At 47.0% G+C, this 274,265-nt stretch overlaps 15 protein-coding genes and 2 long non-coding RNA genes across 17 annotated transcripts in view; 6 read left to right on the top strand and 11 right to left on the bottom strand.

Annotated features, from left to right (window-relative positions):
* The first annotated feature begins 4,983 nt into the window (after window positions 1-4,983).
* aamp (angio-associated, migratory cell protein) lies at window positions 4,984-8,736 on the top strand. Its single transcript, XM_079185639.1, has 11 exons — window positions 4,984-5,271; window positions 5,663-5,791; window positions 5,874-5,993; window positions 6,082-6,221; window positions 6,519-6,663; window positions 6,767-6,850; window positions 7,225-7,340; window positions 7,469-7,563; window positions 7,686-7,776; window positions 7,864-8,018; window positions 8,100-8,736. The coding sequence occupies exons 1-11, from the start codon at window positions 5,181-5,183 to the stop codon at window positions 8,173-8,175; spliced, it is 1,242 nt and encodes a 413-aa protein (XP_079041765.1). The 5' UTR covers window positions 4,984-5,180; the 3' UTR covers window positions 8,176-8,736.
* A 4,749-nt stretch (window positions 8,737-13,485) lies between these two features.
* Window positions 13,486-14,517, top strand: LOC306715321 (G-protein coupled bile acid receptor 1-like; the record flags this gene model as incomplete). Its single annotated transcript, XM_079185641.1, has 1 exon — window positions 13,486-14,517. The coding sequence occupies one exon, from the start codon at window positions 13,486-13,488 to the stop codon at window positions 14,515-14,517; it is 1,032 nt and encodes a 343-aa protein (XP_079041767.1).
* Window positions 14,518-16,417: 1,900 nt separating this feature from the next.
* On the bottom strand, window positions 16,418-19,578 carry LOC306715285 (keratin, type II cytoskeletal 8-like; the record flags this gene model as incomplete). Its single annotated transcript, XM_079185600.1, has 9 exons — window positions 16,418-16,599; window positions 16,733-16,758; window positions 16,847-17,067; window positions 17,150-17,275; window positions 17,365-17,529; window positions 17,627-17,722; window positions 17,841-17,901; window positions 18,081-18,289; window positions 19,423-19,578. 9 exons carry the CDS (start codon window positions 19,576-19,578, stop codon window positions 16,418-16,420), a joined length of 1,242 nt encoding a protein of 413 aa, XP_079041726.1.
* A 380-nt stretch (window positions 19,579-19,958) lies between these two features.
* Window positions 19,959-22,728, top strand: LOC306715320 (keratin, type I cytoskeletal 18-like; the record flags this gene model as incomplete). Its single annotated transcript, XM_079185640.1, has 7 exons — window positions 19,959-20,345; window positions 20,548-20,630; window positions 20,723-20,879; window positions 20,968-21,129; window positions 21,233-21,358; window positions 21,694-21,923; window positions 22,668-22,728. The coding sequence occupies 7 exons, from the start codon at window positions 19,959-19,961 to the stop codon at window positions 22,681-22,683; spliced, it is 1,161 nt and encodes a 386-aa protein (XP_079041766.1). The 3' UTR covers window positions 22,684-22,728.
* A 776-nt stretch (window positions 22,729-23,504) lies between these two features.
* arpc2 (actin related protein 2/3 complex, subunit 2) lies at window positions 23,505-28,484 on the bottom strand. Its single transcript, XM_079185642.1, has 10 exons — window positions 28,273-28,484; window positions 27,463-27,497; window positions 27,178-27,290; window positions 26,228-26,273; window positions 25,874-26,060; window positions 25,648-25,741; window positions 25,336-25,462; window positions 25,144-25,244; window positions 24,504-24,604; window positions 23,505-23,964 (listed from the first exon to the last, which is right to left on the bottom strand). Exons 1-10 carry the CDS (start codon window positions 28,344-28,346, stop codon window positions 23,943-23,945), a joined length of 900 nt encoding a protein of 299 aa, XP_079041768.1. The 5' UTR covers window positions 28,347-28,484; the 3' UTR covers window positions 23,505-23,942.
* Window positions 28,485-31,509: 3,025 nt separating this feature from the next.
* On the top strand, window positions 31,510-33,060 carry LOC306715286 (C-X-C chemokine receptor type 2-like; the record flags this gene model as incomplete). The annotated part of the gene is made up of 1 exon (XM_079185601.1): window positions 31,510-33,060. One exon carries the CDS (start codon window positions 31,510-31,512, stop codon window positions 32,572-32,574), a length of 1,065 nt encoding a protein of 354 aa, XP_079041727.1. The 3' UTR covers window positions 32,575-33,060.
* Window positions 33,061-33,865: 805 nt separating this feature from the next.
* Window positions 33,866-39,115, top strand: slc19a1 (solute carrier family 19 member 1). Its single transcript, XM_079185637.1, has 6 exons — window positions 33,866-33,921; window positions 34,566-35,171; window positions 35,588-36,371; window positions 36,932-37,124; window positions 37,232-37,373; window positions 37,677-39,115. Exons 2-6 carry the CDS (start codon window positions 34,902-34,904, stop codon window positions 37,881-37,883), a joined length of 1,596 nt encoding a protein of 531 aa, XP_079041763.1. The 5' UTR covers window positions 33,866-33,921; window positions 34,566-34,901; the 3' UTR covers window positions 37,884-39,115.
* Window positions 39,116-39,870: 755 nt separating this feature from the next.
* Window positions 39,871-44,104, bottom strand: LOC306715323 (T-cell surface antigen CD2-like). Its single transcript, XM_079185643.1, has 11 exons — window positions 43,922-44,104; window positions 42,701-42,850; window positions 42,451-42,579; window positions 42,146-42,306; window positions 41,956-42,049; window positions 41,764-41,862; window positions 41,589-41,609; window positions 41,362-41,382; window positions 41,205-41,237; window positions 41,073-41,117; window positions 39,871-40,966 (listed from the first exon to the last, which is right to left on the bottom strand). Exons 1-11 carry the CDS (start codon window positions 43,995-43,997, stop codon window positions 40,947-40,949), a joined length of 849 nt encoding a protein of 282 aa, XP_079041769.1. The 5' UTR covers window positions 43,998-44,104; the 3' UTR covers window positions 39,871-40,946.
* A 275-nt stretch (window positions 44,105-44,379) lies between these two features.
* Window positions 44,380-48,087, bottom strand: cyp4f3 (cytochrome P450, family 4, subfamily F, polypeptide 3; the record flags this gene model as incomplete). Its single annotated transcript, XM_079185636.1, has 13 exons — window positions 44,380-45,098; window positions 45,189-45,271; window positions 45,348-45,412; window positions 45,539-45,672; window positions 45,806-45,935; window positions 46,079-46,145; window positions 46,230-46,353; window positions 46,521-46,667; window positions 46,750-46,871; window positions 46,989-47,116; window positions 47,230-47,283; window positions 47,406-47,550; window positions 47,884-48,087. 13 exons carry the CDS (start codon window positions 48,085-48,087, stop codon window positions 44,879-44,881), a joined length of 1,623 nt encoding a protein of 540 aa, XP_079041762.1. The 3' UTR covers window positions 44,380-44,878.
* A 5,066-nt stretch (window positions 48,088-53,153) lies between these two features.
* On the top strand, window positions 53,154-54,125 carry LOC306715324. Its single transcript, XR_013767666.1, has 3 exons — window positions 53,154-53,273; window positions 53,845-53,904; window positions 54,037-54,125. It is a non-coding gene; the product is annotated as an uncharacterized lncRNA (long non-coding RNA).
* Window positions 54,126-58,410: 4,285 nt separating this feature from the next.
* Window positions 58,411-59,363, bottom strand: LOC306715325. The gene is made up of 3 exons (XR_013767667.1): window positions 59,259-59,363; window positions 58,629-58,688; window positions 58,411-58,496 (listed from the first exon to the last, which is right to left on the bottom strand). It is a non-coding gene; the product is annotated as an uncharacterized lncRNA (long non-coding RNA).
* A 2,111-nt stretch (window positions 59,364-61,474) lies between these two features.
* On the bottom strand, window positions 61,475-93,321 carry unc80 (unc-80 homolog (C. elegans); the record flags this gene model as incomplete). Its single annotated transcript, XM_079185631.1, has 67 exons — window positions 61,475-61,981; window positions 62,074-62,261; window positions 62,512-62,532; window positions 62,919-63,024; window positions 63,240-63,321; window positions 64,278-64,334; window positions 64,841-64,988; window positions 65,072-65,251; window positions 65,340-65,505; window positions 65,598-65,782; window positions 65,863-66,069; window positions 66,156-66,279; window positions 66,372-66,497; window positions 66,586-66,709; window positions 67,944-68,174; window positions 68,557-68,775; window positions 68,866-68,958; window positions 69,058-69,228; window positions 69,342-69,438; window positions 69,558-69,696; window positions 69,811-69,945; window positions 70,035-70,300; window positions 70,399-70,579; window positions 70,716-70,817; window positions 71,006-71,095; window positions 71,213-71,307; window positions 71,455-71,638; window positions 71,738-71,824; window positions 71,973-72,073; window positions 72,266-72,409; window positions 72,492-72,623; window positions 72,760-72,946; window positions 73,720-73,752; window positions 74,548-74,679; window positions 74,828-75,009; window positions 75,107-75,245; window positions 75,359-75,466; window positions 75,544-75,747; window positions 75,839-75,936; window positions 76,076-76,315; window positions 76,395-76,572; window positions 76,785-76,918; window positions 77,101-77,236; window positions 77,344-77,556; window positions 77,641-77,813; window positions 78,796-78,949; window positions 79,088-79,194; window positions 80,201-80,409; window positions 80,671-80,769; window positions 81,580-81,743; window positions 82,849-82,997; window positions 83,470-83,520; window positions 84,533-84,680; window positions 84,877-85,008; window positions 85,125-85,478; window positions 85,650-85,918; window positions 86,411-86,551; window positions 86,990-87,206; window positions 87,334-87,468; window positions 87,581-87,854; window positions 90,829-90,971; window positions 91,255-91,319; window positions 91,426-91,549; window positions 91,755-92,095; window positions 92,202-92,358; window positions 92,704-92,752; window positions 93,230-93,321. The coding sequence occupies 67 exons, from the start codon at window positions 93,319-93,321 to the stop codon at window positions 61,475-61,477; spliced, it is 10,419 nt and encodes a 3,472-aa protein (XP_079041757.1).
* Window positions 93,322-94,479: 1,158 nt separating this feature from the next.
* On the bottom strand, window positions 94,480-110,096 carry LOC306715287 (uncharacterized protein). The gene is made up of 15 exons (XM_079185602.1): window positions 109,937-110,096; window positions 108,667-108,741; window positions 107,201-107,431; window positions 103,360-106,023; window positions 102,987-103,184; window positions 102,715-102,852; window positions 102,038-102,093; window positions 100,875-100,989; window positions 100,630-100,668; window positions 99,650-99,984; window positions 97,630-97,722; window positions 96,901-96,993; window positions 96,611-96,692; window positions 96,253-96,365; window positions 94,480-96,164 (listed from the first exon to the last, which is right to left on the bottom strand). Exons 1-15 carry the CDS (start codon window positions 110,073-110,075, stop codon window positions 95,955-95,957), a joined length of 4,581 nt encoding a protein of 1,526 aa, XP_079041728.1. The 5' UTR covers window positions 110,076-110,096; the 3' UTR covers window positions 94,480-95,954.
* A 23,897-nt stretch (window positions 110,097-133,993) lies between these two features.
* On the bottom strand, window positions 133,994-137,146 carry acadl (acyl-CoA dehydrogenase long chain). Its single transcript, XM_079185873.1, has 11 exons — window positions 136,950-137,146; window positions 136,089-136,256; window positions 135,841-135,978; window positions 135,588-135,752; window positions 135,413-135,479; window positions 135,170-135,334; window positions 134,963-135,064; window positions 134,698-134,811; window positions 134,494-134,621; window positions 134,332-134,418; window positions 133,994-134,250 (listed from the first exon to the last, which is right to left on the bottom strand). Exons 1-11 carry the CDS (start codon window positions 137,033-137,035, stop codon window positions 134,157-134,159), a joined length of 1,314 nt encoding a protein of 437 aa, XP_079041999.1. The 5' UTR covers window positions 137,036-137,146; the 3' UTR covers window positions 133,994-134,156.
* A 1,150-nt stretch (window positions 137,147-138,296) lies between these two features.
* Window positions 138,297-141,486, bottom strand: mylz3 (myosin, light polypeptide 3, skeletal muscle). The gene is made up of 6 exons (XM_079185502.1): window positions 141,368-141,486; window positions 140,807-140,837; window positions 139,521-139,664; window positions 139,137-139,307; window positions 138,919-138,996; window positions 138,297-138,824 (listed from the first exon to the last, which is right to left on the bottom strand). Exons 1-6 carry the CDS (start codon window positions 141,368-141,370, stop codon window positions 138,796-138,798), a joined length of 456 nt encoding a protein of 151 aa, XP_079041628.1. The 5' UTR covers window positions 141,371-141,486; the 3' UTR covers window positions 138,297-138,795.
* Window positions 141,487-143,460: 1,974 nt separating this feature from the next.
* lancl1 (LanC antibiotic synthetase component C-like 1 (bacterial)) lies at window positions 143,461-148,158 on the bottom strand. The gene is made up of 10 exons (XM_079185930.1): window positions 148,106-148,158; window positions 147,603-147,742; window positions 147,375-147,492; window positions 146,581-146,791; window positions 145,863-146,010; window positions 145,565-145,711; window positions 145,251-145,433; window positions 144,973-145,149; window positions 144,457-144,529; window positions 143,461-144,245 (listed from the first exon to the last, which is right to left on the bottom strand). Exons 2-10 carry the CDS (start codon window positions 147,687-147,689, stop codon window positions 144,169-144,171), a joined length of 1,221 nt encoding a protein of 406 aa, XP_079042056.1. The 5' UTR covers window positions 147,690-147,742; window positions 148,106-148,158; the 3' UTR covers window positions 143,461-144,168.
* Window positions 148,159-188,492: 40,334 nt separating this feature from the next.
* Window positions 188,493-274,265, bottom strand: part of LOC306715613 (receptor tyrosine-protein kinase erbB-4-like) — a gene marked incomplete at both ends in the record, with an annotated part of 174,725 nt that continues 88,952 nt past the window's right edge. The window contains 26 exons of the mRNA XM_079186035.1: window positions 188,493-189,313; window positions 190,118-190,403; window positions 191,804-191,974; window positions 192,125-192,222; window positions 194,867-195,013; window positions 195,260-195,335; window positions 197,170-197,331; window positions 211,006-211,191; window positions 213,889-213,987; window positions 214,634-214,756; window positions 220,477-220,609; window positions 222,185-222,229; window positions 223,982-224,136; window positions 225,917-226,010; window positions 229,168-229,300; window positions 230,601-230,806; window positions 231,808-231,898; window positions 232,735-232,808; window positions 232,963-233,089; window positions 234,673-234,786; window positions 235,436-235,577; window positions 236,322-236,440; window positions 237,754-237,815; window positions 239,212-239,350; window positions 256,919-257,105; window positions 273,935-274,086. Of these exons, the coding sequence (XP_079042161.1) occupies window positions 188,493-189,313; window positions 190,118-190,403; window positions 191,804-191,974; window positions 192,125-192,222; window positions 194,867-195,013; window positions 195,260-195,335; window positions 197,170-197,331; window positions 211,006-211,191; window positions 213,889-213,987; window positions 214,634-214,756; window positions 220,477-220,609; window positions 222,185-222,229; window positions 223,982-224,136; window positions 225,917-226,010; window positions 229,168-229,300; window positions 230,601-230,806; window positions 231,808-231,898; window positions 232,735-232,808; window positions 232,963-233,089; window positions 234,673-234,786; window positions 235,436-235,577; window positions 236,322-236,440; window positions 237,754-237,815; window positions 239,212-239,350; window positions 256,919-257,105; window positions 273,935-274,086 (4,142 nt within the window). The remainder of the gene's footprint in view (window positions 189,314-190,117; window positions 190,404-191,803; window positions 191,975-192,124; window positions 192,223-194,866; window positions 195,014-195,259; window positions 195,336-197,169; window positions 197,332-211,005; window positions 211,192-213,888; window positions 213,988-214,633; window positions 214,757-220,476; window positions 220,610-222,184; window positions 222,230-223,981; window positions 224,137-225,916; window positions 226,011-229,167; window positions 229,301-230,600; window positions 230,807-231,807; window positions 231,899-232,734; window positions 232,809-232,962; window positions 233,090-234,672; window positions 234,787-235,435; window positions 235,578-236,321; window positions 236,441-237,753; window positions 237,816-239,211; window positions 239,351-256,918; window positions 257,106-273,934; window positions 274,087-274,265) is intronic.

Here is a 274,265-nt window from a genome sequence, read left to right on the forward strand (position 1 = left end):
TCCACAGATACATTTTGGATTTGATTCTGGTCCTGAATGGACTGAGCCGACCCACCAAAGAGTTGAACATGATTCAACTAATGCATCCAATTGTTTTCACGATTAATCCAATACTTTTTTAACAGGTTATTCATATATTTTAGTGTTATTTCCCTGTTTTTGTTCTTTTTATGTGCCTTGTGTTTCCTTTATTATCATCTTCTTACAAAACACTAGTTATTAAAGGACACTAAAACAAACGTGGCTCTCCTTCGCCTGTTTATTCAGGTCTCTATTTTAACAATACTTGTTATTTTTAGCTCGTCCCAGCTCTGTGCGTGCATTTATTAATCAAAGTCGCTCCTCTTTTTGGAGTACAAGGGAGGCCAGTTGGGACAGCAGTATCCCTGGCAACAGAGGATTATTATTTCTGTGGATGAGATTCGGAGCATCGGTTACGTAAGGCGACTGGTCTTGGAGGCATCTCTGATGTTGTTGTGCTTGAGTAAGCTCTTTAGGGCTAAACCCTGTCTGTTTGCAGACCCTCTCCATCTGCATGCATGAAAACAAACATATACATATCGTTATAATCCTCCTGTTTCCATGCTGGACATCATATTCAACCGATCATAGAAAGGATGTTTGCATAAATGAAGTGTTGCATGTGTTAAATACAGTTTAATTTTTTTTTTTGTGAGGACCTGCACAAAAACTCACACCTCCCTAAAGTAAAAATAACACTTAACACAAAGATTAAATGGAAACCTGCACTTGATATTTGATAAATAACATGAGTTTGCACCTAGTAGCTCTGTGAGCTAAATGCTAACAGCATGCTAACATGCTCGCCACGACGACACTAACTTGCTGGTATTTAGCAATGATTACAGAGTTTTGGTTTAGCATGTTAGCATGCTAACATTTGCAAAATTAGCATTACATAAAGTAGCTAAATCTGCTTGTGAAGTGGTGGACAGAGCTAGCATGGCTCTTTAAAATGTGTATTAATGTGACGATGTTTGTCGACGATGATAAAATGCAAACTGCTAAACAACTTACACAATAATAGTCTGAAAGACATACAGTATATGTATATATATATATATATATATATATATATATATATATATATATATATATATATATATATATATGTGTGTGTGTGTCTGTGTGAGTCCAGAACAGTGATGTCAAAGCAGGGATTAGATTGGTTTATATTGCTCAGAGCAGCACATTTGCAATCCAGTGAACATTACACTCAGGTCGCCAAATCGCTGATCATGTTAGTTGAACTATTTTGCATCATGGGGGGGGGGGGTGTGTGTGTGTGGGGGGGGGGGTGTGTGTGTGTGGGGGGGGGGGTGTCACCATCACCTCCTTCCATTTCACTTTTCAGCTACGAGACCTCTGGTTTGGAGCACGATGCCTTCAAAAAGCATCCGCACCAAAGACCCTTACATGCCTCTGGTGAGAAAAAAAAACAAAAATCTTGAGGGATGGCTGTTCCAAAAATACTTCATGTTTTTCTGGCCGGTGGCTGGGAAAGGAGCAGCGATCTGGCAAGAAAGTCAACAGGCGAGCGCGTACGGCCTGCACAGACTGCCGCTCTGCCACCACAGCAGACACATCACACACAGGCTGTGGACCAGACCACTTGCAGAGCACACACAACTGGCTGTTAGTGGTTTTGAGAAGGGAAGCCGTCATCTCGCCCAACGCGGTCCCACATGAGTCAGACGCAGCGTGCGGACAAAGCAGGCCGACCTCAGCGCCATAAAGAAGATTTTGCTTTGCCAGCGGAAGAAAGGAAACGCTTCCAAACATCTTGTTTTGCCGGCGTGTGATGGGCCCTGTGCGACAACAGCCTTCCGACATTAATCGATTGTGTGATGTGAGCTGAGGGCTTTTCTTTCATTCTAAAGTGAGACGTAAAATCTTTCCAGGATGCCCGTGAAACTTCAGCGTTTAAGAGAGAAAAGAGGGCAAAAGGAGCCATAAAGAGTTCTTGTTAAAAAAAAAAAAAAGAAGAAGCAGAGTCAAGGCTTCTTACAGTCGAGCCAGTTAGTCTAAAACTTTCCATCAAAGCTGAGCTGAGCTGCATGGAGTAATTACTTCTCACACAGCAACAGCTCCTGGGCCTTATTACTGATACTGTTTGTGTGTGCTTGCATGTGTGTGTGTGTAAAAGGTACACACACACACAAAAGTAGATGCATTTGCCTCCATGTCCTGGTCAGGCAGAGTGTGTGTTTCCACGTGTGTGTGTGTGTGTGTGCCTATAAAGTAACAGCGCCCCTTGAGTGTCCTGTTTTTCAGACATAAACCAGCTTGCCGGAGTGATAAACCGAGAAATGTTTCTATGACGGGGTCGCTGCTGGTCTCTGCTGTCCTGATGACGGCACAGAGAAAGCCCACCCAATGTGCTGCAAGTGGAAAGCATGAAAACCTCCAGTTTGCTGTGACACCCGAAGGCATCAATTCTCTCACCTTTCAATGTTCTAACCTGTCAGTGTTGTCGGAATCATACATTTGACTTATTTTCTGGTGTTCAGAATCAAAAGAAGTACTCAGATATTTGACTTTAGTGCTGTTACAACAGTGTAAAAGTCCTGCATTCGTATCCTACACCAGAATACAGACGAATAATCTGCAAAATCTGTGATCCACATCATGTGGAAGATCTCACTAAAACCTCACAAGAGATGCTGATAACTAAGAAAAAAGAGAAACTGACTGAAAGAGGTGAAACAGCAATTCTTTTCAGCCACTGATTGCTGTTTTATTGGATGTCCTGTGCTCGGGGGACTGAATCACATGTTTTCTGAGGTCAAACCAGCTCATGATCTCTATTGCATATATGGTATTTCCTGTTTCTCCTCTGTATGTACAGTCTGTGCTCCTGACTCGGATTAAACCTGCGGATCCAACTTTATCCAGTCGTGTAATCTTTCCCCAGACGAGAATCCCCTCGTCTGGGTTTTAATGCAGTGTCTCGTGGTGGTCTAACTGCTTTTTTCATGGAAAAACAGTGACCACTTGCCATGTTTCTGTATGAAAATGAGTTCATTTAAAACATTTGTATTTGCATACGGTTCGTATCATCCTTCAAAATCAGCTGCTGATTGACATTCCCAAATGAATCCATCAACGTTAGAGGCCTCTAAGTCATGTGAACAGGAGCTGAATGAAGTCCTCTGCTGGCTCCACGGCCAGAAGAAAACAAAAAGGCGATGAAGTGTCGAAACAGATTGACGAAATGAAGCGGCTGTAACGAATGTCATCTAACTTCTCCAGCGTTCCTCGCAACCTCGCCGAGAGTTTATAAATCTCTCACTCACTGCAGATTGAAAACGTCGTAATAATGTACACTCTGATGTTTCCACATCTCACCACTTCATGAGACGCTTGTATTTTTCCAGGGACGGCTTAAAACTTGGGGGGGGGGGGCTGGGCAGGCTGTAAAACTTATTTGGGCATGCAGCGGCTGAGCTCTGCCAGCAGCATATAGCAGGAGACATAAAACCCCCAAAAACCTGAGGTAGACAAACTGTGTTAAGTGTTCATGAAATATCTCAGGCGATGGAGCTTTTGATGGAGCGATTAAGGAAGAGAGGGGGCCACTAATGTTAGTCCTGCGGTTTACTGCAGACTCACATATACCTCCAAACGTCAACTCTCAGAAAGAGGCGTTTGTCTTCTCGTTCCCCTCGCAGAGGGAGGTCAGAGGTCACGATTCAAGCTGGTGGAAACCTGAGAATTAAAAAATAATTGGCCCTCTACTGCTTTCATTGCACTGAAGTGATCTGGAGGACAGTTTCAGATAGATTCACTCCCTAAAATCTCTCTAAACAACGCAGAAATCTACACAGCCTTTCTAATGTTTTGTCTTACTTTAGTTTAAAATCCCACAACGCAATGCTTAACCTCTGCTCCGGTAATAACAGCCACGTAAATTACAGTTTTGTGTCACTGCACACATCAGTAATGGAGCATGATGAATCATGAGTATCAGAGGGCCGCCGAGTGTTAATCATGGAGGGAATGAGAGAGAAGGACTTCTGTTCTGACTGAGAGGGACATATTATTCCAATCACACAATGAGGAACACTTCACGGGGCTATTTTAAGAGCGAGTGTGTGGCCGAGAATTTTATTTTTTTTGCGTGTAAAAGGACTTTTGCTTCCTGTTCTGCTTCCTATGAAAATACTCAAAAATAGGAACTATGTAAAAATGTTCTGCATGATGCTGATCATGAAAGTGATGATACATTTGATTGCCATCATTAGCAGTAGTGTGGGAATTCACTTTGAACTTCTTGAGGACACGTATTGATAGTTACACAAACACAAGGAACAGACAGTTATTGAAATCAGCTGGAGGCAAATTGGGTTTTGTGATGGTTGCACAACCATGAAAATAATTGCTCTGTACATATTTGCCAATGGAAGTCTATGTCTGCCTAATTATTGATAGAAATAGAAAAGAAAAGATTATTATTATTTGAAAAATTGTTTGACATTTTTAGTATCAAATACTTTTTTTAATTTAAAAGTACTTTGACTAATGCTATGATTTAAAAAATATCAATATCTCTTTATTGAAATTAATTCGATATTAAACTTCGACAGAAATGGTCTGGACAAAATAAACTATTCCTAAAAAACAAGCATAAATTAAATAATAATAGAAAAAACATATAATAAAATCAACCTTGGCTAGCAGTTCATTGGTATCATTATGCTATCATGCTTAAGTATCATCCAAAACGCAAAAAAACAGATTAGTTTGTGTTAATGTTTATGTTTATGAGGAGAAATGACACAATAAGAAGTCGAAGCATCTTTATAAACCATCTCCAGGCTTTTAAACATCCTCCAAACTGGTTTAACAGTAGTTTCTGAGCAGCACCGCCATCTTGTGGTCGCGGAGTTGAATGACACTGAAGTTGTTGCGACCACGTCCACACGTCATCATCGCGCGTCTGTCTCTGAAGTCTCCGCAGCATGTGAAGATAACATGGGGAGGCAGTTCATTTGACATTTAACGACTGTTATATTGCTATTTACATACAAAAGTGTAACCGTTAACCGATTCTGTTAGTGGTTAGCTAACGGTGAGAGTCAGGTTAGCTACCGTTAGCTTTACTCGCGTGTGTTATACTACTTTGCGGTTGTTTTGCTAGCTTTTAGCCCGCTAACAGCATGGACAACATGCAGGAAAATACGGTTGATCTCTTCGGAGATGAGGAAATCATTGAAGTCATCGACCTAAACGAGATGGAGCCCGATCCCGGTTGGTTGAAAACTGTTAGCAACTCTACTGCAAGTCACTTTTATGTTTACTTTGTGTCCGGCTGGAGATTTGTTTTGGACCAACGTTAGCATCAAATGTCTACCAAACTGAAGTTTGAGGGCGTAGCTCCAGATTTGTGGGGCTTTATTTCAGCCGAAGGGCCCCTTTAATATAACCTTCTGTATAATGTTATTTATCAGCACCACTGTCACTTTATTTTATTGGTCTCTAAATGCTCTTGTATAGTATCTATTCTCTTATTTTCGTGTATGTACCTTTTGTTATTTAGTTTCTATACTTGTATAGATATTAAATGATGTCTTTGTACTGCTGCAGCAACTGAATTTCATTAATCTTAAAGTTGAATTTTCTCTCTTTCCCTCTCACCAAGATGATTTGGCTGATGACTTGGATGACGTCGACTTTGAAGACGCTGCAGAAGACGACGAAGGCTGGGAAACCGACAACGAGATGGAAGAGGACCAAGACGACAGCGAGCTCACCTTCTCCAAACACACCGGTAGCGCCTCGCCTTGATTTCACGCTCTTCATCAGCAGGCAGGTCCAGTGTGTTCAACTTTTAAATGGCTTTCTTTGTCCAGGCTCCGTGTTCTGCGTGAGTTTGGATCCCGCGACGAACACCATGGCTGTAACGGGAGGGGAGGACGATAAGGCCTACGTGTGGAGGGTGAGCAACGGAGAGGTTCTGCTGGAGTGCACCGGTGAGTGTCGGGAGGCCGCCTGAAAGCTGCGATAGAAGATCCGAGCTGCGCGTACAGAAGCAGTCATGTGTCCCTTTTGTTCCCACAGGCCACAAAGACTCAGTGACGTGCGCCGTGTTCAGCCACGACTCCTCCATGGTGGCTACCGGCGACATGGGCGGCATGATTAAAGTCTGGAAAGTAGAAACCAAAGCGGAGGTCTGGTCCTTCGAGGTGGGCGATCTGGAGGTGAGGAGGGAAAGGCTGCGATCCAATAATAGGCCCCTGCATCAGCAGTAGTGTCTGTTTAGTTTGTGCATCTGTAAGCACTTGTGAGAAGTCTTTTTATGTGGGCTGAAGGAATTTATGAGCAAGTAAGAGGGGATGACCGCTCATGCTGAGAATTTGTGGTCTTGTGGAGGAAGTGAAGGATCAGACATTCTCCAATCTTGCCCTTTAGATCTGCTCTTTGGCTCCCAGTAGCAAACTGCAGCGGGAAATATATCTGTGTCTAAAGCAGCTGTCTTTACCCGGCTTCCTCCTCAGTGGTTGGAGTGGCATCCCTGCGCTCCGGTGCTGCTGGCGGGCACAGACGACGGCAACGTGTGGATGTGGAAGATCCCTTCGGGCGACTGCAAAACCTTCCAGAGTTCTGCATGCCAGGCCACCAGCGGCAAAGTCCTCCCCGATGGTGAGCGATGTCGAAAATACAAGACACAAATTCACCCACAGAAGTAATCTGGAGACATCCTCAGAAGTCTTGGTGTGATACTGAATTGTGAAAATGTCCCCAGGTAAACGGGCTGTGGTGGGTTATGAGGATGGAACGGTACGCGTGTGGGATCTGAAGCAGGGAAACGCCGCCCACGTCATTAAAGGTGAGTCTGGCAGCTCAAAGTGTAGCTTCATCCTGATGTTTTCTTACAGCTACGGTTTTTAGTAGATTTGTGTTCTCTAGATGAGAGCGTGTTAGAGGACGTGCCCGTGCCTCTCCAGCCCTGATGGGAAAGTCAGTCTGGCATTTATTGTGATGATGAGAAAGAGTTAAAAGAGGTCATTGCTTCATGGTAAACAACAGTAAACAAAAGCCAATTAAGGGAAACTCTAAAAGCATCAGCCATTAATCAAATGCAGAGTTACAGCCCAATAAAAGTCTGTTATATAAGACTTTAAAAATAGTCCACAATACAGACCGTATCTGAGCTTCTCATCCACAATCCATTAATGGATTTGGTTTTGTCTCGTTGGACAGGTCAGGACGGACACAAGGGGGCGCTCACCTGCCTGGCGTGTAACAAGGACGGCTCTCTGGTGCTGACCGGTTCCGTGGACGGTTTTGCCAAACTCGTCAACACCGCTACAGGCAAAGTGGGTGTCCGGAGAGATGGAGAAGGAAGCTGTGTGCAGTAACGAAGCATAGACAGCATTGTCCCGATGCTGTTTTTATAAGTGCTCTAACCTCTGTGTGTGTTGGTTGTGTCGCTTGTCGCGCGAAGGTGGTCGGAGCGTTCTCGCTGGAGGGCGGCAAAGCCAAAGGGCCGCAAGAGGAGACGGACGCCAACTCTGTCGAGGCTGTGGGATTCTGCAACATGTGAGTTGTGAAGTAGACATTAAACTGCAGAAAGTGTTTCTGGTTAGGTACAGCATCTCTCATTTCTCAAGCTTGCTGCTCATTAAATGCTCAAACGTTTCGCCTCTCTCGTCCTTTCCCAGCCTGCCTCTCGTTGCTGTGGCGTACCTGGACGGGACTCTGGCCATATACGACCTCGCCACACAGGTCCTGAGGCACAGGTGCCAACACGAGGTACCACGCGGCACGACCTTTTTGTTCAGTTGAGCGCACGGAGAAGCAGAAGAAGAACTGTTTATATTCCTGCCTGTGTCCCCCCAGGCTGGCATCGTTAACCTGCAGTGGGAGGAGTCTTCTTCTGTGGTGTCCACCTGCTGCTTAGACGGAGCGCTGCGCCTTTGGGACGCTCGTTCTGGCAGCATTGTGGCCGAGTACCTCGGCCACACTGCCGAGATCCTCAACTTCACCATCAACAGGTGCTTTCTCATTATTTCTACATCGTCTCTCTGAAGATGTAAATATATGGGTGTCAACTCATTGTTCTTTTTCTCCTCCAGGGAGGCGTCTCTCGCAATAACCGCCTCAGGAGACAACCAGGCGAAGGTCTTCTGCCTCCAGAGACCCGACCGGTAAAGAGAGCAGCAAGAAGATCGGAGGAAATCCAGCAGAGACATTTCACGAACAGACTTTTGGTTCTCTAGCACCCGAGAACATGCTTCCCCTCCCCCTCAGGATTTTAACTTGTGTGGTCTCGCCATCGTATATCTGACCTGCTTTAGTGGGATTGTTGCATCCAAACGATCAATTGCCCCGTTTTCATCAGGACTTTAAGATAATTCAAGAAACTGAAAGAGAACGTTTTTGATGTCAGTCTAGACAGAAGTTTGAAACCAGCTGTTGCTCATTGTTTTCTTAAGTACGCTCTTGTGCAAGAATCTGAGACACTAAACTAAACAGAGGAAAAGAGTCAAAGAGAGATTCATTACAGTGGCCGGTGCATTTGACATCTCTTTTAATGTTCCTTTGGTCTTAGTTAGAAGTTGTTCCATAATTGTTTTTTGTCCTAGTTTACTCACTAAGGGGTACACGCACACACACTCATGTGTGTGTGTGGTCTTCCAGCTCTCAGACAAATTGTTCAGGAATTATCTCGCCAAGTTTTTGATGTAAATACAACACAATAAATAATTGACTTTCTTCAGGGCTAATGGCACCTCTCGAAACACTTCATCTTCATCTGGTAAAATAGTTTATACTCATGTGTGTGTGTCAGCTTCGATAAGATACTCGAGGAGGAAACGTTTGGTGGGTCCCGCTGACTTGTGGAGTGGCTGAGAAAGCGTCTCTTAACTTGTTTAGACTGGTTTGATCCGTTTTATGCATCTTATCAGATATGAGTAAAGGGAGGAGTTGAGTCAGTCTGCAGACGACAGCACCCTACTTAAGGAAGTTTCCCCAAAAACCACAGCCGAGATATGATTCAAGGCAGAGAATTCAAAATGGGAACCTGGTGAGTAGCACCAAATGCGTAACACCCCGTCTTTAATACCAAATTAAGATTATTATCATTTAATAGATCAGGTTATATTTAGCCCACGGTGACCCGCTACCACACACATACAATTAGGAGCTTTATTAAGTCATCACTCCCGTTGAGCGCCACCTTTATCTTCCTGTCCTCCCACTGCAACGACAAACATACAGAATGTTTCTAATGCTCAGTGAGATTAACGTTAAAATAGACCAAAGCTACTGTTTGTACTTTACCAACACTCAAACGTTTTAAAAGTCTTGTTTCAAGGCCAAAACACCGCTCTGCCCGTTGAACTCTATTCTGTTGTTTTCCTCTTCGCCTGCCGGCCGTAAGTCACAGTGAGGAAAAAAACAACCGTCAGTCGGTATCCTGCGCACAAGTGCTTCTTCCTTGTACCTGGATCCTCATTGTGTGTCCAAATGTGCATGTGTCCATGCATAACTCACCCAGACAGGCGGGCCCGTAAAACACGTGCACGCAAAACACACATGTTTGTGTGATTCTCGAAGGTGTCGCATGTTTTATTGTATGTATTTCTGCACCGTAGGTTGCATTTAGTGACATGGGGGGGAAATAACACCTGTGTGTGCCGTTCACTGGCAGCAGTATATTTTCCTCATCTGTCACAGCAGTGTGTTTGGCCTCAAAGGTCAGCCTGCTGTGAAGACAAAGGGCGAGGAGTGGCCCAGAGGATTATCACCTCCAGACCTCCACAGGGACCGAAAGCCCGATCTATTAAATTGCAGCTCATATTGCTGCCGAACAAAGAGACCGGTGCTGGAGCCAAGGTAAACATGTCTGGAGGAAGAGGACCCATTCAAATCTGTTTCACGAAAACTCACTCAGGGAAAAAAACACTTGGATGATAAGTGATTTAAAATATTGTTTATAAGGGATTCAGTTAAGATGTATTTGTGTGTCTTTCAGCTGACTTTCTGGCCTGTTTAAGAAAAATAAACTGCAAAAGGCCACATTTTTAGCTGGGAATGTCAGGAATTCGTAGCCCTGAAAGAAATTAGGAAGTGTAAGCAATTAAAACAGGTATTTTCTTTTTCTAATATGAAGCAAAAATCATACATATTTAAGTTCCAGGACACTTCCAGTGTCTTCTGGAGCAAGGAAGTGGTGCCATGTGTTTTAGCTAAGTTTAGCTAGCGAGGAATTGGTGCCACGTTTTAGCTAACGTTAGCTAGCTTGACAAAAAAAAAGAAGCTTTGATTCTCGTTAGGCAGCCAAGGTCAGTAGAGGACCTTCACTTAGTCATATGTGATGTTTCCACTGTGTATGAAACATACAGATTAGATCACTGGTGTACTGTTGAAGAGGATCCGGTGTTCTCGGAAAGCCGAGGCGCTCCATCTTCTCCTCCTGTAATGTGAAGATGTTGTGGTTTCATGTCCAGCGTGTCCTCCCTGCGTAGTGTCTTCCCAGACATCTCTGTTTAAAACCACTATCTGACGGGAGCTCGTCCATCTCGACCAGCACCGGGTCTGCTCCCGACTATCAGTGAAGGAGTCTTCCGTGTCTGGCTAAGAAAGCAGGTCACCGCCGGGCCTTCCATCCAACACTGTTTAAATATGAGACTGGTGTGACAGCTGTTATGAATTCATACATACACACTGTTGTATGTATATGTTTAGGTCAGTAAAGGGCCAAGTAAACGGAGCACAATACATCTTTAACCGACATAGAGTATGTTGTGGACGTAGCTGACATTTTACAGAGTCGTACGTTGAAAGAATGTTTCTAAAAGTGAAATAAAAAATTGCAGCTTTGCTTTCATTGTGTTGAATAAAAGTTAATCATTGTGCGTGTACGGTGAGGCTCATCCTATCTATTTAAACAAATAAGACATTTAATCACTTATTCTTTTTCTTACTGAAAGAGTTAACGTTAGCTTACTGCTAGTCGCTGCATGCGGGGACAGTAGCTCCCTTTAAAACCGCAATTTGTTGGTTTTTCATTTGTGTTTGTATATAAATTAAATAAATAAGATGCAATGTGTTAATTAGTGAGCTTCAGAGGCGTATTTTTGAACTACGACAAATAGACTATAGCTGTTTCCTTGTGCATCCAGTCTTTGGGCTAAGCTAAGCTAACTAACGCCTGGCTCCAATTAGTCCTTAGCTAAACAAAAACATGAATAATAAATGTGTGATAAATTTAAAGTAAATGATTGAAATCTGGCCAAAAAATAATGAATAAATAGGGCAATCAAAGAATATTGCTCATTTTGATTTCTTTCTATGTGTGTCGGTATATTCATTGATTTCTATATTCATTTCTGTGTCCCCATTTATTAATCCATGTTATTTATTTGTTTGGGCTCCTGTACCATTTCACTGATGCTCTAAAAAAATCTAATTAAAAAAATATTAGTTTAAATTCCCCACTCCCACTGTTGTCCACAGTTCTAAACAAAGTAATGTTTCAACAGCTTCTAAATATTCTGATAAACTATTATTTTTCCCCTGAGACAACTTCAAAGTTGTGAACGCCTTGGACTCTCTCTTGGCTTGAAAATATGTATCAAGGGAAAGAATATTGTAAGACGGATTTTCCATTTATTATGTTCCTCCCTTGGTTCTCGAGCTGAGGTTTCACTTGAAGATCATAAATATCAGAAGAATCTGGGGCCATTATGGAGGGTGTGAAACCAGTCTGCATGCCAGGCCTGCTGATGTTACCCAGGAGTGTCCTTATCATTTTCAGGCTGCAGTGATAACGGCTTTCCATCCGTCTTCCATTCATGGACGTGAACTGCAATCCTGGGCAGTGGTGAACAAAAGCTGCAAGGGGCTGATGGACGAAACAACAAGTTCATAGGTGAAGTGTTAATGGACACCGCTGCCTCATCATCAGTGTGACCGGCGACCCCCATCAGGAAGAGACTATATAAGCAGTAGAACTGCTGCCACCTCCTCCTTCACTGTGCACTTCCCCTATAAAGTCTCTGAGAGGAACAGACTTAGGCTGCTCTCTCTGTCTCCCTTGTTGAGGCTGCTGTGGCTGACTTGACTGAAAGGATTATTAAACTTAAGAAGAAGAAGAAGAAGAAGCTCCTGTTGTTTCTGTGGAAGGCGGCATCTTCTGCTTGTGGATGTGACATGCAGGGGAACCGGGTCGGAGTTATCAGGAGAGTGATAAGAAGCTGTTATTTATTTGCATTTCCTCTGCCAAAGGATACATGACTGGACCGTTCATCCAAAAAAAAGAAGAGGTCAAAGCCCTCGTAGGTTTGTTGCTTTCTATTTCAAAAAGTTATCATAAGTCATACTTTGAAACAGATCAGTATATATTTCTGGTGATTTATTTGAAGTAGTATATTTTCTACTATTTTAAACAACTTTCTACATTATTGCAGGACTCCAAAATATTTTAATTCTTTTTTTTTTATTGAGAAGCACTTTTTTCTTCCTTTGGAAAAAAAGGTGGCTCCTTTTGTTAGAAGATATGTGGAAAACAGCTTTAAAACACATTTTGTGGGGAAAAAAAGCAAATAGCATTAAAGCAGTAATTTAAGTAAAACCAATTTGTTTCTGTGTATTCACCTTTTAAAGACTCTTTAAAAGCTGTATTTGTTGAAACTGTCACAGGACTTTGATACCATAAAATTCACTTTATTGAGCTGGTTAGCAAATGGTATGTTATATATGTGGACATTATAAATACTGGCATTTTGCAATATTTATTTGTAAGATCGTAATCATATGCACAGTTGCAAACAGTACCGGATAACCCAACATAATAAAGTCTATTCATAAAACGTATGGACAAATAAAACTATGTGTAACATATGGTTTATTGCAGTTCAATGTGAGAATGTCGCTTGACCATAAACTGATTCGTTTCCTAAAGTCAAACTTGTTAAATGATCTCCGGGACATAGAACAGACACAAAACGGGGTGTAACTCCAGAGTCCCAGCTGATGAATTATTGAATGACAGCGGACTCGAACCCATTAAGACGTGCTCTTATCTCGGCTGTCAGCTAACAAAGAGGTTAAATTTGTTTCACTGATTAAGAGATGACTGAATTCTTTCTCACTCTTTATTCCCAATGAGAGGTCACTTTGTTTAACTGTAGCTTTCACTGACTTAATTAAATTGGCTTTCAAGAGGTTTCCATAACTTAATCTTCTTGAGTAGAGAATACCTTTTCTGAGTTCATTGTACTCTCTTTTTTGGTTTTGATTCCACAATCCATCTCTCTTGGATCTAATCTAATTTTTCATCTCCACTCAATTGCATTTCCTCTGAAAGTTTCACTTGCTGTGATACATGGGACATTTCAGCTTGTTGAGCCTCTACAGCTACTCTATCAATGCGTCTCCTTCCCTGCAGGGTAGCTGAGCCTTGATGGGAGCAGAACCAGGCTGCAAAGGGGAGGAAGTTCGCAGAGTTCACACATGATGGACTGCAACGACTCCCACGCTCTGCTCTCCGGGGAGAAGCTCATCTATGCCATCACCATACCGCTGTCGACCTCCATCATCCTGGCCAATCTCGTCATCATGTTGGGCATCGCCTGGAACCGCCAGCTCCACAACACGCCCAACTACTTCTTCTTCAGCCTCTTGGTGGCGGACTTGTGCACGGGCGTGGCGCTGCCCTTCATACCGCTCATGGGTGTGAACCGGGAGTTGAGCTTGAGCTCCTGCCTGGTGGCGCACGTTTTCCCAAACTTCCTCTTCCTGGCGTTCCTGTTCAACCTGGTGATGGTCCACTACGAGCGCTACATTTGCATCGTCGACCCCTTGCATTACAGTAACTTGTGGATGCATCGCAGCTTCCCCCTGGCGTTGCTTGTGGTTTGGGCCCCTCCACTTCTGTACGCATCCCTGCCTGCTTTCGGCTGGAATAACTGGACAGGGCCGGATTGGAACAACTGTTGTGCAAGTAGCCAAAATATAACACCACTTTCAAACTGTTCGCCAAACAAAACCACGTGCTGCTCGTACAGGCGAGTGTTCCCCAATGCTTTTATCTACTTGGAGGTGTATGGACTCGTCCTTCCTGCCATACTAGCCATCGCTGGCATGACCGGTCGTGTGTTATGGATCACCCGAGGCCAGATGAAGGACATTTGTCGCCTCCATCGTTCGGTGGAGCGGGGAAGTCAGGCCTCGGACCGCGAGCAGAGGCTGAACCTGCGCTACGTTCGCTGCGTGGTGGCCGTGTCGCTGACGTTTCTCGCGTGCTGGGTGCCCTACCTCATTTACATGCACGTGTGCATCGCGTTCCTGATCAGCGACACCAAGTGGAGCTCCACCACTCACATCGTGCTGTCGTGCAGCGGCATCGGAAGCATGGCGGTGGTGCCGCTGGTGCTCGGCCTCGCGAACAGGCAGTACACAGAACCTGCGTGCAAGCTTCTCCGGAAGCTCAGAGACAGATGGAGGCGAAGGATGCCGGCGTCGGAGGAGGAGGTGGCAGTCTGAGAAAGTCGTGACGAACCTGCAAGAAACGACGTTGCTATAGTTGATGCTCACATTATATTGGCCAAGGCGGGAGGAAACATTGCGTTACAGCAGAAAAACACATTTGCATTGATTTTATTCACAATTTATTGATACGTTTTCCTAAAAAAAAAGGCCATCTGTTGTTCTACCTGCACAATGCTAAGTTGTGAACTATCCTGTCTGTCTGTTACTCCCCATTTCTCATGGCCTTCCATTACATTTTCATAATTTGGCTGATAATATTGCTGTATCAGGAGATATAATCAAAAAGATGAAGACAAGTTAGTAAGTGTTGTTTTTCAGGACAACAATAAAACCAACCATTGTTTGAAACAAGACTAAAGCACCATGCTAACGTCAGCATGCTAACTTGCTATTGTATCATTAACGAGTGTTTGCCACAGCGCTAATTTTCTGCAATAATCCACATGGAAGAATCCCATTGGCCTTTAGTCGAGGGAACAGGTGCAACGTTAACTTCCTGGTTGGGCTACAAAAATACGTCATCGCTGCAGTGTTGTACATCCTATAAACATAGCTCTCATGCATATCCTCATTTCTCTTTGTGCTGCCTGCTCTGGATGTCCGTTGAACCGGTGGGAGATTTTCTCCACCTGCCTGCCATGTTTACTCCTTCTTCTCTCACTGGTGTTTATCTATAAACTGGTGAGGGGAGTCCCTAATTCATCTGCAACATGAGGCGAATATCCCGTGTGCAAACTAATGTTGGAAATGAGTTCCCAGTTTTTGCCATTTTTAGATAAACTGTTACAGGAAGCTTAAATACTGTAAAAGCAGGCTTCAGAGAAACGTCTGCTGCGTCCAAATACTTCCATTCGAAGACCAAAAGTTATATTTATCGGTCAAATCCATTCAAGGGGAATTTGATTTTTATTTGAGACTTGATTAAACACAGAATACATGCCGTGCTTTTTGTTTCCCCAATCAAAGTGCGTTTTTTAGACGTGTTTGTACAGTATGTGGGTGGAAAGGAGACTTTAATCCAATTAAAGAGCAAACAAGGTCTGACTGTTATGGGACATGAGGAGGGATGGGATACCATCATGGGGTCAGGGTACACCGTCACTGTGTCGTTTGTATGTGTTGCCGTGTTCTAGCATGTTTTTCCACATCGGAATATTGTGCATGTAAGACGGAGGAGGAGGAGGAGGAAGACGAGACTGTCAGGCTTAAAGCGACTGTACTCTTTGTGTGTGATTGTAAATGAAGAAGAGAGCAGACCCATTGTTCATGGCGCTTTATTTATTAACTGTATTCAACTGTAAATATCTAAGAGTAAACGTTGATGCCCTCTGATATTTCCTTGTGATCATTTGGACATGTTTGAGGTATAAAGCAGAAGGAAAAGACATGTCAAGCATGCAGATTCCCCCCCTGAATCCTAGGAAGCATTATCTTTGTGAGAAACAGAAACACTCCTTTAACCACCTGCTCGAAGCCACAAGATAATTATTTTATTGTTCACGTCGTTGAGAAACCTTTACACTGTTAGATATTCTTTTCCACATTCCACAAAGCGCACAAAGGCATTGGAGAACAACTTGCAAGAAAGCTGAAAGAAACACACTGATGGTGCCAGGAACATTTGCAAAGGCAAACACAGATAAGAAAAGATTTCTTTTTTAAAACACAGGTTGGCATAAACAAAACGTCTCCCAACTTCAATCATGGATTCTAGGAAAAAACATCCCAGAGGCCAAGAAGCTATTGTTAGACAGCACACAGCGGTAGCATGAGGATTATTGCATTTAAAAGCCACTTTCATGGTGATTCCTGAAGAGTTTATTTAATTATTTAATTCACATTTTTGCGGATTTATTGTAATGCTGCAGACAGAGGCGTGAGGGGACAGTGCCGGTCAATCTTCGGCGTAATGGGAGCTTTCGGACACGACTCTGCCTTCCTTCACCTCCACCCGGATCAGCAGGCGTTTCTTGGAGGCCGGGTCCACTGCCGGTATCAGGGTACCAGCCGGGACAACGGTGGGTTCTGGGGCTCGTGGCTTCTTTAGCAGGTGTTGCTTCAGTGGCAGGTGAACATCTGCGTGCAAGTAAGGACTTGGATTGGTTGGTTTGTTTTTTTAGAAATCTGAGCGAAAGAGAGGTTTGATTTTAGCGGGATGCAAAACACGAATCAGTCACGAGAAGGTTGATATGCAAGATATGGTTCTCACCTCCGTTGCGCATGAGGTGGTACATTCTTCACAGAGAGGAGAGACAGAGACAGTTAGTCCAAGCATTGATGGCGGTACAAGTGACAACGAACAGCAACGTGCTCTCACGCATACCTCTGCTCCTCGCCCTCCAGCAGCTTGCGGTAGGTGGCGATCTCGATGTCCAGGGCCAGCTTCAGGTTCATCAGCTCTTGGTGTTCGCGGATCTGCCCGGCCAAGTCTTGCTTGGCCCGCCTCAAGGCCTCCTCCAGCTGGGCGATGTTCTCCCGAGCCTTCTCCAGGTTGTTGTCGCCTTCTGTCCTCATGTCAATGATGTCCTTCTTCAGGGACTCTTCCTAACATAAGACACAGAGTGTAAAGAGAACATCGGCGGCTGAACTGGTGAACTCTGGGAGTGTTTATCTGTGTGATCACAACCTTCCTTTGGAGAGCGGCCAGGTCCCCGTTGAGCCTCTGGATGTGGCGCACCAGGTCTGAGATGTCCCTCCTTAAATCACGCACATCCTTCTCACGCTGTCCTGCAGTTAAGACCATGTCATCCATCTAAGTGGAGGGGGGAGATGGCACATTTTCACCATGTCTGTTTGGAACTGTACAGGGCTGGTTCAAGAAACAATCTTCCTCTTCCTCACCTTTTTCTGGTTCCAGTGCTCGGCCTCGTCCCTGGTGCGGGCGGCCATGTTGGCATACTGATTCTTGACTCCCTCGATGATCTTGTCCATGTCTAGAGACCGTTTGCTGTCGTCACGGAGGACCACTGTCTCGTTTTGGACGAGAGACTCCAGCTCCTTGATCTCCTGCAAGGGGCAGACACGGATACCAGGTTGTAGCTTTACAATGCAGAGAGAGAGATGTAACAAAACAATACAAAAATACAATAAACCATGTATTTACCTCATCATAGCCATTCCTGAGGAAGTCCAGTTTCCCCATCAGGTCCTCCAGCTCCAGAACCAGATCTACTGACTCCAAGTGACCTTCATCTACTTCCTGTTACACACGTACACATTCAACACATGCATATGATTAATGACAGGGCAGACACTATTTCCAAAATATCGTATTGCCAGAGGTTGAATAAATAAGCAGTGTAAAAAACAGACAGTACCTTTTTCTTGATGATAAACTCATTTTCCAGTTCAGCTTTCTTCACAAACTTCTCCTCATACCTGAAACCAATAGAAAGGGTGAAAAGTGAGTTTGTTCCGATAATGACATAGTTTCGAGTCCTCTGTATTTATACTGTGTTTGCAGCTGTGGGAAACTTAACATATTCTCATCCAAATAAGGACATACTGAAAGCTGAAGGGGGTCTAGTGTGTCTAAACACTGGCCGTGACCGACTGACCTCTTCTTGGTGTCGTTCACCTCTTCCTGGTTCTGGAGCAGCTCCGCCTGCAGTTTTTCTTGGTCGTTGAGCAACGTCTCGATCTTCTGCTCCATCTCGTTCTCCAGCTGCTTGACGATGTCGTCAATCTTGCCCTCATAGTCCCCCTGGTCCTTGAGGATCTTCAGCTTCGTGTCAAGCTTCCTGTTCTCGTCCTCCAGGTTTTTCACCTAAGAGAGAGACACACAAAGGGTGAAATGCAGAAGAAGACACATTGCAAAGAAGTAAAGGCTATTGAGGCAAGCCAAAATAAAAAATACAAATAAAAATAGTCCTACTATTTTATGTGATGGGGGAAAATAAATATGAGGAATGCAATGTCTAATACTGTAGCTAGATGTTAACCTTTGTTATAGTTATGTGGTCCTTTGCATACTCTAAATATGTAGGTTTAACCCCACCTGCTGGAAACTAAATAGAAGTGTGGTTCATTAATGTAATTCTGCCACGAAGTGCCCCTAGTGTGGGAAATAACTAATGCGCATGCCCAATGTTGATTCCCTGTTTGCCACCAGCCATTAGCTCGTAATTGGCAGCCGTTAGGTTAGATTTTAAAGATAGTACCGGCGGTCACCATGAACTTTGTGGATTATCTTCTACAGAACACATTTAGAAGTCTGTTTTTTTTTTAAAGAAAAACTTGATATCATATATTATTGATATATTTCAGGTTATGTTGACAGACTGATGACCCTAACAGAATTCAGATTTAAAGTTGTATCATTATCCACAAGGTGGCGTCCTACATGTAACCTCCAACGTCGTCATGAAGTGAGGCGAGCAAAAGGAGACACTTTTCATGGCCTCCGGTTATATAAATAGCTAATTACAGCAGACAGAGGCCGCTATAATATAATATATTATATATATCAGTCATGCTCCCGGATTGGAAACAGGTTTTTACAAATGTTATAACCTCAACAAAGGCTTGTTGGTCATTTGTTGTTAAGTATTGTTCTGCTTGTAGGACTCATTGGGACATTTTGCGTTGGTTTAATGACCAAAAGGAATTATTGATTTATAAAACCCTGAAAAATACACTAACATATTGAATAGATTAAATATTTTATTATTATAGTCCACCAAAAAACAACATCAAAAAGAGAGAAAAATGCCATGTTCTTTATATGTCTATTGTTTAACACATAATATAATACATAACGTCAATATTTAGTTATAGGCTAACCTTTTTACTGATGAAAACGAAAATAAACTATAAATAGCCCAATACGGCAATATCTTAATACACCAATTCATTAATTATTTTTTAGTATTATTAATTAACACATTTTAATTTACGCACCTTGTCAATCAACTGGACGAACTTGTCGTTGAGTCCAACCATGTCGTCCTTCTCCCTGGATTTGCCCGACGGGTCGATCTTGGTCGAGGAGCTTTTCACCGGCCCCTTGATGCCGGGGCAGTAGGACTGGCTGCTGTAATCTCCTGGTTTAGACATTTCGAAGCTTGTAACAGCGAGATGACACCCAGAGGTTGAACAGGTGAGCTGTGAAGGTATACCGACAGACTCACCTGCTTTTAAGGTCAACAAGGACCACCCATCACCTCCCCAAAATTCTGCATGCGTCCAATCAAGAGAGGACAAGTGCAGAAACAGTGAGAAAATAAAAAAAAAATCAACATGAAATACTTGAATTTTGAGTCTGAACCAGTTTGTCCAGGAGTGGTGCTGGGCACCGGGAGCCAATGATATAGGTAGGGGCGGATGCATGCGTAAAAAACAGGTATAAAACCTACCTGTCTCCATCACATGCATCACGACTCTCCAGTCAGAAGCGCTCTCTCTGTCGTTCAGCTCCCTCTCATCCAGCAGCAATCATGCCTTCAAACACCGCGGCCAGCATGTTCGGTGGAGCAGGGGGAAGGGGCTCCAGAGCGTCCGTGGCGAGCCTGGAGGGGCTGCGCAACATGCTGCGCAATAACGAGACGGAGAGAGACTCCGCTGCCGTGGCTCCGGCAACATCTGCCGAGCGTCCAGCTGCGGCTGCGGCCGCGCCCGTGGCCCCCGTGGCCCCCGCGGACGACAAGCAGACACTGCGGGGTCTGAACGACCGGCTGTCGGGCTACCTGGGCAGGGTGAGGCAGCTGGAGAAGGAGAACGACGACATGGAGAAAGAGATTGATGGGATTTTGGCCAAGAGGAAGACACCTGAGGGGCGCGACTGGGATGAGGTTGAGAAACCCCTGGATGATCTCAAGAAGCAGGTTGGTCATCAGGTGTCATTCTCACTTTATTTCTCAGTACAAAAATATGAAATTATTTTTATTTCATGCTGAGCACATTTTTCCTTCTCGCATTCATGCTTCTTCTCATGAAATATGACAAACGGCATTACATATTTAGGGCAAAATCTAATTGTATCCAAATAACGATATTACTGGTAATATCATGCATTCATCTTCATAGATCAAAGACATCACCATGGACAACGCCAAGCTGCTGCTCCAGATTGAAAACACCAAACTGGCTAATGATGACTTCAAGAAAAAGTGAATCTCACGCTACTTTTTATTTTTGGAAAAAATGAGTTTATTTTCATCAGTTTGTGTGGATCATTGTTGGTTCCTCCCCCGGTATGCAGGCTGGACGAGGAGGAAAAGGCAGAGAAAGAATTAGAAAAAGACCTGGAGGACCTGAAGAAGACCATTGAGGACACCAAGCTGAACCAAACGCAGACACAGAAAGAGATCGACCTGGTGAAGGAGGAGCTCACTCGTCTCGAGCAGGAACACAAAGAGGTGAGAATTGAGACAGAATCCAACTCAAGAATGTGAAACAAAAGTGCATTGTGTGAAATCTGAGGGCTTGTAACTGTGGCTCTGGCAGGAGGTGGACGTCCTGCGTGAGAAGATCAAGGACTCCGAGGTGACGGTGGAGATTAAGTCTCAGAGCTCCAACTTGGGTGAGGTTGTCAACAAGATCCGCTTCCAGTACGATAAACTAGCCCAGAAGAACCTGAAGGACACCGAGGAGTGGTACCAGAGCAAGGTGCGTGACCTAGATGTAGTTTTCTTCTTCTCTCTCTCTCTCTCTCTTCAGTCCATCTCCTCTGTTCATCTCGCCACTTTCATCTCATTTTTCCCCTCTCCAGTTTGAAAACATCAAGGTGGTGGAGGCCCAAAATAACGAGGACTTGCACTCTGGAAGGTCAGAGCTCAAGCAACTGCTCCAACAGAGCAAATCTCTGGAAATTAAGATCCAGAGTTTTCAAAGCAAGGTAACCACACACAAGTCTATGCAGATGTTTGGAGACGCCTTTTTTTCGCCTTTCAATAATCACTCAGTGGCATCAGACAGATCAAAGTCGGAATGATGACCTCCTCACAAGCATACCTGGCTGCCCTGTCATTACCACGAGAACCTGCTACTTTAAGACAGACAGACTTTATCCGTCTCACTGACACCTGGATCTGCCGTTGCGTAACAAAACAAAATGCTGAACCTTTAAAAGGCTACGGCTCCAGAGAAGTCACAGGGAACTATTCGTTTAACGCCTGGCCTCCGTGGTCTGATATCTAAAGGCTAAAAAATCTCTTCATGTCTTCCTTTCAGATCCACAATCTGGAGGAGGCCCTGGATAGCTCCAAAGTGGAGTACGGCCAGCGCCTGGGGCCCCTCAACCAGATGATACTGCACCTGGAGGCGGAGCTGACGGAGGTGAGGGCACAGGTGGAGCGCCACGTCGAGAACAACAAGAATCTGCTGTGCGTGAAGATGAAGCTGGAGGCGGAAATGGATAACTACCAGCGACTGATGCAAAGCACAGCTCCTGACCCTGAAAGGTGAGGACGGTGGCGGCTCAGAAATACTGCATGATGGTTGTATGACGTCAGAGCTTCAGATGCACCCTATTGGCTACAGGATATAGGCAATAGCATAAACACACAAAAGTAAGGTGCACCTACTCGTTAGCGTACTTATCCTACTTTTTCCCGACAGCTTGGAGGTTTCTTTAGAAGATGCGGTGCCGCGCGGTAAGTTCTGGACTATGTGAAGTAAAATCACAAAGACTCCAGCATGTCCGTGTACTGACCTGATGGAAAAGTGCATCTCTGTCAACAAGAATTACTGACTGACATGCTTTCTAGTCGGCTCCTTTCACACCGGAACGACAACTTTAAATGATCAGAATTCGACCCCTGTCTGTAGATTTGAAAGAGCTGGAAAGGTGTGAACAATACGGTTGACAGTCCTCACTTTACACCTTTATATTCTTTTAAAATCAAAGGCTTGGTAATAGCGCCAACCCTCACATCACCTCTTGAAGACATCGTTTGGGGAAACACGCTTATTTGCTTCCTGAGCCAGAAAGCAAACAAGCGTGTTTCCCGAAATGTCAAACCATTCCTCTACAGCGTCTTGTTTCACTGAACTGCATGCAATCACACACTATCTTCACACTAGACTGGGATCATGAATGTAAGGGAAATCTAATTCCTTTGTCCTGTGTTCCACTTGACTCTCTCGTAGAATCACACACAGATTAAAGGGAAGCTGAACACATTGATATCTTCTTTTTTTTCCAGACCAGCGAGAGCCTGACAATAAGGTGCCCGAGCAGCAGGAGAAGGTGACAGAAGAAGCCCCTGTGAAGCAAGAAAGCTCCCCATCGGACAAATCCACTCCCCCCAAAGCCCCTGAAGCAGATAAAGTGGAGGAAGGAGACGGCGTTAAGAACAAGGCTGCTGTCAACAAAGCACCAAGCAAGAAGAAGAAACTCAAGACCAAAAATGAGAAAGATTCCTCTTCTTCCTCCTCCTCCTCCTCCTCCTCCTCCTCCTCCTCTTCTTTTTCTTCTTCTTCCTCCTCCGAGAATGAAGATGAAAAGCCCAAGAAAGCGGATAAGGTGGCCAAAGCCTGATCCTAAAGAGCTTTGCTGTCACGAAGCCAAGTTTCATATCAAACTGTTTGCTAACCTGCCGGTAAATAAATGTTTGATTTCAAAAGAAAGTCTCCGTGTTCATTTTGTTGCTGTTGGTTTTTATGCTTCAATGTACTTTATTCATCACAAAGTGCCGGGATTCTCAATCAGGGATACTTTTGATTGAATATGGATTTAGACAAGAATGATTCAAACATCAAAGTGAAGTTAGAAGTATCATATACGTAATTATATTAATACCCCTACTGAACAGATTATGACTTCCATGTGAAGAAATGTAGAAAGAAACAAATATATACTAAAGAAATCGGCCAAAATGCCCCCGTCAGGTGAAATAAAATCACCTATATGTCATTATTTTTAGTTTATTTCAATAGTTTTGTTACAAAAGATACTTCACTATATCTTAAAAGCCATTAAGACCATTTCCAATATACAGGTTAATCCACAAATGCACAAAGGACAGCAGAAGGTTCTTGTCGTAAGTGATTTATTTTATTTTTTCAGATGACAATGGTACAGACGAAATGAGAGCACAGAGGGGGGGGGGGGGGGGGGGATTGAAATCATCCAATACTTGGATATATATCAGGTGAAGGTTGAGGGGCAAGCAAGAGTACCAAATGGAGTAAAAGATATCGTATCAAAAATGTCAATTTTTTTCATATATATATTTATATAGGACTAATAATTCTCTATAACTATGCAAAGCAGGGAATGCCCGTGTTTCCATTTATCTTGAGCCAACATTATTATTCATTTAAAAAAAAAAGAAAAAAAGAAAAGAGGAAAGACTGGACATGTATTTGGGGGCTAGAGGAGTCCTGTCCGATGTGGCGTTGAGTCTCAGTGGAGAGCGTTTGGGGCGTGTCCACACGGGGGATCGGATTTCTCTGGTGGGGCGGAGGGGGGGTCGGCCTCAGCGGGAGAACGTTTTTCCACTGAAAACAAAAAACAAAAGACACATTGAAGAACACAACACCCAACAGGTTATCCTCTTCCCTGGTACTGCACACAGACTTCAACAAACCCGATAGTGAAACGTAGAACTGACGGACAACAGTGTTATAATTTACTCCGTAAACAGATAACAGCAAGAGATCGGTATCGCTTCTGAGTATTTCTTATATCTTCAAAACACGGAATTCATGTGAAATGTTTCTTCCTCTTCAAAACACGGCGGCTGGGGGGCGATTGTTTCAGTTACACGTTAACCGCAGAACAAAGACGCTCCTTGTTTTTGGAGGTTTTAGGAAAGCAGAGAGCTGTAAAGATTCCTCCCTGACTCACTTCAAACACAGTCACACCTCAACAACACACACAAGTCACCGATGGAAAAAGGAAGGAGTGGACAAATAAAATCTGTTAAATAAGAAAACGGTTGGATAAAACCACCAACACAGAAACATGACACTGCGTCTGATATTCAGCCGAGCTGAACCTGAATGTGTGCGGTGGGGTACAGAGAGAGGCTACGCACGTGATGGTCTTCATCTCCTTCTTCTCGGCGTCGGGGCGAGCGCGGTTCAGCACCTTCAGGAACTCGGACGTCTTGGCCCTCATGCGTGTGTGGATGTAGGCCTTCGGAGGAAAGGAGATTGTCATCACACAAACAAAGTTATCGGACACAAACACGTCAACCATGCAGACTCCCCCCCGCCATCCGGACATCGCCTGACAGACGGCTCTCAATAGGGTTTACAGTGGAGAAGAGGCCCATTTGAAGAGCGTCTCCTTTTGTGTGTAATGTGCACACAAAAACGCCCACGGGGCCAAGTTGTAGCCAGGAAGGGCCTTCGTTTGATCTGCGGCCGGGGCTTTCTATTGTGGAGACGGTGCTTTAAGGAGGATGGAACGTACCATTACAGAGGAGGACTTGTTCGTAGCCTGTGATTAAAGCGGACTTTCAGCTTGTGTTTGACAGGTGCCTCCTAAATATTTGTTAAGCAACGGTGGAGCCTTAAACATTACTGAAAAAACCTGTTCTTGCATGATTGAATCTTGGATTTACATCTATTTGTTTATTTGATTTAACTGCTTAAGCTTGTTGAGATTGCACGAGTGAATCACACATTTAGGGCCAAAACACAAAGGTGTGGTTCTGGTGAAGTTGAACTGACCTTGGAGCACTTTATGTGGTAGTGCAGGTAGTCCCTGAAGGTGTGGATGAGGTTGATGGTGTTGTCTCTGGCATTGACATTGGTGTGACGCGGGAACAGGACTGAAAACGTCCAAATCGGTGTCAATACATCGGACTAGTAGATAAGTAGTTAACAGTCGTGGCAGCTGTAAGCCAATGCTTGCGTACTGACCAAAGGTGATGTATCCGATGTTGTCCCCGACGGCGGCGTCCGTGTCCTTCAGCTCCAGCGGGGGCTCCCTGTGGCTGAACAGCACCTGGGGGGCCGTGTGGCTGGCTCGCCGACCCTCTTTGAACTCCTACACACACACACACACACACACACACACACACACACACACACACACACACAAGTAAGTTGACCGTTAGCTTATTGAGTTAGCTGCAGGCGGCCGGCGCTAACGTGACGCTAGACATTATAGCGGCTTTTAATTCGGCTCGCTGCGGTCTAGCATTAACCTCACGTACATATGGCCTCACGCACCTGCATGAAAACTTTGCCGATGATGACGTCGTCGTCGTCTTTGAACACCGTGCTGAACACAACCGTCACTCTGTCTTTCTTGGCCTCCAGATACCTGAGAAGAAAAGAAAACACACACGTCAAGAGGTTTAAAAGCTGACAAATTGAACTAAAGAACATGTCGATCCACAACTCCTAATAAATCTGGGTGTATTCATGTCACACGGTCACATCAATTTGCATTTACATGGACTCGTCCTCTCTGTAGTGGACCACGGCCCTCTGCTCGCCCTCTTTGCCCTCTTCCTGGAACTTGAAGTACTTCTCGAACACGGAGGCGAAGCAGTTCCTCTTGAGCATACCCGCCTGGTGGACGATATCGTCCTTATTGGCCGGTAGCGCGTCCAGATCGTAGAGGAGGGACACGTTGTAGGCTGGCAGGAAATGATGAGGATTAAAGATGGTGCAAAATGTCTCATTGCAAGCCAGTACCACAGACTAACAAACACTGGTAATAAATGATAGAAATGAGGAACAAAGTGTCTATGTGGAAGTTAGTGGTCTATAAAAATCTCAAGAATCAGTCACTTTGTGAGCTTACCATCCTCTGGTGAAACCAGGAAACTCCCATAGACCCTCTTGAGCAGCTGTAATTAAAAGCATGAGCTTTTATTTTCACAAAGGAATAAAATATGAACATCAAAATGTAACTAATGCAGGAGAACAGGACGGTAAAAGTCAATACAAAAAGCAGAGAAAGAACAATTGGTCGACTGTGCAGCGCAGCAGGAAGGAGGTTTGCCGTTTAACAACACGGGGGCCTCCTCTCTAATGGATACCTGTCACTGGGGAATGAGGTCGACTGAGCAGGAATATGCAAATCCACCTCAGGTATGGCAATGGACCCGCGACCGTCAACAAAAGACAGCTGAGGGAAACATAGTCGTGTGGACCCTCAACCTAACCCTAAGAAGCAAGGCTAAACACGTCCAATGAAGAAGCGATAGGAATGTGAGACTGCTTTCTAAATAGATTCACCCCCATCCACCCACCCACACACACACACACACCCACACACACGCTGCTGTTCGCAGTCAGCATTTCCTCGCCTGGGGTGAGTCACACAAACTCACTTCCTGTTTCTACCAGAAGCCTCTGCAGCTGCTTTCTTCCTTACATGGCAACAGAGCCCTTGTGGTGGAGGTGTGTGTGTGGGTGTGAGAGAGAGCTAATAGCAATCATGACCTCACACTGCTTTTTAAAAACACTTTATCTGCTCAAAATTGACACCTGTTAGAAATCAAGCTAATCAGTGTTCTTATAATGAAGTAACCCGTCACACATTTTACTTTAGGACCTAAAAGACAAGAGTATTTCAGCTTCTGACATATGATAGCGTCCCTTCAGACACTTAAAGTCTGTGTTAGATGTGTTTATATGTGAACGTGGGTATTAGAATTTGAAGCCACACATGACGGAGCGTTTCTGTCCGGACAGGCACAGGGGAATGTCTTTCTACGCTATGTTGCTCCCTCGTTTGGTGTGTCGTACCTCGTCCGCCCCGTGCTCCTGCAGCTCCTTGTAGAACTTCAGGGAGATGCTGACCATCACTTTGGTCTTTTCCCCGTTGGGGTTGGAGATGTGGTACAAGACGCCATCGAAGTCTGCGGCAGAGATGAACATTAAATATTAATGTGGGGAGAACTCTTAACCTTTTGCTTGACACTTTGTGCCATCTAGCAGCGATTACTGGCAAGGCTGAGCATGTGCAACAGGTTGATTGCATAATAGGTTATTATTGTTTATGTATAGTTATCTTATGCCACATAATCTCACCTGCAAACGTCACATCGACGGCCTCTGGTTTGGTTCTGCAAGGAGAAAATTAAATTAGTAGACGCATGAGGCATAAAGAGACACAAATAATTACAAAGTCTTTATGCTCTGATTTCAAGTCTGTGTTTACTGATATGAATTTTCTGTCCAAAATCTTTGGAAAAACACACCGTAAACATTAATATTTCAGTAGGATTTTCTAATAATTCACTTTGACAATATATAAATCTTTAACCAGCAAAACACTATTGAGGGGATGCAACTACAACGTGTAATAAATGGACATTTCTTTAGGGTGGATGCTGCAGCAGCTTGTCCAAACTGCATGCTCCTAGAAGCTCTGCACACGGCTCAAGACTTGACTCGGCTTGACTACAAGAATGCGGAAGCTGGAGAGAGAGAGAAGCGATGATTGGCTAACAAGTAGCCGCTAACGGGTACTAAAAGAGCCGTGGAAAGCATACATTTGGCCTTTTATTGAGTGGAAACAACAACAATCAATACAACAGCAGCAGCCCTGTGTTGTTACACTGATGGTTAATTGTTAATGACGTCACCGGATATGTTTTTTTTGTTGGCATAATGAAGACACACCCCAGCTTCGGGCAAACCACTCACGGCGGTTCATCAAAATAATCCTTATTTTCAACGACAAAATACGACTAACTAGGTGACGTGTACAAAAAGCTCTAAACGATTATCAACGGCCTCTAAAACCCCTCCCGCCCCCATTGCTTCATTGAATGCAGCCATCAGAAGCTAGCTGACGTTAGCATGCAATGCTAGCCAGGTGTAACAATAATTTTTTACCCGTTGGATGCGCCATCGAACTTCAACGACAGCGTCTCTTCTATAATGCGGTTGTTGATTTCTAACAGGATCATCGCAGCGGACGCCGGTGTCGAGGAAAGAAGGGGGGGATGCTGGGTGCTATTTGGTGGGATTAACCTCTTTGTGTCAAATTCTGCAAAATTTTTCCTGCCTTGACAGATCAGACCGCTTCCGCCGAGGCTCCTTCCGCCTGTCACTTCCGCGTATTTCACACTCAGGACCCCAAAAGATAAGGGTGTCCGCAATGTTGCCTGTATAAAAACTCGTTACGAAGATTGTTCATTTGTGGCAAATAAACGGGTCTGACTGATTGAATGGACGACGGAGATTAGCTATTTTCGTGTGATCAGTTTTGCATTAAACAAATGTCCAAATATATAAAGTATGCAATACAAACAAATGAATATTCCTCATATAAAACATAATTATCTATCATTAATCACCCTATCCATTGAAGGTATCTAGATTATCGACTAAAATGTCCTAATTATGAACATGCCTTACAGAGACGCTCTATCCAGGTAGACAAAATAATATTATCTATATAATTTTGTTATTGTAATAAAGCTTATATTAACAGAACTTCCTATTCATATAGTTTAGTTTATTGTGTTGTACTTTAATTTTACAACGGTCTGTTTATAAGATGACAAATGTTTCATGTTATTGTTCTTTTCTAATATAGTAATTATGTAGCAATTGTGCAGCATAAAGATTGTAACTGTATATTGCATTTACCATTTCTTCATCTCTTCTTGTGAAACCCCACTGAAATAAACATAGTATAAACCCTTTAGGCATCATTTAGATATCTGTTATTTGGCATTTTTAAATGTAAGTCATATCACATCAGCAAGTCTGAATTACCAACCAAGTGTTCACTTTTTGCTAATTTGATTTGATTGATCCAAATTGGTTTATTCATATTAGATGTACGGAAACAGAAAACTCTGTGGTTCTCACCTGACAGACAAAAACAAAGCCACAATGTTTCCTTTAACATGTAATTATGAGGTGTGGTAAAAAAAAAAAGGTATGTCAAAATAACTGCTAATAGTCGTGAATTCCTTCACGACCAACATACAATCATTTTGAACTTTTTTTTAAAAGAAGTTCAGTTGAAAGAACTACCGCGTTGTTAATGTCCAAACATAAAAAAGAAACATTAACGTAGGAACACAACTAGCGTTCACTGATGGGTTCACCAAAACTCAAGTATTAAAGTCTGATATGTACTCTAAACCACATTAGTAGCACTACAACATACTGCACTGCAGCCTGTATGGTTTTACAATGAAATGTGAAAAGATTACTTGACTAACTGATTAGTCACAAGCCTTTTCCCTGAGGAGGATTCTGAACGCAGGAGTTTTACTTGTAGTGTAACATTGTTCTACCAAATGATTACAGAAAAACAAACAGCTGGGAGGACATCAGGGTGGTGATGGCAGAATAAAGGCCTACAAGCAGACCCTTGTCAAATAAAAAAACTCATAAACAGTGTTATCTCATAGAGAAAGGGATGGATACTGCCACACTCCCAACATAAACTAAATTCCAAGCATAGCTGGGCGTTTTAAAGGGATTACAGCTTCATATTTTGCAGGAATCATCCCAGCGTTGCTTTCGAGACACACATCTTTTCTCGTGACATTTCCAAAGAAGGAAACACAACTTGGCACAGTATCTCTTCCAAAAAATGGTCACGACTGTGCCAAGTTTCACTCTATTGTTCTTATTTCTTTTCTACAAAACAACTCTGATATTGACTTTTGCTTCAAGCCTTTTTCAGTCATTGTTGTTCTGCGTTTATTTTCTCAGTGCCGTTATCACCGTTGCTCCGGATATTGGTGACCAAAGTGACCAGAAACCAAGAACAGGTCATTCTCGTTGGGGGACTTCCATGTGAGGGAGGCTGGAAACAATACTGTCATTTAATGGCATGGAGCCTTTATGTCTCAGATGTGTGAGAGCTGAAGGGACGACAGCGGTGAAGCAACACGGCGCTATGTTGATTAGTGTGCGTGGCAGCTCTTAGAACCCGAATGAAGTGATTTATGGAGACAAAGGGGAGGAAGAGGAGACAGACCTTTGTGTCTGGATACACATTTATCGTGACTTTAAGATCGAGAGGAGGAGGAGGAGTGTCAGTGAAGCATTTCCATTAGCTTCATCCCCTGTCATTATCAATGGGTGGTTCTCATTTTTCTCACTGATGCTCAACAAAGTCACCAAAGTAACAACGATCTCAACACAACAGTACACCTGGTCACTGATTATTGTGGGGGAACAAAATGGGTGAAATGATGCCGGACTTTTGCAACAGCAAGTGTGAGAACAAAACGTTTCATTTCCAGAAAGTGTCACAGCTGACATCCTGACCTTACCAAACACCCCTGGTTACCCAATGACTTGCAACAGTGTCCCATCACATGTTACCTGCCACATCTCGTGAGATAGTTGTTCTGAGACAAAGAAATGACTTTCTCGACTGCATCAATCAGTTTACAACATCTGTGATTTTTTTCACAGATTTGTCTTTTTTTCAAAGGTTAGGGGCTTTTTTTTGTTTTGGAGAAAAAAAGCTTCACACCAATTTATGTTCTGTTTTTAAAACCATTAACAAGTATGACTGTGTAAACCAGTGGTTCACAACTTTCTGATTTGTGCCCACTTCAGTCTAATTGCTTAATAACAAGGCCTAACTTCTATTTTCCAGCACCAGTCATCATTCATTTCATAATTCACACCTGTATTGCAGCAATTCGATGATGCAGGCATGTGCAGCAACATATCGGGGAAGGAAACAGGACATTGGGTCAACTCTCCATAAAAAAGCAATTATTGTAAGACATTTAAACGGATGCTCAATGGCACAGACTCATTTGGGTGTTGAGCAGCTACAGCGAAGCCAGAAGGTGAGCGTCTGATAGTTTATTCTCATAGCTGGAAACTATAGAAAATATGTGCGTATTAGAAGGAGACTATATGCAACTTTTGAAAAGCAGAATAACCCAATCTTCTTGGAACAAATAAGTTAAATTAATGAATAATGAAAAAAAATGCCCTTGCTCAAATCAAATCTGTCAGCCTCAAATTGTGGTAAATAGCTGTCTTTTTAGTTGTAGTTTTGCAGTGTAATTGCAGCTTAAAATCGTAATGTTTTTGCCGGGCTATGATAATGTACCAGTGTCAATCTATTTTCCATCCATAGTCATGGACTCGTACATCTATAACTTTGAGGAATGGAACGATACCAGCTACGGGAATCTCACACCCTACGTTGTGGATCCAACGACGTTGTTGTGTGAAATAAAACCGACGCCTCCGACAGCAGCGTTGACCCTATGTGTCATCCTCATCGCCATCTTTTTACTAGCAATACCAGGGAACCTGTTGGTGGGGTGGGTGATCGGCACCAGCAGACAGGCGCTGACCCCATCGGATGTGTACTTGTTTCACCTGACAATAGCGGACGGTCTGATGGCCCTAACCCTCCCATTCTGGGCTGTGGCGCTGATTGAAGGCTGGATCTTTGGAGACTTCATGTGCAAGCTCCTCAGCCTCGTCATCGAGGCGAACTTCTACACCAGCATCCTCTTCCTGGCCTGCATTAGCATCGATCGTTACCTTGTGATTGTGCACGCCAGCGAGAGTCTCCGGAGTCGCCAGAGGATGTGCAGCCGGCTCCTGTGTGCAGCAGTGTGGGCCCTCGGCTGGGCCCTCGCCCTTCCCGCGCTTTTCAACGATGCCATTGTGCTAAATGACTCGACATCGAGGATGATTTGCAGCGAGCACTTTGACATCGGCAGCGCCTTCTCGTGGAGGATAGCCACTCGCGGGTTCCGCCACATTTTCGGCTTCTTGCTCCCTCTGCTTGTCATGGTAATCTGCTACAGCGTCACCATCACGAGGCTGCTGCACACCCGCAGTTTCAAGAAGCACCGGGCCATGAAGGTGATCATATCCGTGGTGATTGTGTTTCTGCTGTGCTGGACGCCGCACCACATCACCATGATGGTGGACACACTCCTGAGGGCTGATCTGATACCGCTCAGCTGCGCTTTGAGGAGATCCGTGAACTTGGCCTTGGTTACAACTAACAACCTAGCTCTGTTCCACAGCTGCATCAACCCGGTGCTCTACGCGTTCGTGGGAGAGAAGTTCAGGAACAAAATGACTCAACTTGTTCAGAGGAAAGCCAGACAGGAGAGGATGTCGGGGTCAAAGTCTAGCAGGTCGACATCTCACACTTCAGAAGGCAACGGAGCTCTTCTCTGAAACCGCAATAGACTTTTAAAAAACATATGTTTTTATCATTGTCCCTTTTCTGTTCTAATCCAGATAAAAAATGTCATCTGAAGCCAGAACATCCTTGATTAGAGGCTGTTATAGTATATTCAGTGTCGCGATTTTCTCTACTTTTGATTTGTGGTGCGCTGCTGCCATCTATTGACTTTCCTGTTGTCTACATCCTCTGATTTGATCAAGTCTCAGTTAATTTTCTCATCAATTTCCATTTTCCTGAGTCAAGAATTGACCAGTATTTGGATATGCTTGTTAGTGTTTTTAATCAAAGAATCTTGGACTGCATGTTTTACAGAATTTAAGCCTTCACTCTTGACAGTGTTTTTATCGTCCAGCTGATATTTCTGTGTTCATTTATATATGCTACAAAGTTTGTAAATACTGCAGTCTTTTTCAGTAAAACTGCAAACGCTATTCACATTTCATGTGACAAGTTCATCATTACAAATAAAAGGCTTTGCAATATTTCCTGCACTGACTGATCTATTCCTGTAGACCTGTGGTTGGTACCAGAAGTCATCCTAACCAATACAGTTTTTGACTAACCGAAATACCAACATTTGTGACAACCCTGCAAAAGATAACTCAATATATAATGCTGGAAATGGATTTCCACCAATTTCACACCTTGGCTTTTTCATAATCAAGACAGAGAGTTCATTCTTGAGCTTTAAAACAGCAGTTTAAAATAGTTTATCCAGCAAGACTCCATCTGCTAATGAAGATACTGCTAATGTACATTGTGGTGAGACTGTTTTGCTTTTTATCATTTTGACGCTTCTAAATGATGCAACCATGGGAGCAACACTGCAGTATACAGCCATCTTACAGGTACAAAATGTGATTGATATTTACATTTAATTTGATGTAAACAGTGTGGACCAGCTGGATGTTGGTCAAATTATAAAAGTAATGGGACTTTGTTCTGTTTTCCAAATATATATAAAAAATATAAATCAGTTTTTTTAACTAATAGTAATAATAGGTGACTATATGTTACAGTATTTTGCAATTATATATGTTCTTTATTTAATATTATATTAAAACATATTTCCGCACATCATTCCTCATTTATATTTACATATAGTTATTTAAATTACCATTCGCAGTAGTAGTTACATTTGTATTCGTCTAACAGACCTCGAACAAAGCACATACAAATATATTAAATAACTGTAGGAAGCTTAATCTCTGATCTTATTATGCATCTGTGTTGACGCGGCAGTGAAACTGCAGAACTACATTTCCCAGAAGTCAATGCGTCGAGAGAAGCGCGTGGTAGTAAGTGAGCTAAGCGCTGCTGGCAGGCACTTTCACGAGGTAAGTTATACACGTCGCTTAAATTCAATTTCCTGTTCCCTTAAATTATAAATTGTGAATTTGTGCTTTCTGAATAGAAAGCCAGCGTGTTGTGTTAACTGGGCGGTCGGTTACTTGCTTAAAATAACGTGTCATTCATTTTTGTTTGCCTACAAAAGCAACACGAGTGCATTGTTTTTAATTGTTCTATACAGTTAGCACGCTTGCTAGCTCGCTATAACCTCGTCCACGTGCCGTAAGGTGCTGTGAAGTGGTTTCGCACGTGTCTGCGTCGTTATGACACAGCCAGGTGTAGCACATTAGCAGCTAACGTGACAGCCACAGAGGCACTGGCATGCTAACGCACTGTTACCCAATGAGTGGCTTGTGCAACTTGTTTTGTATTGCACCTCAATAGCTTGACTCAGGCCATGCCATTCATTCCTCATGGGCACACTGTGTTATTATGTTGTACACCAAAAAAATGTGATATATTGCGAAAACAAGCCAGAGATTTATTGTAATTGTTGATAATTGAAGTCCTATTTGAGTTAAAACAGCAAATTATAGTCTGCCCCAGTAGAAAACACAGCCAGGCTCTCAGGTCAGCTGTCTGCACAGTGTCAACATAATCAGACTAACTGACAACGTTGTTATCTTTTCAGGTTAACTATGACACCGGACCCAGCTGCTGGATAGAAAATGTCACCATGTGGACTGAAGCAAAGGTCAACATTTCCTCCTACATGTGAACGGCAGCATGTAGCATTTTAACTACCCTGTCATCGCCCTGTTGAGTTCATTCACTCCATCTCAGTTACTCTCTAGCATGGAGAGGGAGTTGGATTGAAAACCCCCCCCCCAAACAGTTGGGTTTTTACAGCAGGAAGTCGGCAGCTTTTTTTTTTCTTCTTCCCCCGAGTCAAAAGCAATCCTCACACGGTGATTTGACGCAGCAGAAAAGTTACACTCTTCATCACAAGAGTGGACCCGCTGACACAATGGTGGCGGAGGTAACGGCAGGAAGTGGGGACCGATCAGAGGGGGAGAAGGAGAAGGAGAAGGAGAAGGCGCCCACATCTGAAGACAGAGACGTAGAGATGGTTGTGTCTGCTGCCGAAGGTCCCCCGGGGGAAGCCGCACAGCCCAGAAAGTGGAAGGGGGCCGTAATATTGTTGTGTTTCTACGGGTTTATGATATCGCTAAAGCCCTGCGAGCCCTTCATTACACCGTACCTACTCAGCCCTGAGAAGAACTTCACCAGGGAACAGGTCAGTGGTGTCGTCAGGTTTTTGTTCAGGTTTATATGTCTTTGTGTGAACACCGATGCAACCAGTAACTATTGACAAAAAACCGCACCCCACGCTCCGACAGAAAGACGAAAAGTTAACCTGTAAGACGTGTTTCTGCATGCAGTCGAGCACTCGTTACACGGTGGAATGAATGAATGAATGTCCCGTGGAGAGTGTGCTGATCCGTTGTACAGCGGTCAAAGTTCGCATTCCTCCAAAGTGGGTCAGTGTGAGAGGTTTGTGAAGAACGGCTGGGAAGTCATCCGAGGGCCGCGACTCTTATTTTCAACATGTAATAAAACAACTAAATAATATCAAGATTTGGTCGTAACAATGCGATGTGGTCCCTTCAAAGGTTAATCTGCCTCACTGACTTCTTAATTGTCATTCTCTAGGTGACCAATGAGATCACTCCCATGCTGACGTACTCCTACATGGCGGTGCTGGTGCCGGCCTTCCTGCTGACGGACCTCCTGCGCTACAAGCCGGTCCTGATCCTCCAGGGCGTCAGCCAGGTAGTGATCTGGCTCCTTCTGCTGCTGGGCACCAGCCTCCTGGAGATGCAGTTCATGGAGTTCTTCTACGGCGTCACCATGGCCTGCCGCGTGGCCTACTCCTCCTACATCTTCTCCCTGGTCAGCCCGGCCCTCTACCAGCGCGTGGCCGGATACTCGCGCTCCGCGCTCCTCTTGGGGGTGTTCACCAGCTCGGTGCTGGGCCAGCTGTGCATTTCCTTCGCCGGTATCAGCTTCTACACCCTCAGCGCCGTGTCTTTGGGTTTCGTCAGCTTCGGACTGACGCTGTCGGTGTGCCTGCCCTGGCCTAAACGCTCGCTGTTTTTCAACCGGATGCGGTTTCAGGAGCAAAAGGAAGCGGCAGCGGCCGCCGCTAAGTCAGAACTGGACCAAATGAACCCGAAAGAGAGCGCCTCGTCCTCGGCAGCCCCCCCGTGCTCTGCGTCACGCTGGAGGGATTCTGTCTTTGTGCAGATGCTGCTGGAGGTGAGAAATGTGGTGAGGAGGCCCAACCTGAGACTCTGGTCCCTGTGGTGGGTGTTCAACTCCACAGGGTACTACCTGGTGCTGTTCTACGTTCACATCCTGTGGAACGAAATCCAACCGTTCACTGAGAACAAGAACGTTTACAACGGGGGAGTGGATGCAGCTTCTACCCTGCTGAGTGAGGCATTTCTGGAGCTACAGTACTTTAGTTTTTGGATAAAAATATGTTGCTCTGTGCTCATAAAGCCGATTCATAGTCCTTGCAAATAACGTGGACAAGTTTTTGCTTTTTCATTTCTTCACGATTTTGATCATATTGTAGTGGTGGGTTTTGAAGCTGCAAACAGTATTAAAAACCCCAAATACACATTTAGTTTTGATATATTTACAGCCATCAAACTGAAGAATGAAAGAACCATTTTTGACAATTTCTAGTGTTAATATTAAGCACCAAAATATCAGAAAGCAATCACACCCGCACATAACTGAAGGATGTAAACCGACTCCCTGTTGTTGAGAGGATGAGTCATTGATCTCTTATTCTGTTAAGTCATAACTCTTTAATCAGCTGTAAAGCACAAAGGTAGCAGTTTGTTTCAATAACCTGGAGGCCACATGCAAGCAGTAAAAGTTAGGTTGTGAAACTAAATCTGACAAAGAAAACCTCCTTCAGGTGACCGCGGTAAACATCTGTGTGCAGACTGCTTGTTTTAAGCAGATGTTGTGATCTCTCTGCAGGTGCACTGACGTCCTTCACCGCCGGCTATGTGAAGATTCGGTGGAGCGTTTGGTCCGAGCTGGTCATCGGTGTCATCACAGCCCTGCAGGCGGGTCTGCTGCTCCTCATGTACACCACAGGCAACATCTGGGTCTGCTACTTGGCCTACGTCCTCTTCAGGGGCTTCTACCAGTTTCTGGTGCCGATTGCCACGTGAGTGCCGCGTAGAATACATAGTTTAATCTCTATATGAAACCACAAAAGGACACATCAGGAAGTTACCTCCTTTACTCACCCGTCTGATCATTGTGTCTCCATAGATTCCAGATTGCCTCGTCGCTCACTAAGGAGCTGTGCGCCTTAGTGTTTGGCATCAACACATTTTTGGGGACCATACTGAAGAGCATCATCATCCTGATAATTTCTGACAAGAGAGGCCTGGCGTTGGACGTGCGCTCTCAGGTAGAACAGTCTTTTAATACGTGAACGCCGGCAGCTTGTGCTCGGAGAGCTCTGGCTGTGTTCCTCCCCCACTCTGGATGCATCTCATGCCACGGTTATGTCGGTGCAATTTAGTGGACGCTATTGTCACAATTCATACATTTGCAGTCTCTAAAAGGAGGTAAAGACAAACATTTTAGGAGGCGTAGAGAAACAGAATGTAGGTCTCTGTTTTGCAAAAACAAGAGGGATGTTGATGTCAGCAAAGAACAACTTTTGTCATCCTCCTTTTTAGTATTTTATGATTTCCTTTCTTTCTTCCAGTTCCTGGTGTACTTTGTTTACTTCACCATTCTCACCGTCGTCTACCTCGTCTGTGCTGCGGTGGTCATCATCCGCCATTATAGAAACCAGCGTGAAGAAGGAGGAGGCGGCGAGGACAAGGAACAGGTGGCGTCCACAGAGCTCAACCCAGTGGCTGCGGAGTCGGAGGCGGAGCCTCTGTCCAACGGCAACAGTGCCAAAGCGTAAAGACAAGAAACGCGTCTGGCGTTGAACTGCTTCCTGTCGATGCTCTTTGAGACTCAGCGGGATCAATGGTTTTAACCCTCGACGTCCATGAGCTGGTTTGTATGTGAGCCTTAATCATAGAAGTGCCTCTCGTGTGACCTAAAGCTGCTGCACTCCACCAGTCAGACCAACACCGGGGGAGAGTTTTCTATTTGTCTTCGCTGGTCCGGTGTGAGAAGAATAAATTCTCCTTTTGAATACAAAGCATGAGGCGGTGCTATGCTTTCATCCACAGACAGAGGGACCATTCATGTGATGGCCAGAATTGTGCACCTTTCTGTATTTAGTACCAGCGAGGAGTTTCCTGATTCCGCTGTGATCGCTCAGTGTTACTTTCAAACAGCTTTGATTCGACATCACACTTCTTTTATTCACACTCCTGTTGTGATGTTACAGTGCTGTGATTAAGTGTTAGTACCATTTTTAAAAAGCAAATATCCATAACACTATGTTCTAGAGGTATACGGTACACTTTTTAATTTCTGTTGATAATAAAATTTCACATCACATTCTTATAATCACATTATGAAATTGATCAGTTCACGTGAAGCTGGAACCTGCAGATTGTGTGCAGTATGTTAGGTAATGTGATTTATGAAACATTTTTATTGTGGCTGTAATGCTCTGACATGTAGAAGCTGCAGCATCAGAATATTTAGATTTATACTTCTTTGATACATTGAAACAAGCTGCAGATTGTGTAGTTTATACACATATGCCTATTTGATAATTGGTCTTAATACACATCAATGAATTTTGGTTATTGAACGTGATATTTCGTTAGTGTTGATTTGCATGCTGGGTGAAGATGCAGCCGAGCAGGACGATTGCTCGGCTGCATCGTATTGCTGCTAATTCTATTTTCTCTGTTTTTGAGCAGGAAGACTAGAGGCCCGTGTTTCTACTAAGGATCTTTAATTTAATACTCATAGGAATGCAGTGCAACTTCATGCAACAGGAACTAAACTACAAACATGGAGTAGTTGTTAAAGAATGTCCATTTGCTGACGTAAAAAGCAGGTGTGTCTGTACAATTTAGAATCTTTTTTTTTTTTTTTACAATCTACGCTACAGTGAGTCTTTACATTCGTAATGTATCGATGTTTCTCATTGAAATAACTGTGAATCTGTCTGAATGCTGTAAAAAGACAAACACTGACGTTAATTTTGTATTCACAAATAAATTGAGTTTGGTGGATGAAAAACTCCTCGATCGTCTTTTAAAAACATTTCGTATAAAGTGAACTGATACTAGTGTATAGAGTCTTGCATGTTAATAATACTGTGTTTGAGGGACTGGTATGAACTGTTTGGTCAGCTGCACACAGCAGGAAGAGGCCTCTGATCTGTTGTTCTGTTTATTCAGCTGAGCAGTGATGTGAGGAAACCTTCTCTCCTCGGCGTTAACCTGCGTGTCTACTCATCTCATACCCAGGAAAGTGAAACCACACACCAGACTGATTAGCAGAGAAGTGCTGTTGAATTCTTGCCCTTTAGTCCTGGAGTCCTTTGAGTCAGCAATGATTCATCAGCTCACCCAGATGACCCTCTGCTATTTAAATATCTTCTTTGTATAACTGTGGAACTTTGGTTCGTCAGATGGAACCGTAAATGTGTCGGTGATTTGATTGGCTGCCGTTATTACATTTGAATACTTTCACTCAAGAGACTTCAACTGAATTTGATTAGTAGAAGAAAGTCAAACGCTAACTGCTGCTCACTTACTTTAAAGTATATTTAAGCAGCCAATCAGCTTGTAAATGAGAACTGGGCCATAAACTGAAGTAATGAGGACTATGGTTATATAACAGCGATCCAAACCACAGTGCACGTGACTCAGCCCGTTTTCAACGAGAGGGAAATGTGTCGACGTGCTGCCCTCAAGTGGTTCAACTTTAGACTTCTTTATTTTGCTGTTGGAAAAAGACGCGATTGATGTAAAAAGGGGTTGATATTCAGTGCTTTTATTAAACACAACCCATATAAAAACACAATTTATATACATATACATTCTTTATATCCCAAAACACGTTAAGCCACAATAAATACTACGCTAACAGGGTTTGAATAACTGCTTTGTTAAAGAAAGGAGTTCTCTCTCTCAGTATATTACATTTGATCTATAATAAGTGGGACTGTTACCTTCAGCTGTTAAAGTGCGAAAGTATTTTGTAACATCAAGAACAAAACTCAGAATACGACTCTGCAGAAGGAAGAAAGGTCAGAATACACATTCAAATACAAACAACCAAAGATGTAGATGACTGAACGAGATAGAGGAAGTTAATAAAAACCCAACGACAAAAGAAAACCCAAATGTGATTGACTTTTTTTTTTTTTGGGATCTTAACATTTTGGTCACAGCTCCCCCAGCAGCTGTAGCTGAGGACTCCGGATGAAAGCGATGTACAAAGCCTCGCTTGTTGGCCCCAAAACCACACAATGGCGTCCCTTCTTCTTGCTCTGCTGTCGGCCCAGTTCCTCCCCCACGCGGTCGGAGCTCCGCTCTCACACTGCACGGATCCACCCGACCTGCTCGGTCTAATGAGCTGGAGGTGAACGTCCGCGACACGAAGGGTCACCTTGCAGAGCTTCCTGGTATTGTCTAAAACGTTGAGGCCTCGCTGTGCCTCTCCTTAAAATCTAGAAACAAACTTCTGGGCTATATCTGGGCACCGCAACTGTGGACTTTTTGTCCCTTTTTAATCTCGTGATAAATAACGTTATTTCCCTTCATAGTGTCTTTTAAATGCTGTATTAATACATGGGACATAAGGTAGATCCCAGCAGTTAATAGCAGCTGGTGGAGACACGAATGTATTCTGTGTAAAACATGCAGCAGGAAAACTCGGTTCCCTCGGTTTGTGCCAGAGAGACGGATCTTTCTATTCTAGGTTTAAGCTGACACTATTCTTGAAGGGATTCTTTCATGATATGTGTACTAAAAACACAGGACGGACCGATCCAACGTGTACTTCTTCACTGCCGATCGTCTTGTTTTACACCGGACGGGTCCTGACATCACTATGACAATGGTGTTTCCTCTGCCAAATGACAAAAGCAGAGTCACACACTGCACATATATACTGTATATATTAAATTAATATAACTATAGACAAGCAGGAGATTTATTTTCCACTTGTTTCTTACCGTCCATGTGGGGAGTTGTGCCGTTAGATTCTGCAGCATCGCTTGCTGTTTTTATGATATAGACATATGGATGTTAATCTTTTCATCATAATAATACATTAAACAAACACAGAAAAACAGGCTGAAACTTACGCGGCCTCTCGTGCTCCTCCTTCCTCCAGAAGTCTGTGATGGAGGAAGACAGGACAGTGATATTAGCAGAAAACACACAGCAGAAGAAGTCACTATATCGATATAAAATATATATAAAAAGGTCCTGAGTGTATGATTTATAATTTAATTTACTAACTTGATTCCCATGGCGCGGATGCTGCAGGGAGAGCATTACAGATAATATGTTAAAACAGCCACTGTTTGCTTAATACAACCAAGAAAGACCTTTTACACTGTCAAATGTTACACATCTCTTCTGCACACAACGTGCGGATATCCTACATTTCCCATAATGCAAACTATCCCTCCTCTTTCCTAAAATTCTGTAAAATCAACGATTCATTGCTTTGACTGGTTTCTTACTTTTTTGGAAGAACCACATTTCTAGAGGAAACAAAACAGAATGATTAGAACTCTCATCGTCAAACAAAGAACACAGCAATGCACACATAACAGCTTCTTAATTTGATGTAAAAATATCAATAGTTATTGATAAAATGGAAATAAAATAAGCGGATGGGGCGGGATGAGTTGTCACCTGTTTTGCATCGGTGGAAGGCGGCCAGCAGCAGCAGAGCGACCAGCAGAGCGACGAACATCAAGACTCCCGTGTAAATGTTCAGCTGTCGTCCGGGTGCTAAACGACAACAGCGGCAACTTGGGCTTATTACAGCGTAATAACACATCAGAGGGGGGGGTATTTTTGAGATACCCCGGTGTAACAACCCACCTGGGGAGAGAGGGTTGGGGATGGGTTGGCTGCTCTCCTCACTGACCGGATTCTGCAGCTCACATCTGAACTCCTTCACACCCGAGCTGCCGTTCTTCAAGCAGAGGGGACACATTACCAAACGTGAGAGGATTGCTTGTTGCACACACGCGTTGGGATCGTCGCACTACGCAGTGCCCCTGTTCAATACCTTCGTAATGCGTAGCTCCGGAGATTCAGTCCACACCTCGTCGCCTGGCCTCCACCTGTAGGTGACCGGTCCGGCGTCCGTGGTGTCTCCGTCACAGGTCAGAGTGCAGCTGGTGCCCTCGGCGTCACAGGATTTGCTGACAGCGGGTTTCGGGACGGGAGCTGTCGTTATTGGGGAAAGGAGAGATTAGAAGTTGGAGTCATATGTGACATCTAATTTCAAAGATTAAATCTCATTAACAATTGAATTCAGGGGAAAACACGCCCTTCCACACTGATGAACCTTTTTTTTTTTTGTTCACTTACAGATGACAAAGAGACGGAAATCTTGAGTCTTCTTGTTGTTGTTGATTTCTGATGTGTACAATCCTCTGTCTTTTAGAGTCAGTCCCGTGATTTTCAGCTCTCCATTTGTAGTGTTCAGGCTACCGCGTGCTTTAAACAGAAGCAGACACGGAGAGGGTGGTTTTGAGGCACTACTTCGGATCGATCACTCAAAAACACCCTCAAATGAAGCACACATTTCATCCCACAGACACCAAAGAGCTCAGCGTACTTTCGAACTGACGATAAAGATCGACGGCCGCTCCTTCCCAGTCGGCGGCCAGGTCGCCGTCCTGTTTCCAAAGGATGTTGGCGATGGTGCCGGTCACAAGGCTGTTATCTGGTCTGAGAACAACTTCATCGCCCACCTTCTTGTATATCTCTGCGAGGACAACAAGAAGCTCAGGACCTGCTCTGCTTCCAGCTTCTTGAGACTTGTTGCTTTTCTTTGTTTTATATCTTTGTAAATTATTCATCTTTGGGTTGTTTTTTTAGCTACCACTGAGTACTCTTTGACAATGTTCTAGATTAGCTTCAGGCCGCATTAGGACCTTCATTAAAGGAGGAAATACAATTTAATATACAATATCTTTATTTTTTTATTCTTATCTACTTTTTTATTTTATTCCATTTGTCTCTCTATTCCATTCTTTTACTCTCCCTCTGTTCTTACTTTTCTGTTCTGTTCTCTCTTCTCTTATTAAGCTCAACTATTCTATTCTACTTTATTCTGTTCTATTCCTCACTGTCCAAAGGTATTCATCTGTTCACACTTTACCTACATCATGCTTTATTGTTTCACTATTACTCGTTTGCTCTATTTAATCATACTCATCATATTTCTACTCACTTCTGCTTTATTCTACTGTACTCCTAACTGTTCTATTTCTATTCTCTTCTGCTTTATTCTATTGTACTCCTAACTGTTCTATTTCTACTCTCTTCTGCTTTATTCTATTGTACTCCTAACTGTTCTATTTCTACTCTATTCTGCCTTATTCTTATCTATTTTAATCATAACTGTTCTATGTATACTGCTGTTTTTCCATTCTACACATCGTAATCATGTTCCATTTTATTAGATTACTCTATTCTGCTCTATTCTTAACACCTACTTTTCTATTCAACACATTCCACCCAGCTAGTATCTACTCTACTCTGTTCTATTACACAGTCGGCCTACTCTGAACTCTTCTACTTTATTTGCATTGCTTCATTAAACTCTCTTCTAAATATCAGCCCTCGTGCTCTGTGTATTGTCGACAGATGGTATCTGTTAGTACTATAAATACAGCGTTACTGTAGCTGCATGCTGGTCAACACTGGGTGGGGTCATGGATCCGCTAATAGTGCGACACAACTTGCACATTTAAACCCTTATAACCTAAAAAAACCGATACTTTCAAACGGATAAAACGTGCAAACTGGCAGTAAACTAACGCAATAACCTTACCGGAGTTTGCGGACACGACAGCCAGTAAAACACACAAGCAACCGGCCAGTCTCGTGGATGTCTCACGCGGGCACATCTTGGGGAAATCCAAGCTGCTTCCGCTAAACAACGTTATTAAAACACATATGCGGTAGTCTGCTGACTTTAAGTACAGTTGGCTCGCGTTAAGTAGAATCTGTTGGACGAAGCTGAAAGTGAAAGGAAACCACCTAAACACGTTCCCGGTGTCTCCGCCTCCTCCACCGGGACATGCATCATATTTAAAACGTGTATTCATACTTTAAGTTGTTCCACCATAGATGTGACGCTACCCACGACAATCACTGATGTAGTTAGTTACTTCTGCAAAAGTGGATACAAAATAATACATCTTTATACATGCACACATGTGTTTATGGCATATCATTCCCCTGCCCAGTGTCCAGAGGTTGTTACTGCAGTCAAAACTTCTGTGGGATAGAAGGCTCCATTTTATTCTTTAATGAAATCTAATGCTAAAGCTAATGAACAACAGGGCTGCAATAAATGCATCAAGTATCATTTATCTACAGGAACATTCTTGTTAGTATGCAAATCACATGCAATTATTCGTATTTTCTTAGCAAAGATTATTTTTACTCTGCTACAGACCCCCAAACGTGTTTCTTTTTTTTTGTCCCTAGCTTGACCTGGCTTCTGAAATTTAAATACAGATATTCATTTTTGTTTATTACCTGTGTTTTAACTCTAAATGTCACTTTTAAGGATCAGATTTCTCTCAAAACCAACTGAATACAGTCAACAATCATGTCATTAAAACAATAATACATGTTACAGCAGTACATTGCTATTACAAATGATATTAAATTCATTTTAAAATGGTAATTAAAGGGTCATGAAGCCGAACAAATGTCGCAAATAGATTTAGAAACAATACAATGAACGTAAAGGCCGGGGCGTCTGTGATTTTGTTGGGCGTCATTCATCCTGCAACTCCTCCGGGTCGTGCGGGATCAGAGGCTCCAGCTGCAGCCACAAACCTCCCTCCGCACGCAGGACGAGTTGGGGGAGACGGCGAACTCCCCCGGACCCGGTCCCGAGTTCAGGGTTGGCCCCCGGGGTCAGGCGAAACCTGAGCAGGGTCAACGCCACCACGACCCGAAGCTCTGCCAGGGCGAATTTCTGCCCAATGCAATTCCTGTGTGAACACGTACAAGTTTCTGTCTGTACCAACATACTCCTAATCATGCCAGGTCCTATTTACCTTGCAGCAATGAGGACTCAGTACCTGGGGCCCGAGGAGAAAGGGATGAAGGCGTGAGAAGCCCGTTCCGCTGTGTATTCAGGGCCAAAACGCAGCGGATTAAACTCCTAAAAGAGAATAAATCACACAGGTCAAAAATTATAAGCGAAAAGAAACCTAAAATGTCTCCTTTTCATTTCTTACGTGAGGGTTTGTCCAAACAGCGGGGTTGTGGTGTGTCCCATAAATACTGACCAAACAGATGGCACCTTGGGAGGAATCACAGAAAGAAACAACCTTTTTGAGGATGCACCACTAAGCTGATCGGGGTTTTTTCACTCCCTTGTAGAATGCAACGTCTGAATTTGAAAGAGCCCGGAGTCTCTCCCTCTCACCCTTTGGCACCGTCCGATGCCCTGGCAGTGCCATGTCCCGGGTGTACGTCCTTGTTACAGCCTGCACAGGAGCGTGCAGCCGGAGAGACTCTCTGATGCACATGGTGGTGAAGGGAAGCTTGGGCAGATCCTCCCTTTAAATAAAGATATTCACGTTTAAATATGACTCATTTCGGCCTTATTATAACAGACTTTCAGCTGCACTTAATACTAGTAGTTTTCCCTCATACTAAGCATTTTTACTGAGGTGTGTGTGTGTTTTATCACCACTCTATTTCATGTCGGTCTCGCCCTTGCATCAGATCCATCACTTCCTGCCTGCATTTCTCCTGATAGTGCTCGTGGCGTGCTAAATTATACAGCGTCCAGCAGATCGCACTGGCTGTTGTGTCGTGACCTGTTCGGGGGAGAAAAAAAAACACTCTTAGTGGGTGTCAACTTGGGATTTTGTGACACATTTTGAGTCGTGTGCAGCGAGTACTTGATTTATTTATCTCCCACAACTGTCACTTGTGGAGAAACAGCTTTTAACCGTCTCACCTGCAAACATGAAGGTGTTGGCCTCTGCCTGTATCTCCTCATCTGTCAGGCCTCGTCCATCTTCATCCTGCAGTTACACAGAATTACACTGCAGTCTCTCAAAGCTATTGTCTCTAGCCATCCCTCACCCTTAGTTCTTCTTCTCTACTACCTTTGACAGCAGTATGATGTCCACGAAATCTTTCTTTCTCTGTGGCGCTGTGGCGACGTCTGCTTCTGTCTTCGTCTGCTGGCTGATCAGGGCTCGACGCTTCTGAACCACCTGCCTGGTGAACCTGCAAACGCCAGGTTTCACCCAGATATAGGACAGAACAGACAATAAGAAGGTGTTGCTGTAGAATACTACGATATTATCGGGTAACATGTATTTAATACATTAGGATAAGATACAATTATCTATCTACATAGAGGTCAGAAGGTCACACCAGTGCGTGAGCTGTACCCGTGCACAACGCCGAGGGCCTTTCTGAACCGTTTCCCCTGCTGTGTTTTCCAGTAAAGCCAGTCCCAGTGGTGCAAAACCTTTTGCCGACGATCTATTATCAGGTCACTCAGCTCCACCACGGCTGACACGTACTCACTGGTAGAGCTGGAAAGAGAAAAAGAACAAAAAAGATAGAAGAATCGAAGTACAACGGAACATATTTGAGAAATAATATGCGTGTCCTCACCTCTGACAGTTGCTGTCGTAGCTGAAGGCACATTTCAGTAAACTGTCCAGCGTCATCAGAGTGACGTGGTCAAACATCTCTATGGTAGCCGGGCCCTTTGCGACCAAGCGGCGCCACTTATCCTGAGAGGCACAGAGAAGATGCAACAGAGACGTTTTGCATGCAGATACTAAGAGGCGATGAACCACACAACTGAATGACAGCAGCCATGTGTGGTGTGCTCGCTTTCTGCGTCTTACGTGCATGGTGTTAGTGGAGGTGTTGAACTTGGCGACGTAGTTCTTCAGGATGTCAAAATGAAAGGCGGGAGTCAGCAGCCGTCTCTTGCGAGACCATTCCTCCCCGTTGCTTAGCAAGAGGCTCTGTCCTGGGACGTTACGGGGAGAGAAGGTTTGGAGGATGACAGTAAACAAAGACAGGCTTGATTTAAAACGCCTTTCAGTAGACTTTCATCAGAGCAACATGAGCTGTTTGACTCACCAAGCCATGGACGCAGATGACCGTAGATAAGCTCATCTTTCATTGTTACGCTGGCTGGATGGAGGGAAGGAGGAGCGGATGTAATGGAAGGAGAGAAAGAACAAAATGTGGAAATGCTGTATTGATAGCTCAGATCACGCTTCCAAAGAGTTTGTTTCCTGGTAATTATACACTACCCGGTGCCATAAGCAGAGGCTTGACGTAGTCGGGGTGGAAGAGTCTGACGAAGTGATAGAAAGGGCCGATGAACCAGCTGCAGGAGTGTTTGTACGTCCGCACCAAGTCATCCACCTGCAGGAGGCCTTCTTCTGTGCTCTGCATCTGAGGCACAGACCAAACATTACAATAAACGCCAACATTTGAATGAAACGTTTGAATTAAAAGGTTAGTGGAGTGAGCTTTGGTTGGTTTACACTTCAACGCTTTTGCTGAAATGAACCACAAAGAGGAAATATTGTAATCATGACTTGCAACACTGAGCACACCCTGTATCGACAGTTCCTTATGTCTTGTTTCGACATTGACCATGGCATGACAATAATGGCACAACAGTTAAATGTAACAGATGAGGTGATTGCGTAGCAGGATTAATCGTAGAACTGACAATTAGAACTGCATGTGTGTGTTTTCCCAGCCTCGGTGTGTGTATCCTACCTGGCCCAGGTGGCCTAAAAGCCAGGAGTTTGCATGTGGCTTGCTGAAGCAGGACAGCCTGTGTGTGTACCAGGCGTGTTGCACCAGCAGCCTCACCGTCCAAGCTGCCACCACAGCTCCCAGTCCCGTACCGAGCACAAACAGGACCCGACAGAGGCCCGTCCAGCTGAGGGCCGCGGAGAGGACGCCCCAGACGAGAGACATCCTGGGACAGAAAGAGAGAGCGACGAGTGTCCAGAGGTCGCTTGACAGTCGCCCTGCTCTGAACTGTGCTCGCAATGAGAAGTTGCTGATGTTGAAATACGCAGAAACCAAACTGTTCCACCCAATTATTTCAACAGGAGCAAGTGCAGTAACCATTCGCACACATTTGAACACTCGCTTTGTTAGAATAACCTCATTTCCCACATCTTTGCGTCACGTTGATGGGAAAACAACCATTAACTTGGTTTATTTTGTCTTAAGTTTAAGTTTATTTGATCTTATTAAAGGGACAATGTGCTCAAGGGGTTTCTTTTTTATTTGAATCTTTTCATCATCTTCATTTTGTTCTTGCCAACTTTTCATTGAAGAAACGAAAATTAAATAATTGCAAAGTTACTGTTTATATATTTATTATTAATACATTTGATCAAGTTTCATTCTTGTTACAGATATTTTCATTTCCTCTTCAAAAATCGTGCTCGGTTTATCCAACTTTGTAAGCAAATTCAATTGACCATCGATGAACTCTCTCTCATGATGTCTCGTTGGCCTGGTTTTTGCTTTACGCTGTGCGCGCTCCCGCGACATTCATGCACGACTCTGCAGACTACCTGAGCGGACAGACGGGTCCAGACTGAAGTCAGGAGTCTGAAGGGAAATAAGTTCAGAAATCGTTGTTGGACTTCTACAGACAGCCTGAAATGAAACGCCGGAGACACGGTGCGTCTGCACAGCTGTAACGTTTGAACTTCAGACACTTTCAGGTGAGTTTTAATTCAACATTTCGGACTTAATGGTGTAGAAAAACGCGACCCAGCGTTAATTAGCTTAATTCCATTTAGCTGGTGGTAGTTTCCTGTGTCCCCATGTTTTCCCTTCATCCAGTTAATAGGTCTGCAAAACATCTTTTTAATTCCATATTTGCTAAATGCCAGGCATTTATGCACGAACGTAGTAATTTGCCTCTTTTTATTCGACATCATAGATACTCGTGTTGTAATTCTATAAAATGGAAAACAGTGTAATACTTGTCATTTTTTATTTAAAAACAAGTATTCTAAAATAGTTTACCGCTGTTGGTGGAATACTGCAGTGTATTTATATATTCATCAATATATAATTTATTCTTATATTATTTATAGTCAGCTGTTAGACACTTGTTTTTTTTCAGGTCATCATTTAAAATCACATTTTAGTGTTTGACACCAGAGACTCTGGGATATTTAAATACATGTAAATGTCATTAAGTAGCATTGGAATTGTATAACCTGTGACCTTGTTTGTGAATGTGCCTCATATGATAAATAAGAGCGATAAACAAAATAATATGTTAGGCCTGAATTTGAAGTATTAACATTTCTGGATATTAATATTGGATAAGTGAAGGAGAGACAACTTTAAAAGCAGTTTTTAAGCAATGTAGAAATATCCAGTATCTCATTCTTCTTCCTCTGTGTGCATGTTTCAGCTTGAAATGAATGAAACTGCAGAAGGGCACAGCGGGTGTGCCAACCAAGAGAGGTCTCTACCTGCTCCCAGCTCCACCCAAACATGGCTGCCAGCTGAATCCCCTCTGAGGTCTCCCCGGATGAATGATCGTCAGGACTCTCAGCAGCATCACGATGAGATGCAGTCGAGTCCTCCGTCTCGTTTCTACGAGGAACTCTTTTGCACCAGCCGGACCTCCAACGTCGTGGTCCCTCTGACCGGCGCCCTCGTGACCTCCTCGGGGCCACAGAGCCATGTGGTGAAACAAGGTTACCTGGGGAAGCTGGATCGGAATCGCAGACGATACTTTGTCCTGAGGGCAGGAAGTCACACTGGGCCAAGCCGACTCGAGTGGTACAAGAACCGGGAGAAGTTCACAGCGGTGGAGAAGTCTGCTGGTAAAGAGGCGCTGTTTGGCTCGAGCAAGCAAGGGTAGGTTCAAGCAACTTTAAAGGGGCTTCACATTAACGCATGCCATTAGCTAAATGTAGATTTATTATGCCATTGGATTCACTATGGTGGACTATAAAGTAACTGCAGAAAAAAACTACAATCCAAAATGAAATCTGATTCCTTCCTCCCCAGGGTGATTTACCTGAGGTGCTGTCTTGGTGTGAGCCGGAGTGGCAGTGCTCGGAAAGGCCACACGGTGGCGCTGTATGCCAAGGATCAAACCATGGTACTGGTGGTGGAGGACCAGTGGGAACAAGAAGACTGGTATCTGGCCATTAAGAAACTGATAGAGGAAGAGCGGAAGGATGAAGAGCATGGAGAAGGATTTGATGAAGAGGATGACGGGTATTGCACCCTGCCCCCCGCTGCGTTCTTCAAAGAGGTCAGACCAGATTTGTATTGTTTCGCATTAGATTTAAAGGGACAATGTGCAGGATTTGCTGGCATCGCTCCATATGTAGATAAAACCCAACCGGTCTTAGTTTCAGGTGATTATACGCTTCTGAAAATAAAAGCAAAATGAGAGTTCCTTGTTGTAACTTTTAAGTACCACCAGCTTTTCATTGGATTTAAATACCCCTGCCCCGATCTTTGCCTCTGGTCCCTTCACCGTCGTCTAAGGTGTGGCCCATCACAGTGAAGCCCATCGGTCTGGGCTGTTCCAAGTCCCTGGCTGGGGAGAGCCGTCTCTGCCTCACAGCTACGTCTCTCATCTTGGTCCGAGTGACTGCGTGTGGTACTTTGCCGTCGGTTACAATACCTTTACTGAGTGTTCGGCGCTTCGGTCACTTGGACGGTTCGTTCTACTTGGAGCTCGGCAGGTCGGCACCAAACGGCCCTGGAGAGATCTGGATGGGCGCAAGAGACCAAGGTAATTAAGACGTAAAAGATGTGCTGATTTCACTCATTTCTGCCTGACCATAGGACCGCGACTTCTTTTGTCTGCTCTGTACAGGGAACCCAGGAGTTGCCCATCACATTCATGAGGTGGTTCGTGAGACGGTAAGGGCCCTACGAGCTCTCCCTGACTTCAGCCGGTCACCGACCTCCAACCACAATCAGCTTCAAACCCTTCTGGCTCTAAAACGCTGCAGACCCAAACACAGAGACAAACCGGTGAACATGAGACCACCTGGTTCTCGCCTGCAGGGCCCGCCCCTCAGAAACCCTGAAATCCAGAAAAGTCCAACTAAATGTTACCTCGAGCTCAACAAAACGGAGCCTGAATCCACTCCGAGCTCCTGCTCACATCCCGGCCCTCTCAGATCCCCTCCGAGCTCCGTGTCTGAGGCTGGCAGCTACATGGACATGAAGATGGACCAACATCTCCCAGCAAACAAAGGGAGGGAAGACGACTGCAGAAGAACGTTCACGGCGACAGGGCACCACTGCAGCGTTGCAGCCTGCGGGATGGAGAGCTGGGAGCCAGCTGAGGAGGGCGGTCTGGGTTACATGACGATGTCGCTACCAGGACTGCCTCAGGATGACTATGTGACCATGGCAAGCCCACATAAACACAACACACCACCTCACCCTTCACCCTCCTCTTCCCCTCAGACATTCAACAGGTAAGATCCCAGAGACACTTGGTCGGAAACATTACAAATGCAAGCCTCAGAATGCACTAAGAGGTTATGCTGAATTCAGCTACAACTTGTGCATTGTTTGGATTTAAACTTGTAATATATATATATTTTTTTGTAGCTCCACCTCTGACAGCTACTCTCCTCTGCACCCGTCGCATCATCGGACCAATGAGCACAGTCGGCCACACAGGCTGGTGACCTTAGTCCAACAGTCCGAAACAGCCGCTGGCCAATCACAGATGAGCGTCGGCTGCTTGAGCCGACCACAGGAAGCGGCGAGGCGGGAGCAGACGTCGGCAAAGCAGAGACGAGTAGCACAGACTTGGGCCTCTTTGTCTCCCGTGAGGAGTGTTGATCGGTCTGGCGCGATGACTCCAAGTGGACCAGACCAGACCAGGCCAGTCCAGGCCAGTCCAAACTCTGGCACAGGCAGGTCAGACCGATGTGTGAGAAGATACCGGCTGTCTTTGTGTCTGCCTTCCTGCCTGCAAGCTGGGGATGGATACTGAGTTGTTTATTTAGTTAAAATCAATAATCTGAACAGGAGCTACGTACTTATTCTGGTGCAGCAGGTGACGTTATAGTTACAGGCCACAACTTATGAAAGAATAATTGATTGAAATATTCAATCAACCGTCTTAAATTAAATACAGAATATGTTTGAAAAAATAAAGTTGTCTTTGACACATTTAGGCTGTTATATTATCTTTTGGTGTGGATGAAATCAAAACCACAGCACTTGAAGATGCTCCATTGTTATATGAAAGAATTAAAAGAATAAAGTCCCATGAATGCAAATGTTTCTTAAGCCCTTTATTGATCGGTAACCAGGGTGAGGACAACAGCGTATAAAGATTGTGGAATTTAAGAAACTAGTTGACTTAAACAATGAAGCTGCTTGCAGTTAAATTACTAATTAATTTCCTTTGCTGTGTGATGATGCACTGTATAGTATTCATGCATGATTCTGTCATTGCCTAACATTACCAACTGCTTAAATACTGCTACTAAACATAATTATCTCGTTACATGTGTAAAACAGAGGTGAGACTTGTGGACAGATGTACATAATATAGCGCATGTTGGAGCGTTTTGAGTGCATTTCAATGCTAAAGACTGAAAAAACATGACTAACGTAGAATAAAGTCTCATCCATTCTTCCTCAATAAGAGGCTCACCGGTGGGACAACATATTTAGTGATAGATTATTGGCTGATAGAAGTTGGAGCTGTTTTTACCTGAGTTGGTTACTTGATTAACAAACATTTACCCCTCTAAACGCTGTCAAAGTTATTTCATGAGAAGAAATAATCCCTGTAGGCCTTATATGACAAGTATGCTACTTTTCCTTTTCAATATTGCTATATTGACTATTTATTTTCCGTTTCATCTCATAGATGGTTGCAAGTTGACTGGTGTTTACACGGTCCGTGGGAACTATGGTGGAGTCTTCAGGTTTGTGAAGAAGAGGAACGTTACACAGACCAACTGAATGACGCGCTCTTCCTGTGAGGTCATCACTAGTTAGCTCAGGTGGACGAGCTCACCTGATGACGCATCCAAGATGGCGGACAACAACCTGAGCGGTCACTGCTCGCGTGTCGAGAGTTTGTGAATGGAGGACCAGAGGAAAAGGGAGACCTGCAGCTAACGTTACCTGTGAGTTACGATGACATTCAGGGGCTTTTGGTTATAGTCGTTCTGCTGTTGTTGTCAGAGGTGATGCTAACCTTAATCAAGGCACCTGTGGACTGTGTGTGGACTATCTTGCTGTGTGATAATGTACGGCATATTTGCATGTTATGCTAATTTCGTCTTGATTATTGGATACAGTTATATTTTTCCGTTTGTTTGCAAGTGAAAAGTTGGACGGTTTAATATTTGTTTTCTTATTTCGGAGTTGGCTTTCTAACCATCCACAGAGATGCACTTCCTTGCGTTGAACACTAGAGGGCGTACTTCATAAATGATATGGAATAATAGAGTGTTGCAGGGATGACGCGTTTTTGTAGGCCAGCTAAGGGGAGTTAAGAGGGGATGTCAATCTATCAGGGGGGTTCAACACATGCACAGTAGAATCTGGTCTCTCTAGCTGGCTGCGATCACAAGACATGATATTGATCGATCGCTCGTCTACAGTGACAGCCTCCCTGTGGACTGAGACGGACTTCAGAATACCTCAAGCTGACATTACAGCCCATTTTAGTTGTCTTCTTCTGTTGGTTCTCAGAGAGAAGACTCAAGGTGTGGGGCGAGGAGCAGCAGACTGGATGGAAACGAGGACATCAAGGTGAGGAGAGATGGACCTGAGAAACAAACCACCATCTGTACACGGCTGTAAACCGCAACAGTCGAAACACATGCTTCTTATATATGAACGGTTGTGTGTCTGTGATGTGTTGTTTGTGTCTCCATCCTCCAGAAAGTGCTGGAGTAGCAGCTGGAGAAGCTGCTCAGCCGCCTCCGAGACGAAGTCCAAGACAAGCAGAGGATGCTGGACCAACCTGCAGAGTAAGGAAACACCAGTAAAGCAAAATCTTCTCTTCATCTTGATCTTTTAAATGTTTTAATTGCATTTTTGCCTTTTTTAATAATAGTTTGTGTAGAATGAAACCAGGGGAATTACATAGAATGTTATGAAATATTTCTTTCAAAAATGTCTTTCATAAAAAGTCATGAAATACAATGTCAAGAGATTTGATAGTGTGGCACAAAAAAGTAATGGTAAAGTATATATCATTTAAAATCACAAAAAGGCAAAGTATAGTATGTCATAAAGATTTTCATAAAAAGTAAGAGTATAGTATATCATAAATAAATGGCAATGTATTGTATGTTGTAAAGATTTTGGTATAATATCTCATTCAAATATGGTAAAAAATCGTAAAAAGTCCTCAAATTAAAATTGTATTGTATGTTATTAAAAAAATCAACAGTCCGTCATAAAAATGTCATTGTATTCATTGAAAATGTCATGTTTTTAATAGTCATAATATAGTTTGCCATAAAAATGTACTGATATAAAACGATAACTTTAGTTGTAGTAGTCATACATGTATGTGATGTCATTTCTAATGTTGTCTTCTCTTCTTTTGTCCTCAGATGAGTGCAGACTTTCCAGACCTGACCTGAGGACGACGGGGTTTCTGCTCTTCATCCACGACGACGTGGATGAAGAGCAGAAACCCCGTCGTCTTCTGCTGCTGTGCGGTTGCTCTGAGATCTAAAATGAGAGAGTGGGGGGTGGTTCAAAAGTTGAAAATTTGCTGTGCAGCTGACTTTTCAATAAACAAAACTTCCATAACCCTCTCCGTTCACTTCTCTGAAAACCCGGGAGGAGACGGACGTCTCGACTCTACCGGGGTAGTGGACATTGACGTCCTCACACAGGTGAGGAGCGAACCCGCGAACCCGGGATCCAAACCGGGAACTGTGTCACAACACCATCAAGTCACTCACGCTTTGAACTGTTCTCTTGGTATATTTGACTTCTTCCTTTGGCTGTTAGACCTCAAAAGCCACTACACCACATAAGGATTGAACCCACAACCTCCTGTCTTCTAAGCAGTCGTCCATCACCTCACGCTATCTGATCTTACACGCATGTGTGTGTTTCATTGCATATTTGTCTCCTCTGTTTTGACTAGTTGACCTAAACATGTAACGCACTACTGAAGGTACAAACTCATAACCTCCAGTCACTCATAACCCAGCCTCACTTGCGTCAAGTCGTACATCTTCATAGAATATTTAACTTCCTCATCTTTGCTGTTGGACTTTAAAATTCACTGCACCCCGGGATCGAGCCCACAACCTCCAGACTCCTGATCAGTCCTCTATCACCCTGAGCCATCGGATCTGACACGCTGACCTGCTGCAGCGTCACACTTTCATCTGCAAAAATAAACTATCACTCTTCTCTATAAAGCTGCTTCAGTTTTGTTGTTAGTGTTTCACATGTGTGGAGGAAACAGACTGAACCTTCCTGAAACACAGTTAGGGTTTCATCCTTTCACCTCATGTTGTCACGCACCACTCGTGTCGGAACTTTCACTCAAAGATCTCTGCACCTCACAAGGAGCGAGCTCATGAACTCAGGTCTTCTGAGCAGTCTGCTAACTGACTGAGCTGTTTGGTCACACCGCCTTCACTCAGCTCTGAAACACAGAAAACCTCTGAAAAAAACTAACATTTAAGCTACTTTCCAACAATGAGAGATTGTTCTGCACATTTACAAAGAAAACACCAGATCACATTATGAGTCATCTTCAGTTGTGGTGTCTCTAATCGGTGGTGGAAACAGACCGGACCTTCCTGAACCAGAGTCTGGATTTGATCCCTTCTCCTCAGGGTGCCACGCGTCACTCACTGTCAGCTGCTTATCTCGGTGAGCTATCCCTGAAGCTCGAGGCCTGTTTGTTCTGGGCTTTGTTCTCCACACTGCTGCTATATGAGCTTCTTCAAATCAAACTTCCAGACCGCGAGTCGAGAACCAGGCAGCATGAGAAAACCAGGAATCCTTACCGCTTGACCATCTATGACGTTTTTAATCCTAAGTAAAATAGTAAGTATACTAAACTTACAGTATAGTATGTCTTAAACATCCAATATTAACATCTAAATTATTATTTTAAAATATGTATTCTTACTAACTGTGTATATAATGTTGTATTTTATCAAACCTTGTGTTTCATTAAATGTTTGCATGTTTTACATCGTTTACTTAGTATAGGTTAGGTTAGGGTTAAAGTGTCATAGATGGTCAAGCGGTAAGGATTCCTGGTTTTCTCATGCTGCCCGGTTCTCGACTCGCGGTCTGGAAGTTTGATTTGAAGAAGCTCATATAGCAGCAGTGTGGAGAACAAAGCCCAGAACAAACGGGCCTCGAGCTTCAGGGATAGCTCACCGAGATAAGCAGCTGACAGTGAGTGACGCGTGGCACCCTGAGGAGAAGGGATCAAATCCAGACTCTGGTTCAGGAAGGTCCGGTCTGTTTCCACCACCGATTAGAGACACCACAACTGAAGATGACTCATAATGTGAGCTGGTGTCTTCTTTGTAAATGTGCAGAACAATCTCTCATTGTTGGAAAGTAGCTTAAATGTTAGTTTTTTTCAGAGGTTTTCTGTGTTTCAGAGCTGAGTGAAGGCGGTGTGACCAAACAGCTCAGTCAGTTAGCAGACTGCTCAGAAGACCTGAGTTCATGAGCTCGCTCCTTGTGAGGTGCAGAGATTTTTGAGTGAAAGTTCCGACACGAGTGACGCGCAACAACATGAGGTGAAAGGATGAAACCCTAACTGTGTTTCAGGAAGGTCCAGTCTGTTTCCTCCACACATGTGAAACACTAACAACAAAACTGAAGCAGCTTTATAGAGAAGAGTGATAATTTATTTTTGCAGATGAAAGTGTGACGCTGCAGCAGGTCGGCGTGTCAGATCCGATGGCTCAGGGTGATAGAGGACTGATCAGGAGTCTGGAGGTTGTGGGCTCGATCCCGGGGTGCTGTGAATTTTAAAGTCCAACAGCAAAGATGAGGAAGTTAAATATTCTATGAAGATGTACGACTTGACGCAAGTGAGGCTGGGTTATGAGTGACTGGAGGTTATGAGTTTGTACCTTCAGTAGTGCGTTACATGTTTAGGTCAACTAGTCAAAACAGAGGAGACAAATATGCAATGAAACACACACATGCGTGTAAGATCAGATAGCGTGAGGTGATGGACGACTGCTTAGAAGACAGGAGGTTGTGGGTTCAATCCTTATGTGGTGCAGTGGCTTTTGAGGTCTAACAGCCAAAGGAAGAAGTCAAATATACCAAGAGAACAGTTCAAAGCGTGAGTGACTTGATGGTGTTGTGACACAGTTCCCGGTTTGGATCCCGGGTTCGCGGGTTCGCTCCTCACCTGTGTGAGGACGTCAATGTCCACTACCCCGGTAGAGTCGAGACGTCCGTCTCCTCCCGGGTTTTCAGAGAAGTGAACGGAGAGGGTTATGGAAGTTTTGTTTATTGAATAGTCAGCTGCACAGCAAATTTTCAACTTTTGAACCACCCCCCACGCTCTCATTTTAGATCTCAGAGTAACCGCACAGCAGCAGAAGACGACGGGGTTTCTGCTCTTCATCCACGTCGTCGTGGATGAAGAGCAGAAACCCCGTCGTCCTCAGGTCTGGTCTGGAAAGTCTGCACTCATCTGAGGACAAAAGAAGAGAAGACAACATTAGAAATGACATCACATACATGTATGACTACTACAACTAAAGTTATCAACGTTTTATATCAGTACATTTTTATGGCAAACTATATTATGACTATTAAAAACATGACATTTTCAATGAATACAATGACATTTTTATGACGGACTGTTGATTTTTTTAATAACATACAATACAATTTTAATTTGAGGACTTTTTACGATTTTTTACCATATTTGAATGAGATATTATACCAAAATCTTTACAACATACAATACATTGCCATAAATACATTTATTTATGATATACTATACTCTTACTTTTTATGAAAATCTTTATGACATACTATACTTTGCCTTTTTGTGATTTTAAATGATATATACTTTACCATTACTTTTTTGTGCCACACTATCAAATCTCTTGACATTGTATTTCATGACTTTTTATGAAAGACATTTTTGAAAGAAATATTTCATAACATTCTATGTAATTCCCCTGGTTTCATTCTACACAAACTATTATTAAAAAAGGCAAAAATGCAATTAAAACATTTAAAAGATCAAGATGAAGAGAAGATTTTGCTTTACTGGTGTTTCCTTACTCTGCAGGTTGGTCCAGCATCCTCTGCTTGTCTTGGACTTCGTCTCGGAGGCGGCTGAGCAGCTTCTCCAGCTGCTACTCCAGCACTTTCTGGAGGATGGAGACACAAACAACACATCACAGACACACAACCGTTCATATATAAGAAGCATGTGTTTCGACTGTTGCGGTTTACAGCCGTGTACAGATGGTGGTTTGTTTCTCAGGTCCATCTCTCCTCACCTTGATGTCCTCGTCTCCATCCAGTCTGCTGCTCCTCGCCCCACACCTTGAGTCTTCTCTCTGAGAACCAACAGAAGAAGACAAATAAAATGGGCTCTAATGTCAGCTTGAGGTATTCTGAAGTCCGCCTCAGTCCACAGGGAGGCTGTCACTGTCGACGAGCGATCGATCAATATCATGTCTTGTGATCGCAGCCAGCTAGAGAGACCAGATTCTACTGTGCATGTGTTGAACTCCCCTGATAGATTGACATCCCCTCTTAACTCCCCTTAGCTGGCCTACAAAAACGCGTCATCCCTGCAACACTCTATTATTCCATATCATTTATGAAGCACGCCCTCTAGTGTTCAACGCTAGGAAGTGCATCTCTGTGGATGGTTAGAAAGCCAACTCGAAATAAGAAAACAAATATTAAACCGTCCAACTTTTCACTTGCAAACAAACGGAAAAATATAACTGTATCCAATAATCAAGACGAAATTAGCATAACATGCAAATATACCGTACATTATCACACAGCAAGATAGTCCACACACAGTCCACAGGTGCCTTGATTAAGGTTAGCATCACCTCTGACAACAACAGCAGAACGACTATAACCAAAAGCCCCTGAATGTCATCGTAACTCACAGGTAACGTTAGCTGCAGGTCTCCCGTTTCCTCTGGTCCTCCATTCACAAACTGTCGACACGCGAGCAGTGACCGCTCAGGTTGTTGTCAGCCATCTTGGATGCGTCATCAGGTGAGCTCGTCCACCTGAGCTAAATAGTGATGACCTCACAGGAAGAGCGCGTCATTCATTACGTCGCCAAAAAAACTTGAACGTGTCACTCATAATGTACACTTTTACTGTTACTGACTTCTCCACGTTTAGAAATGGACAGAAAGCTGAACAACATTGTAAACAATATCCATTTATTTAGATATTTTAGAAATATTCTGATATACTGTATAGCTTTATTCTAACTTTGCACAAAGAAGACATCATTTGACGAACACATTACATTTAAAGGGAACTCAGATTCAACAGTTCAATGGCCCTCTGACAAAAAAACCCGCTGATGCGTCTTTGTACTTCTTCAAAGACTTAAAACCTTGTCATGTGTGGTACAGTGTGTTTCTATGGATTTGAGATAGATATGTTTTAAACTGTGCAAAAATAAAACAGATCATTTCTTAGGTGGACGTGGATACAGAGGACAGGACAAGAATGCATAACAGGAACATTTTCTCACTGCATTTCCATTTTGGGTCATAAGTTAGAAACAGGGGAGTAAAGTGTGCTTTTATTAAGAATACACTTTGAATATTTGTTGAATAAACTGCATTAAGACACCTCCATAGAGGCTGCATTATTCCCTCTCTATTCCCACTGCATAAGAAAACACTACACAATCTCTATGTACCCAAATGAACATTAGAGTTGCACGGCACTGACATCAGCCAATAACAACAAACGTTGGTGAGACTTATGGCACATATTAATCCTGTATTATGTGATTCAACATCATGTTTTACATACAAAAATGTGTGTTTAGAATACATATTGAGATGATGGGATGTCTAGATATTTTGTGCATATGATATGATCTCCTTCAAAGTGGATATTTAGGAGGTATGAGGTTTTCAGCAGACACACAACAAACGCATTTAAAGAGACAGACGTGTAAATATTTCTCTGTTAAGGCATGGAATAAGCAACGAGGTAGCAGCTCTCGACTGCCCCACTGATGTCATGTCAACATCACAGACACAAAAACAGAACGTGAGCAGCAGCTGCAACATCAGGACCAGTGACAGGCGTTTGTAAATGTTATCCGTTTTTTTTTTTTTCTTCCGGAATTGATATTTTAAGCTGATAAACACGACTTTGGTCACAAATAAAATATACTGCCGAGACACTGAGCAGCACGATACACACACTGTAGAAACAGAGTTGGATATATGTTTGACATTATGATGAGAATGAGAGCCGAAACAGCAGGACTCTCACTTCTCACATATTATCACATAAAATGTTTAAAATACATATATTGAATATTTGCTGTATATCACCTTCTTCATTTCATATAAAGGCCGTAGTTTCACCCACCGCTTTAGAATGTCTCATAGATATACTGTCTATACAAGTTCTGCATTGCCCTCCTTTATAGTCTTTGTACAAGATATAACATCTCCTTTATATAGATCTCCGCAATATAGACATTCAAATCTACAGTATTAGAAGCGTTCATTTCTGATCTTTTATAATTGGGTATTAATCTAAAATAAAATTAAAAAATAAACCTTTTATCTTATAGGTCGACTTAAAAACACAGCATGACTTCACGTTGCTATGATGAAGGAGACGAGCAATAAGGTAGATTGCTGCTAAAATATACATTCAACCCGCACGGTATGAAGCCATAAGAACAGACACAGGACAATAATGTTGATATTCAACACTTAAAAGATTAAATAACAGACCTACAGAGAGAGGAAGGAAGGGGGGAATGTTGGCACATTTAGGAGTGTACACTTTTATCAAAACTAAACAACTACACTGAGGAGGGAGCGGTTTAGTTTCAGGGGAAAAACAAAAATGTCTTTTACGATTCGGGGCAACAGACGGGATAGAAAACAAGTCGGTGGCTTATAGAGGACTTGAGGAAGGGGCTCAGTGTGAAAAACACAAGAAGCCACACTTCTCTGCACATTCCCTTCCTTTCACACTCAGTCAATAAAATCACACTTGACTTTTCCTTTGTGAAATGTTTGCAGCACAGCCTCCCTGTTATCCGTACCCTGCAGGTATTTGTATGGCATTTGGCTACAGATAGAAAAATACAGTACGCCTGTCAGCCCTCTCAGACGTGGGACTCGTCCAGGTCCAGGTCGACCGGGGAGAGGGGCAGGGGCCGCCGGCGGGGTGACCGGCGGGGTGACCGGCGGGGCGTGGGATGGGACAGCAGCGGGGTGAGGAGGGGGTTCTCTGTGCCCTCGTCCTCGCTGAGCTGCAGCAGGGTGTCGCTGCGCGGCAGGAGTGCGGTCGTGTCCTCGTCCCCGGGGCTCTCTCGGATCCTGGTCGGCCCCGGCGGCGGCGGCGGCGGAAGCAGGAGAGGCGCCGGCGGCAGAGGCGGAGGCGGCGGGGGGCCGGGGGCCGGCGCCGTGCCCAGCACCGGGAGCGGTGGAGGGAGAGGAGAGGCAGTGCGGGACAAGACGAGAGGGGAGCAGGTTCGGGAGAAGGGCAGCGGGGAGCAGGTTCGGGATGGGGGTGTCGGGGTGGAAGGGCGGGAGAAGGAGGGAGGAGGGGAGAGGCTGCTGCGGAGGCCCCACTGCTCTCGCTTCTCCTTGCTGCTTATGATGGGAGGAACCTGGGGAGAATAAAGTGGACTTATAAAACACAGTTTGAAATAAAACCTGCAGTAAGAAAAAGCTGCTCCAGCCCTTCCTCTGCCGGCCCTACCTGTGTCTTAGCAGGGCTGTGCAGGTCGGCGGTCACCGTGGCCGAGGAGACAGAGGGCACCTCCAGTGTCGGGGACTTTGAAAGGGCAGGACTTGCCTTCCTGCCCTCGGCCGGAGGGTCCATCGCGCTGGGAGTCTGCTGGCCTTGGTTCTCTGTAAAGGTGACTGACCTCTTTTGGTCTCCATGCGCTGTGGGCACACATGCGCGCGCACGTGATCAAAACAGAGACAACGGCGCCAGCTAGCGACTCGCTAACACATCAGCACCACCAAAACAAAAAGAAGAAGTGGAGGCAGGGATGGAACAGGAAAGGGTAGGCAAGGGACTGGGAGGGGGATGCAAGACAGACATGCAGAGCGCCCTACTGGGTGAGGTTGCAGATAAAAGGGGGCGGGCCTTTGCAGGGCGGAGAGGAGAGGGTTAAGGGTTGTGTCTCACCTTCACAGTCCAACAAAGTTTCTTTATTTCGAAACATAAGGCATGAGACAGAACAGAGTGAGAAGAGTCAGTCTGGGGACAGGTGGCACAACAAACAGCATTGGAACAAAGACGGAGGTCGTGAATGGGGAGGATGGGCCAGTTCAAGTCAGCACACAGACATTAAACGTCACATTTCAATGGGATAATTAAGCTTTAACGGTGTTTAACAGTCTGCATTTGGCTTGTTGTGTGTTGATCTGAAGTGCAGGGAAAGTCTGGCTGTTACATTTTCAGTGACTCACTCAATATGTTTTAAAATTCTGCGACAAACTTATCCTCACGTTCAGTCAGCAACACACGCACACACACACACACACACACACACACACACGCACACACACACATGAAGGCACGTGTTCTGTTACCCAGTGGTTTGTTCTTGGGCTGGATGCTCCTGCGGGTTGTGGAAAGCCTCGCTCCAGATCGACTCCGCGGTTCAGTCTTTGGAATGGACAGCAGGGGGCGGCGCAGCTGCAGGAAAGTTTACAGGATGAGCTGCTTTTCCAGTTTTTACACATTAACTTTTAGAATCTTTTAGAGTTCATGCAATACGACAAATGCTTTTATTTCAATTTCACATATTCATTATGAATCAAAGAGGGATACTTCAACATTTTATTGCTGTTGTGTTTTCCTTTAAAGTGCTAAATCATATTCAAAAAGAAAGATAAAGTTAATGTCCACACCTGTCTGAGGCCTCTCTTTCTTCCTAAAGGAGGCTGGATCAGAAGGTTCTGCTGACCCGGTTCACTCTGCACACTGGCAACCCTGGTACAATCAATCAGACGAACATTTGCATTCACACACACAGACACAGAAATACATCACCATGAAGACACCAAAAGACCACCGCATCCCCAGCTGAGCTCGTTTACCGACCACATCTTTGACCACAATAAGTTATCGCTATTCTACCCATTCACTCACTACACGACGCGCACACAACAAGTTACAAGACACCCAATCACAGTGCAGAAAAAAAACAGTGCTGCCATGATTCACACACTGACAACACGACAGGGGAGAGTAGGGGCTGGAGTAGCAACGCTCATACATTTAAAATTCCCCCTTTTCCCAACGTGTGACTCTGTTAAATCAAATTGTAATTGGGGCGAGATCCGATTTGAAGTTCTCAAAAGCAAAATTGGACAAAACCGGACAAAGAAAACAAGAGTGTCCTCGTGTTATGGTTGCCACCCCAGTTCCCTCTTGCCCCTACAGATTGGTATCCAGAGTAGGACGCCCAATTTGATCAGCGAGAAGCCTGATAGACACGTAAACAGTATGAAACACCATGGCACCAATGGGAGAGAGGCTGACTTTAGTGATGGCACATCAACTGTGAAGACCCACAGCTAACAGAGGTGAAACAGAGCTCCCTGGCCCCGGGGGCCCTCTTTAGCTGGTTTTTTTTTAGGGGGTAGGGGCCTGGTTAAGATAGCACAGCAGATGAGCTGAGAAGATGAGGGTCAGTGTGGAGCTCAAGAGGAAGTAGGGGGGGGGGGGGGGGTAGAGGACAGAGACAAGTACCACTGGACCCACACAGAGAGAGATAGAGACAGGTAAGTGAGGGGAGGTGTGGCGGGCATTTGATTGGATGTGGATGAGTGATCAACGGCGAGGCGGCCAATAGAGGGGGGCCGTCCCGAGGCGATGCCCCTCCCACCGGCGGACAGATGCAAGAACGCACCAACGGGACAGACACAGAGAGAGGGCCACTGTACCTAGAGAGGTTACCCTCCTGCAGAAGGCCCTGGGACTCATCTAGCACATTGGGTTCACTGTAAAAAGGGAGGGCGGAGGGGGAGTTTAGGGAGTGCAGTCGAGGTCCCTTACCACCCGAGTCCCTGAGCCCAGACAGCGCGGTGGGAGGCCGGAGCTCTGACTACTACATCCTTAAGATACAGAGTCTTAGTTACTTCGCAATTCTGCTCTGAGACTGTTGAACGAAAACATCATAAATCAACAGAGATATACACAGAAAAAATGGCTGTGGTTGTGGGATATGACTGATTGATCCTTTTCCATTTGTATGAATTCTACAGATTACATGAATAAGCCGAGTTCAAACAGTTAGAACATTGCTCTCTGCACACCAGCCCAATCTTTTGTCCTGTGTCGTCAAAAGGAAGAAAAGATCCTGTATATTGTCACAAACGAGGTCACTTTTTATACTCGTCTTTAACAGAAACTACCCCACGAGAGTTAAACATCGTGCTCGTCCATACTTGTGTGTTTCAGTGTGTGTTTTGGTGGGCGTGCATGCATGTGTGTTGTTATACGTTACCTGTGGCTGGGCAGCAAGGTGGTGCGGGGGACCTCGGGCTGCGAGGCCGCCGAGCCGGTGGCGTGGCTGGAGAACCGGCGCTGCGCCATCATCCGAGGCAAAAAGGCTTCGTGCTCGCTCACCACGCTGGGAATACTGATGGAGTCATCTGGAAGGGAGAAGGATGGAGGCGGTGAGTTCGGCCCGATTTTCGGCGATGGGTCATGTGAAAGAAGTGAGAATGTTTCTGACTCTCTTCGTCGTCCTCGTCGGTGCGGCTGAGCGTGTCTTGGGAGGGTTGGCGCGACGGCTGGCTGTCCTGCTCCCAGACCGTGCCGGTGCCCGTGTTGGAGCGCGACATCGTGGCCAAACTGAGGCGGTATGCTGACGTAGAGGTGCCCACCGTGCTGATGGACGTCTTGCCCTGGTAAGCTGTTGGATGGGAGGCAGGTTGAACACCAACACACAGGCACAAATGCATGGAATCATCTGATATTTGAACTTTGCTTCAGTGTCTGACCGGAGCCGCTGTGCACAGCCTCCTTGAGGATCTTGAGTTCATTGTTGAACTCTGCGAACAGGGAGCTCTTGCAGAGAGGTCGCGGGATGAATCGTCGCTCCAGCTGGTCAGCGATGTGGTGACGCGCTGTGATCTCCTCCTGGGAGTCCGCAGGCTGCGTCAACAACTAGGTCGAACAAGAACATACATGGACCGGTGAGGAAGACGAAGAGGCAAATCGTTCAAAAAGTGTACGCACAATTAAAGCTGGTTCTTAACCTTGCACTGTATGAAGGGTCTCAGCAGGACAAAGATAGGAATACGGGTTCGGACGATGAAGTCGATGAAGTCCCAGAAGGCCAAGCCGCCCACTTTTCTCAGAGCCATCTCTTTCACTTGCAAGCTTATCCGGTACCACTGGTTTCCCAACGAGCGCTCGAAGCAAACCAACACCACCTTCAGAGCTGCAGAGGGACAAGTCGGAGGGACGAGGATGAGAAGGGACCAAAAGCAGCTGTAAAATGCCGTCACTTTTCATTCGTACCCAGATACGCAGCCTGGCTGGTGGACTCTGCTAAGCCCTCTCTGCGCAGATCCTTCCCCGTGTCGCCCGGGGTGGAGCAGTGAGCCGGGGAAGCGTCCAGCATGAAGTTCTTTGTGCGGGAGGTGGAGATGATGCGGGGAGGCAGCAGGATGTTGATGACCGTCTGGAGGAGCAGGAAGATCTCCGGCTGCTCCAGGTGGGGGCTATCTGCACGGGGGAAAAAGACATTCGTACAACTTCATTAGTAACCAGGGAAGCAATACCACTGAGCTGTGTCAAACAACAGCTTTTACCTTTGCTTCCAGAGCCCACAGTGAGCACAAAGGGAATGAGCAGGTTGAGCAGCATCCCCTCTCGCCTCTCCTGATTGGTGAAAGGCGAGATCACGTGGCTGAGAGGAAAGTCCTCCTTCAATGCCTGGGATGGGAAACAAAAACGAGAAAACGGACGATTAGAGCTGCTGATGATTCGACGTCCAATGAAGAGCCAGATTGAACTGACGCCTATACCTGGATCTGCAGGGCAACCAGTCGCACCACTGCTGTGCTGAAGGGCAGCGGAGGGGAGAGGTAGGGGCTGAGGTGGAGGAGAGGAAGCCCGTCTGCCACGCTGGAGGGACCGACCACACCCATCACCTGACACCGCGCACAAAAGAAATGGCACGACTCAAACCATTATACCGACTGGTGTGTGCAGGTGTTGTGCGTCTTCGCGTTTCCGTACCAGGTTGACGCAGACGTTGATCAACGAGCGAAGGTGTGGGAGGAAGGAGATGATGGGCTGTCGCTGCAGGGTCAGGCAGATCCCCTCGATCAGGCTGCTGGCTGCCTCCCACTCCACCTGTCTCCTGGAGAACACCCACCCATACAACACCATCCCGCACCCAAATAAAGCATATTTTTTATGAATTTAAAAATAGACTAAAGCAGAAATGCCACATTCGTGTCACGTGGGACCAATTCAAGACGTTCTCTTCTTTTGAAATGACTTGAATGTGGCATGATATTAAATGTAAAGCAGATAAAAAAAAAAGACCATTAACATGAAACACTTACCACTCTGTTAACATTTTCCTCCATATAATCATCACCTCAATGACTGTGGTAAAGGCCATACCGACAACAAATAGTGCAAAGCTCACAAACATAGCCAGCTGAACACCGCAGCAACAGATCCTGGTGTGAAGCACACATCTGTGACCAGTGTTCCCTCTGAGACAGTCCTGTGCCATGGAAGAGGACGCAGGTGTGCAGGTGTTACTTGTTTTTTATGTATGTATTGGAACAATGTATTCGTGATTGTTTCGCCTTCTAAACTCTACCAAACATCACAGCATTCAAAATATAAAAAGTTAAGACAAAGTAGTATTGAGAGGCAGCTATATTCTTGTGGAGCCTTTTTAGTCTGTTAGATTATTATATTCTGTAGCCTTGCTTGCTTTTTGTTTAAATGTAAATTAAATGTTTTTTTTCTTTGCAATTTGAGCTGCTTTTATAAATGTAATGTGCAATAAAAATTATTATTATTAATGATTTTATATTATACTGGATTGGATATTATTGTAAGGAGCATGTGACCATTTTGCAATCAATACATCGTCTTTGACACTGTAAAGCAAGCATTAAAAGTATGAAATATGAGTATCAACATCTCTGAATGAGAAGAAATTTAGATAAAATTGTTGTTTTACCTACCACGTAGAAGAATGAGCCTCATTATTCCCACATGGCGAGGTAAACAGAACAACTCCTTTAACCGCGACACGTCTGCGACTGTTATTCAAATCGGCATCATCATTCATGACACGGGACTGGACTCTGGCTTAGAGGGGACACGTCCTGTGATCCATTCTTAGTACACACTTCCTCACGCACCCAGTAATGCATTTAACTCCTCTCGCGCGCCACAAGTATCTGCATGAAAACACGCCACAGCAGCACTTACGGTACAGCACCCACCAAGGCAGCGATACAGAGGACAGTGCCAAGAAGCCGTCTATCTACTGTACACACCACGGCACCGGCACAGCACGATACACTCACAGGGAGACGGAGAAAGATAAGGGATCGTATTCAACAGACCTGGTGCATAATGCCTGTGGGCGAGCGCACCTGAGCGTAGGCATCTTGTGAATCTTGTTGAACATGCGGTCCAGCCTCTTGAGGATGAGGATGAGGGCGGGGCGGACGGCCTCGGACGACCAGTCGGTGATGGGCAGCATCTCCATGATGTAGCGCCGCAGCCCTCGGCTCTCCATGGTCAGGGTGTCGTAGGGCGCCAGCTTCAGCAGGGCGTGGGCGATCTCCGCCAGCCTGGGAAGAAGGCACACACAGATGCATCTTCAGTGCAACTTAACAGTACTGTAGAGCTAAACAGTAGCAGAATAAATAACCTAAGACATGTCAGATACATCCACAAATCTGGACAATTTGATCTAATTAAACCATCAATTTGTTCATGCTATCTACTCTTGCTTTTTTGACTCACTAGGTATAAAAATGTTACTTAATCGAGTAAAATTGCATGAAAGAAAAGGAATGTAAAACAATTCTTAGGTATTGTATTTACACCTGCAACATCAGGCCCTGCTTCATTTAAAAATGCACGTGAACGAGTCACTTCTTCACTCAATTGAGCAACAATCAACGTACAAACTTGTATCAATGAATCGGTTTCACGAGTAAACCTCATCACCTCATGTGGGACTTGATGTCTAGCAGCTCCAGGGCCGTGACCCGCGGCTCACCGGCGACGTTCTGCAGGATTTTGAGTCGCGGCCCGCAGTGTTTGTAAAACTCGGTGCAAATGTTTAACAGCGACTCCCGGGGCCGGCGGAACTCCTCCCTGGCGATGCGCTCATCCAGCTCCTCCCTCGGCATGCCCTGGCCTTCCTCCAACAGGTGGAGGTTGTCCCTGGGCACATGCATGAAAAAACGGCACGTCAGTGTTGTCTGTCAGACCCCAGAACTGCACCCTAGCCATCTATCCTGGGACTGTCCTGACCTCGTGTTGACCCCTCCTGACATGGCGTGGTTAGCTGTAGTGCCTCCTTTATGGCCCTGATCACAGCGGGACATCTGGGGGGCTGTCATGGGCCTGTAGATAAAGTTATGAGGATTGTAAGCAGCTAAAAAAAGACTTGTAAAAAGACTCTGAGACTTGTTGTGTTCTTTGTTGCATGGAGGAGAGTCAGACCTTGTGAGGGTCTCTGAGCTGTAGAGGAGGGCCTGCAGGGACGTGGCCAGAGCAGCGATGGCTGCAATCTCATCCCTGGCAGCCGAGGCCGACTCCATTGTAACCGTGTTGATCTTCAGCTTCTGGAGGTGGCAGGGGACCAGGGCCTCCAGCACCATCAGCATCTGGAGACTGGAGAGATACGTGCGGACCGTTAGAGGACGGAAAACAGCTGCTGTGGAGAAGAATAAGATATAGAAGAAGAGGGGATGAATCCTTGGCGCCTCTTCGATGCGTTTCCGTACCTCCTGAAGGATTCAGGGGCGTAGGCAATCACAGTGACACACAGCTTGATGGCATCGCTGATGGAAAAGGCCAAGTCCTCATTGCCGTAGCAAAAATCTGCAACAAAAAAGCACGTATTAGTTTTTTGTTTGTTTAACTCAAATGCAAAATACCAAAATGACGAAGGCTTCATTTTGATAAAAGACCGCAACGTGTACGTGAAAGTGACCGTTTACCGAGAGAGCGTAGAGGTTTCTCAGCCTTAACGAGCTCCAGAGCATCCAGAGCGTCCGGGGTCTCGCCCTCCAGAGAGATCAGCAGGTCAAACAGACACTGAGCTGACACTCCTTTAGAAAGACCAGTGCTGGTGCTGGTCTGGAACCGCAAATGAAGACAGAGAAATGAACAACACAAAAGCCACGCGTGTATTACGTATCCCATTGATTTGAATGCTGTGTGTGTGTGTGTGTGTGCACTCAGCAGTCTTACTGTGAATTCCAGCAGCGGAGCCACACTGGCAAACAGCTGCAGGACGAAGGGTTTGCGGTGGAGGATGTAGAACTGCCGGCAGCAGAACTCGATGCCCTGCCTCAGCAGAGGGTCGCTCTCATAGTCAGCATAGACCTTTCATGACGACACAGAGAGGACACATTCTTAGGAAGGTGTGATAAAATGGTGTGAAATGCATCTTTTGTGTTGTTTAGTGTCCGTACCTGCAGCATGGTTGGCAGGATCCACTGGTAGCCGCTCAGGGAGAAGAGGTGGTTGAAGTGAACAGCGGTGTTGATGGCGGTGGCTGTGTACTGCCTGAGGAGGGCGCTGTCCTCCGGGTGCAGCAGCAGAGCCCCGTTGAAGACGTTGAGGAACAGCATCATCTCGTCGCCCCACGGGTACTCACTGGGCATGCCCAGAAACATCTCCTCCAGCAGCTTGATCCACAGCACCTTGTGGAGGGTGTCCAACCCAAACAGCTCCTTACCTGGGAGAGGCGGGGAGGAAGAGACAGTGGTTGAAAAAAGTATATAAACTAGAATCTTTTATTCAAGCGTCTGATGACGCAGTTTGAATCGGTCTCACCTTGTGGCTCATTGACCAGCGAGAACTCTGCGTCGATGGCGGTGCGTGGGAAGGACGGCAGGCGGAGGAGGTCTTCCTGCAGCAGGGAGACGTGGGATTGCTTGTGCACAGCTGGCATGTTTTGTGTGAGGGAGATGAGGAAGAGGACCCGACCAACTTCCTCTAGTTTACGGGAAAACACCTAGAAGATGAACAGGAAAAAGTAGACACTTTGACCATGTTTTCACCATGTTACCGCTCTGTATTTCTATTCGGTGTTGATTTAATGCAGACTAATTTCACAAAGCCTTAAGTGTCAAATTGGAAATCTTTCACACCTGTTTCTGGATGAGCTCCTGTCCTTTCTCAGGCAGCATGTGGACCAGGTTGAGCTGGGGAGAGACTGATCTCCTGAAGGGGTAGATGTCTCTCACATATGTCTGGAGGAGGTTAATAGCAATATTGGTTTGGAGAGTACACAGAAAATGTTCAAATATTGCCTCAAAAACTAGAAGAGCAAGTCCAGCCGAGCTCCTCCTTTGTGTATCAAGATGCACCTTGGTTCACATAGTAATATTCATCTTCTACCCCTCGCTATACCAAGAAAAAACAAATGTATCTCCAGTACCTTGCTATAGTGGATGAGGTTCCATCGTTTGTCCATGAGGAAGTAGTGTGCAGATCGGGCCTCGGGAATGTTGAAGAATTCCAGGCACTCCTGGTTGGGGAGAAAAATGTGTTTTGACAAAATAAACTTTGAATGCAGGACTTATGATGGTGGTGGAGTGTTTTATTTTAAATTGCTGCAGTGGTACTTTGACTTAAGGTACCTTACCTTGAGTAGGGCTTCAAACTGAGTGTCTTCATGGACTGGAAGCTGTGTTGGGATATCACATTCGTTCTGCCCGTGCACCACCAGGGTTTTGGTTCCTAAATCCACAATGCACAATGAAATATTCAAATATATTGGACAAATCGAAGGTTCTTCAGGCCATCGGTCTCAGCTAAGCCTCTGTTGTAAATGAGATCTGGAGCCTAAAAGGGATCTTAAATGAATCAAAGTATCTATAAGTTCACCTGGCATGGATGCAGTGACCAGCAGCTTGACCTCACACTGCTCCTTCTTCATGGTCTGCTTGAGGTCCTTGAAGAAGAGCCCCTCCACGTAGCCGACCACCTCCCACAGGAAGGTCAACGTGGCCGAGATGGCGTCCATTCCCCACTCACACGGGGTCCGCACAAAATACATGATCAGTCCCACCTGGCAGGGGGAGATTCAATTCAGAAAACTGATGGTTAATGGAGAGTTTAAAGAGTTCTGATGATAAAAGAAAAGGTAAAGTATTATCTGATGCTTCACCAGGTAGTTGAAGAGGATGTGAGAGGTCTGGGCCGGCAGATCTCCAATGTTGAGCAGGAGCTTCCTCAGCATGTACATCAGCTCATCCTGACAGAACAACACAAAGGATACAAGTCATTTTAGCTTGTGCACTTATCCTCATTGACTTACAGCAAGAGTAACTGTAAAGAAAAGCCCCTTCGGGTTGTGATTGATCAGATCTGAGGCTTTGTTTGTTCTTCGGATGTTCACCTACCTGTCGATTGCTCACTGTTAGTTTTTCCAGGAAGTGGCGGAGAACCAGGGCCGGATCTTCAATCAGGCAGTTCCACAGGATTTGTTGGGCGACAGCACTCACTGAAGAAACATGAAAGGAAATAGATGTACTTGCAAACACAGCATGTGACCGAAATACCATGAACAGTCCTGCACATTGCCTGAAAACATGAAAAATATTGATTCCAATGTATTTTCTGCAAAATCAATGACATAATGCAATGCATCTCTTTTTTTAATTTCAACATTGAATCTAAAGAGAACGAAACCTACCGGCCACACCGTCCTCTCGGACCTCCCCGTCCTCCATCAGGTGCACTATCGGTAGGACTGCAGCACAGATGCATGCTGGGAAGACGGCTTGGGGTGGCTGTAACATGTGGTGGGTAGGAGTGTGCTCTGTTGTGTTCTCTTCATCTGGCAAATAAAATTAGACTCGTCAGTGGGAAGAGACGTTTACTTTTGATAAACGTTCTCAGAGATTTCTTTGTTTTCATACCTTCAGCACTGGCCAATGAGCGGACAGACCACACGGAGCCCCGACGGAAAGAGTAGTTCCTGTGGGAGTTACTGGAGGTGCAGGATGGGCTGACAGACAGACGGCGGGATGCCAGGTTCACCACTTCTTCTGCTGGCGGGATCAATGCCCGACATGACCAGCACGGGTACAGGAAAAACAACATGCTGTTAGGGCACAGCAGCTTACCAATACCCAGCAAACCTTTGCATTTCTGTGTAATACATCCTTGTGTGCCTGGTGGACCCACCTTCTTCCTCCTGCTCAGGCGGGGGGCTGCACGTGGGCTCGTAGCAGGCCTCCTGAGCCACGGGGATGGCCGTGATGATGCTGGCCTCGCGCCCCAGACGCCGCTTCTCCTCCTCCTGCTGCAGGTTCTTCAGGATGTGCTCGGCTCGCTGGTGGGAGCGCGACACCGCCCGCGCTGAGAAGGATTTCTGGAAAGGGGTGGCATGCGTCGGATCAAACGGCACGGAGGTAGAACAGCGGGTGCAGACGTACAGAAAGTTCCGAATGAGGGAGTGCGCAAATTAATAATATATTTGACAGTTTTAACTCTTTCAGGAACGTGTGTGCACAGCTATTCTAGGCTCACGGTTACGTCTGAGGAGCATTTGGTAATGTCAAATGACCGGACAACACATTAACACAGTAACTCTCCTCCAGCACATTGATCTCATGCTCTAATGCTACTCCGAGCATCATGGAGAACACTGTTGAAGTATTGAATAGGAAAATTTCAAATCACAACTAAATTGTGACACAAATAAATGTATTCGGACTGGAATTTGGAGAATTTACTGTATCTTGTGTACAGTAAACGCCTCACAGCATTCGCACGAGTGCTCGCACACATACATATCCAAATAGGCTGAACGCATGATATGGAAAACATATACACAGCAAAGTCATTCTCATCCAATGACCATGCATCAACGGCACAACACACAACATGTCTGAATGTCCGATGCATGCTGTTATTTTCCCCTTTCTTACAATCAGAGCTAGAAGACTTTTTGAGTGTGGTGTGATCAAGATGCAACTATCTGAAATGAGCCATGAAACTGCCCCGGCTTCTGATCCGTGATGAAAACCTCCAGCTCCCAATGGGCTAAAAACACTCAAAGGAGGACAAGTTCCCTCCTGTCAGTAATGATCTGAGGTAACAAGATGCATCAGCACAAACATCCGGACAGAAATACCAACTTACTATGGCATGGACTGACTGAATTAATGTGGAGAACTAAAAACAAAGACAGTCGATAGATAAATTATAGAACAGGTGCTCGCAGGTCTTCATCAAAATCTATAAACATATTTTGATATTCATGCTTTTTAACCAAAAAAAAGGACAAGAAAGTAAAAAGGAAACACCAAGAAATCTGTTTTTCTGCTATGTCCTTAAACACGTATTACATATGTCGTTCTGGGATTAGCAGATTTCTTGGTGCAGTTGTTCACATTACACTTGCACAGCAATAACAAATGTATTAAAGCAGTCTAAAGTGCGTTGTTTCTGTGGGCTTCAGCAGGACTCAATCCAGAACGAGATACCAGCTATTAAACACTATGTTTTTACAGGCTACGGGATTGAAAGGGTCAGTTCACCGAAATGATGAAAAAACACATTTCCTCACTTACTCTTAGTTGTATCTAACCATGCTGATAGTTTTAATTGCAGTTTTAAATCTGTTTAAAATAAGCCACAGTCTTGCTGATGTCTATGTGAAGGCTGATGAGAAAGTTTGTCAGTTTGTCAGTAGCGTTCATCTTCTGGAAACCATGGCTGTCTGTGGTGAAATCCATAAACAAGCACCGTGTCCTTCCAGACACAGTGTCCTCAAAACCTGGACAAATTAAATTAAAGCAATATGCATGGCTAGCTAGCACTATAGGGAAGTGAGAAAACATGTGTTTTGGGTGAACAGACCCTTGGATTTACATTGAATCTAAAGCAATCGAACTGTTAAACGCAATTTTTGATTGTAAATAAATGCATATTAGGCAACCCACTTGGATCAGGGGGGGGCAGACTTACAGACTGGTCTTCATTGATTGGGTCCTGGACGCTGCCGGTGTTCTGGGGAACCCAGGGAGGGTCAAATATGGGGACACAGGGCATGCCCAGTATAGGAGACGGAAGAGTGAAGTTGATGCTGGGTGGAGGGATCTGAAACAGATAAATACAGCACGACATGGGTCAAAGTAGCCGAGTCATGTGAGACGGAATGTTTCTCATTAACCTTTCAGGACAACCTTTTGAAGTTGCACCCGGGGGGGGGGTGAATATAAACAAGTAACCTTTATTATTTGTATACCTTAAAGATCTGCTGGGCTCCTTCCTCCATGCGAGGCCACACCTGGTAGCGAAAGCGCCAGAGTGTGTAGAACTTCAAGACGGAGTTGATGCGCTGGCAGGCCTCCTGGTGCTGGAACTCCGCCATCATCATCTCGGTCACCGCGTCGGGGACTTTTACCGCACACAGAAGGAACATGGCAGCTGGAGGGGATTCAGAGAGGGCGGGGGAGGAATGAGGACAACAACCTACAGAAGAGACCCACAGATCACCGATTGCACAGCCTGATGGCCGACTCACCAGCAGCAGCGGCCATGTGTTCATCCACGCTGAGCAAGAGCTCCCAGGCTGCGGGCTGGATGTCTCCGTACATGTCGTCGGTCAAGATGGGAGCTGCCTTGATCAGCAGCGAGAGAGGTGCCGGCGACAGGCTCATCACCTGAGACGCACGACAAACCGACAACAAAGAAAGTTTGGTTATAAATTGTTCATTTGGTTCCATTATTGTTGTTTCCTCTTCTGAATAATTAAGTCTAAAAAAATAGCTCTCACCTGGTTGCGGATGTACTTGAGCATGCCGGTATCCCTCTTCCCCTCTGTGTTGGAGTCAGTGGGTCTTCTCTTCATAGACGGGGTCCTCAGGCAAGACTTGTCTGAACACTGAAGGCACGGGCATGTTCGGTAACCACCACAAAAACAGACATTTCAACACAGGACAGACAGTTCGTGAAACCTACCTCTTTGGTCTTCTTGGGACGTGACCCAATAATACCAGAGGAGGCGCTGTCCTCTCTCAGGCTGTCCACCGTCTCGCCGTACACAAGCTTGATGGCGCGTACCAGTCGGGCACAGGAGCGGCTGTGGTGCTGGTAGCAGCGTGGGTGGCAGAAGTCTATGTGGGTACAGATGAAACTCTGCTGGTTGCACAGCAGGATCATAATCTGTGCCGAGAGGGGGAGGAGAGGGGGGGGAGTCAGTGTGTAGGAAGGAAGACACCACATGCACCTCATGCACATATTAAAAGGCCCGTACATGGAGCCAGGACATGTTGCGGTGGTAGTTGTCCTCTGCTCCTCCAGAGCCCTGGCCCTCTGGCTCTATGCTGGGCTCACTGGTGCTGAAGGGACTGCCTGCAACAGGAAACAAGCACATGAAAATGTTAGAATTATACAATTTCTATTTCGAAATAAATGTGAGGAAATTACAAATGTCAGAGGCGAATAAAACTGAAGAGCGATGTCATCCAGACTTGTTTTGTCCAAGTGTTACCTATGTCAGTAACGGTGTCCCTGCTGTGTGTTTGTGACAGCAGCCCTTCGTCGTTCTCTGACTCGGAGTCCTGCCGGGGCATCTTGGTGCTCTTGAGGCTCCCGGCCCGGCGTATGGAGGACAGAGAGCCGCCTTTCTTAATGCGGAAACTGCGAGCCCCTTTGATCTGAAGCAGCCGGGAGCCTCCGATGCGAATCTTTCGGATTGGTGCTGGAGGTGAGGGAAGTGGGGCGAGATTATCTAAATTATTTTAAATGATAAGCAGTCAGGGACGATATATAAACCCAAATGGCCGAGTGCGTACGACACCAGATCTCACCTTGAACCTCCTGCTGCTTCTTCTCATCGCAGGCGGTGTCGGACTTCAGCGTGTGGCTGCTGCTGTTGAGCGAATCGTGTCCGTCCTCGTCGTCGAGGATGCCCGCGAAGCTGATCTTCCTCTCGTAGCGCTGGCGGCCGAGATCCGGGTCCAGGCGCAGGCGGCAGCTGTCCAGATCCTACAAGCCAACATGTGAGCAGGAATCACACGTTTACATTTAATGTAAGGTGCATGGTTATGATTAAAACACATTGTTTTCCCCTGTTAATATTCTATTTCATACAATTACCAAACTATATCTCTGTTTCACGATGCAATAATCAGTCTTATTTTTCGAATGGCTCTCAAACACACACACTGAATGCATGTATTTATGATTTGACGACTGACCACCAGTGGCTCGACGCGTGGGCGTGGCAAGCAGGGAAAGGTCTCTCGCAGGAACGTGGTGATTTCCAACAACAGCTGGCAGGCAGCCATCTTTAGAGCAAAGGGGCAGCCGCATTTTGTGGGATTGACTGTGTCTTAAAAATAAAATAATGTGGTTAGAACAATGTTGAGTTAGCAGAGAAAACTGAACTCGAAGTCCAGCTTTCAACTGTGTCTTGTGGTCGTTAAAAACAACAATAAGTGGAACTTGAGGTGAGGATTATTTTGTCACAGAAGACGTTTAGTCAGAATGATAGAGGATATTTTAATGACTCACTGTCATCCAGATAGTCCTCTTCCTCGTCTTCTTTTCTCATCCTCCGTTTGGTCTCTTCGTCAAAAATGTAACCCAGGATGTTTGCAGGGCTCTCGCTGTCAGAGTGACAGAGCTCACTGAGCCTCGTGCCGATTGCCTGAGCGGTTAAAAAACCATAGAGAGACACTCAAATATACTGTATATATATATGTGTATATGTAGCCATATATGCTAGATAACTGATGCCAGAAATCTTTAACTCACGTCTCCCCACTGGCAGAAATGTTTGGCAGCGTTCCACTGGAGCTTCTGGTTTCTTTTGTTGCCCACGATGGGTGATCGACCCCTGGAGAGGCCTCTCTTGGTGATGTTTACGTGGTGGCCCTTCATCCACTCCGGCCAGTTGCCACGATTACAGCGGTGCACGAACCGGGCACATTCGAGGAAGAGGGAGGCCCGGGCCACGACCGGGGCTTCCTGGACGAACCGGAATGTCGACAGAGATTTTAAGGTCGGCGGTTACAGAACAGAAGCGAGCGCACGTGTGTTCGTTAAACGTACCAGGTCCAGAGCAGCGGCAAGGATGGAGGCGTCGGGTATGGTTCCCGGCTCGCAGCAGTTCAGCAGGAACTGGAAGCGCTTCATGCCCTGTCGAATGGCGCCCAGATTCACCACATTCTTGTTCTTCATGGCCTCCTGACTGGCTGCTAGACGCTCTTGAAAACCGTGGGGTCCTGGAGGAAAGTGTGAACAAGAGAGGAGAGGAGAGGAGAGGAGAATAGAGTATAACAGAACAAGTGAAGAGATTTTTATTTTACAAGAAAGAAGCATGTTTGGGTGTAATCGTTTTTGTAAAGACTGCACTGAAGATTATATATATAGACATTGCATGAAGCAACATCACCATCCAGGACATTTGACAAAAAGCACTGAAGAGCCACCAACAAATGAAGCCGAGTGAGAGATGGACACACAGCCATCGGCAGTGGTTACACTTGGATTTGAATTGAAAGACATCTCAGAGACACAAAGACGATGGCATAGAGAGGCCATCTTCAGGTCTCTTGTGTAATATATTTTTCCATAATGGGCTCTTAATAAAAACAAGTGTAACCAAAGTCGTACAGAGGAAAGCTGTCTGTGGACCATTCTGTTTTTATCACTTTACTGAAAACTCAGGCATTGGAAAATACCACCAGACATCACCACAGAAGAGACGGAGAGAGCACTGACAGCGTCATGCTTGACACAGTAGCACAGAGATACGCTCGACAGTAGAAAGATGGTTTTCGTAGATATATGAGTTGATCCCACACCTCCGTTCCTCTCTTTCCACCAGTGGGTGAAAGACAGAGGAGGGGGTTCATTGTTGAAGAGAACAGAACGTGCATAGTTGGAAAGAAGGGGAGGTGAAGTTGGAAGTATAACACATTTATGCCAATCGGTCTGAAAAACAAAGTGTTTTTTTTTTCGACACTGATGGGTTGAAAGTAACACATTTAGGCTAACAGAGGGTAGCAGGCAGCTAACCGGCCGAGCTGACATGGAGAATGGCGGACGGAAGAACTGGCAGAAGAGGAAAAGACCACGACGAGGCGAGGCGAGACACGACACCACACGGACAAACAGAGGCAGGGGCAGGAAGAGAGAGAGAAATAGACAAAGGACGATGGGGCGTGGGTGGGCAAGGGGCACCCCGGGGTGGGGGAGGTCTACCATCTTTCTCTTCTGTGTGGTGAAGCTTGGATGGATTCCTCCTGCCAGACCTCCATTTACCGAGCCGCTTGAAGAAATTCTCCTCCTCGTCCCTGGCGTACTCCGGCCCCACCGCGCCCCCTTCTAGCAGCTTCACCGCACTGGTGAACTTCACCTAAAACACATAAAGACACCCGACAATAAGATCTGTGATCTGTTATCTTCCAATAAGTTTTATTCTCTGTTGTCTCATCTTTCAAAATAAAAGTCTAAACGCTGTTTTAGAGGCTTTTTCCGTTTCATTGCGTCTGACCTTTGAACTCTGACGTATGAAGGAGAGTCGATCCACCGAGCTGATATCCAGCAGGTCCTCAACACCGTCAGTCAGTCCAGAAAGAGAGGAACGCTTCAGCCAGTTCCCTGGAGACACGTGGATACAAAACAAAATGTACATGAGCAGACGAATGTGTAACGTATCGCACACACTGGGTTGTGAAGGCAAAGTACACATGCACACACACACACACACACACACACACACACACACACACACACACACACACACACACACACACACACATATAAGGGTTGGGTAGAGGAAGAAAAGGGGAGAGCATTCCCTCAACGTTATGTTAAAGTCACATAGAGGTTCATTCAAAAACATGACAAAAAAGGTGCAAAACTAACTTTTGTTCGCTTTTATGAGACAATTTAAACAAAAGACCCCGGTCGAGTGGCATTTGCAAATACACTTTTATAATATTTTCTCACAGTAGAGACAGCGTTAACAACAGAAGCGAAAATAAACTTTATTCTGATTATGTAGAGTTCAGAGTTAATCAGTCTCAGCTGCTAGCTTTCACTTGTTATAACACGAGCGTTCTTCGGGGTAGCGGTGCAGTTGGCTGTTACAGCGTTTGCATTGGTAGAGCAGTATATGCCAGAGAGAGAAGTCTATACAATACGATTTGTAAATACGACTCGACCCGGGCCTGTAACAACGTACACATCGGGAGGTATGGCAAACACAAACAGACATGAAACAAACACTGTGTGGAGATGGTTCCACATCCACATACGTAAGACAGAGCGAGTGAGTGGTAGGCGAACAGTCCCACGGCACGCTGAGGCACAGAAAGGAACAACAAACAGACCAAAGAGATGAAGTGACTTGGCCTCACGGCAGGTAATGTTCCAATGTTTGGCACACACAGAACACAGCATGTTAGAGTGAATGACCTGGGACGGCAAATGCAATGAGACACGGTCACGGGAATACATACTGTTACCAGAGCTGAATGATTTGGAAGCTCTGTTAGGCACTGAAATCTGGTTATCATGCACAATGCACATTTTAGACATAATCCTGGTCTTAAAACTCTTCTTACTATCGAAGAAACGGGTTTCGCACGACAAATGCTCTTACCTATTGGCAGCTTCAGTTTCTTGCGAAGTGAAATGCGGCGAGATCTGGAGCGAGAGCGCCGGTCGGTGGTGGTGCCGGAGTGCGCGGTGGTGCACTCCGAGGTGTCCTGCTCCGATTGGCTGCTGGTGTCACTGGCGGCACTCTGCGACTTAAACATCTTCCTCCAGAAGTCCTTCCTGCCGAGCAGAGCGCCCGGGATCTGCTCATCACTGGGGGGGTACAGAGAGGGGAGTGAAGGAAGGTCGGATTCGAATGTTTACACACGGATCAAAACTTCAGCCGACACACAGTTGTACATCTTTCAGTGTAAAATTAACGTTGAACACTGTGGCCTGTTGTTGTTTTTTTTTAAGGAGGGGGGAGGAAGCAACAGGAAGAGTTTTAAACGTTTTCCTATTTTGAGCAGAGCAGTGGCAGCTGGGCTCGACACGGATGGTGCTATATGGAGATGCTGTGAGGTGGACACTCACTGTTCGGGTGTCTGGGGGGGTCTACTGGAGATGTAGCTGCGACACTCATCTGCAGCACTGGACACCTGACCCTTCTCCCCGGACACACCCGCCTCTGACCTGCGCACACACACACACACACACACACACACACACACACACACACACACACACACACCCCAACACACAGACAGAGCGCTCAGGCCACCCGGTTCAGATGGTGAGAGAACTCTCCTGATGCAGGAAACCCTCCTTGAAGAGTTTTTCCCAATTTCCTACATAATTAATACTAAATTATGGACCTATGCCACTATTATGCAAACTATACATATGTGCCCAAGTTTAATTATGTATTCTTCTATGCCAATTAATCATTAGCCTCATATTCCAGCCATTTATTCCTTTTTTTTTTAATATATATTATTTTTATTTGTAATACTCTAGGTTATTACTTACATTACTAACAGTCTATGCAAAGGTCAGATCCATTTCTAATGGCTGCTCTCTCGCAGGGTGCAAGTCTTTAATGCGGTCATGTGACCTCCATTTCTAGTTGGGTGGTCACATGACGAGGTAAAGAGAGAGGAGGGGCCTCCTGGCAGGGGCCACATCATTTTGAAAATAACAACATCAAATCAGTCACTCAAGCAAGAAAAACAGATGCAGACATGACAAAAAAACATAAAGAAAAGAAAAACAGCCAGCAGGGATGGGAAGCGTAGCTCTGATTTGACGTAAAGGGAGTAAGTAAGACCTCACGCAACCAATCACTGTGATTGGATGATACATATTTTGTTACCACTTAATAAGAGGGGCGTTTAAGGTCTATGCTCAAGGACACTTCAACATGAATCAGTACGGGACTTTTTTTTGTCGATTTAACTAGTATGATGTCATAGAGACCCTTTCTGGCCGCTGATTGGCCAGTACCTCCTGGGTCCGGGCTGTTTGGCCTCCTCCTTCTCTTCGGGTTTCTTGGTGGTGGCGACCTTCTCGGCGCTGTCCAGGAGCGCGCTCAGCGCAACCCTGCGGAACACGTTTCCGTGGGCCTCCTTGATGAACTGCACCAGCTGGCGGATGTCACAGTACAGACCCTGGAGAGGGAGAGGGCGGCAAACAAGTGAGAGAAAGAGAGGGACGCGCGGGCGGAATGGCGCGTGAACGGCGAAACGTGTCCGAGCAAGGAAAAGACAAAGAACATGGACTGCTATAGGACGCAGAATCAGGCTGATATTGCTGTGCAGTCAGCATCAAACAGTGTGCATCGATGCATAAATGGATGATGTACTGTGTATATGAGCGAGCTCGAGTTTGTCAAGACAACAGCTCCAGCTTGTGAGTGGGTGGCCTCTGATCCTGAGCCATAATCAGGCCTGCCTTGAAAAGTGTGTCATCTTCCGCCAACGTGCACCAGCCGAGCCAGCCTTGAGGCTTTCGAGGCACCACGAGTGGTCATGGTACCTCAGTGCTCTTACACATGAACTTAGACAAATACGAAGACAGGGTTATTATCCACAAACTATTGATTTGTAATACAGGTCGTTATAACTGCTCTGAAACTTATTTGGTGTGTTCGTCTCCTCTTCCGTGCGTTTTAAATGTAGTTGTGTGAAGCACTTTGACCTGCTTCTGTGTTTGCTGTACAAATGAGCTTGCATTGGCCTTCAATACAAAAATAAAAAGGTCTGAGAAGCAACACTCTGAGACACTCTGCAGCCATCATGTGAGACACAAACGTCAAGTTATTATCACTCTGTGAGAGTGCATGTTAAAACAAGTAGATGGTGCTAGCATCAGCTGGAGCACAAATATTCCGTATGTTGTCTGCTGATTATAATATTCTGATAATATAGGGATCAGTTGATGCTATTTCCAGTTAATATATTCTTTCTCTATTTGTAAAAAAGACCGGAGGAAAGCTCTAGTTAATGTCTTTATTCCCACGGTGAGATTAAATACCTCTAATGTCCAATTCATCATGTATGATAAGGCATTAACAAAGGCGGCATAAGCGATTGTTCCTCAGTACAAAATGAGTCATTAATAATTCAACTACAGCATCCAGCCAAAGGACATATATGAGTGTGTGAAGCTAGTGAGAGTACAACGAACATGTGAAGCACAGACTGCAGCGAGGGAGAGCCACAGAGATGAAACCAGAGAGAGGCAGATGGAGGGATGATTTGGCACAGCGCTCACCAGGTTCTCGGGACTGTGCAGCTCGTGTGTGGTCGAGGCGCAGCGGGTTATGAGAGACTTGAACATGCAGCCCACCACAACGGCCTCCATATTCTGCGCCACGGACTTGTTGTCCCCCGTGGTGAAGTTGTTACCGAAGCCTGCCTTGTCTGGAAGCAAGAGGGAGGCGGGAGAGACCACGGATCACACAGGGGGTGGTTTAGTCAGCGCGGAGAGGACATTATTGACAGCTGACCAGCTTGAGTATAAAACAGGGAGTACAACAGGGAGGGAAGGGGGGGGGGAGGGTCCATAAAGCACATGGGGGAGAAGCAAACTGAAAAGGATTCTGGGTAGGGGATAAGGAATACATGCAAGTGACTAAGGCCTGCTATAAAAACACAGAGTATGGGGCTTATTCTCTCGGTCCAGTTGTTAAAACTATCTTTGCAAAATATATAAGCTCTATAAATACCAGATGTAATCATTCAAATGCTGTTGCAGGCGAGTTTTGTCAGTTTCGGAGAGAGTGAGGGGTGCGGCAATGGAAGCGGTGCCTAGGGAAGGTTCTGATCAGGTGAGTACGTTCATCTTATCGCTATATTTAGTGACTGTCATTGATTATTGATCATGTGTATCTACCGATGTTTCTTTTTTTCGCCCTCCTGGACCTCTCACCTGCACTGCCGTACTCTGCAAGAGAAAAGAGGCGGGGCACAGGTTGATTGACATCAGGCCAGCACAGACATGTACGCGGTGTCAGAAAGGACGCGGCACCCCACCTCTGGGAGGAGGCGAACTCGAGACGCACACACACACACACACACACACACACACACACCAAAAAACTCATCGGTTCAGTAACTTGCCAATTGCACGGTATTTTGTACGCTATGATTGTGCTGATTGCATTTGCAGTGTACAAATCTCAGTGCAAAACTGAATTGGCATGTACAACGTGTCTCAATGCTCAGCAGTAAAGCCACTGATTGAGCAGAGATGTAATGGGCAAAGCTTTGGATTGGCAAGTGTACAGAATGGATGAGTGAGTAAGGAAGGTATAGGATTCAGCTCAAGTGGGTGAAGTAAAAGAGGGACGATGGAAGCGGGAGGAGGACGACGTAAGGGACGAGCGGAGACAAGTGGAAGGAGGAAAGGGAAAAAACAGATAAACAGTGATAGCGCTGGAATGCAAAGTCGAAGTGCAGGGTGAGACATTTGCAGTACAATTCAGCTTTGTCAACCACATTAGAACGTGATCACTAACTTTGCGTTTTAGACTACTATGTAACGTAGCAGCCACACTAAACACTTGAACGGGATATCGGTTTGAATGGCTGTAATGTAACTGTGTAATAAACCGTTTGTAATTTGATTGACAACTACTTTGAAAAGGTATTTGACCAAAGTTCTAATGAGCAAATCAAGTCACTGTGCATGTCAGCGTTTAGCCTCACGGAGCTGCTAGCACGGCCGTAGACTCTAAAATAAATAACTGCCAGATTAATCATCAATAAAGAAATAAATGTCTTTAGCGTCAAATGTCTACAGCGTCAATCCTCACCTGTATATCACTATTCAAAATCAATGTCGGTCAAACCCAGATGCGCCTTCATTTGTGCGTCTGCAACCAACGCATGTGCGTGTTTGTTTTTGTGTGTCGCCATCTGCATCTGTTCCCAGTCACACAAACCGCCGTACTTACTGTCAGTAATGGGCTCCATGCAGAAGCCCAGCAGTGCATGCAGGAAGTCCACAATGTTATTGAGAGAGTCTTTGTTGACGTACTCGCGCATTGTCTGTCGAAACTGCACCTTGTCCAGCTTATAGAGGCTGGTCAGGCAGTTCTGGGCCTGAAAGGAGAGAATTGGAACAGGATGCATGAGAACAATTAGAAGAAGAAGAAGTCAGGGAGGAACAGAAAGGCCTTGTTTGCAATAATAATCAGTCGAATATGAACACATGTCAGGCATCGCGAACGGTGCCGGTTTGTGGAAAGTGCACACCGGCACAGAAGAGGTTCGGCTGAGCCAGAGTGAAATGTCTGACCTGCATCCTGAGGCGATCCCCGGACAGTCCGCGGTGTCCCTCGCCACAGCCGTAGGCACAGCCCAGCGACTTCACTATCTTTATCAGCATGGTCAGAGCCAGGCGGTGGGTGCTGAAGCCGGAGCCCTCTTCCTGTTTTCACGTTGAAGGAGCGAAGAACACAAACATCAACCCACAGGACCTTTACGTAGATATATTTAGATAAGTATATAACCACTACGACTTCCATAAATACAGAAAGAACACACCTTCTTGTCATTATCCTTGTTGTTCTTCACATCATCTTTGCTCCCTTGCCCACTCCCTCCACCACTTCCCCCTCCCCCTCCTCCTCCTCCTCCACCGCCGCCTCCATCGCCCCCTCCACCTGCTCCCGCCCCCGGGACTGCCCCGCCTCCCTGCGCGCCTCCTCCGAGGCCCTGACCGGCCGAGTCTTTGGCCCGGGCCTCCTGGTTCTCCTTGTTGTCGGGCTTGGACAGCTTCTTGCCCATGCCGGGCACCACACACAGCTGCAGCAGGCAGTCGATGATATTGAGAGCCACGTCGCAGATCCGGGAACTAATGTCGTGGCTGAGGACGGCATAGAGAGCCCGCAAGACAGCCTGGAATACAAGAAGAAGTTGCTTGTTTTGTCCAACCAACGGTGCAAAACCAGACAGAAAACTACCAGAAAGCCTTCATGAGCAAGTGATACGTTGGAGCATTGTTACATTGTATGAATGTGAAAAAGAAAGCAGCAAACTTGACAATTTGCAGGATCGCCGAACACTCACAGTGAGGTCCAGCATGCCGTTCTTCAGCACAAAGTTATTGGTCCCCTCGATGTTCTCCCCTTCCTCCAGACAGGAGTAGTTGATGCAGGAGTCGGTGAAGCTGCGCGGCAGGTTGGCGCAGGCCAGAGGCTCCACGGGGTTCTCCGGGACGGTGACGGGGTTACAGAGCTTCTTCATGTGCTCCGTGAAGAAGTCGGCGTAGCCGACGTTGAAGGACGCCACCGTGGTGTTGAACGCCGCCATGGTAATGGTGGAGATCTGGGATCGCACTGCGGGCGGCAAAAGGAGGCAGTGAGAGGACGGCACAGCTGGATGAATGTCATCGTGCGGGAGGCAACCGTTGACCGCGGGTGGAATAACAGTGTTCTCGTGTTGATTGCTCTAATGTGTCTATTTTCTGACTTGTACTCAAATTCTCTTTTATATTTATTATGCGGAGAAATGAACCCCCATAGAGTCAATCACTTGAGAATCAACTCTCTGCTATAATTAACATCCTTTGTTCTCAGGAAACCTGATTGCGTGCTTGTGCTGCAGTGTGGAGCAGAGCCTGGAGACAGCACTGTTGTTTGTATGTAAATTAGCATTGTCATAGGAATATTACTGTTATATAATCCTGCCCTATTTCTGCTCTGCAGGTCTCAGTGGAGCCAGAATCGTCCGGCGTTCATTGTAGCTGATGGACAGTAATGTGTCACTGGAAAATGTGGCTTTATCGTGTCTTCAGATCTATTCCACTAAACCGCAGCTCTTCTCCTTACCCTCTTTGACGGTGTTGTCGCTGTGGCTGTTGGAGTGGTCGGGCATGTCTCTGAGCAGAGAGTGGTGGGAATGAGAGTGTTTGGCGCTCAGGCTGTCGGCGTCTGCAGCTGTGTCTGTGCTGCCCCTCCGTGTGAACTTGCCTGGAAAGTGACACAGACGCGGACAGATACATCAGGTTGAATCAAAACATATAGATGCAAAAATACCAGAAGTCCCCTTTTCATGCATTTGTCCTGCATCTACTGAGTATTTTTAGAAAATGTCATCCTGGGAATGTAGTTAATTTGAAGCAGCAGCTAAGCCAAGTAGACATATAACAGTATGGTGACAGTATGGGGTTTAAAAAGTCACTAGCTCTGAATAGTGTCTTTGTGCCTCGAGCACAATTTAATCACACTTCTCAAAGAAGAGCGCTAATAAGACATACATAATGTTAATGAACTGACCTAATTCACTAGCTGACAGCCGGATCCAGACAGAATCCTCTGACTCACCAACTGGGAGCTTAGGGGAGAGGAAGCACGACTGCGAACTGGTGACATGCAATCTATCCTGATTATGAACAGCGCCCTGCCTACCCATGATGGTGGCCTGCCAGCCCCCGCGGTCCAGGGCCCGCCGATCGTCGCCGAGGCCAGAGAAGCTTCCGAAGGAGAAGGTGCTGCGGGTCGGCGAGACGTCCAGGTGGTCCTCGTGGAGCAGGAAAGGAACGCCCATGCGCCGCTGACGCTTCTTCCCCGTGTGATGGAAGGGGATGGAGCCCTTCCTCTCGCGGTCCTCACGCCGGTTCTTAAACTAAAACAGAAAAGGAGGACAAGAGGCTTCCCAGTGAGAACCGCAATCCTCTCGGTCCTGCAAACGGATGCAAACGTGTATCTTTAGTTATTTTGTTTTTGCCCACGTCTGGACGTCTCGCTCTAACCTTCTTGAAAATGTTCATGCCCAGGTCGGCGGAGAGGTCGGGGACGGCCTGTCGACGGAGGCTGGTCAGAGAAACCTTCGTAAACGTCTCTGTGCTCAGAGATTTCCCCTCTTCGTTGCATTTCAGACTCATGTCCTGCAAAGCACAGCAGAGCATACAGATGACGTCATGGCCAGCGCGTGGACATCTGAAGGGACCACAAACAAAAAGATAACTACTACATATTCCCTCGTCTTTCTGCCACTACCTGAGTCTTGTGGGTGTTCACCAGTGAAGGCGTAGCAGCCACCATGGAGCTGCTGCGTGGACGTGGCAGAGGCGTGACCAGCGGTTCGGGGGTGCGTTCAGGTCTCTCCTCCAGGATCTGCCTCAGGCGCTGCAGGTAGAACATCAGGGCCCAGTGCACGCCCTCCTCCGTCCAGTGTGGCTGCAGCAGGCAGCGCAGCACCGCCACGTCAAAGTAAGTGGCGTAACGCGCTCGTTGGGCCAGGGAGGTTGGCAGGCCGGCAGGGGCCGATGTCCTTAAAGAAGAGGGAAGGAGACACGGTTATAAACAAAACCCCTTCTTCACTGAGACAGCAAATGTCCACTGAGAGTAAATGTCAATGACTCCATGCAACACTGAAGGGCCAAACATATTCAAATGTGAATTGAAAAGAAGATCCATTCAGATTATTAACCAAATTATGGCTGAACTAACTTTATAAATGTAAAGGTCTTGAATGGAAGTGACAGCGACATTATAGAAATCTGACACCTGCCTAATCAATGGCCCAATTAGGGATCATATAACTAATTACACCATGTCACGGCCTTTCCTTTTGTATTAGCCTGTCATCAACTCCCGCCACACTGCTTCATTAATAATGCATCAAAAGGAGGATGGTAAATAAGGGCAGAGCCCCCCTCTAGCATCATTGGGAGAGCATGGGGGGGAGAGGGAGCCTAAGCCTACGTGAGTCCACTATAAATAAGCCGGAATGAAGGTCAGCGGTTGGTGAGCTGCAGAGCGCATAGAGCGCCACGCGGAGCGGAGAAACATATTGATATACCGTGAGAGGAGGAGAGAGAGAGAGGAGGGCATTTAATCTCTGCCGGTGTAATAAATGGAGCAGGAAGAGATGGTCGATTATCAACATGAATCACTTTGAGAGCGGACAGCAGAGGGAGGCAGTATCGTGTTTCACTGTCTAGCCGACACTCTGCCCCGCTGCTGTTGTGTCAGGTCGCCAAGGAGACCCGAGTGACGACAGACCCCCCCCCCCCCCCCCCCGACTCCATGCGGCGGGAGAGATGCAGCAGCCAGCGGTCGCCATGGAAACTGCCTCAGCATCAGCAGCGCGGATGAGTAAGCTGCACTAACCGCGGGGCCAGAAATGATTTCATCCGGGCAGCAGTGCGGCGCCGAGGTGTGCGAGCGAGAGGACGAGATAAGAATACGAACGCTGACATCGCCTCTGAGCCGAGAGAGAGGAAGAGGATCCGGAGCGCACTTTTGATTAGATTCCTTGGATTGAAATCTGCAGATGTGGGCCAACTGCACAGCCCCACCCCTCTGTGGATCCGTACAGCGGGAAACCAACAGCTTGAACGCGGGAAAATAAATTCCCACTTACAGTCAAATCCCCTCAAATGTCAAAATTCTCTCTTAATGTGAATCTAATTGACATTCGGCTCCCTGTCCTCCCTAATTCTCGTCCTATGCAGCGTTTCACTCGCAGCAGCTTAAACGTTCCCACCACCAACACTTAGAGGAAGCAATTAATGGTCATTGTTGAAACAATAGGGACACATCTCTCCCTTCCTGCATTACCACGTGACTGCTCCAAACCCCTTTGGTGTTTGAGTGTATGAGGATATAAGTAGCTTGGGGGAGGGGGGGGGGGGTGAGGGCTTATTTTGACTTGCAGTCAGTTGCTGGCTGTCAGAGTGATCATGAGAAGCATTGGAGTGACTTATTTGGTTGTCAGAATGAGTTGAGATGAGCAATGGATGGCTTATCAACCTCTTCCTCTTTTTTTTCCTCCCACATCACCCTCTCAGCCTGCCGGTTGGGTGATTCAGGAGGATGACAGAGCAGACGTGATAGACTTAAACACAGAAAACACCCACAGAGGATGTGCGAAACGCAAATGTGTACAGACCCCTCTGCACAGAATAATTGGTGTTTACTGGTCACACAGCGCGTCGCATTCACGCGATTACGCCGAAGTTTAAATCAGCAGTCATGGATCACAAACATTGGATGATTAGATGTCTGAATAATACATAACTGCATGATTATTGTAAAGCTAAATAATTGACTAATCGGTTGTTTTGCTGATGACTTATTTACAACAAACTTATGAGCACATTTCTGGCAAACACGAGATTTAAAGTGGTGCTTTTGCGAGTGATTCTTTCTTTCTTTCTCAATCAACCTATCAATTAGTCGACTGCGTGTTCGTCAACTCTCATTGTAGTGAGTTACCGTTCCGCCGGTCAAACCTAGCCTCGTCTGAGCCAAAGCGAGCACAGATTGAGCCTTGGCCTGGCAGAAGAGACCGAACAACGCCAGACTGGCCGTGCACGGACCAAATGAAGCCATGGCCAGTGTCATGCCAGGCCAGAGACACTGCCAGCGTTAGACATGAAGCACATTACTTCAGCGTAATTACCCCGGTTGTGGGGACAAACGTCAGATGGGTCTGCTAATGCTCAAGCAAGACACGGCTCTTTATGTGTGTGCTGACTGAGGAAGACAGTGCAGCGTAGAGCAGCACATTACACAGGGGAAGGAGGAGCTATTCATATACGCTAGCGCTCCACCAGCTAGTGGAGCGAGCTGTGCTGGGCCGTGTGCGCGACAGACGCCGCCGCAGGGCTAAATGTTTCACCGTCAACAAGATGATGGCACCAGTTTCTGTGTCAGCGCGGGTCACTGCGCCGCTTCCACACACAACAACTGGCTTCTCGGGTACGTCACGTTTGCTCTTCAGTTGTGAAAGCAGTGCCATTCAATCACGTGTCGATCATTATGGATCGACACCAATTCATCAAGGTGGTTTCACTGCGCTTGTTGTCAAACAGCTACACAGTCAAAACCCAAACACAAGGGTTTATAAGTGTGTTATAATCCAAATATATCCACATATCTTTGATGTACTTGATGCATTTCATTCATTATTATCTCTGTACTCTTTGGGAATGTGTTTGAGGTTCATTGTCTTGTGTAGCTCTGCTATATGAGTAAACCTGACTTGAGTTAAAACCCCCCAAAAAGACAAGCTCTACTAAAAGCCGTTGCAGCACTTCTCTGCACACTGTTCATCATTTTCCCCTTCTTGTTCCAGGGCCACAGGAAAAAAATGACATCTCCACCTCCTCCGGCTTAACAGCACGCCTGACTGGGCAGTGAACATAAGTCCTGGATAAAAAAATCAATACGCACCACACATGACCAAGTGCTACCTATCTCACCGCCTCTTGAGGTTAAATTGATTCACGGGCGCTCACTTTTTCTTGGAAGGGCCCTTCACCGGTGGGGGTTGTTGGGAAGGGCCACCTTGCTCGACCGAGTTACCACGACGACAGCTCCGCTCTCCGGCCGCGGGGGAGGAGGACTCTGATTGGGCGGCTTCGCAAACCACCTGGAAGCCCTGTGGGTGAGAGGGAGAGATGGACGGATGCTGCAGATGGGTGGGTAAACAGGAAAAGACCCGATGATTAAAAGGGCTCTGAGGTTGGAGGGAGGTTTCTGTCATGACCCTGGCTAACCGCGCTAATGCTCCCGGATGGCTGGTGCTAATGAATATTAGCAGCCAGCCTCTGGGGGATGTTGAAAGGGGGGGAAGGGAAGAAGCCTCACACTCCTTCCTGAACACATTCAATCAACACGAGACGATGAATCAGACATGATCTGGGCTTAAAGCGCTCACTCACCATGGGACCCGGGTTGCCAGATCCGCAGGGGCTGCACTGGTTGTTGACTGGGGAGTTCCTCTTCGCTGTTGAAAAAAAGATTACACGTCTTAATTATGAGCAAACAAAACAGATAAAGGCTTACAAGGGACCTTCATGGCCGTAAGTGAGAGGGTTTTTTTTTTCCTCCACCTGTCACAATGTTTCTGACTGGTTTGATGAGTGCAGTAAAGGCAGAGATGTCAGGCTGGCGGTGCTCCCACATTGGCTGCCATATCACCAGACCGCTGGCCAATCGGAAGGTCAGGTCCGACTCCTTGAAATAAAGTGATATATTTAGAATCTCATTTATACAGGAGGCGGTTTTTTTGCACATTTAGCCCTTCTTCTCCTCCATCCTATCATCATCCAAGCAATGTAAGAAGCAACTTGTTGGACGTTGCATGACTTGAAATGCTTTGATTTAATTGATCCTGTATATACTGGTGTATTCCAAGGCATTTGCATCTCCAGGTACGGACCTTTATCCGATGAATAAGCGGAGCGAACAGGAACACAAACAGCTCCACCGTGGCCATGCTCTTGTGGAACAGCTTGGTGCGAGCATGCTCGTCCTCCTCCAGCAGGGAGCCGCTGTGCTGGGGGCCCGACCCCCCCAGGGCAGAGCCGGAGCATGAGCTGGGAGCCACCGGGGACGAACCCTGGTTGCCCACCGGCTGGAGGAAGGCGCTGCTGCTGCTGCCCCCCGACCAGCCGTGGCTCAGGCTGGGCTCGTGGTTGCACTCCTGGGCAGCGTCCAGCAGCATCCAGTGCAGCGTGTGGAGCAGCTTGGTCTCGGCTACGCCCAGCTTGTCCTGGTGGCCTGTCGGGAGGTCAGAGGGCACGGTGAGGAAGAGAATGGCCGGCATGAAGGGATGAGTCACCTCGATACCTAAAGCGGAGGTAATGTGTGTGTTGCGTGTCCTCACCCAGCCTGTTCCTGTTCGACAGCAGGATGGAGGTGCAGTGGAGTACATGAGGCAGGGCCGCCTGGACCAGCTCCCAGCGCGAGATGCTCTGGATGGCCTCTGTCAGGGCCGGCGACAGCCCGTGGAGCTTATTCTCCACCAGCACCCGCTCAAAGGACTGGGGAGGCAGCCAGAGAGACGGAGAGAAAGAGACATCAGCCAGGAACTAAAGCCTCTTTCTTTGACTGTCTAAATGCCCCCGTATGGCCCCAAGCAAGGCGATGCCCGGGGGAGAGACAGAGGCATGCTCTGTTTGGATCCAAAGGGATCTGGAGAAGCGTCATTATGGATATGAGTTTAGCAGAGGTCTGGCTCCTGGTTAATGGGAGGAAGCAAGAGGAAAAACTAATTTGCTAAATGTAAAATCAAGAGCCCACTTGATTTGCAGGTGCATTAAGGTAAAAACAGATTACTGGGAATGGAGCGATTATTTCCCCACACGCGGCATTATGAAATAACTTACCACACACGATGCTTCATACTGTTTTCCCAACTTTGGACGCAGAAATGCACTGAGAAACACAAAAAGACACGCTTATATAAGATTTACAAAAATGATAAATGTAGGTTACACCATTAAATCCCCTCTGTCAAATCGTATCTCTTAACGAAATATACTGCACAGGACATTTAGCACAAACAGGAGCCGTCATGTCACAGCAGCTGGTCCACAGACCACTTGTTTTCTTTGGCCCACTTTCTGTATTTGCTTTACAGGTGTGACATCATGCCTTCTGCATCTGTCTCCATTCTTGACTCTCCACCTCCCTCCATTTACAACATTCAATGAAAGCAGGGAACTGACACACTCAAGACTATCCATTCAAGGGTTGAACTATAATAAGGCAATGCATCTATTGTGACGCTGAGCAGGATACAAAAGCAGGTGGCTTTATATGTGTGACACAGCTGCTGTCAAATCCTTGATCCTCCTTATTCTCGGCAATGGCAAACACCTGTTATCAATTCCCACTGAAGCACACACTAACCTGGTTTGCCTCCATAGGAAGGTCTGGATGGGGAACGGTATTCCTTTCCCGCACTCCGGCTCGTTGTCGTCCAGGCTTTTCCTCTTCACCATTTTGGCCGGACCTGCCTGCTCGCGACCACCGGGACGCGCGCGCGGCGGCGGCGGCGGCTGCGGCTGCTGCTGCTGCTGGCTCTGCCCAGGTGACCAGCGAGCGTCGCTCACGACATGATTGGGTTCGTCCTGCGTAAAATGGCTGCAAGTGTCGGTCGGTCGGTCGGCGGCAATAGAGGGAGAGAGAGAGAGAGAGAGAGAGAGAGAGAGAAGAGAAGGAGAGAGAGAAGAGAAGGAGAGAGAGAGAGAGAGAGCGAGAGAGAGAGAGCGAGAGAAGGAGAGCGCTCGGATTTCAGCACCTCCCTCGCCGGACAGTGACAGTTGATCGGCGTGCTAATTTATTTGGCGGCGGAGCTTAAAGACGCAGTGTGCGGCTGCGCCAGATGTTGTCTGTCTCAACCCCTCTGCCTTGTGCATCATTAAAGGAAACGACAGAGCGTTTGACTGAAACGCAAACGCCCGGAAAACACGCGTTGAATGGCACCCGGATGGTGCAATGACACGGGGCATAGTCCTTCAACAGGTTGTTTAACAACACAGGTGGACAAGGTGGTGGGCTGTAAAAGACACGCTACTCTACTGATTCTTATTTCCTTACAGACAACTGTGAACAAACACTGGTCAAAACAAGCTTATTTACTGGCTGTCGAACCAACAGTTAGCTTCACTCTCGTGCCTGTGCGCTAAATACGAAGCTACTGTCGGCTAACTTAGTTTAGCACAAATAGAAACGGGCAAACACTTAACTGGCTTTGTCCAAAAGTGATACAATTCGCCTTCCGGTTCCTGTGAACCTCTCTAACAAACACGTGGTATCGTGTTCACTTAATTACCAGCTGGTAACGTTAAATATGCTACATTGTGGCCACCTGAAAGTCGTAAAGCGTGACCCTAGGGGGCGCTGTTGCACATAACTACTTTAATAAAAAGAACAACCGTTACATCAGGTCCCCCACTTATCACTATGTTAATGCAGAAAAGCAAAAATATGTATAATAAAAAAAGAAATCACAGATTTAACATTTGACCATGCTGAATTTTGGAGAATTCATATGAAAACAAGCGTGAATCCGTTTTTTTTAATTTTATTTATTTCTGTCCTCGTCATCCTGTAGGAGCATTTGTCATCAGTACGTCTCAAACATCGGAAAGAGTGCACACATCTACATGGTCTTTTAAATACACTTACACAGGCAAAGAGGGGCTGGGGGGGGGGGGGGGGGGGGCAAGAATATAGGAAGCACAGAAAAACACTGGAGGGGTAACTGACACCAGGGGAGGAGGAAAAGGGGGGGCAGAGGAGTTCCACAATGGTGAGCAGAGAATATGCTAGAACAGTTTTGTTTTTTATTCTTTTTTTTTTAATATAATGAATTCTAACAGCTGCAAGTTGGGGGTTAGTCCCATTCTTCAGTCCTCCTTCGTTTCGGCTTTCTTTTCCTGTGAAGTTACTGGTTCGCTCGCACTAAAGGGCCAGGTAGCTGCTCTTTTTTTAACAAACTTCAAATACAGTGTACGACCCAGTCTCTGCAAAAGGAGGATGATCACAGGAGCATGAGGGGCGGTTTCGGGTATCTGAGGATCTGACCTTAAAGCGGAGGCACTAGGATGCATCCTGGCTGTTTACACTCACACCGACAGGTTTACAATTGCTCCAGATAGATCTAATTCATTCATCATGTATTTGCCATGCCAGCATAACAGCATTGTTGTAGCCTAATAAAAAAAATCACAGCGCTAATGTAAAATCAAACAAAAAGAGCAGCCCATTAGTTTGCGGAGAGGAAATCTATTGGAAAGATTAGCGTTACATTTAAGTGCTAATAAGCCAGTGTAGCTGCAGGGAAACATACAAAACTGGAACAACTTCCACTACAGTGACATGTATAAAAAGAAAACATAACAATCGCTCCAACAATTCAGCACATATCAGGAAATCATGAGATTAAAACCAACCAACGAACAAACAAAGAAACCATGTCACATCTTAGCAGACATGCTCTTCAGCCATTCTTCTGCAGGTACAGTTACAAGCCATGTTTCTGGAAGTTAGGTCTCTCAGACGGTCGTATCTTTAAGACTAGCGTCTAGTATCTAGTAGCTATTTCTCGCACTCGGTACCATATTAATTCTGAATGAACATTATGCAACAGTTCACCTGACCGTTTATCCCCAATACGAGTGGAATGTGATGCTTTTTTCACGCTACAAATCACTGTACAATCGTAAAAACCTCCGATGCCTTCTGAGACAAGCACGTCCACTCACACCTTTAGCATTCAGCCTATCTAGAACAAAATAAAGAAAAGTCCATATTTGAGTGACGGAACATAAATGAAAAACAAATAAGAGAGTGACGGGGCGTGTCCCATTTGAGGGCGGGAATGAGAAACAATCCTTGAGTTTGGAAAGTCCCACTGGAAGGGCCGGAAGGGTCGCTGATGGACGAGACAGTCGATCGCCTATATGTAGAACCTGTGGGGTCAAGTGAGTGGGGGGTCATGTTGCAGTGAAGGACCATGGGAGAACACTTGGATGCTTATGGGTGAATGAGATTGATGGGGTCGAGGAGTGACGGTGTGGATTCTGGAGGGTATCCTAAGCAGGGGGGGGGGGGGGGGGGGGCAGCCCGCTCATAAGCCCTGCTTGGCCAGGGCAGCGGTGACATCCTGGGCCAGCGTGGCAAGCTGGGGCGTATCCAGGATGTTGATGCTGCCGGAGGAGGACAGGCGCGGGGAGGTGCCGCCCGTCTCGACCCCGGGGGTGTGCGTGATGACGATTTCGGCGCCGTGATCCACCCGAGCTTTGGCCGATTCCCGGAAGGACAGCTTGTGGCTCTCGATCTGGCGGGTGCAGAAAAAAGAAAAGAAGGTCTGGGGTGTTTTTCTCCTCTTTATTTCTACAGAAACAGAATACTGTATATTTTCTTACCATAATATTCCCGCCTCCAGGGGTGTGGCTGGAGTTGCCCAGGGAGCCGACTTTGGCAGCGGCCTTGTCTTTAAAGTCCAGCTTCACATTCTCGATGCGCACATGACCTCCCCCTGGGAGCAGGGCAGAAGAAGAAGAAAAGTATCAAACCCACAGGGCATCGCTCGCCCTCCAGGCTTCTCCTGAGCAAAGAAAGAATCTGAGTGTGCACACCGCAGCGCACACAAAGGACACTGTGCTTGTCAGAATGGTTGGTCTCTGGTTTTCAACAGCCTTACAGAAGTCTTAGGGGTCATATATATCCATATTATTGCATATTGTACATGTTTCCCTAATGGCAGCTAAATAAGTGCCGTACCTGGTCTGTGACGGATGTTGGACATGGAGCCACATTTGGCGGTGATGTGGCTCAAGTCGATCTTCTTGGTCTGGATTTGGATCTGTGGGGCAGCAGCACAAAGCACATATTAACACATCTTTACCTGAAGAAGTGGAGAGAAGGAAAAAAAAAGGGAAAATGCAGTGAGGACAAAGCAGACGTATATCTCGTGGTGCAGAGACAACCCTGCACGCTGTAAAGGGGGTGTTTACACGTTCATGCTGCATATGTTGAATGTGTGTGTGTGGTGTTTTTGCAGAGTTACTCACGTTTCCGCCGCCTGCTGCGTGCTGGAGTTTGTCCAGGGAGCCGCATTTAGCCTGAACGTGGCTAAAGTCCAGTTTAACACTTGGAATCATGACCTGGGAATGACAGGGTGACCGTTTTTTTAATACAAACAGCAAACATTGAGGGCACGACTGGATGGGCGGAGCTTAAAAAATTGCACCAACACCCCCCCCCCCCCCCCCCCCTCCTCCCTCCCTTTCCTGCTCAAAATAATCCTGTAAAAGTGTCCCAATTTTAAATCCACGACCTATCAATCTGCCGGCACTCACTTCAGCGCTGGGGAATTTGAATTCCAGCTGATCTAGAGCACAGAAAAAACAAAAACTGAAGCCTTTTTTTTATGGAGGGAGTTTCGTTTTTTTTTTGCGGGGATAAAGACATGAAGCGGCACTTTCAGCGCTGTAATCCATCGAGTCTTGAACTCGCCCTTCCTTTGAGCTCTTACAGCCTGAAGCATGTCTGAAACAGTTTGAATCCCAAGTGCACCATCCGCTATACTACACAAGACAAGAAAAACAAGGATGGCACAAAATACAGAGACAAAATACCACTTGGTATGTGTGGCACTGTGGATATAAACCCCTCTTAGTCTTGACTGAAACAGACACACAGATGAGTGGACAGACGCACAGAGAGAGCGCTACGACAGCCCCAGCTGAAAAGAAAGAGAGGAGCGCAAAAGAGAAAGAGAAAGAGAAAGGCGTACATACATTGCCTCCTTTGGGCGAGTGCTTCAGATTATCCTTGGAGCGGCATTTTGACTGAACATGACTGAAGTCCAGCGTCTCGTGTGAAATTTTAACCTAAAACAAAATCGAATTCAGAAAAGGAAAAACACTACATGTGCCTCGTTTCGGGTCAGTGTGGGGATCCGTGTGTCGTTACATGCATTTACATTACACGTGCTGAGAAACGGAGCTGTGGGAATAGAGGGGATTGTGTTGCTGCTCTGGAGGTGCAAATAACATCATCGGCCAGAGCTAAAAAAAAAAATGAATGCAAAAAGGAACAGAGGTGGTGATCAACATCTAAACCTACAAGACAAGCAATCAAATAAATAAACAGGGACAGAGATATATATATATATATAACACTATATATCACTTGTGGTTCAATACAACCAATGACAGTATTTCTGCTTTGTGCGCCATTTTGTAAAATAAAATAAAATAAAAAAAGGGCCGACACTGTAAACGAGTAAGAAGGTGAACACAGGGAGAGGGAGAGAGGAGAGGAGGAAGAGGTTCAGAGGAAAACACACAAGAGACCCGACAGCAAGCCTCCGTCTCCGGTCGACACTGACTTGACCTGGATTCTTTTGACAGCTCTTCCTCTAACACACACACACACACACACACACTCACACACACACACGACGATCTAGTCAAACTAAGAAAGAACTAAACACTGAGGCTACACTCTCGTGTTTCATTCTTAACGCAATGTTTCAGGCCTTTGAATGTCAAAAATAAAACATGACATCAAGCGTTTGTGCTGCTCATCCCAGCCGTGCGTCACCCAGCCTCATTAAACGTTTCTCCCTAAAGAGGCAAGAAGAAGTGGCCTCGTCCTCCACGCTCCCCTGGGCTTAATGAAAAGTCTCACCTCTGCAACACTCCGGGAACATCGAGACTGTCTGCTAGTCTCTATTCGTCGACCACACATCTGTTACACCTCGTAGACGAAGGTGAGAGGAGCATTGTGTGTGTGCATGCACAATCCAGGGTATTAAATACTCATTACGAGAGGAAAACAACTTCAACTCGCACCTCTATTTACATATTTGTATTCTCTTTCTCAGGTCCAAAGTGATGCGAGGTGATATATTTTCATTCTATTCTTGATGCAACTTCTCAATAAGTAATTCCTTCCGCTTGCAATTATTAATACAGAGAGCCGGAGGGGGAAATCCTCCACAGCGATGACGGAGGCTGATCCCCAGGGCAAGTGATTCTGCAGGTTGACTGCTCTTAAGGGACATTCTTTAGAGAATTGGCGTTTTTAAGCTGGTTTGACTTCCTTCTTCGGGTAAAGAGGCACGTTTGAGACGTAAGGAGGAGGAAGACAAAGGGAAAGTGGGCTGAGGAGGCCGGAGGCAGCTGATGACGGAGAGGACGGCAGACAGGGAGAGGACAAGTCAGAGGAAGTGACGGCAGGGGCTCAGAGGCAGTGAGTGATGGTGAGCGGGTGAAGAGAGATATGACGAGTTCTACAACTCAGAGGGAGGACGGAGGAGGAGAGGGACGTGACAAATCACAAATCAAACATGCATCAACTCATCAACCCATTTCTAATAATAAGTAAAAGTTTGATTCAATCTTTTTACGTGTTATTACTCTTTTCTTATAACAGCAGTCATTTTATAGAAGTCTAGGATATTCATGCTGCACGGCTACACTAAATAAAGGTGAAAATGTTATTTTCAAAATGATATATATATTACCATACGATTAGAAGTTACAAAAATGTAATCTTCCTTGATTTGCAGTATAGTCTTTTTCATTTATTTAGACGTGTACAATATCACCGTGTCCTTTACTGCCCCCATGTGGCAGAAACAGGTAAATGCATGACATGGAAAAGTTTGAACGACTTCATTGTTACTGATGTCGGGTAAATACATGTGTCAGTCAATCTCTCTCCGTGCTGCAGACTGTTTTTGTATGAATCAATAGATGTGTCTGTTTCTGCGTGCTGTGAAGAGTGTTGGACCTCGACAGGGCCGGTTACCTGTCCGCCTTTCGGCTGGTGCTTGAGGTTGGAGGTGGACCCAATCTTGGACTTTACATTCTTCAGGTCAGGCAGGGGCTGATTGAGAACCTTCAGCTGCCGCTGGGCGGAGGACGGCGACTTGGGCGGGGTTCGGATCACCGCCACCTTCTTCTCCTGGAGGACGCTGAAGGACTTTGGCGTGTGGCTGCCGGGCGTGCGAGAGCCGGGGGTGCGGCAGGAGTAGGTGGGGGGGGTGCCGGGCGTGACGGCGGTGGAGCCGGGGGTGGAGGTCCCGCTGCGGACTGATCGGGAGCGTGCAGACTCTGTACCTTGAGAGAAGAAGAGATACGTGTCTGGATTACAAGGACGAAGAGGAGAGACGTGGAATGAAAGGAAACCCGTCCTGGGCAGAAAACACTTTGGACGAAGAGGAAAAGGGAGGAAGACAGATGGGGAAAAAGAGAAAGACAATACAGCAACAGGTGGATTGGAGTGACCCTTCATGTGGTTGTCATGGAACTGTTAGCACTGCCCTGCTGTCCGTTTCCACAAAACAAACAACCCAGGTCAAACAAAACTGTTTGACAAGGACATTGTGAAAGCAGCTTGTTGCCATAAAAAACAGGAAGTAGCGACCTGTTGTTGTGGATCCCACCTGTTCCACTGATAAAGCTTACAAAGCCAAATTTAACGCATTTAAAAATGACAAATTTGGTAACAAAACTGCATAAACAAGCTTGCAAATTCACCCTATTTCTGATTGGAAAATAAAGTTTTTTTAACTGTAAATGTGCAGGAAATCAGGCACGCTTTGCATCTTGCAACCCTGTTATGCATTAATTATAGAATGCAATGTAAGGAGACGAGATGCCGCTCGCTTCTATACATAATATATAAAAACAAAAAGCCCTTTACACTAATAACCAGGTGTCACATGTCGATGAGCAGGGTGTGATGGGTCTAACAGGAGCTACTAGGTGGTCTACCTGCCATACCACGGGCTCTTCCAGACCTGCTGTCCGCTCTGGACTGGATCGCTTTTGAGAGGGGAGCGGCAAAAAGGGAAGAGTGAACAAGGATGTGAAGGGAAACAATGTGGTCGGAGTTAGAATTTGATAAAAATCATTCGAAAGAAAGTGATTGAGGAGAGTCACAGTATAAGCGTGAGACATTAAAGAGGCAATCTGCTGTGTAAGAGGAGTTCATTTTAGGAGTGTGTGTGTGTGTGTGTGTGTATTCTTACAGGTTGGCCTGGAGGGGGTGCCGTCTTCTTGTTCAGCAGCAGGGATGTGGCGTGTCAGAGATTTGGCTGGTCTGGGCAGAGACGACCTCTTCTCTGGGCTGCGGTATGCTCTCTCCTGAACAAACACACACCGTGGAGTCAACGGCCGAGCTCACTCACCGGTTAAAGCTCCCTGTCCAACCCCTGTTTTCATTTTACCTTCTCTGCCCATTTGTGTGGCAGAGGGGAATGGAGGGAGCATGCAGAGGAGGGACGGGCCTCATTGAGCTCCGCCTGCACCAGGGGGCTCCGTTTAAGGCTACAGGCAGAGTCGGGCCGGGGGGGCGGGTGATCGGTTCCCCGGCGCTGAGCTGCCATCTTTAACAGAACGGCCCTCGTGGGGCTCTGGACCCGAAAGCCACGGCGAGAGGCGGGAAAGCATGCAGGGATGTGAGGCAGAGGTGACAAGCAGATGGAGAGACGAAGGCGTGAGATGGGATGGAGCGGACCAAACTGACAGCTTACGGCACAAAACAAACTGCACGGCACTCAAGAAAACAACGTGATGATTTGTTTTAAGAGAAGCCTTGAATGGATGGAGATGTTTATTCAAAAGACGTGAAACATAATGAAACTTTTAGGTGAAAGATGAAGGATGGGAGTTCAAGATATATCTAAAGGGGCCCCTGTACTGCACATTATACGCGTTGGTAAAATAGTGAAACCTGTCTGCCTTCTCTTTATTTGACTTCTATACTCACAGATGTTCTCTGTCGAGACTGGCACGAGGACAGAGGGCGGCATGCAAGACAAAATGAACGTGCACGTAGAGAGAAATAACATGCAGACATTCAAAAAAAAAGGAAGAAAACATCCAGTTTGTCATGCAAACAAAAAGCCCCGTTACACAGTTATATGCTGTGAAATGTACGGAGAGAGCGAGAACTGATGTGTGTGAGAGATAAAGAACCACAGGGAATAACCTCATCCCATTAAATGTGTGTGTGTGTGTGTGTACTGCAGGGTCTAGTATTTCCTCCTATATGCTTGAAGATGATGTATTCACTGCTGCATTCATATTAACATGACTAAAATGCTTAATGCTAATAACCATTAATAATTAATAAGCATGCATTTAAAATAAAGCGAGTGCGCACGTGTGTCATGATGGTGGTAGTACTTACAGTGGTCCTCTCCCTGGACTGGTGGGCCACACTGAGGGGCATATGGCTTTCCATACCTGAAAAAAAAAGAGTTCATCAGTAATGATCGATGTAATCCAACAAGGGAGACACATTTGAGAATGTGACTTTTTGCACACAGCACACATACGCATCCATAAAAACGTACACGTCGGAAATCATTTTCGTCACTCAAAGACCCTTTCAGAGCAGCTGACCAAACACACAACCTCCGACATGCAGCCATTTCCCAGCAAACGCATACACGTGTCATTGAAATGATCAGAAAAAGAATGAAACCAGAGTTGCAATCGCAAATCACAGAGGCGTCAGTGAGCAGAAATAAACATGAATATGAGGCCAAGCAGGAGTAGATACTCCTTTTCAGATAAAATGAGAACAAAGACAAAAAAGACAAAGCAGTTGAGCTGATTTAAAAAAAAGACCGCAGCACATGATGTTTGCCAGCTACATTGCACCCGTGTGATTCGTCAAACAGCCATTGATAGAGAGAGAGAGTAAAGTCCATAAAACACCTGTTATTGTATGTTTGTAGCAACAATTAAAACCCTAAATTGTTCAAGCTTTGACTCAATTGAATGTGGTAAAATAGAGAAATCTTAGTAATTAGTTGACACTCTCTCTATCCACAGCACTAATTCCCGGTGAAGACTGTTCACCTGTGGCCTTTCGTCTAGCAGAGCCGTGAAGCAGAGCGGGCCTAGGATGTCTGGCCGCCGCTTTGGCTACACTCTTTCGAGATGGAGAACGACTTTGGAGGGCTGACACCTTTATCTGGTCAGCCCTCCTCACGGCTACTAGCAAAGAGGAGAGACAGGATTATACCAACATGCAAACCTCGGGTTAAATGCACTGCAAAGAGCCTAAATCTGTGCTTCAAATCAATATAATACAAAATACATCATTTGCATCTTGAATACAGAATTGGAACCTTTTTTCTTCTTCATCTCCTCTCTTGGTGGATGGTGGCCGGGTACTTTGCGGGACACTTTACTCTCAGTGGTGCCAGGGTGGCCCCTTCCTCTGCCAGGGGCCCGTTTAGCGGGTCTGTCCACCACTGGTGTAGTGGTGGGACTCTGGACCTGAGGAAGGGCTTCGATTTGCTCAGTCATGATACTTTTGTCATCATCTGCAGTGGGGGAGGGATTAAAAGAGGACTAATTCTCCACATTCCTAGCTAGCCGGGAGCTAGCTTAGCACAGAAGACACATTAAGCGTTGTGGTGTAAACTAGTTTTCGGTGTTAAAAAATACATTAAGTGTCTTAAACATTTACTTGTGATTAATTTTGCAAGCTCGGGGTACCTTGTGAGTCCATCCAGCCACTGTCTGTATCTAGCAGGGAGACGTCCATGGTGGTTTCATCGTTAGGTGCCTGACTGGTCTGGCAGAGCACAGCGGAAGTCTCTTCCACCTCCTGACCAATCTCGATGTCTTTCTCCTCTTCACACATCCTCTCCTCCCCCTCATCCTCTGTTGTTTTCATCTCTTTCTCTTTGCCTACCCCATCAGAACCAACGTCCTCCACTGTTTGGTCTGCCTTTACCACCTCGCCCTCCTCTTTCGTCCCTTCATCCATACTTATATGTGCGTCTTCGTCCTTATCCACCCCTATCCAACTATCTCTGCCACCTTCATCCGGTTGCAGTGGTAGATCATGATCAGAGCATGGAGACAAGTGCGAACTGTCAGTCACAGGGTCCCTATCATCACTGTTTTGCACACTGTGACTCCAGTCTTCTGCGCCAGACTTGGGATCGTCTTCCGCCATCTGATCGCCTACCGTCAGCCTCACTTTGATTGGACTCTTAGGCCCTTCATCTTCCTCCATTACCTCTTGAGGCTCTTCAGCAATCTCAATATCGTCCTCTTCATCTGCTTCTTCCTCTACTTGTGCTTGAGGTATGATGATGACTGGGGAGGTTATATGTGGTTTTGGTGCGCCTTTAGCCACCTCCTGTAACTGGATTTGGTCATCTTTCTCATCCAATGGTTTTTCTGTGCTTAAATCCTGACCAGCTTTTGAGGTCTCTTGCCTTTCTATTCTTTCTAATCTTGTAGGTGTCCCACGCTCACTTTGAATCTTCTCGCCATCTTTTTCTGTGCTCTCTCCTGAAGACTGAGATGATGCTGAAGGTATGTTTGCCATTTCTGGTTCATCCCCTCTTTCTTCTGAATCCTCCTGCTCAGATTTACGCATTTCTTTGTCCAACTCTGTCTGTGTCTTATCAATCCTCTCAGACTCTGGATCATTCTCTGCTTTAACCTCTGGTCGGACATCTTTCGCTGCCTTCTCTCCAGTAATTTGGGTTTCTAAGGGTGTACCATTTGGGGACTTGGGAGTGGTGGGAGTTGGGGGAACCTTGCTTCCAGTTTCCAACGGAGTGAAAGTAAAGGACCTGTCTGGTGGGATGGGAGAAGCCTCTCTGGAGGGGTCTTTTTCAATGTCTACCTCAGGAATTGCTTGGATCTTTATGTCACCAGGCAGGCCACTCTCCAAACGAAACTCAGTCAATCTGTCTTTTGAGGAAGTCAATGGGATTCTTAGACGATCGGGCTTTACTCCACTTGTCACGGCCCTCTCAAGAATCATGGTGCTTTTGACTGATGAGTCTTTCTTTTCGGACACAGTTTTTTGAGAAATCTCAGGGATAATTCCTTCATGAATTCCTTCAACTTCCGTGTCCCCAAGCTCCTCCTCAACCTCACTTTCCATTGAAGGGAAACGCTGGTGCGGAGAGCCTCCAGGACTAGGTACATCGGCAGGAGACGGCATGGGCCCTGCGTACTCATTGAAGACACAGTAGCCCAGTTCCGCCAGTTGGTTTTCCCCTCCTACCACTCTTGAGGTTTGATCTACCAAGGCCAGCTTGGCCAAAGAACTCCCTACCAGAGCTGATACATTGGCGGGCACGGACTTTCGCCTCATGTGGTCAAGCTCCCTCCTCTCTAATGATGGCCGAGGCAGATCTCCAGCCAGGTCCAACATTTCAGAGAGACTGCCTGAATGTTCAAGACATTTGTGCTTATCAGAAAGGAAAGGCTTGTCTGCCTTTGCCTCTGGAGGTGAGTCAGGGGTAGTTGGGGTAATGGAGACAGCTGGAGGAAATTGGTGTTGGCTCTCCACAGATGGAGTTAAAGGGTAAACCTCAGATTCATCAAAGCTTCCACTGATTGGACACAAGGTCGTTGACTTCTCTCCCTTCCCTATTTGTCCTGTCGAAGATCCAACAGTAATGTTTAGGGAGAGGCTTCTTTGTTCGAGTGACATCTTACCAGGAGATATTTTGGCTGAGCTCTCCTGTTGTTCTCCGAGCTTCTCCACAATGCTTTCAGTGTCCTCACTCAACTTTTTCTCTGCTGCTGTGCTGAGTTCGTAATAGCTCTGGGTTTGTGATGACTCCTTTTCGTGGCTTTTTGAGGATGTCTCAAAGTAGGTTTTTGTTCCAAACTCTGTGACAGGTTCTGGACTTGACCCGTCTGCTTCTTGCCTTTGGTCCTCTTTTTGAACATCAGTCACTGGTATCTCATGCAACTCAATGTCAGTGCCACTATCTTGGCCCTCCTTATTTATCCCCTCAACCGTCTCTGGATTTTCCATGCTTTCAGTCATAGGGGCTCCTGATTTGCTTGGTAAGATATCTCCCTCTTTGTCGTCCTCCTTAAGATTTGATAACTCCTCTGTTAGCAGAGATTCTTTAGCTTCTTTTTCTTTGGACTCTACAAGCAGGTGGCTCTCAGCAGCCTCTTCTACTACATCCATTCTCTCTTGGTCACCCTGCTCAATTGAAGAGGTGTCAGAGAGCTCTTTCTCTTTGGGCGGGGGAGGTTCAATCGAGGCGCGCTCTGCACCTTCAGGTGTTGCTCTTTCAACAGCCAACCGTGTCTCTTGTAGCGACGCCACTTGAGGTTCATCTTCCTTCATAGCAGACTCACAAGATTCCTGACTCATACATTCTTCTGGCTGGGCTGTGAGTTTGAAGGATACTGTACAACTTTGTACAAAGTCCTATAAGCTAAAAGCTTTGCTTGAAGCATCCACAAAAGCTAGCCAATACAGTCAAGCCGAGGCCTTCTGCACATAGATAGAGTAGCTCTCCAAGCAAAACACACAGCACAGTGTATTTTGCAGCAGGCCATAACAGCACAGTGGGGGGTCACAGCACCTATAGCGTGCAGAACTGGAATGAAGGAATGAGTTGCATGATGTCAGATGGCAAGAAATAAATCTACACAAATATATTGAATTCCTATTGCAATACACACGGATTGACAAAACACAGTCAACCTGATATTAACATTTTTTGTTGTTGATGTAAGTGAGTGTTAAGTGTCATTACGGGTTTCTACAGCAAGTACGGAGGTGGATTCATCTTTACACTGCTTGGAAGTACATTTATTCAGGGTATGTTCTGAATTCAATTAACCTTGGAGACGATAAGGATGGTGATACATGTCCAATGAGGGTGTTATGTAATAAATGTAAGTGTGTCCTTAGTAACAATAGGAAAACAGAATTATCCTTTGCCTTGGGATGAAATGAAAACATTGAAACTCAAAGAAAGTGAAATAGAACAGACTTCAAATACATTCAAGACTGATTCATTAAGCTCCCATACAGGTGGATGTACTCAGAAAACACACAATATTCCAGCAAAACCCACATACAAATATACAGACAACTAATTCTAGTGACACTTGACAGTGACATTTGCATTTGCAATGTAGCTGGCAATACAAAAGTGCAGAGCTGATCAACTCCAATGTGGTTGATCAGGTGTTCTAATGTCACTCCAATGAAAAGCAAATGGTTATGTTTTGCATGACAAAGCACAAAATCAAAATGCTACGTCACATCATTTTGCACATGGCAACTTCAGGTCGCAGAAGCTTAAGGATTTAAGAGCAACAAAGCTGCGGGAAGGTCGGCGGCAAAGCCTGAGTCGCATCACAAGTTATAAAACAAGAGTGGAAAATATTGAGCACCCATTAAAAGAGGATCATGCAAAAGAAAAAGGGTGACAGGTAAAAGACATTCACTCCACACGCTTTTTCAAAGAGGAAGGATGTACAGTTGCTCACACGTACAGTACACTCACACAAACTGTAGGCACGCGAACAAAACCCAAATAGAAACCACACACACCTTTTTGTGACGAGCTGTGTTCACCTTGATGACTTCCTCCATTGAGGACCTCAGGTGTCTGCGCTTGCTGGCAGCCCAAAGCCTGCGGCTCTGTTAAATAATCTGTCTGCTCTAGGAGCAAGTCTCCAGGCTCCTTACATGCCACTTCCTCCTGGTAACTGTGGGGCTCCTCTGGAGCCTCCTCCTCCTCCTCCTCATCCTGCTGTTGACTGACAACTTCTACTTTATCTTCTTTGAGCAGGGGAGGGGGGACACATAGATGAGACATGGAGGACAACAAAGCTCGGGGTTACAATGGGTTACTTTCAGCTCTGATGGAGATGCATGGGGACGCAATCAACACACCTTCTATCTTAGTCTTGATCTAATCACATTTAACATGAATTTTCAAAATATACTCTTCAGAGTTTGCACATTTGGTTTAGAGTTAATAGTCTGAGCGTCGTACTACAGTTGTATATCGCATATTTTAACCCTGACATGGATGCAATTAGTCGAAAATGAGAAAAATATTCTGAGGCCGCTTTCACAAGCCAGAGTCTGTTTGGCTTCTCCGAATCAGAGCGATATTGATACTTAAGCTATCCAATCAAAATGATGCTGCGGGGCTTGTACTCATGTTGACCTATCGTTTACCTCTATCCATCTCAACAAATGCCCACTCAGGCAGCCCATAATCCCCTGCATTTCGGTACACTTCCTGCAATTGGGTCAAATTACGTTCTCGCTGTAATCAAATTGCACTTGAGTCCACCTCGAGCCGTCTTGGACCGGTTGTTTTACGGACTAAATGTTGGCTTGTGAAAGCGCCCTTTACGATTAGTTACTGTTTATTAACGAATAACTGGCGTTAGTCATAAACATGCACTATAGTGGGACTGCGCTTTTGTGATTGCATGCCGCACGCAAGAAGGAAGTGATCAGAAAGCAGACGGTTGCTGTTCTCTGTGAGCAAAGAGCTGAAAGCCAAATCTGTGATTTACTCCTTGAGGAAATCAACAGACACGATGAGCAACAGAGGAGATGTTTGGAGGAGAAAGCAGACTAGTGAGATGAAGGGCTCCGGTGGCAGGTTATGTACTACAGCGTAAAGGGAGGAAGGGATGCTTGGGTTGTCTAGTCCTGGCATCCAGGAACAATACAACTAATATTGAACTGATATTGGTAAAAATGGACCAAAGTGCGAAGAGGACAGGACAGTGTGGCACATGCTGCAGACTTCTTAAAAGCTGATTTAGCGATCAGCTGACATGCAAGGCGACAGAGGACCCGGACATTAAAAGGGACCAGAAGAAAGAGGAGGAGTTTATCTAATCATGCCAGTGGCTGCAATGAGAAACTTGGAATCCTGGATGTGTTTGCTGTCTTCTTTTTGAGATATATATATTTATATTTGTACCACTCTCACAACCATTCACACTCTCACCCTGAATGGTCTGAGTGGTTACAAGTGTGAGTGGGTGTACCTTGTGCCACGGGCCCAATCTGCTCAGCGGATGGAGAGGGGGGAGGGGAGGGAGGCAAATTGGCTGAGTCATCCACTGTGAAGGGAGAGAGAGAGAGAGGGAGGGAGAGAGAGAGAGAGAGAGAGAGAGAGAGAGAGAGAGACAGACAGACAACACCGGGAAGACAAGACACGGATGGGTGGAAGGAAATGAAACACTAATAACTCTGCTGACCTCGTCTCTGTGGGTGGCCTCCCTTTGAGTTTGGAACAATGCTCGTTGTGTGTGTTTGTTTGATGAATCTCAAGCTCCTCTAGGATTTGATTAGTGGCCAGTCGGGCCTTTTACTCAATGTCAAGTGCAGATGGACGCATCTTGAGCGCCAACTTACCCCAGATGTTGTATAAAAAACAAACAAACATATACCGGTACTGTGTCAGATTGTACTGGCTCAATAATCAGATTCAACCATAAAATATCATGGATATCATAATGGAAATTAAGGGTTTCCCTAGATGTACACATGCACATTGACATCGCATGCTTGGAGATGTAAGCATGACCTAATAGGGAGCGAAATCCTCTTTTCATCTAATTTCCCCTTTATGTTTTTCTCTTCTTCAACTTCCTTTATCTTCCCCCATTTCTCTCTCTTCTCCTTTAAGCCGGACTTTGCACACATATCCCGCTGCCTTTGTTTCCCAGTTATAATGTGATAAATATGATGTATTTTGTTAGTGAGATTCAGTAACCTTTAGCCAACCACATCATCATGTTTCTGAGCTTACAGAGTTTTATCCGATGCATTTTTTTCCAAAGTGCAAAGAGTAAATCATGTTTCTGACAGGCAATCGCCTTCAACGTGCAACACGATAAAATAAAACCGCTTTATTGCAAGATACCTCGCCTGTCCTTCACTTTTTAATCAAAGCTTGGAGACTTTCCAACTAGAAGTCATGGAGCTTTCTGGTTAACTTCCAGAAAAGGTCCAGATGCCCTCTACCAGGTGTCTCGGGGGACTAAAGCGTTGTCCTTCAACCTTTGGTATCGCTGCCACAGCAGCTTGGTTGTGTTCAGTACTCATTTAAATGTGAAACACGTGCCTTTTTGTGGATTGACTGCTCTTGCTTGGCACCATGGAACCAATCCCATTTACCCAGACCCATCTGGCAGTATGTGTGGGCGGTCTAAATCAATGTTATTGACCTGGTGCTGTAGTCACATGCTCGCACACACACCCACACACACACACACACACACACTCACAAACACACCGTGTCTGCGTTCCTACCTGTCGCTCCGGGATGTGCAGCTGCCTCACCGTGGAATCCGTTCTCCCTGTAGGCGGAGCTGTAGGCGGAGTAGCCATTCTCGCCGTTCTCCTGGCCGTTGGAGGCCCAGTGCTCGTCTGGCTGCCGACCGTCTGCCATGCCTGCCTGCTGGGACGCCGGGGAGGGGACAGGTCACCTGCTGGAGCAAGTGACGGGGGAGAGAGAGAGAGAGAGAGACAGATGATAAATATCTCATCTCAGCTGACCGTGGTACAGGATTCACACTGCACGGTGAAGATTACAGATCCGCCACCAGAGGGAGTGAGGTGCTACACTCTTCAGCATACCGGCTAGTCTTTGTCTCAGCATCCATGTGCTGAGACAAAGACCAGACTAACAAAAATAGCTGTTTCTACTCTGTTCTATTTTTTATTTTACTTCAACAGTGGATGTGACTCCCAAAGCCTTCCTGAATGTGGCTCCTAAATGTTCGTTCCTGTTGGCGTGACGCCATGTGCCTTCAAATTTGATGCATGCTAAACGGACACACTTGCCACTGAAGAGGTGAGCCTCGTAAAGAAAACACCTTAAACAAACCGCGTATTAATCCAGAATATACGATGCCACAAAGACACAGCTGTTAAGGTGCACTGCAGCAGGAAGCTCATGAAATGGTCGGAGGGGAGGGGGAGGAGGGGGGGCATGTGAACACACCCTTTATATCCCCTCATCCTCGATGAGGAGGCTGTTACCATGGCAACCAGAACAGGTCTTATGGGGGTCCGGCAGATTGGTTTGACAGGCTTGCCCCCCCCCCCCCCCGCCGCCGCCTTCAGACAGCACTGCTACAGCGCAACAAGCTCTTTCCCACCATTTATAAGAACAAAAGACTTCGCCCCAGTCAAGTCTGCTGCTACTGAAGTATCCACACTCTAGTCAAGCATGTTACCAGAATAAAAGCCTTTTTTTACCCTTAAGAGGAAACGCATAATGTTGCTTTATAAAGGGGATTAGCATGGGGCCCTCCCTTGCCTGGCAGTTTCACAAAATTGCATCATTATCATCAGCTGCCGCTAATTTCATCAGAACAAATTTATCACTGAGGCCGAGGACAGGAGCTGCTTTTTGTCGGAAAATGTTGAGAAATTGAAGATGTAACTGAGGTTTTCCAGCCTGCTGAGACAAACAAATCAAGCAGCAGGCCTGAAATACATGTAAAACTCCTCTCTCCTCTCTCCTCACTCCTTCTCCTTTCTCTGCAGCGCTGCATGACAACAGGCTCACAGTGACCGGGTGCTGATGTCTGCTGCAGACGTGAGGATCAGAACCGAGAAAAGAAGAAGAGAGGAGAGCAGAGGAGAGGAGAGGACACCTACTGATACACAGGTATCGGGCCACACTGTCTGAGACAGAAAATCTCAGCCCAGGGTTCAGTCAGAGGCGAGTCTAGTCTTAGCTGTTACTAAGGAAGAAAACCGGTGCTAACGGAGGTTTAGAGCTGCATTGAGCTGCTGTTTTGGCAATGTTACGCATTGTCCATACAAAAGGATGGCATAAACCATGGCTGCTTACATAAATCCATACATACATTTAGATAAAAAGGCACTTAATTGCAGAGAAAAACACAAATTCTAATGCATTAAACTCCAGATCTGCTGCAAATACCTCTTTTATTATGTGTCGGCTTGTTGTCTATGCTGATGTTTTTGTATTTGAATGCCTCCTCTATCAGCAGACTGTAGAATACCAAGAACCACTGGCCTTTTAATGTGGTTGAGTTATATTAGTTGTGCCCATGTGACACCCGTCCTGTTACATCACAATGCAGAGAAAAGTTTATTCTCTCCCTTTAAATGTAAACACTGGTACAATTAGATACTGAGCGCATGTCAAACTATTTAATTGTCTCCTGATATCTGGGTTTGCCCACCCTTCAGGACCGGGCTCTCCAGGCACACCTTGTCATCCTCCTGCGGTTAACGTGATCCGACACCGCCCTCTCCCATCGCTCCCTTTGAGCTGCTTTCCAGTCGTATTGTGTTAGACAGAAAAGGATAAAGTGTCTAACGGGCATCTTTCCAAATATAACACCACCAAAGAAGCAGACGGTCTTTATAAAACATACACTGCACTGATGGAAAATTGTGCTTTTTCGCCTCTCTCATCTCATCTGAAGACACAATACATTTTACTATTAGGGTCAGTCTGCAATCTGCTTCGTGGCTAGCTGACAAAGTGCATACAAACACTGCTTTTATGTGCAGGAAAACCTCATTAAAACACTGATGTGTCAATCGCCTGCAGACGAGAAGTAATCTCTGGTGCCATTTAGAGTGACACCAGGAAAAAACAACCTCCTCTTCTGCCCTAAAATAACACCTACGGTGAAGCTGTGACACTTAAATTAGGTTATCACATTATCTTTTCTAGAGATTTCAAAAAAACACTCAATCGTGTTTGACTTTCAGGAAGGCTAAAGCTCAGCACAACTGCACAGCATGTGAACCACCAAAGGGTTAAATCAACAGCACTGGGAGTCAAAGGAGGACTGTCAAGTCCCGTTACATCTCGGGATGGAAGTCTTGCACTGAGCACGCCAGCAGGAGACAAGAGAGAAGGTGTGGCGGTGGGCCTGAGGCTCGTCTGACTTCTCTCCCTCTTTCTTTTGTTTCGCGGTCCCCCCCCCTGCTGCACTTCGCTCTACCTTCCAGCCTCCTATGCCGACTCCACCCCATCCCGGTCCCTAATCCGACCTCACTTGCCTCCCATTCTGCGCCTCCCCCCCCTCCACCAACCGCACCCCAATCTGGGTCACTCATCACGCCTCCGTGGAGCGGCGCTCACATCGGAATGTCACCATCCATTTAGGAGGGAGGATGGAATCTCTGGCAGCCCGTCTCAGTGCGCCAACCTGGCCTCAATCCTCTGTGTGAGCGCCCCGAGTGAGTCTGTCTGTAAGTGTGTGTGTGTGTGTGAGCCTGGTCTCTGATTTTAGGTATGATGTTCTACATCCTTATCATTGATGGGACAGTTTATAGTATAATTTTAGCTGTGAATATCATTTGTGCACACAATTGTGGAGGCCATACTACCGAAAATGTCCTTAGAAATGCTGTGTTATGTCATTTTGAATTCATATTTGTTATAATAATCCTTATTTAATCCTTAATATCCTCTTTCTCTCCTGTATCCTATCATTTCTATCATAATAATTTACGATATTTCAAGGGGATATAGCAGTTTTAGAGACAACAAGAAAGGTCAAAGTTGGCATGGAAGTGATATTTCCTCTCATTAAAGGTCATTCAAAGCTTCATTAAAGCACAGTATTATTAGAATATAGACTCAAAATCCATACAAACACAGACACTGTGTGGCTGATGGGTAACTGTCACACTCAACAGTAGCCCCAAAGAGGAAAGTAGGACACTCAAGGTTGCCGTGAACCCAGAACCCAGAGACTTCCTCCTGAGCGGCAGCAGACGGGCGGATTATGTTTTCGTTGACTCAGCGAGACATGCCAGGGGATTGACGCGGAATAAACGCCGCCATTGGAGTGTGAATGGACTGTGAATACGGCGAACGGCAGCATGGAAAACACACGCCCATGTTAATCCGAGGTGTGGGGCTGACTCCACTCCTTGCAGATTAAGTACCGTAATGACGGCAGTATAGGCGCACTGGGAACTAACGAGGCTTCAGAACTCTCATCGTGCCAAAACATCTGAGATAAGCAACTGTGACAATAACCGCAGGAGGATGACAAGGTGTGCCTGGAGAGCACGGTCCTGAAGGGTGGACAATAACAAGTTACAAGTGGGATTTGCATCCACTTTTATTCACACAGTGTTCCTCAAAGGGCTTCGGAGGTCTGCTGCAAGTGTCCAGATGAACATGAGATGATGTCTATGACCTCACAAGCAATCAGCTGTTAGATAAATATTGCTGTGGTGCATTATACTTCTGTATAACTCAAAATTAAGTAGTATAGCGATAATGACAATCCAATATTATCATCATTATAAATGATTCATATACCATTATTTCCCTCCAGTAAAAGAAGCTGTGACAGTCAATCCATTTCTTTTTGCTTGTAAATTAAATGGCATACTGTGATGAATCGATTGGTATTATTGGATGTCAGATGTTTTTCCTGAGTTTTCAGGTTGGAAACTGAATTTCCTTTGAAGAGTGAGACTGCTCACATGTATTCCCTCCTCTCACTGCCTGCCTGCTTGCTTTCCCTTCTCTTTAGTTTCAGCCTCCGGAGCTCATCAGAGGAGTCGATGCTGCCTGGCACACCCCGCGCTGATGTCATTGTTCCCATGGTGATGTGAGCCCCGGCGTGGGAGGGGCTGGTGGTGGTCAGGAGGGGGGGGCGCCGGCTGCAGAGAGAGCGGACTTGGACCACGTTGTGGAGAACTGAAATAGGTCACCGGATCCTCCAGGCGAAGCCCGCCGGGGGTCCTCCATAACCGCACTGACACAAATAGCTGGCGAGCCTTTTAAATTCATCGATACGCTGGCTGCTGGTACTGTTGATGCCATTTTTAGACTTTTAGGCTGATGTGGGTGCTGTCTTATCAGAGTTACACAACAGCAAACTGTTGTATAAACAAAAGAGTGCCATCTTAAAAGCTTAAACAACTAAAGTGATATAACAGGATGTCTTGGTGCAGCCCAAATGGAGCGCTTCCTTGTTTACACAGTATTACTGTAATTGTATTTGGGTTAAAAGCAGAGATTCACAGGCTAATTCTGCACAACAATTCCTGCTAATTGTCCCAAACCAGAAACATAAAGAACCCACTGTGACGTTTACACACAGCGCTGGGCTCCCCGCTGTGTTTCCCAAACACAACGTCCCGTCCGTCTCGTCCGCTTAGCGGTCAGTCGCTGCCTCCTTTCAAGGCCGAGGGGGATTATGATGGCTGCCGACAGCCCACGCCCTGCACGTCCACGCTCGCACACACACACCTACACACACTCACTCCCCTGACCAAAACCCCAGCGCATGCACAAACACCCAAAAAAAAACCCGCGCGCAACCGCTCTCATTGACGCCCCCGAATGCATCCACGGAGCTTAAACAACCCACAACTCTCTGGCTGGGAGCAAACACATTGTTAACATGAGCTAAGTATAGACACACACACACACACACACACAAACACAAAGACCTCTCTGAATTTACCACCAAATCTACATTTAGCCACTCGCTCTGTCATTTCCCTCCCCCGGCATTATAGCTCACATTTATGCAGCTCGCAAAAAAAACGTAAAACACGAGTTTCGAGTTTTACGGCTGCTTTTATTTTAGCGGGGAAAAACTATCTCGCATGACATCAACCCAAACAATTGCCCCGTCTCCCTTCCAACATGTTTGCTGAGCATAATTCCCTCTCTATTACACATCCTTGGACAGCCCAAGCTAATCATCTGGCTGAGTGCAGCCACTTAGATCTGACTCCGGGGGCCCCATGAGTCATGGGAAAAGTCAGTGTGAAATATCATGGGTGGGGGGGAAGGGGGGGATATGAGTAGAAGTAGTGCATAGCATACCAATCTGGCAGCAGTCCAGACTTCTGTGTTTCTGCCTTTTCTTTTGAGTTACTGCAGCGTGAGATGATCCGAAACTCGTTAGCTTACCTGACTTGAGCGGCCTTCACTGACGGATGAAACAGACGAGTGCTGAGTCGACGCGTTTGCTCAGACCTGCGTGAAAGAAAGAAAGAAAGAAGGAGGTAGAGAAGAGGGAAGACGTGTTAAGAGCTTCAATAAACCGCAGCACTAAAGTTTGCACACAACGAACACAACAAACAGAATAAAAAGCTGAGAAACATATGGTGGAAAACAGACCAGTGTTCAAAAAAGTGACTTTAGAAAGGATGAGATAAACAGAGGTCAGTAGTTTCCAAGGCAGCTGCAAGGATGATGATAATCATCCAAACAGAAAGTGATTATTTTCAACTGATTACAAGTGAACGTGTCATCTGTGTGCCAACAGACTCCACCGAGATTTGTCAAATTCTTGGATCAGTCCGCGGGGGCCGAGCCAGCGGGATGAGTTAAGGCTCAAGCGTCGCCGCGGAGGAACACAGATCTGCACATTTACTCTGCTTTTTGGATTGTCAGGAGGTAGAAAACAGAGCATCCTGTTAACATTAAAGCAGTGTGAAAGGACTGGGGAAAGGGGGGGGGGGGGCAGTTGGACAGAGAAATGAAGAGACAGGCGATGAAGCAGAGAGAGCTGAGCAGAGATCCTCCAAACAGGAAGGAGGATGATTTATTAGAGAGGAGGCCTGGAGTGAAGAAGAAGGAAACTGAATTCACAGAGGAGGAAACTGAATTCCTCCTAAAAGGATTTCACAGAGTGCACTTTACTTTGTTATATGCAGCAGATCGTTACTGTTGAGCTTTTAATGTTGTGGATTTACTTGTTTTGCTCATGACACTTAAGGGCCACCATTCATTCTTTGCAAAAAAGCAGAGAAAGAGACCGAAAAGTTCATAAATCACAAAAAAGAGAGAGAAAAAAGAGACAGTAGGTCACACAGGAAGTCTCTTCTGGGGGAAGGCTGGCCGGCTGGCCGGCCGGCGAAGCTTAGCCTGAAGAAGAACACGATGAGGAGAGAGGAAGATGCAGAGAGATGTGTGCTCGCCGCCCGGCCCGACGATATCAGGAGCGAGACAGAAATAGAAGCCACCTTTTTAACCGTCGCAGCAAATGATCCCGCTGTCACGCAGCAGTTGGCCTGCTTGTTATGAAACCGTAATCTCCCTCAACACAATTCGTCTTTTTGTGCACAAATGCTTTTATTAGAGGATGATGCTATTTGACTGATGGGCACAAACGGTGAAGGTGCGACTTTACAAGGTTGGACACACAAGCAATTTGTCTTCAGCGTCTTGACCTTGACCTCCCGGGAGGAGGGAGGGAGGCCAAGCGTGTCAAACAGAAGGCAAAGAGAGAAGAGACGGAGGAAGGGAGGAGTCGAGGAGAGAGGAAGGAGGGGAAGGAGGTCTGAGAGGCTGACCTAATCCACAGATTTGACTTCATCATCAGAGACGAGGCAAACAGGAAATGAATCCTAATCTTGGAGCTGTGCTAAAAGGCCTGATAAACCTCGCTGAACTCTGCTGAAATGAGGCGAGATAACGGCGAACATCACAGGAAGACATTTCCACAATTATCTGGTCCAGATTTCTCCCCCTCTCTCTCTCTCTCTCTCTCTCTCTCATGCTGCAGAACTCACTTTTAAACTCACCCATGCTCAGCTTTTAGAAAGGAGAGAAACCATCACATTATGCAAGAAGAGGTCAGATAATTCTTCATATTCATAAATAATAAGGAAAATGTAGCTCGTGCCAGGAAATGACATGATTTATGCTAATAAAGCGGCTGTTGATGCTGCAGTGGTTTTCCCAGTCTGCGTTTCTGTCCTCTCCTCTGAGGTCTCCGCTTCCTCGCCTTTTAACTTGGCCATCGCTCCAAACTCCTCATCTATAATCCACAAAGACAGCCTCCTGCTCCCCAAAGACGTACGCGCACGCACACGCATCAGAGCCACGAGGAGTCAAGAGTATTCACGAGAAGACTTTCAAAATAAAACAACATTATTTCATTCATTCTTTCTTGCAATTACGAAATTGCAAATCTCAGCCCGTCACACGATAGACAGGCCGAAACAGCACTTCTCCTCGCAGCGCTATGCAAAACCAGGCAGGACCAGGTGCAGGTCTTTGTGCACCCCCCCCCTTAAGAGTCCATATTCATATAGACACGTAGGTTTCTTAGCGGCCTGAGAGCATCACGCACATTCATCCGTCAACATGACGGAGCCTGCAGGCCGCGATTTTACGACTCTGGAAAACCCTCAAGAATGTGAAGACGCAAAAAATGTGTAAAAATGTAATATTTTTAGGGAAGACTGCAGCTGTTAAGTGTTGTTTTGTATAGTGCAGCTAATAAGTAGGCAAGCATCTTATGTGGCAAACATAGCTTGAAATCTCTACATTCAAGCTCAACGTCACCAACTTCTGCCTGAAATAACAACGCCGTCTATTTTCTCCGGCTGCGTCGGTCTGTCTGGCCCACCAGCGTCATCCAGCTGCAAACCCGTCACTTGTCAACAGACACTTCAGGGCGTTCGGTCAAAGTCGAGGGTGGTGTTGACGCGACCCCGATGCCCCCTTTCTCCTACAGTTTGCCTCTGAAAACAACCTGCATTACATATTAATCTCTGATGGGGATCAGGCGCCTTGAAGGCTAAAAAGCACTGCGGCACGAGAGGTTGATTGACGGAGGGAAAGCTATAGGAACAATGGCCTTCTCTTTCACACTTGGCATCTCGGTGACACCTACATGTAGCTCTGTTACAGTCCAAACAGCCGTTGGCATCAGGGTGACTCCGAAACAATGTCCCTATCTCCCACTGTTTTAGCCCTGCGACCGACAGTCGGTGCAGCAGCGGCCTCCCTGCCAAACGATGACCTCGCTCTGAGGGGATGGAGGAAAAATGGGAAGAGGAGGAGGATGATTGGGGGGACAGGATTCCATTTGTGACCCCCTGGAAAAAGGAGGACAGAGCGGGGGCGCAATTGCCCCCTCTCTGTCCTTCCCCTCCCGCGCCATGGTGTGTCATTCGAAAGTTGGTTCCCAGGAAAGCACAGCTCGCCTCAGAGCCGCCACTCTCTCAGGCGGACAAGAGACAACATCAACTAAAATGTCCTGTTGTTGCGACTTGAAAAGGGAAAGAGTGTCAGACGGTAAGAGGAAGACAAAGAGAGAGGAGAGTGGGGACGTGCAGAGGGAGGAAGAAAAGAAAAGGTGGGAGAAAAAAGGGCAAAGGCAGGGAGTCAGAGTCCTCATCCTCCTGCTCACATACAAAACAATGCCCGTCAGTCCCCAAAGCTCCTCTCGACCGAGCCGTCAGCAAACTTGTGACAGCCGGCTCTGCCGTCGCCGACAGCCCGCGTGTCCCGCGGTCTCGTTTGTTTTTTCGTGTGCTTTGTACATCTCTCGGTAAACATTCGCCGGCGCACACAGAAGCAGCAGCGGCAGCAGCAGCACACTCTGGGTGAACCGTCCTGCCGGCTGAATAATCAGAGTCGTCGTCTAGACCGGGTACGCCACAAAGAACTACGGGGTCACCAAAACACAGAGACAGCCCCCCTGGCTTATCACAACATCGGCTCTTTCACTCTGGTTGCTCGAGTATGTCGGCAGCAAATATCCTGGATAATTAGAATCTCAGCAAACAAAGGGGAGATGATGCAAAGGGAGGCATTGATTAGAGATCACAGGCATTCTCCGGGGGGGGGGGGGGGGTATAATAACTCATTATTTATCTCTGCTGCTTTGCTCGTGGTTTGCCGAGCATGAAAGCAAACTCCATGAAAAGATTCCCCGGCCAAAAAAGAAAGGAACAATATAGAACGTCTTACCTGGTGGGGCAGGGCGGCTTGTTTTTGTCTGCAGAAGAGAGGACTCACGGCTGGGTGGGGGGGTTGGGGGGGGCAAGGCAGCGGCTTCTGCAGAGAGAGGAAAGAGAGATTGCGATGAGAGACAGAAAAAAGGAGCGACCAGGAGTCATGGGAGCAGCGCCGCGCTGACAGAGATGGCTGATGCTTTTTCTCGCCGGCGAGCACTCTGCTGCAGCTCACACACACACACACACACTCTCACACACACACACCGAGCCAACATGCATGCTGTCTCACAGGTCTCCCCCCCCCTCCCCTCCCCTGACTTTCCCTTCACCAGCACACACTCTGCAACCAAACCAGTGTCTCCACAGCATTGGGGAGCGGTGGATAACAGGGGGATGGGCACAAGAAATGTGTGCGTTTGTGTGCACGTGGCAGCCACATTAATTCATGTTTGAAAGAGATATGAGGCTCATCCACCCCCCGGAGGGAATTGAGCTCCAAGATGAACCTCTATCCGAGGAATTTCCAGCGGCATATTTCATTCTCCTCTCGGCGCGTCTGTGCACATTTTGCTCAGACGGCGTGCATATTATGAACGCGTGCAGCATCTGAACATGACAGCGAGTGCAGCGCGAGTGGAAGAAGGGGCGCGGGGGCTTGTGCCCCGTGCTGAATAATGGCTCTGTCCTGGAGCTCATTTGCAGGCATGGCCGACTGCAGCAGCTCTGAGACAAAGACAGAGAGGGGGGGTCTGGGGGGGGGGAGAGGGTCTGAGTGAGAGACCGCAGAGGCCAGACGAGCAAAAGCATACAAGTCGGGAGTGCTGACTGCTGAAAGACTAATTCCCTGCTCATTACACCGACCTCAAAACCAGATGAAATGAACTATATTTACAGTCCGGGGGCTCAGAGTGGTCCCAGCCTTTAGCTGTCAAAAGTTGTGAATAAATACGAGAAATATGAGCTAAAGAGACGAACCAAACAAAGGAATGAGTGCAAATGCGGACAACTGAATAAATAAACAAAAAACAAAGAAACCAATCAAGCGAATACCCGCGCACACTCGTGTGTTATGATTTATGAGGTGAAGGCCTCATTGACAGCCGGATACCAGCAGAATATTTGTCATACGTCCCCTTTGATGCGTCAATAAAGGACCATTCCGCTCGTTGTTGTGGTGCCACTTCACCGTTTCGGTTCCCTACCGCTCCACTTCGTGTTGATACTCAAAACAAGACGAGTATTAAAACAGACGTCTCAACCTATACTTGAAGAGGGAAATAAATGAGCCCGCTAAGGAAAACCAGTATGACCAGACCGATGTCAAGGGACACTCCCCAACATGACGGCCAAACCACACAGAGACCACTGAGGTTGACGTGAGGCCGACTCATAAAAGGACACATCTACATAAACCAAAATGAGAGGAAGAGGGAGAATAGAGCGAGCCGGTCCTGCTGCTTCCATCCCACATCACGTCCTCCCTCAGTTCATCATTAGCTTGTCTTGTTCCGGGGGGGGGGGGGCGCAGAAAGAGCCATCAGTGTAAGACTGTAATCAACCTGTCACCGTCTGGGACTGGATCCAGTTTTAAAAAAAACAAAAAAAACAAGAGATGAGTTGGGCTCGGCGCTCATGACGAACCCAGCGGCATGGCGTCGCTTTTGGGAGTTTTAGGTGAAAGGAAAACAGGCGAGGGGAGATAAGAGATAAGGAGGAAGGAGAATGAAGGTTGGGTGGCGGGGCTGGGGGAGTGGTAATGAAAGCTCGGGAGAGCCGCAGACGGCCCTGTCAACGCCAGCCGCCTTTAGGGAGGCCTTTTGCCAGCCCTGATTACAGAGCGAGGCCTGGACCTGGAGCAGCAGAGCCGGCTAGCGTTAGCCACTGCCATCTAATCGCTCATCAGCACCCGCTGCCAGAAAAGCAGATGCTAGTCGCGCTAACGTCAGAGACAGCACCAGATTACACAGTTTGTTTACCCTGTGTTTGAGCGGGACATATGGACGGTCAAACATCAGACACACACACACACACACACACACACAGGTGCAAACAAGTTATCTCCCCTCCTTTAAACAAGTGCAAGATGCTGAGGTCGTTCCACTTTCACAGGTTTGTGAGGCTGTTCATTTTTAGCGCATATGGTTATCCCGGGCTTTATTCTCACGGGTCACAATAAAACCTGATGTCTAATCCCAAATTAAAAGGTAGGTCAATCGCATTGCCGTATTGGAAGTGGGGGATGCGGGTTGATCGCTGATTCCCCAGCAGTGAGATTGGGGAACAGCCAACTCACATGTGATCAGGATTAGCTGAATAGATCATCGTGGGTTTGGGGCGTAATCTGCCCGGACCCCCTTCATCCAGATTTGGATGGGAGATTGCGTAGAAGAGTCTGGAGACCGACAACAAATCCAGAATAAAAGATAAGCACAAGCTGTTACTCCTGAAAAAACAAACCGGTGCTGAATTGATGCAGCCGATATGAATTCCAGACTTGTCCTCTGAGAAGCATGACTCAAGCTTTTTCTAAAATGCAGCAGCATTAGCACAAGCTGGATTTCACTGACTGGGCACATTTATTGCAGGTGCTTGAGAAGACAGCGGCGGTGGCTTCGGTGGTGTAATTCCAGCTCTGCTTTTGCTTTTGCCAGCGTAGAACTTGAACGGCTGTGGGTTTTTTTACGAGAGAGCAGAGAGCGGTTGTCATGAATATATGTAGATATGGATTAAAGATTAGGGTAAGTGCTTTGGTACAAAAAGGAGGCGGAGGAAAGATGAAGCAATGGGGAACGGGGGAAGACAATCGAAACGAATGGTCTCCATCGACGCAGCAGAGGCCAAGATATCCTAAAACTTGCATTCTCCCTAATGTCCAGCAGGGGGCGACTCCTCCGGTTGTATAGAAGTCTATGAGAAAATAACTCTACTTCTCTCTGGATTCATTCCCTCAGTAAACATTGGGAACATGAGTTTATAGTCTCAATCTTGAACTGAGAATAAAAAACGAAAATGAAGATCTACTTTCTTCTAACCACTATAGTATGTAGCTGTAAGCCTTACAGTCAGAGCCACGCTAATACTTTCGCCCAGACATGGACCTTGTAATCGCCGCCGCTGGCAGACGCATGTTAATGACCGGATCACCGCTACAGCCGCAGAAGGATCACAAGAGCAATCTCTTTCCAGCACAATGTCGGTTTCCCACAACAACTGCTCCGTTTGGTTTGAAACGGCAGAAAACACGGTGACATCTGCTTGTTTAGCTGTTTGCTTTAAACAAATAGTAATTAGATTTAAGACCGAGGGAAATCTAATTAGCCAAATCCGTGCTGAGCCGTGGCTTTCCGCTTAAAGGTTAGCAGATACTTGTGTGTCTCAGGCTCAGTCAGCCGGGTCAATCACATACCGTTCATGTCATTTCATCACATTTATGATGATTAGATGAACTCATTTTCTTTGATGTGAGGCCAATTTGATCGTTCTGCATTTCATTTTTATTCCCACTCATTTTAATTGACTCGATAATGTTTTCATTGAGATGAAGCTGTCAAACTCTTTCGCCGCTGATCAAAAGCTGTTCCAAGGACTCAGAAGTCAAAAGGTCAGTCTGTTCAGAGCAGCTAGACAAGACACAGACGCTGATCCTCTCCATCCCCTGAGAGCCCTCTGCATATAGACACCACAGCAGGACTCACTCGCACTAAAGCACCTCGTCCAAGCCCACGCCACGTCAGTCTGTCGCTGGTTCAATCTCTTTAGTTCGGCACTAAACTCGGCCTTTATTAGCACAGTTTGCGCAGGACGGTCAACCACGTCGCTGCATCAGAAACTCCCTCATACGCTCAATGAGGGAGCGATGAAGCTAGAGTCGAGTATTTATTTACAGTAGCACTAGAACCACACGCCAGAGGAACTCAACTCCATTCATGTTTTGGGGAAAAAAGCAACTATTGACACCATTACCCGACAACACAGCCACTCGGGCACTATTCAGAGAAAAGCACTTCCTAAGTGCATTAAAAACCTGGAAGTGGTTTTGTGAAAGTGCAGCTTTGCTCGTCTGCAACCGCACAAGACCAAATAGCGGGCTGCTCATTTGCCAAGAGTGAGCCTCGCGCCATCTCAATGACCAGCTTGCAGTCACAAGCACAACCAATAACACATGCACACACGCCGGGAATGTCCGACAGACGTCTCGCGCAGCAGCCGGTCCGCCACTGGATGAATATGAACTGTGATGGACGGAAACTAGTCCTTCCTTTGTACCACCCAGCAGGATGGCCTCTCTGGGCTCATATCGTCTCTCACATTGGTATGCATGCAAAGAAAGTGGAGGCGGACACACACACACACACACAGACAGCCTCCCATGCTGACAGACTAAAGATGGCCTGTGTGTCATTCCCCTCTGATAAAAAAGCAGAACACAGGAAATTCCTCAAATGTGAAATGTGCCCCAAAGAGGCCCTTATAAAACAGAGACGTCATTTTGAGGAGAACGAAACAGACAGGAAGTGGAGGGACTGTGCGTGTGTGTGTGTGTGTGTGTGGGGGGGGGGGGGGGGAGTTGAGGGGTGAGAACGCAGTCAACAGTTTTTATGGACTTGAATAAATGTGTGCCCGTCTGAGGGCGTGTGTATCGTGGCGCGTGTATCAACTCCCTGCCAGGTTGTGTGTGTGTGTGTGTGTCCGGCTTTACACTAACCACAGGGTGTAGCCGTGGGCTTTGAAGTCGTCCATGCACCCTGGGCTGAACTGAAACACAGGCTACTGTACAAGAAACCCATATTACACCATGGAAAAGTCACAACATGCTTTTTACTCACAGGGAACACAGCCCTCCATAGTCCCCGAGTAAAACTTCAGTGGGTAGAAAAACATTGACATTATAGATTGGTCATGGAGTCTTTCCTCCTCTCTTCAGCGGATCACTGAGAGGGCAGGTTAACACCAAGGAAAGGTAAACGGCTGTAATTTGTAGGAGGGATGTCCCCGTTTCTAAGCCATTTCCTGTTGATGGGAGTCCTGAGCCTTGGCGTCCACATGCCATCTGCTCTAAATTAGCACCTACACGGGGAGCACCGGGATCCGGGCACCAGTGGTCAGACGCTGGGCTTCTGGAGTCATGAAGCTCCAGCAGGAGGACAGTTAGAGCTCAGCCGAACAGAAAAACACTCCTTGACTAAGGTTTAAAAGTAGCTTTTAGGAGATATTAATACACCCAAAATCCATACAATTCCACTGGCTCACAATTTACAACTCTTGGAAACACAAATACAGATGTCTCTAGACTATTAGCGACTATTCAGTACAGATGTTGCTTTCCCCCAGAGAGACGTGTGAGAAGCAGCCGGTAACAGCCCCGCGGTGTTGCCGCATGGTGTTCAGGCTCGGGACGAGAGAGGACACACGTGTCACTGAGACGGAGGGAAGAGAGGAAGTTTCTGGAAGTCATCAGAGACGAGGAGGAGGAGGAGGAGGAGGAGGAGGAGGAGGAGGAGGAGGAGGAGGAGGAGGAGGAGGAGGAGGAGGAGGAGGAGGAGGAGGAGGAGGGCAGCTGCACAGGGCTTGAGTGCAGCGGTAGGAGGATGTCACAGGTCGCATGCACACGCGGCCACGCGGCGCCACACACACACACACACACACACACACACACACACACACACACACACACACACACACACACACACACACACACACACACACACACACACACACACACACACACACACACACACACACACACCAAGCGTTATCCAATAGATACACGCAAAACCATAAGACGTCAGCAAAGATCCGCACGCAGCTCCATCCTGGCAAGTAACGGCAACAAATAACAAAACAAACACATCCCTGAGTTGGAGTCAACAGCTGTCAAGACTTATGGGGCAACTCTGTCATTCAGGCAAGGCATGGGAAACCGCCCCGTCAGTAAAGCATCCAAAACAAGCAAAGCCGGCACTCTTTTCCCCGCCATCTCCCGAAAAAGAATGAGTCACGGCAGCAGGCTCGGGAACAGAGACGATGTTGATGTTTGGCCGCTCTGAGCGGGGAAAACTGCAGTCGCTGTACCCTCGTGAGACATGAATAACAGTGTGTTATGTTTTGACGTCTTATTCCTAAATGGGAAAACAAATTCCCGGCTGGTGCGAGTAGTTTTGCATGTTTTAGTCCGTTAACTGCTTTTTAATCAGAGCTTTTCAGAGTAATCCACGTCCAATGGCTGCTTCGAATCACAGGGACTGCACATCTGAAGCTGTGCATTTTGAGGTTCAGGAGACAACACCGGCAAAAACACCGTGATGCTTCCTTTGAAAAGGAATCGCGGCGACGCAGGCGAGGAATAAAAAGCATCAAGCGCCAAAGAGACCCTTCCAGCTGACAGTTGAGCGATAATGAAGCAGACATACAGACATACAAAGTATTCAATCAACTCAAACGGCCTTTTAAAACTGCGTTTGAATAGCAAACACAGTGTGCAAACCCTTTTCCTCCGTCGACAGGAAGCATGTCGGCAGCGCTTTCACCCTCAGGTGCTGTAAGTGCAGGTTATTAGTGAAAGTGATACAGCAATATTGTGGTTGGAGTGAGAGGGAGGGGAGGCAATAATAAAAGCAGGCTCTTAAGGCAGATGAGAGAGGCTGGGTGGGGGGGGGGGGGGGGGTCTCGTTGCCTGGGAATCTCTGGCCAGTGTCCATTAACAAAAGAGGAAGGAGTGAAGAATGAAGCCGGAGTTATTAAAGAGCAGAGCAGAGCGGTATGTGCTGACACGGGGTTCGGTGTGGTTGAGGCGATAATGACTTTGTGCGCTTGAGGGACTCGAGGGTGAGGTCGTCCTTCATTAAGTTGCTGGACAATTTACACGCTCGGAGCCGACTGCAGCTCGGGATACGTCCCTCTTGATTCTTTCTGTGGCCTGGTCATTATGTCCCGTGGTACAAAAACGAAAGCCCAGCACGGGTGTAGTCGTCCGGATCCCCGTCGAAAGCCAAATGTGCTGCTTCAGGCCTGACATTAAATCACCACCGACACTGCTTATTTCCGTTCAATCCAGTCGACATTTGAGTAGTTGGTGTCGCCGTGTGGGCTCCAGGTTTCTGAATTCTTGGAAAGATCATGATTAGCGTGGGATGTGATCAACCTCACTCTGGCTTCAGGAGGCACAGGGGTTCTCACACTAAGCAGAGCCACATGCGGACGCAGTAGACATGAGTGCCGCAGAGCTTTGTGTTTTCATTACTCAGATGTGGATTGCAGATTAAGGCGTCTCGGATCTGCAGCGCCGTCCCCTTTGTGGGTTGGATCGCCGCTGGTTCACATCGTCTGCAGTCGGGGAACGCAGGAAATAGCTGGTGCTTTGAGAACGGACGATGCTGCCGCAGATGAAACGCATTCCGTGTCTCCTTGGTTGAAAAAACGCGCGGAGCTTCATTCCAGAGTTATTACACGGCGATCTGTCTTAGTACATTGTCTTGGACTCTGCTCATGATACCCAGCAAATAATTGCTTTCTAAAAAACAGGCGACGAGCATGAAGAGGAACTTCCCGCAGTGACTGCCAAAATATACTCTATTATGTCATCCCGACCCCCCCCCCCCCACACACACACACACACACACACACACACACACACACACACACACACACACACACACACACACACACACACACACACACACACACACACACACACACACACACACACACACACACACACACACACACACACACACACACACACACACACACACACCAGTTGACGTGCAACCAGGAGAACAAGCCTGAGTTCCCACTCGGTTGAGTGGGAGCGAAACTCCAACAATTGTTGACGCCGTCCGTGTAAATCACGTCTGCTTCACTTGATTAGCTAGAAAGGGGGAGGCGGCTTAGAACAGTGGTTGACGTCTCCGCCCCGGAAGCCTCTTTGACCAATCGGGCGAGCGGGGTCACGCAGAGGAACAGGTCTATTATTCTAAGGCCCATTGCCCCTGAATAAAGGGGGTAACTTCTTCGTGAAGTCTTGCTCAGCCTTCTGTATGTGTGACCCCCTGCTGGGTGAGGGTGAGAACAGGGCTTAAGGGAGGGGGGGGGGGGGGGGGGGGGGGGGGGGGGGTGCAGTGTGCCTTGATTAGGGTGTGAAGGTGGCGACCAGCCTGGCAAGCCCTCGGGACACAAGGAGCTCAGGGATTTTCCTCCCTACCCCGTAGCGACCGTGGACAAGGAGGCATCCCCACCCCCACCGAGGTGGAAAGCAGATGGTAGCGGATTAGCATCTGAATGTGGACATGCAGATCCACGGGGGGTCTCCTTGTCCTCCTGCTTCCCAACAGGGGACAGGTGAGCTGAGGGGAAGAAATAAGGCTCGGGGGGGGGAATGTTTGGGCTCACAGGCTACACAGACAAGAAGACAACGATGCTGGTATCAACAGTGAAGCCGCAGCCCAGACGTCTGTACCAGGCCGCTACGGTGCAGAGGTAAAACTCAGCGGACAGGTTTGCAGTTCCTCAGAGGCCGAGACGCTGAACAAGTTTTACTGTACGATCCATAAAACCTACACAAATAACACGGAACACAAACGTTTGTATAAAAGGAAAACCGGGGAAACAGTTGGCGTATGATATAGATGCCAGGATATATGGCATGAAAATCACATTTCTTCTGCTTTTTAAAATGCTAAATGAGAGTAAAACGGTGAAACTATAGCTAGCCAGGTCTGTACGTGACTATAGATGGAGGAAAACCTTGGCCGGTGAGCTCCAGTTCTCCAGTTTATCACCAGCTATTGTCGGCATTAACAAGAGAGACTCGCCTTCCCCCAGAGGCCATTCACAAGCATCTGTTGATGCTCCGGAGTGAAGCCGACGGCTCCCTTTTCGACCAGGATTTACGCTCTTTGATTTAATGAGGTGACCTGAGGCGGTGAAGTCTCCCACCCTGCCTCCACTGAACAGCGCCCCGGGGACGCATTGGCCCCGTCGCGCATGCGCGGCCCACCGACACAACGCGACCGCTCCCTCGGACGCTGCAAGAGGAGGAATGAGAACACGGGGGGGAGATTCGACACGTTCAGTTCATTCTCTGACCCAATCGGGGGAGTCACAGGTGGAAAGGAAAGGAAAGGAAAGGAAAGGAAAGGGAAAAACAAGGGAACCGGATGGAGAATGCTGTTTTCCAGGCCCCCCTGTCTGTATCCCCTTACTACGGAGTGAGCTGGAGCCACACAGAGGGTCTCTACACACTGGTACTCAAAAGGCTCATTCCTTTGAGGGTGCTGGTTTCCATGGCAGGGGTTGCCGTGGTGAGGGGGGCCCTTGGTGGCCCCAAATCGGGGGGCAGTAGGCACACACAGTCGACACTTGAAAACAACACAAGACGGTCCAGATAGGGAGATACTTGTGAATGAGAAGCCCACCGCAGAGCAGCGTTTCTCTGTTTGGTTTATTTTGTATTCTTTCATTTGGAAAATGTATTGATTTACCTCCTTCATCTCTCTTCGTCTTCATCAGCCTGTTACATATCTAAGAGAGGATGTTGGAGCTGCTGGTAAGTCCCTCTTCAGACATTTGCTGAGGCGGTCACAGTAAAAAAAAACCTTTCCTGGAAGCGGGCCAGGAGGTCCACTACACACACTCAGCTGCTGTGTTCCTGCAGTCCAGTTAAAATACAGACTCACAGGAACGTGATGTACCATCGGCGTCCATCTGTTTCTACGCTTCGCACCGGCTCCACAGAGCCGCTGTGTCTTCCCATGAATCTGGGTTTTTTGTTGTTGTTTTTCCATTCATCCACAATACGGCCCCGACAAGCCACACAGGAACAGAGATGGACACACTGACACAGTAAAAGACGTGTTCTGGTTTCATTTAGGAAGCTCCAGGCCTCGAATCCTCGGAGACTTATTTCCATGACATTAGAGGAATTAGCAACGGAGAGGAAAAATGTTCTTAAAAGCATAAAGAAACCTGAGTGTGTATGTTCTAACAATACACGGGCGTCCAACAATGAGGCTCTTTGATTCCCCCCAGCACACTGCGCCCCATGTTTTCGGGCCTGTGCTGCTGGCAGTCCACTGTTTGCAAGAAAGATGGGGAGAACACAATCGAGCCGTTTAGCTTGAACATCTGGAAATCATTAAACGGCGCGGCGCTACATAGCTTAGCCGCCACGCTAGGCTAAGTGGAGGTTCCCCCGGCCCATGCTGGAAGACGCTGGGGCTCATTAATGGTTTCGTCCAGGGTCCGAAAAAAAACCACACAGGCCTCCGAATGTAACTGTGCGTACTTCAATAGTTCTGTCTTTGATGGACTATTCACAAATAGATCTTTAACAGCCTAAAAATCTGGCAAAAACCCGTCAAATTGGCGCTTCCTTTACACCTTTCGACTGGAAGGCCCAACCGAATCCTGCCAAGTCCCGGTGCGCTGCGTTAAAACAGATGCAGGGCCCATCTGGCTGCACATAGAGGCAGCCCACAGCCATAACATTCCCCAGAACATGTCAACAGCCCAGCTGCCTGCATTCTCGTGTCCCAATCAAGGGGCGTGAAACCGCAGACATTAAGTCAAAGCTGCACTATACGATGTCATAGCCCCGCCAAGACGGAGACGCATTAAGCTTCACGCAACAGCTCCGTGTGAACGTCCAGCACATTTTTTTGTCTTCCTTTCTTGGAATGTGCTTTTTGGGCACTGGTGCACACAAACTAAATCTAAATGGATGTGCCGTACTCGAGCCAAGTTCCACCTGTGTGGTAGGCAGCGTTGTGTTCTCCGTCTCTCAGAAATAAAACTTCTTTCCCGGGCCCACGATCGCGCTGACCTCGCGGATTAGCTAACAGGGTTACGCCACAGCGGCGCGGGGGAATATCGTGGATGCCAATATGCGAGGAGAGTTTGCTGGGAATGCCCCCGAATGAGAGTCCTCTCTGTCGAGGGGCATCGCCCGTGAGGAATGAAATGCGACGCCGGCTGTCAGGGTCGGTTTGGGAGACTGGGTGCTAGTCAGCCGTGGATGTGGAGAGAGAGTTACAAGGGGCGGTTAAGAGAGACCGTCCTGTATGTCGAGGAGGTCACGGGATGGATCCGAGCAACAGATAAACAGCGTTTATCCAACTCAATAAACCTCAGCACCTCCACATTAACTTCAAGAACCCCAATAAAGACACGTAGATCTGCATTTTAACAGCTGTTTCAACAACATCTGGACTGCAGATTGTGCTGCGCTTTTGCTTTTTTTAGCCGCTACCAGACAGCTTTCTCTGCTGGCGAGTAGCTACATGTCCGTCTGTCCGCTGTTGTTACAGCAGAGCGGTTCGCCCCAATGTCCCTTTAAGAGACATATCTTCTCTTACAAAGAGCCCTTGAGCAAGACATGGACATCTGGCCTGTTCAGAAGCCTCAGAGAGGTGCACAACTTCATTCATTCTTGGAAAACAAATGGGTGATGTTGGTGCACACATGATGGCAGCACATTCAGTTCCCATTTATCGACGGTTTTATTCCTCTACGCCGCACAAAAAGCACTCAAGCGTGCCAAGAAGCTGCGCGCATGTGTGTGTGTGTCTGCTCCACATGCAGGCCAGTGGGCCGTTTGGTGCCTGATGACGTATGTGAATTAGATTAGGTCTCCTCTCACGGTCCAAGACTTAATCGTGTGCTAAAAGCACAGTTCTGCCAGCTCCAATTAGACACCGGTGGTGCAGGAGGCCTGGGACGGGAGGAGCAGCCGGGGACATCGGGAGTCCTCCAACACCTGTGACACCGCCACTCACCTCCTTCAGGCGATCGCGGCACACGAATCAGGCCCTCGGTCTGGAAACGGATCTCTACTCCAAACATTGTTCCAGCACAATTACTCCCCAGGAGGACGGACGCATGCAGCCGATACGGCGCGTCTTAATTTCAGTGCAGGGCGCAGAGCGGTTCTGTGGTTTCAGGATTTTGACGGCGCACCTAACCAGAATTGACGTTGGGAAATATACTTAACGTTCCTCGTGTGGTGCAGGGAGGCGGATAGGGTTTCCTAGTGGTGGGAAAAGCAAGAAGTGGCTCACACACACACACACACACACATAAATCACATGAACACAGAAGGAGTACAGAGATCTGAGGTTTAATTAAGTCGTGTTTTCATAGCTTATGCGGGTAAACACGCGGACACAACCTGTTGTTTCGTGATTAAGGTCATTTCAATTACTCCATCGGTGATTAGACTCAGCCCAACCTGGCCTGATAGAGAGGTTTGTCCTGACACACACACACACACACACACACACACATCTCGACTGTAATGAACTTTGGCGACCCCCATTTGGCCCGAGCCAAGAAACACATAAGCTACGTTGAAATGGGCGAGGAGTCAATGTTCCCAGTTCATGCCTTGACTGACTGAATTATAAGGTGTGTATGTGGTCATGTGTATATCTTTCTGCCCATTCTTTGCATTGTAGGAGATGTTAATTGACACTCGCAAACCGCCAAGGTTTGCCTTAAATCAATAATCAATACAAGCAACCATCACACTGAAAAGGGAATGTTTATACACCTCCTCGCTGTTACAGGAAACACTTTGGGGGGAAAACCACCTCCTGCACATTTATTGCACGCTGTTATCAAATTAAATCACACTAAACAAGCAAACAGGGTGCATCACGCTTCCATTTGACAGCGTGTCAAGTTACTGAACCTCAAACCTACCTGTTCTCAGGAGGAATCTACCAACACTGCAACGCTCGGCCCCGAATACCAACATCATTATCATTATGTATCGCCCATGTACCTGGGGGTCTTCCGAGACCACAATGTGCAAAAGTACAAAAACCGACGTGCCGTCTCATGCGAGCGTTAATTCCCTTTCATCAAAGGAATGCTCTCACACCCAGACGTGGGGAATCTACGGCCCCCTGCTTCTCCTTCAGCGCGAGGCCGGGGTTGGAACAGATCCATGCGTAATGGAGGTCTGGACATTTCTAGATCACTATCTTTGGCTGAATGTGACAGGCCCATAAAAGACATTACAGCCCATCAGGGGTCCATTACGGCCTGCACACAGGAGGAATCAGGGGACCGCTCACCAAGTGGCTCTCTGCTGTCATGATAGAACTATTGCAATTAATGTAGCTTAACTCAAATAAATACCATACAAGATATTACAATGCATGTGTTATGTAAGCATTCTATACAGCCAATGCAAGTCATGCTGCCTTTTGCTGGTGCAAACTGGCTGTGGGAGACAAGCGGGGCTACTCCCTCATCCACAGGCCGTGGCCGATGGGCAAAGGCGTGAGCCAAAGAGATGGCTATAATGTTAACACGATCTACACCTCCACGCGGTTAAATCAAATGCATTATCCGCTCTCCTGCACTGCAGGGAGTCTCTGGGGGGGGGGGGGGGGGGGGGGGGGGGGGGGGGGGTTTAGCAACGCAGGTTTCAGCACCATACAGGCGTGGACCAGAACAAAAGGCGCAGGCTGCTGCTGCTGCTGCTGCTGCTGCTGCTGCTGCTGCAGCGGCGAGAGGCGCACCAACAACAAACAAACTAAATGAATAAATACAAAAACCCGCAAGTAAAACACGATGGAACACATTTCTGCGCGTGCACTGGGAAGCGACGCGTTAAGTTACATCGCATCCTTTCACATCTCTGAATTCATACATAACTGTACATCTGACCGTGACGCGCGCGCGCACACAACAGCTGAGGATTAGCGGACGGCAGAGCCAACGTTAATAACCACGCAGGGCTTTTCTTTGCAAACTTTTTTTTTTTACAGCTGCCGATGTTGCATTAAAAAAACAAACAGCTGGAACCTGTTAATGCTGAGCAAACACAAAGCCTCGTTCGCCGGTAAATGATAAACAAAGAGCGGCGGCTCTTACCTGGAGGTTCGGGCTGCTGAGCGGCACTGAACACGGAGTGACAATGAGAGCGCCAAGGGGCCCTCTGGTCCCTCCCACCGCACGTTAAGCTACCGTAAATGCAGCAGTGTAGGCGCAACGGGATTGTGCAAGGGGCAACATGCACGAACGGGAAAATCCCCTCCTTGATATTATATTTTAAAAAAACATGTACAACATCTTTTGGAAGTGAACATATGCGACGTCATGCACGCGCACAGAGTTGGCCACAGACGCACACCGGCACAAAGCCGGACTGAACACCCAGCAGGGTTGCAAAGTGAGTGAAATGTCGAGTCATTGTTAGAAAGGGTTATTTTTTTTTAAATTCTGAGCTGCTTTGCTGAGAGGAGGGAAGTGGTGTCCGCAGTGGAGACGAGCGCAGAGCTGGAGGCACAGGGGTGTGGCTGTTGCTAAGGAAACATGGGAAAGGAGGAGAGGGGGGGTGGGGGGGGGAGAGAGAGGGGAAGGGGAGATGATGGATGGGAGGAAGATGCATCAGTGAGCAGTAGCTGCACTTCTGTCTTTTACAGGCGCATGCAGCAAACCCACGAGGGCGCAAACGCATGGTGACAGAACGTATAGTCACGGTGTATCCACTCAAAGACGCCGGCATTGTATCTATAAAACGAGGAGAGATGCACGAGGTCGCGTTCAACAGTCTGCTTGTCATGTACCGTGTCTGTCCGTGCATTTGCTGCCACCTACTGGTGGAAAGAAGACAATGCACAGGGGACGCTGTTGCTGACTGACACGTTTTTATTCAATTCGGTGCTATTTACAACATTTCATCCCTAAGCCCTTCAATCACATGCTCTTAAGATTAATAAATAATAGCTACGAGACACAAGCAGTGATCCTGAGTTTACCAGGTTTTTGTCAACCTCTAAATTATCAAATTGAACTTCCATCACTTCCGGCTCACGATGGAGCGGCCGATGAGCTCTTTCATGATCTCATTGGTGCCGCCGTAGATGGGCTGAACACGGGAATCCACAAACGCCCTGCAAGAGACGGACTTCAGCAACTTGTGGATGGACCGGAACGCAAACAATGCGGGTGTGATCGGGACACGTGACACTTACTTGGCGATGGGGTATTCCCACATGTAGCCCCAGCCTCCGTGGAGCTGCAGGCACTGCGTGGCCACCTTGTTCTGGAGGTCAGAAGCCCTGGAGAGAAGCCCAGGCGGACATTAGCAAATGGCATCAACATGGCCTGGGTGAATGCAAAAAGCACATCCTCACCAGTACTTGGCCATGGAGGCCGTGGCCGTGTCCAGGCGTTTCTCAGCGTGGAGCTGGAGGCAGTTGTCTATGAAGGCTCGGCCCACGCAGATCTCCGTCTTCAGCTCGGCCAGCTTGTGTTGCACGGTCTGAGGGAGCCCAATTAGACGCAGTGAAGAAACAATCAGATTCTACAGCAAGCACATAATCGTCCGTTATACAGACCTGAAGATGTGCGATGGTCTTGCCGAAAGCCTTCCTCTGCATCACGTAGCTCCTGGTTTCCTCAAACATGAACTCGCAGCTCGCTATGGCCATGCCGGCAATCGCCAGACGCTCCTTCGCCAACAAAACGAGAAGGAGATTTACCATCAAACTAACCGAACCCGAAACAATTGATAGAGGCAACTCAAAGGACAACTATCATTGGAGTTCTTTGACACTGAGAAGATCCTAAAAACGTGAAGATTCTCAGGCGAGTTCTCTTCACCTGAGGCAGTTCGTTCATCAGGTAGTAGAAGCCCTTGTTGGGCTCCCCCAGGATGGCGTCAGCTGGGAGCCGCACATCCTCAAAGAACAGTTCAGCCGTGTCCTGCGAAAGACGGAGTAGAAAGAAACAGTGAGGCGACAGCATCGTCGTGTCCTGACATTTAGCTTTAGAGGTGGAAGAACGACGGAGGCCGCCGAGCTCCGGTACCTGAGCCTTCAGGCCGATCTTCTCCAACTTGCGCCCCTTCTGGAAGCCCTTCGCGCCGTCCTCCACCAGGAACAGGCTGATGCCGTGTGCCGCCGACTTGGCCTCGCGGTCCGTCACGGCCACGACCACCACCAGGTCGGACATCCACCCGTTTGAGATGAACACCTGGAGGGGTGAAGACGGAACGGAGCTCAAGGTGGTGCCGAGATGCGGTCAAATGACTTCCTTTTGTGACTCGTTTACCTTGTTGCCGTTGAGGATCCAGTCGCTGCCGTCCCGCTTGGCGTACGTCCTCACACCTTGAAGGTCACTGAAAAGATAAAAGATGCAGAGTCGTCAAAGATGCAGAGTCGTCAGAGCTACGCGACGTCGGTGCTTTGCACGCCCACGTTTGGGACTTTTGGCTTGAATGCCCGACCTGCCGGCTCCTGGCTCCGTCATGGCGATAGCGCTGATGCATTTCCCAGCAGTCATCTCGGGGATGAAGCGTTCGATCTGCTCCTTGCTACCGTATTTGGAGACGTAGGGCATGATGATGTCGGAGTGCAGGGCGAAGCCCGGGCCTGAGCAGTTGGAGTACGATCTGCAGGAGAGAAACAAAGTTAAAAAAACACAAAAGTGTTACATGTCAGATATGAATGATTTTTTTTGTATTTTTTAGTACAACTCACTGCTCCTCCCACGTGACGGCCACAGAAAACAGGTCTGCGCCGATGCCGCCGTGCTCCGCCGGTATCATTACTCCCAGCATGCCTTGCTCTCCAGCCTTCTCCCACACCTCCCTGCTCACCTGACCGGCCTTCTCCCACCTGGGTCGAGGACAAAAAAAGAAAGACTGTGCTGAAATAGTTTTAATACACTTTGGATCGACGTCGCAGCAAGAGATGTTGACAGTGACTTCAAACGTTCTTCAGCCTACTCATCGTGGTACGGAATCACTTCCTCTTGATAGAAACGCCGCACGCTTCGTCTGAAGATGTCGTGGTCCTCGTTGAAGATGCGGCGGGTCCCAATGTCCATCAGGGTCGCGGCGCTGGAGGTCTCAGGGCGGGTCGGGGGGCCGGGCTGCCCAGGCTCCTGGGCCTGACTGTAGAGCATTTGGAAGAATTAGAGGAATTCAACCAATCACGCCAGCGAGCCGCTGATTCGGCAACCCGAGCCAAACTAAATTCACTTTGGTAAAGCAGCAAGGGATTATGGGAAGATGCTACGATTAGCATGAGAGTAGGGATGAAACTAAGGATCATTATTTTCTCTATTAGTCATGAAATGTACAAAAAAAACAGAACATGATTAAAAAAACTAATTATAAAATCATATATAATTTGTAATGTCTTGTTTTGGAAACAACAATGCTTAAAAAAACATTTAAACGATGAATTGACTTATAAAATAGATTAAACAGATACATTTGTGATGAATCGACTAGTCTACATGAGATTACACGCAATTGTTTGTTTTATGCACTTGCACAAGAATAATAAACATATTTAATTTTTCTAAATAAAATATCGCAATGTGTTTGCTGAACTACTTCAACTTTAAAACACACTTCACTTCCACCTATTGATATGAATGTATACATTAAAGCTGCCTATAAGGCTACGTAGACAAGAAGTGGGTCAAAGGTCGCCTAGAACTAACTACTTCTACAGAGGACTTACCTGTATGTCGATTACACATCGATTAAAGATGAACCAACAGTGTGTTCGACTATTGTCCGTCTATTTGAGCCATTATTGAAACCTAAGAAGTTATAATTGGATATGAAATACGTCACCTGGCAGCCACAGAGTACCCCCGTCCTCGTCCGGAGACATTTCTCAGCCCCCAAAGACAAATGTTGCTCACTCTCTTAGTAAACATCGTGAGAGAAAGCAGAGACAGAAACCGCAGAGAACTAACTGTAACTGTGCGCAAAATCACACTTGAAAGACAGCGTTCAGCGTAAATATCTGAGTGAGAACCACCAACGAAGAAGCCATCACACTTGAGAGACAGCGTTCAGCGTAAATATCTAGGTGAGAACCACCAACGAAGAAGCCACACTCTGTAGTCCGTCACTGGCTCCTGGACTACAACAGTACGGGTTAGCTGTTAACGTCTGCTCTGTGTAGAGAAGTAAAACGTTTTTTTCGTGTTGTTAAAGTGTGTCGATACTAACTATCATTTGTGTGCAACTTAAAATGTGACTTTGAAGCTTGTTTTTCGTACTCCAGGAGGAAGGTTTTGTCCGTGAAAACCGCAGCAGAGTGACACCTCTCTGTTTCCTCCTCTCCTAAACCTCTCACGCTCATTGGTCGGAACAACACTGTAGCGGAAATTACAAAACACTCGCAGCATTACAATTAATAACTCATTTCTACAGAAAATAAAGCGTGCACAATGAGTATCACTCGTTGCATATGCATATTAAACACGTGCATCCTGCGGCTGCTACGTTTGTGTAAAATAAAAATAAAAATCTTTACATTTTTGGTGCGGAAATCATTTAGTATTTTATGAAATAGCAATCTAAAAGAGTCGAAAATATTTAAACAGTATATAAAAAAAGAAAACTGCTCATGTGTTTTGTAATACAAGTCTGCCTGTTTCCTCGTTAGACCACAAGGGGGCAGGCTCTCTCAAGGTGTGCACAGACGCTGCCGGTCCCAGTCTTATGTGACACAGCTACGTTATAGTTACACTGCGGGAGAACAAGTATGTTTCCTCAGTGAGTCCTTGTTCTGTGTGCTTCAGGAGGATGCTTAAAAATAGATATAAGTAAGACCAAGCCTGCAGAGCTGGCTGGTTTTATAAGATGCTCTTCCTCATAACTAACTTCATATCAAGTTAATGAAAGTTTATTATCTGAAGAAATGTTTTTATTATTGTATTCGTGTAATATATCATTTAAAATGTCATTTTATGGTCAAATGATGTTGTCCTATGTGTCAAGAAGATGTGACTGACAGATAGATAATAGGGTGATATATGACTTTATATAAAAAGAAGTGATAACATCAATAAAACTACCGCTAGGGACAAAGACCAATAACCCCCCCCCTGGCTCATGGACTATGTTGGCCTATAATAAAGCACATCTACAACTGCTTGTTGGCAATGAAAGCTCAGGAATCAACCCAGGTGGGATGTACGTTGGAAAAGTTTATTCTGAAATGAACAGAGTGACAATAAATAAAACTTTTCGGGGAGGTGGGGAGACGTTTGGCGGCCTGTCCACGACCATTCTCCAGCACCTTTGGCATTGCTGGGACCAGTGATGGCGTGACTGAATGAGGGTGGCGGTGGGAAGGGAGGGATCTACCCCCACTTGATGAGCGGTCATCCCTTCTCCCCCGTTCCTCACCCCATGCTGGTGAGTGGAGACGCGCCCCCGGGAAGGAGTATAGAGGCCAAGTGATGGTGGTATACGATGGAGAGGTAATATGACCCGAGCGAGGAGGGTTTGAGACGAAATGGAAAGAAAAACAAAAATAAACAACAAGATGGGTTTGCTTCAACATCCCTTGCACATAGTCCTTGTCTTTCCTTGGTTGGTCTTTGATGTAGTGTAGATGTCCTGAACACCATTGGGCTGTCTGTAGGTGAGCTACAGTTTCTTCAGCACTCCTACTGTCGGCCTCTTACACAGACAGGATGTGCTTGACGAAAGCTGGAGAGAGACAAACCCGTGTTTACAAATCTTGAGCATCATTTATGAAGTTATGATAGAAATAGACAAGGCATGCTGGGAAATCAAAGCTCACCCTCGTAGTGCAGGCTGCCGTTCTCGTCCTCCTGGCCCGCCATGAGGGATTCAATCTCGGGCTCGGTCATCTTCTCTCCTGTGGGGGGGGCGCAATAAAGTGATCCATGTCAGCGACACGTTCTCCATTTCACCCACACGGCGTGCTCCCCACCCTGCGCTCGCTCAGCACACTCTATTTGCGTGCTTTCTATATTTGGCGAACTTCGAGAGACTCACCGAGGGTGGCCAGCACGATGCGCAGCTCGGCGCCCATGATTGTGCCGTTGCCCTCCTTGTCGAAGACGCGCAGGCCCTCAATGTAGTCGTCGACCGTGCCCTTTGGCAGGGCGTCGACCTCCTTCAGCATGGGGAGGAAGGCCTCGAAGTTGACCCTCTTGTTGGCCAAGTCTGTTGAAGCAAAGGGGGGGGGGGGGGGACACCGTAAACCACCACGGACCAATCGTCTGTGTGCTCAGACTGCTTCCTGTCACTGGCTCTCTTCTTGCCCTGCTATCATGCTATGTTTCAGCATTTACCTCCGCCTCATCTTTCATATCTTTTAAGCTTTTGCCTGCGATTGCCTACATTCGGCAGGCAATGTCAACGTGGGGGTTTTCTCACCGTCAGCGGTCGGGTTGCCCAGAATGGCGTTGACCGCCTTGTTGGTGGGGTTCTGGCCCAGAGCGCGCATGATGTCGGCCACCTGGCTGTAAGCCACCTGGCTGTCACCGACTCTGTCGAAGAGGCCGAATGACTCCTTGAATTCTGCCCGGGAGAGTGAGGAGAGAACTTTTTTGAGCATGGTACAAAAAAACAAACATTTTTCAAGGCTGTTTGGACATTGATAAAGAATAGTAATAAAACATATCTGATCCATCATCTTTGGATCGTCTATTCTTAATTTGAAAGGCTTCTCGGAGGATCAAGGGCTATAGAAGCCACATACTTCCGCCATTGTTCCCGGATAGCTGAGGCGACAGCTGAGACCAAGGAAGGCTGGTATGAATCCTGCCAGGACACCGTAGTCAAAGTGACCCTTTAGACAGATTAATGCTCTGAACAGCAGCGGGAGGAACAGCTGTACCTTCCACCCCCCCCCCCCCCCCCCTCCGCACACACACACACACACACACACACCCCCCCCCCCCCACACATTTCTGCCCCCTCTCCATTCCTGCCTCCGCTCGCATTTAGGGAGCAAACTGATACGCCCTGCCCGAGTCACCCCGGCCATATAGAGGCATGGCGAGTTAAACGTGAGAACGCTGACTACGTCGTAACCAACACCTGGTCTCGCGTGGGACCGCATGTATTCCACTGTAGTATAAATGTACCGGAATGTGCACAGGCAGCGCTTTCATCTTTTTTTGGGGGGGTGCCTAGATAGAATAGAAGATGCTCCCCCTCCTTCCACCAAACACAGAGTAATGTCTGTGGACACGTATACGTCTTTCGGCACTGAACAAAAGGGTTTTAGGGGATCACGGTTTGGATTCATTTTGTAACGGGACACCGCCGGGCCTGCACCTCAAACCTTGACTTGGTAATTAACGCCTCTGCTGCGTAAAGGCCACAAGACAAGGACAGGTCGGCTCAGAATAGACATATCTCAAATTCTCCTCGACAACTGGACACGTCCCGACGCAGGACGTGTCCTACGGAGGTCTGCGGCGGGACCCGTTCTCCATCACTACTTCCTCCTTTTTAGGAGTTAATTTAGAGGTTTGAGTAAGAAAGCCTGCAGCTACTTGGGAGTTTGACTGGAAGACAACTTGGAGGGACATAATAATCCCCCCGTAAATGTCAAAAAAACGATGGCGAGAGAGTTGGAATTCTCACAACCTATTTCCAGCATGCCAAGTTATTTGTAAGGGAGTGAGATGGATCCTCCCCGTTTCTTCACTTACCCTCAATCTGGTCCGGGGAGAACTCTTCTGCCTGTTACGTGGAAATACACAAAAAAGGCACATTTACGAATACACACACACACACACACGCACACACACACAAACACACACACACAGAGAAATGAATAAATACACAATGCTTTATGAGTTTAGAAGTTGCAAAGCTAAAATCCAGTTCATGTGAGATTTCCTAACAACGCTAAATGTCCGAATTTATTGCTGTAAACGGTCCAAAATGGCACCAAATACATTTGATGGATGCTTCCTTGCATTTAGGTATAAGCGTAATAGAAATGTGGATGTATTTCAGGGCGGTGGTCCTGGGCCGAGAGGAGCAAATCTTGGAACTTGTATCATAATTTATATATTTCACAGCGGCCTCGATTTCTCCTCCCTATCACGAGTTCAGTGATAATCAAGTCACTCAAGTCCCAATTTTTGATCTCGGTATCCAAACCCATGCCACAAAGAGTTGTTCCTAGCACAGAAAAAGGAAAAAAAGTAACTCCATCGCCATCCGCCCCCACCCACAAGGTCCGAAAAACACAATCATGTACACACCATTTTGGAGAGATGGAGCTGGAGGAGCGGAAAGAAAGAAGAAGCGAAGCCGGAGTCCCAAGACAGAGTGGTCCTGAGCCATTGTCAAAGCCCCCTCTTATTTATCCCGGGCCCGTGACGTCACATGTGCCAATAGGGCGGATCGGATGACACGCTGGAACATCTTTAACTTTCTTAGGGCAAACGGAAAGGAGAGCTGCGCTGCCCCCCGTGCAGTGGGAGTAGGCCTTTAGAAGGGGACAGGGGTATTTATAGAAGGCCAAACAACCGCGTCAAGACTCCCGTGTCTTGTGTCTCAGGATTTTCTTTTTTTAACGTGTTAAATTCTTTGAAATAAAACTTCTATTTAGTTCAAATGTACATTTTCTTTTTTTTTTTTGGGAGGGAGATGCACAGTTGCCCCGCGAAAAAAGCAGCAAAGTCAGAAAGCTAGCGGCCCACCTCGGAAGGGGCTCCTCGCCCCGGAGAGCTCGCTTACAAGGTGGTATTTTTAACCGGCGAGCGTGCGTGCTCCTCCTCTTATGGTTAAATAACAGCAGGGCGAAAAAAAAAAAAAAAACGATTGAAAAGCTGAACTGAACTTCGTGTACTTTCAGAATTCTACTGCACGAGCTTTACGGACATTTAACGCTTCCTTCAACACTCTGAAATCAGAGGATCAATGCATCAGATTAGCTCCAACATGGTGTGTAATGAACAGAGACATCCCAAAGGTAATGCTTTTTTGAGCACTATAATGCATTGGGGGGGGGGATTGAGGCGGTAAAAATGATAATAGGTGAAGTTACCCTGAAGTAAAGACAGGATTGCACTATCGGTGGAGGTTAAAAGACCCGAGCACAGAGTCTGAACCAGAGCTCTCCATGGTGCTGAGGGCCACATTAAAAGGAATGCATTATTAATGCAGAAGATGCATAAAACACTACTTTAGTAGATGCCATTAAACAAAATTCACAGGGGGAAAGCTGTGATGGGTTTCATTTGAAAACAGTCCCATGCATAATTGTCATACTTACTCTGATGGGACCAAATAAAAGGGTTCCGTGAAGAACTTTCCTCCTTAATTCACTTCACAGCATTTGTTTTTTGGGACTTAATCCTAAATCGAGCTCCATCCTCCTCCGGTGACTAAAACACCCGAGTCTGTTCCCAAACGGACATATTGTGCGTTTTGGAATCGGACGTGAGATTTATGCTCGGCTTTGTGGTCATAAATGTGGGGCTTCTTCTTGACAGGTTTTCAGAATATTTGATAAAACTGCAAAAAAACACAGTGCACAGACTCACATGCCGATAAACTTTCACCGCGTTCAAAGTTAAACACCGAGATGCAGCGCGTGTCCCATCCCACACCGGCCTCTAATGAACACTGCATATTCAGTATGTCTCCTTTTTATTAATAAGCTCATTAAAACCCGTAGAAATGCTAGTGCTAATGCTAATAGACATGGAGACAGCACAATGATTGAGGACTGTGCTTGATCCACTAACTGCATGAAGTCCTGCAGCTGAAGAACAGAAGGAAAAGACCCGTCCAGGCCCCCCCACGCCCCCCTTTGGACAGATGAGCTCTATTTTTACTCCCAATTCCTGGCGGAGGTGCTCGGTTTCTGAAAATGAACGCATCTCGAGACTCCCTGGTAGCCCCGCCCCCCTCCCCCACCTCCTCTCTGAGACCCCGGCTGGCGTACAGAAGCACGGACATGGGGGGGCTTAAAAAGAGCGGCGGCATTGTGTCGTCGCTTGGGTTTCTGGAGGGTTAACGTGAGCCTTATTTGGGGAAAAAAAAGAGACCAGACCGGCTGAGCCAAGCAGCACACAAAGGAAGGGACACTGTGCTATGCGGCTTCTTCTCCGAGCTGCTCACAGGGAGAGAGAGCATGCGTTATCTCAGGGTTTTAGTTCTTTACTTATTGAGTCAGGGGCAGATTCAGAGGCGAGTGTGGTTCATTTGCCAGGCGGAGGTCAAACATTAATAATTCACAAGTCGCGGACTCGCCGCCGCTGCCCCCCTGTGGCGCGTCCCTGCTGCTGCACGATCGCATCAAAACAAAGAGCAAGAAGTAGTGAAATGCACGAGAGGACGACAGCTGTAAAAAGACACATGGTTTATTGCTCAGACAGTGCAAAGGACAGGCAACAGTTTACACTCTGGGGTTGATCCCTTAACACATGGCACAGCTTGGACTGCATTATATTTAGTGCGTTGTTACTAGCTTTGCTGTTGACTCTGAAAAAGAAAACCAAAAACAAACTAAAGCAATCCATTTCCTTCAACATATTCAAGCTCACAGATTAGCAAATATACAGTTGCTGAGTGTTAGCTAAACACCATTTAGTTTGAACACGATATTTTGGGATGTTTTGTTGTTTTATTTACGTTTTTTTTTTGACAGCCAGAAAACTAGTTTCCTTCCTTTTTGCTGAAACCTTCAAAAGAAATCACAATCTGAGCAACAGCCACAGAATTTAATTATTTTATACACAAAAGAGGAACGAAAAACCGAGGCAAGCTCTCACCTTTGACATTTTTTTTTTTTGAGACAATTATGTAGTTGAGATGCGAGTATAGGATAAATCCCGTTAATAACATGTAAAGTTCCCGGTAGAGTAGAGCAGGAAAAAACATGGCACAATGTCGATTGTTGTGAATGTGGTGCTTTCATGCATGAGTGTGACAGAGAGCAAAAGTGTGGGTCTTCTCCTTGTTATATTTTCCCACAGTGTGGAGTGGGGGGCGGGGCGGGGGGCGGGGGGGGGCGGGGGGACAGGGGCGGGGCGACTACCTGTGGAGGAAACCTTTACACCTCAAAGGCCGGGAACCTGGCTTTCATTGGCTGCAGGATGTCAGCCAAGAAGTAGATGGTGCCCGCCATGCCTGCAAACAGGAAGTGACGCGGTGAGTTTCACAGCTTCAGTGACAAGAGACACGATACGACACAGTGCTATCGCCACCAACACACAACATATATATACCGGTTTAGCTTCCTTTTTGATGCAAACTGTGAATAATGCAGGGAAGTCGTTGTTTTGTCTGTTTCCTACGACATATACATTCAGTTGGTGTCGATTTTAACTTCAATTTTTACCTTCAAAAAGTGAGAAGGGAGTGTCTGGTGTTCGGCATCCATGTTTGCCGTAGTTCATGCACCAGTCTGCAAACTGGAGAGAGAGAGAGAGAGAGGGAGACAGACAGAGAGAGAGAGAGGCGGTGTCACATTCCCATTCTACCACAATAGTGAACTGCAGCTGAACCGTCAACAACTGCTTAAAAAACAGTGAAATCCTGGCGAATGCGCTCGAGGTATCGGGTTACGACCACAATGTCAGTCGGGTGCACGGGGTAGCGCGCGGCGGAGCCTCGGCAAGACCTCGGAAGAGTCTTATTTGCATCCTCCGTGAACAGATTCATGCTAATGGTGGCACACACACACACATACATACGTGGGGACTCGTGCCACCTGGAGCTCATCCAAAGAGCGCTCGCTAGCAGACCCCCCCCCCTCTTGATCACTCAAAAGGCTGCAGCCTGTGTGTGAACGATGTCTACTGATCCCATGATGACGTGTGTGTGTGTGTGTGTCCCCTCCCCCCCGTGCTCTCACCATGCAGGCTCTGTAAAGATGCTTGGGGTCCTGCGTTAACCGGTAGAGGGCCAGGAAGGTGTAGGCGTTGCCCGCCGCACCGTGACACAGGCCGTATCCCTTCTTCAGCAGGCCGCAGTGCCACACCACCTCTCCACACTGCAGGGCGTCCTCCAGGTACTGGGGCACTCCGAAGGCCTGGGACGAGGGAGAGAGAGAGGAAAGGGAAATTAGCTTTTTTTTTTTATGGCCAAAAATGGCGTAAAAATGGAAACATTATTCTCTCCCCGAGTGTTTACCCTGTATGCCTGCAGGAGCATGTACACCACCCCTGGGGAGCCGTGGCACCAGTGCACCAGCAGGTCCCGGTCGTCCCCGATACAGGGAGGGTAGTTTCCCGTGGGGAACTTGAGGCGGCAGACGTGGTCGACGCTGGGCTTCACCAGCCTGTGAACGTACTCCTCCACGCAGACGAAGCCCGGCTGTGAGAGAGAGAGAGGGGGGGGGAGAGAGACCAGACCGCGTTTACACAGGATGGAGAAGTAACAGGTAGATCGAATTAGTTCGTGTGTAAAAATTGCTCCACAAACTGGACACAGGAGGCCCGTCGTACCTGCATGAGGTAGTAGTAGATGCCGGCCAGGCCGTGGGCGGCGCCGACGTACTGCTCCTGGTACCACTCGTACATCAGGGGGCTGTGGTTCTGGACCCTGAACTTCCTGCTGAGGTGCTCGCCTGACACCAGCACGGACTCGCTGATCTGAGGGGGGAAGCAGCGTTCAGGTCAATTTCCTCTTATTCTGTCGTTACTGCATAAGATCTTTGCATGCAGGCGATGAGTCAGCCGGTCCTGGATGTAAAAAGTCCTTCCGACACGGTGCATGGAAGTGTGATGTCGCCGTCCTTCCTACCTGCTGGATGTACTGCAGTGGGATCCTGTCCTGCCCCAGCTGCTGGTTGACGAAGACGAGGGCGTAGAGGAAACCCATCCGCCCGTAAAGCAGCTCATCGGGCAGCCCGCCGGCACCTTTCACCACGTTCTGGTGAAACTGCAGCAGTCTGTGGGGGGGGGGGTAGGGTAGCAGAGGACACACAGAGCTCGTGAATCTGTCCGCCGGCCGCCTGTCACGACCCACTATTGCACCAATGAACCATCCATGATGACCTGTAACTGTGTGCGATTGATAATGAAACCATCCTACCTTTTGGCAGTTAATTTAACAGGATCGGGAGCCATATTCACCCATTGTGATTGGAGTAATGCTCCAGGTTCGTCCAATCAAAGTGGTCACAGATAAAACAGTCTGGCCAATCACAAGCATTTAGTTTAAGCAGCATGTTCCCAAACACGGTCGCAGCTACGCACGAGCGCAAAAACAAGACCTATTGTTCTCCAACTGCAGACACTGGTGCAACAAACGTTAAATATTTGATGGGTAAACCTTATTTTATACATGTTCATATTAAGCAGAGCCAAGTGCTTCAAATCGTTCCTGAACGTCACACACAGTTTTGACCCGGATCACTTAATCATCAGCCTGTAATACGGAACATAAACAAATTAACAAAAGTATGAAATGAAATATGCGACAATCTCGACCAGGCTAATAAAACGCATTCTCGACTGACCTGTTGATGCACTCGTCGGTCTCTTGCACCCTCTGCAGGCGATGGTAGACCACAGCGGCTACAGCCAGGGGCCCCGCGTCCCCGCACAGGAAGGTGACGTCGTGGCGCCGGGTCAAACACTTCAGGCTGCGGTTGACGTACTCCAGAGCTCTCTGGAGCAAGGAGTCGTCCCTGAACACGTTGTGGAGGTGCAGGTAGAGCAGAGCAATGCCTGTGGACAGACACACACACACACACCGCACATGTTGTTGCCGTCGACTTTGAGCGCAAACCAGAACTGTTTCCTGTTTTAAACTAACTAATACTGTGACTTTATAAAGTCTAAGTAGAGCTGAAGCAATGAGTAGATTAACCAGAAATGTAAGTATTTTGACTCTCTATTTTCTGGATTTATTGGCCGTCTATTATCATAAACTAAATATTAAAATAGAAAAAAAATAAATAAATCACAAAATGAGTAGGAATAACACAGTTAAAGCAGTAAGCTTTAAACCGGATGGGAAAGTGTTTCAGATGCCTCATTGAATCCCTGTTTTAAAATGTTGAGTACGACCCTTAATTTGTAAAAAATAATCATCATTTGTGAAGGAAAATTTAAGCATCAACATTTTTTTTTTTAAAGTACAGAACAAACATAAAAAAGGCATTAAAAAAATAAATAAAAAGCGTGCAGTATTGAGCATCCCAACCACGCGTGACCTCTGGGTCAGTCACGTGATCACATCGCGCGGGCCCTATGACGTCACTCGCGTGTGCTCTTGTGTGTGTAACGGTGTCATCATCATCATTTTCACCTGCCCAGCCGGTGTAAGTGGTGCAATCTCTCGCGTCGGCGGACTTGAGGCCGTTCTCCATGACAGCTAGAAGCTCGCTGATCTTGCTGCTCAGCCGTTGGGCGAACTCTGCTGTGAGCTGGAGGACCAGAGACAATAAAAAACCGTTAAATTGTGAGGGTTACCGTTACACGAATCACGTGCAAAACACATTATATATATATTTATGTATATATGTGTGTGTATTACCTTTCCCTGGCAGTCAAACAGCGCCTGTGTGGACGCGGGGTTGCCATCGTAGTCATGATACGGATTCCTCCACGCTCTTGTGTCCATTTTCAAAAGCTTTGTCACTGGCTGCTAAATATCTGGGCCAGAAAAAAGAAAATCTGCCAAGAGATGAGGCAATGTGAGGCGCAGCGGACACGAAGACGCGAGCGTAATTGATGTAAAAGGCTAAAAATAGTGCGCTATTGGTTCTTTATAACGGATTATGAAGCCACATAACGCGCTAAGCCTCTCATTCAGCGTACATACACCCACATACGCATAAAATGATGACAGCTTAGCTCGCTGCAGCTGCTAGCTCGCCTAGCTAAAACCGCTAATGCTAACGGCTAGCATTTGACCGAGCAGCTAGTCTCGCAATAGCGTCATACAAAGCAGTACACATTTGGAAATAATTAAATGCTATTTAAAGTCAAAGATTACGATGGAACCGTACAGGTCAAACAATGATGGGGAAACGTTACCTCTGCTAGTCTCGCACTGTTGATGCTAAATCTTCCTCGTCGTTATATTTTCCTCAGGGCGATAGTGGCGTTAGCCTGCTCTCTACTGCCACCTGTCGTTCCGGCGGTATTACTACAGTTCCCCCCAAAAATTTATTATTTGCTATGGTAGTGGACAAAAATGGACCATCAACCACCCCCACCAGACTGAAATGGGTAAACAAAGTACTCAGAATTAATACATTTTTATATCTAATATTTGTACTCTTTTATTCTTATTGTATATACTGTGGATTTGATATTTGCATTTGTTATTTAATATTATTACTCTGTTATGTTATTTACCTGCACCATTAATGCTGCTGTAGCGAAAAATGTCCCCTTACGTGATTAATAAAGTAACTATCCATCTATCCATCTTAATGAAGAGATGTTCGAGAGAGAGTTTGTTGACATGTGCAGCTGGGCATACATTTAAACATTTCACCCAAAGCTTTTCATTCTGGGTTAACACCCCGACTAACGCCATAAACCCAAGAAAAGATATTGCTGCGTTAGAGCTGTGTTTACTGCTTTCAAGAACAGTTGCGGCCTTTTCGCATACCTGTAATGCAATCTTTCAAGTGCTGTTAAGCTGTGTTGCCATCATGTAAATGATAACAACGGAGTCAGAGACGGATATGAAGAGGAGTACTCTGATCAAAGGTTGAGCTGGAGTGACCCCTTCGACCGAATCCTTGACAACATCAAACAGGGATCTATGCCCATATGTACACCTATAATAGGACTGCTTGACATGGGAGTTTTATATGCAAACAGATTAGAGCTGGACCTGCGACATTAGCGGATGTCGGTACACAATGTTCTCCTCGGCGCCCTGAACGACTTTGTCACCCAGATGTCTAATCTCCGACATTAGCCCCTCGACATGAATGTTTCCAAAGGTTGCATAATCAATCAGGCTCCTTCCACTGTGGCCATTGTGCTCTAACCCAACAACCAACGCTTTACACATGCATGTACTGCTGCAACGCACACATATGTCCCCGTGGTTCGGTTTGTGTTTTACAAAAGATAATACAAAAGGACAAAAGGATACAAAAGATGGATTAAGCTATTATTAACCCAGAGGTACAGTGGATTCATACGGTTAACACAGTTGAGCCTTTTGGCCTAAACGGAGAACTGATGTTTCCTGTAACTGATGAACGCAACATGCTTTTTGTACGGATCTTGATACATCTGTGTTCTGGCGCGTGATGTGTGGACGTTATGACAACTAATGCCATTCTAATGACTCCCAAAAAACAAATACACAAGCTTAAATCCACCATCAAAAGGCTGGGAGTTTACACACGGCCGGGGCCACAATTCCTGTGGATGGTGATGACAATTACGGTAGTCATGGAGAACCTGGGGCTGCTACTGACTCAGTCTCACTTGCCGGCGTTCCACTTTCTCCCTCGTTGCAGGGACGGAAGCTGCGCCAGCCGCGTAATCTCCCCCTGTTTGAATGTTCAGGCCTGCGAAAGGCACAATGGAGGGACAGACGAACATCGTATCGGCGGGGCAAGACGTGGCGCCTTTTCGAAAAGAGCGAGCGCAACGGGATCCGTCCTCTGAAGGGCCGTGATTACTGTTCTCTCTTTGTTCATAATGACTCAATCGCTTTCCCCCCTCTTCCCATGTTTCATCCCGGGTTTGAGATGGCGTTCTGCTCCGGACTGAGTAAAAATCATCAAAACACAGTCCTAATTAAACTTTGCCGCGGACCGAATATGTTAGTCTCACTTCAATAGGTTCCCACAAGAGCACAGGCTTTAATCCTCTGTGACTCACTGGATGAAAGCTTGAGAAACAATATGAACTTTCTTCTCTCCACAGCCTATTTAAAAAATGTTTTTTTTGACGATAATACTTTTGTCTATACTGCAAATGTTCTAAACCTTGGACACTCATCTTATTATTATTAATATGCAAGAAAATATTGAGTTGCTCTGCTTACATGCAGGATTTTTTTGCTCCCCATCGAGATGAATCGAGTAACCTTGTCTTTGAAAAGTGCCAATGAGGCTGACAATTACACTGACCAAAGCACCAGATGTGCTACAGTCATCACTGTCACTCTTTTGTTTCCCTCTCTGCTTTGTGTGTGTGTGTGTGTGTGTGTGTGTGTGTGTGTGTGTGTGTGTGTGTGTGTGTGTGTCCATGCTCCGTTATTTCCCTTCAGTTCGAAGAACCCGGCCCGTCATTTCCATATCAATTGACCAAGCTGCAGGTGAAGGCTAGTCACGCGGCACAAAGTACGGAGCCTTTCCTCAAACTGTACACCTCGGGAGTGTTTTACCTTGCCTTGAGGGTCGGGGAATGGAAATGAGGCTCAGAGCGCAGCAGGATTCAGATGGAGACCTTCGGGCTTGATTAGAGCTTCTGGTTTAAAGACACATTATTGACCTGAATCTCGTTCCCACTGAGCCGCTGGGAAAAACCAGATCATGGGAAAAACATCAAATTAATTAGAAGAAACATTGATCATCATGTGTTCCAAGCCACGCCCAGACTACATCTCCCAGATCGCTTTCAAATTGTACATTTTCACTTTATTTGTTGTCTCGTAAGAACACAATCATACAACCTGACAAACCCAACTTCGGCTCATTTCTGACTTCTTAAGCCCCACAGACCGTCTCCCACCGGCTCTGCCTCCACCTCTCCCTCCTCTCTGTCAGCATCCCCCTCTTGCCTTTCTCCCACCCCTCCTTGGTATTCACGTGGACGGCCGGCTCGCTGCTCCAGTGTGTGAATGCATGCCAGAGGAGAGTCTCTGCAGACTCCAGACTGTGATGCACAAAGCCGACCACTTGACCCCCCAGTCGTAGCCTGCAGCGTGTTTTTCTACATTTTGTTTGGGAGGTTGTGAGGGAATCAAATGGGATACTCCCAACTGTGCAGTGTTTTACGTGGCAGTGCACAGACCCGCTTTAGGCCATGGCTAAAGCCTGGGTCGGTCACAGCCCCCGGACAAAGCTGTTATTTCTCCACACATCATCATTGGATGTCAGCAAACTGGGGCTTCTTCCCGCTGGAAAAAGTGTGGTTTGCTAGAAAATGTATCTTTTTTTTTTACGACCTGGTAATATGTACTGATATCTGCTGCGCTCGTTCCTTTCAGGGGGCCTTGCTTCTGAGATAAATCTTTTTTTGATGGCCTGCAATTTCTCCTCAGCTTGATCACAGGTTTGGACACAGCTCCCACAGAGGAGCTGACACAGCAACTAGCCTTTCCCTTTCGCCACCTTCCGTTTGCACCCTCAACAGTTATTCAGCCGCGCCAAAAGACACAATTAAAACCTAATTTTGAGGAATGGGAGACATGGGGTGGGGGGGGGGGGGGGGGGGGGGCAAACTTCCCCACCTTCCCTCCACCCCCAGGTGGACGAGATTCATTTTGGTTTCCGGGGAACTGACAGCTGAGATAAAGAACATTCTGGTCTCTGTCATGCTGCCACGGCCCCATCTGTGACGGCGCTAAAAATACTCGCAGTCTGGAGTCGCCATACAGTCAACTGTCTGGGAGAGGGAGGGAGGGAGGGAGGGAGGGAAGGTGACAGACATGCAGATTTAACTTGAAGCATTCGAGACGCAGCAGAAGGAGAGGGAGAAAGACTGAAACGAGGACAGAGAGGATGAGTGAAGGTAGAAATAGAGAAGGGAGCACGTAACGGTAATATTGTTATCGCGGGGAGGAGACGAGAAGTGTGAAAGATTTACATCAAAACATCCTCAGCTCATCGAGAACATGACAAGCAAACACCGAGGCGCGCTCGGAGAAAAATACGTCTGCGATCCGATCCCATTTAGACACACGATAGATGGAAAGGAGAAGCCTGTAAATGCACACTTGAATAGACTGTGAGGATGAAACAGCCGGCATGGTCATTATGGTTTTTATTGCATCAGTATATATTAGAAAACACTTCTTAACTCCACATTCCAGTGAGTAAAACTCCACCACTGGAATCAGTATCAGTTCTTTACAACCAACGCAGCATCGATCACCTATTCTTCTTCTTCTATTCAGGTTTACGCGCTGCATATATAAGACATATTAAAGGGGAACTATGCCCATTTTCATTCAATTCACACTTTATTCCTTTGGTCTAAGATGGTCCAACAATATTAATAAACAGGAACAGCTCTGTACCAAATCCAGAAAGCATTTACTCAGGCTTTACTCGGCAGAGTTTGCTCAACTGTCGTGAAGAACGTGGTCGTCGTCGCGAGACACGTGCACGTGGTGATGAAGGCCATGAGGTATGGCATGAAATGGAATCGGTACAACTATTTGAAAACATGAACGCTATCATCAATGACAGTTTTATTTAAAGTGAAATGGATGCAGACAAAGAAAGCTGATTACAGGCAACACAAACACACACACAAACACACAGCAATCACTCTCTCCCCGAAATTGAGTTATAAAAATGTGATCAGGGTCTTAATCTTAAAAGCGCTCGTCTCTTCTTGCACTTTAACAGCAGCCTGTGTGAGAGGGAGCTGGGTAATCAGGGAGGCACTTATTGTGTGGATAGAAGGAGCCGTGAAAGAATGCTGTTGTTTCGCCCCCTTGTCAACACCCCCCCCCCCCATGTAATGATGATGAGGGAACGGTCAACACCTTCGCAGTTTTCAGCATGCTGTTCAGAAAAAGTGATGTGTTGCTGCAGTTCCGTTAAAGACCACTAGGTGGACTCCTTGCAACGACTTGGCCACGCTCGACGAGTTCACCCTCACACACACTGTGGTACCTGCTGACACGCCGTTTGATTGGTTTCTTTATCATCGCTATGACTGCTTGAATCGATTCTCGTCTTGCAAACAAATTCGAGCCTATTGTTTGCGATGACAATAACTCTACATTAGATTGTTTCTTTCTTTTCCTTCCGCAGTGTTTGGCCCATGCAATCTGCACCCCGTGCGCTCCTCTCCCCCCCTAATGGTTGATCCTCAGCAATAGGGACTGTTTAGCTTTCCTAATTAGAGAGCAAATGCTAAGCACTCGCACAGCCTCCCTGAGTGGATTTAACAAACAGGCTTCTCATTAAAACCAGGCACCGCTCTGATTGTGCAGAGCCCGAGACCCCCGCCTCCCCAACAGCACCCATCCTACCCACCACCATCACCATGCCACCCGTCCTTCATCCTTTTTCCCCTTGCTCACTCAGCACCCCAGGAAAGATCTCCGGCGTAGAGGGAGGCACGGATAAGCTCTTACAGGAAAAAAAAAAGCTCGGGGAGAATTTAAGATTCTGTTCTGTCCGGCGGACTCCCTCTGGTCCAAACAACAACCAAAGACACACACACAAAGCCAGGTCATAAAGCCACTGGAGGTGAACAAAGACAGAGGTGAAATCTAGAAATCACGCAGAGATGTGGAGGATAAATTGTCCACAGGAAAAATAAGAAGGGGAGGGAAGAGGGGAGGGAGGTTACAGAGCAGTAAAGGAGGGGGCTGAGGTGGCTCCACAAACCTGGTTTGATGCCGACCTGCCGACCGGAGGTTAGAGCTGGAGGGATAAAAGATGGTACGAAATCAAATTGGTCGGGAACAAAGCGAGGCATCTGCTCCAAATCGATAGGTAAGAAACATTCGCAGTAAAAAACAACAACATTTAACAATGAAAAACTTCTAATCAAAGCTGGCGTAACCAATAGTCTTACCGGTAGAGACATCGGAATACTCAAAAGCACTAAAATCTCAGTACGGTGAAGGCAAACAACGGCCTTGACCTTTGACCTGCAGATTCTAAGTGAAATCCCCTCCATTGATTCCTGAGATCTCGCATTCACAGGAATGGACTGGACGTAGCCACGTAGCTTTGCACTACGTGTTTCACGCACTCGTGTACATTTCAGGTCAGACAAACAGACTGACGACGTGATTGAGAGGCGGCACACGGCTCTAATCGCCTCCGCTGTCCTCCCGTCTCCTCCTCCTCCTCCTCCTCCTCCCCCGCGGAGCTGAAGTTTTTTGCCTCGCCGCAGGGAAGCCCGCTCAGACACTTAGGCTAACTGTCGGTTAACAGGGACAACTACCTGAATTCCCTCTGTGAGTTAGAAGACACGCTGCGCGAGACCCGTCATTCAGAATCACATTAGCCCGTCAGCCCGAAAACATCACAGAGAAAGACGGAATCAAAGGCTGTTTTAAACCTGATGCACAACCGATGGCAAACTGTTTACTCACTGGGAAAAAAAAGAATGTGGCTCTGATTCTTATTTAGCATTTAACTAAATGCACGACTAACAGCTTTGGAGCTGAGCCGTGAATTGTTGCACTGCCTCTCTCATAAGATTACCTGTCAAACACACACATTTGTCAACAGCGCGCTCACTTGTTATTAAAGTTAATTGTCTGTAATTTTCCGGAGATGTCACTCGTTTTTGTCTGCTCAGCCACAGTGACAGCACACGGAGCCAGCGCGTCTTCTGTGAGACAAAGTGAAAGTGGGCTGGGAGATATGAGAGACAAACTTTTAAAGTTATATGTTGTAATGCATTTTGTTTGTGTTCGTGTAATATTTCTATGTATATCACCATCCATCCATCTATCCACTAACGTCCATCCATCCATTCATCATCCATCCACCTGACGTCCATACGTCACCCTTCATCCATCCATCAGTCTTACCATCCATCCACAAATCTATCTACTGCTGTCTAATTCTTTTACCAGCGGGATAAAATATGAAAATGGAAAAGATTGTCTCCAGGATCTACCCAACACCAATGTTGACAACAGGAGAGGCCAACGTTTTCATGAAGTGGACTTACTGTACAGGAGCTTGAATCACTAGTTTGGTATTAGTCAGCCGACGAGCAACGAAGCCAAAGTAACAGAAGTGTGATTTTGATAAAAAAAGCCTGAGTCCTGTTGCAGCTAGGCGCATGAATCATGCTGCGCTGCCATGCGGGCTGCCCTTTGCCGCCCCCCCCCCTCCTCTCCTCTCTGGTCCATCTCTCCCTCCATCCCCATCTCCCCTCTCCTCCATCCACGCTTAAATCTTCTGAAGCGCAGATGTGGGCTGACAGCGGTTATTTGTCATCACGCCACGACAGCTTTATGTGTCGCAAGCGCTCGATACACATCGGACGGAGGCGCACAGGGTCATTACGAATCCCAGCAGCTTGGGAGGGGGCAGACGAGGACCAGGGCCATCCCGGGACCTGTCGATACTGTCATGTTTTATACTCGTCCCGTCCCCGTCCCCCACACACACACACACACACACACATCCAGAGTGTGCACATGCGTGTGTCCCGCAAGATGGTTCACAGGGTTACAGCCACCAGCTAGCCAGGCCTAGCACTTTGCCCTCTGCCGAGCTGGAGAGTCAGGGTCGCGGCTGTCGGGCACAAAAAGGGCCACGGCACAGTGCACAAAGAGAGCACGGCCCACGTGCTTCCTGGTGATTTTTTTTATTTTTTTTTGGGCTGACCGCACGGCTGCAATCACAGACGGAGAATCCTAACAGCAGATAGTTAGTGAGAGTGCTGATGAAGCAGGGGGGGGAAGCTCCATCATCCGAACAGGTAAATGCAACCAAAAACAACACCAGGCCCAAATGAGAGACTTGGAAGAACATGGTGCTACTTTTGCTGACCTCGCTCGAGGCTGCACCTCACAAATGAGCATTCAGTGTCTCGGAGGAAAGAGCACGATGAAACGCTTTCTCGGCTGATCCACTCGGCAAAGCATTTAGCATTACAAACAGTGTTTACTTTTGCCTCCGCGCTTAAACCAGGACACGGACGCCATTTACATATATAACTAAGAGGGAGGAATCTTCAAGGGAAGTTTGGTTTGGAAAGTCAAATTGAGCGAGTAATTCAGTCAATTAAGGCTTCAGCCAGGCAGAGAAAACCCCACTTCATTTGGAAAATAAAAGCAAATGCTACGCAGTAGATACACTGTGGGCTGTATGGCAGCATGCATTTACCCATATTCATAATTCATATGCTGAATGCTTCAGTGGGGAGAGTTTTTATGCTGGAATTGCTCGAAAAACTGTAAATAGTTTATTGGAAAAAACATCTGCAACACATTCCAACTTTATCTCCTCTTCAGCTAACATGTAACCATACTCGTTTTTCTGCGCAACAGAGGACATACGTGCACAACTGGGGACATGCTTGCATACAAGCACACAGAAGGTAAAGGTAAGCATGCACACACACACACCTACCACTCCGTGATGAGCACACAATTCCTCCCCAGTAAAAGATACGATCCCTCCACTAAGCCATATACCCAACGGCGGCACACAAGTGCACCCAATGCCCCGATTCCAATTTGGAGCCGCTTCGGCACACGAAGAGACTCTGCTTATGATACACGTCGGCCTCGCCGACTGCGGAGATCTAATATCCGCTGTGAGTCATCATCGGTGGAGGGAAAAACAGCAGCCGTTTTCTTTCTATTTGGCTGCAGGTACATTGAAGTGCATTAAATTCCCATTAGGGGACCTTAGGTCTGTGTTTTCACCCGTGGTGGCTGACTAATGGGAGAAGCAGGCCCGGATGAATCTGTCATGGTTTAGCTGCACCAAGGGTCCACCGTAGCGCAGCCTTGGCGAATGCAGTCACAATAGGGCCTCTGCTTTGCTCAAAGGCCGCTATTGATCTGCGAGTGGCTGGGAATCAGAGGGACGTGGAGGGAATCGTAACGGCTGGCAGGGCAATCTCTGCCTCAGCTCCCCACGACGTCTCCCCTGCAGCGAGTGGGACCCCTGCTAGTGGCGCCAGGCTCCGGCCAGAGGAGCTTCTGTCCCGGAGTCTGGAGGCCTGGGACCCGCTTTTTGTAACGCGCAACCGGGGTTGGTTTTTTTTCAAACCCAAATCTGCAGATGGCAGATTAGTTTTTAAGGGTATTCCAGATTTTGTTGTCCGTGTGGAGGGACATGCAGGCCCGATGATGATGAGAACTTTCCTTCTTCTGCTGTAAGTGTCAGAGCGAGCATATAAGTTAGTTTGGTAAACAGTGAAATGAAAGAGCAAAACTGCAAATTACTACTGTAGAGAAGTACAATGCAAGTATTTGACAGACATGGTTTAGCTGAACCCATTTTTACAACAGTAAAATGTAATACATTAGATAATAGCTTGTGTTGACCTATAAAATAATATCATTTGGTGCTGAGCGAGCCGGGCTCTGTGGGAGGTTTCCTTTATTCACAACCACCAATTCACCCCAAATATGCATTTTTTAAGCAGGTTGACCAAACTCATATATCGCAGCATGGGAAACAGCAACACATGAGTCAGCGTGCTCACCGCAGCCTGCTTCACCCGCTCCATCTGTTTTCTTTTCATTCCCATCGCATTTCTCACTCTGCGCCGTGTCTTGCTTCGTGTTCGTGTCCAACCTGACCCCTTCATTAATAATGAGCGAGGATGAGACGTGTGTGGGCCAGTCCTTCTCTCGTGGCCGTCTGCGTGTGTGTGTGTGTGTGTGTGTGTTGCTAACTGGTTTTCTTGCAGAAATAGGTCCCGAGGACGTCCACCGACTCGAGACAGAAAGTGGAGGTCCAGCATTGTTAGAAGAGCATGTAAAAAGAATAGCAAAGGAACCTCACGTTCAACACTGTGCTCCTTGAAGAGGCTTCATAACCAGAACTAACAGTTGAAAAGAAGAAATAGTTTGGAAAATATGCTTTTTTGCTAATTATTTAGCAAATACGAGTTAAAGGAGAGGATTATTGATATGTGATATAAGCCATTTGGGCAGATAGTCTATTTCGCTATCTGGAAACAGCTAGCCTACCTGCAACCCTTAAAGCTCACTATTTTGTTTAATAAGACAAAAATGTGCCAAGTACCGTTTTTAATGGTTAAGAGTTTTATACAAATTTCACTAACGAGATATAACGTGTTAATTCGTGAGCTTTATAGATGGTTGTGTTACCTTTGGGGGAGCTCGGCTAGCTATTTTCACATTTCCATTTTCCCAGCTAAGCTAAGCTAGGCTAGGCTAGGCTAGGCTAATTACCTGCCGGGTGAGAGTGGCATCAACTCTCGGCTAGAAAGCGAACACCATGTCGCCTCAGAGACACCGTAAATGCAAAAAAAAAAAAAGGATTCACGTTAGTCTCCCAACACAAACAAAGTAAAGAATACAGAGAACACATAGTGGGATTTAAATATATGTGGCAGAACAGCTGGTCGACATTTTATTTATTTTAATAAAACAGTAAAAGAACATTTTGTTTCGCAGAGTATTTCCTTCAAGGGGATTGTAGCCCTGTCTCTACTCACGTCTTTGTCCAGACGGAGCGGTTGGATATCTCACCCCCCCCCCCCCCCCTCCATGTGAGAACACAGCCAGGGAAGTGCTGGTGAAAGGGATGCATACTGATACAAAAGCAACCCGAGGAGCCTTATCTCTGCTGTCAGACGGGGCCATTGTCCATGGATGTACTTCACTGAGAGGCAGCACGGGTGACGGTATATATGACAACAAAAGCACTGGAAACAGAAGCAGAGATTCTTGTTCCAAGATGATATTTCGGTGGAAGAAAATACACAAAAAATGTTGAACAAAAGGACATTGTACCAAGGGATGCTACTGACATTTGGAGACTTTCTAAGAGGTTTCTGAAATGGATAACGGCAGGATGAACTGAGCCATTCAATTTATCATTTAGTTTGACTGATAGAAATTCAGATAGCGATTGTTTTTCCACCAAATTGCACATATTCAGAACCTGTCATAACTCATAAATCTCATGCAAGGACTCGCTTTCAGCAGTTATCCTTCATCTCTCTTCTTCCTAATCACTTTCATTTCCGGGTCCCAGTGAGTAATGTTTCAGGAAACGAATCAGCCTGTGAAAACTACAGCAAAACCGTGGATATTCCTTAAATATGTTGAACTGAAAGAAAGTGTTCCTGAAGTATCCAAGAGATAAACTAAACAAACCCTCAACCGACTAAAAGTTTGCGCTGTGTAGTCGTTGAATCCTCAGCACCCACAGAAAATGAAAACATGTCTTCGTAGAACACTCGCAGTGCATACTTGTTTATTTGACTCAGACTTATCGATGCTTCCAGACAGAATAACAATCTATTTCCATGGTAACTTAAAATGTAATAATAGGAATTCCTGCTGCTGGATGTGGAGTCTGGAACAAACATACAGATAAAGAGCTCACAATAGGACATATCTACGGATTGACAGAAACATCCTTTCTAAAGGTCTTATCTGCTTTTGGAGAGCGGTGACCCCGGCTACTCTGACCCGTTCGCTATCGTCGTCCCTGTTTATTTAATTGAGCACATTTCTGGCTGGTTTTCCCCAACGTTCATAGACTAGATTTCTTCTTTCAAATACGTCTTTCAAGTGAGCTTCACTGAGCTCAGCGATAAAGTCCAGCACAGCAGAACCACCTTCCTCCATGACCGCTCTCAGACCGGCGGTCAATTATATTTCAGCCGCAATATTCCCCAAAGCCGACTGAATCCTACAGGTGTTTAGATACGTCCTTTAAGTCATTCAGTCTGCAGCCGAAGTTGAAAGAATAGAAGAAACGTACGCCACAGAAACGTCAGTAATCCACCCATGATCACCTTTGATCTTCCCCTAAACGTGACTGTTCATATTTAATCATGTAAAGACAAGTAAAAAGAGATGTTAAGTATCCATTCAGCCACTGATTGATACCCACAGTAACAGAAACGCACACACTAGAGAACATATACAACGTCTCCCAGCACCACACACCCAAAATCTGCTATTCGTCTCCCATGCCAGTGCACTAAATTACTTTCTCTTTCAGGGATTAAACTCGATACGAAGCGTGTTTGACAATGGCTGTCATTTTCTGTTGAATTAAAGTGTGATTTGAATTGACCCCCACCCTTTCCTGCTTGGTCACCCCTGAGATAGAAACACCTCTCCATCTCGTCTGTAAAACTACTAAAGACCTCATTGTGTTTCTGTGACAATCAATGAGCGACTGTCTGTAATCTTGCCGTCGCGTATTCGGCGCATCTCTTTTGTGCGTCCGCGTTCCGTTCAAGCGGGTGGTAATGGGACTTGTAATTGCATGTTTGCCAGTTATCGAAACAAAACCGCTCTAGTTGGGCGCATTCATCTGTGAAGAGCAATGCAATCAGGTACACTTAAAGAAAAAAAGAACTTGTGTTGATGATCCCAATGCTCGAAAGAAAAAATAAGACTTGGTTTGGAGCAAAGTTCCCATTCTATCATTTTTGTATTTCATCATGTCTTTCAGCCAATCACATGCCCCCTTGCCTCTATCAAGCCAAACAACTGCAACCACGTTTTGCCAATTTATCTAACATTGAACTCTTTGGGTTTTCACACACTGGAGATATTGTTCTTTTTTTTGTTAACTCCATCTGTGTTGATCGGAAAATAACTTTCACTTTCTGTCCTCTGTTAAGAAACGCGATTTCACTTACATGCTGATTTCAAGTACCGGGAGCTTGCAGCTCACTCAGGAACTTTTCATTGCCCCCCCCCCCCCCCCCCTTTCACCCCAAAAGTGTTTCTGTCCGACTGCTGTGTCTTTTTATTTCTCTCTTTCTGATGGTCCTCCGTCTTCGTGATTGCACTCAATAATGGCTGATTATGGCTGACCCAGCACGGGCCCCAAACTGGGCCCGTGCTGGGTCGGTGATTGTCCCTTCTCCCGCTGGGTCTGCTGATGGCGGGAGAACCCCCCCTCCTCCCCAGAATCCCTGTCACCTTGCTCGCCCACAGCCCACAGCCCCGCGCTACTCGTCCCGCCTTAATGTCGTCCCGCGGCTCCGGATTGATTATCCCACGCTGGGTCAGGCCACCGTCCCGCTGAGGCCTCGGGCGTCGGGCGGCGAGGACAGTGCGAGGAATAGCTCTACCTGGTTACTGTTTCTGTGCTCACGTTGAGTGTTTTGAAGCGGGCGTGTGCTTCTGAGGTTCTCTCCCTGATTACACTCCGGTCTGGCTTCCATGTCGGGGAAGTTGTTTGGCTTGGCTTGCAGACACGGCCTCACATGGGAAGGATGGAGGCTGAAATAAAGATACGGTGTTCAGCAGCTGCACCGATCAGAGGGAGGTTAAAGGAGACGGGCGTGATGTTTGGAGTGGGCACAAAGGAGGACTATTCAGAAAATGGCGAATAGGAGCTGAAAGTGGGCACGTGAAGTGCGGCAAATTGCAGGTTTGAAAATTCTTCCCCAGTTTATCCAGATTCAAGCATGAATTGTCCTCCGCAGGACCCCGTTTACGGGAATTCAAAGCAGGAAACTACTCTTTACACAGGCAAATATTGAACACATGACCAAACCTGAAAAGAACCACTGTTGCACTGGCTGAGATGCTCCTTCCTTACCGTGCACATTGCCACCGTTGACTCGATCCCACAGACGTGCACGTGTATTGTTCTTGCAGCTGGAAATAGTCCCCATCAAACGCACATTTCCTCCTGTTTGTTTCATGTTTGGTGAGAACTACAGTGCCTAGCTGTTTGAGGAGATTACTCATCCTGCCTTACTGAGGCATTTGTTTTTCATACTTTCCCTTTCTTACCTTTTTTATTTTTGTAAATGAACACAACAGAATAAGCCTCCAGGTCATGTTGTGTGGTCCCTGGTATTTTTTATATTTTCTGTACGGTACTAACTCAATAATTAACAGACCACGCGATCAAAGATTTCTCTCCTCCCGTACAGGCTAGAAAGTGAACCCGTGGCTGACAAAATGCTGTTTCTAAATAAAAGTCCTACGAGGTAAAAGAGACAAAATAAACAAAACAAATAAAGTGAGTTAGTCGAGGCAGTGGGAGCCCTATAGGCGGTGTGCTTCTCCCTGCGGCTGTGACACCAGTATTAGGCAGACAGAGTGGAGGCTCGCCGCCCCACTGGGCCCACATGACAGGGCTCTAACTCCTCCATCCCATTCCAGGCAGACCCTACTGTCTAGGCATCCTAATTGAATCCCGGCGCAGAGAGCACGAGGCCCTATACATTAGACCTTTGTCAGCGAAGGCCCGGGATAGTGGCTGAGCCGCGTCACTGCCATATAACAGGGCCAGTTACCCACGCCAGCCACGATGCGTGTGCACGCATGGGCGGCAGATGCTTACACGCAATGAATGGCCACGCATGGAGTAGAGCGAAATATGTGCGTACATGGATACGCACACCATTTTCCTTTCATTCTACCGTCATTGCTTATTTTCCTCTTATTTCACCTCTTGAATCCACACTGTTCTTTGCCACACACACACACACACACACACAGACAGCAAGGCACCGTTTTGATTGTGCGTAAAGGGTTGTGTCTTATTTTCATCTCTATTACACGTTTCAAAGGCGGGTCTAATCATTGTTGCGATACATACATATATATATATATATATATATGTATATATATGCGCTCACGCCTGCGGGGTGATGTCACTTCAAAACCTGTAGAGGCGGCATATTCCAGACTCGCACCGAGGGGTCTGAGGGGTGTTTTAGAGTGCAGAGGCATGTATTTAAATCAGACATGGTTTTTAATTATTTCGTCGCAGTGTAATTTCCTAGCTGAGGGCAGTCAATTCCTTGCTGAGGCTGCACTTCCATAATTCCCCCAGCATCTCCGAGACGGCACCGTTTCAAAGTCTTCGGATGATACGCAGCATATATTAATTGAAACTGAAATGTCAGCTGTAAAGGTCCCACCTGTGTTCCCGTGTGATGTACAGCACGGGCCCCCCCCTGTTTTTGCATTAGAAACAGCAACGCCGAGTCATAAAAATCCAAATAATATTCCAATTAAATCAACAAACATACAATAAACAAAAGAGCGGACGGCTCCAGGCGAAAGCAGTCGTTTGGAGTCGATGAAATGTGAACCGTCAAAAATGTAAAGCGATTGCATTATTATCCACATGGTTGTGCCCTCGTGTTCTTTTTAAAGGGGGGGGGGGGGGTGCAGCCAGAAGGTATTTCCCACTCCCTGTCTTCAGGGTGCTAAGGAGAAGCATGTGTTGGTTTCAGGAGTCTGGATAGAGAAGTTAGAAGCCCCGGGGTCCTCCTTAATCCTCCTCCATTGATTTCAGATGCTCTTCTACTTATCTCTCCTCCACAGTTAAGTAAAAGACATTATTAGTCATGCTCACAAGCAGTGACTCCAAATTAAGACAGCTTGAGAAAAAAAAAAAAAAAAAAATGGAAGCAGGTCAGAAAAAGTCGATGCTCGACGTCTCTCTCAGGGGAAGTCAGGATTTTACACCAAGTGGAATTTTACGGTGGAAAAAGCACCTTGACATAAGGGCTACTAAAGGTTCGGAGCATGAATAACTCGAGGTAGTTAAAGTTTTCTGGCTGGTTAAATCAAGCGCACCCTTCAAGTGGCTCAAATATAGGACATCCATTTTCAGAGCCATAGATTTTTTGGGCCGGGCCTGAGCCTCTCTACCTCATCATTCTCTGGGAATCACAAGGCTGAGCGAGCGTACAGGCAGTAAACTACACGGCTTTAAAATGCAGGAGAAAGAGCCGGCAAGATGCTGGCTAATGGGGCATATACATAGATGGTAAAAATGGTAATTAAAAAAAAAGAAAAAGAAGAAGAAAGACACTGCCTTTAAGAGAACAAATGAAAGCAAACTGTCTTTAATATCCAAAAGTGTCAGTTCATATTCTAATTTATACACTGCACTTAGAAAAATGCTTAAAAAGCAACTTTATAACCTGACTATATATTTTACTTCTTTGGATTAAATGGACGGATCAAAGACAATTAAGGCCTGAGCGAGCAGCATAGTTTAATATCCTAAATATTGAATATGAGTGGATTCAATATAGTGCGTTCTGTCCCAAATACTGAAAAAACAAATGGGTTTTTATGACTTTAACAGAGAGACTAAAGCATCGACTACCAGACAGTGAAGTTTCCACTTTCTCACCGTTCTGCTGACAAAAGAGAAACACCTGCTAATGCCCCCCCCCCCCCCCCCCCACACACACACACACACACACACAGTCCTCTAATCTATTGTAGAATGTAATCTCGGGAGGTGTGTTGAAACAGATCAATTTGGCTGAGAGATTTCACCTCCTGATAGGATCCAATAGACTGTGTGTTGAGCTCTGAGCTGCATTCTAATGCGAGTCCGCTTTGACTGCCGTCGGTTGCGCTCGCCGCGGTAGCTTGGTTCATGAGCAGAAGGTAATCATCCAAATAATGGATTTCCTAAGGCAACCAGAGACTTGGAGAGATCTGTGTGCTTTAAGTCTATCTAAGAGTCCATCTTGTTTCCACATGATATCCCCTCTGTGTTCACCGTCTTATGAGAATCCACCTTTTATAATGGTTTAAATGACGGGGAGCTGGTGGGAGTTGTAAGAAGGTAAAGAGGTGAGACAGTTGTGACAAGTAAATATAATAGTGGTGAGGAAAACAAACCTGCTTGTGCTGTGATTATTTGAAAAAAACTCTAGTTTAAGTTAAGAAAGATTATTTAGCATAAATGTATAAATAACTCCTTCATCTAAGCCTTCACGCTGTGATTTTCCGAGGTCGAGCGGGTCAGAGGCTGGTGTGGAAGCCCGTTTGTGCCAAGAAAAGCTGTTAGGAATGAAATGTTGAGAAGTAAAAATGACTAATATGAAAAATATCCACAGTGCATTTCAATTATGAGGTCCTTACAAGCGTCAGGCTAGTGGCTCTGTAAATGCTAACGTCAGGACGTGCTGGTGTTTAGCTGGTGTGCTGTTTACCACGTTTGCCATCTTAGTTTTTGCGTGTTAGCGCGCCCACTTCTGCAAATCAGCACTAAACATGCAGGGGAGGCTAACAGGAACGCCAAGACTTGCAAGTATTTGTCCTTTTTGGATACATAAAAAGCATATTTCACAGGGTTAGGAACATTTTTGACCTCCTTCCTGGTGGAGCTCTGGATGAAACGTCAGGGGACCCCCCCCCCCCATGAGATTAGGATTCATCTTGAATATCTCGACGGAATTTAATGACATCCAGAAGTTGAGATATTTCAGTCTGAACCAAAATGGCGGAACGAGCGACCTCGCCATCCACAGAGCGGTCAAAAGTCAAAAGTATGAATAGCATTCTCCTCATTGTGCCCTACCATGAATATAGTTAGATTTTTATTACTGGTTTATTACTTCTCCGGGTGGAAGTGGGCTTCTTGCTGTTTAGAATAAACAGCAGCATAATTACAAGCAACATACAAGTTGGTGTCAGTCTTCATTCAGATCGTGCCACCACTGAAAAGATTATTTCGGACAAACTATTTCTTTCTTTTTTCTTGCTTTCCCTTCTCCATTGCTGCCGTGACTTCCCTACCATGTCCACCAGCTCTCACCCTGATGGCCACAATCAAGCTCGCTAATGGAAATGCCAACAAGGTTCGGTGTAGAGCCCCGAAATGGCCTGGAGATAAGTGAATGGAGAGGCGGATAAAGACTGAGGAAGCCAGTGACAGGCAGCCTTGGGAGGGACCGGCTTCCACGGGAGGATATGAGGAAGGTGAAGGAGCCTCGCTGATCGTGTTTAATCCCGGTTTTTATTGGCCCTGCCGCTGAAGGAAGCCGCGGTTACACACAGGCTGGTAATCATCACACGGGCAGAAGAAAGGCTGTGCACACAACAGACAGGGACGGTAAATGAGAAATACTACGAGACAGGCTCAGCTCCACATCTCTACCTCCCCGCCGTTCTCCTCTCTGTTTACCCGAAAAGCTATTTAAACAAACTTTATGCGTTCAAACTCGGGTGGACAAAACCGACAGGCGTGCGTTGAAGTATTTGGGTTTGATTGAGCTGGATTTCGGGAGCGCACACAGCACGAAAGCACGTTAGAAAGGTATATTTCATTCAAGTCTGAAGTACTTTACACGACTGTTGAGCGCGATCCAAAGCTTATCACTGTGTTTGAAACTGTCAATTTGTTTTCAGTAATTCCCCGGTGGCCACTGTTCTTTTTTGTTAATTTGCATATTGTGTGAAAACTGTGTGTGTGTGTGTGTATCTGGAAATTGATTTTAGAGACATGAATGCAAACCAGTGGGAGCCTGGAAAGCAAGAAAATCAGAAACACACATTCCAAATACCTAAATACCTTCTTTGGAAATGTTCAATAGTAATAAACAGGAGTGAGATGCAGCTGAGACTCTTCTCCTTTCCCACACACTGTGGTTATCTCGCCCTCCTCACCAGTCTGGTCACGACTTCATCCCGCCTTGAGCTCACATTGTGTATTCATTACCATTAAAGAGTCCCTGGCTTGTCTCGCCATTAGGCCGCATTACTCCGCTCCGCGCTTTCTGACATCGGTCACGCTCTGATCGGTAATCTGGTCGCCACTGATGCAGGATTTCCTTTAGCGAGGGGGGGGGGGGGGCTCTCCTCAACTCGCCGGAGAGGTAAGACAAGACGCACGCCTCGTAGGGATGCGTTCCGGAACCAATGGCCGCCGCGTTCCGATGACTAGCCGACCGTGGCTGAGACCAATCGGAGCAGATCAGATTTGCTCCCAATACACAGCTGGGGGATTAGGGAGGGCACGGGGGAAACACGGGGGGTGAATATAGAATTACGACGAAGAGTACAAACAAACAACCGGAGCAGATTGTTACCAGTAACTGCAGCCTCTCTCTCTACATTTGCTGAAACAAGGCCTACGTCTGGGTTCTGCACCCTGAAGATGGAGTTACAAGAAGAGGAAAGTCTGCCGTTGGTGCTTGGAAAAAACGATTTTCAGCTCCAGATGGAATCAGAGGTGAATGATTGCACACCGGGAGACTCGTACCACCGAACCTTCAGCCGTTGATGCAACTCTTCAACCAATGCTTTTCACCACAGGCTGCATTAGGTTCAACTTGAGGCTACTCGCTACGTTAGCATGCCGATACAACCCAACGGTTTTGTCTGTTTGCAGGTCGGAGAGTACTACTATATATGTTGTAACATACTGTATATTGTGACACATTCAATTCCATCCAAACTCTCCTAAAGAATCTGCTGCATGTGACATAACTTCCACTCTAATCTGCTTTTTACAACCAAACAAAATTCCCCATAAACCGATCTCCTCGTGGCTCACTAGGAACTTCCTCCGCCGACGTATTCATTGTCCAACGGCGGCATAATCTCCTCCATCATCCCATTACAGTGCGCGCGACTCGACGCTGCGCGCCGATTCATTATGGAGGTGCTATGAGCTGACATTTCCCCTCCGGAATGGATCATTTATTTGGAGCACCTTGATGGCGGCAGCGGCCGTTAAAACCGGCGAGGCAATTCACAGACGGGGAGCAAGTTATTGTGACAGCCAGCCGCCTAATTGTTCATTTGAGGTAATCACCCGACAAGTCAGAGCAATTTCCAGCACAATGCCAGAGACTAATGGAGGCGGACGTGCTCGCTTGATGAGATCAGAGGCACGGGGGCCGCACGCCTGCAGAGTGCCAGGGGCCCCTGAGAGGGCATCTTCCTCGATACTCAGGAAATTATCTGCACCTCTGTGGCATGACTGAGTACTCACCGGGGGGGGGGTGTTAGCAGGGGAAGCGTACGATAGTGATAATATTGGTCTTTTTCAGAACAAAAGGCGGCAAAAAAATAAAAGAAAGAGCCATGAGATGGAGAAGGGAGAGGCATGTTGTTCTTTTATCTCGGTGGAAAAATCCACTCAAGAGGAGCAGAGATACGTAGGCTGCTGCCCAGTTGAGGCCGAACATTTATTTTCACACCCCAATCAAGATGCTTTTGTGGAGCTGCCGGCATGAGAGGCATACCTCCCTCTTAGCATGCAGGAAGACACTCTCTCTCTCTGTGTGTGTGTGTGTGTGTGTGTGTGTTCGGGGGGTGGGGTGCATGTGATGGATGACCGTGCAGTGCCTGGACGTTCTCGGTTTAATTGTGATGTCAGCGCATGTCTGTGGCAACCCTCGCGGTGAGCGGTGACAGACAGGAGTGTGCAGATGTGTGTCTATATACATGTGTGTGTGTGTGTGTGTGTACATGTCTCGAGTGCACGGAGGGAGAGCACAGAGGAACTCTTGACGTGATGTTGCTGGGGTGAATTTTCTTTCTTTTTTCCCTCAAGCGGACTCTCAGGAGACGAGTTTGAGGAGTTTGTTGGGGCTACCGGCTGATCAGGGAGCGGACATGTGTCAGACTTGAAGTGTCAAACTGCCTCCTTGGAGTGTGTTTTTGTGTCTTCTAGCTCCTGGAAACACATGATATTCACCCCGTACTCTCCAGTGAGTACATCGTTATCGTACAGTGCCAAAGCTCCGCAGTAAACAGTCAGAAACACCTCCAACATCCCAGAACATCTGAATATTACGGGCTGTAATGTTTCGCTTTTTCCAGCTTGACAGACAAGCCAAAGCCTCCACAGTCCACACTTTCAATTATCACTGATATTACTGATACTTACACATACCCTGGATGCATAATTTGGTTTATGACTCATACACGGAGACTGCAGACCACCTGCAGTTCCACCTGCCGGTCAGTCGGTGGTGCTGTTGGACCTGAACCTCCGAAGCACCCCTCTGTTCCCTTACGAGCAAATAGATAATGCATATTGCATTACATTCAGACAGGACGGATTTCAGTGCGAGCCAAACAGAGGCATGTGGGGAAATCATGATTTACTCTGAGGCTCATTGGGTGGGAAACATTGTGTAATTTGAGAAAATATCCCATTTTGCGCAATCTGCTCGTGGAGGTGAGGCTGTGACAACTTGTTCCATCTGATGTGTCTGCAAATCTCGACATTTTTTTGATCAACATTTCGCAATAAATGCAAGATCCTCTCAAACGAGGAAGACAATGGTAACTACGCTGTACCATATTCTATCATGTGCATCTCCTCCCTTCTTGCTATTCTGCTCAGGTTTGGGAATCCAGGAGTCATGTTGTTTGTAAGAGAGCGAGAGTCAGTCAGTCTGTCTCTGGAGCCGGAGTTTTCAGTGAACATATAGTGTGGAGTTCTTCAGGGGGAATATGTAATAAGGAACATAGCTGCAGCTCCTCTCGCTTTCTGGGGACTAAGTTGTTCTCGACGCACAGATAAACAGGCCGGCAGACCGACTGGATGGAAATAGAGCTGACCAACTGTGCTCATCCTGTGCCAATTTAAGATTACGAACATTAAAAAAAAAAAAAAACAGCAGACGATGCCAGATGTGGAGGGGAGAAAGTGTCTCTGATTCATGCCAGACAGCGGAATGAATCTCGGCGTCTTTATGAGTTTATTCGAAATGCAACCTGGAGTCGCTGCAAACGGGGGGGCTGAGATTTTCTCCGAGAACATTCGCTGACCTGCAGATTTTCTGTTGCACAGTCTCTCAGAGAGCCTTAATGAAGGTCATTTCAATACACAAGAACCTGCAGTGGACTTTACAGTCGCAGAAGTGTCTGTTAGTCCATTCCAATTCAAAGTCTTGATGCTCCAAAGGGGCCAATGGACTCTAATGTGATTTGTATAAAAAGGCCAAACATAAGAGGATGAGATGCGGCCCGGAAACCAGGTTAGAGCGTGCCGGCAAAAGGCTGTCCTACCGTGAATTGTTTGCCTCAATCCATTTACCGCCACGACCCACCCGCTGTGACAGAATGAGGTGTTTTGAAAAATCCCTCGTGAAGGATCTCGTCCTCTATACGGATTCGTCTTGGTTGTGTGGCGATAAAAGAGTGTTTACACACAGTTGATTTAGCTGAAGGTGGTTTCATTTCCCGAGTCAGTGACTCGCGCTCGTGGATCTTCACCACGAGCGCCACGTGCGATCCGTCACCGGCGCGGGGTTTTGGCACTCGCGGCGACGACTCCGCGGGTGGACGAACCGGAGGGAAACGACACAGGAGACGTTGGTTCCTTGCGGGCCAGCCTGATCCCGCTAATGAATTCGGCCTCACAGCGTCCTGAGCCCAGAGTGGCAGCATGGCACATGGTCACTGAGTGGGCTCAGGGGGATACCGAGGGTGTGAGAAGCCATCTGTTGGGCTCTCCGTTTTCCTTTTGCACTCAACAGGAGAGAACAAAAAAAATCAACAATGAAAGATCCCGTTGGCGTGGTGAGACGGTGGTTATAAGACCTCCCTGGCTTTTTGTTGAGCTCCAGAACAACCAGAAAGGAGTTGTTGCACATCTGAAAACTGTGAGCACAGACTTCGGCTGTCAATTCCACTCAACTCCTTTCTGTGCCGGGTCGATATGAGCTGCTGGACATCTAGTGATTTGTAATAATTGCAGAGACCGGCTGGCGATTGTAATTTTGACTCCGTCTGTTGTTTGTAAAGCCTCCAGAACAAATGACCTGTTTGTGCATTACCTGTGCAGACAAGAGTTCTCCCTAAAATATTAATCCCTCTCGAGTCAAGCTTCATTTTCTTTTGGGTAATTCCTTTTGCCTCTTCCAAACAAGCAATTCTCATCTTCTTCCTGTCAGGACGAATACAACTCATCGAGCATTTCTCACGCGAACCTTTTGAATGTACTCTTAATGAAAATCGAGGGAGCCGAGGTTTTTGTCATGCGACAGATTTTTAAACATTTTTAACAAAGCTCTTAAAAAAAGTCTGCCATTCCTGCAGCAGGATTGAAATTGCTTTTATCTAACGGGTAACAGCCTCACTCAATACTTCAGTCTGGACCCAAGTCGTGGACAAACAAGTGGAGAGCTACAGATTTCAGCTTTACGATCCTGCTTGTCTTTTTAAAAAAAAAAAGAAACGCACACGCCAGCCGGCGAGGATCTCACCGCTGCCACATTTGGTTTGAGATTGACTAAAACAAAGCAGAGCTGTCTGTTGGCGCTGCTCTGCATGCCTCCAAAGGAAATTCTCTAAAACAAAGAGATGTGGATCCGGTGAAACTGTGACTTCCGACTGTCAGAGTCCATCGTTAAAAGCGAAAATCACAAAAGCCCTCTGTGTATTGACTGGGTGACAAACCTTATTCAGCAGTTTTACGGCCTGACAGCCGTTTTTCTGGCCTCGGATAAGTCCGTGTCTCCAGGCAGGTTCTGAATCTAGCCAATTACTAAATAAATGGCGGTTGGGATTATTTAGCATTCCTCCATAACACCCGCAGAATACGATGTGCCCGAAGATACAAGAAAATCGGTCTTATCCTCATTAAACTCTAATCGTGCAACTATTAACTCTACTCCCTGGGTTTAAATGAACGTGTGCACACTACAAGCGTTCATGAAATGAGTGAACTCTCTTCTCTTCTCTTCTGTACTTGTAATGCTCCTTTACACCCCGTTACTGTACGTTTCACGCCGCTCTTTGTGTGAAGTCTGATCTCGGTTACTGATTCCTCGCGCGGCTTTTGCGCGGCACAAGAGAAAGAAAGGAAAAGACACGCTTTTCCTGCGTCTCTTCTCTCTCCGGCTTCTGTCGGGGGAGCCGAAGCTTATTGTGTCCAATGCAGCGATCCAATTATGAAGCAGGGCCGTGTTACAAGGTTGCCGTGACAGAATCAATGAAAACAATAGAGGAGAGTCCCATTTCATACACGTGTCCCTGGGAAAAGGGAGAGAGACCTTACCTTCAAATAGCAACAACAGCAACAACGCTGTTCAAAATGAGGCCAACAACTGAATGATTTGCAGAGTTAAAGAAGCACGAATGAAATAAAGTACCTGCAAGACAGAGTTCATATGGTGGGAAAGGTCTCCCAACACCCGCAAGCAATAGTATATCAATCAATTTGTAATTATAATGCAATGCAAATGCTCGCAAGAATCAATTCCACTCATTTCACCATCCTTTAGCGCTAATTACCGGGGGGAAAGCCACATGTCTGCTCCGTGTCACGGAGCAGGAAGCAGCCTTTGAACTGCTTGGAAGTGTTGCACAGGGTGGGTTTCGCGGCAGCCTTCGCCGAAACTTGGCTGCATTTCAGACCGGCGTGGAGGAGGATGAAGGCTCGCTGTTTTTGCCTCTTTCAACCGGAGAGCAAAGGCCCCGGCGCACTCTCAGCCCACATCTGTAGAGGGAAGCGAGGCCCAGGCGAGACGCCCACGCGCCGACCGGAGATGGCAGAGGAGGCACCAGACGCGCTACTCCAAAGCGTTTGTGGGGGCTATTTGTTTCACAATCAGATGCTCCTTTTTTTTTCTCAGAGAGATGGAAATACATGTTATGTTTCCTTCCCATGATGACTATCTCTGCATTACCTTCAACATTACACCTTTTAATGCATCAAGAGCCCAATTATAAAAGCTGGAAACTGGTCTTGAAAATCCAATTTCGATCTCTCAGCTCAGGCATAACGATAAAAGCCAGCAAGAACCTAAACATAAGTGTTTTTGTTTGAAATTCACAACTTTAACCGCGTGTTTGCCGCGACCGTGTGGAGCTTCAAAGCGCGTTAGAAAGAGACACCAAGGAGCCCGGCAAAGCGTCGGCGGGCGACGAGTTGGGACGAGAGCGTGATAAAAAATGTCCAGTCCAACAATGCGCGCACAACACAGCCGAACTGTTGCCAGTCGAGTTTGCATTTTGGGTAATGTGGGTGCCAGGATGTGACGAGGAAGAAGAACGAGAGCGATATAAAAGACGATATGTTGGACGTGATCCTCTGGTTTTCCGTTCCCTTAAAGATCAGCAACGTCCAGACAGTTAATGGCTAAAGATTAGCATGTAAACGTTCACCAGCGCTGCTTCGATCTTGAACCGGCAGTGTGAATCTACCAGTTTACCCTTGAGCAAGGCAGTTATCACCCATAGGCTGGTTTGGTTTGTGAACCATTGTAATCGACTAACCATGAGCTAGCCTGGTTCTACTGCCCCTCCTCCTCTCTGTGTCTTATCTCGGAGTGTTTATTGGCATTAATTACGCCATTAATCAAGTTAATGGAACATCCCTGAACGGACCAACTGTACCCGCTCCCTCAGTGCCGTGGGACTCCCCCCCCCCCCCCCCGAGGGCCAGACTTCCCGGTTCACGGACGGGAAGCGCCCCATCTGTCAAAGTCACTTCCTCGGACATCCAAATATGTGCGCGCCGCGGGAAGGTTACGTGTCACATGTAGCCACTGTCGGCACGGTCTGCCGCACTGCTGCAGCGCCAGCTTCGACGGCGGGACGGCTGTGAGGGCTGTGGCCTTGGCGTGACGCCACGCCATACAGCAGACCTGAGGAAAAACTGCTGTCAGATTGCTTTTTTTTCCTTTTTTTTATGGTTGAGAGAACGGTCGGATGGAGGATTTCTTTTATTGAACGGCCACTGTTGTGTCTAAATTAAAACACACACACACTGCACTTTGTGTGCAGCAGACGCTGCATCAGCACCGCAAGAAACGACGGCGTGTTCAGACACGATGACACAAAAGTCACAAGATGAACTTTAGCTGGTTTACGGCCGTTTGGGGCAAATAAACAGGGGCTGCACAACGTAGAGGTGGCAGATCAGAAGCATTATTGTGCAATCAATCGCATTTAGTCATTCAAATCGTGACATTTTAAGCTATATTTAATGATACAAAAGGTCTCCTTTAATTAGGCCTCAATTAAAACTGCAATGCCAATTCTAACCACGAGCGTATTGCCAAGACTGAACAAGATGAGTGCAGCAGGATTCTAACCACAGAGTCTCAAACAAACGAGGTGTTGTGTTGTGGGTTCATTTGCCTGATTTGCAGCAAATCAATTCCCTCTATCACTCCGGCCGTGCTCAATCAACGACACAGGCATTAGAATAAAATATATATATAAGAACCCTGTGTTGTGCCTGTGGTTGTCTCACCAGCGTTCTCCCTCTGGCCATTTTCCCCTCCGCCTCTGGAGTATTCAATCTTCTCCCCCGCCAGCCTCCCGGAGCTCATCCTGACCTGCCTCCCGAACAAGCCGCGGTGTAATTGCTTGTCAGAGCTGTCTCTGCGTGCCTGTTTTTCTTCTCGCCCGCCACGCACCTGACAAGAAACACATATTTACACACAAAAATGAAATTACAGGCAATTTGAGCGCAAGGAGCTTCGGAGGCAACGCCCGCTATATCGAGCTGTCCGAGTCGATGAACTCCTCACAACCCTTTGGCTCCGGATCAGCCTGACACAAAAAAAGGTGGAGGAGGAGAAGAAGAAGAAAACAGAAGAAGAAATGCTTCGGGAATTCTGGCACATTCGTGTCATTCTCTCCACATTATACTTCTTCCCCTCACAATGGCCTCCTCTTTCTGAACAATAGCGGCCTTCAAATCTATCTCACGGAGGTTGAGACATTCAGCGTGTTACAATGAGCCAGCAAAGCTGCACCTGCTAAGATGTTTCACCGACGTATTTTAAGCGACTGCATTGATGCAAAATGGAATTATTGCATCACAGACTGTATGTCTCGCTGTTATAATTACCTCCTTTAACTAATCACAGATGAAGGAGCCGCCTCTGGAGCATTTGTTGTAAATACGACAAATCAGCACGAGCTTTCTCATTGATACCCTTTAACCTTTACCATTGATTTCACGCTATGTTTGTTTAATGGCTTCATAACCCAATTAAACTGATTTTTTTAAGGACGCTTATTCAGACTGCGTAAAAGTGTAACGGCACAGTGTTCCGGGTGTGTTTCGGGCTTTTGTCTGTAGAGGCGCTCAGACTCCTATCTAGAAGAAACACACTGTTTTCACTTATGTGCACCGATTAAACCTGTTGTCAGGACTGCTCGGGGCGCGTAGCAATTGCGGTTGATTCGCTTGTGTTGCACCCGTTAGCATCTAATATGATCCACCGTTAAACACCCGGGTGGGTGTTCAGGGACATCAGGTACGAACTGAATATTTGAAGGTATTTTGATGAAGAACATCATTAAATACGTGAAGAATTTGGAGTCAAATGACTCGGATGGAATGAAATGACATGGTATGAATATATATGCAGGTATATAACATTTTCTATTTCTATTGCTTCGTTTATTTCCATTCTTATATTTGGTTTCCTGCTTATGAATTCCCATCGCCGTCGCTGCTGCAAGCACTTCATCTTCCCTACAGACAGTAAAAGCTCATTATTTTCTTTTGTCCACAAAGGCTCGTCACCTTGTCACAATGAACACACTGTATCTGAATACAACAGCTGGAAACATCTGTAAAAAAACAGCAGCACCGGCGCCGCGCGCGACACGGAGAGAAGACTCTCACTCTGTATGGCAGCCGATGTTTGCGGGTGTTTACTCCTGAGTCGAATTGTGTTTGACATTTGTTCCAGACAGATCTGTTCGGGCCGGGCGGTATTTCGGGACGAGAAGTCAAGAGAGGCAAGATGAGCGGCGGAGATGTGAGAAGGGTCGTGATGGGGAAGCCTATGATTGATATTCCCATTAGCCACCTGACAAGGTGAGGACAAGGCTCTGATAATGAATTGTGACACATTAATGAGCTCGTCTAGCGCAGACAATACCTGATCAGCTCTCTTACCATTTAACCTTTGATACCAATGAGGGAAATTGCAGGCAAATAGGGGTTTTGTGTCACTTGCCAAGACAGAACAGGACTTGTTCGGAGCCGAGGTGGCTGCAAGTTCACGGGGAACTAATTTGATGGCAGTTAAACTCCAGAGTTGCACTTCTCGAGCACGAAAACACAAAACTTTTTTTCTTGTATCTGTCTTTTTGACGGGATGAATACGACTCCGACGCCCGTTTCTCGCCTTGCTTCAGTTCTCGTGCAAGGATGTGTTCACAAGCTGACTTACTTAGTTTATCCTTCAACGGATATTCTCCCTGGAGAGAAAACAGGACAGAACGTATGACTGGTTTGCAATGGTATTTAGAGAAAGACAGACAGGCTATTCAGGCTTCTAGTTCAATGACAATACAACATTATTGGGGCGCTGTGTATACTTTAATATATGGCAGCAAATTTGAACTTTTGTGCTAGCCCACATATAAAGTCTAAAGATTCCCGTTAGGCATCCTAAGGGTGCAGGTACCTTTATGGAAAAACTATACCCCGTATCCGGACGGACGTGCCGGAAAAATCAATTTTTCTCGATTTTACAGTGGGCAGTGGATACACCTCCCCGTGTCTGCTGAGGTGCGTGCAGTGTTTGTGCCGAGTGTATTGACATCGCCTCCCCCCCCACATCCCTCCATGTACCCCCCCCCCCCCCCCGCCCTCTCTCTCTCACTGTCGGTGCCTCATTGGGACGCTGGCCGCTTAAGTCTAATCCCGGGGGAGCTCATTAGAATCAGCGGAGAGGAGAGGGCCCCAGACAGGGTCAGGACAAACTGCACTGCTGAGCTGCATAGTGATGCCCTCCGCTCTGTCTTTATGTCGGCTCGGCTCGGCTGCGCAGTCAGTTGATCTGAGCGAACGGCAGATGAGAAATTGGCCCGCTCGAGCGCTTGACAACCGCGTTGAGCGCCCCACATGCACAGATAAACACGCATGTCAGACACCAGACTTTCGCCTACGTTTAAAAATCCTCCATCGCGGACATATGTGCTTCAACTCTGACCATGTGTGTGTGTGTGTGTGTTGTTCTCAAAAAAGGTCTCGAATAGAGACGTGCGATCCAGGCACACACACACTAAACAGAGCTGTCGTGCTGTCATGCTACAGTCAGCAGCTTCCTGTGTTTGCGTGTGACAATAAGAGAGGGGAGTGGGCAAGGTCAGAGACACTCATTAAATGCTCATGAATCTCAAGTGGAGTCCTGCAGATGTGTGCGTGTGTGTGTTACACCTTTTTGTGTGTTAGTGTGTGTGTGTGTGTGCAACAGATGTGTGATCTGTGAAGCAGTGGCTTACAGCAGAGTAAAGGGAACTTTTGCTTCAGGGGTCCATGTCAACCCCATTTCTATCAGTATTCAGATCCTTAACTTGAATAGAAGTTGCGCTACCACACTTTACAAGGTTTGTTTTACAAGTAGCCGTGTGTTGAAAACCTTATTCAAGTAAAATACTTGAAGTGTCATTGGAGAGAAATCTTTGAGTCAAATAAAATGTACAATATTTCCCTCTGAACTTGTAGAATTATACAGTCGTTGGGATAAGGGTGTGAAAAAAACATGGTCGCCCACCTGATGACGTGCAGCCTGCCTCGCTGTTTCATCCCCCATTCCTGGGAAGTCTCCGGCTACACTGCTCACGTCTTGAGTTGTACCGAAACGGACGACCGAGGGTGAGAAAGGCCAGAGACGCTGTTATTGCTCCGCCAAAAAAGCCTGTGGACACATAAAGGAGTTTGTCATCTGGGGTGAGCAGAGAGCGAGCGCGCTAATATCCTGAGGCTATCGCAACACTGTCCAATGAAGTCTGATTGACCCCATACATCAAAAGGGTGTTCGTGCACGTCGGTGTGTCTCAGAGACACAAAGAGAGAGAGAGAGAGAGAGAGAGAGAGAGAGAGAGAGCTTGACGTCTCTCCGTGCTTTCGGGCGACAATGAAATCACACACAGGCGCTCACGACGAAGGTATAATTGGGGAAAGTGCTGTGAAAGATGCTGGGGAGATGGGGGAAGGCAGTGTGGAGGACAGCGAGCAGGAAGGCAGTGGGGTGTTGGCTGCTTTTCTACCCACCGTGGGGGTGGAGGGGGGGGAGGAGGGGGGACGCATTATGAATGGACAAAACAGCAGGACGGGAGGCTTGATTGGATGCAACCGGAACCTGTTTATTGTTTCAAAAGCCTTTCTCTCTCTCTCTCTCTCTCTGTTTATGCCTCTCTCCTCTGCTCTTTCCATCTCTGTGTAATTAGGCTGCTGGCTGGAAGAATGATCAGCTGTCATCCCCAATGGTGGCCTTCCACTGCCTGAATGTCAACACTGTCTGAGACCTCCTGTCTGAGTGAGCAGCACACTCAATTAGAGACACTCCGTCACCGCAGGAGCCGGCCAGGACAAACACACTGACACATTTGCAAAGCCTCGAACACACACACACACACACACACACACACACACACACACACACACACACACACACACACACACACACACACACACACACACACACACACACACACACACACACACACACACACACACACACACACACACACGTGTGGGAGAACGGGCCACTTTTATGCTCGAAGTGGAGATCCACGTAAAAAGAAGATCAAAACCACGCACTCGTCACAGGGCCGTCGTAGCCCTTCAGCGGTTGCATTCATTAAAACGTGGCTTCTCAGGACTTAGAAGTAACTACTGCTTACAGTGCTTTTCCTAACGTGGGCAGGACTCCCTCCGCAGGGGCAACCATCGTGCCCCCCCCCCTCCGCTCCATTTGGCTGCATCAAAGTGGTTGGAGTCAAAGGGGGCGAGGCTCTTTCTTTGTGTTTCTGTGTGAGGGACATCTGAGGTGTTTCTTCGCTACTTTAAAAAGGGATTCGCTGCTTGTTTAATGTTGATCCCTTAACATGCTCAGGGATGCGCTTTTGCCCGTTTGGCAAGCCGAGAGGACCGACGTGGTCACTGGAATGAAGGAATAAGTCATGCCTGGAGGTTAAATATGAAGCTAGGGCCAGCAGGTGGCCAATGAAACATTGGCGGCCTCCTCTTGTAGCATTCCACATCAAGGAAAGAGAAGAAGTGCTTTCTGCCTGTAGTTGCTTAATTTCTTACACTGTTCAGCATCATTTTTTTTGGACAAATTATAGAGCTGCTGCGGACCATCTGGACGTCTCCAGGCCTTTTCTACATGATGGGGATTTAGCTGATGCTGTTATCCACAGCGGCGTGTGATGGAGCGAGCAGGTCGGGGGCTTCGGTTGTGAATCTGTGCACTTAAAAACTATCCTTGTCCCCATCTCCTGCATTGTCAATCCTTCACTGTTGACACGCGCACAAATGGATGAAGCCCCTTGAAAGACCTCCAGGCCCGCGTCGGAGGCTCGAGCAGAACAGGGAGAAAGGAGTATTACGTGATTTACCCGGCACAGATCTCATCTCGCTCTCCGCTTCCTGTCTGGGAGCTTTGAAACGTAATCGACTGTGCATGTGTGACAGAGTCACAATGTGTCGGTGGGATTTGTGGGATTGTGGGTGGTGGTGTGTATGGTGGTGGGGGGTTAAATGCTACCAGTAAGAGGGAAACCAAACGGAGATGTAAAATACAGATTTTTGCATTTACTTAAAGGATAATCCAGTTTTAAATGAAGAAAAGCAAAGAGATTTCTCCCCTGAGATAATCTCCGTGCATGCTTGCATGAGTGCACGTTTGTAGATTTGAGTCTATACTGTATATGTGATGATTCTGCGAGCGTGTTTAGCTTTGTGAGAGTGAAAGGGTGGAGATTGAGTTTAGAGTGATGGAGAGACTTTGCGGGCCCGGTGGAAATTACAGCTCTCCATCTCTGTCCTCGGGCCAGTGGTGTGTGTTTGTGTCTGTGTGTAGTTGTGTGGGTGCAAAGTGTGTGTGTGTGTGTGTGTTGCTCAGGGTCACTGCAGGAATAAAGAGAGAAAAGATACCTCTCACTGAAAATCCTCACTAAGCTATAAAAAAAGAACACTTGCAGCTGCATAACCGTGTGTGTGTGTGTGTGTGTGTGTGTGGAGGTGGACAGGTGCATGTTTACCTGTACGTGTTGACTGCAGTGCGTGTGAGAGGCAAGGTCAACGCAAAGTAATAAGAGATGTTCTGGATGTGGAGGTGCAGGGCTGCCAATGTTAAAATAAAATAAAATCCATGCATGATCACAGCGCGACGCTCGAGAAGCCGCAGCGCGTGGAACGGTGTCGGCTGATTGGTGCGTTTCAACCTATTTATGGTTCCGACGGTTGATTTCACAGAAGGGGGCCGAGGGGGAAATGAGCACGATAAACACCTTTCCTCCGACATTTTCACCAGAAGTGAGCTAACAACAGGACAGAAAAATAATGGAAAAGGAAATTAGTTTGATTATGTCATTTTATTTGTATTTGTGGACTTCCACACTGTGCAACTTGTACCTGTTTCCTGACACACTACTGCTTATTTGTTGCTAAGCAGAAATAGATACATTCAGAGTAATCAACTGTTGAGGAAATATGGATTGTAAAGTGAGTATAACAACACAACACACAGCTATTCATTAGGCTACTTATTGATCAAATGAACTTAATAGTGTGCGACTGCATTCTGACATGCAACCAGTAGCTGCTCGGTGAGGAAACAGTCTGTGCGCACATACGTGTATCTTGACTGTTGTAGCCCTGCAATAGGCTGCAGAGTGTATTGCAACCGTCACGCACACAGCAACAAGACCAGAGCGCACCTTTTGTGCGTTCGTGTCATGTTCGCCTCGTGGATCTTTGTGAGGAAACAGCTTGTGGCGTGACTCAGCAGAAGACGACTGCCAAACACTCCCTTATGTAATCTTGCACAGAACGAAGCGTGGACATATTTCGTTTTTTTTTTAAACCGAAGTTTAAATGTGGTGCAAATCTGTTGAAAAAAATCATTTTTATAAACTCCAGCAATATCTTTTAGTTGTCGGAGTAATTTAGTCAAGCTAGCATCCACTCTCTCTGTCTCCCCTGCTCCTCTCGTCTCCCTCTCGGAGGTGATGTTGTGCATCTCTCTGCCCTCGACAGGCTGCCTCAGGCTGTTGTGCCCAACCGCTCGGCCTGTTCTCTCTCTTCCCCCTCACTCTCCTGCCTCCTCAGCCCTGATTACTATGCTGTGTGGGAAAGTTGCCTCACGGGGAAGTTCTCGTCTCATTTTCCTCCTCCTCCTCCTCCTCCTCCTCACGGTAATCCTCAGCTATACAGACTAGACTGTGTTCATTGGCTGGCTGCAGATAGGTCCCTTTGGGTCCGTGTTCCCCCCCCAGACTTGTGTCCGAGCCTCGGGCGTGGAGATAGTGAAAGCCCCGCACGTTTTGAAATGTGCACTCTCATTACAAATGGGCTTTTTCACTCAACATGTTTAGAAAGTTATTCAAATAATTAGTAGCAGCTAGTCAATGCAAATCTTTTCAGGAGATCCACATCACTTAGATTGTAGATCTTAAGACTGCAAAAGGTGCGGTGAGTCATCCCCCCCCCCCCCCCGCCACCGACTGATGAACTGTATCTGCATTGCTTTGATAGGATTGTTGATGCACACTAATGACTCCGCGATTTACTCGGCTTAAAGCCGTAAAAAAAAAGAAAAAAATGTCACACTGTTTATACATTTCTATTAATAACCAGCTCAGATTTATCTCAACCTCATATTGGCTATAATGATCATGGGCTCTGGTGTTAAATGAAGGAGGAAGAGATTAAAAACCACGATGAGGTGCCGATATTCTAATGGGAATTAGAGGCATAATGGCTAAATTGTACGATTTTCTTTTTCAAATGAAAACTCTGCTTCTTGTTTCAACCTTGGATCGCAGTAAACATCTACACGTAATTCTCATCGGGGAGGTATAGTCTGATGGGAGGAGATAAGTGTGATTTATGCGTCATATCTTTAACTACATTACGGAAGCAACATAATGGACACGACTTCATTGCACATTACGGCACACTGGGGGCATTCTCCATGTTATTAGAATGCAAATACACCGCCTGAAGTGATGGGACATGTTGGAGTAATGATGTCAAATTAGCGACGACATGATGAAGAGAAGTGCAATAAAGCCGCAGATTACAAAACGGTTTCTAACAGACACGACTCGCAGCTTCAATCCGGCAAAGTTCGGTTGTTTGGAAAAATGATTTTCATGCAATTGATCGGTGAAGTTACGAACTGAATACATTCACAGTTAATTCACCCTTTGCTCGGACCTGCTATCGTCCAATCATAGTTTAGCAATTAGCGTTGAGGCTGCAGTAAAACACACAATTTAATAATTACATGTTAGAGGGTCATGTAAAGGCTATGAACTGGATGTTTAAATGTTGTATTGTTTGTATTCATTTAAGTGTTCAGACTATAGTCTGAGGCAATTAAAGTGAAGTAATTCTTCATTTTAAGGTATTCCCTCGTCATGAATTAATACACCCTTGCAGACATAAAATGTCTATTTATAGGAGAGTTTGGTCTTGTGGCCGAAACTGTATTTCCCGAGCTTTTATATCCTGAGGAGGAAAAGAACAAAAGTACACCTGCAGCTCTAAACAATATAAAATAATCATCGAGCTCGTCGGAGCCATTTCAGAACGCTCGCCTTTGTTTCTTTGGTGCAAGGGTGCGTGGGTAAAAAAACCTTCAAGGTGACAGGCTGCAATTAAACACCGTCACCGAGGCCATGTCACAGGTGTACGGGGCAGCTGTAAGTATAATTGCTACAGGCCTCCGGGACGAGGCTGAAGCTCGTCGTCTGGCGGCGGTGGGCTTCACGGGGAAGATCAGCTATAAAAGGAGACTTGCAACACAATGACAAATGGTTATACAGCAGCCGCCAAATTAACAGTGACCTCCCCCCCACCCCCTTTGCTGTGTGGTGAGGACGATAATGTGCAAAGTCCTGTCGGGAAGTGCGCTTAATGTTGGAGATAATCTGACTATTATGCGAGTTCAACGTCGGGAAGGGAGGGACTGAGTATCAATCACATTTTCTCTTACGGAGAACATAGGAGTCATGATGTTTTTGACAGGATTCAAGCAGGCCTGATGATACAGATGTGCAGCTGCAAGGATTGGGACTTTGGCGGGAAATAGTTTGAATCGCCCCTCCTCTCTACATCACAAAGGTGGAACTCGATGTGCTAATTGAGCCTCGGAGGAAGCTAAAAAAGAAAAAAAGGAGGGAAAGAAAGAAGGATTTCTGTTCATAAACAGTGTTTACTTAAAGCACCCCAAAAGCCTTATTAGTATTAATAGCAGTGACTTCAGAAAGCTCATATTCTGCCATCGGACAGTTCTGTATTATTCATGATTGAAATGAAAGGCCGGGTATAGCTACGCGGCGGCGATGGAGGAGCGCTGCATAGCAAACGATGTTGCCTACGCCAGTTTACATAACCGACACTTGGGTAAACAGCGGATTAAGCGCAGCGCGGGGCTGCGAGGAGAAAAACGAGAGCAAAATGTTATACCCACACATTCGCCTCTTTTCGAAAGGGAGGACCGTCGGAGGAGGCTAGGAGGAGGCTAGGAGGACACTGCGGAGCGTTTGATGCAGCACGGTCTTCATCTGCAAGTCCTTTTGAGCATGAAAGCGTGTACACGGCGCGCGCGGTCTCGCCTCCGGTGCAACTTCTGCAATGTTGATCTTAGGAAGTCGGGTCAAAAACAAGCTTCTCGCCTCGATTAAAGGCAACATCTGCTAAATTGTATTATTAAAGCGGGTCGAGCGAGCATTAGAGCGATCGACGGGGCCTTTCGTTTTCTGCTCTGATTACGAGCGGCGGGGGGGCATGTTGAGCAAGGGGGATGTAGGTTTAGGGCTCCAAAGCTCCCCTGCTGAGGTGTCTTTGAGCAAGACACAGAACCGGGGTTTGAGTCCCTGATGGAGCTGAACTACCCAGATTCACTACTTCGAAGCCTAACAGGAAAAATAAAAGGTGTTTTTCTAAACATCAGGTATAATCCTTCTCCAAAACTTACTTTGAGAATAATTTCCTCTGCAAGATCTGTGTTTACTCAAGTGTGCTAAACAACATCCACGACTTTCCCTTTTTGCAAACATGTTTGCATCTCAACGAGCGGACCCGAGCGTTAGATGTTGGGTTTGTTTTTGTTTTTTTTTAGCTGCAAGACACACAAGCAAAGCACCACGAGGACACAACAGATACTGAATCAATCTTTATTTATATTAAATTAAAAATATACTTTTGACAGATTCATGTAACAAACATGAGGAACGGTGTTTCTATGATATAAAGCTTTGGGTATGGTTTCAAATAACTCGGGAGAGAGATGGTCAGCGGCGAGGGGTCTTGGACACAGGGGGGATAGCTAACGTCGGCGAGGAGGAGTTACTGCCTTCTCTCTACTATGTCTATGTCTCCTCGGAAAGCATGCAAAAGCAACCAGAAAGGAAGTGAAAACAGGGCGCACTGTGAAGGCTGCGTCCAGCAGAGAGGAGGAGGACGTCAGACGTGGCTCAGTGGCGCTTCCAGTAGAAAGAGGGAGACACAAAGAGGAGAAGAAGCTATTTGTTGGCTTGTTCTCATTACTGGAGACAAAATGAAATGTGGTAGGCATTAGGGAAGCGAAAACAAAGAGATCCCCCTCCCCAGCCACCAACCCACCATCACCACTTTTACAGTGTTCACCTAAACTGAAACAATACGTGAGGACAGCCACAAAGCTCTGGAGGAAGAGCGTTTCACATGAGAAAGGGGTCAACAAGCACTTTTAAAATCAAAGTCCCATTAGTCAAAAATTACACTTACATAAAGCAAATATGTACGGCTCTTTTTGTACAACTCGTCATAAGCGGGAGAAAAACGGAGAGAAGACCATATAAATTCAAAGCATCGACCTCCTTATTTACAGATTCACCACGTCGGCCATTTCAGTGCTTTATAAAAATACTATTCACATTTGTGGTTGTTGAAGTGTGTTCGAGAAGTTTTGGAGGAAACCCCCCAAAAGATTCTGTACATTTAATCCGATCAGATAATTTAAAAACGAAAGCTGAAATGATTTGTGCAATTAAGATGCGAACGGCGAAACATTTTGCAGCGAGCGCGGCAAACATGTTAAAATAATGTGCAGGAAACGACAAAATAGCGGGAAAAGAAATCATACAGATTGAAGTCTCCCTTTTTTTTTTTTTTTTTTTTCTTGAAGAAAAACATCCTTGATAATATGGAAAACAACTCAACAATAAAAGACTATATATATACTATACACAAAAATATCCCATGAAAGATGTCAGAAATAAGGTTTGTGCTACTGAATTCAGTAAAGAAAAGAAATCTCCCACAGTGAAGATAATACTGTCATCAATGAAGGGATACAAAGGTGGAGGGCAGTAAAACACTCACTTTGGGTACCATGCAAGGTGATATCGTACTATACATTAGACTAACGCAGCCTGTATTGTAAGGAGCTGCTGACGATGAAACATCGAAGGATTCACTTCAGTACAACATGGCTACATGCCTCTGCACCTTGGCTCGGAGAGTGATCAGTCTCTAACGGGGTGTTCTTGAACTGCCACGAGGGTGTTTAGGGCCGAGACAAATCGCAGCAGGTAACAAGGTCCAATGCCAAGGCCGGATATGTTTGAAATGAGATATTAGCCAGCAGAGAGGAAAATTGATTGCTTCCACGAGAAGAAAACAAATTGTGGTTCGCAAAAAAAAAAAAAAAAAAAGGTGACCTAGGCTTTTGGATGAAAAAAGACTTGCAATGAACTCTCGAGACGGTTCAATTAAAAGCGGAGGGTTGCGGAGTGCCTTCGGTTCTCTGAAGTGCTCTCGAGAACATGCCGGGCCGGTCGTCTCGCCAGCGTTTCAGTCTAATCTGGTCTCGATTCAAACACGTGTTTTTTGAGTTTGCGGTTTTAATTTAGGCCAACGAGAGAAACCGATCTTCTTATCAGCGCCGTCGTGCCTTTCTCTGTTCTTCAAGCTCAAACGCGCTATAAATGTTTCATATTTGATATTGAATGCCTTCTCTAGTTCATTGAATCAGAGCTCCAAAAGGGACTACAAAATACCCCTTCATCAAATAATCATGATGTCATCAAAGCAGCATTATGAATAGTGTTAACGAGGACATTCTTGAAGCTGGTCAGTCGCACCTAAAAAGGTTTTTTTCTTCGTGAACTCCCTCTGACGTTTGCTAGAGACGTTGCCCTCTGAAGTGGTAAACGACCCGATGAACAAGTTGAACATTTCAGTAACGAAGGGTGGATATCATTGCTTTCTACCCGCGAGTTTGATCAAAGTGCTCCGTGGGGAGGACAAACATACACAGCTTACTCCGACGAACGCTTTCACACACACACAGAAGCAGACATTGAAATACACTAAATAAATATCCTAGATAAGGAAGCCGCTTGAGCAGGGCTCTGCGACGGCACAATGACTAAATAATGACATTGATAGAAGATTATGGATGGAAAAAAAGAACTTTCTTTAAAGGCTAAAGGTTCAGAAACTACAAGATTCTGTTCATATTGATTGAACTAAGATCGTGGTTCTTGGAAGAGGACCTCTGAGGCAAACCATCATTACAACATTTCATTCTTCATCTTTGAAGTTTGGCAAGCGCGGTGGTGTTTTTCCCCACCCACAGGTCTCCCGTATGGCTCGGCGGAAGAAATAATGGCTGTAACAGCAGCGCTTTTAGCAGCATTGACTGGCAGTTTGCCTGCAGAAGCATCAGTAGTGAGGGGTTAACGCGGTTCTCTTGAGACGAACGGGGCAATCGGCGCACTATCGGTGATCTCGAGAGTAAAACTCAGTTGGGAAACTCTTGGTCGAACAGTGGCCAGACTACTAAATCAGTGTTGGGACAAAGTTACAGCTGCTCTAGAAAATAAGAAACAAAGAAGCATCTATGAGGACTGATTTGTTGTCCCGGTAATCACTGGATTACGTTCACGTACAAAGAGCAGGACTTTAGCCTCGAAACGCTTTTGCGGTGGCAAATTAGTTGTAAACATCATTTCAAGGAGACGAGGTTGGCGGGTTGGTAGTTCACGAGTTCCGACTTCTGGGCAATAAGGTCCTTCAAAAAACAATTTGGTGCCAACTGAAGCAGCCAAAGTGCAACCGACAGCACCATTACTGCAAACACAGACGTGGCCTTGATATTTGTTGGCGATCCTTTGTCTAAATGAAATAACGTAATGGTTTAAAATTGTGCAGGTCGCTTCGCCATCTCAGACCGAACCAAATAAATCATTACTGCAGGGTGGTCAGGCTCGCAACAGGCTCCTGAGTTACAAGGTGCCGCTAATGAATGGACACATTATGGAATAAATGACATGGGAATGCATCCATTTCCCATGTTTGCCAGAATCACGTCCACATCAGCTGGAGACGATTAGGGTCCAGCAAAAGCGCTCAGGATTTATAATTGTATAAGAACTAGTTCCAAGCTAACAAAACAGTCATGATTCTTATAATTGAACTGTGACAAAAGTCATAAAACCGTCCCTCTGTGAATCAACAGATCCTTCACGCGTCCATCCTTCATCCGTACGGAGGCTGTCGACCATCTCTTCACCGACCGCTGCCGCATCTCTTATTCCGCAGACATCGGCCGGCTCGCTAAAATGTGAACGCACAACCCGCTCGTTCCATTCGCACCGACATAAACACACACACAGAGTAGTCTGGTTTTACTGTGCTCCGCCGGTGCCGTCTTGTTCATTCCTTGAGGTCTTCATTAGGCGGCTTGTATGAACTTTCCCTCCCCTCTCCGTCGAATCCTTTTGCTCTCTCGCCTCACACTCTGTCTATATAATCACCATTTGTAGTTCAGCTGCTTCATGGATGGTCTTATCTCACTATTCCAGCAGATACAGGAATCTATACTCTTGTGGCAAGACACTCTTTACGCATCTAAGTTAGCTTCATGGTCTGAATGGGAAAACCAGTGTATACAAATCCATTTTCTCAGCACTGCAACCAGTGTTTTTAAAAATGTTTACAGTGTTTTATCCCCTTTGGCTCGGAAAAAGGCTGCTTTTTGATCAGCTTTTCCAAGCAGACAGCAGTCCGCCAAATAAACTAAACAGCAGTTGCCTTGTGTCTTTTTCAGGCAAGTCCATGGTCGAACTACAAATGTAGCACACTGTAGTTTTGGCCATCACAGTATCACAGTTACAGTAGAAAGATGAGATGAGTTTCACATATTTGATGGAAAATGCGAGAACGTAGGGTATAATCCTATAGGCAAAGAGATTGAATATGATCGATCGGCTTCCAGTGCTCCGTCTGTTCTGTTACTGGAAGTCTTGACTGAACCATTTTAGTCCTTTTATCCTCCAGAGTACATATTTGCTGTTTTACTTCACTCCACAAAGTCATTCACAAAACATGACATGTAATAGACTGTATTCGCTCTGTCTGTTTGCTTATTTCAGAAACCCTTAGAAGCGTATTGTTCATCCTCAGACCTTTATATTGGAAAAATAACAAAACATCTTGTTCCTCCCATGAATCGCAGTGGCTGGCAGTGAGTTCAGGTCCCCTTAAGCCAAAAGCATCTTGTTTAAAGCCATTGTGGTCTCCCACGCTGGGTCAACGCCGTACGTCCACTGCTTGCCAAAAAAACACCATAACCTTCACGTTCACACTGACATGGAGCGCAGTCTCTATCTACAGGACAGAAATGGACTGGATTGGATATAGTGAAGGTGCGTGAGTCTGCTTGGGCTCGGTTCGGTCCACCTCCGTGTCTTCTACGGTCTAGAGCAGATGGCACGTTGTTTGGAAAGAGTCGGGGGCTCTGGTTGTGGCCGCTCCCCTCTGTGTGGAACAGTGGAACCGGAGAGGATGTCTGGGTTGCGGGAGGCGGGATGTCAGTTTGAGGAACGTTTGTCAAGTGGAAGGACTTAGACCACAGTGTTCCGCTGCCGGTAGGGCGGAGGCGGCAAGACGGTACCAGATTTCAGGGAAAACTCAGACATGTATTCGGGATTTTCCGCCACCGCCGGCCGTATGTGTCCGTTCTGTTTATAGAAGAGCGTGGCGTTGGTGGAACCGCCCTGGGCGCCCTCGGGGGCCGTCTGGTTTGACGACTTTGGAGGCAAGCTGTGCTGCCAGTACTCTGGATTGTCAAAGGTCACCTTCAGCTTTTTCCCGCTGACTTTACCGGACATCAGCCCGTGCTTCAGCAGGCTGGCGGGGTGCATGGTGGCGTGGATCTGGTAGGCTGGCAGGCTGCCGTGCCCGATGGTGGCCGAAGTGGAGAGGGCACCTGACTGGCACACCTGGGCTTGGGCAGTAGTTCCTGTCTGGCTCTGGCTGGCGGAGCCGCCACCTGGATTGCCAGGTTGTCCTGCAGGTTTGATGGTGTGGTGGGCGTGGAGGATGTGGGTCGGCGGGCCATGGTGGCAAGGCATGCCAGATGGAGAGGGCTGGCCAGTGGGGAGGGGGTAGTGGGGCAGGCTGGTCTGGATGGTAAGCGGGAGGTGGGAGCCTAAAGATGAAGGGGGCTGGGTGGGTAGTGGCAGACCATTTCTCCTGAGGACTTCCAGGCCTAGATCGCCGGGGCTGTGGAAGGTGTTGAGGTACAGCGGCTCGTTGATGTACTCATCCTCTCCTTGGGGCTGGCTGTTGGGTGTGCTGTGGTAGCCCGGGTTATCCAAGGCGTGGACCTCGCCGTTCTTACGCCGGGAGACAAACGGGTTCTCCTCAATGGGATTCAGATACTCTGTAGCACAGGTCAGAAAAGGGGAGGGATGGTGGGAAAGCGGAGAACAAGAGAAAAGGAGTTTATGAGAGAATGAGACAAGAGGAACAAAAAATTCCACAGAAATCCAATCTAGAGAAGCGCAAACAAAAGAAATAGAAATTGAAAGAGAGTAGGAGAAAGTGATCACTCGCTAATGAGGCGAGAAGATGGAGATGATAATGGCGATAATGGCAGCCACTCAGGACCAGGCGGGCAACACGCCAGCAGTTCTTTGGCACTGGAAGCTCCATCTGCCGGGGGTGAAAATGCCAGCAAATGACCCCTCTCCGCCGCTTCCAAGCGCTATAATAGTGGGGTGTGAAACCTATTGATTTTGCCCACTCTTCCGCTCCTTGACATTGCATCAGATGCATTTTGCTGCGGGCTTTGTTACAATTTTGAGCTGCTCAAAAATCAAAGACGGCAGCGCAAGAGCAGGGCTGATGGACTGAATTATGATCAAAGGCAAAACATGACTGTCGTAGCGGACATACGCCGCTGATAGAAACCGGGTAGGAATTTTAATCAATGGAATGGAATGAAATGAAATGAACAGTCTAAATGAGAGGCAGAATATACTACTAAAGATCACATATACTCTGTAAACGAGCAAAGAGGTGACGGGTAAGAGGTGCAATTTGAAGTACACACTGTAGAGTATGCGCGTGTATAAATTGTCTTCATTTGTATTTTTCTATTGCACTTCTGTTTCATATCTACACTGATATTGAATACAACTCCTACAACAGTTAACCAGACTTCACTGTGTTTTACCTAGAGTACCTGAGGAGCTCTTGTCCTTCATGGGTGTCATGTATCCGTCCTCGTCAGTGTCCCCTCTGGGCGCCCTCTCCCCCAGGAAGATGGTGGGGTCGGCGCTGTACCTCTGGCCCCCGCTGTCCTCTCCTCCAGCCTGGCTCAGGCTCTTCTTATGCAGGCTCCCGTTGCAGCGCTGGTCCTCCAGGGCCGGACCCGGTCCGCCCGTGGCTTCCGGGTTCACGCAGGCTTGGGCACCCGTCGAAGAGGCCTCTGCAGAGTTCGGACCGCCGTCTCGATAGCCAAACTGGTTCTGAGGCACAGAGTGGGGTTGAGACAGGAAAAGTGGTTTCTGACGTTACTGAGCAAACTATCGTCTTTTTATTCTAAGCGACTCTGGGAAACTTCAAAGCACTGTGCAACTATTTTGTAATAAAAGAGCAGGAAGATTGTTTAACAAACTAAACTAAAGAGGTCAACAGTTCAATTGAACCTCAACAAATTCCCAAGAGGCGAATGCCGAAAATCCTAAAGTTCGAGTCAGTTCAAGCCAGCTCGATGCCAACCTGCAGCGAAGGAAGCGAGACTTTTGACCCGTGCATCAGCCTGTTGAGGGTAAAATTCTCCAACAAAGTTCTGACAGTGGAGTCATCCGCCTTAAGGGACTGTGAAGGGCAGCCAGGCAGAGCTGCGATTCAAGCACCTGAACCTCAAAAAAGAACAAAAAAAACACAAGAAAATACAAAACATGACATGTGAAGCAAAGGGCTTCTTGAGGTGCTGTGTTGGCTTGCCATGGGCTATTTAACCCAGGCCTACTCCTCGGCACTCTTGCCAACTGCCAGCGCTTCAGCAGCAATTACAGGAAAACACAACAGAAAAAAAAGAAAAAGGAAACGTCCTGAGGTTTTATCTGTCCACCTACTCCCACCTTCTTCCCTCCATTGCCATCAACTCACCCCTCCTCTAAAACTTCTCTGTTCATCCCCCCCGTCTTCAAAGCCAGTCATTATCCGCTCCTCTTTTCAAACACGAGCTTGAGAGCAAATCAGCCCAGATTAGATAACCGTCTGTATCGGACTGCGTCTGAATAACTAACTTCCCGTGGCAAAGTCAGCCAGCCGATGGATTTCAACAATGACTTATTCCCCCCCTGTAGAGGCTTTTGACTGCCCAATCAAAGGAGTTTCAGAGTGTTGACCTTGAACACGCAGAACCCTGAATGGATTGCTGTGCGTGTGTTTTTGGGGGCTACGTGTGTGTCCGTTAGGGAACAAAGAGCCGCTGGCAAACGGGTAGGTCGCGGGGGGTAAAGGTGCATAAGATGCAGAGCCGCGGGCAAGCGGCTCGTGGTGCACGCTGCACAGCAAACAGCCGAGCCGGCGTCTTATTGTCTATTAGTAAACGGCTCCGGCATTTTAAGAGAGCGTCTGTTATTTGCTTACGGAGCTCTGAGTAATGAAACATGGGGCCTGGGGGAGCTGGTGCATATAGAGCCCAGGTTTAAGCCACACACATGCTGGGATGGAAATGATGGAGGGGAGCCATTAGCAGAGGAAAATCATCCGTGTATTGGACGTTCTTAAACCACCTTGAGCCCTTATAGAGGACAGAGAGCTGTGTAATATCTTGAGGTTAAAGTTAAATTTTAAAGCAGCGAGACACATTTATGAACTCAAGCAAAATACATGCTTTTGAGCGCGGAAGCCTTACTCGGTTGGAGTCGACGCGAGGCCTGGTCGTGTACGACGGAGGCGCCACGTTGAAACCCCGAGGCACCAGATACTCGTCAGCATCCATCAGGTCATTCAGGTCCTCCTCGTCCAGGAGGCTCTGGAAGAACTTGCTGTCGTTGGGGCTGGGAAGCTTCATGCGGTCGTCTCCCTAATAGTCACACAATTTATTTCTTTCAGCGGATGCTTTGCAGAGGTTCTACCCCATAAATATCTTGGAAGACGGAATTATTTCCCTTCAGATATTTTAAAAGCCTTATTATCGAGTGCTCCGACTGCGAGGCTGTTGAGGCAAACACACCTGGATGACTAGGTATCGCTGGGGGTCCCGGGCCATTCTGCAGAACTCAGCGGCCAGCTCCTTGAACTTCGGCCTGCTGTCTGCGTCAATCATCCAGCCTGGGGAAAGAGACGGAGAACGATGGAGCAGAGGAGGGCTTTAAGGGTCGGTGTTTGGGCAAAAAAAACAAGACTTAAAGACACGTAAGTAGACACGCAGTGCAGTTTCACTCAGCCACCTCACCACCATTCAGTGTGCTGAATACAAATGAAACGATAATCCAACTTCAAGCTGAAATAAATCAAGATGATCTACAGGGCTTGTTTTGAGCAGTTCTTTTTGTTATTTTCTTTCAACCTCAGCATGTATTTATCTCTCTTTGCCTTCTTTGTTCGGCCATAGAAACGCTCTCCAGTGAGCTGATGAGGAAAGTCTGTTGCGTTAGCAACCGCTTGTCCTCTCCGGCGGACCGAACGCTGCAGAGCGATGGAGAGCACGTCACTAACTGCGCCGCTTATGATAGCGAGTGAACAGACATTTCATATTAAATAACACAACTTTGAACAAAGTTTCATCCATTCTAAGGGCTAAGTGCTGCTGCGCTCAAGGGCAGTTATCAAGGCGGAGGAAAGCATCCACAGCTACGGCAAAAGCCCTGCAGGTGAGGTGACAGTCAGGTGGTGTCTCAGATTAGACAGCAAAACACGCAAAAAACAGTTGCTGCCTTCACTGTCTGCATTGCATATTCTATAACAGAGAGGCTAAAGTGGGGACTTGGTGCCTCCGGCAATCCTAGAGGGAGGCAGCAGAATATAAGTGTTTCCATTTACTTTATTTAGAATGTTAGTGGCTACCACAGTGACATACCCTCACTACGTTTATGCAGCTGTTTTCAGAATCTGTGGCCTAATGTATGTTTGTCGTTTTGCCCCGCCGCCGTCTTCGCTCGCTTCCTCTCATTTTCGCTCTAGCGCCACACGCAGGCACATTAACTAAATGAGCTGCAATTACTCCAGCAATATAAACTCTATTCCGTCTTTATTGGGGTGACGCCGAGACGGCGGGGGCACGTGGCGTGACCAGATCACAAACAACGGCTCTCAGTCAACGCGCCAATTAGAATTAATGCGGCCATTTGCCGAGCTTCCTTCGTGGCTTCCGACGGGGCGGCGTTGACCCGACTCAGTGCTCGACCTGCTTTGGACCATTTCTGATCGCCGCCGATGGTGCTCAGCCGACGTCACAGGACTTGTGTGCGCTCGCAAATGACTCTCGGGGGCAAAGACAGAAACCAGTTGGCTTTGTCATTAGGCTAAATGGCTGTAGGGCTTTCACGGTTGCTTCTGTGCTCTCAAAAGCCATTGGAAGTGGTTTTCTCATTTGGAAAAACAACAATTGTATCTCGTGACATTTCGGATCGGATGAACATTTTTTTGTCATGGGACTATGTTTTGATATCGAGCTCCAAGCTGGATCACATCATTCCCTTTCAACACATGTGGCATTTTCAGCACTCTGCATGCTCTCCTCATCCAGAGCGAATGAGTAGAGTTAGTTTAGATTCATAGGGCAACACGCAGCCAATAACAAGAGGGATATTCATAGTGCAGATACAATATTTGTAGTAGGAACTGCAATGACAAGGGGGGGGGGGGGAATCAGTTGAGAAGTTGAAGTTTTATGAGATTTTCAGCCACCACCAGAAGACGGGGAGGCACGGCACCATAGTTGGGTTCAGGGTGGAGCGATGACCAGACTGGTGCGAGGACAAAGCCAAGCAGCCGTTAAGCTGGCAGATCTCATAGCACGGATTGGCTTGTGCGTCTGGACCGCTTCCTGGAAATATGGGAGGACGGCTCCCTCCGCAGACGTGTACGCCACAACCGGGGTTTCTGAATCCAGCCAGGGGGACGGAGCGCAAGATGGGAGAATTTGGGGGGGGTGAGGAGGAGGCTGTTTTTTTTTGGACGAGCTGTGTGGGCTTGGAGGGAGAGTCGGGGTGCGACGGCTGGGAGGGAGGTGCGGTAGTCCAGATGGAGGACGGCACGAACGAGGGGCGCCTGCGTGCTGCGGACCATAAACCAGCATCTCTTCAATTTCTCTGTCTCTGAATTGTTTTTTTCATCTCTCCGCTTTACATATCAACCCTGTCTTCCCGAATTGAATCGAAAGCCCCCCGAGCTCTGACAACACCTTACCGGGTGCATATTAAAAAACGCTTTTATTAAAACCACAGCCCGTCCGTGACACCTCAAGTTGCGTTGGAACGTGATTTAAAAATAAGGCGATGTGCCCCACATCCCTCACGTTGGCGTCGGAGTGCTGCTCCGTGACACTGTCTTTAATGTCGCCTCCTGTAGCCGAGGCAATGTGTGATATGTAGCAGGGGACGAGCTTTTTCTATTTCACTGATGACTAACTTTTATGGTTAAATTCCGTGGACGTAAAATTTGGCGATATGTACCCGGAGAAGATTTAAGTGTATTAATAACTCCCTTTAATATCTCTGGGAGTATATGCCTTGTAGGCCATGTTTTAAAACAATGAGCAACCGCTGTTGACATTGATATTGCATTTCTGCACGTTTGAAAGTATTTGGATTTGTCAGGTATTTAATAGCTTCATCTGGTTCTCATCGAGAAAGAGAGTGAGCCGAGGAAATCAATGCCGCTCGTTCATCCAACAGACCACATTTTGCATGCACACCTTGTGTGTGAGTGTGTGCATGTGTGCTCGAAAGGATGTGTAAGTGTGTCTCCTCACATTTGACCATGACCATGTAGACATCTATGGTGCAAATGGGCGGCTGGGGCAGACGCTCCCCTTTCTCCAGGATGTCCGGGATCTCTCGCGTGGGGATGCCGTCGTACGGTTTGCCTCCGAATGTCATCAGCTCCCAGATGGTCACTCCTGGAGGATAAAGAGGGGGGGGGGGGGGGGGGGGGGGGGCAGCAAGACAGACAGGGAGAGATGGGGAGGTGAGACAAAGAGCCAGAGAACAAGATGAGCAGAAAGATACGAAAAAATGCAAATAACAGGACAGACGATTTCAGGTCAACTAACTTTTTTTCCTCCCACACCTCTGAGCACAACAATCAGTGACGTCCACACACACACACAGACGCACTGATGAGCATTAATGCACGTAGCACCCACCATAACTCCACACGTCACTCTGATGGGTGAACTTCCTGTAGTGGATGCATTCCAGGGCCATCCATTTAACGGGCATCTGAGGAGAGAGAGGGACATGGACGTAAAGACGGGGAGTTCTGCACGAACCGATGCAAACAAAGACAGAAAAGACAGAATTAGGAAGCTTCACACCTATTGCGTTTGCTCAACAGCTGCCACGTCTTTTTAATGAAGCGTTTTGTGAAGTATTGGGAAATCGACAGTGCTTTTCGACCACACTTTGCTCAATATCACCCGAGCACCGTGATAGATTGGCTTCAGTCGAGCCCAGGGATCGTCAATAGCGAGCATGCTTTTTAAAAAAAAGGTACTAAATGAGAACGTACGGGCCAATTGTCTCGCATGATCTCAGTAAAGTCGCTTTATAGCAGCGAGTGGGTGAAATTGTAATAAAGACGGGCCCTTTGACATTCCTGACAAGGACAACGGCACACACCGCCATATCCTACCCGCCATAAGATTTCCATATTGACTGTAGAGGGGGGAGGGGGGATTTTCATCCCTGGAGTCCACTGAACAAGGCAATTATCTGGCTTTTTGCATGTGAACGCACACATGCACACACACACACACACACACACACACACACACACACACACACACACACACACACACACACGTGCACTCATCGGTCATTTGAAACACGGCCCCCTGCCTTGGCGCGGGAGCCTGACACACACACACACACACGCGCTTGCTCTTCAGGGAAATGGGCAGGGAGAAGGGGGGAAATGAAAAGCTTGGGGTTGGAAGTGTGGCGCGGCGCCTTCACCTTCATCCCCGTTGATTTATCTCTCGCGGCGCATCTATTTTTATGGCATACGTGTGTATCTGCTGACAACAGCTCTCGTTTATCAAGGCCTCGGCGAATACCCACACGGAGTCAATCACTCAAACTCAGCTGGTCGCATTTATGGAAACACTTGATTTTTCATTTGCCCACTGGTAACAGTGTCTATCCTTCGGGGGCCTCCGGCTGATGCGGCGACGAACAAGCCAATTAAATAAAGCGCGTTGATCGGGACAATTTGCAGAGCACATCTCGAGCGAGGAAAAAGAAGGGGCTCCTGATTGGAACCGTATCTGCATTATTCCTTTGGATGAAGTGCTTCTAAATTGTATACTATTGAAACTAAGTTCACCGGGCTTTGCCTGACCAGAACGAGTTTCACAGCTCTTAAATTGGTAGAGATGTCGTTTTGGTGAGATCTCCACATCCAGATACCTGATTTAATACACTGTCATCTGTTTCCCTTCCTATTTGTTTGAAAATGATGCATCACAACTGGCCAACATCTGGTAACGTGCAGCCAACACGTTATTGTGTTTTCTCAAATCTGTCCCCTCGACTAGGACCGAGCGCAGCCACAGTTTCTATTTCATGTTCCCAAAAGAAACACAGACGCACTTGTGCGACTGGTTAAAAAGATACGATTCCAGTGAAAGTTAGAAGTGACTGCCTTGTTAACGGTTACAGCTCCTGCTGCACAGTGTCGGAGCGGGCGTGACACCAGCATTTACAGAGTAATCTGCTCCGCTGTGCCTGCTAAAAGATGGAAAAAAGATGTTTTTCAAAGTGTCGACAAGCTCTTGAGTAATAAAGAAAATATGAATGAGAAAAAAAGAAACAACAACAAAAAATGTATTTTTTGACACATTTCTCGTAGATGCACACACACACACATTCAGAGACACACACAAGCGTTTGGCCCCGAAGACCTAACAACCTTCCCTGGACCTTTTGTTTTATTACTTTTTCTGCGCAGTGTTTACTACCGTTTTGCTGTAAGCTGTCCTGTCCTTTGGGTAAGCACTGTACACACACACACACACACACACACACAGCAAGACACGCTCGCCCCTCCACTTACACCAACCTTGCCCCCGTCTGCGTTGTACTCCTTCTCGTCGGCGTCCAGCAGCCGCGCCAGGCCGAAGTCGGTGATCTTGATGTGATTGGGCGACTTCACCAGCACGTTGCGGGCCGCCAGGTCCCTGTGGACCAGCCTCCTCTCCTCCAGGTACATCATCCCCTGAGAGAGAACAAGAGAGAGAGAGAAGGTGAGACGTTAATCATTTCCTATTCCGCGATCTGTGCGGTCCGAGATCGTCGATGAGGTAAATGTCACCCTCTTTCAGAAAAGTATTGCCGTAACTGTCATCATTAATGGCACGCCCGCCAAACATTTAGATTCAATCTTTCATCGCCATCATACATCACTTTTATACGACTCATGGAGACAGAGACTCTTTTATGGCATCCCAGAGATGTCAGGAAGTCAGAAATTCAAACTTTTGACAAGTAAAAATACAGTCGAGATTAGTCAAATTCTACATCCCTGCATGGTGAAACATACATGTGAAATGTTTCTAAGTAAGATTGTTAAATAATCACGTCGCAGGGGCGCCTTCCTCTCCACTGTTACTGGACACGGCAGCTCGTACAACTAGAAGATAAAACCAGCCGTGTGTCTTCAAGTGTGTAACGTCAATATCTTCTTCTTGTAACGTGTCCAGACTCCGGCGCAATCGTGTTCAGTCATAACCGAGATTGTGTCCCTGCCATGTCGCCTCCTTGTCCCGCCCGTAATTGGGGGCCATTTTCAAGACGGCGAGGCAGAGAGAACAATGGAAGTCCTTCCAATTTGTTCACGTTGATTATGAAACACCAAACGAGCGGAGCACGTAACGGGGGAAAAACAAACAAAGCCTTGGGGCGGAGAGAATAGCAACTTTGCTTTGCCGCCTTAATGCGCTGCTCAACGGAGCACTAACTCTTGACAGTGGCACAAAAAAGAAAACCTGTTTTATTTCATACGATTTATCCTAAAACACACGAGTCATCATAGACACAGACGCACACTCCTCTGTCACGTCCTGTGCGCTCTGAGCTGAACAAAACGAGGCAGACGAGGCAAGGCTGGGCCAATTGAAGTGTATTAGACTGGATGTTAAACAAGTGGATGCCACTTTGCAAGTGGATCAATAAGAAGGCAGTCGTCGTGCTCGGCAGACAACGGAAAAATTCCAACCAATGCCCATGCCTCAGCTGGCGTGGAAGAATATCTGTCCTTTTGAAACGCTGTGAAAACACTGTACGTACGTGCGTGCGTGTGTGTGCGTGCGTGTGTGTGAGCACAGATCCGAGGCACGCTGCGTCGAAACGCTCGTTGACCAGCGCCGCCTCCCTCCAAGACAAATGTGAGGATAAATCGATAGCGTCTGGCTCGCCGCTGGCTGAGCCCTCATCCATCATCCGCCGGCCGCACGGAGACAGACGCGCAGACAAACGCGCGCTGACAGAGACCACCGGGAGACCACCTATACATGTTGAAGCAAGACATATTTCACCGAGCAGACTCGGTCACGCTCGCAATATTTCTATCTGTCAGTCTGTCTGAACGTCTCTCACTCTCTCTTATATATCTACCAGCTCGGGACACTACCTACCCCTCTTATCCTCACAGTCCCCGTGCCTCTGTCCTCGCCAAAGTACTGGGACAAGGCCCCGGACACCCCCCCCCCCCCCCCCCCTTTTTTTTGCTGAAAGTGTATTTAAAATAGATTACTTCTGGGGGGCTCGGGCAGGCGATCGATAACAATGCTGATTACAATAAGCCTGAAGACGACCGCGCCACGCAATATTTATCCCCGATGTCAACGTCGAGAGGAATTAGGAATCAATGGCCCACACAGTCCATTAATACACTTCGACTTAAAGTGACAGCACAATGAGGGTGAGGCCATCGCACTGACAGGGGGAATGTACAGCAGCTCAAGGAGCCAATTAATTTTCAGCCACTCTGGGCGGTAAACACCAGCATCCCAGAGGAGGATGTGGGGCCAGCGTCGGTTTCAGGCCGAGAGGGTCCCGCTGATTTAACACTGCTTAAGTGTTACACTCCCCGGAGTCCTTGAAAATAGAAGTGGAATTGGATAATTTGTGATTACATAACTTGTATATAGTAGATCATACAGGAACTTGCAGGGAAAGTAATTAAACCTGCCAACTTTGGTAAATAACATCACTGTTCTGTTCCAAACCTCCTTCCTTTTTTGGGGCACCGCACACTATTACCTGTGCATGATTGACAGGTAGAGATGGCCACCTGTCATCTCTGGTTGAGCTTCCCTGATTGCTTGTAGGGTTCAGTGTATTACAGAAACGAATGCGTGTTGGTCATCTAATGAATCATGGATGAGGTTTGAGGGAATTCCAAACTAAAGTTAAGTTGCAACAACAGCTTGAATGAAGAGTGAACGTGTGAAGTACCTGCGCGGAAGGCAAATTCATCCTTTGTGCTCTCTCTCTCAGCCATTATTTTATTCTTTTTTTACTGTGGAGAAAGCAAAGCCGTCTGCCTCGGAGGAAGAGCTACGATACTTAGTGCACCACTCCAAAAGTTTCCCCTGAACCGCTGCACTCAGAGTTCAAAGTATATGTTTACGACTGACCTTTGAAGGCAAGCTGAAGTGTGTGTTGATGTACAAAAATGGGAGGGAAAATGCATCTTGCCTGAGTCTCTTAGTTTCCTGACAAGTACAAAAAAAACCACCTAAACAACACATTCATGTGAAAACGTATACGTGTATGCACTAAGCAAAGCTGTAACTTATGCTCAAGTTCTTTTCGAAAGTCTGCAGGTTTGCAAACGCTAACAATCCGCACAAAGGCTCCCAAAGTTCACGTCAGAGCCCTTAAGCACTTGCTGAATTTGCAGCGAGACAGGCCTAAGCTCTTGTGGAATTAAGAGGAGTGCATCTTAAAGTCTGTGACACCGACCGATGGAATTGCGACATTCAACCTCGGGGAAGGTCACCGGGAAAAGGAAAAACGAGGCGGCAGTGAGCATGCAGAGATGTCAAGGGCGTAGCATTACATTCGCTCAGAACTTGTAAAACCTATAAAAGAGCCAATTTTTCAAGTTATTGAAGCGAAAACTTGACTTTCTGTACGACAGCTTGACAGGTCGTGAAAAAGGAGCTAAAATACGATGTTAGAGCTACAGTTGGTACCTTTGATAAAAACGTCTTTTGGCACATTCGCTCAAACTGTCACTATATCCTAATAGTAGTACATGAGACAGACAATCAGACAAAAAGTCAGATTCCTCCGCCTCCTTTTAGTGCTCCTGATGGCATTTGCAAAATTCCAGAGAAAAACAACCAATCAGAGGAGTCTCTCGCGCAGCTGTCCATCACTGTCAAACTAGCCAGCTCTAGTCAATTGTGAATCAATATTCTGTTGCTCTGTTGCCCGTTTCTCACCTCAAATGTTTTCAGAAACATATTTCAGTTACTTTTTAAGCTGTAAAATGAGCAAACTTTCACATTTTACAGCTAGTTCACGAAAAATATGTTTCTGGGAAACATTTGAGGTGAGAAACACTTAATCAGAGCTGCCGAGTTTGACAGTTTGATCGGACCGCCGCGTTCGAGAGTCCCCTGCTCTGATTGGTTGTTTTTCTTCGGGCGCGGTTGAATCTTTCAAATGCCCGCAAGGAGCACCAATTTGTCCATTTACTCATATCTCCAAGCTCCGAAATGGCACGTATCCACCTTGGAAACAGCAACTGAATCCTGGATGGCGAGTTAGCTGCTTCATTGTGGAATTACTTCATGTTTTCATTTTAACACATTCGACACAGAGAGCTAAGCCACATGCTACACCGGAGCAGCAAGGTTAAGGACCCAGCAGCACTGTTGAACATCCCAAATGACACTGGGTTATGTTTGAGGCCTGAAGTGCTACTAGTTTGAAACATTCAAACTTTTTTTTAATTTTTTTTTAAACATTGTACTTTTGACCTTTGCAAGAGTCAGAGTGTGCTTTAGGACAAGTCGGCTTAACTGTCACACACGACTTGCGTAGCCAAATAGCACCACCGCGCTGCTTCTACTTCTTCGCTACTTTACATCCAACTCATATCAGATCCGAGTCTTCGGTGATGGAGGAAAACAAGAGGATGAAACCAGGCATGAAGAAAGAGAGGAGCAGTGTGGAACGGGGGGGGGGGGGGGGGGGGGGGGGTGCTGTGGAATAAAAGATGCTGGGTTTAAAGGCGAGCAGTTAGACGGTAAGTGGAGAAAGAGGACGGCGGACATGATGGAGTACAGCAGGTGATAAATTCAACTCGGATCTGGTGTTTGTCTGTGATATTGCCAACGCGAGCTATACACTGACGTGAAATAGCCATTCAGACAGTTGCCAGGCAACATGCTCTTCCAGGAACCATCGGTGGGTAAATTGTCTTCGTGGTCCAACTCTTGGGTCGAAACGCTTGCGCCGCGTCCATAAGCTACACGGTTTATTTGCGAATTCACGGCGAGAGAAGATGGAAATTAAAAAGGCAGCACAACGAGTTCGGTACAGGAACCAGAGGGTGAGGTGTCTGTTTCCAGAGGGAGCGATAAGAGCGCCGCATGTGGTGTACCGCCACCCCCCCCATGCTATGCTGAAACCCCACCGCCCCGCCGAGCGGGCGAAGAGGCAGCAACAATGTGAGCAATGTGGGACTGTCCGCACGCCGAGAACTGGGACCGGTGCGATAAGGAGCGTGCACAATGGGCCCGCTCAGGTGGTGCAGGTGGTCGTCTGTCACGTGCCGTGTGCGGCGCCGGAGATAGAATTCCCACCGAGCTGGCGGTCCCCAAAGCATGCGTGTGTGTGTGTGTGTTTGTTTGTGTGTGTGTGTGTTTTCAAGGTCCAGATGCTCCTCTCTTTAATCAGGTGAATACTCGCACAGATTTTATTCTGAAACACTGTTTTGAAAGTGGAGACAAATCTGTTGCTAAAGCGTCTCACATCTCGGTTCAGCACGGAGCAATTTGCATTAAAAAAAAAAGAAAGAAAGAAAAGATCTCCATGGAAACCAATAAGCTCCAAAGCGCGTCACTGGATGGTTCGGACGGTTAACGGACGACTCAGCTGAACGTGCCATAATGTGACATATATAACGACGGCTCAGTGGTGGCATAGCAGGCCCATTTACTACGCATTCAGCCGTTCAGGAACCACAGAGCAGCAAAACCAGCAACCTTGAGCGGAGTGTGTTTTTGAGTGTGTGTGTGTGTGTGTGCGCGCATCTGTGAGAACACGGTGAGAGATAACGCGAGGTTTAAAATCCCTCTGAGGGAGCGGAGTTTAAATACAATGTCGCACGACAATGATCGGCGCTTGCTTGCTTTCGTTCTTAATTACGTCCGCCTCAAGAGAGGGAAGCGAATGTAAAATTATCCGAGCTCTGTCGCCATGATCTCAGCTCCCCTGTGGGACATACAGATCCATCCGAAATGTCACCGTGCAGGCAATAAAAGACCGCCGCAGGCAAATTTACATGAGCAAATGTCAATAGTTTTTGGGCTGCTGCAGTAGGAATTAGAAAGGGGGGAAACAGCAACTTGATCAGCGGGATGAATTCATGCTCTTTCGAGGAAAGATGGCGATGTAAAGTTGCAATTCCTTAAAGTTAACGTGGATCCAAAACAAAGCACTCCTGGCTATATCGAGTCGATGATTAGCTCCCGACTAAAGATGACATTTGCAGCGGTGCGGCTAAAATGTCCTTGGCTGGGCGACGACGCCGTCCAAGCATCAATTATCTGCGCTCAAGCGAGATCCTGTGAAGTTGGAGGTTGCCTGTGGGCGGCGGCGGCGAGGACAGTAATGATGGGTCTCATCGACAGCTCAGCGGCCTCGGAGTTCGACAGGTGAAGCAAACAGAGAGGAGGGAGAAACAAAGAAGCGATCTGACCCTTATTTCAATCAACTGAGCACCAGGGGTGTACGCGCAACCTTCCCGCCGATGCCTGTAATTTGCCCACTACTTGCTGTGACAGTGAGATGTTGTAATTTCTCATCGCGGCGGGTTATTATCACGCCGAGAAGCCGTCGGACATTCGGGCTCATGATTGCATATACGTGGGCCCACAAAGGAGCATCATTTCCCTTTGTTTGTTCATAATACGGCTGCTATTATGTAGAACATGGAAACTTAATTGCACTAAATTGAATCGGAGTTTCTTGTTTTCTGAAAATGACATTTGTAGGACTTGATAATGGAAGAAAAGCAGCGAGCAGATTACAGAAACAAGAGTTGCAGGAGAATCCCCGCGAATTCCCGCCGCCGCCGTGCATATGTCTGCGGCTAATGAGCCTCGGCTTCTGGCGTCACCGGTAACGGGTGTGTGCGGAGAGAGGTGACCGATCCAATCAGGCCTTCCTACCCAGTGGATCTGCCAGTCAAATCCCTCCCCTTATGCATCCTTGAGCACTGCTGATCCTTACAGATAATTGGAAAGACCCGGGGGGGGGGGGGGGCTTATCCCTCCACCGACCGCTCTCCTCATCACCTCGCGCTCTTTCCTCCTCTGCCTCCACCCGATCTCCTCGTTTTGTTGCATCAGCAGGGACATGTGCATACTCCTGGGGACTGGTCCGTGTGTGTGTGTGTGTGTGTGTGTGTGTGTGTGTGCGTGTGTGTGCGGAGGAATTTGTGAACGTGCTTGGAGGAAGGGGAAAACTGCTCAGGGTGCACATTAGTTGGTTTTGGTTTTTTTTTTTTTTTTATGATGTAGAATAGTATTATGGGTTGCACTGTTTGGTAATCACGGCGTGATGTGCTTTCCCGACAAGCTCTGAGATGCAAAGAATTGTGGGACTGCATTATTAATGAAGCCCCTGGGAAGTGAAGTGCTGAACATGGATCACTACCATAGAGCCTGCTGACGGTATTAAATTCACGATGACTTAGTATGTGTTTTAGTAGAAAATACAGACTGGAATAAAAGAAAGTGAATGTATAGCGTGGCAGTGAACACATCAATCATTCACTATACTGTATATGGATGCTTACTGTTTGAAATTGACATGGACTTCATCAGCGGATGAAATTTGAAACTCAGTTGTCGTTGAAATGGATCTGTTGACATGCAAACTCTGTTTCATCCGCAGCACTTTCAGGAGTTCTTGTCCACGTTGGCTTTCGCAATGAAATAATATTGGACCACTGCAGCTTTAAGCAACAGAAAAAAGCAAGTAAGAGGGCCTTGAGTTGCAGCTGTTTTACCAAATGACTGATTCCAAGGTCAAGTGTCAACTTTAATGGTTAAATTTTAAGCCGACACAACAAGAACGTGTCGCCTTTCAACTCCATCTGCTGAAGAAGACCATTAAAAAGGTCTGGAAACAGCTAGTAAGCAGTCCTTGAGTTGGGATTGTTTTTTTTTACACTATTATTTCCAAGGTCAAGAAAGTGTTTTGATGCTATAGTGTTGTTTTTAAAGGCTTAAGATTTGATATATTACACTGGAGGCCTAACGAATATGGATCCAAAATGGAACCAAAATCCAACTGAAGAAGCCCAGAATTGCATTAAACCCGAGCATCTAACTTGGATGAAAGTATCCATCAACACACTGAAACTTTGGTTCTCACGTTCTCGAACACACTACACATGCTCAACCTGTCGACGATAAACAAGGAGAAAAATAGGTTTCACCTCCGGGCTGCGTCGCGTTCGCTCATCAACCCCGCTGTTGACAGGAGTCATGTTACTTTTCATAATTGCCTAATTGCCTTTCAGTGCCTGGCAGAATGTTTTCATCGCTCTTTGGCTAATTGCTGCTGCTGTAAGACGCTGCGTTCACATTCTCAGGATGGCAACAAGCGCCGACATCTGCACTACAGTGTGCCGCTTGAAAACAAAGATGCATTCACGGCATCTTTCTGTGAAATCCTTCAGATGTAAATAAGCATGTACGCCTGACTCTTCTGAGGAGCTCCATGGGGGCTTTTCTGAGCATGCCCATGGTGTGTCTTTAGGGGGCCCTGGCAGGCAGTTGGCTATAGTGTTTCTCAATGACGGACAAAGAGAGGCTCTCAAGATGTACGAGGACAATCTATACAAGACAAAGACGGGGAACAATGTGTTGGAGAAAGAGATAAATCTTTGGGGTGCCACAAGGAGCAAGGAGGTAGGAACCAAAGTGACTTTGCATAGAAAGTCAACTGATCTGATGTCATGTTTCAGGACCACCTGTTCATTTAGCTGACCCGGTTGACGCTAACAAACATGACCTCTGTGTCGCAGTCGGAATAAAAAGCTTAAAATGAGGAGAAATGTCAGCAGCAGTGTAGGAGGAGGAGGAGGAGGAGGAGGAGGAGGAGGGAGTGCTAAGGCCTGGCTAATGAGCCCAGGCGATATGTGTTTGCTCAGCACAGAGCGGCGTTTGCGGGGAAGCGAATGACACGGAGGGCTCCGCGCTAAGCTTGACCAGATTGGATCTCCCGCCATCGGGTGGCGTCTCCTGGGGAGCCACCGCGGGATGCAAATCTCAACACACAACCTGCTGTGGAAGCGCACACACGGGGGACATTAACACATGGATGCACACATATGGGGGCCAAAGATTGGGAGCCATATACTGGCAATTTAAGCGATCACGCCATTGCTTACGCACACCTGCTTCCAAGTTGCTTTTTACCACAACACAGTGCAGGGTTAAGCTCACCGCGGGAGACATGTTTGGAGGTCGGTGTCCAGCGCCATCATTAGCACTGTCAATCTGTAAAACGCCATCCAGGGCCGCCATGACACCAGAGCGCTGCTCTAACTGGAGGGGTTTCCCCTGCAGGGCATGTCTCGCTAACGTCAGTCCACGAGTTCGCCCGTGGGTATGTTTATACGAGGCGCTCCGCTCCATCACCGCTCGCCGAGCGAACGCCTGAACGTGGCCCAGATACCGGCCTCACGTCAAGCAGCCGCCCGCCAAAAAAAAACCCCACAAACAATCAAGACCCTCGTCCAGCCCAGACTTCACTGTCAAAGCCAATCATTTCACCGGCAGGACAGCGACTTGCCGAATCTGTTTTACTTTCATTATACTGAGCCGGAGGAGAGAGACTGTGAGAGGAAGACAGAGAGAGAGAAAGTGAGAGGAGAGCGGAGAGGGGGAGGCAAATTAAAAGACTCTCGTAGCCCTGCATACACTCAGTTCCGATCCCATATTTAATTCAGTGATTGATTTGTTCATTAAAATACATCCCAAACCTAATTATTCCATTAATAATCCAAAACCTAATGAAAAAAAATACTCTGTATATGTGTGTGTGAGAGGGTGAGTAGAGAGGGAAAGAGAGAATCAGTTAGTGAGTGATAAAGAGAAGATGGAGACAAGAGGGAGACGCAGGAAGAGTTGGAGAACGAGGTCATTCTTTTTCCCCCTAGTTTTCTTCAACTGCACAAACATTTGCACACACGCAAACGCACACACCAGAACCAGAAGGTCATTTGAGGATATGTGGCCTGGAGTGGGTAATGTAGACGGAGACGCCGGGTGAACTTTGACCTCCGATAAACATGCGCGAGCACTTGGCCACCATGGAAACTGAGAAATGGGCAGAGACGGAGATGTAGCTGTTCATGAGCGGACGGAGGAGAGAAAAGGAAAGGACAAGACAGGAAGAAAACGATATGCTCGGTGAGGAAAGGAAAGAAAGAAAAGAAGGGGAATAAAAGGGAAGGGCAGTGCACACCTGAAAGGAAGTAAAGGAAGGGAACAGAACAAAAAGATAGGAAAGGAGAAAAAACAAAGGAAAGGAAAGATCGAGACTAATAAATTAGAGGCCATTCGCACGGATCCAAAGAGACCTCTGTGTGTGTCCTGTATAATGTGAAAGTGTGTGCCGCTGTGCGAGCGTCAGTCATTGTGTGTGGCAGTGGGAGTGGGGCAGCCCTGAGTGTGGCTGGAGATTAATGGGGGCCATTATCTCAATGCCCAAAACACTCAGTGATGAAGAGTCACTGCCTGGCGACAGGCCTTGGCCAATCCATTTGCGGCGCAGCGGTCACCTGCCCGGGTCAGAGCCCACATACGGCGGGTGTTTGTGCTGTTGTGGCGGTGGTGGCGGGGGGGGGGGATTGGCAAATTGCCACAACATTATGGCGAAATAGGAAAACAATGGGAACGTTTCTCTCCACCTGGTTGGTTTTGCAGCTGGTATGGACAGGCTTTATCTTTTCTCTTTGGCCAAACACGCTACAAACGAACGCTCGCGTCAGTCCTGGAATCCACTCAAATACACCTTTGAGATACTTCGGTATTTCCATTGCACGCCACTTCGTCGTTGTTGCACTACATTTCACAGGTAAATATTCCTCCTTTTGTGTCAAACATGTTCAGGTCCCTGAATACATTATATATCCCGGCGTCATTGTGTTGACAATTCTTTCAATCACTTTGTGATATACTGTGGAATGATGATTGGAAGGTTTCCCTTGTCTCGCTACTGAATAGGAGGCGATGGAGTGCAATTATACTCATGAATACTTTTGGTAATCAAAGTATAGCACTGTATATTGGTGATTTTCTGACTTTTGTTATCGAGTAATTGTGGCATTGCTCCTTAAAATACTTTTTTGATACCTTACCAAAAATCTTATTTCTGTCTGTTTAGCATGAAGCTGGACCTGACAACCAGTTAGTTTAGCTTTCCTAGCTTAGCCTAGCATCACGCTAAGCTAAAGCAGCTATAGCCTGTGTCTGAAAGTAACACAATCTGACTGAGCCTGAGCATTTTGTTATCTTTGGACAGAGCCAGGCTAGCTGTGTCCAGTATTTATGCTAAGCTAAGCTAACTGGGTGCTGGCTCCAGCTAATTTCCTTGAAATAAAAGCACCTCAATTCCTCAAAGAATTCCTCTGCCGGCACTCACAATATAAAGTACTTTGGAAAATGTATCCACTACATCCTATGGCCCTCAGTATTCAGTAAATACCTTTATTTTTTCTCTCTGTGTTATTTAATGGAATACCTGCTTTATTCTCTCCTCTATCTTAACAGCATCCTTTTTAAAGCCAGAAAATTATTTTCCTCTTTGCTAGGAAATTGTGTCTCTTCGGAAGGATGCTGTTTATCCTGGAGGACAGGTTCCCTATCATTACCTTGAGAGTGCAAAGATCACTCAGAGGAGAGGGCTCAGAGTTATTTATTGGGCACACATGCCCAAACACACACACACACACACACACACACAGGCACGTGTTCGGATACACACCGAGGCGCAAAAGCCGCACACATGAACGGGGAAGACACGTTACTGCTCACGGACACACCGCAGAGAATGTCGGTCTTTTTTCTGGCTTGGAAAAATAGCTCGGGGCCATGTGATGGAAGATCCATGAGGCTAATAAAACAGAAGAAACAAGCTTTCTCTGGCTTTAATGCTGTGAGCATTTAGCTTGACTCCGTGTGCTCGGGTTGGACTGGTCTGGAGCACATGCTGCTAAATGGGCTCCCTGCTGTAACTGGGAACACATAGCTGCATCAGTAAGGAGTGGACATTTAACATTTAATCCAATTCATGAGCAGTTTGGCGTAGATTAGCTTAGTTTCTAGCCCTGCTAGCGACATGGCTCACAGGACGGCCAGTTGGTTCGTCCACCACTTTGGACGCATCTCAACAACTATTGGATGGACTGCCATGGAATTTTGTAAAGACCTAATAAATACTCTACTCTGAAACAAATGAAAAGAATGACATGACACATGTATTCCTGAGATATATGTCTCCATGTTGACAGAAATGGAAGCAATAATGGAAAGGATAGCGTGAAAATAACCCCCACTGACTCCACTGATGTGACTCCCAAATCCACTCGATGAAAACTAATCATCAGTCTTTGATTTCCAATCAATCGCTCAAGCACCTTCATCCACACACTCCACCCGGCCACAAGACCTGTCCTGCAGTTATTGCAGTCAATCACAATCAAACTACTACAGAGTTGAATGTCACCGTGCCGCGTGGGTTCGAGGAAAGGTTGTGAATAACACTCCCTCTTGCTCTTCCTCACTTATGGAACCACTAAGAAGAAACTGACACTTCCCCTCTTGCCGCCACAGGTGAAATCGAATCCAATTACGGCAATAAGTACCAGCTTAAGCAACCTGCTCCCCGTGCTCCTGGGAATCATCCATCATGGGGGAATAAAGGGTTAAGACCTCCCACAATAACCCCCCCACCCCGTGAAACCACAGCGCTCATCCCCGACTTAGACAGATATATTGCCTTTAACGATGACCAATATGAATCAAATCCAATAGTCCGACTCATAAAGGAGTCCTTTAGAAAGAGGACATTATCTGAACAATGGCACAAGCGGGTCATTTATGAACACGCAGTTTATGGGTTTACCGGGTTTTTTTCCCCGTGGCAGCATGCTAGTTTGTAAGGAGCTCATATGGAGTCTTACAAACAGCTGAGATCTCAACACGTGCTTAAAATCCAGATGTGACGCACCACACTTTCTTTTACCATCTCTGTTGGTCCCAGCTGATCAGCGCTCCCTTCTCCCACACAGGTAATTTATCTGATCAGGGATCAGATGAACGCTCCAACTGTGCGACTGCATGTTTGGGAACAATCCCCGGAGACAATTTGTCCCAGTCAACCTTGGATGTGACGGGGAGTTCTGTGCCTCGTTTGTGTCGTTTAGCGTCACTTCAGCGGGGCCGCGATCACAGGGACACAGCGTTCTGTGATATCAGGTCGCTGTTCAATATGCTCGAGAGGCACAAAGCTATGAATAACTAACATAAGTGAAGCGGCGTCACCTCTGTATTTCCATTGCAACAGTGTGTTTAATATAACGGCGTTGTGATAAATGGATCAGTGGCCTGCGGTAAAGCAACACAGATGCTTCGTGCATATACAAAGTATTTGACCAGTAAAAAATAACTGACAGCAATTTTAGACGCACTGGAAGCTGAAACCTCATTGGGAAGAACCGTCCATCTTCAGAATACACATGAGCAAAACGGCATTAAAACTAATCTTGTAGAATATTAACAGTTGTTGTTTTGTCTAAAATCCTATCAGGCTGATCAGTGCCAGCGGTAAATCAGCCTGGGGTTGTGTGTGTGTGTGTCTGTGTGTGTGTGTGTGGGGGGGGTGCCTCTGTGTCACAGCAGATGCCTGCACATCATGTCATAGCGCCCGACTGCCGTCCCAGAGTGATAACTCAGAGATGTTAAATCTCACCCAGCAGTTACGCTATGGAGCAGTCTGGCTGCGTTGACTTCGTTTGCAAAGAAAACAGGAATGTTCTCTGGGTAAGCAAGAGCACACACAATATCTCGAGCCCTACTGCTGTTTGGACGAAATCCGGGTGCAGATTTTGTTTGTGCGGCAGAGAAGGGGGTGTTTAATTTGTTCATTCCTCGCGCCCGTCACTCATTCCCTGAGAGGCTAACGCGTGTTGATGCTCTTCTAAGACGGAGTTCAAAGCAAACTAGGCATGTCGGCGGCGGAGCGACGTCAGAAGGCCCTCCGTGTCATTGTGACGGGTTGTGGAAATGATCAGCATGTCAAGCAGTGAGGATAATTAGGATCGACGGGGGGCCAACTGGAGGAGATTATTACGAAAAAGTCAACAACAATAGACCCTGGCTGTGTACCGTAAAGCTGCAGCTCACATTTTGCATAGATCTTGATACAATGCCACAAAAAAAAGTGACTCAACGGTCATCCCGATCAGACACGACATCGTTTTGAAAGCGGTTTAAATAAGAATTTTTGGAACGTACACTAATATCACGTCTCTGCAAAAACAATCTGAGCTTGTGGACTTGGCAACATTAACACAAACTATCTATTACAACCCTCACACCTGCCAACACATACAGTGCAGCATGTCGTCTCTCACCTTGGCGATTTGGACACACCAGTTGAGCAGCAGCTGCGATCCGATGTTGTCCTTGTGCTCGTGCACGTAGTCGAGGAGGCAGCCGTGGGGCATGAGCTGGGTGACCAGCTGGATGGTGGGGCTCAGGCAGACGCCCAGCAGGCGCACCAGGTGGGGGTGCTCCATGCTGGCCATGATCAGGGCCTCCTGGGTGAGAGGGGGGGGGGGGGGGGGGGAGCGGGACAAAGAGGGACTAAGAAGGTTGTTGCATTTCATTTCAAAACATAATTTATCTGTGGCAAATATAGGAGAGTAATATTCTGAATAATCAGGAACTGAACTTCAAGCTTGGTGATCGGATGTTCTTGCAAAAATGCACCTTGGGAGTCCATTGCATCTATTACCCATGGACTTCCTTCTGCAGCCGGAGTTGGATGCATAAATTTAGACTTGTGGAATGATGACTATATCTGCATGCAAGGCATCTGTCCACAGAGTATTCCCACTGTGCGAGGAAAAATCCTGCAGAAATCCCCTTCAAAGCTGCACAAACGCAGCCTTTTTTACATTTATATTTGAACATGCATGAAACACAGTTCTTAGCTGTTGCGCCGACACCGCCGAACACAGAGTCGCTGCGTGTCTGATTTCACAGGCTCTCTCCCCGGTTTGATACGGCGTGTAAATGCATTTTCCGTCTCATCTCTCTCATCCCGTCCTGCGGCAGATGGCCGAAGAGGTTTTTGAACAGTTGGGACTCGACGTCGGGTAATTGTTATTGCGGTGCTGCAAGCAGAAGGATGTGTGGTGGTGATGAAGTGTTATGATAGGCGAGGGCTGGTACTCGTGGCCGGCGTGAATATGCATTATGGCAGAGCAGAAGCTGCAACCCGGAGCCGCTGCTTAAAAACGCTCACTTCAGTCGCTCCCCTCGTCTGCCTCTCTCGCTCGCACACGCTCTCGCATGTGGACACACTCTCTTGGCAGCTCTCCGAAACACTCCACATCTCACGCACTCAAGGACACGGTTGCACTCCCTCTCGCTGTGTCTGCGCGAGGCAAACGGTCGAGGAGGAGGAGGAGGAGGAGGAGGAGGAGGAGGAGGAGGAGGAGGTGAATATCCAGGCTCGGCCCCCGGGGCAGCTGATAGATAGATGAGGTGCCTTTTTAAATTTAGGTGCTAAAGAATGAGCTTGGAGGGGAGAGGGGTGGCGGGTGTGGGTGTGAGTAGATTCATTCTAAACAGGAGAGAGGGAGGGGGGAGGGGAGGGAGGGGAGGGGGGCGGGGGCAATAGGCCGTAGAGAGGCTTTTGGCACCATCAGCGGCCTGATTTAAACAGAGCCTCGCGGCCCAAGGTAGTGCCACTACATCTCCACTTCATAAAACCACCTGCTCCCTCACCCCCACCCCCACCCCCTCCCATGCATACCTCACACCTCGGGACGAAGAAGACGGGAGGGAGGGGGGGGGGGGGGGAGCGAAGGAGGACACCTGTGTGTGTGTGTGTGTGTGGAACAAAAAGTGCTTTTATTCTCGCTGCGATCCCAAAAGACCCGCGACTCGTAACCCACGTCTGGCTATACTATTGCACCGGTGCAAACATAACGAGGACTTGTGTGTGTGTGTGTGTGTGCGTGCATGAGCGTGCACGTGTGTTTTGGTTTCTCTCTCGTCTCCCTGAGCGCTGACCTCCATTACTGCCGGCTGACCCCCCCCCCCCCCTCCAATCTAGCTCACTTGCTCACTTCCCCTCATACACACACACACACACACGTGTGAAAGTGTGTGTGTGTGTGCTTCGATACGCACTAATTTAGTGCGCCGTATTAGGCTTTTGCATTTCACATGGAATAATCAACTCGCTCACTCAAAATTCACATTTTTGCCGACACAAACAAATCAGCCTGCCGCTCGCGCACACAAGGCCGCCGCCACCTGGGGAGCCTTTTGTTGTAAAGTGCGCGCCGTTTGGTTATTGGTGTTTATATGTGTGGACTTTCGGAGTGTGTTTTGGAGCCGGCACTCCAGTGGCTAGTTTCCCAGCGGCGAGGCGTGAGCCTGCCTTTAGATTGCTGTTTAACAAGCCGGCAGACGGAGCATATTGGCTCTGGACGGACAGGGGCCCCCGCTGGGAGGGAACAGGGGAAGAGGGAGGGAGGGAAGGGAGAGGAGGGAAGATGCAGGGAGAGAAGAGAAGAGGAATAAAAAATGGGCAGAAAGGGAAATAAAAGATGGAAGCACGGCCATGTTGTTTCAGTAACGCGAGAATTCACCGTAATTTATCGTCTATGAAAAAGTCCAAGGTGACATGTTCCATAGGCTCGTTTTGTCTGACCAATGTTTTAACAAGCACAGATTTATGTTTCCGAGGTGCTGGACCATCATTCTGCAAGAGCTACTCCACATGTTTTGGCTTGTGTGCAAGAAGAAGGAGAAGAAGAAGAAGAAAAGATGGAGTTGGAAGAAGTTGGATGCAGAGCTGCAGCGGATTTAAACAGTTGGGCAAACATCCAAAACAATATTGAAGATGAACTACGATCCTTTTGCAAAAACCTGGTGATAAGTAAGCTGCGGTGTGAAAAGAAAGATGGGTAAAAGAGGGAGGAAGAGGGGGAAGAAAGGACAGAGGAGAGAGGTGGACGAAGATAAGGTGGGACGAGTTGGAAACTCCCCAGCTCGTCCCCCTCCCTCCTCCTCTATCGCTCCTGGATTCCAATGAAGCCATATCTCATAAACAAGTGCTGTTTTTTAATAGAGTCTCGTTCAATACATGCCTGTCTGTACAGCACAGCGGAGTTCGCTTTATTACTGGCTCGGACTGAGATGGTACTCTCGTAAGAATTTATCGGCGAATGCACAATCCCGGTTTCGCGAACGCCGGCCGCCGCGACATAAACACTCACGTCCATGAACTCCACGTTGGCTTTGGGGCCCGTGGTCTCGTTGAGGATTTTAATGGCCACCGGGATCTTCACCGTCTCACCTTCCGGGACCCAGATGCCCTGAAACACACAAGTAATCCCCATGAATACGGTCTCAGTAAACACCCACAGCTAAGGCGCTGATGATGTTGATGGGTTGCTTCCTGCGCTTCATTCCTCAAATCAAAATAAAAGATGAAACACTTCTTACTCACTGTGTGGTGCCGAAATAGACCCGAGCCAAGAGCTTTAGGATCATAACATGGCGATAAATTCATGTATCGCTATGTATGCAGATTAATTGTATTAAAGTATGGCGATAAAAGCAAAATAGGCCCGTCAGTGCTGTAATAGAGAGGAATGCAGAGAACGCCGGATTTATTCAATGAGTTTGCTGAGTTTCGGGGTGGTGGGAATAATTCTGCCAAGGGCAGGGAAGTTGGCAAGCAAACAGCCGTTCCTGTTCCAGGTCCTTGAGCCGCCCTCGGCTCGTGTCTGTCAGGAGACGCTGCTACAAAAGGGCCGATGTTTATGCTTATTGTTTAGGTTGTTACGCGGGGCGCTTCTACTTGAAAGGAACTTCTCGAGTGTCTTCCTCGCCTTCTAGCTGACTTGCCGCCGCTTGATTTGCAATGCGGAGGCGGCCACATCTGAGTGAGGAGTGTGTGAATGATGCACCCCAACAGCAGGCGCTTTGACGCAGACACACACACACACACACACTGACCTTGTAGACGGTTCCAAAAGCTCCAGAACCCAGAATCTTGACCCTCTTCAGCTCAGTCTCTTTGAGGATGCGCAGCTGAGCCTGGTTCGGGGCCGTTCCGCTGGGGGTCAGGGGCTCCACCAGCTGGCAAAAAAAAACACACATTCAAACTGTTATTCATGTATTCGTCACCTATTCTAGTGCAAAAAGAAAAGAAAAAAGCATACACTTCCTAGGGCTTTCAAGGGCTTTCATTTTGGAATGTAAAACCTGAAGCGTGCCTCTGTTTTGCTGAATGCTGAAAAACATTTCTTAAGAGTGGGCCTCAGGGTGCGATCGCTCCCTTTTAAAGCAATAAGCAAAGAGCTCTTGGAAAAGAGAAGTGCGAGGTGAACAAGGATTAGTCATGATTTTGGAAAACACACACACACGCGCACACACACACACGCACGCATTCATGAAATACAAATGATTCCGCTGTCCGGGCTGGCAGTTGCCGGCGTGGACCGCGGCGTGCCCACCGCTGAACAAATCACAGGCCGGGTTTGTCAGCTGCTATCACAGCCGACAACCAGCGGCGGCTCACCAGCTGTGCACACACACACACAAAACAATTCCAATCCAAGGTTATGACGAGCCTCCTCCGCGCTGCCCGGCTTGCCAGCAACAGCTGACACCGAGCAGCGATCCCAGCAGCTGGCCCGGCCACCCACCCGCCTCACCACTAGCCGCTCCACAAAGCCCCGGCTACTAAATATAAAAGAGCACGGAGCTGGCACCTGTAACCAAAAGCAGAGAAAAGACCAGAGCCAGAGGGATGGAAGAGCCACACACACACACACACACACACACACACACACACACAGAACGAATATGGCAGCATGTTGTGCACATCTCTGAACACATGCAGATTACATGCATGTACAGTGCACACAAATATTGACAACACATGCAAATTCACGCTCATGAACATCAAACATACACGGATGGAAGCACATATCCAACCACTAAACACCCCCCCCCACACACACACACACACCCCCACACACACACACACACACACACACAGGAAGTCAATACCTCTGATCAATACACGTCTTAATGAGCCTATCAGCCTATCGGGTCCCTCATTCGCCGCGGTTTATCAGCGGCATAATCACCCAGCTCAGCCACGGCCATCAAACAATATAATGAGACCATATATCAGTCGCTCAGCCATACACTTGCTTAATGCGATATAAAACCATCAGCACAATAGGACCGGCGTTCGCACCGCCGGGGCCGGGGCAACGCCAGGATGGATGACATTGCCCGCAGCTCGGCAATGACACGTCGTTTAATGTCTGTTGTTATGGACGGGGGCCTGGAGGCGCGGCGTAAGGCCGCGGAGATGTCACCGCGGGCAGGGAAGTTAGCAGACGGAGGGAGAGAGCGAGGGATAAATACTGAGGGGAAGTGAAAGAGATGACAGGAGGCGCTGTGGCAGTTACAGAGCATGACTCAGGGATTGTGTAACAGTGAAAACCTCCATCTTAGTCTTGCTGTGTCATTTTTTTGGGCCAAACTGTGATCAAAAGCTCCAGAATTGCTGGACCTCGAAGTGAAATTTGTCTTTTATCAAGTGTGGTCAGGAATGAACCAATCCACTTGTGTCAAGAAGGATTCGGTTTTGGTGCCACTTGCTAAATGAAGCGCGCTTTTAAAGCCCCCGAGAGCTTCAAATCTTAAGCAGACTCAATATTTACAACGAAATAAGCAACAATCAAGAAGAGCTCAGCACTCAAGAACTCCGGCTCGTCTGCTTCATCACTACTCACATTTGTAATCACATTTGATTGGCGGGGGACAAAAACCGCCGCCACCAACTGGCCTCACGAGTACTTCTTAAAACGCTGCTGCATTGTGATTGGTATTCTGCTAACCGATGTCTGCGTTATTGACAGAAACCCCAGGAGCCCCCGGAGGGATTCATATTGAATCTTAAATAAAGACACAAAGGAAAGAAACAACATTCACGTTGACGATTAAAACGCCAACAATGATGATTGAGCACTGTCGCATAAAAATGAGCGATTTAACGACGATAAGCTCATTAGTTGCCAGGTTGTGAATGTCTAACGTATGTATTTAAGTACACAGGAGCACTAACTGCAGACTCCGTCAACAGCAGGAAGGACATCCATCACATCAGCCCCGGATTTGGCCAAAGAGCATGATTTGATTTGCCGGTGCATACGCTGAAAAACAAGTGGAGAGATTCAGCACGAGAGGAGGAGGAGGAGGAGGAGGAGGAGGAGAGGAGCTGATGGAGCAGTAGAATGAGCAGATGGCGACAGGCTGTAGCTGTTATTGTTTCATTAGGACGAAGCCGGGCCGGACTGATGAGGGGAGGAGAGGAGAGGTCTATTAAATAAGATGCACACTCATGGCCTGCAAAAGTCTCTGGAGCTCACACACACACACACACACACACACACACACTCACCACGCCGCTTTATTTACCGGCTAATAATGCACCTTGCCTTTGCCAAATGAGCCTCACCGGTGGACGCGGCGCGCCGGACTCGGATGCTTCATTGGACAAATGAGCAGTATGCTCAAAGCCTGGAGCAGGAATACATTCCCAGAATTATTCTGTGGCGAGTAAGTAAACAACGTCCTCAAACAGAAGGTTGCACTGCGAGCCCTCGGGTGCCGGCTTTAGTGTTAACATTCCCCACGTAGGACATCGCTACATCGTGCCGCATCGCGTAATTGAAATCAGGTGAAACAAGTTTGTAGTTTCCGATTCATATTTTTTGACAACCGTTCCCCGCCTACGTAAGGTCACAAAGCCGAACATTTGCTCCCTCGCACACACCCCCCCCCCCCCCCCCCGCGCCGTCCTTATTCTCCAATTTGGGATATCTTGATGGCCCAGTAAAATATTCTCGCGGGTTTCTTTGGAACTCTACAATGACACAGAGTGAGCTCATTAAGGCCATTTGCACACGATAGCGGGGGGGGGGGGGGGGGGGGGGGGCGTGCTTATCAGTATGCAAGGCCGTTCATTCTCGGCATTAGCGAGCCCATCCCAGCGGCACTTTTCCTCCGCTATCTGCATTTAAAGAGCAGCCTTTCACTGCACTTCTTAGTTACGACACGTGAATTCTTGTGGAAATCTTTCTCTGAGAGACCCGGAAACTCAGGACTTGGCTGGAGTACAAATGCCTGTGGATGTTTTCTTCTCTCCGAGGCTCTTTTTCCTGAAGTAGAGTCGTGGGTTTAGGCCATTGGCACCGAGCCCGAGCCCCTCTCGACTGTGCCTGCGCCTGATTGGCTCCCGATTGGCTGGGACAGACCTGATCCAGCTAACCCTGTGTGGAGCATCACTGGAGCTCTACAGGACCAGGCGGACATCGCCGGAAACAAGCCTGTAATGATAACCCGCCACTGCACGGGGAAACTAGAAGCAGGTCAAATGGACTTTAATGTCCCTGAAAGATTAAATTCATAATAAGTGCATATGTTTTGTGTCTGGCCAACCTTCTCCGTGATGTCACAACATGACATATTTGGTGTCTTTTGAAATCGCCGGGACCTTGAATTAAATTTAACATGCAGGTTCAGGGTATTTGAACAATGCCCGGCTGTGCTGCATGCATTTGTAATGACATCCCGTGCCTCCGTTCAGCCGGAGCAAACAACGGGAGCTGTCCAGCTCCCCTGAATGCTGAAATGCGTCTTGGAGGAAAGCAGAAGAGAGCCCAGTGTAAGCAGCGTGAGAGCTGTCCGCAGCCTGTGGTGCTGGAACACTTGCGCGGCCCGTGTCTGCACAAAGCAGCTGGAAGAAGACCTTCCGAGTGCATTAGTCCCGCTTCATTGGGCTGGGGTCAAAGGTCAAGGCCTGGGAGCTGCAACAGTGGGGCGACTCTGCTGTTTGTGCTGTCGCTCCCTGCGAGCAAAGCAATTTGTGTTCAGGGGATTCTTTAAGAGGCACCACAGTGTGAGATTGGCTTTTTATTTATTTCTTTATTTTTTTTAAAGTCTATGTTTCTTTCAAGGTGAAAGAGAGAGGGAGCGGGGAAGAAAACAGGAAGACAGAGTTAAAAAGATAGAAGAATAAAGTGCTTATTCCCGAGGGAGACAGACGGATAAATGGACCGGCAGAGATCAAAACGGAGAACACAAACAGAAAAATGGAAGGTGAGGAATGCGAGAACAGACAAGAGGCAGAGAATATTAAAACAAAGACAACATTAAAGAAAATGAAGTCGCGGCGCGTTTTTGCGAGTCAACACGAGCCTCCACGCGTGTCCTTGATATGGAGATGCCGGCTGAGTGCTCAGATCACGTTCTGACAGCGTGCACTGGAGGCATCGCTTTCCTGTCTGACACAAGAGGTGAGCTCTCTGTTTGAAAAAAGGGGGGAGGGGGGGGGGGGGGGGGTTCCCTGAGCCACCGCTGTCCCCAAACCCCTCATCCAGACACGCTTGATCTCCGTTCACAGACTCGATCATTCCTTCGAAAATAAGAGAACGCTCATTCGCCAGCCGTCCAGAGCGTATCGTGCATGTATTTTTTTTTAAAAACAGCATTCAGATAGAACGTAAACGGCTTCTGCGCGTGTGTACAAAGCATGCGCACGGTGGAAATGCACATATTAAAAAGGCAAGAATTGTATTCAGGGTCACGCTCAGGACACCAAAACACGGCTGAACCCGTGACCTGCTCCTAACGAGCGCTCCGTCTAACCTGTAGGGCCGACCCTGTCACGGCCGTTACAGATTTGATTCGGTCCAATTACTTCTACACACTCTCGGGGTCTCCTTGAAGGATGGGGGAAATTGACTCGGCCGGCTCTATTTCACGTTTATCCCGGTGGAGCATTGAGTCAAGCTTTTGACGGAGCAAAAAATCCGTCTTGGCGAGAAGACGCCCCCCCCCCCCCCCTCCAGCCGGATCCTGCACCACCTCTCCTTTCTCTGTGACAGTACATTAGCGAATCTGCTCGGACTGAAGACTTCCCTCCCGGTCAAGAGGCTGTCGGAACAGGGCCCGGGTGATTAAGATGGATGTGTGTGGCTGGGATGAGGCAGAGACTGCCCGTGGCCCGCCCTCCTGCGATTCCCGTCTCCAGCCTGACAGCTGTCTATAACACTGTAGCCTCCACCTGTAAATTACACTAATGCAGACTGACAAGCAGCCTGCCCCACTCCTGTAGGCGAGGCCACTCAGCACACAGGAAACACGGCGCGTCGTAGCAGCAACAAAGCTGATCAACCGGAGCATGAGCGCACACATCAACCCTGCACCCACCACGCCACGATCTTTGACTCCCTCCTTTGAATATAAAGTCCACCCCCGCTGTCTGATGCTTCCACACAAATGAACCTCCTGCAAGGCCAGATCGATGGCCGCGCATAACTTTAAAACCCTCTGCGCCATGCGCGGTTTGGCTAAGTACCATAGCCAAGGTTTAAAGCTTCATGGTTTGCGTTTGGTTGGCATCCATCTGGAAAAAGTGCACTGCAACTTTGAGAGAAAGGATTTTTTAACCAACTCAAGGAACGTGGGACGCCCCCGCACCCAAACATAAAAAAAATAGCTTATGAAGCAAACTAAAACTTTGCCACATTAAAACAAGGGGAAGCTTCTTTGAGGATGCTATTCCCAACTTCCTCTCTGGGATCAATACAACTCATTACACTGCGGTAATTGTCCAAAGCTATTACCGATCCATCCTGTAGTTGCACAAGCAGCAATTCATCCTCTAATCTCCAAAATCTGAAACCTCAAACAGAAATATACGGAAAATAGCATTCCCAAGCACGTCCCGGTCGAAACTGATTTGTCGTCGTCGTGACCCGCGACCCCCTTCTCACCTCCGTCTCCAGGAAGCGCCGCAGGGCCCTCTTCTTCTTGATGCTCTTGCGTCGGACAGAAACGGCCACGCTGAGCGCCAGGATGACGATGATGAATAGGCCGCCGATAATGCCAGCTGCTATTAGCGGTGTCCTGTAGAGAGGAGGGAAGAGAAGAGACATTGCTGAAAGATACAAAAAAAAACCAAAAAGGCACTTGGAAAGATGCTGATGAATAAAATACTCTCTCGCACGGCTATTTCCTACAAGTGCTTCAACAACCTTATTCTCTCTTGTCTGTAATTACACAACCAGGCAAGCGCAATAATAGAAAGAAAGGCAGTAACCATGTTTTCACGCTGTACGTTAGATATGACAATCGCTCCAAAGACATGAGAACGCTTCGTAATCGTCTGGAGTCAAGTCAAGCCTAAAGGTGGGAAGTTAAAAGCTCTAATGATGGCACTAATGCTTTTGCCATTTACATAGCTCCTGCACTTGTACCGACTGTTATGGCACCACTCAAATCAGTCCTTCTATTCCTCTCTCTGCCTTCATCCTTCCCCTCCTATCCGTATTCCATTTCACCTTCTCGGCCAGACTCTTCACAGCCCTCTTCATCTTTTTGAAAACACAACCGCACAGAAGCGGAATAACACCTGCTTCTACCGCGACACGTGAAGTCCAAAAGCTCCTCTCTCTTTGTAAAGGCCATTAGCAGCTAATGGAAGACTCTTGTACCACGGCGCTACGGGCGAGCGAGGCGCCGCAGCTTTCGCCGTATCGATTCTGACGAAACAGAAGGAGGGGGGGGGGGGGGGATTTACAAAGAGGCTGCGGGTCTTGACATAACGAGATATACAGCCATGTGGTGAATAGTAATCCAGCAGTTTGGAATGAATTAAATAGAGATGGTGGGGGAAATATATAGGGGGGAATTAAAAGAGATGGAATGAAAAGCAAAAAGGGACGAGAAAGGGGACAAGAAACAGAGTGTGACAGCACCAGGTGAGAGACAAGGGTAAGGACTTCTCCAATTAGGAGGAAAGGCTCTACAAGCGACGTGAGGTCACCAGATGAGACGGGGGGGAATAATGCCACTGTGTGAGCAAAAGGACATCTCTGGGAACAGAGACTCAGCAGAAAGCCGATAGCAGGGGAAAATAAAGAGAGGTCTCATTTCCTCTCTTAAAACGGAGCTCAAGACCCCCTTTTTATGGCTGTGCTGGTTTGGTTGAATTCTAATGAGTTCAACACTCTTTCGAGTTGGAAAGATCGCTTTGTTTTTATGGGCATTTTTAATAGTTTTGTTGTTGTTTTCGTCTTCAGGCTATTTAGGTCGCGTGGCACAAAATGCTTTCTCGAAAAATTGACCCTTTGCTAAGCACGCTGGAAACGTTACGCTTTAGAGAAGGTTCGTCTTTAACGTTTAACCAGGACTAGCGGACAAACAACTGCACGAGAGTCTACATTTGCACTCTCTTTCATGATTAAAATGACCGTCCACCGACAACATTTTGATAAATGTTAACAGTGGCACAAATTAGGCCACACGATGATTCACACCGCAGCAAAACATTCCTAAGTCACCCATCAATCACAGGATACCAAAAAAAAAAGGTGTCTGCACTTAATTAATGAGTATCCTGAGGACGTTTAATGAGTAGCGGCAGGATCTGATGCTGGCCTCCCAGTCCCCACGACACCAGTGTAACCTGAGATCTCTTACCTGTCCATCATCCCGACACAATCTTGGAGTCTTGGCCCGACGCACCTGCAGGGCAGACAAACCAAGAGAGAGCCTCCATTAAATCAGGGACGGGTTTTGAGTAGGCCTCGTGTTGTCATTCTTCCACGTCAGTCAGCTGTCACTGGGCGGGGGGGGGGGGGACCTGTGGGAGACGGGATCCAGGAGCACGGCTGACCACTTGTCAATATGACGGGGAGAAGCGTTGGGATTGGGAAAGCGTTGTTGAAAGCGTGTGTTTGGCGCGATGTTGAGAAGACACTTCTGCATCATCTGGGAACTTTCGACACGGCGAGTACTCTCGATCCGCGTCTCTCTCAACAATCGGAGGCACGGGGAAGCAGTGCTGATAACACGCCGCTGACAAGTGGAGTTTTTAAACATTAGGTAAGCAGGAAGTCATTAAAGCAGACTGCTGGCTGCTCATTAATTCTACCTCCTTGAGTGGAGGACAGCAGGAAAGACACGGGGGAACGTTTTTTTTTTAACGCTCCCGTGTGTGTCTGTGTGTGTGTGCGTGCGTACTGCACGAGCACACAACGACGCAACAAATTACACAGCAAATTAGGAGAGCACGGCAACTTCGGAATTAAACCGGTGACAATTGTGGCTCCTCCAAAGTCGCTTCGTTGCCAATTAAATGGCGCACCAAATAGCTAATTAGCGATTAATCAGTGTTGATCCGATGTCGTGCGTGCGTGGATGCGTGTGTGTGTGTGTGTGCGTGCCGCATTGTTTCCTTCCTGGAGAACAAAGGAGTGGTCTGACAAGAAACATCATTAGGTACAGTACACATTGTTCTCCGATTTACTTCTTACCAATATGCTGAGAGGGCTGTAAGTCCGGTCAAACTACAATAACTAACTTCCTGTTGTTTTTACGCCAGTCGCAGTATCTTCGGCTCACATCTCTCCCCTTCAGCTCCCCCGCGCCGTGCATCTCTGCGAGTGAAGGCCGTGATCTCCCTTCATCACCTGTTTCTTTTACATCCGTCGACCTCTCCTTTATCCCCTCAGAAGTCTTTCACTCCGCACTGACAGACCAAGTGATTCATTGATTTGTTTCAGTGAGACGACTGTCCCATTAGGTAAATCTGGACCTGCTGGATCTCCAGCGCACACAGCATCAGGCTGCAGACTGGAGAATCATTTCTCTAGAAATGTTTGGAGCTCTCGGGGTGAACGTTACCTCCATCAGATGTTTTGATTTGTGACTCACTGTGTTGGGATGCTCTTTGTTTCCAGCCAGCATACCATGTTCTTTTCTATAGAACCTCAGGCACCTCACCCACCTACTTCCTCACTTGCAACCTTCGTTCGCTGTCTTCCTTATCTTACATTTCTACCCCCCCCCCCCCCCCCCCCCCCCCACGGCTTCACATCTCCCCTCGAGCTACTGCCTCTCTGCCCCCATCCCTTCATTTATAGTTCATCTGCTCTATACTCCACATGGCCTTAAGGGTCAACGCGTTCTACCTCTGAGCCACCAGAAGCCAGCTACAGGTCGGGGGAATCTAGCGGCTGCAAGATGAAGTCATCTTCTCCTCCGCTCCCCCTTTTTCTCTCTCTCTCTCTCTCTCTCTCTCTCTCTCTCTCTCTCTCTCTCTCTCCTCGAGAGGGAGGCGCCCAATGCCCAGAGCAGTATGTCTTCGCCGTGCTTTTAACGGCAGAAAAGCTTCTAAGCCAGAGGGACGCTGCGGAAAGTCTAAAGGGGAGCAAACACTTATAATAACAATCTTTATACCCGGACACACATCTTCATGTGTCCTCGCTGGCTTACCCCTGGGTGCAGTTGGCGTGGCAGGGGTGACACTCGTTGTTGGCCTTGGCGAACTTGAAGATGAAACTGTTGGCCCCCTGCAACCCGTCGGGGCATTTCTCCACACAGTTGGGTCCATCTTTGAAGTGGAAGCATTTTACACATTGGTCCGGGCCCTAAAAAAGGAGAGCAGAGCGAGGAGGAGGGAGACGAGAGGATGGGTTTGGAGGAGGTGGTGTACAAGGGAGGAATAAAGAAATAAGAGGGCGCAGTAAAGGGATTAGTAGGATGGAAAGAGGGGGAATCAACAGAAGAAATGTTTAAAAATAATGGGCAAGGAGGTGAAGGAAATAAAGTGAAGGGAAAAAGCAAGAATGGAGGTATAGAAAAACATGAGAGGAGAGAATAGAATCGAGCAGAATCAAACTCAAACCTGGCGAATCAGGCCAATTTGCTCACTTCCTACCACGGCTAATGTGGCCCCGGCAGGACCCACATGAACGCCATTCAGGGGTTTATAATGTGCTGAGCACAATTGCCAGGAGTGTATTCCGGCGCGCGGCGCCGTTCAAATTGGCAAAGCGCAGAAGGAATCAGGTCGTGTCAAAAGCGCGGCGCATCGAATGCGATGGCGATGACAAGTGGTGACTGAGCACGAGCTCGGCTGCAGCGGGATCATGAATAAGTGAGACGGATAGTGGTGTGTGTGTGTGTGTGTGTGTGTGTGTGTGTGTGTGTGTGTGTGAAAGAAGAGGGAAAAACTGACTGTGCTCGGTGTGTGTTTACGCGGGTTTGAAGCGTCGCCTGTGTTGACTGAAGTGCGATAGCAGTGTGTGAACTTACAATAGTGTGTGTGTGTGTGTGTGTGTATGCAAGACTTGTTGTCAAGACGCACTGTTGTATTCTGGGCGCTGGGAGTTTTTTCGCGCCGCGCACTGTTGCTAATGACGACCACAGTGACCTGATGGACAGCCTCTCACAGTTTGACACGCGGAGACACACGCCATCAATAAACATTATTCTCACTTTGCATGTCTCTCTGCGTGTGTGTGTGTGTGCATGCGCGTGCGGGCGCATACAGATGTCTGAATGCGCCGGAGTGTGTCCGTGTCTTGCCGGTGTGCGTGTGTATTTGTGTGTGAGAGCGCCTGTGGATGATTGACTCCGGTGTTATTTACTACTCGGCTGTGACCAGCATCTCAAAGTCAGCCGCCTCTCTGTGCATCCTTGAGGAGGCTCCCTCCCTCTTCATCTCTTATTCTCTCTCTCTCTCTCTCTCTCTCTCTCTCTCTCTCCAGGGACAGTCATGAAAGGTTACCCGCACAATGCTAAATTCCACATGCGGCGCATTTCGATACAACTTTCCGGAATGTAGCACGACAAATGTTGTGTATGGTGAATAACTTTCAAGTGGTTTCATGCAAATTTGGTGCACTCGTCACCTGGTCGAAACTTCACGGGCCTGAGTTTATCCCAATATGAGAACATGTCAACGACTACAATGCTTTGTTTTTTTAGAAGCATCTCTTCCAACATTTTAACGGGAATTTCTAACATTTTTGGAGGCTCGGTGTGATCAAGACTCTAAAAAAGTGACTTCACGGGAAGGTCAGAAACTAATCTCATTTTGCTGTTTTGAGTGTATGTATGTGCGCGCTTGCCAAAAGCATGCCTCCGAAAGTAGCCACAGTAGTTTATCATTCCTCCCATTAACCTAGCACTCACCTTTGCAAACACAGCACTTATATCTCCCGAGATCCTGTGCGCAAAACAGATATAGACTCCCACAAAAATAAGCTGGAAATCCACTTTAAGCACGCACACGATACGGGACTATCTTGAACAGAAAAAACGAGGAGTGGTTTTAATCTAAAAGTTTTAAAAAAAAAGTACTCTAGAAAGTATCATTAAGTGGAAAGGGAGTCGAGTGTGAGGGTGTGTGGAGAGGATTCTTACCTGGCCAAGGCATGTCATGGTGTTCCCGTCCATCTTCTCGCACTGGCTATCACACTCCAGGCACACCGACCCATTGGAAAACTCACGCATTTCCCTGATTGACACGGAGAAATGGAGAAAGAGGCGCATGTATTATAGATTTTGAGAGCGTATCCACATTGAAATATTGATTTAGAGCCTGCCGAGGGAGGGTTTTGAAGTATGCAGTGTGGGCACGAGCGAGAGCTATACATAGCTGCCTTTTGATTTGAAACCGACGTGTGAACCAGCATGGAGGAAAAGCAAGGTTAAAGCGCCATTTACTCGTGCCCGTCTCCGCGATTCCTAATTGCGGTGACTGCTGGAGTGCCCTCTGGCAGAGGGGCACGCGGGGCAGCGCGGTGCCTAAGACTATTTGATCAAGTTAAAAGGCTTAGTGTGGTCAATATGCTGACAGAGAAAGGCCCATGAATAATGAACAGCTTTTTTTTTTTAAATCATGGGCAAACACAAGGGGACGCGTGGAGGGAGGGGCAAGTGAGAGGAGAGCTGATGGGAGGGGAGCGAGAAGAGGGGAAGGGGTGGCAGCGGAAGCCAGGGGAGAGGGCGCGGGCGGGAGGCTGGTTTTTGGATGAGGCGAAGGTGTATGCAGATGAGGAGAGACGAAGCTTGAGGCCCGGCGATCGCAGAGAAAATACAAGTCAGAGATGTTTGCTTTTCATTCTCTAATCAAATCCAAGAATCAGGAGCTCTACCCGACTTGTTTATTTAGCCAAGCAGAGCCGTGCACGTAGTTCACGGTGCTTTTGTTTCCCCGCCCAGTCATCTGGAGGAATAGAGGCAAACAAAAGAGCTCAATATTGGGTTTTACACTGCAATTACACCGACATGAGCTGCACAGCGCCCCAGGCCATACCCATGCACCCCCCCTATATGTGTGTGTGTGTGTGCGCACCCGATCCATACGTTTCTCCCTTTGTTTGTGTCAGAGTCAGCGCATTATCTTTTGCTTTTTGAAGTGCGGGCGTCTGCGGCGAGCACGAGGACGGCCGATCAAAACCCACTTTTCACATCAGAGGGAATCGATCGGCCGACGCGGAGGATGGACACCCTCAGAGGAGGATTCACCCGGTTACAAACAAGCCTCTTTCCCACAGTGGTGAGATAATGAGAGTGGCTCTCTGTGTGCAGTTTGTTTGTCTTTACTCGGGTGGAATAAAGGTTCAACAGACTCCTCCCTGTGAGCGGTTTTTATGCGATCTTGCACTGAGATGTTGCCGTACGAGTGTTTTATGCATCTTCATGCGGTGAATATTAGATAAAAAACCTTTTTAAGACTCGGTCGTCCTAAAAGCAGTTTGTCTCAAACATCCAAACATCGTCTTTTTGTTAATAATGTTCTGGTGGACTCAAAGGAAACTCCCGTTGCTCTCTATTTACATTTCTCTCTCGCCTTTCGTTCCCCTGGTTCCAAAATAAATGAGATTTCTCTACTGGAAGCTCTGTCTAGGGGAATCCTTTAGAAAAGGGCCCGGGCAGTGGAGAGATCTCTCTTTTGTTACATTGAGGGGGAACGGGTGAGAGACAAAGACCTCGGCAGCGGTGCTCTCCAGGGTCATTTCCATTCCCGTTGAAGCCGTTCCTCCCGATTGGCCCCCTTCACGGCTGGAAGTGTGCGCCAAGGCCCCGTCAGGGGACGGCCTGATGAGGGATTAGCCCTGTTTTAGCAGGAATTTAAGCCGGACTGTGGCTACTATTCAGACCTGCGCACCAGAGCATGGCCAACCCACCAGAGCAACCTTTTTAATTAAACACTTTCAACGCCTTCCAAATCCGCTTCCTCCCTCCTCTCCTGCCCCAGTGGACAGCCTCTCAGACGCTTTCTTTCCCCCTCTCGCACGCCTTCGCTCCACCTTTGTTTTATTCAACAGATGTATAAACTAAAGGGGAATTAGTGCCTTCCCTCATTAAGAATGGAGACATATAATGAGGTTCGAGCTGCGGAATCAGTTGAAAATCACCAACTCGGCAACATATTTAATGAGCTTACAAACACTCAAATCTGGAGAGATACACAGTCCAATACAATAGATTCAAAAAGAAATTTCATCTCATGAAAGTGACCCTTCATCTGCCAAAGATGCACATGGTGCTTTGCAGGTGGTGAGGTCTTATGGACCTTTCGACTCCACAATTCAGGCCAGCGGCACAAAGTAAGAAAGTGAGCCCGTTGAACGCACGGTGCATCACGGGGCGACTGACTGTATTTACAGTCGAGCAAACAAGTGTGCTTCAGCAGCTCCCTCTGCCACGCGCCTCTTCCTCACCAGTCTCCTTCAAAGTCTTCGCTGTGAGCTGTTTTTTTTTCTCCCGGCAACTTCAAAGCCACCCTCCCCACAAACGGCGCCGGGGAAAAGGACCCGGCAACGAGTCAACATGACCGAGGGTTGCTCGCTCTCGCACCCCCCCCCCCCCCCTCCCCTCTCGCACTCCCGTGGACCCCCCCCCCCCCCCCCCCATCTTCCCCCTGGGGAGAACAGAAGCTTGACATCGCTGAAAGTCATATTTATCTCGTGGCAGACGCTGCCGGTGCAGTCTTGCTTTTGGATGGATGCTTTCAAGTGTTGTGACTCACACCGTCTCCTCGTTCACTCAAGAGCAGCACAGAACAACGGGAGATACATCTACAAGAAACGTGTTTCTCCCCAGGTGAGCTGGTGATCCTTTTGATGTGCCTCTTGGCGGCATCGAGCAACGACCCGAATGCAATTATTCACGCTGAAAACAGAGCATCGGTTGATTGTGAGGACACTCAAAGGGCCTTTGTCGCAAATGTCAGTTTACTTCACAGCTCAGCGCTGTAAACACCCTTCAGCCCAAATGGGCAATTTGTGATAAAATACAATACCTCAAAAATATATTCAAATTGGTTTTGGACTATGTTACACGCAGCCAAATGTTCCTTTAACTGTTCACAGAGACAAATCCCTTATTGGTTCATCTCATTACATTCATGCCAATCTGCAATTAGACTCCCCTCCTCCAGAGCTCTTGAGAACGCTCCGAGTTCATTCTCATGCGTCAAAGCGGTTTAAATTGATTTCATTTCCTCTGCTCGTCATGTATGGAGAACGAATGCAGCCTCCTGAAACCACCGCGATCTGACATGCAGGGAAAGCGCTAATTCCCTTTCTGAGTCGGAGCAGCTCAAGCTTATTGTTGGACAAACATGATATGAAACATTATGCGTTTGTGGATTTTTGACTACTCACTCGTCAAAGAGGTTGCAGGACTCCACACAGGCGCGACCTCGTCTGAAATATCGGCAGGAAAGACACTGGTCGGGCCCCGGGCCCCAGCACCCGTCGTCTGAGCACATCTGATCGCACACCAGTTGCTGCTGAGCTGCGGAGAGAAAGGACGTGAAGAAAAGAAAATCAGAAAGCGATACGCGGACATACGTGCACAGATACACACTGCTGTAGCCTGCAGATACACACACACACACGCACACATGTAATGCAATTCAAGCATACTGGAAACATGATTCAGTGTATATTGCTCTCGATCGACCAATAACACAAGCGGGAGCAAAGTGAAATGTATCTAATAACGGTTTATTATGAGCAATTTCATTGAGGGGCTGGATGCGAGTGTTTGTGCTCACTTGTTCCGACACGTGTGTGTGTGTGTGTGTGTGCGTCTGTTCTGCATTCATACCGGGGAGACAAGCGAGAGCCGCGTGCATCTGCACATGCCCTGCACATTTGTGTGTAGCCGAGGGGCTGCACAGCTGTGCGAGGGGAGCATTGGTATTCCCCACGCCTCGGCCATTAAAGAGCCCCCCCCCCCCCCCCCCCCCCCCCCCCAATCAGGACCCTAAGCCCCCTTTTCTTCCAGTCGCACCACAACAATCGATGCCGTTTCATCGGACTCGCCGCGTCCTCCATCCGGTGAGTGACACCCACGTCCCCCGGGAGTGTCGCCTCTTTCGTCAACAGCCGAGCAGTCAATGCTAGACAGGGGGGGTTGCGCCTAATGAAGAGGCCTGTGTAAGGCCCCCATTGATCGATCTCTAACACACACACACACACACACACGCCGCACTCATTAGCTGGCTAATGATATCAACCGCAGCCTGGCAGCTTCCATGTTTGTGTTTCCCGGTTATTTCTGGCCTTTTCTAACAGTGAGCCTCGCTGGCACAACACACACACGGTTGCCAAAGTGCAACTGCGCCAGCAAAGAAGAAAAAAAAAGGGGGGCTACTTCGAGATAATAACACCATACGCAAGTAATTACAAAGCCACGGCGATATGTTCCTCCTATTACTAGACCTCCCTCCTTCTTACTGTTTCCACCGTGTTCGGCTGAAGCCGCGTGTGGACCATTCATCACTCCATCAGGTGTCCACATCCCCGCGGAGGCAGTGGGCCTAATCCGCCCCTGTGCAGGACGCGTGAAGCACATTCCTCACAGGGAGCTGAACAACGGCTTTCACCGGGCCAAGGAGCGACAGTCGCCTTGGAAACAGACGTGTTCTGCGTGCAAGGCTGAGGGCTTGGATTTGCGAAGAGATCTAAGTTTGTGAATAATTAGAGGTGCTTCCTGCTACCAGTCATTTGCTGATAACGTGGCTGGTAGCAACTTACCCATACATCTTAAGATGCTGCAATACTACCGAGGCTGCCTTCAGGCTACTCACTGCATTCCTTCGGATCCCGGTTGTTGCGGATGAGGACCTTCTGGCTCGTGGTCCTGAAGAGCGACGTCCAGTTGACGGTGTTGTAGAAGCACAGGCGGCTGTTGTTGAAGATGTAGACGTTTCCCGCGCTGATCTCGTCCAGCGACTGGAACTGAAGCGAGGAGATCCAGCGCTGCTTCAGGATCAGCAGCGAAATACCACTTCCGCTGCAGGAGGCGAGGAAGAAAAGAGGTTAAAGAGATGATTGAGAAAGCAGGAGGAAGCAGAGGTGGAGGTAGGGGTCAGCAAAGGATAAGAGAGAACGTCGAAAAAATGAGCAGAAAGGGAGCAGGAGGGAGTATGTTTCACAGAAAAACTGGAGGAAACAGAAAGATAACAGCCAGACAGAAGAACAAGAGGAGAAGGAAGCAGACAAAGAGAGATGATGGGAGAAGTAGAGAAGAGCATCACAGGGGAACGGCGAAGGCAAAAAGAAATACAGCTCAAAGAAAGAGAGGCGGAAGCCGCTGAAGGATGCGTCTCCGGCTCTAAATGAAACATTGCGGAGCTACAGGTTCATCACTGGCGTTTCCGAGGAGGGATCTCCTTTTGACTCCGTCTGCACCATCCCTCGGATCTGCCACTTGCAAGCGAAACACAGAGTAGCCCGTCATCAAAACGGGGCGAATCAAAGCTTGCGAAGCGACGGCGGCGCTTCAAAGAGCCTCTGTGCAGGAAACAACATGGGCCGGCAGCTCATTAACCCCAAACGGTAGCCATCCCGAACACAGGGAGACGGCGGCGAGCAAGAGACAGCGAGGAACACGAGCTGCATATTAAGTCAAATGCTAAGTGAGTGCAAAGATGTAGACGGTGACGTCGTAGACGAAGGCCCGAGAGGTCAGCCGACAATTCTTCATCTTGAATCCTATTCATGTGTGAATGGAAATGTAATGCTGTAACACTTAGGCTGAGTTGCACCAACAAGGAGTCATTTTTTAAACCCAATTAAATCACGGTTTATCTTTTAATCATGCACTAAACTTTAACGTTTTGTCGACAAAGAGAAAACTATTGCCGTAATTGTATTTGGCATGACTTGCACATATCCATCAATGAAATATATATACATACAAAGAACTAATGTTAGATTAAATGAATCCTTGTCGGTGCAGTCCAGCTTTAGGACGCTAGAGCCGGGAGAGTCGGATGAGTCATGAGGACATACCTGTAAAGAGATCTACCTCCAATGGTCGCCAGGTTCGAAAAAACACTGAGATCCGTCATGTTCTCGGGCCAAGACTGGATGTTGAAGAAGCCTACAGAGGAGAACATGTGACCATTAGTAACCTTAGTTCAGTCGATCTCTTCTGAGGGAACATAGGAAATTAGAAATAATCCTTTTTTGTTGTCTCCATCCATTCATCATGGAGTTGCACCGCCTCTGAGAAGTTCAAGCAAGAAGCCATTCTTTGTCCCCAAAAAAAAAAAAAAGACAAAAAGAAAAGTGCTTGAAGAAAACAATATGCGCTAATTAAAAGAATGGATTTAATACTCTGCACAATCTGTCCACTTGCACTTGCCTTTAATGACAGATTACATCAAATCAGGATCTGTGGAAATGACATTAAAGGGTTGGAGCAGGAAACGGCTGGGATAGAGAGGCCATTGCTCTTTCTTATTGCTTGGGTTTTCATTATGAAAATGCAGTTTCACTCCATTAGCTGTTTGGCTCAACTGCAAGTCGCAGTTTAATATGACAAAAGATTTTGTATACGAGGTATTGCTCATCCCTGAAGGCCTCTAATAGTTAATGAATAAATACACACTCAAGCATGCACACACACACACACACACACACACACACACACACACACACACACACACACACACACAGCAGCACATTACTGTAAGCATGTACAACTATTAGACACACACACACACATAATATCCACCAGAGCACCTTTAAGAGTTCACTGACAAAAATCTGCTTTACACTTTCTCCTTAAAGCTTTCTTTTACTGCCTCGGAGACGACGTCACACCTACACACACACACACCTACACACCTATACACACACACACACACACACACAGTGGCGATATTGTTTTGTTTTTCCAATTTTTCCAAGGTGACTCCGGTGAGGCAGTCTCACCTGTGATCTCTTTCACAGTGCGGAACACGTTGAGGCGTTCAGGGTCCAGAGGTCCGATACCGTGGTACATGTCCCTGAAGAACAACACAGAAAAGAGAATATCTTCATCAAAAGTGCGATCCAAATACGAAAAGTTCTGTATAATCTGATGACAGTTTGCATTGACTAACACTAGTATTAAAGTAAGTGTGTGTGTGTGTGTGTGTGTGTGTGTGAGCTGCCACTTACCCTTTAATGCCCGTGATGAGGAAGATGAGGTTGCCGTTGATTTTGGTGCAGTTGACAAACTTATCAATATTGCTGGCATCCACAGTTTGAGCTGTCTGCAGGCTGCCCGTCCCAATGCCATCGCACACTGACGGGACAAACGCACACACACACACACACATTGAAATGACTGAGCTGCCTTAGGTATGAATTCCCTACTGTAGTGTATATCCAAAGTGCCCTTGTACAGCGGACACCTCATTCTGAGAAACTCCTATTAGCTATTTGTCACGTTGATTCCCTTTTATGAAAATATACCCCTGCTTTGGTGCATTGGCAAGGCCACGGCCCCTCTCCATGCATTGAAATTCCTTTGATGAAAGCACGGGCCAATCCCTCCCGATAATGAATTCATTACATCTGCATTAATTACACTCGCGGTCTGGTGTGAGCCAAGTATTTCTGACAGAGGCGGAGGGGATGATGAATAAGGCTTGCATTAAGTGGTGTAACCAGTTTTTGATAGTGATTTATACCAGCCAATTCCATATCTGAAATGTTAATTTGTTATCATTTCCCCCCAGTTCCTTGGGCTATCCCTCATTAACCCCTCCCTGCTGCGTGACGATGTAATCAAGAGATTGGCCAATCAATGGAGGCTCCCGTACGTGGAGCCCGGAGGAAACCGCCACCGTCTTGCCTCCACGGAGAAAGGGCACATCAGTTTGTAGGACCGATATGATGAAGGGGCTAATCCTCCGTATTGAACTGGAGTAATGCCGTTTAATTTCACGTGCAGGCGTTTTAGGCATTTAGCTCACACTCGCGAAAAAATGAGTTGTAATTACTGAGCAGGTAGCAGCAGTTTCTCCTCACGGGAACCATTTCGTGTTAATTAACACGGCGAGCATGTGACCTTCATTGATGCCGTTTTTGTCGTCCTCCAATGTGAAACGAGCAGCACGGTTCATCGTCACGGCGGTGTTATAAGAAGGGGGCTAAATGCCGCTCATGCCTTTAAATAATGCATCAATGCATGCCGAACAAATAAAGAATATTTCGTATGAAGTCATAACTGCATGTGCTTGAAATCAACAACATAGAAGAAATAATCTGTCATACATTTTACTGTAGCTGTAGGAATGAGTACATTATTTCATGGCCTTACCCTAAAATGATACAAGATGTTGATATTTAAGCGGGTACATATATTTAGTGTAATATATATATATATATATATATATATATATATATATATATATATATATATATATATATATATATATATATATATATATATAAAAAAATAAGCTGGCTCCCGTAAAAATAAATTACATTTCCTGTAAAGCGTTTTAAGTCATTCCTGGGGCCTCTGTTGATCCAGTATCATCACTGTTAGCATAAAGCTATTAGATTAAAACGGTTTAACCGCATAAGCTCCAGTGCATCCAGTAAGTGCAGTGCAGTCGGCCAGGAAGTGTGTGTGTGTGTGGGGGGGGGGAGCAGGAGAATTAAACATCAACCATGATGTTCATCCCAATGAGTAAAACTCCCACATTATGCACCGAAACACATCTGTCTGCTGTCAAGTGTGTCTCTGCACGAAGACAAACGACAATGGGGGATGTAGGCACTTCTTAGTTCTGTCAAAATTCAAAATGTCAGCTCCGCCGTGCTGCATCGGGTCAGACTGAGGAGTGGAGATCTTGACGGGCATCCCCTGGTTTATACCTTTAGGACAGACGTCGGTGCAGGGGATGCACATCTTGATGCGGTTCTCCTCCACCTCCATCTTGTTGCTCGGACACGCTCGGACACAGGAGCTGTGGTCCACCACGAAGTTATCTGACAGCGACAGGACAGAAAAGAGCGTTAGTGGACTTCCAGAGTCGAGGTGCCGCGATGCTAAGTGGACATCAAAGTGTGGCCATTAGACTCCTCTAAGCCCATCTTATGTCGAGAAATTGATTGTATTTTAATCACGTTTGAATAATGATCAAAACTAATGGTCTCGGGCTACGTTGCTCAAGAAAAGTAATGAATCAAATTAGTACTTGGGAGCGGCTGTGGAAAGATGCGACTGGTTTGTATGCTCATTCGATGATCAGTGGGACTTGAATAAGCAATCTGTTGATGTAGTTTGACTTTTAATGCATGCTCGCTGAATTACTGCGGCACTCCCGGCTCCATATCTGGGAGAGGGAGAACTACAATTTGCTTTCTTTTCAGCTGCCAGAAGCTGAAACAGATGGCGGAGCAACTAGTTGATTGAGATGCGCAATTTATTTATGTCTGAGTAATTTATCTTGACTTGCAATAATTGTCTGGGATCTTATTTCAGGATAGATAAGAGGCTAAATGCCTCTTCAATGGACATCAGCACACAGTCTATAAAACCTAATTATGAGCATCCTAATGAGCATCTGTGTTCTCGCAGCGTAGTGGTTTATCTACTTGCAGCGTGGGTGTGCTTTATGACTTGAAGCAGACTTACGCGGGCATTTCTTGACACAGAAGGCTCCGTAGGTGTACTTGGCTCTGGGGTTGTGCTCTAACTGGAAAGATGTGGGGTTGTACACAAACGGCTGAGGGCACTGGGTCACGCACGCGCCGCTGTCGTTGAAATTGGTGCAGGCCTGCAGGGAGCACACAACCACAGTTAGCAGAAAGGCACAGGATGCATGGCCAGACTTCCCAGAATGCATGGCGGGAAATGTGGCGACGTAAAGCGAGGGGAAGGGTAGTCACCTGGGGGGGGGAGAGTATTACGGCGGCATTTTATTTTGACGTCGGTTTGCGTCCCATCGCCTCTTCGAACGCCAAATGGGAGAAAAATTGGAGCCATTGATCCGCGGCCGTGATGTAAACGGTGAAATGTTTTCCCATAAACCTCCTAAGTGTTTTGCCGTCTGCGGTCACAGGCTGAAGCGGCGGTAATTGAATTGGGCGAGCCGCGCTGTGAATTACAACTACAATATCGCCTCTGTCAGCGTGCGCGCCGGGCGCCACGTGCACGAGTTTGCGAAATAGGAGGGAACTTGAGGTGATAAAAGGGCCACTAATTGAAACACTGAATCACCAATTTGTACTTTTGAAGAGGGGCCCCGCCGCGGAAGACTTTTACAGCCCCTGTAAAATGACAAACAATTTATCAGCCGGTAAACAAAGTGGATCATTTTCAGGCGGGTGAGGATGACGAGCAGATGTTGCGCAAAAAAGACGCGGAGGGATGACAAAGGGGACGAGGTTAGTGCTTTTTGGTCTTTGGGGCAGAAATGAGAGAACGGAAGTTAGGAAAGAAAAAAGAGTTATAAACAGGGCAGCTGTGTGTGTGTGTGTGTTTGTGTGTGTGTGTGTGTGTGTGTGTGTTGGTGACGTACGAAGCAGTCCGTGTCCTTGGGGCCCGAGCAGCCGCCGGCACACTCGCGATGGCAGCAGTCGCTGACGTAAGGCCCGAAGCATCGACCGTCACACTGCTCTGCACACACCGTCTTTGTCACTGCCCAGGAAGTGAGAAGACAGAAATAAAAAAAAAATAAAAAAAAAGGGTCTGACACGCACATTCTCACTCACACAAAAAAGGACAAAACCACCGACCCTCGACCTTCCTCCCGTGTTACAGCGGCACGCAAACATGGAATGCAGGCAGAAACAAACGAGGGCCTTCACAAGCTAAAAGGTCAGACGAGTGGGGTTGTGACCACGGTGTCACGGGCACGGATGCCCAGACGGACTGTGAACGGGGGACTCCAGCTGCTCTGGAGGTGGGGCCCCTGAACGAGCCCTTTTATCCCCCCAAACTCCGCTCCAGCTTCAGCCTTGTGGCCGGCAGCTGAAAACCGGCCGCTCCCAGGTATACGCAGTGAAAGTGGGGACGCTGCTGGAGTGAACTCAATTGGTTTTCCCTGGATAAATAAAGTTTTTAAACAATAAAAGTCCATGGACCCCACTGATTCATCATATCTGTGTTTATACAATGAGTGTTTTTCTGCCAAAGCGGACCGATTGGCCAGAGACACCTTCCAACTGCGCTGATAATTCCCTGAAAGCCCGGCTCTGTTTTTGCTTGTGGCATCCGGGGAAATATGAACTCCCTTTCCTGCATTTGTATTGCAAAACAGTTTGAAAGGAAGCTGTATTAGTCAGTATTATCAGTGGAGTACAAAACACTTGGATGTGACTCGCACCTATTGCATCAAAGTCGCTCCGATGCTGAGAAAGAACAGCCTCCCACACATTTACGGGGAGAGCACGAGATACAGCAGCCAGCGAGTCAGCAGGAGCTCCAAGCCGAGGCATTTAAAACTGCTGTGCTCACTCTCTACTGTGTTGGGAACATAATGATGCAGTAGTGAAAAAAAAACCCAACAACAACAAGGCCCTGTAGTCCATTAGTCTGCGTTAGTCTGAGAAAAACAGGCCTAGTTCCTCTCTGAAAACCGACATTTTCTTCCCTCTCAGCTCAAAATGAATTTGCTTTCCACATTTATTCGTTGATTTATTGAATTCAAGGGTGATTTTGGTCCATGAGCTCAATAGAATGGGATGAAAAAGATATGAGATCTGAGTCAACACAGATTAAAGCAGATTATAGATTATTTTAAAGCAGAATGACAGTATGTATTTAGTAAATACAGTGACATACACTGGCTTAAACTCACTAGCAGAATTTCATAAGCCTAGAGTTCAATTTAAAGAAATAATAAAGAGACAATTGTAAGGGGAACAGTCATCCTGGCTCCTACAGTAAAAAAGAAAACATCGAACTGACCGCGTGTGTGTGTGTGTGTGTGTGTGTGTGTGCATACTCACAGGTTTGACATTGGTCTTCTTGATGGCCCCAGCATCGTCCGTTACATGAGCGATGACAGCGTCTGCCTGCAGAACACACACACACAAACACACACACACACGAACTGCGCTTCAGACAACTCCTCAGCAAACTTAAGATGCAGTTTTGACACAAACGCACATGGAAACACAGCCCCCCCCCCCCCCCCCCCCCCCCCCCCCCCCCGTCGCATAATAAACGCCTAGAAGTGTAGTCACGCACACCCTTAAAACTCCCCCCGCCTCCTGACAGATCTGTTGAATCTCCTACGCTCATTTCGACAACAGACCCGGAGCCGCTGTGGCGACTTGTGGCCCTTGTGGAAAAACAAGAGGCTTGAAAGACAGGCTTCGACTCCCTTCCATCAAGCGCTGGCACAGGCAAAGTGGGACCTGACAGAGCATTAACAGCCCTCGTCTGCCAGTGGCCCATCATCAACACTTAATTGACTACGGGTTAATTACAGAGTGAGTGGAACAGTACAGCAGATTGTCACCCGGCCCCGTCAGCCACTCCCACTGTGGGGCTGTTAATGTTAAATACTAACTACGACGCTGGCAAAGGGCCCCAATTTGGCAACCTCAACTCCCACGCGCGCTCTCTTGTCATTTTTTTCTCTGTTCTTTGCTGTTTTTCATCCTCCTCCTCCTCCATCACAGCCATTTCGTCAACAAAATGGCATTTCTTTTCCACATATTGTTCTTAAAACTGTCTTTTAAAAACCCGTCCTTTCAGTAACCAGCTTCGCACGATGTCTCACCGCCTGATGCCGAGAGTCAACAGCAAAGAAAAGGGCGTTGTGCTTTCTCATCAAAGAAACTCAACATCCCCCCCCCCGCCCATTGTCTCGCCTCGGCTGTCCCTATATTCACCCTGACACGTTCTACGCAGAGGGCACGAAGAAACTTGCTGAACTATGCTTTCACCCCGTCTTCTGCATCTTGAAAGCAGCGAGAGGCTCCTCCACAAACGTGCGGGAAAAATAAAAGTTTGAGAGAGTCGGTCAGCTTCTTCTTCTGACACAGAATGTCCGCCGGTTAGCGACGCCTGTTATGTCCAAAGCAGGGGGAGCTGGGGGACTGCGGGTACCACCAAGAGGGTGCGGGTGTGTGGGGGGGGAAAGTGGGCAGCTTCAAACCAACTGTCAGCTTCACTGAGATTTAAAAAGAGCGCAGCAGACAGCAGCTCCATGGGCCTCGCTGCAGCGCTGCTACCACACCACTACAATGGAAAGGTTCACACGCTGATCTAACACTATGTGATTTTCGCTTCCAAATAGCCGCCGGGCAAACGGAATGAATAGAGAGAGAAGGGGCACGACTGCTGCTGGTGGGGCGTGTGCTTCCACAGCGTGTTGGCACGCCGTTAGAAGAAGCCTTAAAACAAAAATAAAAACTTGATTTTTCATGCAAAGTCACCGGTTCCTGTACTACCGGTACTCACATCCGAGGTTGCTGTTGTTGGACGGCACCACCAGCAGCTCGGCCTGGGAATTCTTGATAATGTCACGCCAATGGATGGTGTCCGCGTGGCACAGGAATTTGTTCTGGTCAACGTAAACGCCCCCGTTGAGTATCTCTGCACAGGGAGAGAGAAACACAAGAGATATATGGAGAGAAATGAGCACATCGGCATGGATATATAGCACGCGTACAAGATGGCAGGAAATCAATACTTCAAGGTTAACTCCCATCGTTCCTTTGTCTCAAAGTACTGTGCCGCATTAAGTGTTCCCTGAAGTCCATCTGAGCACGAAGATAAATGTTATTGACAAATGCAACGCAGTAATTCAATGCCATGTCCACAGACAATGATGTTTCATAAAGAAGGGAGAAAAAAAAGAATAAAATAAAAAGAGACACGGATCTCACGATATAAACAAAACACAACTCCAACTGTACGCCGGCGTAAACTCCGAATTATAAATTGAGTATGACGGGATTTAATTGAGCTCGATAGTTAATGAGTTTGAATGTCACTGGAAGACACTTTGTTGTGATAATTAAAAGCTGAACTCGTACACTGGAGCCGACGCGTCGCTTTACATACGTCCTCATCGAGGATGCCGTTCGTGAAATAAAGCGTTTCTTAAAAATGAAGTCTGGTGTGAAGTTTCTCTCGTGCGTCTCATTGATTTCTGGCCGCAGAGTAAAGCAAAAAAAAAAAAGAAGCATTTTTGGAACGTGTTCAATTTCTTATTGTTGCATTGTTATCTTCCAGGGCTCTCTCTCTCTCTCTCTCTCTCTTGGCTCACAACAGGCCCGAAGCCTCAATTGGACTCGGAGAAAATAAGGGATCACAGCTCTCTTGACCTACTCCGCATCGCTTTATCAAACCGAGAGAGCCGACGCAACCAAAGACAAAGGCATGAATTCTCATCCTGCAATCTGCTTAATAATGGCAAAAATATGTTCCGGTTCAAGGACCAGTGCCCTTAACAGATGCCTGCGCGTGGAGCGCGATAGGTGATTCTAATCCCTCTCCCTGTTACTAATCCAGGATTTGGATATGGACACAGAATGAAATGATGCTGCAGTAATCCCCCCCTCCCTCCCTCCCCCCCTCCCCAAGTCGTGACCCGTGGCAGAAGGGAAACAACAGCCCCCATCATGGTCTCTCTGGGACACCAGCTGTATTATTTAACCTAGTTGAGGGATTTAGATACAATCACCTTGCATCCCCTTCTCCTTGAATGTGAAGTAGTGCCGGATTCCATGAAAGTACTTGTCACAATAGATTAAATTCCATATAAAAAAAAAAAGTAACAATGTGGTTTAAATCGGGTCTGGATTAGCCGACGGTAAAGAAGGATATTATCTCCGCGGGCAGATTATTAACAGCGTATGAGTTATGCGGGCGATTCCGCAGCAGAGAGAAGCGCACGCAGGAAGCTAATCATTACCATCCGACACCCTGATTAAAGAAGTGGGCCTTGGTAGAGACGGGGACATTTATTCAAAGCCCTCTTAGAGGTGACACGGCGCTCCGTCTGCCTGCTGAATGGCCTACAGCCGCGGCTTCATGTAATCATGTTCCCGTCACAATGGACGATTTATCAGGGGGTGTTTTACATTCACGGAGGGCGGGCGGGAAAAAAAAAAGAGAGACGGGCCTTGCTCTAGTCAAATAACGTGGACCGCACTGTCAGCATGCTTTGATGTCATTTTGAAATACTAAAGAAATAAGCGTTGCGCAAGCGACATCCCAGACAGGACAGGAGTTCTGACAGTGTAAAGAGCAATTTACCGAACAAGCATATTATGATCTGCAGGTGATGTGAACATAGGTGCGTTCTGCAGACAAAACGTTGTTGTTTTTCCCCTGCAGCGGTTCATTTTGACAGTTCGACACGTCTTCTTTCAGACTAGTGGAAAGAAAACATCTAAAATACACATTTAGGTATTTATTAGTTAAATTATTTGGTTAAATTAGTTTTTTTCTCAGACCCTGACCCAGAAATCCTCCCTTCAGTAGCTCTTACACACACCAAACTTTGCAGTTTCATTCCTCTCTATATTCTGAGGGTTTGTTCAAACATGGCGAAATTGATTTTTTTTATGGCTGTTGACAGTATTTTCTGAATAATGGGGTGATAAAAAGAGATATCGATAATTCCCTCTGTAAAAACCTTTGACTCTAACGCGTCAACAAGATGAAAACAGGACTTTTGAAGCCGGCTCTACACAACGCGCTGAACACCCGATGATGGATAAGAAGCGATGAACTCTTACTACACCTGGAAGAACGCAAACACGGGCTGGACCGAGTGTCGTGAGACGAAACTTTTGAGCGACAAAAATGAGACAGCGCACGTTTTTTACCCTAACTTCTTTGAAGTAATAATTTCTACATTTGAAGGCATGACAGAGAAAATCCATTTGGCTATTTTTATGGGGATCCATCTTTCTGTACAACCCGCCCAGCGCCGTCCCAAATGCTCTTTTAAGTGCTTGTGTCCAGATCCCGTCTGCTCGCTGAGAGACAAATTGCCACCTCTGCTGTCCATCCGGGGCACGGGCCACTAAGTCTTCCAGCGCGGGATGACGAGCCAGTATCGGGGTGGTCGTTCATTAACGCGGCGACAGTCCTGCGCCACCCGCCCAACCGCCCCCCTCCCCTCTGTACCCTCCACCTCCACGCTTCGATCTTTCCATCAGGTCGGGAGATCTACAGCCGAACATACACCCCCCCCCCCACGACACCGCCCTCCGCCCAGTCCCCTCCCCCTCCACACGGGCTGTGAGTTACGAGGTCGTCATAAAAGCCATTGTCCTGCATCAGAGCAACAGTGGGAGGGAGGAGGCGGGGGGGGGGGGGGGGGGGTGAGACGTAGAGAGGGCAGCAGGGGGAGGGAGGGAACAGAGGTATGAGGAGAACACGAGGGAGAGAGAGAGCGAGGTTATTGCTAAGGTTAAAACAATTAAATACAATTTAAAATATTCAAAGTAATAACTTCCAAATCTTGTACATAAATAGACTTTTACTGGCGCTGCTCTGTGAGGCGAAGGACGTGTGCTCGTCATTTGTTCACGAATGCTATTCCGAGTTGCAGCTCTGAAGGCAAGGCTTCTGATCAGCCTTTCTTACTATACTCTTGTTGTTTTTATCGGCATCTTTATATTTAATATGTTTTACTCTGTTATTTGTATTGCTTTATCTGTGCCATACATGCTGCTGCAGCGAAAAAATGTCCCCCTTGTGGGATTAATAAAGTGACTATCTATCCCTCTATCTTAACAGGAAGTGATCTATTCCCTGTATTTCTTACTTATGATTGGTTGAAACTAATGCCTTGCACAATTGTCGACATAAGTCACTTGACGGGCGCCTCCAGTGAGCTTCATGGTGTGGTTTAGAAGGGCCCTTGTGCAGACTTTATGTGGACTTTAACAGCATCTGCTGTGGCTGCAGACCCCACAATGTTTAAGGGGGAACATAGCAGTACAGTGACAGGAAATCCAAGGTGCTCCTACTCCGGGACCAAGATAATGAGAAATTCACTTATTTTTAACTTGTAGATCGGGCATCCCGATCAGATGCATGAACCGCATCAGATTCTCGCCCTAATAATGACACAGGGAGCAAAAAGAAGAGCTGACAGAGGGACTTATCTAGATTCTCAACTCATCGCAGTGCCTCGCTCCTCATTGCTTCTTTCAATTCCTGCACTATTGATGCTAATTACGCTTGAATGAACTCTGCAGGCTCTAAAGCGGGGCTGATATCACACAAAAAGAAAGCCCTCATCTTCCCTTTTGATAGTCAGTTCAGCCGGGATGCTTCGCTGGGCGACACAGTTCCCAGCGACGCCGGTTTGTGCGCGTGCATGCGGCCGCTGAGGGCTCCAACCATATGCTCAGGGTCATGTTGGGTTCAAGGCTGTTTCTGGTGGGGCGATTTCCGACATCTCCCCCTTGGCAGTGACACAAAGTGAAAAAAAAGAAGATCTCACCGAGCCAAAGTTAAAGTGTCACGTCAAATCAAATCAGAGGTTAGGTTTGACGCTTGCGCAGCGAGATACGAGGTGATCAGCGGAGGAGAAGGTGATTAGGAGCTGTTTATCATATCAAACTGAACATATTGAGGAATGACTTTGTGTCTTTCCTCCACGTCATCCAGTCCCATCATTGCCCTGATTATGACTTGCTGCAACACCCCGCCTAAAGGGTGCCGCATGTTATTTGGCGCCGTGAAACATCAAAGGGGTTGTTCGCAATGATGCAACAAGGCTTCGTTGCCAACAAATTAATCATTGTCAACCATTTAAAACCAAACTGAAACTGAGAAATGAAACCCAGATACTCACACCAGGCTCCTCATAACAAACAGCAAGTCACACGTTCACCCTCTCAGCCACATCTAAACGGGAACGTACCATTTGCTTCAGTAAGAAGAGGGGTTAGTTAAACAATGGCAAGCATGCAAAGGCTACACAATACCAAATAAATGGTTAATACAAAGTAGATATGCCATATAAGTGTTAACACACTGTTACCCTTGACATCTAAAAGGTATAATGAACACATGAGCAATTCAACTCGACTGTACATCGTGACCATTCTCCCCTTCCTGCAGCTGCTTGACAGTGGCCAACCACTTGGCATCTGCAGGTTGCTCACCTGTTTTCAATATCGTTAAACGAGCAGACGGACGATACAGTCGGTGCAAACTGACTGTACTTTCTCAGACCTTCATTTATATTCTTACCATTCAAATCGATAAATATCTCCGGCCCCAGTAATTCTGAGGGTTTGCCAATTATAACTTTGTGGAACACAAATACACCACACCAACTGAAACAAGCTTGTGTGTTGCCATTAAGGTTGATAAATTAACCAATTAAAGGGCAGAAAAATTGGCCAGGAATGAACGACGTGACGCTTGAGAGAAGCTGATTATGAAGGGGAACAGAGTGAGGAAGTAAGAGCGCTCTGACAATACTGTGACACTTGAATGATTCTGTAGAGCTATAAAAAAAAGGAGAAAAAAAAACCCAACAATTTGGGCAGGAGTGTTTTTCAACAGCTAAAGGGTCGGAGAGGCAATGTGGTATGAGATTCCTTGGTCGTATTTATTTGCATTGTGCATCACACGCCCTCGAAAACAGAGGACAGGCCAATCAGGGCGCAGATTGTTAAGGGAAGTAAAAATGAACCCTGTGCCAGGTTGTCTTTGCAAAGCCAATTAAGTTCATTTTACTGTCGTTCAGCAGAGCGAAGAGCCCCTAGTTTGGAGTAGTTTCCAGGCAATGATGGCCCCGGCACCAATCAGTGGCCATAGCTCTATAGGGAGCCCGCTGATGAATTTTCATCAGTGCTGCTAGCCACTTGTCCCACATCTCTTTCGCTCCCTAATTATGCTGACGAATAACGGCCGTAATGGTGATCCGTCCTCGCCTGATGAGTCCAATGCGTTCCCCCGTTATTGTCACGTATATATCGCACAACTCAAGCGGAGCCCCGGCCGTTCGGGCCATCCACTCTTGCTCTTTTTTCCATTCGGATCATCTCTCCATCCTTGTCGTCGTCCCCCCTGCCCCGCACCCCGAACCCCCCGCCCCCCCACCCGCACCCAGTGTACTTCCTCACTCCGCTGATGGGCCGACTTGCTGAGCACGGGGAACAGGGAAATCGAGATGATCATTCTTTCTCTCCACAGTCGGGCGCCCCTCTTTTTCTTGAGCCACACACACACACACACACACACACACACACACTTACAAAACCATACCAGCTCAGGAAAAGCCCTGAGATGCCCATTGCACACGTATAGTCATCGAAAATGAAAAGACATAAAGAATCCCTGCGACGAACACCCCGGTCCAACAGCAGAAAAGCCTCTCAGAGCTCGGCTGCATCAGGTCGACAAAGCCTCGCATTTGTAGGCAGAGCATGAGAGCTAAGCCGAGGCTTTGCCTTTTAAATGCCAATTAATCTCTCAGTACTAGGGAGAGAGAGCACCGACGGATGCCCCATCCCTTTTTTTTTTTTTTGTCATTAAAAAAAATAAATTAAAAAATCCCCCCCCAAAATAAAAAGAAAGTAAGATGAATTTTCTTAACAGAAATTCCAGCAAGAATCCATTGTAGCGCCACAAATGAGAATCCATTTAAAAAGGTCATGTTCTTCTTTATACATGTAATTTATGCCATGAATAGATTTAAAAGATGTTTTGAGACAGGCTAGCATTGGAGACATGCCTTTACCTCTGTTTTCCTTGCTCTACATTGCATCATGTTTGTTTTCTCATCTGCTACCATGAATGAGCTATTTCTGCTCTTAACACAAACTCAACAGCTCCTCCTTAGTTAACCTGTTATTGATAAATGCGGGATAATGGCCATGTGTGTGAAATAAATCAAATCTTTCCTCGTCCGTCCCGTTTCTGTCGGCGCTGGGCATGCCGTCAATAAATCTCCGAAACCTCCTGCTCACGTGTTTCACATTAAAAAGCCTTTCAGCGGCTCAGAGGCATGAACCTCTTTCTGGTGTCCTTTTCAATGTAAATACAGAACAGCACTTCCACACACACACACACACACACACACACTGTGATATCTGTACTCCATTTAATTATGTGCAAGCTTTTGTCCAGAGAAGACCTTCGTTGGGAATTGGCATAATGAAAGACTTGCATACGTTCCAGTAATCGGCCCCGGTGCAAAACATCTTTGCATTTGTGTCACATGTTCTCACACTTAAAGGTATTTTAGTCTTCCAGTGCTTAGCGAGGCCTCTCAGCCAGGTCAAGGGTTGGAAATGTTTCGCTCTTAATATTTACAGGAAGTGTCGAGTGTCAGCTGACACACACAATATTGGCAAATTTGAACCAAAAAGAATAAGTTAAACCATGAAAATGGCATTTATTCTGCTGTTAAAAAGGCAAACTATGGTGTTGCACTGAAGGAATGAACGCTGTGGAAATGTAGATTGAATCGCAGTCACCATATCAGCCGAGTCATTCCACCCCCCCCTCCCCACGTCTGTTTTTTTACACAGCCTTTATTGGGGACCCAGCACGCCAAGTCATTGTTTGAAGAGCTTTTACTTGAGAATTTAGAGGATGTGTGTAAGCCCTTTTGCAGTCATTTGCATGCATCAGTTCCCGGCGCTCTGCATAGCCCGTGACACAGCGCAGACAGCTGGCATGACAGAAGGTGCCGAACTGGGGGGGGGATGATACAAATTGCCTTCATTTTCTTAGAGTGCAACCTCTTCAGGGAACACCGATGAACATTACACAACTGCAACAAATCTGCAACTCCGGAAAATAATGACTCGCATGAGAGCCAATGAAGTGAAGTCGGGAGAGAGAGAGGAAAGAGATTGCGGGGAAGTTCTTTATGTCCCGTGCAACATTTTCAATTTCCCCCCAGATAATAATGTCTCCAGGATAACAGTCCATAGAAAATACCGTTCTAAGAAGGATGGACGTAAAAACAAAAAGAGGCTAAATAAAGATCACAAAACCAGCACCCGTCTCAGGTTCCTCGCAGAGCACTTTGAACTTCACACGTGCGTGAGGCAACGAGCGGGAGCGGCGATGGGATCAGTCGAAAGCGGCGCCGCAATAAAGCGTTCAGTTCCCCCGTACTCGTGTGAAAAGAGTCTCTCTCGTTTTACGGCCGGAATGCCCACAATGCACCTGTCGCGAATGAACCACACTTCAGCAGGAAGAGAACAAAGCGAGTGCCATTTCTGGGAGAGGAAGTTTTTGCAAACAAATGGGATGGTTAATTGGCGCTTTGGGTGCGATAGGGGCTGCATGGTTGTGTGTGTGTGTGTGTGTGTCTCCAAAAATCGAAACCCGTAATTTAAATGAAGTTGTGGATTTCTCTCCTCGGCCAATTTACAGTAAGACTAAGAAACCCCCGCATGTTGAGGTACGACTAGAGTGGAAAACAAGCAGTCGGTCTCTCAGGGAACCCACTGTGTGTAATTGTGAAGCACTCCACTGTACAGTGCCTCCAAGCATGTTTACTCTAAAGAGGGGGGAGAAGGAAAAAGGAAAAAAAAAAGAAACACACAGAGGCTGTTGAGAAAGTAGCTGCTTAAGTGAAAACGACTTCTCAAATCCCATGAATAAACTGTTAAGTCTCCACACTGCAAACAAGCCGCTGGTAGATAAATGGCTGCAGATCGCCAAGATAATAGAGACGGAAAACGGCAACTAGTTTGCCTCCAGGCATGAAAAAGCAAAGCATCAGCAGAGGGGCTCTGGTTTTCGGTATACGCCGCGAGTGACCAAATTGAAATGAACTTTCTCAGAGTGCAAAGTGGGTAGCGTGGCGTGGCGGGAGGGGGGGGGGGGGGGTTGCACGTTTCTATAAAGACCTGTGTTATTCACACACCTAAAAAGCTGCCCGACGGGTGCGCCGTGTTTCAGAAATGACACGATCCTTTTGCGAGCCAAGTCCACCGTGGCTCGGGGGCCCTCCGACATGAGGAGAACTTATCATCTGATCTTCGCGGCAAAAGCGGAGGTGTGGGGGGGTCTCCAGAGTCCCGTTTCCCCCCGCTTCTCCATTATTAGCTCTGCCAGCCAAAGAGATATTGTGCTCGGTGACAAATGGGAGTGGAGCGCGAGGGCGCAGACAGTGCGGGGGAGGTCCCCCCCCTCCATCTTCACCGCTGCTTCTCCAACCCCCCCCCCCCCCACACGTACACACACTCCACACCTCCTCTCTCGCGATGCCGCCATGTCCTCCCCGATAACCATAATTGTGTTTTAAAGCCCCCTGATTAAATTTCCCAGTCTCGAATGATATTGTTTTGCGATGAATCCTGATGAAAAATGCTTCGCGTTAGGAGATTACGGAGGCTGTGTAGATGCTGGAGGAGGCAGCCGAAAGGTGGAGGCGGAGATGACATTCATCTTTTTTCTTCTTCTCTTTTTTTTTTTTACTTTTAAAGATTCAATGGATGCTAAATGAATCCCTGCCATCACCCTTTTCCTCCACCCCGTCTGTCACCCTTTCTTACGGCTCCTTGCTCCATTTCCCTCTCTTCCCAACACACACCCACAGGTCACACAGACATCATGAGAAGCAGAAGTTTGGCTCGGAACCAAAAAACAGAAAGCCAGCAAAATGTTTTTTAAAAAGTGTCAAACTCTAAACTTCTGGATGTCTCATCCTCTACCATCATAACGGAAGTCTCCCCTCTGAGTGTCACGGTACCTCTCGGGGGAGGCCGATTTTTTTTTCCTTCTATTTTTTTAGAGGTGACACAAAATGCAATCAGGGCGAATGAGAAGCCAGCAAATTCAATAATGGAGGCAAATGAAAATGGAACTGGAGACTCTGCACTTAAGGCGGGATGGGCTCACAGCCCTAATAAGCCCTCTTCTGTCACCGCTTCCCTGCATCTAAATTAACCAGAGGCCCTCCAATCAGCGCGGGCAAACAAAAGAGCCGGCCAAAGAGATGAGGGCGCCGCTGAATGCCAAGCAGGGCAACGAGCGGCGACGAGCGGCGCTGCTGCTGCGCGTGTCGGTGGGGAGATTAGCGGAGATTTGTCAAAGAAGTAGAATCAAATGTTTCTTTACAAGCACTTTCATTTCCACTTTTTAAACGTCGGGCTACTTTTGAAAATCAATTAAAATCCCAAAGCCGCCAAAAAAAAAACACACAAATCTGCAAAAAAGTACTTTTACCGGTCATGTGTTTTTGAAGTTTCATGCTGAGCTTTTTAAATAGGTCGCAGCGACCCAGAGGTCAAGCAACTCACTCGTCAAATAAATTGCCAGGTTCAGTCTCAGAGTATAAACAACTGCAGAATTGCTGCCCCGTGTTGTTTTCGCCACAGCGGCGGTGAGAGGTTGTTTTACGGTGGAGTTACCCTGACGCTCTGCTCTGTTATTGTCCTGGAAATAGTGTTTTGGTACAAATGCCCAAGCGAAGAACGTCAAACTCAAAATTTAGAAGGCGCTGTGAATGGATCAGAGGGGAGCCATCAGGACAGTAAAACTGCTGAGGAGCTGAGCGCGGAGCTTGAAATGTGGGCTATGATTACATGTCCAGGAAAGGTGTGTGTGTGTGTGTGTGTGTGTGTGTGGTTGCGGCGCACAGGCATGCACACACAAACACGGCGGTCATTTTGCAATTCAAATTCGACTCATTACACATTTTCATGGAGCAAAATGCTTAAGAAGTGTTGAAAACAGAGCTAGCCCTCTACATTAAAATTGACACCTACAATGGGCTAAATGGGCAATTTGTCACTTTCTGGCACAGAGCTGCAGCACTCATCCCTTCACTTGGGTAATTTGGGACACACCGACACGGACACACACACACACACACTAGCAAATCAACCATGACCAGCAAATTGCCTCCATCTGGTTCTACAGTGTATTTAGCGTGCGGTCTGGTGAGCCGGTCCAGCGCCACTCCTCCCCGTTCCCCGACTCTACCTTGGGCTTCCACAGATGCAGGGGACAGACGCACGAATCAGTGACAATCATTGCCGATGCTCGACACTCTAATGGATTTGCATGGCAGCAGATCTCAAGAAAGAAATAATGAACCCCAAGAATGCCATTAAAAACTCGCCAAAGTCAAGCAGCTTGCGGACGCCGGCGAGAGAATTAGGACTCAAAATGAACACGCGGGGCAAAGCGTGCGCCACACAAATGTGTTGTCAGGAGGGAGCGTGGGCCTGGTGGCAAGACAAACAAGCAGGCGCTTTGAATATAATTATTGTGAAGCGAAAGAAGAAAAAAACGTCAACCACAAACAGCAGGTTTTTTTTTTTTTTAGCTTGATGACTCTGCAGTTTTTGGGGGTTTTAAGAACGCTTCCACAACCCCATGTGGCCCCGATCTACAGACAGACGTATCACCCTTCAATCAATGATGACACACACAATAGTCTGGTCACAAGGAATCCTAATGTCCTGAAAAATGAATTCAGCTCCAATGAGCTCGTTTGATGAAGTCATGGCCATTTGATTTGATTAAGTGGGATTTCCAAGGACTGTTAAGTGGAAATTGAGACTCATTCAGCCTCATCACACACCACCTTCACTCCGAGCACTTTGAGCCAGATTAGGAAAGTTGTCTCTGCGAAAATATATTGTTGGGCACAATGTTAAAGGGCGTCTGACCTTCACTCTTCACCGTGCAATTATTACATTTAGTCTGTTACTGGCAATTTTTTGATATTTTCTTTTTTATTTCTTGGCGTTTTTGCTTGATATCTCACTTTCTTCAGCTTCCTCTGCTACATCGTCCACATCCCGACCTCCTCTCCTCCATCGTAAACCTCACAGTTGGCTCGGAGCACGAACAGCAAGAGCAGGAGCCGCGACTAAAATCACTGACCCACTTTGCTGCAACAGATATCCTTATTAACCAATCTCTGCCGCTGAGCTTTCCCCCGCTGAGAGCGGCGACTCGCTCTGCATCGGCTGACTGAACTTATCTTGGCGCATCATTGGAAGCTGTTGACATGAGTAGAAGTAATTCCTGACTTCCTACCCCATGCTGAGCCCCTAAGGACATGATTGGACATTAAACACAGGATTGGGAAGATGGGCGACAGGGGAGGTTCAGGGGGAGGCTTTCCACCTGCTACCTTACACAGAGTTACGGACTGAGGGTCCATTGTCTATCGGGCAGCTCAGTTAGCCGGGGTCAGCCAGTAGATGTGAACCCGAGCATCAAAGAACGGTGCACGGGGCAGCAGACACACCACCCCGGGGGGACTATTACCATTCCATTAGAGGTCCTCCCAGACATGCCTTAGCCACTAATGGAGACAAACCCGAAGCCCCCAGGGTCTCCTCGTCAAAGGATTTAAAACAAAAAAGCACCAACGGCAGCGCGGCACTGACAGCACTACACTGATGTAACCTTAGCACGGGCATGGCATGACAATGACTCCTGGGTGGAAGAGTGTAAAAAAAAAAAAGAAAGAAGAAAAAAAAATGACATCCCCATCGTGCGTCTGCATGTCAATGAATGTCACCTTTCTTTAACGAGACGTGCCTCGCCGTGTTCCCCCGCCTGTGTCTTTCAGGAGAAACAGGTAGCAGCTTATTTTCTTTGGCTTTGCAACTGGGAGTAGCTCGAAATGTGCAACAAAGACACGGCTTAACATGAACGTTCACCTGAGAGACGTCTTTGGGTTGCTTTACATTACTTTCTTGGTTATTTTGTTTTTTTTTGGTGTTCCCGCACTACAGAAAAAAAGGGGGTGAAGATGAAAGAAAGCAAAAGACTAAAGCTAAACTTTATTTCGCGAGCAGACTGAGGGGCTCGCTCGCCTCTCGCACATCCACGACTGCAGCACTTTCTGGAGTAGAAGAGCAGCGTTTGAAGCTGGGAGATATGTTTTAATCATTTGGCGCCTTAATGATGACACTGAATTCATTATTAATGGGCCCCATCCCTCTACTCTCCCTCTTCCACATAACAGTCCAGAGTCAGAGTGGGTATTAGCATTAGCCGCTTTTGCTCTATTTGATCTTTCTGTAATTACACCACTTTTTGGAGATCAGACCCACAAGCTTTATGTTAAATAAAGAGGCCCTGAAAGTATGTTTTTCTTCTATACAAATTCCACACACAATTACTTTTTTAGCCCCGTCTCTTTTTTCAAGGACGGAATCTGGAATTCTTCTGAATCCTGACTGTATGAGATGTACAAATGTGGCCAGATGCCCCTCAAGTATGAGCGGAGGAAATAGGGGCGAGCATGGACGGATGTAAAGGCAACACCATGTCAGCTGTCTTCATGTGAGCTGCGGTGCTTGTAGGACAGTGATTTTCAACCGCTGTGCCGCGCGACAGATCGGCAGGTGTGCCGTGGGAAAATGTCCAATTTTCACTTCATGAGAACTGCTCAGCAATCCGTTTTTGCAGTTGAAGTGGAAAGAGCACCTGTGCACATGGAGCCGATAGACCTCCAGTGTAATGACGCTCTCAAGGCAAAGTTTGACTCTGTGGGCGCTGCCCAGGGTCCAAGCTTCATCCCCGAAACGATGCCTTAACTCCGCCTCCATGCTGCCCAAATGCTCTGCGTGTTTGGAAGCACATACCTGCGTGAGCAGCTTTTCTCTGTGATGAAGAGTCTCACTGATGCACACCTTTGATGTGCTGGATCTTTATACTCTCCGCTGAGGGGATTTACTGTACGGATCAAATTCAGCCTGTATGACACTTCTGAAAATAACACGTTCAAAGTAGTTTTCTTAGTTTTTTACATTTTAAAATTAAACATTTACTGTAGACAATTGGTGTGGATATATAAAACCATGTTGTGTGTATGTTCATCGTAATAACTTCATGCCATATCAGTGTGATCTACTCCTCAAACATGGAGACAAATCTCCATTTGTTTTGCTGATATCGCTGAGCATCGTAACTGTGAGCCGGTAAATCAATAGTCATGCTCCGAAAATGAAAATGCACGTGGGGTTAATTATAATGAAGCCCATTAATCAATTCATCTCAGCAGCAGCATGCTGTTGGCAATTTGGCCCAAAATGCATTCAAAGTACTCGCAAAAATGCAGCAATTAGCACGACAGCCGCGCTTAATGATTAGCTTTAAATTGGGGGGGATGTTTGGGTCGCTGCCAGGTTGCGAAACCATGGCGGTGTCACTACAGTCCCAGTGAGCGTTAAGGAAAGCAAAACAGGTGAGAGAGAGGCCGAGGGGGGGGGGGGGGGGGGGGGTCGGAGAAAAAAACGGGGATGGCAGAGCCGGTGCTTTGCTTTCTGCGCACGAGCACGCGTGGGGTGGGGGGTGTGTGTGTGTGTGTGTGTGTGTGTGTGTGTGTGTGGGGGGGGGGGGGGTTCACTGCTGCCAGATGGGAAGTTGGAAGTCAGAGCTCTCTTTGGGGCCCGCTGAGCCATTTGGCCCCCATCCAAATGTGCAATTTCACAGGGTAGAAAAAAACACACAAAAAAAAAAGAAAAAGCTCACAAACAAAGCAAAAGTTAAGCTAAGAAAGAGGGTGAAACTGGATGTGAACACCATTTCATAGACGCCACCTCATCAGCTCTGAGAGGCTTGTGGCTGGTGTTATCGCCACTGCAGCGCAGCATGGGATAATTAGCACTGCAGAGCCCATGTGTTTGCGTGTGTGTGTGTGTGTGTGTGTGTGTGTGTTAGGGTTATTAAGGCTTACAAAAAGCTGCAGGGGCATCAGAGGGGGGAGGCCAAACAAGTTGATATCGGGGGACTTTCTTCAACACAGATTACTGTACATCCCATACTGTACGAGACTGCACAGCGGTGTGCATCCTGACTCCACAGCCAAATTGAATTCCATGCATTCGGTGGACTCCCCACTGTGGAGTGAATCCACAGAGGGATGAAGCAGCGGTGAAGCTGTTGTTTAATGTATTGCGTGCAGCGAGGAATGCTGAACATATTATCGCGCGGGCACGTACACATCCCCTGCAAAATTAATTACGCGTGCATTTCTTCATACAATGAATCCAAGCAAATGTGCACGGTAGCTTACGTAGCATCACCGAGAAGGGGAACATTATCTGCTGGCCTATTGTGAGCCTATTTAAAAAGAGAGAATTCACTATATTTTCTTTTTTCTGTCGTCCCAGGTGAGGAAGAGTGCAGGGAGGAGGAACAGCGCTGATCAGCATGCACGGTTGCTGGCTTAATTACAGCGTCGGGGTGCACTGGGATCAGACGCGGTGGACTAAAAAAGCCCAGCGATGTGAGGCACCCGTCCTGAGGATGTGCTGCACTAGGAGATGTGTGGCCAGACAGGCGGGGGGGGGGCGGCGGAGAGTCGCAGCGGTGAAGCGCAAGTGAATTCAGCCGAACCGCGATAAAAGCGGCCTCCAAAAGGTTGCAGGAAAATCAGAGATGTAGATTACACGTTGTGGACATAAATAATGCAAGGGATACCAAGATGCCTCACTTATATTCCCCCCCGCCCGCACCTTTCCAGTTGCATACATTAAGAAAAACATCCAGATCTTTACACGACATTTACAGAATGACGAACCGCGTCAATGCCTCGTTCCCAGAAGCTCTTGAAGGACACTGATCATGCAACACTTGAACCCGAGAGAAAACAAAAGCACCTTGGGAGCACAGATGAGCACAGGCAGGAAAGGGTTGCACCAAAACATGCAAACGCATCAAACGTGGCAATGATGCTTTCAGTCCAAGTTATTGAGGAATGACAGAGAACAACCTTCCATGGAAGAAGGGAAAAAAGGAAGAAAAAAGGAAGAAAAAAGGAAGAAAAAAGGAAAGCTACCTATCATGAGTCGGACAGGAATAAAGATCCTCTTGGGCCTCCCCTACTTTGTAGGAGTAGACCAAGTGGAAGACGCCCTCCTGCTTTACCAGCTCAGGGTGTCAGCATGCCCTTAAAACTCCCAGGAGTCCTTTATCGCTGTGTTCAGACTCCATAAAACGCTGCTTATTACACTAAATCTGTCATGTGCTTTAGTATGGATCACAGTTTGATCCCCCACCATCAATCAGAAAAACACCACGGCAAAGTTAACGGCATCAGAGCCCGGGATGAATCTCTGCCGTCCAACTTTCTCAACACTGATGGTTTTAACTCATTGGCGAGTTGACGCCCCGACGTTTTATAGGCGCCTGATTCTCGTCCCCCAAAAAAGTTACAAAAGGGTGGTCAAGGACTGCAAGACACATGACTTCTGTTCTACAGTGAAATTCATTTGGTTCCTCGGTGAAACATTTGACACAAAATTGGCCGCAGGAGGAGGGCAGGATGGATGTAGGATGGATTGCAGTGCCCACTGGAGAGCGGTGTAAAGCGGGCAGATCGATGCCAGAGAAGACGCCTCGGGCAGAAATACAACAAAGGGGGGGGGACGCAGCCGAGGCGTTCTGGTGCCTTGGCAGTTCAGGGCACATGCAGTCCCACGCGGTGGGTCCACGGCGGGATTGAGCTCCGGTTTGTTCCCCTTTCCTTGTCTCATCCTGTGACACTCTCCTCTGCAAAATCAGAACGAATTATAAAGAGGTGCTACATGTAGCAGTTTTCACCGTATTAAACAATCGCAGGCGAAGAAATTACTTACGACACCTCGGTATGAGCAAATTGTCGGGAGGATTGGCAGCTTCTCGAGCACCCGTCTTTGTTCTTTGGCTGTGCTTTAGAGGACATACGCGTTGGACATGGTTTTTCTTTTTTTTTTTCCCATTGGCCATTTTGTGAGATGCTCTAAAAGATTAAGCTCCATTCGTGCTGGAAGAACGGAGCTCTTTCCCTGTCTTTCCTGCCACGAATAAATCCGGCGAATCTCCCTCCAAAATCAGACAAAAGCGTCCCACTCTCTGCTTCATCGTCTTGTCGACAAGTAATTAACAAACATGTCCAATGTGGTAAGTAATGAGAGGAGTAGAGGGATATGGCATGAAAACGAGGTGATTGAGACAACACGCTTTCTTTTCCTCCAAGTTCAAAAGCTCTTCCTTGACTCTCTCAGTGATGTTTACACATTCAGTACATCCCTTCAAGTGCTGACACCGTCTCATACAGCCTTGGACACGTCAACTTTTTCTTGGACCTCTATTTCATATCACAGCTTCTCTCTGTTTACCATCTTCCCTGCCACTCCAGACAGTACGGCATCAAATAAAGCACAACAAAAAAAAAGAAAACGCTGTATGAGAAAAAAGAGTGACCCTGACCGAGCGCCACTGCTTCTCCTGAAGATTGCATGTGACAGTTGTCCCTCAGCCAGAGCTTCTCCTACGACAGGCTTGTGTTTTTCCTCCCGGAGCGATGGTAATGCTGCCGCCCAGACGGGGACCAAAAAGGCCACACCTGACTCCTGACGGGCAGGAGGAGTGTGAGCCTTTTTAAGCGGCTCAATCTGTGCGAATTACATGTCGGATTTATACAGTTATCTCGAGATAGCAAGAGAGAGGAAGATAGGATTCAGCAGGAAGACAGTGAAGCAGGCACTCGAAAGGAAGGATTTTAAAGCCGGCAACAGATGATGGTGTTTGCTGCTGTTATTCTGACAGGAGTTGGAAGGTTACTCCACCGCTGGGTAACGGCAAAATGGCAAAGGTCCACTGATGCAGAGGCCATGACTCAAAAGGTCTGATACCGAGATAAAGTTAACGCAGACAAAAGCTACCCTTTACACATGTAATCCACTGCAGCGTATTCCCTCTCCCATGACAACAAAAAAAGAGAAAGAAGATAAGCTGTTACATAAAACCAAGCACAACCACTTTCAAAATCTTACTCCGTGAAAAAAGCTTATTGAGTGTGTAAACAAAAATGTAATTAATGGGGAAACACAGGCCTTTGCGCAGACATTTGATCTCTCTATATAGCAACAGAGAAGATTAATTTGCCAGGGTAGCGGATACGTGGCTTCAAAAGTTGAGTTCCAATTTTGTGACTTAATTAAAAAGGCTCCGCTGACGCTGTACATGTGGGTGTGAAAACAAGTCAAACACAAGCGTTTTGAGGGGAAGGAAATGGCCATGTTTTCAAGGCACGGTGCTGAAAAAGTGGATCCCTAATTTACAAAAAGACACAAATAAAATGAAACATTGGTGCATTTTTCCCCTAATTTTTTCCCTAATTACACAAACCGCCTCCTTCAAGTGAAACAAGCGAAACAAGTTGTCCTCTGTGAACTACGGCGACGCCGGTGAAATCGTTCTCACCTGTGAGGTTGCGCAGGCCCAGCTGCCTCAGGCCGTAGTACCCGTCCCGCCTGTAGTTGAGGAAGATGGCCAGAGAGTAGCGACCCTCGTACAGCTTGGTGCCGCGGACGATCCGCAGGTTCTCCAGCGGCAGGTAGTCGAACTGGTTGAGGGCCACCAACACGTAGCCGGTCACTTCTCTGATCGACTGCGTGGAAAGAAAAACAGAAGAATATATCGAATATGTAAAGTGAGGCTCAGGTTCTTGATAAACAATGGGAAAAAAGATTAATTAATTAATGTTCGCCTTTGTATTAACCGTCAGTCTTTTCCGAACCATCGGCAATTGTTTTGTATTGCTTAACCCTTACCAGAAGTTACTTGCTAGAACCACAATCATTCCATAATTTGATCGACTGTTGTTGCAAAGTGGTAATTATGGAGCAATCCAAACGTAATCCGTGGTTTTGCAGAACCGTCGACCTTATTGTCTGGCGATAGAGTTGGTTAAAAATAAACAAAAAACCCCAAAACTCTTTGTGGGAAATGATGATATAACTTCAGTCTGTGATCTAAACAGTACTATAATAATACTTTATCCACCACCACCTCCAACTCTTCATTTTTCAACGTCCACACCGCCTGTTTTTTTGGCCCTGACCGCCTCATTGAACAATCGGTAATTCATTCCTCTCAGCTTCTGTGCATGGAGCATGTTATTTGCATTTTGAAATGTCAAGCTCATGAAAGATTTGGACATGGAGCCCAAAGTGGTTCAAATGTCAGCTCAATCGCAGACTGATTGCACTCCTCTGATTACGTTCTCCCAGCTGTTTTTTAAGGCTAGAGAGGTCGGTGATACTAGCAAATATGACATTTGTAGAGCCGATAAGCAATCCCACCTTTCAGAACAATATTTATGAATCCAAATGAAGTACATTTGTGTTTGATGTGATGTCTTGTAGGTGTGAATGGAGTCCTCAAGAGATCTAAAACTAAGAGAAGAAAGATAATTTGGCGGCAGTTCAAGCTTAAAGGAGTTGGCTGAATGCCTGACTCACTCACACACACACAAACACACACACACACACACACACAAAACACAGAAATAGAGAGCTTGAGTGTGCCGAGTGCCTTGCTGAAGAACATGGCAGACCTCAGCTATCTGCCTCATCGTGCATCAATTGACCTTCTCAAAAGCCACGAAACAAATCGGGCTGATTACCTCAAAGTTATTCACTTGACGAGGCCCAATTAATTCAACCGCAAAAGTCGGACTGAAGGACGGGTTGAAGGAGAGGATTTTTTGAATTGTCCGAATTCTCAAGAAACGTGCGGGTTAAAGCTCAACGACACACAGCGCCGTGTCGTTACAGCGACAGACAACAGCAGAAAGCTGAGAATTCTGGCAGCGTATAGTCTTCGCATATACAGCATCGTTGCCACATAGCTTGATGTGTGTGTGTCCGTGTGTGTGTGCGCGTGTGTGTGTGTGTCTTCTAAAACATAACTTATTCCCTTGCTGCAACAACACCCTCTCTGTGGCCATGCAATATTCATCGGAGTCCCTCAAACAGCAGCCTGAGCTTACACACACACACACACACACACACACACACACACACACACACACACAGACACACACACACACACAGAAACTCAAACACGCGCAGCATTTGTTGAATGTCACACTTACACATTTTAACGGCCACCACTGACAGGCCTAATTACAACTCTACATGTAAAAGTGTATGTTAGGGAGGGGGGGTTGGGGGGGGCAGATATGATTACATGGTTCAACACTGGCAGGCTTGGTTTGCTCTTTCTTTTTCTTCAGGTTTTGGCGGCACACACACACACACACACACACACACACACACACACACACACACACACACACACAGTCGACCGTGGGCAAGAGGCGTCACCAAGTGCGTGTCAAATATATTATCTCCCCCATAGCTTCCTGTTTCCTCTGCACGCGACCCCGTCTCCTGCAAGGTGTCGTTCCCATTCCACTAAAATTCACCCTCAATTTGAAACGGTTTGAAAACAAGTGGTTTAGGTTGTAAACACCCCCCGTGAAATAACATGGATGTATGGTAACGTAACGATCAGGAGACAGGGCTGCTGTACAGGTGGGGAGACCAACCAGTAGGGGTCATTAGTGCAGCAACAAGGATACGATCCCTCACCGGCGTCCCACAAGTGACCACAACAGCGTTTTTTGGATCTGTTGCGTAAAGCAGAAACACTGTCATGCCTTCAAACACTCATAAACCTATCTTTAAAGTCCAGGGTATGAATGGAAAAGGCTTATGAAGCAGCTATACAGACACATCCTAATGACCAGAGACAGGCCCGATGATTGGTTGGGAGGGAGGGAGGCAATGAGCAGCGCGGGGTTGGATTGGCTGCTGACCCCTGAGGGGACGCTAGTGGAGACTGACAGTCGGGCCGCCGCATGTGGAGGGCCTGCGTCTCGCGGATAATAGCAGGTAACCGAGAGTTTGCTTCTATATCGGGCGCTCGGCATACGCGCGCACCTGCTGAGTTGGCGTATTGGAGCGCGAACACAATGGGAAGGAAAGAGACACTGGAGGTGCTTATTAGCAAGATTACAATGTGTCAATCACCTGTGGAGTGAAGGAACAACATAATAAAAGAGAGGAGTAGGATTCATTTCAGCCGAGGCTTTGATTAGCATACTTATTGCGAAAAGGGTTTCTATTGTGAGGCACTCCGCCGCCTGTCAAAGCCCCCTCGGTGAAATCACTCTCTGTCATATGTTCTGTGATTTTGTTTGAGAGTTAGCAGGGGTTTGCGCAACTTCATGCAACTCCGTGCAACTCCGTGCCTCTAAAAATAAAAGTGCACATGAGCGGGGCCCTTCTTCTTCTCCGGGGACGTTGTTGATCCGGCCCCGCGGTTGGAAGTCGTGCCGTTTCATCACTCTGAACCCGCCGTGGCCCCCCCCCGTGTTTACTGCTCGGGGGCCGGTGTGCCTCGATATATCATTAGCTCCGTCATAACCCCAGGAAGCCTGCCAGGGGCGCTGTGACTGGCAATGGGGGAGGGGGGGAGGGGAGGGGGGAGGCGGGGGGGCTCCTCCGCAGCCCGACCCAGCTGTAGGCATGCACTCGGCTGCTGGCAGACTCCACAGTGCTTCCACTGTGCCCCCTTCTCCCTGCCAACCTCCGGGACCCGCTGGCAAAACCAAAGAGAAACTGTTTCCTTGTTGCTTAGCAACCGGCGGAAAAGCCTTCCAGCGGGAGCAAAGGGAGAGAGCAGGCAGAGAGAAAGAGGAGAGAAAAGGAAAAAACAAGTCTTAGAAAGTCTTTGTTGTAATTTACCTAATTAAATTAAAGGATTACTCTGCCCTTTCTCAGTCATTTTCTTTCCCTTTTACACTATTTAATTTCCCTCCGTTGCCATAAAATGGGTTTGGGGTTTTTTTTTTTTTCTTTCTGAAAGCTCTCTAAATCAATATTTATGTGCATTCCTCTGGACTGGAGGGAGGAGGGAGGCCGCAGGGAGACAAGAAGGGAGGGAGGTCGGGAGGGAAGTGCACACAAACACCTGCGTCAAACCTCCGCATCGACTGCGCCTCCGTTTCAGCATCACAAACACAGACGCTGAAGGATGCCGCTCGGAGAAGCCGGGTGTTGTGCTCAGACTTAACGAGGGGGGGGGACAGTCCCCTTGAATTTTCTCTCCAAAAATACACTCCTAACAAGGTGACTGCGAGGACTCATTTAAACCAACAAGGTGCAGGAGCCATCGATCGCTCAAACACACACCTCATTCCCATCATCCTCCTCTCAGATGACTCTTCGCTTGTGACATTAGAGTCCAGAAGTGGCTCAAAAAAGGGAAGAAAAAAAAAAAGCAGCGACATCTTTACGCAGTCCGGCACAAGTACAGGTTATTATTTTAATTTCGACTGAATCTTTTGACTGCAGCTTGAGTGCTTTCTCTGTTGTGAGAGCCACAAAGGGGTTTTATGCAGAAATTCACTCACACATTTTACACAATCACACACACATACGCAAGCCTCAGATGTTCCGATAACCCCCCCCACCCACGCAGGGAAGAGAACACACCGCCACGAGGCACAGACGAGAGTCGGTCGACATAGGTCAACTACCCGTGATGCATTGCAAGTTTAACGTTTCCTCTCGCGCTTTTCTCCATCAATCGCAGGCAATTAGCGGCCTAGCGTGGAGCACTCAGTCAAGCAGAATGCTGTGCGGTCCCGACAGGCTGGTTTCCTTTTCTTGTTACGCTTCACCTCAGGGCGATGCGTGAGTTTCGCATGTTGGGAAAATTGCTCTTTGCATCTGCGGGATACATCGCGCGGAGGCCAAGGCTGGGGCGCCAAGAGTGCTTTATCTACTCCACACAACATAATCAAGATAGAAGGCGGCTGTGCTGTCTTGGAAACAGAAACGAAGCTGTGAGCCGCTGCGCTCAGGCACCTGTAACCTCTTCCAGATATGTGGAGATGTTCTCAGAGTCTGGCGGTACGGAGACACACTCGCATGGTAAGTCGGACTGTGAAGGAGGAATATTCGTATTGAAATGAACCATAAACGATCTCGCAAAGTAAAGAGTTATGAATCGAGACTGGCTTCAGCACCAGATGGTGAGAGTAGAAGCATGAGAGGTGAATTAAAGAGGTTCAAAACAAAGTGACGTGTGGCTCGCCAGCATTCAGGATCCTCCAATTATAACTCAAATACGCCTCAACAGACACTTATGTAAGCTAATTCACCAAACTGTGTGATGTTTTTAGGCTAATAGCCTGTGTGTCTACCAGCATTTTTTTTTTAATTTTGCAGATACTCAGGGAAACATTGCCAACGCAGCCGATAGATTTGCATAACAATTTTGTAATTTTCCCAAGATTCGCCTTCGGGGCTTCATCCCAGATTCAGAAGGAAAAACGCTGCATTAGAGAATTTAAGTGGAAGAATTAAGAGAGATTTGCTGCACGTTCTGAATCTCGATACCCTGAATATTACGGGTATTATGAATCACCTTTTATTCCACCTACTGGAAAAACCCCTCTTAATGCGGCCGATTGGTCAACATTCAAGAGGATCAAGGTGAAGACATTCAAAGTGAATGTAAGATGAATAAGATGTGGAGGAAAGAAAGTCATCTTTGAGGCCACGAAACCGGAAACCTGACTTATTTACGACAAGATAAAAAAAGATATTCTGCATAAAGAAGTAAGGAGCAGCAATGGTTGCACATCCAGCGGTTCACAATCCAGGGGTCATAGAAAAACATGGCGGTGCAACATGGTGGTCTCCGTGAAGAGGACCCGCTCTGTAGATATACGAAGGGCTCATTCTCAGCCCAAAACACAACAATTCTTAGTTTCAGATGATTATAGACTAATGAACACATAATATCTTATTCCATGTCTGCTCATAGATCCCCAGACTCCCTACGCTGCACCTTTAAGTACAGACATGACTCGAGTAAACCTTTACATCCGTTTTCCTCGAGCTGTAAAACGTACAGATGGGCAAAACAAATGAACGGTAAACCTGAAGAAAAAAAACCTGAAGCTCTCAAACCCTTCTATTGATGTAATTTGGCGCCCATCTGTACGTCTCACTCTCGCGACCTAAATAAATCATTATGTCTAGATTTGTACTTTGCTGTGATCCAACACGACGCTACTGAGGGCTCGATCCAAGTGGGTTTGTATCCACCGCGGAGTTAATTCTCTCTTATTTATTTCCTCAAATGTAATCTACTCTGGTCTCTCTCTCTGACAGTTCGCTTTCATCAGGCTAAGCCGATTTGGATAGACTCTTAAAACAACTTCAGCGGGGTGAAGCCGCTATATCTAAAAAAAAATAGATAAACTAAAACACGCCTTTGTTATCGCAGAATAATGAGGTATTTAAGTCACGCTCGTGAGAAAACAACGTTTGATACCTCGAGATAACGATGTAATTCAATTGTTATCTCGGGATAGCAAACATAAGCACCACAAACGGCTACGTTGCTGTGTTTGAGATAATGAGATAGTTAGGACGTGGCCACGTGAAAAAACAGTTTGATATCTGGAGATAATGACACAGACAACTCGCAATCTCAACACGGCACACCCGGAAAAATTGTAGGAGGCAAAATACTAGACAGCGAGAGTCAAAAAGAACGGCACCACAGACGGAGGACGATTGGAAAGCAAAAGGATGGAGAAGAACAAGAGAGGAGTTGAGGGTTAGGAGGCGCAGTGGAGTGGGGGCATTTGCAGGAAGTGCACAATGATAAGGGGAAGGGAAGTGGAGCACAGAGGAGATTCATTTCAAAGCATAATTAATAGTGCACCTGTTCCTGTCATCTGGATGAGTGAGAGACTAAATGAGGTGGATGGCATGAGATAGAGCAGGAGGAGGAGGAGGAAGGATTCGGTGAAGGAGGAAGAACAGGAGGGGGGGGAGGGCACAGCAGAGAGGGAAAGGAGAGGAGGAAGTGTGGGGGGGGGGAAGAAGAAGGCATAATGCAAGGTAAAAAGTATAATGACACCATTATAAAATACAAGAGATGGGACACATATTATGGTGATTATGGCTCATTTCCATACATATAGAGCACTCTGCCAGTGAGTCAAGGAGAGTGCAGCGGCGCATGTCAGCGGCAACACTGGCGTCTCTCAACAGTTTGATCCGACCGGAGCGCCGGCGCAATCTGACTCCTCCACACGGCAGCAAAGTTAATGGGCGGGCAGGGACCTGTTTACCAATTCGCTTCAACGAGCTCAGTGAGAGCGCCGCGTGCACTCCTTCACCTCGTGCGACTGTTGGGCTGCTAAGTATGCCGAGAGCACTCGGGTGTGACATTCAAGATTTTAGAGAAATCCTGCTTAAAAAAAAAAAAAAAAAAAAAAGGAAAAATCAAGGCCTTTGAGAGAAGGGCCATTGACTTTGAAATAAATGAAAATCCAGCTGCATGAAATGTCACCGTGGAGATGAGTGAGTCATTCAGGCACAGGTATTTGCGCAGAGCGCGGGAGATTTCTTTTTGTGCGAAACATCTCGAGTTTGGTTGAAGGCACCCTGAGGTACTCCGCTGAGATGAATCAACAGGGTGAAAAGTCTGCAGGTGTGTGTGTGTGTGTGTGTGTGTGGGGGGGGGTAGGGGGTGGGGAGGCGGGGCTTTTTTTGCTCACATCAAAAAACGGAAACCACATCAAATGGTGAGCGAGCGTTTTGAACCCACACACAACTTTTCATGTCGGTGGTGCGCAGCGGTTTGAAATCCACTCCCTTTAAAGGTATTTCAGCTTCTCCACCGGCGCATTAGGGGAAAAGGGAAAGTTAATTTCTTGCTCGGCTCAATCAAAGGACTTCAGTTGGACGGGCTTTCAGTGGAGGAGCATCGACTGTTTAAGCCGGGATTGTGAAAAAAAATACCAGTTTTCGTCTAAGTTGGAAGAAGGTGAACTTTAGTGATATTTATTATTTATTAAAAAGTCTGGAGCTCACTCATCTTCAAGGATTCTTATTCTTCATTTTCTTAATTTAGATGTTAAGTAAAGAGAGAGGAGACCAAATGTGATGGTACAAAAGGAAAGGAAATGAACTTTCTAAGTGCAATTTCCTTAAGTAATTACAATGTAATAACATTGATTCATGCAATGAAGTTTGTCTCTTTCTTATGATGGATCACGATACCCAGGTTGCTGCTGGACGTGTTTTCAGAGTCAGATACAAACACTGACATGTTTCAGTTTCAATACTGCCAGCTAGCGTTGACAATGACTTTGGGATGACACACTGGTGTGTGTGTGTGTGTGTGTGTGTGTGTGTGTGTGTGTGTGCTTCCAGCAGCTGCTGTGCTACTGGCTTTCGGCGCTGATATTTATTGTCTTGGACAGCCCCGACAATCTCATATGAGCCTGTTTCACGAGCGGGCGTCCGTGAGGCGTCTGTGTTGTCAAGACGCATTTACAGTAAAAGACCCTGACTCTGAAATCAAAATTACCAAAGGGGAAAGTTTGCCGCACATTAGCCGGCCAAACTACAACAGTGACAGCGGTGGTACAGTATCTGATCCTTCAGCCGCAGTGAAAACATTAATACATAACTCATGAGGCAGGGCTGTTGCAGCATCCCAGCAACAGTCGCGTGGCGTATCGCATTATGCTGTAGCCTTTGGGGACCCTACATAATGCAGTTATGTGACAAAGCTAGTGCACGTCAGCCACAGGCTGGCTTCTGCTCGCTTGACAGTAGCTATAGTGTGGGGGGGGGGGGGGGGGGGGGGGAATAAAAATAGTGAGCGGCATGTTATCTCCTATAGCACCTAGCTCCTGTATCTCATGGTTAAGATGCTCATTATTCATGGTCATCCCAGTTTAGGACAGAGATTTTTGAGGGCTGGCAGGGTCCCCGAGGGGGAGGAGGAGGGGCCCCGACGACGACGACGACGACTCCAGGGAGAGCGGGGAGGAAGGGGGGAGCTGAGCGGCCTTCGAGGACCAATGTCAGTTCACTTCTCTCGGGGGAGAAAAGGTGCTTAGCGGCCCTTCCAAGTGATTGATGATCAGGCCCGGCGCAGAGCTGGGACGCGGCCAATCGGGAGACTTTGCTTGGACAATTAATGGCGACGGGGGAAAGACGACAAATACATATGAATTCCCGGAGTGGAAGATTGTGGATGTCTCCAAAATGCTACTATATACTCCTACATGCATGATCATATGTTCATGGTACCATTATATTCACACGTAACTATTCTCTCACAGTCTTCTACCGTTTGGTGCACCAAAACGGTAGAAGACTGTGAATAGATTGCGGCCAGGTACACCAGGCAGCTGTGGGACTGATTACAGCCATGTCAGATTTGATCTGTCTTGTCTCTTTATAAAGTGTGGGCATATGTGTGTGTGTGTGTGTGTGTCTGTGTGTGTATTGGTTAAGGAGGGTATTTGTCAGCCATTTTGCCTCAGTCGAAAATGATGGCAGTGGCATCATCAGCAGTTATGAAGCACACCACTTTTCGGCGGTAAACTACTTCATTACCCTGGAATCAAATTCCCCTAATCAGAGATGGATGTGTGTGTGTGTGTGTGTGTGCGTGCACCGGTATGTGTACGTTACAGGCGCATCCATGCGTGCACACGCGGGGTGGGTTTTGCAATATGAATCAAATTGACTACATAATGAAATCACACATGAAAAATGACAACACAAAGATCGCTCAATTTGGCTGCAGCACGCCGGCTAAGTGAAAAGACGGAATGCACCTTTACAGTCCGTCTGAGGCCCAAGTGGTTGCTGCTTCCCAGCCCGTGCATATGCCCACGATATCTTAGCCCATCAGCAATTATAAAAAAAAATAATCTCCTTTCTCCATATGGGGGTAAAGCTCATCACTATGGCAGCCATTTTTACTTTTTATAGCTTCGTTCATACGTATTCAGGATCTCCAGGATTTTTTTTGCCGTGTAATATTTGCGCTTTGCGTTAAACATTTCCCTTTTTTTTTAGCTATAGATATGAATCCTATGTTTTCAGGCTTGTTTTTGGCTTCTCTCTCAATAACTTATTGAAGACCTGAGTGATGCACGTCTGCAGTCTTCTGTTCTGTTCAGCTCTCGGGCTTTTGGTTGCAGACTGGATCAGGAGCAGAGCGAGAGAGAGAGAGCGCGAGAGAGAGAGAGAGAGAGAGAGAGAGAGAGAAAAGCCGCCCGGCAAAAAACAAATACGACGGCACTAAAATGTAATATTATCTGTAAAACTTTGTTTGCTGAAACAAAGAGACTTTTCACACTGTGGGTTCCAGCCGTCCGCGGGCATCCAGCAGCAGAGCGGATTACCGAGTAGAAGATAGGTTTTCTGCCAGTTTACGTAACCAGCTCCTGAGATGTGTTCTACCTGCATACATACTTATAGAATGTACGATACACTAGGTGATAATAAAGGGCGTGGACTTGACAGTAACTAGGAATAACAGTCATTTAAAGTTGAATTTGATGATTTCGGCGGCCAGTGTGGACAAAAATGTCCGTGCGTGTTTCCACGAGTTCCACCGACTCGTGTGCTAAAGATCCGCATCAGTCCTGGTTCTCCTGTGCCTCCCTTCCCTCCAACTGGCCCGGCTGTGACCTCGGGCCTCCAGCAGTGTTGGCTCCCAGGGAAGCGGGCGGTTATAGCTCCAGGCCCCCGCAGCCACAGATAAGAGGACAACGCTGATGAACGTGCAGGTGAAAAATCATTTGATCACTCGAGTCATTAGCATTCATTATCCGGGGACCATGAACGTCCGTACAAAGCTTCGTGCCAATATATTTGGTCGTGAGATATTTCAGGCTGGAACCAAAGCGGTGGACCGATCGACAGAACCTTCCTCAAACAATAACTTTCAGACATTTATATGCTTTGAATTTAAAGTCGGCTCCTCGAACATCTATCTCACCTCGTTTGTGCTCTCCTTGTGCCAAGAGGGGGGAAGGCCGGGTGGCTCGAAATGGCACGACCGGTGACGCACATGTCTCCTAATAAGACTGCACTGGGAGAAACTTTAAATCAGGCTGAATAAGAAGCACTAATGGAGGCAGGAGGACAACAATAGCAGACCCGTATTAAAGGTATACTACCGCTGATGACACGCTGGGCTTGTCCCGGCCCTCACATTTTGGGGTCTTTAGCCCCACTTCTGAAAAAATGCCAACACCCTGCCGCACACATGACCCGCACTTGATGCTCACGCCTCCTAATTTCCATTTAGCGGTGGCATTTAGAGCTAAACGTATTCCACCATCCATCAAAGTCTGCTGCGGTTCCAGCTGTCGGTGCACGACGAAGTGTCGGATTTCATGTTTGTAAAAGTGCAATATTTCCCTTGGTGACGTCATAGAGCGGCTTACATTGTTGCTTTATGTCACATTGACGATGTTGTAGTCGAGGGTGATTTGAGATAGAGATGCAGATGTTTCTGTCTGCTATAAGAGAGGAAAACAACTCTCTTGACTTTCTCTGCGAATGTGATTTTCCTCCGGCTCTTTGTGTTCTCTTTGTGCCGCCGTCCTTCCCTCAGGGATAATAACACACGCGTGTGTGCCAAAGCGAGAGACTATCAAACATGTTTAGCGCCGCACGTCACGCGCAACTTGGAGCTGGTATGCAAACACGCCACTTTCATCAACAATGGAACTCTACAGAATCGAGGACATTTACATTTTGTTGGGTAAACTGTGCGAAACATGCAATCGCACAATTCGTATGAATGATTGATGTGATGTAATATGCATCCATAGTATGTTCCGCTATTCTCTGCGAGTTGTTAGTACTCGCAGAGTTTTCCCAGATTTCCTGGATGTTTGGGTTTCTTATCGAGGTAGAACTTAGAGGACACAGGTTGCTGGTCGCCCTAATAATCCCCAAAAGTTGTAGCCATAACAACAATGAAGGAAAAGCCCCGCTACACACTCGGAAAACACAACTAGAATCACGCCTCGCGTTTTCATGCCTCCCCCAACCGGTTATATGTTGCAGTTTACATCCATGTCTGTGCAAAATAAATCATTTTATCCTATGAGACATGTGTGGGAAATTGCCATAATTAGCATATGGATTCTTGAGCTACGCCTACAAATGAGTTCTGTGAGGTCACAGTGACCTTTGACATCGCGCTCACAGTAATGGAAGGGAAACATGTCGCCTTCGGCCAGAGCTGCAGTCAGTGGAGTAATACGAGTATAAATATATTGATGTCTTCGATTATTTACCTCTTTGTAGATGCAAACATCCATGTTGTCATTAAACCCACATTAGCATTAGCATCAAATTAGCATTTGCATTAGCCAAGGGACAATTCAGGAAGTTTTAATATAGTTCTCACTAATAAAACTGTTTGCACCTGGTAATGGTGTTAACTGATGATACAGTAACACTGGTGTGGCTGCTTTACGCTCAGAGGAAGCTAACTGGATTGCTTGTAGAGGAGGGAAAGAAAGACACCGTAAGCGCTTTATCCGTTCCTCTCGGCCCCGTGCATCTGCCGCCATAATTTGTGATAATGACGGCATCCCAGCAGGGCCACTCTGCGCAGAGTGATTCTGAATTGATTCAGTGCATTAATTACGCCCCTGTTACGCCGGTGTCATGGACAATATTTTACAATTTGATAAGCAAAAGACGAGCCGTGGGATCGTTTTGATGAATTGCGAGGGTTCCGGCCGCGGCGCGCTTTTATGGTCGTACCTTTTAATTTAACGGTAATCACTTTCCCCCCATCCGCGCCGGGGAGGCAGCAAGACTTTAATTTCACCTCCGAGACCTCCGCTCTGCGCCCGCGTCTGCTTTGATCAGACTGACAAAAAAAAAAAAAATGGCGTGCAGCCGTCCGCACACACCCGACGCGCAACACGCAGACAGGAATGAGTGGGCAGGACAATACAAGACAGCAGGTGCTGTGTGTGCATGTTTAAAAGTGTGTGCTTGTGTGCTTAATGCATATGTGAGTGTGCAGGTATTCTGTTGCTCCGGCATCTCTGGACAGTTCTCTGGTGGAGCCACAGAGACAAACCAGGAGCCCACTAATGAGCAGGAGCCAGCGTCCCCGGAGGCCAAAAGACACCCCGACATCCAAACTGTGAGGCCGCAGCTCCCACAGGAGTCAGGTCTGCTGCACCGCAGAAGAAAGACGGCCCTTTTGCTGCTTGGATGCCCGATGCTAGCTGGTGTTTATCCGTCACAACACACAGTTTGCCTGACGGACAATCACAACGACAGAGAGTGTGTGTGGGGGATCCGTCTGGGTTCATCTGTCAGCCATCAGGATGTTTTAGCTTGTTTTTGTCCCTCTGTGTGGCTTGAGGGAAGACGGTGGTGGGTGCGTAAACAGACGCACAAGTTGTAGCTCAGAAGAAATGGGCAAATCTCTAAGACGTTTGAAAGGAAGTCTATAATAATATCCTTTTATATATTTAATTTGCCTTATAAATATGCTAGATAGCAGCAATAATCTAAAAACATTTGGTCCGTTTGAGGTTTTAGCAGTATCTAATAAAACACTTGTTTCACGTCTAAGTTACCTCACTTCCCTTCTGGTTAACAAATACATTAAAAATCAAAAGAAAAACAAATACAACAATGTAAAATGTTAAGTGGTACGTCTCTCTCGGACTTGGACACCTCCACTACCCCACAATTAACAGTATATGAGGTACATCAGCGTTGTGCCACTGTGATCTGGCAGGGTGCTTGGCTGGAGCGAGCAGGGTGCTAATTTTCCCAGCGTTAAGAGCTGTAATTATGCAGACGCTGCAGGGCGCCCGCGAGGCGCTAACAGCCTCCCGTTCCAGGCGACAGTCCCAACCTTTTTACGAGCTCCTCAACTGGTTCAGAGGCTAATGAAACTGTACGATTCGCCCCGGATCGCACGCCCCTCTCCAACCCGCCGCTCGGGATCACGGTGTCATTATTTTTTGAAGTGGCCCCGTGACGGCCATTGTGCGGCAGCCTTTCTGGAGAGCAGGAACAGAGGGAGGGAGAGGAGCACTTGACCTCCTTTGCTGGACTTGTCCTCTACCTCTCTTTTTGTCTCCTGCAGCACAGAGCCAGACAACACAGAGACAGAGAATCGTGCAAAAACAATCTGGCTTTAAAAACACCACGTTCCAATACACTACAATGCTAAAAGTACATGAACACTGGGCCGTTAGGAGCCAGTCCAGGGGGCACGTTAATATGGTTTCTAGTTCTGCTGGTCCACCTCGGGGACGTTCTTCTAAAACCAAAACCATGGGGCTTAATTTGCTGCCACAACAGCCTCCGGTCTACTTCCCACAAGATGTTGGACGTTGTCTGCGGGGATTCTGCTCCCATTCAGCCACAAGAGCATCAATGAGGCCCAAAACTAATGTTGGCTCACAAGGCCTGGCTCGCATTTGGCCGGCCCAAATCCTCCCAGAGGTGTTTTGGTGGGTGGTGGGGGTTGAAGTGTCTTTATGCCAAAAAAAAAAAAATGACCCTGAAGGACAGACAGGGTGCAGGACGTGTGACAGAGTGGAGTCTGAATTACTGCCTCGCAATAAATTAATAGCACGGAGTCGCACTCTGAGACGGAGAGAGATCCGATGAGTGCTGAATAATGACGCACGGGGGGGAAAGCAGTAATCTCCGACTAACACACTGATCCCAGCAGGTTAGAGCAAGGACACGGGAGAAGAGTAAAGATTGCACACTGGAGCTGATGAAGTCATGGATGAAACGTTTTTGCCCTAATATGTGAACATCTCCACTCCTAGATAAGCAACCGTCACCCTCTGTCAGCGCATCCTGTAACCTCATTTGGACTCAACACCTCCGCTAATAGAACGTCTCGGCGGCACGCTACAAGTCCATCAACACGCGCGCACCGGTAACTCGCGAAGGCGGGGCGAGGCAGCCGAAAGCGGCGGCCTCCGCGGCAGATTTTCTGAGGATGCACGCTTTGAGAATAGCTGAGCCGCAAGAATTTTCACTCGCAGCCGAAAAATACAGCCCAAGGAAAGCGGGAAAGCCTTTGGTGCGAGGAGTCTCGTCTTCCCACCTCTGTTGCCTGGCTGTGCCGAACTGAACTCGCGGAGCCACGTTACCGAGAAGGGTTGGAAATGAGTGCTTGTTAAAAAAACAAAACAAAAAAAAAGCAGCATCTCTCCTTTTCTCTCCCGTCTCTCTGGGCTGGTGTTTGAAGGAGATAAGCTCTGTAAAGAGTGCCTCTGTCTGCATGTCGACACAGAGCATACACCACAGTGACCGTGTCATTCGTCTCTCTTTATTGTTTCTGTCCCAAACTTGCGATATAGATTTTAGACTCTAAAACGCACACCGTGGGACGTGTGCGTCTCCGTACGGGGTCCTGGGACGGACCCCCGGACCGCCGCCCCCCCCCCCCCCCCCCCCCCCCCCCCATCCCCCCCGCTCTCAGCTGCGGCCCTGGCATCGCGCCACGTGTTTCGCGGCGCTAGCCGGGCAGATTGATCCGGCTTTAATGAAGAGTCCCTCGGCCTCGGTGACATCATTAGCTGGTCGTGGGCCACTGCAGGCCACTTGGCGCAGCTCCCCGCTTCACTTCTGGGAAAATGGGTCATTCGGAGAGTGACAGACAGATAGTGGCCAGGGGAGCCGGCCAGCAGAGCAGACAGAGGGGGGGCGGTGGGTGGGGGTGGGGGTGGGGGGGGGGATGGGATGCCAAGAGACAGCGCAGTGATGGCCTTCACACACCTGTGCCTGCATTCACAAAACATTTCATCTCTCAAGCAAAAGTACTTCTGAGGAGCCCTGAACAGTTTTAAAAACTAAATCAGAACACGGATTCTTTCCCTGCTCTGGCTCAAATGGAGATGGAGGACTCCTCCTCCTCTGTGACCTCTGACCTCCGCGAGTGTGTAGATTTAATTATTTGGCAGTAAACATGAACATAAAAAGCCACAGACTGTGTTGTTTCGCAGTCACAAGTAATTCCTAAGGAAAGCAGTCGACAGCGCTGGTCAACTCGGGTCAGTCGAGGTGAAATAATGCAACCAGACAGTAAGACAGTGCGTTTTAAAAACCCAACGGGGCAAGCTCCACCCATGTGGTCCTCATAGCTGGATAAAAGAAACGCTCAGATTTATTTGAGGATATAAATTGAACCAGATCTGATACAGACTGGGCTATAAAACTAACGTTATCACACCTCTGGTCCTCTCGCACTCCGCTGAGGGGAGGCAGAGAATAAGGGGAAAGTCAAAGACATGTGCTTCGGAAGAAAGCTGGACCTGAGGAGGCTGCGGAGCCACCTCATCCATCTAACTGTCAGCATCTCACCAGGCAAAAGTCCTCCTGTGTGTCCCTGCCCCCCGCTCCCTGCTCCCCCCTCCATCCTCCTCCTCCTCCTCCTCCATCCCTGCCCTGTGTCGCGCCCTATCCCTGCTCCCTTCCTTATACACACAAATATATGCAGGCACAAACACACAGCCCTGCGGCACGGTAGCTAAACATTGTAATTTTAGCACAGCAGCTGTTTTTGCCTGCCATAAAAGCGACAACCCTCTAGCTCTTCTTCTCCCCCCCCCCCCCCCCCCTCCTCCCTCCTCCATCTCTCTATTCTCCCTCCTTCCCTCCATCCACAGCGCCTCAGTGCCAATCCCCGCACAGCCTGCAGCTCAGAGTGCACGCGTCTACCTGGCGCGTCTGTTGGAATGTGGAGATGATACGCGTGCGCGCGCCGACATTGAACTTTGCGTGAACCACTGTGTGTCGCGTCACGTCGCAGACAATGCAATATATAGTTGCAGAATGAATAAAAAGCTATTACAAAAAAAAGGTGGCTTCTAAATTTAATTGTCAAGTCTTATTTTAGAGGCGCTCATTTTTCAGAATGTCATTTTTTTTTTTTAAATACACTTTCGAATCGCACACAATGAAATGGTTTGATCGTCAAACTACCCACCCTCACAGTGTGGCACTCCCAGCTTTAAGCAATCGGGCGGGGGTCTCTCCGTGTTCTTGTGACCAATAGCGTGATAGCCACAGAGTTTCCATGGCAACCGCATGACTCCCGAATCCTGACCCCCCCCCCCCCCCCTCACATCCACTTAACAATCCCCCAGATGCCTAATTGTTTCCCTAATGATGCCAGGCCTAATGGGACTGTTTATGATATTCATTTGATAGCGCTGGCCCAGTAATTAGACTCCACCTCACTTCATTAAACAGCAGGGAGGAGGGACGGCAGGTACAGTATGTGACCGTATAGCACCAGTGAATTTTAAAGCACCGCGCCGATGACAGCTCCACACCCAAGAGAGCACTGTGTTGGAGAGGAATGGCACTCTACATTCACAGCGCTCATTTGCCTGCGACGACTCAAGGACATTTCCTCCACAGTAGTTCCTACCTGTGCTCCTCATCATTAGCTCCACTGTACGTGGTTTAGCGGCGTATCGCTGCGATGAGTGGACGGAGACAAGAGGCTCCGTCCGTGGCGCTGAAACAACAAACAGGTAAACAAACCAGAGAGGGGGATTTTCGTCGATCGTACCTTGAGGAAGGAGAGGTTGCGGTTCCGATCGATGCTGGTAATCTCCAAATTGCCCATGACGACCTCGCAGTTCTCGTAGAGCTTCTTCAGGGTGCGGTACTGCTGGTCCAGGTCAGACAGAGTGCTCAGCTTGTTCTCCGTGCCGGGACAAACTGGAGACAAGAGACGGGGAACGTTGTGTCACTTTAGAAGGCAATTTTGTCGTAGGCAGCGAGTGGGCACGGTAAATTATGATGACAACATTCCAAAAAAAAAAAGTTCAACCTCGACGGTCCGAGCCAAAGAACAGCAGATGTCCAGAATATGGAATTAAAATGCAAGCGCTTGTGTT

The sequence above is a fragment of the Pholis gunnellus genome, assembly GCF_910591455.1.
Source record: "Pholis gunnellus genome assembly, chromosome: 24".
NCBI lineage: Eukaryota > Metazoa > Chordata > Actinopteri > Perciformes > Pholidae > Pholis > Pholis gunnellus.

What these genes read in the sequence shown, in the direction of transcription:
- aamp (XM_079185639.1), top strand. Translation starts at nt 5,181, where the DNA reads ATGGACAACATGCAGGAAAATACGGTTGATCTCTTCGGAGATGAGGAA. An exon ending in TCGAGGTGGGCGATCTGGAG is followed by an intron (nt 6,222 to 6,518) that starts GTGAGGAGGGAA and finishes CTTCCTCCTCAG; the next exon opens with TGGTTGGAGTGGCATCCCTG. An exon ending in GCTGTGGGATTCTGCAACAT is followed by an intron (nt 7,564 to 7,685) that starts GTGAGTTGTGAA and finishes GTCCTTTCCCAG; the next exon opens with CCTGCCTCTCGTTGCTGTGG.
- lancl1 (XM_079185930.1), bottom strand. Translation starts at nt 147,689, where the DNA reads ATGGACACAAGAGCGTGGAGGAATCCGTATCATGACTACGATGGCAAC. An exon ending in CACTTACACCGGCTGGGCAG is followed by an intron (nt 146,792 to 147,374) that starts GTGAAAATGATG and finishes GTCTGTCCACAG; the next exon opens with GCATTGCTCTGCTCTACCTG. An exon ending in CACTGCAGTACATCCAGCAG is followed by an intron (nt 145,712 to 145,862) that starts GTAGGAAGGACG and finishes TTCCCCCCTCAG; the next exon opens with ATCAGCGAGTCCGTGCTGGT.
- mylz3 (XM_079185502.1), bottom strand. An exon ending in CTCCCCGGACCAGATTGAGG is followed by an intron (nt 139,665 to 140,806) that starts GTAAGTGAAGAA and finishes TCTCCCGGGCAG; the next exon opens with AATTCAAGGAGTCATTCGGC. An exon ending in CGGCAGCCTGCACTACGAGG is followed by an intron (nt 138,825 to 138,918) that starts GTGAGCTTTGAT and finishes GTCTCTCTCCAG; the next exon opens with CTTTCGTCAAGCACATCCTG.
- LOC306715323 (XM_079185643.1), bottom strand. Translation starts at nt 43,997, where the DNA reads ATGTGCCCGCGTGAGACATCCACGAGACTGGCCGGTTGCTTGTGTGTT. An exon ending in TGTCGTGTCCGCAAACTCCG is followed by an intron (nt 42,851 to 43,921) that starts GTAAGGTTATTG and finishes TTGTCCTCGCAG; the next exon opens with AGATATACAAGAAGGTGGGC. An exon ending in CCCCAACCCTCTCTCCCCAG is followed by an intron (nt 41,863 to 41,955) that starts GTGGGTTGTTAC and finishes GTTGTCGTTTAG; the next exon opens with CACCCGGACGACAGCTGAAC.
- slc19a1 (XM_079185637.1), top strand. Translation starts at nt 34,902, where the DNA reads ATGGTGGCGGAGGTAACGGCAGGAAGTGGGGACCGATCAGAGGGGGAG. An exon ending in TTTCTGGTGCCGATTGCCAC is followed by an intron (nt 37,125 to 37,231) that starts GTGAGTGCCGCG and finishes GTGTCTCCATAG; the next exon opens with ATTCCAGATTGCCTCGTCGC. An exon ending in CGTTGGACGTGCGCTCTCAG is followed by an intron (nt 37,374 to 37,676) that starts GTAGAACAGTCT and finishes TCTTTCTTCCAG; the next exon opens with TTCCTGGTGTACTTTGTTTA.
- LOC306715287 (XM_079185602.1), bottom strand. Translation starts at nt 110,075, where the DNA reads ATGGCAGACGGTCGGCAGCCAGACGAGCACTGGGCCTCCAACGGCCAG. An exon ending in TGCACATCCCGGAGCGACAG is followed by an intron (nt 108,742 to 109,936) that starts GTAGGAACGCAG and finishes CTCCCTTCACAG; the next exon opens with TGGATGACTCAGCCAATTTG. An exon ending in ACGCAGCAGGCGGCGGAAAC is followed by an intron (nt 96,693 to 96,900) that starts GTGAGTAACTCT and finishes GCTGCCCCACAG; the next exon opens with ATCCAAATCCAGACCAAGAA.
- acadl (XM_079185873.1), bottom strand. Translation starts at nt 137,035, where the DNA reads ATGTTTACTAAGAGAGTGAGCAACATTTGTCTTTGGGGGCTGAGAAAT. An exon ending in TGATGAACGAACTGCCTCAG is followed by an intron (nt 134,812 to 134,962) that starts GTGAAGAGAACT and finishes TTGTTGGCGAAG; the next exon opens with GAGCGTCTGGCGATTGCCGG. An exon ending in TGGGAATACCCCATCGCCAA is followed by an intron (nt 134,251 to 134,331) that starts GTAAGTGTCACG and finishes CGTCTCTTGCAG; the next exon opens with GGCGTTTGTGGATTCCCGTG.
- arpc2 (XM_079185642.1), bottom strand. Translation starts at nt 28,346, where the DNA reads ATGATCCTGTTAGAAATCAACAACCGCATTATAGAAGAGACGCTGTCG. An exon ending in TTCGATGGCGCATCCAACGG is followed by an intron (nt 27,498 to 28,272) that starts GTAAAAAATTAT and finishes TTCTCCTTGCAG; the next exon opens with AACCAAACCAGAGGCCGTCG. An exon ending in TCGGCAAAGTTTTCATGCAG is followed by an intron (nt 25,463 to 25,647) that starts GTGCGTGAGGCC and finishes GTGTGTGTGTAG; the next exon opens with GAGTTCAAAGAGGGTCGGCG.